This window comes from Seriola aureovittata, chromosome 15 (assembly GCF_021018895.1).
Source record: "Seriola aureovittata isolate HTS-2021-v1 ecotype China chromosome 15, ASM2101889v1, whole genome shotgun sequence".
Taxonomy (NCBI): domain Eukaryota; kingdom Metazoa; phylum Chordata; class Actinopteri; order Carangiformes; family Carangidae; genus Seriola; species Seriola aureovittata.
The window spans coordinates 19791796-20080153 of record NC_079378.1 but is presented as its reverse complement, the minus strand read 5'-3'; the positions used below and the strand labels follow the sequence as shown (position 1 = coordinate 20080153).

The following is a 288358-nucleotide window of genomic DNA, read 5'->3' as shown; positions in this document are numbered from 1 at the left end:
CTGCTTGGAGAAAAAGGGGGTGGAGAGTGGCTGTTCCTCGGTTATCACAAGTTGCTTATCAGAGCCGCATTGAATTGAAATGAATAACAGTGCCACAGCCATAAATACAGACGCAGGGCTCCCTGCAGGCTTTGATTGTGCCTTATTTGAAGGAGCCTGAAGAGTTAATGCCTTTTGCACATGATGGCCAAAGAGAGAGAGGGGTGGGGGGTGGGGATGGGGTCATTCCTTTTTGGTGCCAGTTCATCAGCTGGATCCTGCAGGAGCACACACACACTTAAGTACACAAACAGCAGACGGAGGCAGAATAAAATGTGTTCAAACATTGTCACCTTTCTATTAATGACTGTTGAGATTTGTCTAGACTGACAGTGTTTATCACACGAGGGTGAGCTGTGGGTTTTTACCTGTTCTGAGGCTGAATTTTAAATTTAAATTCAATAACAATGGAATTAGTCACACAAGTGTGTTTTTTATCTGTTGAATAACCTCACAAAAAGGCAATTTTAGCAACAAATTTAGATGCCAATACAAATAAAATAATTACACCTAACGCTGCGGCTCACGCTTAATTTGGTAGCAAAGAGAAAAGCTCTTTACATCACTGTAAAGAAGTGGATGTGGAGGCAACAGACCAATGTCACACATTGTGGGCAGATGCACTAAGCAATAATGCAAAATAATGTACATAAAGAAAAATAGACATAAGGCCAAATTTAAATTCATGTTGTCAGAGAAGCCTTCATTCGTATTATAAATAAATTATAAAAGTTATGTACATGTACCTACCTCATTACTCAGGTATGTACATATTGGAACAGTTAAATGACAAATTTATATTCAAGTTAAATTGTTGATAAGTGCTAGTTTTTTCCACACTACACAGACCCACTTGTTGGATCTACAGTCACCAGGTAACAGCTTATTTGTTATTCATGAAAAGCCACTTGTATAACACCGCCCTCAGCTGCAGCAGCAGCTAAATTGGCCAATTACGCTAATGGAAGACCATCTCTTTGTTCACAGTGGCCATATTGGCAGTGGTGGAGGTGATGGTGGTGGAAGCGTGTGGTAAAAAAAAAAAAAAAAAAAAGTAAAGAAAACAAATGTATCTCTACACAAAGAGAAATTTAATTTATGTCTGTGTTGTAAGGAAGCTTCAATTATGCTTCAGACTGGTCTACTGAACTAAATTACTGTTTGTACGTGCCAGTGCACATCAAGCACACAAACACTGGGGCGCTGGGGCTGAGGATGAAGTCCAAAATGTCACCAAAGCAGCTGGAAGGGGCTAATGAGGCTAGCAGGGTTGCTCTCTCTCCATCAGAGCATCTCTGGCCTGACTCTTGAGGAAATCATCTGGAATTAAGAACAGCAGTGCCCTCTGGGTCGTCCTCACAGCTCCCTCTCCACATTTACTTTTCCAGCTCAATTTTTGCCAGCCTATTTTTTTTTTTTTTTCCCCATTTGCTGTGGTCTATCCCTGGACGTCCTGCTGTCTGGAGCCCCCCGCTCCCTGCAACAAAAGAGTATTTTGCAGATATTAGTATGGTAATGATTGGAGAGGGGCTCCACAGGCAGCTGACCACTGGGTTTTAGTCACAGCAAATAGGAAGCAAATGAAAGCTCCATGCTGGGCCTTGAAGTGAAGAACCATGTATGTGAAGCTCCGTTGTAAAGTATTCGGCTGAGAGAGAGAGAGAGAGAGATAGAGAGAGAGAGAGAGAGAGAGAGAGAGAGAGAGGGAGAGAGAGAGAGAGAGAGAGAAGACATATCTGTACCCTGTCCCCTTTTTAAATTAATATTAAATTGTTTCCCAATCACACCGATGTACCGAATGTTGCTGGCTGGAAGTTTCTGAAACGCTGCTGTCCCCATTTTAGTTTGAAAACTCCGGGGGTTGCATTGTATACTAGATGGAAGGAACGGAGACCTTTGGACACAATGATGTAGACACTCAAGGTTCTCCCTGACTGGGTCTTATCAGCCTCGACTACCAGTGGTGAATGCAACATGGATTACGTAATTAAAGCATCGCTGAACCTTGTTGTCTTTGCTCGCAGCTATTGTGGAGTTGAATTCTGCATTTTAATGCTACAACTGCCTTTGCTGTTCCTCGTTCGTAGTATTTTCTGCAACTAGACAAGTGAGTAGACAATCTGCTTCCTGTTTACACCTGCACACGAATACCCAGTGTACGTGTACATGTAACATGCATTGTCAGGCATGTTAGTATGGAAAGAGATCATTTTCGTTTTTCTGAGCAAGAACCAGGTTTTAAATCGGGACTCCTGTCTTAGGGTTAGACAACAAAATATATATTTCTCTCATTACTGTGGACTTTTCTGCATTAAACCAGACCAAGATCTTTCCCAAACCATCACCAAATGCTACCCTAAACATAACTGGAAAAAAGGTTAATAATGCTACAGTCAATGCAAGTGGATATTGTGCTGCAAGATCAGATATTTTGTTGGAAAACAAACACGTTGTCTGTGAAGATTTTATTGACATTTTTCCTACTTTCCATATGTTAATTAAAAAATCCTCATTATTTTAACAGAAAACATAATCTGGTCTATTTTAAAATCTATATATTAAACGCACAGTATGTAACTTCTGCCACTAGGGGTCTCTTTATCAAAACAAAACGTTGGATGACGTCCTGAAATAGCTAGGGATCATGGGAGTTGTTGTCTTCACCACCGTTACCATAAGAATCTCCTGGTTTTGATCCCTTCACTTTCAGTGGTTCAGTAAATCAAACAAACCGTTTGTTAAAACCACTGAATAAAGCAGTTTCACATTTAAAGTGTTTCGCTGATGCTGTATGGCAGACACGAGACGTCAGTTAAGAGTTGGGAGCAGAGAATGCTGCTAACCTTTGTTTTAATTGTTATATCTTATAACTTATGAACCAGACATTTAGCAGGTTTTTAAAGACAGCTGAATTCTCCACAGAGGTGTCCTCCTCTCCATAACAAATGAACTAGGGGATTAAAACAGGTAGAAACACCAAATAAAGCAGTTTCTCTTTTAAAAAAATCAGTGATTCAGGGCCCCTGCAGTCCTACCTGCAGCAGCTGGGGTTACAGTCCAACCTGTGAGCCGCATGTCATCCCCCTCTCTCTCTCCCTTTCCTGTCTTTCTCACTGTAGCTATCTGAATAAAGGCAAAACTGCCCAAAAAATTACTTAAAAATGTTTTCACCAGACACATGACGTCTCAGAGTAGCTGAACACTCAACATGTTTTTACCAGCAGCTCAATTATCCACAGAGATGTCGTCCCCTCCATAACAAAAGGACCGGGGGATTAAAACTGCTAAACGAATAAAGCAGTTTCACTTTTATAAAAATTAGTGACTTGCCAATGCTCTTCTGCAAGTAGGGAGTAGCTGGAAAGTGAGACTACTTACCTTTGTCACTTCAATAATTTATGAACCAGAACGTTCAGTCGGTTTTTACCAGCAGCTGAAGTATCAGTAGAGGTGTCATGTATCACAAATCTCTCTAGGTTTGAGAATTGATGGAAACATTTTGGATAATGTAAGAATACAAAAAAATATAAATAGCATAGTTCTAGGCGTTTTTAGACCAAACAAATGAACAGGCATTGCTTTAGTTCATTAAATCATGAAATTAATTGAGCAATTGAATTTATCAGATAATTTGAAAATGCACAATTATGCACCTGAGGCTTGCTTCTTATAGACTTCATTAAAAAACAAAGCAACTAGGCTAAAAACTGTGGGATTTTATTCAATCGAACCCTCTCTCACTTGTGGTTTGACTTTAAGAGTCCTGGTGCGTTCAGGCAGATGCAGGATGTGAAATATCTCAACAGTCAACTTGTAGATCATTCAGCCATTCAACTGTCATTTCCACACCCGACAACAGTACACAGCATATGGCAGAACATAATTGCCAACATTCACTGTTTGACCCATACATACATCCTGACACTTTGATTCTGATTGCTACAACTGCAACAAGGATGTAATACAAAGGCACCACAGGCAATCTCTGTATCAGATGACAGGAATTTCTTAAATAGGCTGGAAATGAAAAAAAAAAAACCCAAAAAAACAACCTACCACTTCAAGTTTCCTCGCAATCTGCCACCAGTGAGTGTCTAAATAAAGAAATTACAATTCCAGAGTAGCTTCAGCGCCCTCGCCATGACGCTTTGTAATTGGCAAGCGTTCCGACGGGCCTAGTGTGTCAACTGTTCTCTTCATTAACATTCCCAGCTCATATCGGTTTAATAACATCCCTCAGCTGTGATGGCGATCCACATGCAGCCGCTGTGAAGTCCAGGCCTCTAGTTTTTTTACGGCTATTGCAGCATGGCAGATGAAATCCAATTAAGGCAATGAAATCAAATCAAAGCGGCTACATCTGGATATGCTAATTTCTAACTGGTTTGCTGCTAAATCAAATCCTTTCCCAGAGGTCATTTTTTGACATGCCTCTCGCCTGTTACCGTACATTTCTCCAGCGGCCCCCCGAGGACACCTTTGTGGGAAGTAATTTCAATTAAATACAATTACAATCTGTTTTTGGTAATTGAATGACACAAACGGCAGCTCTGTGTATATCAGAGCGTGGTCTCACATATGGCCGTTTTGTATGCGTTATGAGTTCGTTGCATCTGCTGTCATGCATGGACATGTGTGCTATGAAAAGACATATATATAGACCTTCCCTTTAGAGACACATTTCCATTTGATCGTTTGCATATATCAACAAGTATTATCAGGTCTCATAAATCATGATGAATCTATTAATTTTGGATTGGATGCAAATATACATTTCAGATGTATCCTCATATATTTAAAATGGAAGACAGATACAATATTCTGTGCACATATTGACATATGTGGACATTATATATATATATATATATATATATTTAATCCAAACTCACCAACATAGCAAAAAGATATATGCACAGTACCTTGGTCAGGCCTAGCAGGTCTTCATCCCCCTTCAGCAGACAGACAGACCGAAGGCGGGAGAGGAGGAGGAAGCCCTGTAAGAATGAAATATTAATGCCTTCTCTCTTGGTCGCTGGCCTTACAAGGTCATCTGCTCACCGTTCATTGTTGGGAAACAGCGGGGCAGCTAGGGGCATTGAAACTGAAGAGATTTCCTCACACAAATTAAACCAAGCAAGCCATGACTCTTTGTTGCGTGACCTCGGTACACATTGTTACCTGCAGGGAAGGAGGGAGGGGAAGGGAGTGAACGCAGAGGGAGAGAAGGAGGGAGAGAAGGAGGAGAGTGTTACCTTCATTTATTTGCTCCTGTGTTCCTGCGACAAGGCTGTCCTACATGGGCGTGGTGTTATGAGGTGTGTGTGTGTGTGTGTGTGTGTGTGTGTGTGTGTATGTGTGTGTATGAGAGGAAGGGATTCTGTGTGTTTGGGTGTTTTATGTGAGTTGTCGCCCTCATGTTGAAGGACAGACACAATCAATAGAAGCAATCAATGCATGAGGGCTGAAGGGAAGACGCTTCCTGAGATCTCCCTATTTCTGTCCCATGTACTACACACACGCAATGTATCCAAGGGTTCAAAGCAGCACAGCCACTGGTGTATGCGTGCACTAACGGCTATTCTTACATCCCAGCTCGTCTTTGTGAGGATACTTGCATTTGCCTTCATATCTAACTGCAGCCATTTCCTATCATTTCTCTCCAACGATGCCTTTCATCTTCCCTACCTGTGTGCACAGAAAGATAACTCTGGTCACACAGCACAGCAGAGCGGCACAGAGGCAGGGGACACACAGAATGCACAGGTTTAAGCATGGCAACATTAAGATTTTTGCCACACTGTTCTGACGTGCACTCAAAGCTTTACTAATGATGGATGACCAAGCTGAATTTATGTTATTCAATTCAATTGACTGATGAAATGTGTTGGACATTCACATCAGAGACATGCATAGACGCAGTTTATCGTTTCCATCTCATGTTATTACTTCCTTTTTTGAAATGTTAATTTTCTGCATCTTAAGCTGGAATCGTGCTACACTGTGCTGCACATCCAACATGCACATGAGCACACACACACACTCCTTTTGCACTGATGAGGGGTCCACTGCAAAGGCAGCGTCGTGTTTTGCAAGCGACGATCTAAGAAGCAGAAGAAATCAGGAAATGGAAACCACTTTCAACGTGGCAGCAGTGTAAACAAACACTTGTGAGACATGAAAGAAAGTGAATTTGTCACCATGAATGGATGGGACAATGACAAAATGGCCAAGGATATTAAGCTGAAAGAGAAATGTATTTCCCTGTGCTCCTTTGCTAGATCAGATCAAGTGCTGTGCTGAAATGTACGCCCAAAAATTCCAGATAGGATGTTGGATCAATCAATCAGCTTGTGTGACATACAGGTTTGCTCTGTGTGTTGCTGAGATTGATGGTGACTCAGACCAAAAAGATCCTTCTTTGTGTACGATCTCACAAAGACAAGAAGCAAGAAATTCTTTATGAAGTCACTTATTGAAATGGAAAAATCAAAGAGCTCAGTCAGAAGAAGGGATATCCTGATTGTTTGTGTTTTTTCTTTAATATTGAGTATCAGGGGCCTGAACCATGAAGCGAGATTAGCTGGTTATCCAGCTATCTTTGGGTATATCTCAGATTTTTCAGCATCACAAAGCTGGCTCACTTTTAACCGGGGTAGATCACCATGGTAACTATGCTCAAAGCCTGCCTACAGCTGCCTACTAACCAATCAGTCATCATTCCAACAGGATCCTGACTGGGACAAGGTAGATCAGTAGAATCATTTCGCTGTTGCAGGTTTTCCATGTGTCAGTCTGGTTCTACTTCTCAGCTTCTGAGAAACAGATGGAGAATTTAATTCACGGAATAACTACATGACAATGTTTGTAGTTGCATTTTAATTTTGCAAAGATCCTTTCATTCCTGACAGTGTTGACGCTTTTAACCTCTTATTCCGTCACTGCAGCTCAGAATAACGACAATAATGAGGAGACGTTATTTCCATTTGATGCTACTATATGCTTCCACTCCGATACATCTCAGAGGGAAATATTGTACTTTCTACTTCACTACATTTATTTGACAACTTTAGTTTTCTGATTATTTTACAATTGATAAAATAACCTATTAAACCTATTAAAATACAACACACTGTTAAAGATTAAAGCAGCGGGTTCCAAGCTTTTTGGCCTCTGATGTGTTATAGACATCAGTGTGTAGTCAGGGTCACATGTCTATGAGTTGTTAACGGTTCATAGACATCTGCTCCTTTCACACCAATAGTGATTTTTCCCTCTAAAAGTCATTTCATTAAATGTTCAAATGATGCATTATCACAAAAGATCTAAAATTTTTTGTCTAAAGTCTAAAACCTGAAAACACATTTGTGAATCACAACTTTGTTTTTTCTTCTTTCCTCTCACTTTAATCATCTGACAACCTCAGATTTATCTGGTGTCCCTGGATACAAACTGTATATAAAGTGGATCAAACTCGCTCCACCTGCAGCAGCTACAATAGTAACATGCTGCTGACACACTGATGCTTCAGTCATTTATAATAATACATCAGTCACAGGGACCAAACCAGTACTTTTACTTTAATACTTTAACTGCTTTTGCTGCTAATACTTACACTTAAATAGGATTTTTCATGCAGCAGGCATAAAAAGAGAATATTAATCACTCTGTAGCCACCTGTGGTTCTCAAACCTTGATATGTTCAGCCACAAAAATAATTTAAGATTAAATTAAGGTTAAAATGATCATTATGTTAAGTTTAGGGGACCTTTGTCACAGTTACAGTAATAACTACGTGGTTAAGATTGAAGGAGGACTGTCAGTGAGAAATGGAGGATGAACAGTGGTTTAAAGACAGACATTGTGTTATTCCATCCATCCAGCCTGCCCCCCTTCCCTGTGTGGACTCTATAGCAACGTCGCCTGACTTCCTCCTTTGCTCCAGTCATAATTACAAATAGAGGACGCTGCCATTTTCATTTTAGAGCAGTGGCTGAAACAACTGGTGCTGCTGTCTTAGTAACGCAGGAAAAATGTTCAGAAATGTCGACTCTACGGTAGCCCTGAGAGCTCAACGCAAAACACAAACCAATTTCAGAAAACATCTTCATCAATTTGACAACATGTGTGATGGAAGTGATGAACCCGACTGGGACGCACTTGCATGAATGCATTATAATACAATTCATGGCTTTCTAATGTCCCCTGGAAACACTTCTGTTAGTGAGTATTCGCAGCAGTGTTGTGAAATTGATGAAGATGTTCTCTGAATTTGTTGGTGTTTCGTCTGTTTGCATGTGTTTTCTTACATTGCAGTGCATTGACCTCTCACGGCCATCTCTTTTTGTTAAAATTTATTTAAAAAAAAAAAAAATCCTGAATCCTCATTTGGATCTGGATCCAAATCAAGTGCTAATCGCTGTAGTTTCTTGGCCTGTGCTCTAATTTTCCACCTAATTTCACAGAAATCTGTCAGCAGATGTTTGAGGTATCACGCTGACCAGCAAACATAATCACCCTGGCAGACATAACAAAACTGGAAGACTGAGGATTTGGATGTGACCATTAGTATTATGTGCTTGTGTTATGTGCTTCTTTTCCAACAGCACCTCACCCACCTGTGAATTGTTATCAAGTTGAGAAATTCAGACTGACTCCAGTGACCTAACACTTCCATCAGTGTAGTTCACAATGATGCAACTTTTCTTTTTAATATTCTGAAACAGTTTTATTTGACTCATTAATTTAAACTGGCCTTCTGGTGCCTATCTGAACTGCATATGCAAGACAATAACACCACTTTTCAAAATGGATATCAGCTGTAAAAAAAAATAGGAGTTGATCTGAGGAGGCAGATGAACATGGATGAGAAAAACAGAAGTAACACCAGTCTGCTCCCTCAAATGAGGACACACTCCTCTCAAAGTGTTTATCCACTAAAGGTTGGAAAAAAAAAGAAACAACACAGACACACTGTCTGTTTGAACAATGGCAATCCGAAATATGATGGGGCACCTTTGCTCATCAGCTTTAATAATTCACAAGATGAGACTTTGAAAGCCTCCACAACATTCATTTAGATCAAAAGATGAAAGAGAGATCTCTGTCTTGAAAAGGCATCACGCTGTTTGAGCTTTATTACATTTGGCATATGAAGAAACATCATGTTTTGACTTGGTAAAATAATCAACGACTTCCTCCAATCGCATCCCTCTCTCTGCATGCATTAAGTGAAGCTCATTTAGGCAAAGTGAGTCATTTGAAGACAAACAGGAATGACACAAAGCTCTGAACATCAGATGAGGAGACAGCGATGACGCCTTCTCTAGAGTTTACATCGTTAAATATTCCTGCTTTAGTTTACAATCACATTGGTGGCCTTTAATGCCACTGAGCTCTTCGGTTTTTTTCACATTTCTAGATGAATAATACTCAAAAGCTTACTTCGACTCCCACGTAATTAACACATTTTTACTGCACCAGCCTTTCAGCAATCCAAACCACTTCAGGCAGCGTGCCCGTGCAATTTTAGACCGACGCAAGCGGAGGCGGCGAGGGGAGGAAGAGCTTTGTGAGGCAGCTCTCTGATGTTGCTGCAGAGTGTTTTGCAGAGCTTTATTAGATGTAGTTGGAGTGTACAGACGGTGCGAAAATGGGCCGCCTGAGCGTGAGCTCAACATTGAACAGCAACAAAAAAAAAGTAATATGACATCTTTGTCTGACATTTATATTGTTAGATCTTGTTAATTATCTGGCTTTTGTCCTTGCACCATTTGAACATTGGCTGAAAAGAACTGGATTTGTTTAGCGACAGAAAGTGAAATTAGGAGACACAATCCCTCGCTGCTCCATGTGACAGCAGGAGCTGAGTGTACTGTGAGCTGACTGAGGTGTTGCCTGATGGGATCAAAAGACATTTGAATTTCCTTCGAGGAAGGAATTCAAATGTTCAGACAGTGGACACGGAAAAAGCTTTTTGAGCTGGAAGCATAAAGAATCCTTTTGCTTGTGAGGTTTGATACTGATTAGGAACAATCCAGGACAGGGGGTTTTAGTCTGCCGCCACAAGGACTTTTCGGAAAGTGGCCCTAGAGACAGCTGGGACACTCATGTGAATTTGATTCATATTTGAATTATGTGGTTGACAAGCTAATTTAATTGGAAAAAATTGCAATAATAACTTGTGAGTATTAATTAAACTGCATCAGTGGCTCATACATTTAAAAATGTATCTGAGTCAGCTTAATGGAGACTTCACAGATATTCATTGACACCATCAACCTCCCAACATCTGCTGAACAGGCATAAAGATAAAAAATGAAGTGGTATAAAAAGATACAGCCGTGTAATCAACACAACAGATGCTGTAGGACATATTGACTGTGTCTAATGCAGATCAGGAGCTAGCGCAGAGCTACTCTAGATCACTTCAGCAGGGTAGATGTTGGCTGATCAGGTTGAAAGATACAGTAACTCTTTAACAACTAAACCACCTAATACTGTTTTCTGATTGACTGATCTGACTGTATTATCACTGCAGAAGGTTACTCTGCTTCCTATAGAGGGAAAGGTTTAAAAGTTCCTCTACAGACATGTTTTAAACTATGTGGAAATACTCTGCTATGATTAATATTTTGTGGTTTATGTGGTTTTCCCACATAAAGAATGAAAAACAAATTGGAAAACTGGGACTTGAAGCTCATCTACTCTTACTTCCCCTTTGAGAAATTCTGGATCAGGCCTTGTGTCCCACCCACCACCATTGCTTGCTCCAGGTTGACAGGTGAAAGAGCAGAGTGTATCAAGATGGTTAGAGGAGGAATCATCAGAGAAACTCAGCCACATGTTTGAACCTCAGTCAGACCCAGACTCAGATGAGGAGTCTGTTGTGACCAAAATCGCAGTAGCAGAAGTATCAGAACGGTTAGCGCAGTTAGCATCTTTTATTTGTGTATGTTGTTTTTTAGCTTGTAACTGGCAGTGGCTGTGTTAGTGATTGTGCTAATGCAAACACTCTCTGTACTGACAAGGTGTTCGGTTTATTTAGCTTCGCCTCCCGTCCCCACAAGTTGACGGGATTGGCTCCTTAGGTTTGTGATGTATGAAGCCCTGACTGTCTGAATCTGTTTTCATGAGACTGTCATTGGTTCACTGCTGTTCCAAGGTGGAAATACCCGACTGCTTATTTCACTTATGATATATCTTGTATTATATTTAAAAAAAAAATCATCATATGGATGTTAACAAGGTTAAAAATGTGAATTTCAACATTTTCAGATTGGGACTTTAAGATTTGTAAGGAGCAAATGGACTATTCTTTACGGTAATAATATTAATAATATTTTAATGCCATCTCTGTATAGTAGATTAACATAATGTAGATGTCAAATTTAATTATAAATCAGATATTTGGTGGCTGTCACCAACATCAATTGAAACTATAACATTAAGAAAAACATACTGTATGCAAATACAATGGTCCTCATGCAGGAACGATTTATTCTTAAGTAGCATACTCAATACTAATACTCTAATTCTAGTTCAGGTACAGATGTGGTCCAGACCTGTCATACAATCAATGAAGGGAAAGTCTGTCTAGGAAACTTCTGTAACTTGCATAATATTCACTTGTCCATTTTTGTGACTGGCACATCTCCTTGACTACCTCAAGTTACGAACCACTCTGTTGTAGCAGGATGACTTATCATTCATACTTCTTTGTTTCTATTAGACACTGCTCTGCATTAATATTTTCTAATTGCTTCATGTCCCCTCATGTGACTACTCAGTGCTAAATGTTCTCTGTTGTTGTCTGCTGATTTTCAGCTGCAGCACTTGTTGCTTCGCAGTGTGAATGTCTTTTTTTTTTTTTCAATCTTTTAGAACATGTTTATGAATGGAATCTGCCCACAAATGAGCAGAACAGGTTGAATAATATACAAAGCATTAGAGGGAGCTGATTATGCTAGGTTTTGTGCAATCATCTCAAGAAACAAATACTACACAACAGCTACATTAATCAAACCAAACAGATTCAATATGTCATTTGAAGGCGTTTCAGATTTAATCAAATGTTTTCATATCACAAAACCCTCAACAAGTGAAAATGATTTTAGGCAAAAATGTTCAGAAAGCTTCAGTGTGGCAGGCTGCTGATGGTGTGTTGCCACAGGTGAACCTATTTTAAGCAGTGTCCACACCAACAATGCACTCATGCTAATGTGTGGTGCTTTGGATAAAAGCATCCACCCCTTAGCATATATTATGTTCATGCTAGCAGCAGGATAACATGGGGCAACCACTCATCGCACCACCAGCTGGTAGTTTCTCTGAAACACTGGTGGAGGTGCAGTTGTTGGGGGATAACAAAGAGGAAGATGTGTGCTGTTGTGAAAAAGATAATTGCATGTTTTAATTAAATCCCTGGAGCATTGAAATGCTTGAATTAGAATCAGATAACCCTCAGCCTTTCCCTCTGCCCTCTTCCTTAAACTAGAGCATTGAATTCTGGGGTATGATAATCTAAGAGCTTTGTGAATTCAGATCCACACTTCCTTCTTGTTTCTGTGTCTCTATACTTTACCTTCCATGTTGCATTCTCCTCACTTCATACGCTCGTTCCCGCCTCTTTTTTTTCCCAGGTGTTCTCCGCTGTCATTCTCTCTCCTCCCTCCTCTGGCTTATCCACGTGTGTTTATCCCTTTGTTGTGTACTTGTTTGTTCCATCATGTCCCAATCCATCGCGGAGTGACAAGCCAGGCTGCCTCTTCACGTTCTCGTCTCCTTTGTTTTCTCGTCTACTCCGTTCTCCCTTTCACCGGTGTTTCCTTTCCCCTCGCCTCACTCTGTCTCCTTCCCACTCAGCTCAGGCCTAATTAGGGAGATTCCTCTCTGATCAATAGATCCTTCTCATGGGAACACAAGAGGCAACAGCCCAGGATGACGGCATGTATGTGTGTGTGTGTGTGTGTGTGTGTATGTGTGTCTGCGTGCGCATGCATGAAGAGTGGGGTGTCAGACACACTGTATGCATGCACACACACTTTTTGTTTCTGACAAACATCCTTTTAACTACGTTTGAATACATATGTTGTCCATACTAGCTACTGTATGGACACACAACATGTTCAATATTAATTGTGCATGGTTTGGTGTTTGTTATGCAAACTTGTGCTGATACTGCAGCATATTCTAATGTAATGTCATTTACCTGTGACTGTATTTAGTGGGATTATGCTTATTGGACTTCATAGAGCAATTAAAGGAGAAACAACTGCATCATACTGATAGTAGTAATGAGGCTGAAACTGATGATTCACATTCGCCTGCATAATCCACCCACTGTTTACTCAGTATACTCATATGAACTTGCCACTGTACTTTATGCTGGCTCAGAGGAATTCATATTTTTCTCTACAAATATACAAATTCTTCAAATAGCTTCAAATAAATTCTTGTTTCCCATAAGCTCACCCAAACAAAAGCCTGCCAGTCTCACTATATCCATAATTAAAAATACATTCCTGCTAATTTCCCTTTTTAAAGCTGACGAGGGACACGCGCTGCCTCAAGGTCACAGCAGAGGCAGTATATTAAAATTTAATCGCAGTCATACACAGATTTAAAGTGAGCAGTGTGGGGAATTAAGCAGCCAAGGAAAATCATAAAAAGGAGGGAGCCTGCGTCTAATGAGTCAGGAGTGAATGATGTGAACGTGTTTACGCGCCACTGATGTGAGAGCAGAGGGCCCAGGGCCACAGAGGGCCATCTGGGGCTCCGATTTTGACAATTACATTGAGCACTGTGGCCACGGGCACATTCCCTTTGCTGCTGTCAAAGAATGTGTGTGTGACTGTTTGTGTGGGTGTTTGTAATGTGTGTGTGTATGTGCGTCTCATCCTCTATTTTCATAGAAATCTCTCATAATCTTGCTGGAAAACAACAGCCAATTAAAATAACTGCAATCTGTATGCATAAGCCACAGCCAATTTACCCAGGGAGCCCTCTGAAAGTACAAGCATTCACTTTGCGGCATGTTTAGGCTCGGCTATGAGTAAGCATTAGCTAGGCACAGCGCTGAGGAGACGGAGTCAAACAAAGCTACAAAAACTAGCCACTGTACACAGACTCCAGAGAGCTTCGGTCCCAAACGGCTCATTAGCCGAGCAGAATAAATTTAGCCCACATCCAATTAGAGAATACTTCTCGATACTGTATTTAATTATTTAGCATCAAAGTTTACAGTTAGACTGTTGAATGTCAGGCATGCATTACAGTTTTTCTTGATTAGTAATTTATTGATGAGTTAGTTACTTAAGGCCAGGTGTGACAGCACCTGATCAAACGGTAACAGGTGTATTTAAGTTATAATCATAACATGTATGTTTATGTGTGCGCACAGATAACTGCAAATGTTTATCATATTTTCCCACTTTTATCTCCACCATGTGTACTCTACCTGTTGTGTGTGTGTGTGTGTGTGTGTGTGTGTGTGTGTGTGTTAGTGAGTCTGTTGTTGCCTCTTTGCCCCGGCGTCTTTAGGCTGATTACTACAATGCCTGAGGGGAATACAGCATTGTTTATGTTATTTATGAGCTTCATTTAATTGGGCTGAGAGCAGCGAGGCTCAGTCAGAGGTGCGCTCCTGCCGGCTTCAGTACAGAGCTCTGTCACCACTGGAGGCTGTGCTCAAGGTGAGGCTGTAATTAATGGAATTTATTTCAGTTGCGGGCGAATTAAGACGCATGATGTGACAGTTCACGGGGACCTGCTGGATGTCGCACACAAACCCCAGTCTTTTAGCTTTGCAGGTCATTTTATTTGCGCATTGTGTGGTAAATCATTTATCCGTTCCATTGGCTTGATGATTGCATGTGTGGATGTCTCTATTAAAGAAAGGGTCATGCTCGAGACCTTACCTTGCCTGTGTGCGTGCCCTGAATCAATTTCAATGAATGAATAAATACCATCTCAGTTAATTTAGACATTTTATCAGAGTCTTGGTCTCATTCTGCGTTTTTGTCTGGTCCTGGAACACAGGGGAAATTAATATGATGAAGGCTCTAAAGTCAATAGCATGAACACAATATCTAAAGTAAATAAAAATGACTTAACACTTGTAATTTATTTTACACTAAGATGTAATAAGCCATACTTTGTATCACATCAGACAACACTAGAAATAATGTGTTCTTTATTAGACAATAAACAAACAGTTACACCCTGATTAGACACAATCCACCTAAATAAACCTGTAATTAGAAACCGCATCAAATTCTGCATTAGAGTCAAAATAAACAATACTTTTACACCAATTTATACACTAATTAGACACCAAACAGGAGATCCTAATACACTATTACACACCATTTTACAAGATCAGTGTAATTAGAAATCAAATACAATGTCATATTAGACCCAAAACAGGTAGCTGATATTCTACAAATAATGGTGTAATAGACACCACATGTAACATTACCATCACTGACCTGTGATAGCTTAATTAGACAACACAGGCTTTAATAAGACAAATGTAATTCATGGCCTTTATAATAGTGTCACAAAACACCTAGAGCTCACAGAACAATACATTTGTTTGGCCTTTATTTAATTAAGCTTTAAAGCCAAACCACATCGGGTCACATCTGGTCGCTCCTTCACCTGTCTGTTGTAGTCTGGATGTTGTCCAGAGACCTGTGGAGGTTGTAGGTAGTGATACTTACTCACTGCTCTACCAACATACGTTATTAACATTAGGCTACGGAAGCTGCCAGGACACTGCATCTTCATTTCCCACTGTGAATTTTTTTGCCACTGAGGGAAATTCAGAGTATAAATCATCCCGTTACTTATTGATCCTTAATGTCTATTAAATTCATGATAACTTTTTGGAGAAGATAGATTTTTTTTTTTTTGCATTTTGGTTGTTTGTAGTAGTCAAACTTGACATTTCTTTCCAGCATGAACATCTTCGGTGTTATCCAGTTCACATGTTGATCTGAACTGTCTGAACCCTCTGCTGTTGCACACTGCCCCTCCCCTCTTCAGGGTGTCTATGCCTGGTGATATCTTTAGTAAGAAAGGTGGTCATGCTGCAGTAATACAGTTGATATAAGAAGATATCTGCTAAAACAGCTTTGATTTATATTCCAGCAGTATGACAACACACAACAACAACACTCTTATTGTCACTCACTGTGGGTCTAAATATGAAATTGAAGTTGAATTACCCAAACCTGTACCTCACCAACAACGCCGGTATTTACAGTTTTTATATTAAAAATTACGTAAAACATAACGTGAGCTTTAAGAAGTAATTGTTGAAAGATTTATTTACACTTTTCAGGCTTTTACATAAAGGGTTAGGGTTAGAGCTTGTACAGGAAAAGCATCTGGAGTTAACCATAGAGAGAAGATTTTAACTCTGTTTGACAGTGGATATGTGTTCCCTGACGTTACACTATCAGTTACATTACATGTGTTTATTTTCTCAGCAGCTGTAGAGAATGCAGTGCAGCTGCATGGACACGTTGCTTTGTTTATGCATTGAATCTTTTTTTTTTCATGAGCAACATCATCACCAAGTGTGTCATCCATCGACAAGCACACAAAAAATGAGAAGACCCCCTCTTAAGAAAATCACCTGCGACAGCGGTGCTGATGTCAGCAGCACAAAAATGTAATATCCTGTTTAAGGTCCTATATTTTACACTTTTTCTGTGTTTCCTTCGAAATGTTGAGATCCATAAGAAGATATGTTTGTGGTTTTTAGCACCAAAAACCATCTCTGTTTAGTTTTGCATCTCATCTCATAAGCCAATCAGATGAGAGGCTCAGTCTCTCTTCTGGTTGGCTGACTGTTTTGATTGAATAAAGATATAACATATTTCAGTTAAACACTCAGAGAAACCAAATCCTGCAAGGTTGGCCCAGGTGGGCGGGGCTTGGGGCATGGCTGACAGCGGTGACTGCTTTGTTGTTACATCACAAAGTTACAGAAGTCCTGACGACTCGTTTTAAGGCTTGGTTTCTGAATACAGGCTGTGTGCATTTCTCTGTAGACTGAGCACTTTGATACTTTCACAGTATTAATATAGAACCTAGACCTGCTTTATAATCAAAAAACACATGATAATCTCACTGTACACTATATAGGACCTTTAAATTTGTGATAGTAACTTATTGATCCATTGTTAACATAAAATTATGAATTATTGCAGCTTTTAAAAGAAATTTGTGTTCACTATATGAGCTCTTCCGAATCTCAGATTGTCATTAACTGAATGGACCATTCACACGTTCAGACTGAAAAGCTGGCACAGCAACTGGCTGCTATTCATTGTGATCGGGACTCGGTGTTATTGCCTGCTGAGCTACAGGGCGACTTAGAGCTGTCCACTTGTGATCGGATCACTGAAGACGCATGTTAATGCCAGGTCTGAACAGAGCTAAGAAAAGCTCAACTATATGCAAATGTTCTCTGATGCAGTGTGAGTGACAACTGGATGAGAGCCAGGTGTGTTTGTTTTAATGCGACTGACAGAGTGGTGATAGGTTCCAGAGAGAGATAGAGGACTGCAGTCTTTCCAGCTCAGGCATCGTTGTTATATTAGATTATATTAGATATTAACAGTTTTAAAAACACACACGCTACCACAAAGTAAAAAAAAAAAAGAAGTTATTCTCTACTCAGACTGCAACAGGACGTGAGCAACTGTGTGTAGCAGCTCAGTCAGAAAACAACTGTCCAGTCAGAACACCCACAGAGCTGCAGATTTATGAGAGGCCAGAGACTGTCCGCTAATTTGTATCTGTATGTGTGAGCGCAGCTTGAGTCCTGCGGAGATAAAACTATCCAGAATTTCACCGGGAAAAATAAGACTTTGTTACTCATTTGGTGACCCCCCATCGATTTATCTGGTGACCCTTGAATGGGTTGCGACCCCCGGGTTCCATTGTTCACAAGCATTGAATTCCAGTGACGTTATCAGTTATAAGTTATCAGTTGTTTGCAATCCGAGATGTCACAGTCAACACCTGCGGTTTTAGTTTTCTCACCCGGCTCGGGAGACGCAGCCACAGTCGTTTCCTAATGAGTTGTTGGCAGGACGGCCCTGTTTCACCTGTCCAGGAAGAAGACACTGGCAGATAATTGGCCAGCTTCATAGCTGGGATGTTTTTTTTTTGTCTGGCATGAGACAGTGAATTAATGAGCTGACCATAACAACATCACGGATCAGTTCCAGTGCAAAAAAAAAAGAAAGAAAAAAAAAGACAGAAACTGATGATGGTCTACAAAGCTAATGATGTCTGCCATTAGCAGAAGGAGTTTTGCATTGTCTCAGTCAGCTCTGAGAGTTTCCAACAGGAGCTGGGGAAATCAGCAGAGAGGCAGTTTGTATTTACTGTTAAGTACATGTATAATATTAGCAGTGATAGCTCTGTTTACCAGCTTCATGATGTACATGATGGATATGAAGAGCTCTGAGGCTTTGATACACTCACACTCATTGATGAACAGGATTAAGATTAAAACAACAATGAAGGGAGACTGTAAGAAATATCTTCCAGTGCGTGTTTGCAGAAACTGGTAACAGCTACATGGCTGCTTTCACATCGTTTCAAATGAGTAGCAGCAGTGACATAAATAAATGAGTTACTACAGTGACTGTTTTACCTTTAAACATGAGGTCTTACTCTTAGACCGGTTTGTGATGTCTGTATCTGCTGTGTTTCCCTTTTTGAGTTCAACTCAAGTTTTGTTTTCTTGTGCGTGTCTTTGGAGGTGTTGCCTGCCACACTAAATACGTGTGTACAAGTTTCAGAGTTGTTCTAGGTCAAGTGTTAACACGTAAACCAGTTTTTGTCCCTGCCACACGAGGCTGCTGCTGCAAAATGTTAGGAATGTTTCACACTTGTCTTCCGTGCTGCCGGTGTGAACAGGCGGCGTTAGTGAAAGTATGAAATGGGCTGTGATGGCAGTGGGCAGCTGGTGCTGTGTAGTACACTGACTGAAGTGGACTGGAGATGAACGAAGCAAGGTCATAGAGGTCAGCCAGCCAAGTGTTGAGAGTTTTTCATGCTGCAAATCCCCAGGCAACCCTTTTCTCTTCACACTTACATTATATTCAAACACCTTCACTCCCCTTGTCTAGTTAGCAGACCTGCACAACAAGCAACCAACATCAATCAGTATATGTTCTCAAAAAAGTCAGTGTTGAGATTTTGTACAAAATAATTAGTAAAAAATACACACAGCAACATCCATGGAATAATTTCCCATCAGTTTATTTTTTAATTCCCGCTGCTCCATTCCTCTTCAATGGTAGAGATCTCCTCTCAGCGCAGCCCGTCCAATGACGGAAACAGACAGTGAAGGTTCATTTGCACTTCTTTACACCCACACAACTTGGCCCCCGTGCAAGTAATGCTCTCAGGACTCATTCACAGTTCATCCTACTATTTCTATCCATTTTGTTACAGTGTGAATTTGAATTCACAACCTTCTCTTACTTCGACGTTATGCCCCTCTATGTTCATCTCTTCCGCCGTATCTTTATGTGCATCTATTTGTACTAACCAAGTCCTCTATACATACATTTCTGTTTCATTCTGCTCAGATGATTCACTGAATTTATCCATTCATTCAAGGAGCTGCTTTAAGCTTATGTATGTTTTCTATAGTAGATATTAAATGTGTTTCAGTTGATACCAAGATATCAACTGAAACAAAGTTATGACAAACTTTATATATATATATATATATATATATATATATATATTACAAACATTTATATCTTGAACTGATCTTGCAAACGCTCCGATGGAAAACTTCTTCATTCTGAAGCAACGCAATGCATCAGAATGAGGCAAGATTTAATTGAAGGTGCTCATTAAAATTCTTATCCCACTGTATTTCTCTCCCCCTCTGCATTCATTTTGTTTCCTAAATGATCTGCTCGATGTATTTTCACTCCTTTTTAAAGTCCCATTTATTGGATCTACCATGCAGATTTTCTGGCACAGCATGTGTTCTGCCTTATTAAAGTTAATCAGGAGCAAGGAATAAGGAACTAAACGTAAAGACAGTGCATTCCCTCTCAAAAGTAACATCAGCCCACAAAACACACAGGCTGGGTTGTTGAGAGCACAAAGATTGAGTTTAAATCAAATGGTGACCTAATTATATTTAGAAAAAAGAAACATTCAGCCAAAGTAAGTTTGAAAAACCGTTATTTAAGCTTTAAATATGAACATGGATTATTATGGAAACATGTAAACTGTGTGTCTGCTGCAGTTAACAAAGCCTGCCTGGCCTCTGGAGCGCAGACTGAATGTGTATACACTGTCATGACCACAGCCACGGGATACAGGAAGAGGTAATGGAGAGTAAATAATGTGCAACAACAGTTGCGTGAACAGCTGCAAGGTTGATTTATATCAGTTGTTGCGCTTACTGAAGACACTCTTCTCAGCCACTGTCTCAGCCGCTGCGCACAGCGGTTCACCTCTGCGAACTGCTTCCTGACAGACTCGGACCTTTGCTCTTTGGCCTGTCCACCTGCTCTGAGGCTCAGTCAAACAGGTGTGCAGAGCACTTACTCCTACAACAACCTATTACACACAGTCTGTTTAACAACTGCAAATAGATCATTACCTGCATTAGCTCTTTGTAGACTCAAGTCTTGACATGTGGTGCTGACTCAGCACTGCTCTGCAGGCCAGGCCTATGCTTCAAAAGGCAGTTGTTCATGACAAGTGTAGTTTCTTTTAGTTTTTCATTTATTATGTACTCCACTTGCTTGTATAATAAAATATTGAATAAAAACTAGACTTGAATAATGACATCTAATGGTGAATGACGTTTCTCGTAATATTAAAAGAATGTACTGGAAAACATCTGTCAAAATGTCCAAAGGCAAAGTTTAGCCATTTCAACTTTGTTAATTTGTGGATAAGACATTAATGGACAAAAGTAAAAAAGAGCAAAATAAACCCAGTTGTGAAAAAAGTGGCAAAATTTGTGGTCATCAATCCAAAACAGCAGTCCTAGATCAAACTGTGAGACATGTCCACCGATGGCTGTTTTCAAGCTGTTGCAGCTAAAGACGTCCTGTGGTAAAATTCAGAAATTTAAGATCAAATTGTCACAGTGTGACTCCTGATTCGACCCATGTCTACAAACCAACAAATCAGAATATGACATGAAATTATGCAGAATACCCCTGGACAATTTTGTATATATTTTGGAATTAAGTTTAAAAAAAAAAAAAAGTATATCTACACATCTCCCTGTCGCCATGACCATGTCCACATTCTCCTTGTGCCCCTGTCTTTATAAAGGGAGGTATATCAATGTATAGAGGTGTCAGCAATGTGGCTGTGATATACAAAATATAAGAGTGGCGCAGATCTCAGTGCAGTTGTTTAGTCCAACTCTCACACAGCTCAAACAAACTGAACTAAATGGGCACCCACCGATGTATATTTTTGCATTAAGGGAGCTGTGAGGCAAGTGGAACCCGATGCTACAACAGTGGCCTTTAAATCTGTTAAATGTGAAATGTGTAGGTTAAATAAAGAGGGAAAACATATCCTACAAGTAAAGAAAATGTCAGAGCGAAGCCTCATCTGTTGCTCAAATCGTCAGTTTGGATTATAGAAGGATCAGGGGTTGTTGGTTTCCATCAACAACAATGCAAAACATGTGACATCTCCCCGGGGGATGATGTCAGATGACGGCTGAAATACTCATTGTTACACTTAATGCATTAACACCACCCCACACCCTACCCCCACTCTCTCGCTCACTTCCCTCCCAAATATAAACATTATTCACCCATCATGGTCCAACCATGCATGCAAGCTCTAATTCACCCAAAACTTCTACCCAGCTGACTCCCTCAGAGTGACGGGGGGGGGGGGGCTATTGTCTTGTGACACAGGAGCACAACACTCATCTATAGGTCCACTTTGGGAGTCACTGTCACGAATGTACCGCAGGCTGCACGCTGTCCCCGGGGGTCACGCCGTGTCCCCGGTCATGCTGGAGATGTCATAAATAAAGAGAGACAGTGGAGAAAGAAAGAGAACAATGAATCCCCCTTTCCCCTGCTTCCAGCTCTGTCTCTCCCCCCCCCCCCCCCCCCCGGGGGGGGGGGGGGGGGACGTTGTAAATCAGAGGGTAGGGGTGTGGAGAAACCTGAGCCGAGAGCAAGGGAGTAAGGCAAGGAGACATTAAAGTGGGAACCCGGCTCTCTGGGAGCCCGGCCATTCCTGTCATCATTAGGGAGCGTGGGAGACAAAGGCAGGAATAGATGACGTTCAGGCATTGGGAGGGAAGAGGAGGAGGAGGGGTCACTCTCTCAGGTGGAGATATATAATGAAAACAGCAAATACGAATACACGTGTAGTCCCCTCTTTCGTGCTTTCTGTGTCACTCGCACAGTTTTGCAAGTGATAAATCCAGGCCGGGTAGGTTTAGCTCTGACAGACCCTGCCACTGAGGGACAAAGGTAATCCAGCAATAATTTTCAGCGAACAAGGGATTTTGATTTCTACCCCATCAGGGGAGGGAGAGAGGGAAAGCCGAAATCATCTGCGAAGGGGCTTTCTTCTATAGTGCAGCGCTGCCTAGCCTACAGCCAAGCAATGTCCTTGCTTTCACAGGGATAAAGCCATCTCTGACAATTGTGGGGGAAAAAAAAAAAAAGAATTGCTACTGGAGAGGGAGGAGGCTGAAGGGAGGCAGTGATGAAAGGGATAAGACAGTGTGTGAGTGTGTATTTGTGTGTGTGAGAGTGTGAGTGTGATGGCTGAATGGTTGCACCTTTGTGTCTTTGTGCCTCTGTGACTCGCTGCACTCCCATTGCCATACCAACCACAATCACTATTACAAATAACAAAAAAGTTGTTTATTTATATGAGTAAAAGCATGGTATAAATTTGATCATTCTGACATTATTATTATATATGAAAAGTCACTGAGACCATATGCACACACAGTTCAACCCCTAAAAGAAGGTGGGAAAAGGGAGAGTAAAACAAATATACGCTCTAAATGTTTCACATCAAACTCCCCCCGATATGCTCCCGAATCATTCTGGCCCTGATGACACATCTTCCCCATCCTTCTCTTCTGTTTACCAAAGTTGTCAAAGTGGGTTTACTTATTGCTACCTAACTCTGTCTGACATTGATCACTGTCCCTCTGGGCCCAGGTATATCTGTCTCTCTCAGAGGTAACTAAGCCTTGTGGAATGTGGTTTTCAGGCCCTTTCCTCTCTCCGACCCCTGCGAGTGTTTGGACTTGGCCCTCACCCATCATCTCACATTTTCCCCTTGAGGTTGTGAGGCTTAACCCCTGACAGCCTATGATGAAGAGGGTTGAGAAGGAAAGCCAGTGCTACTTTTCAGTGGACATTTGCTCAGCCAGACAGGGGGGTGGGGGGGTGGGTGTAGTTATGAAGTGAGCGCCGCAAGGTGTGGAATCAAGTGCGTGTTAAAGGAGAAAGCTTCTTGAGGGAACTTTAGGGCTTATTCACACTGGAGCTGGAGAGGAGCTTCTGTAGGACTGGAGAGAATTCAGGCTGCACCAGTGTGTATTTTTTTTTTTTATGGATTTGTTCTGTGCATGAAAGTCAAATTTACACAGGTTTGGTTTTTAATTGTCGTTAAAGTGTAGTATTCCTCTCTCAGGTTGTGCTGCGTACAGCTGAAGGTGAATGTCATGTAAGTAGCAAAGAATATAAACAAACTGAATATCAGCTTTTTGTACCAGGCTGTGAATTGTGTTTATTTCTGCTGTAAAGTTGGGCATTTTAACATGGGACTCCACGGGGATTGACTTACTTTTGGAGCCAGCCTCAAGTGGCCATTTGAGGAACTGCATTTTTTTTTTTTTTAGCACTTCAGCCCCTGAGGTTGCTGCTTGGTTTTAACTGATCACTGTGGCTTTAAGCCTTGACATTACAGTACATGCTGTAAAAAATACACTTTTGTGGAGTCAGAACAATAATTAAAGTGACTGTCAAACCCCCCCACCCCAGAGTAAAAGCCATTATTTCTAATGGCTTTGAACTTTTATGGCCTGTTGAGGAGAAACTCTCCTGTGACAAACAAACAAACAAAAAAAAAAAAAGACTACACAACACAACCACTAAATCAGTTGATATATTCCACATCTACACCACTCGCTGTGTTTCAGTATGAAACAGTTATCATAAATGGCATACCACTCCATCTTTGTGTACGCTGCTTTTCTTCTCCTGAATTCCGGAGCTAATGCTGTAGGTGCTTCATTGCAAGTGCAGAACAGGTACATCGGAAAAGCTTCTTTAAAATTGTCAGCGGTTGCAAGATAACAGGCTGCAAGTGGCTCTTCCTCTCGCTTCTTTGTGAAACCTGTGTGTTTGTACTGCTCTGCTGCTTTCAGCTGCTCTCCAAGCAAAGTGTGTTGTGTCTGACAGACATGTAATTTTCTAATTCAGCATGTCAGGTGCTGTAGTACACCTACAATGTACACTTGCTGGTGCCTGTACGTTAGCAACAAAACACAGATCATAGCTTTACCTCTCATAACCGATGTTTGTTTTTATGTCTTTTTTTATTGATCGCATTTTGCATTCCAAAATACAGATCACAACTCAAAGTCAAAGAAATCTAGAGGACAAGATTACAAGATCATAAGTTTGCTTAAGTAACCCTAACCCTAACCCTAACCCTCTACCTGCCTTTAGATGGAAACATTAAGTTGGCTGATATAAGTAATAATGACCAGGAACAAGAGCAAAAACAGATCCTTACATACATCCTAACATAGGACATTTTATTATAACAATATTCATAAATCCCAGGCAAAAATACATTCCCACCTTTTTCATTGGTAATGAAGAAGAAAATGCCAATTAGAATTAAGTAACCACCAAAGGTTTTGTTAACTTTAATTAAATCTTTAGTTTCAGCCGATGCAGTTGTCATTTTTCCATCCAGGCCCCATGTTGTCTGTCACAAATACACTTGTACCCATCTGAGCACCCATGGGGCGTGCTGGTCTTAAAATGAGGTGTGTTCATGTGTATTGTTGGTGCACTGAGGCAGCGGAAAGCGATTGACCAACAAGAAAACTGGTCTGAAGTCAGTGGCGCAGTTATTCAATATTATTTTAAGGGCACATCATGACATAACTGTACCATTTTCAGCATTCACTGTTTACCTTAAATAAATCTACACTATAACCACACACATCAGATGATCCATTACAACTCAATATTACCGCATGGAAATGCCCTCACAGTCCGTGCACCTAAGACCGACCACCTTGCGCTTGGCCTTTGTTATTCAAATTCCAACGGAGGGTTCAAAATATCGCTTTTGCACCCTCATTGAACCGGGCCTGCAGAGAAAGCCTTCTTTCTTACTACCTGTCAAATCCATCATTATAATAGCAATTCACCTTGCTTACTCTGATCGGTTTATTGCATGTTGTGACCAAAACACAGCCATGGTTAATGAAGTACAACCCTTTTGAACCGCGTGCCTGGCACTGCAACATTTTTCTTCTGCCGTTAATCTGGCAAAAGTGGACTTGGACACGCCCTAAAAATAAAATAGAGCCCTTTGGCTTGAAGAAATTTAGTCTAATCAAGCGGCTGTGGTCACTGCAATCTGAGACCACAGAAGTGCACTGACATTTCCTCCTGATTACAGATATGCTTTTATGAATTCCACTCCCCTTTATTCCACCGTGGCCCTTTTCACATTGAAGGTATGGCTAAAAGCCATTCATTTTGCCCGCTGAGCACGGTACTGCAATGTAAAAGTCTTCACTTTCAACAAATAGATGCAATACTGTATGCATAGTCGGTATCTCACTATTTATTGCCATCTCCTATTAAAATGAGAACATGTCTGGTGTGAGTGTTATTTTGCTTTATTAGATCCATTTTCAATACTTTCAAATGAGCTGGCTGTGTATGTTCATGGCCTAATTACTTTCCCTTTCCAATTTGCCAGACACAACAGCTCTGTCCTGGAAACATAATGGGCTATTTTGTATCAAAGACAGCTAAAGTAATAACAGAATATTAGCTTACCTCTCAGCAGGAGTCTGATGAGAGGGGGTCAAATTCAATGCAGGAGACAAAGCTTCAGGCATTTTTAGTTTGCAGTCAATACGTGAAACCTAGCATCTGATCTGTGTATGTGTGTGGTAATTGCTCCCTGGAAGTAGGATGTGATGAAACAAGGCTATGAAAATATGAATTATATCAAGCTGCAATCTCCTCTCTGATTTCTGGTTTCAGCCTCACAGATGCAATCTCATCACATCCTGAGAACAGATGCTTGGCGTGTTTAAATGTTTTTTTCCCCCTTTGGAGCTATATACTGGATATATTGGACCTCTAAATGTATTGAGGTTTTCAACTTTTCCAGAATGTGGTGTTGCACACCTTTCAGGCCGGAAATCCTTAAGCTGGAGGCTCCATAAAGCTGATAGATTATTAAATCAATGTGCTTTTACTTACTGTGATAATTGTGCTGATGCTATCCATGTATTTAAAAAAAAAAAAAAACCTATAGAAGTATTTTCAAAATGCAAAAAAGAAAATTATTAATACTAACTTGCAACTAAATCAAACTGCAGCAGCAGGTCTCTCCAAAGTCCACAGGCAGCAGGAATCAGGAGTAATATCCACAGGCTAACAAGCTAACAGGCTTAAAAGCACTGACTCTACTGTCTGATTTTGGTACATTAATGAATTCAGGTGTAGTTCCACATGTTGAGGTTAGCGAGTCAGTGCAGAGGCTGGCAACCGAGTGTACCGGTTTGTATGGGTTTGTAGAGCTAAAAGGCCTCAGGAGCAACCGTAAGCCCTGAGGGGAAAACTTGGTTTAGTCTGCTACCACCTGCACTATTTGAAGCTAAACTTTGCATTTATATATATGGCTGACCGTGGGGGAAGGTGAAAGCTTTTGTCGGTGCGAGCATGTGACTAGTTCTTGGCTGCACTGTTTACCAGTTTAAGTGCGATTCGTATCAAACTGGCAAAAATACTAATAGAAATGTTTTCATTTTTGCCCAGCACTAGCTTGCTGCAGACACTTCGATAGGAAAACATGTCATTCCTTAAAAAACTGGCCCAGATGAAAAGGCTTTAGGCGAATAAACCCTTTGCATGTTACATATGCAAATGGAATAATTACAATGCCTTCACCAGATGGGAAACCTATGCATGCTACCTGATCAGTGCTTTTTTTCCCTCTTGCCATTGGCTTTCTATGTATTTTCGAAGAAAATAAAGCATCTTGGGGAGGGCAACTAACTGCTAGGCTTGAATGGTTCCTGTCACACACCATAATAGCCTGTATGAAAGGCCAGGGCTGCCTGTTAACTCCAGGTGAAAGCAGGAACGGAGCTGGAGGAGCTTGTCTGTGGTGCAGAGACAATTTTGTTCAGGCTCTCCAGCAGCTTTGTCAGAGTGTGTGTGTTGGAGGGAGGGCCATAATTGCTGCTGCCACCCCTCCTCCCCGGAGCCCTGGTGCAGACTGGGAGAATTGGAAGAGTCATTTCATCTCGGAGGAAACGAACGGATGGGAGCTCTGTGGGGTGGGGAAGCAGAGGAGGCTAAATTACAGAGCAGCGCGGTGTGGCAGTCGGTTGTGTTTTCTGACCCTCTGTCCTGACGCTACTTGCAGCCAGAGAGAGGACGGCTATTTCGAAGACGATGCACATCTTCTGCCAGAAACTGCAGGGGGTGGACAGAATGTCATGACATTCCTGTACAATATGTGCAATCCAATACAACAGCCATGCAATAAATACTATCTTTGTGAAGACATTGTCCAGTGATGAAACAAACAACAATTTAGTTCTGTTTCATACTATACTGTATGTTGTACTTTAAAGCAATGACACAACAACTACAACCTGTGGTTTAAAAAACAATCAAACTTAAGTCTAAACTTTGTATTAGGATTGGATTACTACTATTGTACAAACCTGTACTGCAGTTTTCTGTTTTGCTGTAATGGTGTAATAGTCAGACTGAATTGGAAATATTTTAAACAATGATTATACTGTTGAATTTACCCTATTAGTGAGTGGTAAGACGTGAATGACATATTAGGTTGTTTGATATTGCCTTCCAAAACTACCCATATGAGCATTACAGTGATTTTTTTTATTTTTTATTCTCTGCCACCATTTGGGTTTAGATTTGACTGGGTTTATGTACAAAAACAACTTAGTTAAAGAATACGGTCATGTTTAAAATAAATCAGTGTAAACTGTTACTGTAGTACACCCAACCATCAACCATCCATATAATACATGATATTTTCATGCTACTCTTGCTTTTGCTTCTGTCAGGTGAAAGCCAGGCCACATTCAGACCCTCAGAACAAAACCCAGTCCTGAATAGAGTTGATGCACTTTTTCGTCACCCATCCAACCATTTATCATGTCTAACAGACAAGACTCATAAATTCCTGCAGTCATTAGATGTCTTTGTTACTTGAATGTAAAAGCGTAATTTTGTGAAACTTATTGAAACGAATGATGCTGTATGGGTTTTTTTTTTTTTTTTTGTGGAGGACAGTTTCTGTTATCCTTAAAACCACCACCACTTCATTTTTTATGTAGACATGAAGATACGTGTAACAAAGTTGTTGTTCCTGTAGTGAAGACAGCCTGATCCTGCATTTTTCTTACCATACACAAATGTAATAGGTATAGTATATATATGGAAATTCATATATGAAATATATGTACACATAAAATTAAAACATGTTAAAGTCATATAAATTAGAGATTCAAACAATTTCATAGTCCAAAAGTCTGAGACCACTTTCCCAGAATGGGAAGATAAACATGTTTAAAATGAATGAGAAATTAATAAGTGAATAAGAATATAGAATTTTTATGTTTATGTTTGTCTATGTTGTTTAAATAAACTTACATATGTAAATTAAATATATATTGCTAACATATAGGGTCACAACATGTTATACCATATAAAAATTCATCATAGCTATTTTTCATATATGTGCATGATCAAACATGTTACAAACATATGTCTTATATATCCAGAGGATGTATATAAGTGATAATATCCCTTCATAGGTGACATATATGACAACATCATGCTTAGATATAGGGGCATATATGTCAAGTATTACATTTCTGTGTGGCTTCCCCAGGTCAAGTCAAGATTTTAGAAAGATGTGTGTTTATAGATTCTCGGTGGAAGGATTTCTCTTGTGATGAGAGCTGGTTCATCTGCAACAGCAACATGTCAACCCACAAAGCACCCCTGATCAAGAAATTACCCTTTTTTAAAAAGGAAGCCATGTAAAGCAAATGCCATTAGTGTTACCATGGCCACCACTGTTACCGAACCCAGCCAAAGTGAACAATTACGGAAGACTGTAGAGTGACACGACTGCTGTACTGTATTCCAAGGTGCTCTGATGATCCTCTGGCTCAGTGCCAATGAAAACACATTCATGATTTCTTCATGTGCTCATCATCTTGCAAACTCAAAAGACAGCCAAGTCATAAAAAAGCTAAATTGCGGTTTAGACGTCCAAAATAACAATTTTTATCACCCACTTCAGTCACAGATTTCCACTATTGGCAACCCACTCAATCGCTGTTTTCAGAGAGCTTATGGCGTGCACGCCAAACCTAATCCCCACTCATTACAAAATACAATCAGTATATGAAACCAGTTGAATGTTTAAACCCCAGTAGATAGACAAGAGGTTAATGTCGCCTTTGACACTCCAATCTGCCCTTCTCATCATGATGCGTGGTGGCAAACAGACGGGGACGCCCCAGCCCACTCTGTCTTCATGCACCCATATCAATTGCAGAAAGCGTGGTGGAGTGTGTGTGTGTGTGGGGGGCAAGTCTCGCTTCACAGCCTCAAAATTAATAGGGGGCCCCTCATTATGGAGAAAAAGGAGAGACAAAGAGGTCTTGGTGAAGACAGGGGAGCTAGAGAGGTGGATTTTTATATAATGAGATGAGAAGGGAGAGTGTGAGGGGAACTGGGAGAAATTAGATTGTAAATGTGAGTGAGAACTCCAGCCCTCTGAACATTCTGTGGGACTGAATCCAAGCTGAGAGGGGCCAGCAACAGAAACAGGAAATTAGTTGCCCCGTTTAATAGCAGCCCTTTACCTTCTCCCCCCACCCTTCTATTTTTTTTCCTCTTTCTCTCTCTCCATCCCTCAGGGAGGTTGGGTAACAGCCAATCTCATTGAAAGGCAGATCAATAAAGAGATATATTGTCACCTCAGAGCGCCACCCTCTTAATCAATTAATCTATAATAGAATTCATTCAGTGTAGCCTCTTAAAGGGCCCGTCCTCCTATTACCGGCTATGGGTCAGAAAAGGTGCAGACGTATGGGGGTCTCATTACTAGTAATGGAGGGGAAAACTGGAATAGGTTCAAATGCCTGGCTATACATACAGGTGATATGCATTTAATGGCAAGAATAGGTCAGCCTACCAAGATTACAAGCAGTAGACCTAATGAGTTATTATCCATGCTCTGCTGCGTCATCAGATATAGGGACATGCATTAGGCTGCATGTGACTCTCAGACTGTACAGGCGGCTTCCTGCACAGTATGCTGGTGATGCTATCTTAATACACTGTTATGTTCCGCTTCAAGCTCTGGCAACAGCGTTGTAGTGGCTATATAACCACATAATAAATGCTCCATCATGGTCAGCCATTCAGGGACTGTAAAGTTATACATTCACTGCTCAGCAAACAAGTGTTCGAGGTGTAAAGCAGAGCTGAATGTGCATTTGCACATTTGGATGTGTGCACTTTACAAATAAATTCACAGACAGTTTATCTTTAACATCAGCAGCCCATCACCCCACCCACAATTCTATCAGCTGTAATTGCAAGCATGCAAAATTACCTCTTGAATACTTCAGCAATATCAGAGCTACCATCAATGTTGTTCATGCACATTTTCACCAGGAATAATGGCGATTTATACACAGGAAGGAAGTGTTTCTGGTAAAGGTCGTTGTCCCTTTCCTCATGTGCGGAACACTATATAATTTTATATGCTGCTGTAAGTACAAAGGGATTTTGTTCGCCTTCCTCCACTGAACAAGACAACCATTGTTTTTTGAGATCTACTTTGTGGCGAGCCATGTAGCTGTCCACATCCCCTCTTTACACCATGAATTTACAATTATGGGCGCTTTGCTGATTTATGTTCAGTGTTCTTTAGCACTACGCTCGGTCATTTGCTAAACACAACGCTGCTCATTTCGGTGAATTCTGCAGATATTGTAGATGTTTTCTCTTCAGCACAACTATAAAATATTCACGAGAGTAATGTTTGTCTGCCTATGATTACACAAGTGACATCTACAATATACAGTGACACTGCATTGAAGCACAGTGTATGAAATGTGTGCTAAAAATGTCTTTGAAACATAGAAGAGCAGTAAATGGAGTGTTTTGTGTTGAATGGTCATTGCACCACTAACTATTTTACACCAAATTAAAGGCTTTTAAAAAAAAAACAGAACACAGAAAACATGTTTTAGTGAATACCTCCAAAATCATGTCATCCTTAGAGGTAAAGAGGTGGGTTACATCTATAGGTATCTCTGAATAAATGACAGCTCAGCAGTCACAGAGCTACAGTTTCCAGAAGCTGTTACAAAAACTTCATGATTTGTAAGAACATTCAAGGCTGTCTTTTATGCTGATCATTTCTATAAACTGAAGCCACAGCATAGCTTCTGCATGAGGAATATGAGACAAGTAGGTAAACAAGGGAACGTCTATGCAGCTATACAATCTGAGGACTGGCTCATCTTGAATTAATAACACCCGCAATCACTCCGTTTCCTGAATTATTTCTGGGGCTGACATTCAAAGTGAGACGTGTGTAATGAGCCCAAATGGCACTCTGAGCTGCTCATTTGGTTTCCTTGGCAGTTTGCAGTTTGATTTCTGAGTTAAAAGTGGACACTTGATGTTGCTCTTTCTTTTCTTTTTTTTTTTTTATGAGGGCATTCAATCAACTCTAAACAGTGTGGAATAATGAAATTGCTTGTGGTGGCAGCACAGCTTCAGCAAAAACAAATTCAGAAGTCACGTGTAAATCATAGTTCCAATTCACTTTGTGTCATTAATTTATTTATGAACTGACATCCAGTCTGCTAATGCATAATGGAAAGATCAGAAGTTTTGGCTGAAAAAGGTGAAATGCATGTGTTGATTGCTGCTCATTTGATAACAGTGTTAATAGAATACATTGCTAAAGCATCCAGTGCGTTTATTAACTGGTAAAGGCTTCAGATGTCCTGCTACAAAAACTAGATCTTACGACTTCTCTGACATAGAACAGACAAGGTTGAATTATCATTTGTAAATTCCAGCATTTTATGTGAAACGTTTATGTATAAAAGACGAGTCGTGAGCTAAGGACATGAAAACTCACTGACCACCCAAACCTTTTCGATTAATTAGACTCTATAGATCATAGAGGTTGTCATTTCATGTTGCTGGCATTTCCCAAAAGCTGACTCTAAAGGCCTTTATTGTATATTCAAAATGAATTGAAAAAAATCACCTCATAAAACCAAGCTTTTGTCAGTGTGTGTGCGTGTGTGTGTGTGTGTGTGGGGGGGGGGGGGGGGGGGGGGGGGCATAATTCTATGATCTATGGCTCAGCTGCAACAGCAGCAAACCATACTCGTGGGCTGTGGTCGTAATTCAGTGCCTAATGTGGATAATTAGTCTAAATTCATGGAGTGGTTGATTCCACTGACAGCTACACCAAATGTTTGACAAAGGCACCAAAGTAGCAGCATCAGTCACAGACGAACGGAAATGCATTTAGTGGAGGGCCTCATCATGTTTTATTCAATCACAGAGCGATGCTCAATTAATCAGTTTCTGCAATTAAATTAAACATGTACATGCATAAAACATGAAAGAAAATATCAGGGGTGTTTAAGCGCTGCTTGGTTCTTCTCTGCTCCTGTCTGTTTTCAGCCCTGTACAGCAGACTGGCTGTGGTGAAGTGGAATCATTTCTTTATCATCATATACTGAAAAAGTGTGTGACAGAATGTGTTCAACACAAACAAATTTGTCTGTTTTCAGCCCTGTACAGCAGACTGGCTGTGGTGAAGTGGAATCATTTCTTTATCATCATATACTGAAAAAGTGTGTGACAGAATGTGTTCAATCTCATCTTAGTATGTGCTGCCTGATGCATACCACCATTCAATGCATTTTTCTATAAATGTCAAGAGCTGTGTGTTTACTAGGTCTGTCTGACCCCTAATATTTATTCAGCTCAACAGCACTCTACCCAATCATTCCTTATTGCTTCATTGCAGAAATGTGGCTCTTGGTATGTCAAGTCTCATTGGCTGCAGTTTGCCATATCTCCTGGCACATGTAATATTGCTTTTCGCTTTCCATCAAGTCCAGGCAAAGCCTATGCTCAGATAAATACTGACATTTTGCAGTGATGTGTGGGGTTTGTTTGTATGTGCTAGTGCCTGAGTCATTTCCATTGCCTGATTTGTATACATAGCACCACGGCTGGCACGATCAAAGGTCTTTCACATGTAAGACAAATTTGCATTTGGATTCATACTACTGCAAACGTAATTTATGTCTCTGTGGTTAGATACCAACGTTGAGATACATGTTGACATTTGCTCCACATTGAATAGTGTGACTTCTAAATTTAATCCAAATAGAATCAATAGGATTGTAAATTGTCTTGGATGCTCGCAGATATCACTCACACTTCCTGGAAACCTTACATTATGGAATTAGTCAAGAATACTAAATACTTACCTCCTATGGCCTTTGATTAGCTGATGGTTTCACTTAGTCATTCATGCCCCTGTTAAGTGCTACATGCTAAAGTTGGAAATCTTCACAACATCAGTACAATATGACCCAGTCGATCATCCACCCCCAATTCCCCCTACAAGAGTGCATGACCAAAAAGGTACATTTGGTCACAATTAAACAATTAAAGCTGAAAAACATAAGCTAATATTTTTGTTTGACTTTTTTTTTCAAAAGTTTAAAAATGATTTTAAAATGTACAGCATGGATTTGTAAGCATCATATCTGAAATATGAAGCACTACATCTGCTGTTGTCTTCATGTTCCTGTAAAGTACGGGATCATTTTGTGGCTTGACCAGTATAAAAGTACCTTAGTGGCTCCCACCTCACGTGCAACACTGAGCTCACTGGCCCTTTAAGAGAGCAGTGCTGGGATGGTGAAGTGGGACAGATTTAACCTTGACCAAACCGGAAGTTTGGTGAGTCTGCCTTCAACATACAATGACACTAGGCTCTTACATTTGTCACAGTTGACACAATAAAAACTGAGCACTAAGTATGGGACTACAAAATAAGCAAAAGTGAAATTAGAACAATAAATAAAAGAATGTCCTGCAACTCCAATATATAACGATATATTAGTAGGCTCTACATGTTAGTTTTTAACTGATCTATCTATCAAATAATGACTCACTGGAAATAGCCTATATAATAAACATAATTTACAAATCTTCTGGGCCTATTGGGAATTTGAAGGAGAAGGAGATATATGAAGTTGGTTTACGTACTCTTATGACATCTATCTTGTAATAATCAATTTGAACACATTAATCCTATGGCTATAAGCCTATGAATTTATAAAAGAATAGCCTGTCACACACTTATGGAAATGTACACACACTGTGCTGTGATAGTAACTGTCTGAGAGATTATACAACTGTATTTTTATTTACCAGAGAGAATGTGTTACTCGATTTATTAATTCACGCCGAAACATAATCAATCACAAGCATTGCAACGCGTTAGTTCGTCATACTTTTATTTTGAAAACATAACCGGAAGTTGTGCATGCTACTATGGTAGCATTCACCATGGTGTGTTTTGGCACCGGGACCGTGTTGTTTTGTGATGAGGCTGTAGTAATTCATTCGTAGTAGCGGAGCAGAGGAGAGGAACGGAGACAGACAGGGAAGAAGAAGTGAAGCTCAGGGTTTGATGAAGTGAAGTTTTCCCTCCCAGCGCGATGACTTCACGTACTTTTGGACTAATTGTCTCTCATGGGAAGCCGCTCTGAACATTTCGCATCTGTGATGTTAGTGTAAACGCGGAGAGGAGAACGGGACAGACTGACCGGGCGCTGCCTGCCACTCACTGCCGCCTCTCCTCTCATCAGTCGCGGCTTGCCTTTTAACGGACTATCCGCGGGATTGGAGACGCTGACTTTGGGAGCGGGGAGAAAAAGTTACTGTGTGGGATGTTTGAACTTCCGATTTCATCCTGCAGCGGCTGAGATGCTGCCTGTGGAGTTTGAAGCTGTTTGTGGAGATTTCATCCCGTAGACTGGAAATCATCTGCACGTCTGAGTGGGATATATGACTGAGCTGCTGCTGGACAGCTTGTCTCAACTGTGCTTTTTTCCCGAACCTATGAAAAATCTCGGTGTATAATGGAGTACTGCCCGGCTTTGGTTGTCCTCCTGGTTTTATTTGCACTCAGAAGTTTGGCATATGGTAAGTTTAAATTGGCATGCGTCTGGTTGTTTTGGGTTATGTTTGCACAGATGGAGCCTATATGTTCATACCAGTGGCTCCCAAACGAGGTCTCACAGACTCCCAAGGGCTCTAAAGGGGGTTTCCACACACACACACACACACACACACACACACACACACACACACACACACACACACACACACCCACACACACCCACACAAAGATAAGACATTCATTTTACAGACTTTAGTCACATAAAACAACAATTGTATGTCCTCCTTTCCTTATTTAATTTAATGCATTCTTGAGATGAAATAAATTCAGCAACCCTTGCATTTATGCCATGTATTTGTGCACAAGTCTAAGTAATCCTCCTGGATGATGTCATTTAAAAGGCCACTTAAACCAGCAGACATCAGAGTAGCCCATATGCAGCATTACTGTGTGTCTTGCCCAAGGGACTGTGGATTCACACCAGCATCTGCTCCCCGCAGAAATCTGACTTTGTTGTGATTCTAGCCCGCTCATTTATCTCTATTATGGGGCCCATTAGGTTAAGACATATCCTCTGCACAATGCAACTGTGAAACAGCAACAGCACGATCCACTCAGTTTCCTTCCATTCACTGGTGCAGGGTACTGTCAGTGAGCATGGCAGTGCTGGGAGTTTGATTTCCCCCCCTGTGGACAACAATGCTGAAAAATGTATGAATTCTTCTTACTGTACTGTGTTTGTGAAAGCACTCACCAGATGCAGCATGTTAAATGTTAAACTGTTACTCCATTTCCATCTGATTGTGCTCTTCTGTTGTATTGTGTAGAGCTGGGGCAGACATACACAGTGATGGTGGATAAAGATGTATTCTCTAGTACAAATCTTAGTGTCCTTGGGTTTAGCCTCCACTGAATCTCCAGATACACATGCCCAACAAAGCAAATTGGCCTTTGTTGTTTAACTGCTTTTTTTTAATGCCTCTATAGTCAAATAACTGCATACAGTACCGTTAATCTTAGTCCCTCTTATAGTAGACTATCGGAAGAAAAAGCTACCATTACAGGCACATCGTCCACCAGAACGTGATTCTGACTTGTAGACTGAGTCAGCTCCGGGATGATGGAAACCTGCTCAAATGAGCCTGGATGCTGGATCCTCAGATCCTCCATCAATCACAGATGTATAACTGGTAAACTGCTACCACTAGGCCACAGGCCCTTTGTCAACACACCCATTTCTTTGTATTCTACACAGAAACACTCAGACGGTGATGTACAAAGCAATTATTTCGATGCAAGTGGGATGTTATAGTTTGTGACAGCGTGGTGTCTTTGGGCCTGGCCCTACTGCTGAGGCTTCCTTTTACAAGGCTGTAAACACTGGCTATGAACCTGAAGCATATGAACTCAGCACCAGTGAAAGTGCTCCTCCAGAGACTTCCCATGCTCCTCTGGGACGACAGAGGCTGGATTAAAGATACTTATTTTTATTTTAGCAAAACACACAGTGATGTTTAAAAAAGAGCCTTTACTGTTTTTAGCCATGACACTTTTTTTTTTATTAGTTGAAATTTACATTTAAATACGAGTGTGTGTCAAAGTCTGACACTGTTATCCCGAGCTGCTTTTAAAAGGGAGATTAAAGGGGGAATAAGCTTCAGATCAGTACAAGCATTGAAGTAAGTAGTACATATGGTAAAATTAGCTCTATATGATAAGATGAATTTAAGAATCATCCTCCTTATCTCTCTGTTCCCTTTCACCTCTGAAGGGCCCCCTCTCATGGAGCCAGAGTCATGTTTCAGAGTTGTGATCCTCAGACTGTTTGGCCAGTAAGATGACACTGGAGTCTGCAATGTTATTGTCAGTCATCTCTGTCTCCATCAGTCAGCGCAGCAGACTCCGGCAGCTCTCTCCAACGGCCCGTCGACCCTGTCACAGGGCCATGTGTTTGCCATGCTCTTTATTAAAGTGACGTGAGGGGGGGGGGGGGGGGGGTCTGAAAGCAGCCACCTTGTTGACTCATGAATGTCCCCAAACAGACCAGTGACCAGATCAAATGGCTGGTGCCAAAGCTTGATACCCACACTTTAATTACAGTCTTAGCACACAACTCCATTTCCTCCAGGGGGGGTGCGCTGCAGTGGTGGTGTTCGGAAATAGCATAATTACCAAGATGTGTCATTGTTCAAAGTCTTTTCTGTGGTTTGTGGCGGTTGTGTGTTTTCACATGAGGCATTTAAGACTCACTGTCATCCGCAGTGGAGGCGGTTTCTTTAATGAACTGGTCAAGGACAGTTTGACAGGAGTTAAGCTGCTGCTGTGATTTAATATGAGACATTTCAGTTAATGAGTAAAATCTTTAAACTTGGGATACAAATATCAGACTTTTTTCTGTCCTAGGAAAAAAAGACACCAAAAATAAACAAACAAATAAATCTGCCTCCATCCACCGATCAGAAGGTCGATGGTTTGATCCCCGGCTCCTCCAGTCTGCATGTCAAAATGTCCTTGGGCAAAATACAGAATCCCAAATTGCCTCTGATGGCTGTTCCATCAGTGTATGACTGTGTGTGTGGTAGAAGTGCTGTATGTGTAGAACAAAGCGCTGTATGAATGTGTGTGTGAATGGGTGAACGTGGCATGTAGTTTAAAGCGATTTCAGTGGTCGATAAGAATAGAAAAGTGCTATATACGTAAGTGCAGTCAATTTTACCATCCCAACACAATGGAGCAGCATTTCTTTCTAGAAACAATGTCCCTGGTGCTCTGGTACTCAACAGGCCCATTGTAAGCAGGTTTAATGGGGACTATCTCTTTGGTAGAAGGATGGGCCTAAAAAAAAAAAAAAACCCAAAAAAACAGTTGACAGGACATTCTGTGAAATCGAGCTGCAACTCTTGATGATTTTAATTTTAGATTAATCCGCCTGTTATTTGCTTTGATTAATCTATTAATTGTTTTGTCTAAAAATTGCCACAAAGAAGTGAAAGAATCCAGAGCCAAAGGTGACGTCTTGTAATGTCTTGTTTTATCCGAGCAACAGTCCAAAAACCCAAATACATTCAGTCTTCTATGCGTAAATCATACATTTATAGAAGCAGGAACTGGGAAATGTTTGGCAACTGGCAACTGGCAATTTTGCTTGAAATGTTACTTAAAAGATGAGTTGATTGAAACAGTTGCTGATTAATTTTAGGTTTTAATTTAGGCTGACACAGATTTCTCAAAAGTTCCACATATTAAATTAAAATGAAACTATTTGCATGGCTTCTTTTTTTCTAATGTGGGTGTGCAGACCTTGTAATATCTATTATACATATCCAGTTTGTTGATGATTGCATATTTTTTGATCATCATTTGGAAGCCTGTGAGTTGATCTGGTTTGTTATTTATCTCAGTCTTATAGTTGTTGATGTGACTGACTTCTAACAGGATAACTGTGGATGACTCATCACAAGCCAATGTATAGTAGCGTAGGTTTTTGCTATTGGCTTATTGACAACACGTCTCCGTTCTGCAGGGGAGAAAAAAAGGAGACAGAGAAAGCTTTGTAGTCATTTTTGAGAACAAACACACACATACTGAGCGCACCTTCCTCCTCCCCCACCTGCCCGCCCATCTGTTCTTTACAGATCAATTAGACTGTCGATAGCTCAGCGAGCGTTGGTATGATACAAGGAAATGAGCTATATCTCCTGAAAATCATTATAACACAAGAAAATCCTAATTTACAATGATTGAAAACTAACACTCGAAAAAGGCGGGGCAAAGATCTAAACATCCTCTTCCTGTCATCGCAGGATCAGCAGTGTTAATCATGAGCTGAAGCTGCTGTTTGAAGCTGGTTTTCTTTTTTCTGCTGGTTTGCTAAATTTAGAAATAAGAAAGTAAGAAATCCAAAAAATCTGGGAGTTGAGCTGAAATTCTGACACTGGACAGCCGCTCATTATGTACACGGACGATAACAGAATTTCACGAAGCCAAATATTCATTACATGGAAGTTTGACGACACCTCATGCTGCATTATAAACAGATTATTTCTGCATTCAAATTTAGCAATGGAAACAAACAAAAACATGTTTTTCCTTTTCCAAATGTAACCATAGGGCGTTTTCACAGTGTACAACTCCATCTGCGGAACCAAGGGGTTGCACTTCCTCTATTTAATGATACCGCTTAATATCCCTGCACATTCCTGCCACTGAGGGCCAAAGTAAACACACGCCGGGGCACCAGAGACCTCTCCATCGGGCATCAAAGAAAGGGAACTAAAACGGAGCAGGATCTCTACTTAGCAGCGGGCGCTGACAGGACAAGTCAGCTATCCCCTCTCCTTAAAAGTCTCAAGTGCGACCGCCTGAGGGGCCCGGCGCAATACCGCCTGAGCTCCCCCACCTCAGGCTGTAGACAGATGGATGGCCCCCCCCCCCCCAACATTAGTTCCAGTGGGTTTTTGTGAGGAGGGCTGACCTCTCCATCGCTGGTGGAGGGGGGTGAATCACAGGCCACTGCTGTCCGACTATCGTGAAATCTCAGTCATACTCAGCACCGGGCAATGTGGCCATATAGTAGGTGGTACAGGTGTTGCTTTTATCTTAAGTGGAGGAATCTTCCTTCCTCTCTTTTTTTAAAGTGATTGGAAATCAAAAGAAGTTTGCAAATTCTATAATTTATCACGGTCATTAAACAGTAAAACTCCATGCTGTTAGCCCCAGATGTTTAACCAGATGGGTTTCCACTCAGGTGTTGCTGTACAGTAGAAACACAATCTATAAGTCATCACGGTCTTACGAAAACATAATGAACAGGTTGCACAACTACTGCAGGTACAGTAGGATGAATGTGTGCAATTTCCCTTTCACAAGAGCCATTGAGTCTCTTGTTATTGCTTCATTTGGTGAGAGATTAAATTAGTCACTTGGATGGATTACATAGTTCTTACACAACCACAACATGCCATATTTTTTGTCTCTTCTGCGTCTGAGTACAACACGAGCATATGGTTTTCCTCAACTTTCACTGCCAAGGCAACCACTCAGTCAAATGTTTACCCAGCTTTTCACGGAGTGCAGTTTGAAGCGCAACAATCGTGCGCTGCGGATTCGAAGGGAATACCCGCGGGTGTAGCCACAGCTGTCCCCGCCATTACTTTTTGTCGACCCGTTGTATATATTTGCGAGAGCCTGGCACTTGAAAGCTTGGCGCGGGGAAAGAGCCAACCCGATAATGGATCATTTTCAGCACTGGTGTATCAAGGTGACGCTGCGGCGGAGGGATTGTGACAGCCTCTGTCAATGATTTAATGGCGAGCTCTAGAAGTGACAGGGACAGCTCTTTTGGGAAAGTGACAGTCGCTGGGTGCCTGTTATTTTGTGATGGGAGTGTTGATACACAAAAGGTGACTTGGGGATAGGAGGCAGTTAGAGTGTCTATTTGGCTGTTAGCTCTCTGTTTGATGATTGACGGCCTCGCAAGATGTTCCAAAGGGAAATGTTTATTTAATAAATGTGACTTGGGTGACAAGGAAATCAGTTTCTCCCAAACTTGTGAGTTGCAACTCCCCAGCAAGAAAAAAGAAAAGTGTTCAAAGAACTCAGAGAAGAAGAAAGCAGCTGGATTTGAATCCATCTCTTGCACTCCTTACATCAGTTTCTCTACTTCTTGTCTTAATTAAACATCAGAACCAGCAATCCTTTAAATCTCTTCAACAAATATGTAAAGAATGCATTTATCTTAGGCTTGAGCGACATCTACAATTTAATATCTTGATTAGGGCTGAACAATTTATCAAAATATTAGTGAATTTGCAATACAGCCAAGTGCAATATCCAAATAGCAGGAGCTGCAGTTTTTTGATAAAGGTAAAATATGTCACAGACAGACCATGAATGAAGCATAGCGGTGCTGCAAATATCATGTTCTCCAGATGTAGGTGAACATGCTCGTTTGATACGGACCCAAGAAAAGTCAATTTTTTTCTTTTTTTTATCTGTCAAAAAAATAATCGCAATATTATTTTTTAGCATATCATTCAGCCTTAATCTCAATACAGTCCAACCCAGATATTACAATATTGTATTGTAGTTTATGTTTCAGTTGTTGTTGTTTTTCTTCATAATAATATATAATTATATTTTTCTATTTTGTGTTTTAGTTCGTTTTCATTTTTATTTGTCACATGCAAGGTCCAATGTACAGTAAGCAAAGCAGTGAAATGAGGGCCGACCTCAGCAGTTGATTATTGAATTATGAAAAATATTGCACACTGCGAGAAATACCACGATAATTAATATTATTGAATGTTGGCCCATCTTCTCCTTATTTATCTATCTACTTTTCTCTTTCATCATTATGTTATCACGCTCTTTGACTGCTACGATTACACATTCTCAGTGTTTCATATATGATTAGACCTCATTCATATTCTGGTCTCATAATATGTTCTGTCTTCTGAAGTTGCCAGCAGTGTATCATGAAAAATGATCAATGAAACTTTATATTTTGACGCTGTACTGAAACATTCAGGTGGAAAGAGGAGGACTGAGCAGCTGAGTAGTTCACTGTATATCTGAACTCCCCATCATCCACTCTTGATCCGTAAAACCAAAATGATGTCTCCTTGTGTAGAGTATTTCAATGGAAAACGAGCTAAAGCTTCATATCAGGCTCGGTGTCAAGTTTTTCCTTTTCGGTTATGGTCTTAGGAGGTCAGGAAGTCCCTGTCTCGACCCTTTCCTCCCTCCGAGTGACACTATATGTATGTGATCTATGTGGTCAGACAGATAGGAGCAGATAGCCGATGGCCTGTGTGCGTGTGTGTGTGTGTGTGTGTGTGTGTGTGTGTGTGTGTGTGTGTGTGTGTGTGTGTGTGTGTGTGTGTGTGTGCATGTAAGCGGACACAGATCTAACAGGAGCTAATCTTGAAATATGCTGCGGTGGGACAGGAAACCAATGGCATTTCCCCACAGCTGTGTTAGGCCACCCACAACCAGTGGTGCGGCTGTCTTGGAGCCAAGCGAGTAATTCCTCCCTGACATGAGTGAGAGAGCAAAAACACTGCTGTGCCTTCACTGATGAACCCTAATTAACTGATGATCACTGATAAGAAATAACCCAGTCATAAATATAAATATATACCCATTGATATTCTTGAGTTTGCTCTTTTATCCCATCTCCCAGTTTCTGCTCTTCCTTCCCTCCCTCCAGTATTTTCTCCTCTATTTCTTCTTGTCTCTTCTTGCTCTCATCACACAGAACACTTAAAGCAAAATCGAATGAAGAGTGAGTCTAGTTGCCACATACAGTTGCTGCTCTCTTGTTCTTTCAAAGCCTATCCAAATCCCCCCTTGGTGGAGTCAGTGGAGAAAATCGATGCTTCTCACTGGAGGGTAACTGGAACTCAAACTGACAACACTTGGCAGGATTGGTAGTAACTTGAAGGAGTTTGGGCTGGTTGTATATTAGTCCCCAGGATTGCTATTTGCAGACTCCTCTTCAAGTTGCATTCAAAGTTCGCTGAATGTTTAAATAGGAGAATAATTTAGTTTGAACCGTCCTCCGCATTATCGGTGTTGATACCGAATGTTTTGCAGAAGCCACCACTTGGTCACTCAGACCACATTGTGCTGCAGAAAGAATATTTGAAAGTCAAAGTAAACAGTTGAAATCTGCATGTAAAGGGTCGTTTCGGTGCTTGGAACTAAATCAAAGCTTAATCAACTCCCCGAGCCTCTCAGCCATATTTAACCAACGAGGAACTTTTTGTGTAAAAATGGTCTGTTAGGCTTAACTATTTGTTCCTGTTGGACCAGAAAAAGACACCACTGTTTGTTCTCTATCTACAGCAAGCTGCTTCTGCCTTGTCAATGTGCCCGAACATCAAGCCAAAACTCATTTCAGCTGTTTTGCCAGTGCAAGAGGCCGTACTCAGAGGGAGCATGAAACAGTTGTTAGAGGAAAGGGCTTCTTTTTTTTTTTTTTTGGTTGCTGCCCTGGGAGTTTGGATCTTTTTGCTCCCAATTTCCATGATCCCCTCGTCTCAGAGAAAAGAGAAAGAAGCAGCCCCGGCCCGTACTCATGAAGCCGTTCAATGCCCCAAGAGAGACATGATAAAAACGCCCAATTTCCTTTTGCAAAGTTCACCCTGCCCATTTGGATGCTTAGCATCAACACAAGCTCAATTAAGGAGGTTTGTCTTTTTATGGCTAGCACTCTGTATTCTCATGCAAGTGCATCATGTTGTTGTCCCCACAGGGTCAGACAGGGGGAGGCTGCAGAAAAAGCACCCCCACCCCCACCCCCACCCCCACCCCTTACTGCTGCCAATTTAACTTTGAATGCACATTTGCAAATCAATTCCTGTGGCTTTGGTGGAAATGGAGAGACAGAGAAGGAGGCCGAGCTGTAAAACAACACATTCTCCAAGAGGGGAGCTGAAAAGAATTGCAGATGAGGGAGGAATAGGAATAAGAAAGTTGTTGAATTTTCTTTGATCGCCATCTTCCGTTCCCCTCCTCTCTCCTCTCTCCTCTAAGCTCTCTCTGTTCATCAGGTACTTTTTTTTTTTTCACCTCTGTACTGGAATTTCGGCTTAAAAGAGATTTTTCTTTGCCATTAACAGCTATATCTTTTTAAGCAGAATTGGGTGGGGAGGGTGGTTATCTCGAGCGCATTGTGATGGTTAGCTCAGCTTAGCCTTAATTTTAGTTGCTAAGCCAGAGGATGGCTTAAAATCTTTTTTAACCACAACTCACCACAGAGTGAATAGGAGGACAGGCTCTTGAGGTATTGCAGTATTCTGATTTATTTTCAAGTCCTTCATGCTGAAATGAAAGGTATTTCTCACCCTGTCTGATAGGGCTGAAGTGCTGTCCGTGTTTTATGTCCTTTTCCCAGCAGGGCTGTAGTGAACTGAATGTTTTTGATCCTATGTGTGATGACACATAAACCCTCTGTGAGCTGGTGCAGTTGGCTCGGGGGTGGTGGGCATGCTGGACCTTCAGCAGGGACACAGTTGGTAAGTAGGTGTGAGGATTTGTGTCGACCTTGAGACTGAGCCATGTACAAATATCAGATGAAATGACAACCAGAGCCTCCCTGGATTTATTGTAAGAGTCGGACCATCGTCTGAGCATTGTAGCATCTCTGTTTGGAAAATGGTGTATGAGTCTGTGAAATGCACTCTAGGAATGATGCACGGCTAAGTTCATATTTACATCCAGAGCTGTAGAAGTGCAGAACGAGGGTTAACAAGCTGTTACCTGAAGCGAAATAGCTTGTCAAATGAAGATGAGGCAACACAAAATATCAGCCTCTGCTTCCATTTAGTTTTAACTTCAGTTCGTCTTTTTAATGATGAACTGTCGAGGCCTTTCATCTCAAGCGGAGGACATCTCTCATCACACCTCGAAACCGGTTGACAATGTCACTTATTTGATGGCCCCTCCCCCAAGCAAATAAACGTGTAACGTGTAAGAGTTGTTCCGTTGTTCTGGTGTTTTTGCCTTTTCAGATGATGTAAATCTGCTCAGGGGTTGAAAGCCCACTTGTGTTTGTGGTGAAAGAAGAGGGGGGGTGGAAGGGAGTTGGGTTCGGGGGGGGGGTCGTCTTGGGATCCACTGTAGATCTTTGGCAGTGTTCCTCTGTACTTGTTTTATATGAGGGCGGGGCAGCACTGAGCCACTTGTTCTTGAAGGAGATGAGAAAAAGTTGTGTCTCAGCACTTCGTCATCCTCCATCACAGCGAGGACATTGCAGCAGGAGCTCCAGCTCCCTGTGGCTGTGTTTGGTCCAATTTCTCTCCTTCGTTTTTTGCGCACTTTTACCTTGCACTACTTCTGTCACACTCTCAGGCTTTATCCTCTCCTCCTCCGCCTCCTCCTCCTCCTCCTCCTCCGCCTCCTCCTTTTCCTCCCCTTTCTTTCCAGTTTAAGCAGCTTTGAAGTTGTTTGACAGTAATTCACGGTGTATGTGCATTTGTCTTGATGTTTAAATATAATCTAAATACAGAGTCTTTTTGATTTGGAGTCTGTTTGAGTTTGAACTCACCAGGTAGGCCGGGAAACTGCACGCTGACTTAGTGGAATTAATTAAAATAAACAGTGTTATGATTTTCTTTGCTGGATTAATCAGTCTCATAATTACGCTGCAGGAGAAATTCAAGTGTGTGGAGTTTTATATGGAGAACTGTACTGTACTGGGCCCGTTATTTGCCATTGGTGCCGATGGGTCAACTCATCATTCTATAAAGCTACAACACTTAATAAAGTATTCAAATTTGTTCATGCAGGTTGTACAGCTTTGCACCTAATTCAACACGTTTGAATGAGTCCCACCCACAGGTGGCATAGTATATGATTCATATCAATTTCATATATAATTTAATCAACCCTCATATCCTGCACAGAGGAATCTGCGTTCCTTTAATATTATACTTGTCCCTAAATTTACATTGAGAAAAATTGCACACTAGGACTTTAAAGGCTACAAATAAAGAAAAATTATTTTTACCGCAGATGATGGACAGCTATCAAAACTGCAAGGTAAATCACACATACACTTAATCCACCACAGCTGTCTTTGGGCATGGCAGTATAGAGAGTAATTCATCTTTCCTGCACACACCGTTCTTGTCAAACAGATTCTTGCTCTCTCAGGCCAGACTCCGCAGCATCCCTGTGGTTTCATTAGCTCACATGTAGCTTTGAGAGTTCCTGCCATGCTGCTGTAGTACACCGCGGGCAGGAGCTAATAGGTCCTTAGAGGGCCCAGACTTTCCTATTAGACACCTTCTTCAAGAAAACCAGTCATACTGTGCCGTCTCCAGCTGTCCATTTAACCCACTTTGAGTTCATCTCTTCCAGCCTCGCCCCTTATCTGTTAAATACATCTACGCTCACTTTGAGCTGTGTAGCGGGGGAATACCGCTCATCTTAAAAATTCTGATATCTCTGAGTCGTATGGCAGCGCTGTCGGCCCCCATCAACATGCAGATCTGTACCATTGTACTGTCATACTAATGTACAGCCTGCGGGTACGCGAAGGAGCTGGTGCGAAGTCAGTATAGATTCAGAAAAATGTCTCGGCATCTTATGTTTTTTTTTTTTCCTATTCCTCTGACTGAGCCGTACATCTGTGTGACATCCTAGATTAAGGTGGTTGAGCGTTTCTGCGTGTAGAAGCCAGTCGCTGCGAGAGAGAGAGATCGTCTCATCAAGTCTAAATTGGATGGTTGGCATATCATCTCTTAAGAGCTGCTGTTCAGTGGCTGTCTCGCTGATATTTAGCTCAGTCTCACTCGGTGGTCTTTTCTCTTTAAAAAGCATTCGCTTTACATTTCCACATGGCTTGTTCCAACCAGCTCGGACTGTAAAATTTATGAGTCAGCTCTTAAAGGCTCTGTCCTGCTGAGCTCTCACCACAGTCCTCCCCTCCACCACCCAAACCCGAGCCAGATATACTCAGCTCAACCATGATACATATGCTACCTTAAAGCTAGATGCAGGTCTCTATCCACAGCTCAGAGACCTGCGGGGGGGGGGGCTGTTTTCTGTTTTTATTCCACAGGAGATCAGTCTTGTAAAAAATATTGCACTTTATGTTTTCATATTCAGAAATATATCACCTGAAATGTTATATCAGGTAGTCCTGCATTGCAAATCACAGAGATTAAAGTTTGCATAGATATGATTAGACACCCATTGGTGGCACTTTGGGAGAGTGCCGTACATCCACCCACAATTCTTTGTTTTTGCATCTTGCCTCCAATATAATGGCACAGTTTTATTTTATTATTTTATTGTCATTTTAACATCAGTGGTAATAACTGCATGTGAACGATATAAAGAAACTGCATCACACTCAACTGAGGAGGAGTTTAACTCAATGTTCAGGTGGAGTTAATATTGACTTTGCCTCAGAGTTGATTCATTTTTCAACATTAATTTGGCTCCATTCTTTGTTACGCAAAATCCCATTTGTATGCAAAGTGAAAAGCACATCGGTGGTGACACAGTTTTCTTACACTGCACATGTGATAGTCAGTGAATGGTAATATCCGGAGTAGTCAAAGAGCAGTTGGTGAACACTGGACACCTTCATTTTCAGACATTACATTGTAAGTTTAAGGAAGAAAAAGAGAGGAAATTGCATTAATGGGTTTTTTGCGTTAACCTTAAAAGGTAAATCTGATCGCATGCTGTTTTCAGTTCTTTGGAAGTAGACATCAGACAGAAGCCCAGCTGCTATTTGACTCTAACTAGGAGCAACTTCAAAGCCTCAATACCATTTCCTGCTATTCAGAGCTTCCTATTTCTCCATTTTGCTGAATGTAATTACATTTAGAGCAGGGCCATCAGACGATATATATTCCATCAGCAAAAAGCACTTAAGAGGAGTTTTTAATCCCCTGAAACCTAATGGAGGATTTGTCACTTTGCAGGGAGGAATTTTGACTGCTGTTCTTATCAGGTGCTATCAAGTCTGAACCTTTGAACTCCTTCTCATTCATGCACCTGTGGGAAGAACCATTACGAACCTTTCTATTATGTAGGCCCGCAGCACATGACGCTGTATGGTATAACGGTATATGCTTGTGCTGTAGGCACGGTGTCAGCGTTCTTTCCGCTGGAGAAGAAGAACACTATAAAAAAAAGTTCTCATCTTGATCAACCTTCGGAGGTTTGAGATTTTACACAAACTGAAACAGACTCATGCTCTCTTTTTCTACCTTGTCCACTTGTGGCTCCATCTTGTTTTTCTTCCCTTTGTAGTGTTCAATGAATTATAAACTAAAACCAAAGCTACTCAGCTTCTACAGGAAAGTCGCTGTCACCCTGAGTTATATTTCATTTCTGTTAGGCTTGGGCTGATATCTCACAATATCGAATGTTGTGATATTTCCTGCTATTTATATCGATAAAATGTAATAATATAGACTGGCTTTTTTTTTGCAGTGTCATACAGTCTTCCCTGCAGCCAAGTCCGACCCTCATTTCACATACATTACAATAATATATGTATTTATCATTAAAAAAACAAAAAAAAAACCCACCTGATACACACAACTAAACATGCTGGACTGTATTGAGATATTACATTTTGCATGTATTCAAGCCAAATTATAACTTATTTAGACTTAAACTGAGCAATTAGTTATTCCACCAGAGCAGCGGCATATGAGCGAAACAAAGCTCAAGTGATGCCGACTTCTGTGTTATGCAAAGGCAAAACAAAACTCCTCGATGCTGAACAAAGCACCTCGTGTTTTCTGTCTCCCTGTCATGAGCACAACCACTCCCACCAATCTCCTGCTGTGACTGCTCTGAAAACACAAAGTTGCGTAATGCTTGCACTGCATGGGACGGGTAAAGGAAGCCTTTCTGTGACAGGGAAAAATGGTTGTAGTTGAAAAAAAAAAAAAAAAACAGCACAGCTTACTGGTTGAGCGGTAAGGCAAGCGGAATCAGAAACACACCGTCGTGAAGCGGTGAACGCTGCAACAGTCATTACTGGAACAAAAAACTTGGTTATTGTGGAAATCACGGGCGAGACGCACCTCCTGTTGTCACTCTTTCATACGCTCTCCGGGGGGAGATTTCACTTGTGCCTCGTGGCGCTTGAGTTTGTGTTATTGCTTTTCATACATAATTGTACCACCAACATGCTGTCATTCAAATATAGGGGGGGGAAGAAGAGAAGACAGGGGGTGAGGGGTGGAGGGGGAATAAAGCAATTTCAAAGCTTGGCAAAAAAAAACCTGTGGGAATTACCTAGACTCCATCTTTGTCTGCTTCTGTCTCTCTCTTTTCATTTATGTCTGTCAATCAGACTCTAAAAAAACCCCCAAAAACAAGCCAGAGTCTGCAGACGGCAACAATTCTGACCAGAAACACAACGTCTTTATATTGATAAGTAATTTGCCTTGCAGAGATATACAGTTATATGGAATAGAAAAAACACTTTTCAAATGTCTTTATATTATATAAATATTTTCAACTGAAATCCATATGGGAAAAGTATGTATTTGAGTTGTTTGTATATGTTTGATAAATTTCATTAGTTCAGTCAACCTACTTTCCCATGAATTCTGATTAGCACAGTTCTACCACATTTACTTCTCTCATGCTTCCTCCTCCACCGCTGGAGAATCTGGTTTTGGTTTAACAGATACAGAATTTCGAGCATGTCATTTTCACACGTCCTCTTGATTTATACTTTGAATGTAACTGTTGAGCAATTGCATTACACGCTCATGTCACACAGCCATGTTGTCAGTGATAAAATTGTGTGTTTTTCTGCAGCTGAAGCTCAAGAGGTTTGAACAGAGGGCAACTGAGTGTGTGTTTTTATAAGTTGTGCCAGAGGCCAGAATGTAAAAAAAAAAAAGCTGAGGATTTTTGTGTTCTGTGTTTATTATAGTCCTTACCCTTCCTTCACTGGTGCAACCACACTCTTTAACATCTTGAGTGTATGAGCAGTCTAAATGGATCATGTTGTCACAGTTGAAAATCCAGTTTGCGATTTTAAAAAAAAGGGCTTGAAATTAAAACTTTGCTTCGTTTAGCATAAGGAATAAGCAGATGCTGTGCTTTAAAAAAAGAGAAAAAAAAATACATTTAATATCTCTCAGTAACAAAACACTTCATGTGCTTTTCTCTTCAATCTGTCGTCTGTTGGCCAAACTTTAAAACACCAAATGGCTCTGGTTTAGTTTGTAATAATTATCCCTCAAGTTTCAGTCCTATCGGTGTCAAGTAACACTCATATTCAAAAAAATCACAATCATCACAAATGGCTGCCCTCTGATGAACAAAATCTTAACCCTTTTCTTTTTCCCCTGTCTCCAGGTTCCAGACCCAGGTTAGAGGACGCCCCTCCTCGGATCGTAGAACACCCGTCTGATCTGATCGTGTCGAAGGGCGAGCCGGCCACCCTCAACTGTAAGGCGGAGGGTCGACCGGCCCCGGTGGTGGAATGGTACAAAGATGGTGAGCGCGTCGAAACGGATCGAGAGGACCCTCGTTCCCACCGGATGCTCTTACCCAGCGGCTCCCTCTTCTTCCTGCGAATTGTGCACGGGAGGCGAAGCAAGCCCGACGAAGGCGTCTACGTATGCGTGGCGCGCAACTACCTGGGCGAGGCGGTCAGTCGCAATGCATCGCTGGAGGTGGCAAGTAAGTGTCTGATTTTTTTTTTTTTTTTTGCTGTATGGGCTTGATGATCAGTTGATCAGAAACTATGTATATGTACAGTATGTATGTACAGTATGTTGACATAACACATGATTGTATTTCACAAAAGGAACTTAGTGCGCACTGCAGTACAAGTCTGTGGTGATAGGCCGCTGCTTGTTCATATATCAGGTGTCAAACAGCATGTTATGTATTATTTAGTTCCAGTAATAAGAGATGGATTCAATCACAGATGGATTTCACGAGTAATAAAGTTAGCCGCACTATAAAAGCAGAGGAGTGTGGAGGCAGCTTCAAAGGACTCTCTGGTCTCTTATCATCGCCATCACTCGGCTGACTTAACATAAGACGCCACCCTGACCTTGGTGTCAGATCTCCTGGCAGCTTGCACCCTGAGGCCCCCTCGCCACCCCACCCCACCCCTTGCCCACCCTTCATTCTGCTACCCAGCGTCCGACACCGCATCCTATCTTCTCCCCCCGCACCGGAGAGCCCGGCCCCTGTCGTGTTGTGACCAGGACTCTGCGACCGGGCCTGTTAATGTAGATGGATGACAGCTAGCGCCAGCGAAAAAGATAACGCTTGTCGCCACTGGACAGGAAAGCAGAAAAAAAAACTTCCTAGCAGGGAGGGGAGGAAAGGCCACTTTTAGTTTGGCAGCTTCTCACTAGCAGATGTTAGTCCCTTAAAATACAACAAACTCCTGTCAGATGGGTTTCCAACAGACAGCTCTTGATGTTTTTTTTTTTGTTTTTTTTTTGTAGCAGGGCTGCTTGTGATCAGTGGCACTTTAATGAAATGCGGACAGGGCCAATTAAATCTTTGCTGTTAGATTCGGCCATTACCTTTAGTGTTGGAAGACTACCAGGAAGTTTAACTTTGTTTTGACAGCAGCAGCAGGTGTTTTAAAAAAAATGTTGGCTGTTAATATGACTGCAAATATAGTTTTGGACTGAAGTTGTTGCTGCTTATTATATTGATCAAGTTTTGCCTCTGTTTTCCTTGATTATCCACTAATTTAGACCAGTGGTTCTCAACCTTTTTCGCTCCAAATTCCCTTCAAACGATACAAATGAAACTAGATACCCCATCTGATGAGATTTTTGCTTTTGCTTTTCTGTTTTATTACCGAAAGTGTTTAAACCCATGACAAAAATAGTCATACAGTCTGTCATTGTGTTCCTTATGGATAGAATTAAATTGGAAATAAATTATTTCCCTTTTTGCTGGGGACCGCCAGGAACGCTCCGGGTTATAGCTGACACACTGCTTGCGTGTGCGTGTCACGCCCTGCGGCTGCATCGCGGCGTCTCGCCTATTTTTCATGCGTGATGTGCGGCTCCCAGCAAAAAACAGAGAAAAGACCTGTTGATGTCAAATTGACATCATACCAGCAACATTACATAAGACTGACACCTTCCACAATAGTTGTCTATGTCTATTCTGAATCTGAATATATCACAGACATAAAAAAAGTATAATATATAATAATATAATAATATTTTTTAAACTATTTTAGCAGCTGTACGTGGAGACAGTGGCATTTTAGTGACATTTTCTGTGAAAACAAAGTCAAAAAATGAATTTATAATGTTCCAATAACCTGCAAACCTCTATGTAAAGAGATAGAGCTGGCAGTAGCAGCGACGCAGCTACACACGTGTGAGAGCCGCAGCAGGTCAGAGGCACAGCCGCCATGCGACGCGGGCAGTGTGTTCTTGGCATAATGAGTTTTGACATCATGCTGCTAGCAGCTTTTGCAAAAACACCAGTGAATGTTTAAACTGTGTTTCCCTCCGCACTGGCCTCTCCTAATATCGCTCACTTTTTAAATCTGAAACCATCTCTGGAATTTCTCATTTCTTATTAACACAAACCAGCTGAAAGGTGGTAAAACCCAGCTCCATTCACAGTAAAAATCTATGAAACTCTAGACTCCTGTCAAACACCTTACAGGTCAGGCAGCATATTTTCTTGAAAAGCTCCAGCTCCTAACTTAATAATCAGGCTGAATTTCCCCTTACTGCCTCCACAGTAAAATACAGCCCATGAATCATTTGCTATCCTCTGTAAACAGCTGGGATCTGTGCAGTGTGTCCGTCACCTTACCTAAAAGCTCTCCTCAAGCAGCATGAAGAATTACCTTTCACCTTGCTCTCGCTCTGTTTTGATATCAACATGAGAAGCCGCAGGGTGTTTGTGATATAAGCTGTATATGGAAACCAGGCAGAAAGAATAGGTGGAGGTGTTGTGAATCACTTTTCACAGAGCTGGTTGTGAAGAAAGAGCGAAGGAATAGAGCAGCGACACATGCCAGAAATTTCTCAGCCCCGTGAATAATCCTTAATGTTGCTGCCTACACTTTCTTTGCACTGTGCTGCTTTTTGAGCTCTATGCAAAGAAGCTGTCTTTGCTTTCTTAATTCATCACATCGGGACAGTGCTTAAACAAAACTAAGGACACATCATTAATGTTAATATTATTTTTGCCTTGATATTTCTGGCAGCTGCTGAAGGTGACAAGACAGTCTAATCCCCCCTTGTAGGCCAACATCGACAGCATCTCAAATACGGCTCTCTGGGGTTGTGCAGGGTCATGTTTGCAATCAAAAGGTTTTGGTCTTTCAATCTGCAGGGCCATGCGACTGATCGCTCCATCTATGTTTGTGTATGTCCGGCTTTCTGTTGGTTTCCCTACTAAAGCTGTAAGTCCTTCGGGAGGTGACATTCTCTGCAGCTGTCTGCAAAAACACACATGCACAAGGACACAAGTTGGCGCGCAGCAGTTGCTCTCACCGACAAAAATCCCTAATCCATGGTGATAGAGGAAAAACTGCAAGTGTGTGTCTCCTTGTTTGTGCATTTGCCTGTGCACAAACCCACAAACACACTTTTGGAGCATTGCTTCCATAGAAAGAGAGAGGGAGAGAGAGAGAGAGGGAGAGAGGGAGAGGGGTTATGGAGAACAAACAGTGGCCTGTGCCAGACCCAAGCCAGTGCCAGCTCCTCCCAGCCTCCTCTGCATGGCACCAACAGGGCCGGAGGTAAGGCCACAGGCGCATAGACCCGCCTGGTGCTGCCAGGGGGCTCAGCATGGCATCAGAGGAGGCGCAAGATGGCACTTTATGGCATCGTGTCATCTTTGCTCCCCAGCTTGTGACTTGGAAGCGCTGGGGACAAACGGAGAGGGATCGGCATTGTTTATTGGTGTGTATATTTGGTATCAGGGGTGGGAGCCAACACAGTGGGAAGCGTGGAGGGTTCAGGAGGTTTAACCCCTCACAGTCCAACCACTGCAGGCTGAGAGGCAAGGCACGGTGGAGAAGTCCATTGAGTTGCAGTGTGAATGACGATGCAGAATTGTGCGGCGCTGACAAACAAACCTGACCGGAGAGTTTGTCCAGAAGTGGTAAAGGAAGCAGCACAGATCGTTTTAAAGCAGAACACTTGTCTAGACATTTTCTCATGGAGAAGCAGCAGTTGATGAATGAGTCCTTAGAGGTCAAATAACTGTAACACTAGACACTCCCACCATCTTAGCTGTAGTTTAAATGTGTACACAGTTTATGGATTTCAACTTTAAAGTGGTCCTCCAGCCAAAATCCTTTGAAGCTCAAGCATCCTGTGCAGGCATAACAGGGTGACTGTAAAATGTTTGTAGACTCCTGACTTACAGAGAAACATCTGCAGTATAATCAAATAACACTTATATTCCTCTCACTTCCCATAGGAATTGCTATTGACATCAGAGTGCAATAGTGCAACATGGACACAGGTTATGTACCTTGTAATAAAATAAGGTGTTGGCCAGTGGGACATTTTGACCTGTTGGTGATGATAGATACAATTTTCAAGTGATAACCAAATTAGGATTCATTCTCTGGGGATCATGGATTTCTGCACCAAAATTCATGGCATTATGTTTCGTAGCCATTGAGATATTTCACTCTAGAACATGTTGGACCGATCAACATCACAACTTTCGCCAACTAAAAATTGTAGAATCCCCCCCCCCCAAAACATGTCCATTTATTAATTTGTGCAAATTAGGGATGTCCCAATCAAGGTTTTGGCCCTGATCCTGATCTGAGTCCTTTAATGTCGGGTATCTACCAATTCCGAATCCTACCCAGTACTATATTTACCTAAATGTTCATTAGGTATTTAAGTAAATATCGGTACACACTGGAACTAGAAGGGCATTTAGACAGCGCAGATCTTTGCCAAAGCCAATGTGAAAAAACACACACCAGACTTCACCAGAAAAAAAAAAATCCAATTCATAGTAAATGTGTTGGACCTGGGTTTGGGTTTGTTCAGGACCCATGACCCATACCTCAACTAAATTTGGTGCAAATCGGTTCAGTACTTTTTGCGCAGTTCAGCTGACTCAGGTAAAAACATAACTTCCTCGGTGGAGGTAATAACAGCTGTAGACTTTAACTGACATTCAAAGTTGTCATAAAACTTTTTAACAGTCAGGAGTTGTATTGACTGTGCTTTTGTCTTGATTTATGTCTGGTTCACTAATTCTCTTTAATCATTTTATCAAGTGTGTCCCAGCCATTTTTCCTTTGCACACATTCATACACTGACAATTAGGCACTCAATAACCTATTAGGGAAGGTTCTGCTTAGTTACCTCAGTAACAGTTTCCACTTATTATTAATGACATGTTTGATGAATGGATGTTTGATGGATGAACTGTGAGAGTCTTTTCAGGCGTAGGTGTAACTCAACCTCAGATATGATATAGCTGGCAGGTTAAAGTATTGCACTAATTACTTTGCATCGCACTGAATATTGAAGACAAACAGATAGAGTATCACATTGCATTAACTTGGAGAGCTATAAAAAATCATGTTCTAAATGTAGCGTCAATAGAAAGATACCAAGAGAAAAACAAAATTGACACAGTTTCATGAGTTATTTAAATTTCCTCTAAGTGCAGCTGTCATCCAGCAATAAGCCTTGAAAATCCCTTCCTTTGTGCTTTGCCAATCTGTACCTTCCTTTACCTTGCATTAAGAACAGATACCTACACCACTTTACTGAATATTTCCTTCCAAAATTTGAATTTTTCCCCCAATCCTATCCAATTTCACGCATTAAAAGAGATTCTTTGATCCTGAAAATGTGGCCTGCAAAGTTACGTGCCAGGAGCAGAGGCCAATTCATGTCAGAGGCATAAAAGTCAGTCAAGCACAATAGACCTAACGGGCCAGACACCCTTGGGTTAGGGTTTTGGCATTCAGAGTGACTTGCCTGAGCTCCTGGCGGCTTTTTCTTTAAGTGTTTTATACCTCTGACGTTTTTATTATGCCTGCTATGTTTCCACCGCCTGGCTTTATGGCTCATGAATATTCACTCTGACAGGGGAGGGGGAAGTGCTTTTTCGAAGGTGCTGGGGGGCGGAGTCAGAGGAATTGCAAATAAAACTATCTGAAAGGGTTTTATGCCCCTAAAACCAACCCCAACCCCCTTATTTTTTAAGGTTGCTTTGAGGTCAAGCCTTCAAGGTTAGAGATAGCAGCTGCCTTGTGGAATCTGGGGAATGAACAGGTGAAGACGTGATGAAACTCCTGTCTTCCTTTGCCTTTGTGTGGATTTACTCTAGTGTGTGTGTGTGTGTGTGAGCGTGTGTGTGTGTGCGTGCGTGCGTGTGTGTGTGGGTGTTTACATCCCCATGTCTTTGTAACAGTAGTCTCGGCAGACTTTCTCACCTGTAGTAATCCTAGACACAGTGTGGGAGAAACAGCTGAACAGCACTGTCACCAGTTGGAGCCTCCTTTCACTTTCTTTCTTCTTCTCACACATACATACTCACACACACACACACACACACACACACACACAAACACACACACACACTTGTCATACTGTTTTTGAGAATTGAAACCCCAGTGCAGAAAAATGGATTTCAGGGTTTATGGATTTGGAAATGGGGACAGGATTTGGGGGGTTAGGAGAGAGTTACGATGGGAGAGAAGTGTGGGTTGGGGGAACTCTGATAAAGGAGATAAAGCGACCCCACCCCACCCCCGCAATCCCACTCGCTCCTCTCTTTCTGCTGTCCATGCCCTCTTCAGGCTGCCCTCTGTCCCTGTTATTAACCCCAGTGCTCTGCAGCCATATGGGTTGTGATTGGAGCTCTATAGTGCACGCTGTGCAGTCATTCTGATGTGTACATCCCTACCGCATGTACAAGCTCCTGCAGGGTATAGCTAAGCACCCTTTGGCCTGCCATCAGCCTCTGTTTACACCTTTTAGCATTATATATCACTGCAGTATATGTCGGTGCTGCTCTAACCGCAGTTTGTTTTTACATAAAGTTGACTTAATGCCATTTATTGTGGGAGGGAAAATGTCTTCCTGTGATAACGTTGAACTAAGCTGCTGACAGCCCCAGCTCTCTAGGCTAAATGGCTAAATCCAGAAACTGCTCCTGTTTGCTTCTAAGTGCTTCTGAATAAGCTGTTGTTCATGGTTAACAGCAGTTGTATCTGTTCTGAATTTGCCTTTTTTTTTTTTTTAGCTGATAGCCTACTTTGAATGAGCTGACATAATCTGTTAAGCTATAATGAGACGGCTGATTTTATCTGCTCGTCCTTTGACCTATTAAGGATGAGATGTTTTTAAGAGCACGTCAATCAGCTGTTGGAGGAAAGAGAGGCTGTTGACCTGTCTTGAAGTCTACTCAAAATGAACTCCTCCGAAGCGTGTTCCTCTTGCGATTGTTCTATCATCAGTCCTTTCTAGATGGCATCAGTGAGCAATCTTCACATTATTATTTTGTATTTGCCAAATGTATTTTAGTAGGCGAGGGAAGCTGGTTAGGTGTGGCTATTTGTAATTCTTCTATTCACACAGTATAATCCATGAACAACATCATAATAGGGATTGGCATTGCTGACAGGCTGGATAGGAATCAGTGAGTGCTGTATGAGTGCAAATCCCACTGATATGAGTTTCACATTCAGCCCTCCCTGCATCCTCCTGCACATCCGCAGGAGCATGATAATGTTTTTTTTCCACCAGCTGTCTGCAGCACTTTGTCCAGTCACATCCATTTGCAAAGACAGCTACTGTCGAGTCTCATTCTCCCGTTATGTCTCCTGCTCAGCTCTCTACAAATCTGCTTTTTTGCCAGTTGAGATATCATGCAGACATCAGGGTAGTTGCATCGTGATGCTTCATCATACCCACATGCTCACCATGAATCAGTTTGTGTGCATTTGTATTCAGCACACTGAGCAAACAGTGGGTGATACAGTAACACCACCACCTCTCATACTGAACTCCTCAGCTGTAACATTCTCAGTTGCTTGATAACAAGCTCTCCTCTCTGGGTTTGTGTGTGTGTGTGTGTGTGTGTGTGTGTGTGTGTGTGTGTGTGTGTGTGTGTGTGTATATCTGTGTGTGCTCTGAGGTGTATTCATGCTTCACTAATGGGATTGCAGGTCCCGGACTTGTGGCGGATAGAGCCGGTGGCCATTCTGATCTTAAAAGAGGGGGATCAGATGGCCGGAGTGAGGCCACGGGCCTGTGGCTAAACCCCCTCTGTATGATCCGACCGTCTGCCGGTCACTGAGCCAGACCCACCAGCCAAACCCTCCTCCAGAGGATAGCCATGAATTAATTAGACCATACTAAAGGCGAGTGTGACCAGTGACCAGCGTGTGTGTGTGTGTGTGTGTGTGTTGCTGCCGTGTGTCATAAAGGGTCAGTGGAACAAAAGCAGGGGAGGGGGGTTGACAACAGGTGGTGTGAGGAAGAGCTTTAACCTCCTCCCCCCTCTTTAATGACACAGCACAGTGGCCACGGGGGCTGCGGAGAACAATAAAGGCCCCTTGCCCCAACCGTTACGTCCAATCACGCCCCATTATCTCTGTGAGCTGCTGATCACAGGCGCTGCACAGCCACACACACACACACCAGACCCTCTGCTTGTTGACTTTCATACTTATTTCTGCGCACACATCCGTTTACAAAATCTTTATTGAGACAGGGTCAGGGTGTTGTTTCAGCACTTAGACCATCTGCATTCCAAACCGTGTGTTTATTAGATCCAGTACATCTGCTGCTGCTCTGGGTCATATCCCAGTGTAGGGATAAACAACCGACTTGGTCCTTGTCTGAAGTTTTGTTGTGTTGTATTGTGTTAGTCTTCAGGTGCTCCTCCTCCATACAAATTGGGGAGGGAGGGAGGGGGGGGGGGGGTAAATGGATGCATCATGTATTTCAAATGCCTACGCTCACGAACACATTTGTTTGTAACACTGTGAGTAAATGTAGTTTTCGCTTGCAAAGGAAAGACAAGTTGGGTGTAATTTAGACTTTTTCATATTAAAAGGATGTTAAAACTTGAAAAATAAAAAAAAACACAGTGAATATTTTTTCCATCCTCAATAAACCCTAATGTGTCTCATAAATATTTGAAACATTTCTCTCTGACGTGTCTCGACTAAGAGTGTAATTAATTGCGATTCATTAGTCATGGTCTTACAGGATGCAAATGACCCCCCTCTTTGGGCTCATTGAAGCCAACAATAGCCCTCTGGTAAAACTACACAAGGGGCTGTGTGGTGTGGCTGTGTTGCTTCAGGGCACAGATTAAAAGAAAGAAATACGAACAAGGAAGTCCAGTAGGAAGCCTTATCAGACACAGTAACACCGCACAGCAGTTTATACTCTTTCGAGGCAGAATTGGAAGGTTATGACAGCAGCGGTGATCCGCTCCTCTGCCTTAGTGTTTGTAAGGTAAAACGGTGAAATCGGCGCAAGGTATTCCACCTGTAATTTTCACTTGCATGTAGCCGATCGGCCATCAATGTGTTTTTAACCAGATGTGTTTCACTGTGCCGGGACAAATGTTAAGCAGCAGCACCCCTGCTGCACAAATGCACCAGCCTCACAGAGAATAATGAGGCGCCTGTGTGGTTTTTTAATGTACTGCTTATGTTGGTCTGGATGTGCCTGTAGGGGGCATGAGGGGGCATCATGATAACACACAGTTAGTAAGAAAGTGGAGCAGAAGACAGCTATAATGAGATGCAATGGGGAAATAGACTGAAGATGGCACAAATAGCAGATACAACAGCGATGCCAGCGGCAGACGGTCAGTGGAAAGAGAGGCTTGAAGCAAATCCATCAATTTCTCAGGCGTCATTCGTGATAGACAGTAAACACAGGAGGCCACCGCAATCGATACGCGGCTCAAGCAGATCAATGGAGCACAATCGGAGCATCATTACAGAGTGGATAAAATGGGGAGACATTAAAGCAACAGAAGCAGAAGTATCTGGGTTGCTGGAAAGTCAGTGCACAAGTGATCATCAAACCATCAGATGGAGGTTTTGAAGAATCAAAATATTCTTCACCCAGTATGTTGTGATTGTTGTCATTTATGAACTTATCGTATTCAGAGGACATGTCAATGTGCAGGAGCCGCTGGACATTTGACTGCGGTAACTGGACATTTAATTCATTTCACTCTTATCACCGGACAAATTGCTTCAGTTGCTGGACAATCCAGAGTGATTACTATGTGCCAGCTTTATTCTTGTAATTGGAAAACTTTTGTGAAGTCTTTACACAACAAATTCCAATTGGTGGGGAACTCTAATTCTAAAATCTTGTATAACCCACTGTGTATTTTGCAAGCTCATTTTAATTATTGGAGCGTTCTTGGGGGTGAGTCGATCTAAGTTGGAAACTCATTCTGGTTATTTGGCAATTCATTCTCCTCGCAAGGCGACTCATTCCAGGAACTGGACAACTCAGTCCAGTAATTGGATTGTTCTCACGGCTGCCACCCCTCCAGCTTATTGTTAGGTGTGTGCTTTATTTAATGAAGAGTGAGGTTTCTATCAAAAGATATTTAGAGCCATATTTTGCTGCAACTTGTATGCACTTGGTGGAAAATTAATATTAGAGTGGAAGAAAATATCTGTCGATTCCAGGCCCCCAATTAACGTCATGTTTATTGACACAGTTTGCTCTCTGCATATCAATGAGGGGTTTATGTTGTTCCCTTGTATGCTGGGGACTGTTTGCTGCTGTCAAATAAATCAAGAGCATCTTCTGCAGAATATGATTATGTGTAGAGATTGTTTGATCTTTAATGTCAGCCTCGTTGGATGTGCTTTTAGTATTTGAGTCTTTGCTCACTTTTGTCACACCTTTTTTTTTATGTCTCACCCGTCTAATTCTCTGACTGGTAACAAATGAGGGACTGTTTCAAAGGCAGTCACTAAAAATTAACCTTTAAAAGTGTTTATCGACAGAAGCGTTCACCTTTGAGTATTTTGTATGGCCGATAGAATACTGGCTGTAAGTTCTTTGTGGTAAAGAAAGGTGTTTCTGGGGGGGGGTTAGGCATATTTGACCTGTTTGCAAATGGTGAATACAGCTGTGAAAAATGCTTATTGATTTCTACTGGTGAGTATTTGCACAAGATTCATTTCTCCTTAAGACGCGGAGTTAGAAAAGGTCAGCGAATGGGGGCTTAAGTCATTCAAGTGGAGCTAAATGGATTTCTACTCCAAGATCCATCTGTTTTTGGAGTTTGTTGACAGGGTGGAAAATTGGAACTGTTGCTCTTCCCTCCCCCAGTCACAACGCCACCACCACCCCCTCCTCCCCTTTCAGGGCAGGGGTATGAACAGGCATGCTAACAGGGTAAAAAAAAAAAAAAAAAAAAGCGTGCCGGGCACGAGGCAGGATGTAAGGCCTGACTGTCTTCTCCAGCTATGTGAACATAATCGCGTGCGTTCGACAGTTTGGGCTTCAGCCATAAGTTGTGGTAGTTGAAGGAGACAGCTGACAAGTTGGGGTCAGCTGACACAGGCAGCAGACTGGCTCGCCTCCAACACGAAGACGCCGATGTCAGAGAGACGATTCACCTTCCTCACCTCTCTGGCGCTACAAAGAGCCCGGGAAAGTGGACAGTGTCGGAATCGGCACGCTATCAGTGAAAATGGCACACATGCAGAAAATGGCAGGTCTGTGTGTGTATGTTTGTCCATACAAGACTTCACAGACAAAAAAAGCTACTGTCAGGTTCTCCTGCTCTATATTTTCACATCTTGCAGCGAAGATGTCAGGTAGCTATTTTTCACACATACTAGAACAAAAATTTAAAGGTTCCAGAGCTCTAGCAACAACAGGTCGAGAGCGATGACTGCTTTGTTGTGACATCACAAAGTTACAGAGGTTCTGACGGCTCAGTTTCTGTATACAGACTGTGTGCATTTAACTGTGAACTGAGTGCTTTGATACTTTCACAGTATTATTGTAGAACCTAAACCTGCTTTATAGTCAAAAAAGACATAGACATCTCACTTTGTACAATATGGGACCTTTAAGAACACTGACTGAAAATGCACTGTCATAGCCCAAAAGTAACACTGTGTTTAAAAAACCAAACAAAACAAAAAAGCCCAAGGGCTTGTGCTGGTGTGGGTGTGCCGCTACTCAACAGGTATAGGTTAGTTGATTAAATATGATCTATGAAGTCCAGTGTAAGTGATGCATCCATGATTTTAAAAAAGCATTATGGAAACATCCTTCCTTCTTGATGATTGCGAGCTACGACATTGACTTTGTGGCAGAAATTAAACCTGGTTCGACCTTGTTTGCCTGACAACCCTGTGGTTTGTACGCCAGTGCAGTGGTCTGACTGAACTGAGGAGGCTGTGGCTTTTTGACACTGTGCTATTGTTGGTCTGAACGCGGCCTTGTAAAAAGAATTCACTTGAATGACTCTTTGTTGGATAGGAATTCTTGAAAGTGCTCATTGCCACCAGTTCCACTGCAGTGGTCAATAATTAATGGGTTGTGTGCGAGTGTGTACGTTTAGGGTGGGGGGGGGTCACCCATTGTCTGTAGGCGGCTCTGTCCAACCCTTGAGGTCGAGTTAAAGAGTGTTTGTGGTTTTCCAGATGGGTGAACTACAGTAGCCTCTATTGGGCTGGTGGGTCAGCTAAGGGCAGTATGGCGCTGGCAGGTTGGGGGGTGGGGGTGTGGGTGTATAGAGGGGGGCTTCAGTTGCCTTACAATGGGCTTCTCAGCAATTCCCTATGACCCTCTTACCCCACTTCTATAGGCCGCACGACATCAGCCATTACTAGATTAAAGTAATCCTCTTTTCAGGGCCAGACAATTGCTTTATTAGCTGACCACACACAGGAGCTGCGACCACCTCTGTAATGGTATTGTTGTGGTTGGCCCTTGGGGTCCCAGGGTGGGTGTTATTGATGGAGGGTGGGGGCTGAGAGGGGGAGGAGGGTTTTTCCTTTTTTGCTTCGGCCATCCCTAGCAATGCCATGCATACATTACTTCTGCATTACTTCTCCTTGTTTAACCCCTCACACCAGTCTGTGCTCTCCATGTCTGTGTTTGGGGAGGGGTTCTTCCTTCCCAACTCCAAATGCACACACATCACCCCCGCACACCTTGTGTCCCATATCACATATTTGTGGACATATTGCTTGAATTACAATCAGATTAAGTGCGTGTATGGATGTGCATGTTTGCAAATCCCCTCACACACATACACACACACACACACACACACACACACTCCACCTCCTCCCTCTCCTCCTGTCATAGCATGCGGTCCAGATTTTTTTCTCTGGATCTCTCCACCGGCTTGTTTTTGCCAAACAACTCCAATCAAAATGTTGTTTCATCTCCTCTTTTCCTCAGTTTCTAAAGGCATGTTCCATTTCCAACAAAAAGCAAAAAAAAAAAAAAAAAGAAAAAATATTCTTTAAAATCCACTCCAAAATATCTGTGTGTGTTTTTCCTCACTGATCTATATTTTGTCTCGGGGGCATAAGTTGCTTTTGCAAGCCTGTCAATCAGGCGTTAATAGCTTCACCTGATAATTTATTCAGCTTTATGAGGAGTGGGGAGCCACTCAAGCTGAAGTAAGTATTGTCATACAGTTTGAATATTTCATGAATAGCTTGGTAATTTGAAGAGACATGGCATGTCTCTATCTCTGTCATTTACATCATAGTTTCCGTGATAGAAGCATACATTTGCTTTTTTAACAAAGGGGTTGTGGGGCTTCGAGATGCATCTCTGCACGCTCCCTGAAGGATATATGCCAGTGTCAATTAAAGAGAAGACTCATACAGAGCAAGCTCGTATCATATGCATCACAGAATGTATGATTTCAGTGGAAAGACAAGGATTAAAGATGATTTAATCTCAAATCAAACAAATACATTTTTGAATTGAAATCCTCCAAGACGAGCCAATGAATACACAGCTTCATTAAGTTGATAAATTGATAAAGGGTTCACCTCAACTGTACTCAATCTAACGTGTCTTTCCTCCTCCGAGGTCACCAGCCTGCACTGTTTATCATCCGTTCCCATTAAGAGACTAAATAGAGGGAGAAATAAATCTTAAATACAGTTTTTTGATAATGTGATATTATTGATCCACGCCAGCAAATTGTTTTTTTTTGCTGCTCACCGCAGAAGGTCAGAAGTCAGGGTGAGCTACATGACAGCACCCTGCAGGAGGAAACAAATCACTGTCTTGCCCAAGGACACTTCAGCAGGGTGGATGCCTTTGGCGCTATCCTAGGTTTATCTGAGTGAAGGATGTCTCTCTCTTTCCACCAGTCTGCCCTGTGGGATCCCTTTCCACTTTCTAGGGGGAAAATCCAAGAGCCAAAATGTTACTTTAAATGTCAGAGAACAGCAGAGTCCATACTTTGCTTTGAGTTTGGTCTGCAAGTTGTCCCGGGCTGGAGGAGTCATGTGTGTGTGTGTCTCATCAGGAATTGCAGAGATTAAACACATAGATGGAAAATTGGCAGAGAAACACATGGACACACACACAAACACACACACACAGGGCCAACATGGCATGCCAGGGGAGGTTTGCGGTGGATTAACCTCAAGGTTGCTGGGTGGGTGAGCACAGCCGGAGCAGCAGCACTCGCTCAGAATTGGGACGGGAACCTGCTGCTGAGCCACACATAAGGTGAGCGCTCCTTGTGCCAGGAGATTGGAGGGATTTACACTCAAATGAGGAGAAGTTTGTCTGCGGGAGCGTTGGTGTGTGTACGGATGCACAGGCATGTTTGTGTTTACAGCAGACTGGCTCTATCCGTGTCTGTGCACAAACTTAGGCCATCTTCTGTAATACCTGGTTAATGGGAGGGGTTGGGGGCGGGAGGAGGTGGGTAAGGGTAGGGAGCTTCAGTGTGAGAAAATTTTGGCTGTACTACCAAGTAGTATTTTAATAGGCCCCCCCCCCCCCCCCCCCTTGACTTGAAATATGGCTATTTCAGTGAAATGGCCCTGGCATGCCTCAGGCTTGTTCTGCTCTGTTTGAGTGTGTGCATGTGTGATGGGGAAATGAAAGGGTAGAGAGGGGGGGTGGGAGTGGGAGTGGGTGATGGGGGTGGGGGGGTCTGGCAGGAGGGATGGAGGGTTTGCTAAGGCCTTAAGTAGCTCTGTGGACACACATATCTACACAAAGTACAGTCTAAGGCTCAATTCTTGAAAAGTCACGTGCTCCTCCTCGATCATCAAAAGCGCTGTAAATATTTCATCTTTAACTCTATTCCTTTATCTGCGTATCAACTGCATGAGCCAGATGAACCGACACACATCGCTCCCTTGTAGCAAGTGCAATACAATGACTGTGGGTGAGTGTAGGAGAAATGAGGGAATTTTCTTGCCCTCAGTTTTTTGTACGACCAAATCAGTGAAAGATTTCCAACCTGAGAAAAATCTAGTGTGCAGCCCAGCATCCCATTTTTATTGGACAGTTCTTTAGGGCTTTATATAAATTTAGATTCATTGTACATACTAAAAGCACATCCAACAGTCAGCCAGTGCAGGCGGTAATGTGTGGGATTAATGCTCGGTGCAAGGGGTTAACAGGCAGCCCTGCAGAACTAGATGGATTATACTGTATTCCCACATTAACTGTGTTTACAATCTTTCATTCATTTTATAATACAAGCAGCGGTGGGGAGGTTCCGTCACTGAATATCAGACTTTGCAGTTGCCTTGGTTTCATTTTTTCATTTACTGTGATAGTGACCACCGTAGTGAGCAGGAGGTTTCAAGCAGAGATGACTATACTAGCTATGTGTTACTGAAAGGGAGAAGATAACACAGCCTTTTATTATCACAACTTGCTTCATGTTGTCTTTACTACATGACAATCGCATATGGTATTTCAGTAGCTGCTGTAATGTAGATTTCTGAAGATGGGCACGAAAGCTACAGAGCAGTCTGCAGTGTAGCTATGGCAGCTGTGTGCGTAGCTACGCGGTGACCTCGTAGTTTGGAGGTCAGGGTGGATGTGGATGTTAAACATTCGAAAATATTGTCTAGTGTGAGTGTTTTCCCGGGTAGGATATGCTGCAGGCCGCACCATCAGCTTAGCAGTTCAACTTCAATCTGATATATGGTGTTAAGTGATGACCAGTGTTAGAATGCTATCACCAAATACACTGCAAATTTTAGAGAAGGTAAAATCTTGCATTGAAACTTTTGTGAAGTTAGAACTGCACAAGCAATAACCTGGACATTCATATAGACTACAGTATTTCATGTCAAATAACAAGAGTGTTATATCAGAAAAGTCCAGTTGTCTACATGTCTTTCCTGGATACAGCGCTGTGGCATCTCTGTTTGTATCATGAGACTTCCTCACTCCCTGTCAGTTTTTCTCCCAGTTACGTAATTTTTTTTTTTACCACATGCACTGTGTGGCACGCACTCCCATGTAAAGCGTGAACTGGCTTAAACACATAATCTTATTGTCACATGATTGCAGCTCCATGCTAACAAGGTGCCCGCAAGTTGGCCTGATTATCCTCAACCTCTGCACTCCAGCATGTTTATTAGCCATGTGCTTTCGTGTAACACACACACACACACACAGAGCAATCCCCTCCCTGTGAGCCCCTCTTTTCCCTGCAGTGTCTGTGTGGCTGATAATGAGTGCCTCCTGTGCTGTTACACTGCTGCATGTGGGGCCCACGGTCACATTGGCTGCAGACAGCACCGCTGCCAAGTATTACCCCCACCCACCTGCACCTGATCCACCCTTACCCCAGCCCCCCTTTGCAACATGTCTGGGTGTGACAAGACACTATGGTGGGCCCAAGCCCGGGGTATTTATGAGCGCTTAAGCCGTGAAACATTGCACCTCGACAGATAACCTCATCCATTTTCCCTGCAGCTCCAGAGGTGGGGTTGTGATGGGAGTTTCTCATATTTTATCACTTAATTCAATTTTGAGCAGGATTTTACATGTTGCGACGCTGATAACACATTTTAAAGCATCGTAAACAGTATCAGAGCACGCCTTGAATATTAAACCGAGTGTAATTTTCTTGGGTTTGCCTGATGATTATGTTAGAAGAGGAGGTTTATCTATGCTAATAACAGGCTTATAATCAGCTTGTAATGCATCACAGTGACTTGTGGGTTTCATTTCGGTCTTATCTGAGCTCAGTGGCCAATAATTGGTTTTCCTGAGGTTTGCTGTGAGAAACACCAGGGCTTTCACGTAATTTTAATTTGCACTGCAGAGATTTTCTGTCAAACTTGTGGCCAGGATCAATTTGGCAAACGCTCCAGTGCTCCATCAAACTGATCATTTGAATTGGTATCATTTTAATGCCTGATCTCCTCACTAATAACATAGAACAAAAAAAGATTTTCTGAACATCTCAACCTGTAGGGCGTAATCTTTTTCGCAGCTATGCATGGAAATCATTTTTCATGCCCTTATCATCATGGCTAGTGGGACCAGCTGCTTTTTCAACCATTCAGCCCAGGTTTGGTGGTAACACGGGTGTGAGTAAGGGTGGTGGGGAACGGGTGGGTGGGGCCGGGGCAGCTGTTGCGGCTGCTAAATGGGAGTCAGCTGATGGGACTAAACAGCAGTGACAGAGGCCTAAATGGTTACGCCAGCTGACACACTAAGGGACAAAAGAAAATGGAGGAAGTAAATTTGTGGGGAAAAATGCATTGGACATTGATGAACAGGTTATACATGTGTGATTGTGTGCTTGAAGGGTAGGAGCTCGGGCCAAGACGGTGACCCTTCTGGGCTCGGGGAAGGAGTAATTGAAATGCCCTGTCGCTGTGATTCCATTTCATTTAGCTTCAGCACCAGCTCAGTTTTCTTATTGGCCATATGAGCATTTCCAGAGAGCTAGACCATGTTATGTCATTTACTCAAGGCCATAAAAGACTCTGAGGCCAAAGAGCCAAATGACAGCACAGAGAAAAAAAATGGAATTACTCTTTAGACCAAGTTGTTATTTAGAAGCGAGGGGGGGGGGCATCTCAGGTCAGCTGACAAAAAATGGCTGATAAAGAAATGGCAAGGGCTTCCTGACACTGTGAATGTGTGTGTGTGTGTGTGTGTGTGTGTGTGTGTGTGTGTGTGTGTGTGTGTGTGTGTGTTTGTGTTGATGTACTGTGGGAGGTTTCAGTCTCCAGTCAGCCTGTATATTGGACTGAGCTGGTCATGTTGGACGCAGACTGTGTTTGCTGTTACAGCTGCAGTGCATCGTATCTGCGAGTGTCTGTGTTTGTACTGGGTGGGGTGGGGAGGCTTTGGGTGCTTAGTGGCAGAACGGACATCTGTCTCCAACTGTGAGACCCCCTCCTCCCCGCCATCCTCTCCAGACCCTCCAATCACCACTGAGAACACACACACACACACACACACACACACACACACACACACACCAATATCCTGTGCGGGCCGTTTCATCATGGTGTAATGGCTGATAGGGATCGGAGGGGGTCCACTCTGGATAATGAGAGTGGCTGATGGAAGGTGGCTTCTGATGGGGGCCCCTGTTGGGCCCAAGGGCCTAGACAGATATTGCCTTGGGGAACAAGCAGCACTTGTAGAGAGAACAGAGAAGAAGACATGTATGAGTGTGTCAAACCAGGCTTGATAAAGGGATAAGAAGGATGTATGCACTTGGGCGAAAGAGCAAAAACATCAGCGTGTTTTTTTGCGTGTGCGTTCACACCAAAGCAGATTGCTTCATGTTGGGACAAGATGTAAGCTGACGGATTGACAGATGACCAGCTCAATCCCCCACAACTCAGCCTGAGCCCTAGGACGCTTTTCTTGATTCCCCTCCCTCCATCCCTCCCTTTCCTCTTCCAGCCAAGGGACTATCTGTCATTCTCTCTCTGCCATCTGAATATTTATTTTTGAGGGGGTGTCCACACAAACACACACACACACGCACACATGCACACACACACTCCTTGGAACATTAACAACAGCGATAAAGCCATTTAATTAAAAGTGAGACTGAGCTCGCCCCCAAAGGTGTTTTTTATGTGCAATTAACTGCTCAAATGATGCCTTGATATACAGCAGGGTCCTGATACTTTGCACATGTGGTAAATCACAGAAGTCTCACGGTCACAGATAAATATTACTTCCATACAATCACACACTTTGTTTGGCGTAAATTAGATAAGCTTCTCCGGTGAATTTAAATTTTCATAATGATTCAGTGCAATTTGCACATCCATCAGCGCGACATCACCGGCTGATAAATGCTACGCGCAGATGGGTGTCATTTGTTTTTGTGTGACTAATGTGTTTGTCACTGGATAAAGAGACACACAGACACAGACAGAGGTCAGTGAAAACGGTGGCTTTGTTCAAGGGTGATCAATAAAAATCTTCTCTCGTGATGTATCTGAAATTTATATTGTGATGTTGATATACATGCGTATGAAATAGTTTTCTAGAAATTGAATTGAAAAACGGTTAATACAAAAAAGAGTTGAGTAAAATAGATTATCATGAAAAATCATATTTAAGAACCAAAAGTTAGAACAGCTGTCATTAGTCGATTTTCTTTCTTTTATTTTGTTCATATTTTGTATGTCGCCTTTATTTTTGATGACAGATTCAACCGTCCTGAACGTGGATGATATCAGTCGAATACAAATCATGTAGAGAGATGTTCTGCCTGATTCTGTTCAGCTGCTCTTTGCTGGATGGGTTTTGTTTCTCCACCTTTTTAAATAATCGAGATTCATTCATTGTTTTCACTTTCTTCCCTTTGTGATTTCTTCAGTGTGCTTGGCATCATTGTCATGTTGTTAAACTCCGCTCCTGCCAAGCTTCTTGAGACTGGGAGTTGTGTTTTCATTCAGCGTTTGAGTTAAAAAAAAACTGCATTCATAGTTCCACCCATAAATATCATCTCCTACACCTTTTGCTCCATATCAGCGCAATCCCACCTCCATGTCCGACGCTCCGTGTCTGATCATAACAATATTTTGGTGTCCTCTGACCAGAGAATGTGCTGCCAACATCCATCAGACTCGTTTTCATGTTCTTTGGCGAAGTTTAGTCTTGTAGTTTTGTGAGCGATGGTTTTCCTTCTTGGACGTCGTCTATAAATTTCCAAAGATAATCCCTGTGCCAAGAAGCTCTTACCCTTCTGTTTTTCAATATGAGGCTGTGTAAATAGTGAATGTGGATGGCCACTGCCCCTTCTGTTATTGCTAGTATGGCTCTTCCTTTACCTCCTAACCACTGCTTCAGCTGTGTTTCAGCTTATGTTCAGAAAGCTACGGATGCTCTTGTATCCTCTCGTATATTTTCAATACAGTCTAATTAACCTGCTTGTTTTTAATTATACATAAAGACAAATAACCTACACTTTAACTGGAAAAAACAATAAGAGTAAATGAGTAAGATGACACAGTTTCGTAACATTGCACCAGCGATCCAGAAATTCACCAGAAACGGTGAACAAAATGTCCAGGTAAATGGTAGACAAATATTTATTGTCATGTGGTGTTGTCGCATCATCAGATATACTACACTATATATATATACTATACTACTATATACACTCTGATACTAGTTGTATCAGAGTGAGTGAAACAAGTATATTACAGTTTCCAGACATTTGTATTTGAAACATATACAGCTGTGCTCCTTATCTCTTACCTTGTGTTTGTTACTGTGTGTCAGTGCTCTTATTAAAGCCTGCCGTTCAGGTCCCAGTGGTGGGGATTACTCTGGCTTTGTTGAAGGGGTTTAAAGAAAGGGTCAAAGTGCACCCACTTAATATGGGCCCCCAAGGGCCTCATGGGTAATTGCCAGTGCCTAATAAACTTCCAGAGACCCTCTTTTCGTTCAGATCTGGTAAGTGTGGAGGGTAGAATGGGAAAGATCAGGGGACCCTGGAGCCATGATCTCAGAAAAGTGTGTGACAGGTCATCACGGCGGTCCTTTAACCCCGCTGCATGGTAATTCAGACCCGGGGTGCGGCGAACTGTCCCATTTCCCTCCTCGCTTTGCGTGACGGGACAGGCTCCTGAACAATTTAGGCAGGGTTTTGTAATATGCCGTGAATAGTGATTGGGGGGAATGTTGGCAGCAGGTACAGATAAGGTCAGGGGTGTGGTTTGGCATATCATTTCAGGATTGGAGGGACCAATGGGATTTGGAATGCCCCAAATGTTCTGTGGCTAAGTAATTGGCCATCAGGATATGAGGTCTGACCAGAGCCGTAAGCGGCAATTTCATCCCTCTAAGAGACACAGATAAAAAAGACAGCAACATAATGGTTCAGCGGCAAACAATGACTTGTGTAGACCTGTATCAGGGCAAAGGAAAGCACAGGCTCCGTTAGCTAATGAGGAAATGAAAAATATCCTCTTCTCTCCTTAAACACTGATGTGCCCGTCTCCCATGACCTTGATTACCAACAGAACAGGCGGATTTATCTCCTCACATACACACCGACGCTTACTCTCACTCAAAGAGGACGCCACACTATCTTGACAAGAAGAGAAATGAGCCTTGGCTATTGTCAGGCATACAGCCTGACACTGGAAAACTATAAATATTTCACACAAGCCTAGGTATTAGAGATAAAGAAATGTCCTCATAAGTCAGAGTGTGAGTGAGTTCATATGGATGGATGGATGGACAGATAGCTATATGGATGGTGATGATAATGCTAATGTTCCTGGGGCTTTGTTGGCCTGTCAGTGCTGTTATTAGGGGAGATGTGTCATTAATCAGATGAGGCAGTGACCCGCCCCTGCTGGCCTGTGACATTACAGCAACATTGGTGCTGTTCTTCACTATAACATTGGACACACATGCACACGCCCTCCTGCGTGTATTTAACATACACACGCTCACGTGTACTGTACATATTCCACGATCCATCAGTATTGATAGATGATGAAAAAAAAAAAAGCCTGGGGGAGGTATTTATTGACAAACAATATCACGTGCATGTCACTTGCTTTGCATGACCATAACATCATGTGGGCTTAGGTAAATATTTGTTTCAGTGGATAATGGATTCACAAGTTTCACACTTTGGTATTCCACTGCAGTAACAAAGCATATACTCTCCTGTGTGCTTAGTCCTCAAGGCTTCACATATCAAGTGATTGAGTATGGAGCATTTCTAAGAGAGCTCTGAAAATTATCCTGGACTCTGAAAAATATTCACTGAAATGTAAACACTTTATGCAACGGGAACGGAAAACGCATTGAATCAACTAATAAATCAGGTTTCACAGGGAGGTACAGGGAGGGAGATTTTGGTTTTTATGAGTGCACCAACCATCCATCAGTTCCTGAACGTGGTGACCATCTTGTTCTCATTGGAGGGTTTTCTAACAGATTCCCTAACGGAGACCTGAGTTTCAAATTAAATGTTAATGGAATCACCTTTTCCGAACTGCAGGCTACTCTGTCATTTGTGGCAGTTTGTACTTGTTATCTCAGTGGTTCAATAGAGTCCTCTGATGAAAGTGTACGCACTGACTCAGAAAAGTACAAGTGCCTGGAAAAGCTCCTCTATCATAGTAGAAAGAGGACTAATCTACACCTCTGGTACTGAATGTGTAAATGTTGCTGGCGTTCATTTCAACCTGAAAGGTGAGAAATGATGATATGATGGTTAAATCAGATGATGAAGATTAAGAATTCAAGTAGTTTGTCTTACTGTTCAAGCCAGTTCTATCAAGCTTTACACATTATTGCACATTATTTTATATTAAGACAACACTTTAACTCTTTCTCCCGAGCATGACAAACTTACTGTATCTGTTAGTTTTGTGCTCAGGGCATGTTACAGAAGCTTGTGTTTTGACAGAGAGGTGATACACTCTACAGCTTTTTGTGTAGCGATGTTCAAATGTCTTTGAATAGCTGTTGGCGTAAATTAAGATGCCGCTCTCTGACATGACTTGCACTTTTAAGGTGAAGTAACAGATTTCTCTATTCTCCTCTTTATGACGGTCGTGACAGATCCTGCAGATCTTTGCACAGTCAGGAGAGACTTCAGTCAGAACATGAGCTGAATGTTATCATATTGGTACAGCTTATTGATATTATCGTTTAGATCGCCATAATGTATGCAAATCGGCCATGCTATCCCCCTGCATCAATTAATCATCCACCGAACTCCTTGATGTCCAGATCTCACATCTGCCCATAGCTTCAAAGAGAAGGTTGTGGAATATTTGAGGGTAGAAATTTGATAACCCCCGAGTGCTATTTTGAAAGGATTGCTGCTTGACTTTCGAAGTTTCTTTATAAATGTCTAGGAGAGACTGTGATGTGAAAGATTGTATGATCTGCTTTTCAGATCAGTTAGAGTGGCTTTTAGGGGGACATTCAGGCCAGATAGGAATGCCATACAAACCCTCTCATTGCTTTATCCCCTCTGTAAATCCCCGGAGTGGCTTAGCGCAGACTTCTAGCCTGCAGGCTTGCATGGGTTTGACCTCTTCCTGGTAGACTGGTGTTGTCAGTACACCATTCTAGACTACAAAAACCATCCACCAAGACCTGTAATCTGAGAGGTCACAGAGCTCTAGAGATTTCAGTGAGCAAGAAAAAGCCTGATGCCTTCAGGTAACAGCCACAAGATGTTGGCTACAGAAGAATTAATTTGGAAGTGAAGGAGGCAGGTTGACTCGAAGACAGAGCTCTAATGTTTTATGAATAGACTCCAAGAAAGTAAAATAGAGGGAGTTGTTTTTCTGGATGTGGTATTCAGAGTGACATCCTGCAGTTGATTTTGATGGACTTGTTGGAATGGTGACTTATTTTCCTTACCACATATCCAGGTGCATTAATGCATGTACATTTGTACATGCATTAATGTGTGTGTGTGCGTGCGCGTGTGTGTGTGTGCGTGTGCGTGTGTGTGTGTGTGTGGATCAGATTGAATAATTCATCTGCTTTGTGTGTATCAGCCACAAGAGCCTTCATTATTGATGTGCTGTGATGCTGCACAAATGACACAGAGTCTATGAAGACATTAAGGACACATGCACACCATGTTAGACTCACAGTTATACAGTATCAATGTCCTGTCATGCTTCGTGTTTATCTGCTTAAACAGTGATGGATTATCCTTATTTCTTGTGCTGGATGAGTCCAAATTTTTGGCATTCATGTTGTCTCTTTTTGAAGGCCAAATGTAAGGACAGCGTTAAATGACTCCATGTATGCATAGTCGGATAAAGGAGGGTATCGTCAGCATGTTAAATTTGAGCAGGATGTTAGCAGAATTACATGTATAAAAGATCGTATCATCAACAAAGAGCTTTACACTTTTTCTGACCATCTCTCTGCACCTTTGCTCTTTTCCCCAGTTTTGAGAGATGACTTCCGTCAGACGCCCAGCGATGTGGTGGTTGCAGCTGGTGAGCCAGCTGTCATGGAGTGTATTCCCCCGAGAGGCCATCCTGAGCCCACCATCTCTTGGAAGAGAAACAACATCCGGGTCAATGATCGAGACGAGAGGATCACTGTAAGTTTTGGCTGCTGGCTTTTATATAGACCCATGGAGCATTGCAAAAGAAATGACACATCTTAACCATTGTACCTGTCATTGAAGAAAGTTAATATGCATTTTGAAGAGTGCTGTTTTTTTAATAAGTGAGATTTCCATGTCATACTTGACTATAAAGCAGGTCTACGTTCTATATTTTCACAGTGAAAGTATCAAAGCGCTCAGTCCACAGAGAAATGCACAAAGCCTGTATTCAGAAACTGAGCATTCAAACGAGCCGTCTCTGTAACTTTTTGATGTGACAACAAAGCAGTCACCGCTCTCAGCCACACCCCATGCCTGGCACCTGGACCCACAATCCAACCTCGCAGGATTTGATTTCTCTGAGTGTTTATCTGAAATATGCTATATTTTTATTTGATTACTCAGCCAAACCTCTCTAATTTCAGATCACACTTGCGAATTCCCTTTTTTCAGTAAACATCCAAATAACAATTTGGACATCCATTGACCACTCATTAATTTCTATTACCACTGATGGAATATATTGAATTTTGATTATTTATGAGAGGACCTTGATTAAGGACCTATCCATTCCCATCAGAGTCCATATTTAAAAAGCAACACTGGCAGTGAACTGCACTGATTGTAGTTTAATTTAACCTGTCGAGGGTGTTCTTCAGAATAAACCCACCTTCTAGAAATTACTGGCCAAACACCAGCACGTAAACCTGCTATTTGGAAGCATACATACACATTGTATGCCATCATCAAACAACGACTCATTAGAGCTACTTATTACACACTGAACAGTGAAAGATGTTTCTATGGCAATTGGCCTGGAGGTAGACCCATTGTCAAACGGTGTACAAACTAGCAGAGGAGCCATCTGTCATGATGCACACTAAACATGATGGAGTGGCTTCTCTCTTGACTAATATGCCTCAATATCCTGTTCTCAACCTCTTTCGATTTGTCTTCTTTCTTTCCCTCTCCTCCTCCTCCCCCTCCTCCTCCTCCTCCTCCTCCTCCTACTCTTACCGTTTTATCCATTTTTTTCCCTCCTCCCTCTCCTTCCCCTCCCTGTGCCCCTCATTTTCAGATCCGTGGAGGCAAGCTGATGATTTCCAACACCAGGAAAAGCGACGCTGGGATGTATGTGTGTGTTGGCACCAACATGGTTGGAGAGAAAGACAGTGATCCTGCTGAGCTAGTGGTGTTTGGTGAGTCATTATTACTGTGTCTCATTAAAGCATGGTCAACCTGTATACAGTGTATGGGAAATTAAACATATGGCAAGTACAGTATTCTGATTTTTCAAATCAAATTCCAGTGCAAATGGCCTACATTTGAGTCAATGCTTTATAATTTATTGGACTCTGTACTGAAATCATCATAACACATGTAATCCTTAGTAACACAAAGGTAATAAGCCTATAGAGTCATTTGTAATGGCTCTTATAGAAAACGCACGTCCAGCGTTTTTCTGTATTTATTTTCTTTGGGTGGCTCTCTCCTCCTCCAGCTGATATTGTTGGAAGAGAAGATGAATGTTTCCCTTCCGGCTGCCCTTTACTTTGCTCTCTTGACCTCTCCCCTCCTGTTCTCCTCTCTGATTCTCTGCCTTACTCCCAGCACAGCAGCAGCGCTATAAGCGTTCTCAGAGTGTGTATTGATCCCAGGAAACAGATAGAAAATTGATATTTTCTTTTCACTCCCACCAGCCCCCTCATCCTTAGCACCACCACCACACAGATGCTGCTCCTTCTGCACATTGCGGTGCAACAGTGAACCTAAACCCAGCGTGAAGTCACTTAATTTATCAGTTGATGGTCCCTGAAAATGCACAGCCTGACACTTCCCCTTGTATTTAATATTACTGCCATCTGTGAGGTCTGCAAGATACACTCATTTAAAAACTTATTATGATCCCGATAAGAGCTCACAGTGCATATTTGTCTCTCTGTGTGTGTCACTGGTATTGATTCTCCCTCCTGTGTATCTCAGTGTTGTCATGCGTTTAACTGTATCAGCGATGATGTGTTGTATAATAATGTTTAGGCAACTATTTGTCTTTTTCTCATCTATATCGTAGTCTGTGCTGTGTTTAATCAAATATCTGATAAATACTGCTAATAATAATGAGTCAATAGAGGCTCATTTTGAGTTCTGGGCCTTTTTTGTCCTGGAAAAGTTTTGATAAGTTATTTCTCAGGCCCAACTGAGGCTCAGAACAAATATTTAGACTCAGAGTAAGCTCTGATGCAAGACAAGGCACATCAGCATTACCACACAGTTTATCACGGCCTCACAACCCTTCACTTCCTGCTCCTCTTTTCCTCCAGTACTCCATTCTGTTTTTTTCCCCCTCTCATTTGACTGATCAGAGATATGATTCTACATCAATAGTTGTATCTGAATTTAGCCAAGCTATCCCAAATGTGTCCACTCTTCTATTGCATGAAAGGCGGTGTTATAAATCGCTGACGAATCTGAAAAGTCAGATTGCAGTTAGGAAGTTGCACCACAAGCAGTTTTAAACCTCCCTCCCCATTCTCTGTCTCTGTCTAATTCCAGAGAGGCCAGTGTTCACCAAACAGCCGGTGAACCAGGTGGTGCTGGCAGACGACACGGTGGATTTCTACTGTGAGGTGCATGGAGACCCGACTCCGACTGTCCGCTGGCGGAGAGAGGAGGGAGAGCTGCCCCGGGGCAGGTACGATGGAAACAACAAGTACTGCATGATGCACCTGTACCAACCTGGTGTCATCATACTAACAATATTTGTCAGGGTGATACTAAGCAGTTATGTTACATTTCAAAATGTGAATGAAGGGCTGTAGGGAAGTCCATCGCTGCTTACCATGCCTACAGTATGATTAAATAATAAAAGACATTGTGGACTCATATGGGACAGCAGCTTGTGTTAGGAACAGGAAGAAGCACAGAGACGCTCACCAGATAATAAACAACATATTTTTTAAACAGCTGTCAAATTTGCCAAGACTGTGTCCGCGCTCACTGTGCTGCCAGACAAGAATCCTCTATATCATGTGGTGCTGAACCCTGGTAGTAAGTAATAGCAGTCACGATACTCTTGCGGGGTAACACTGTGACTGTGCTACTGTGAGAGTCGCACTCTTTCACTCGCTCTCTTACACACTTTGTGGATTTGAGTGGATGAAACTTTAATGATGCCTCAGGGGAAATAGGGTAAAATGTTCCCTTATTGTCAGCAGGATTCAGATCTGCTCAGGGAGACGCTGATGGATTTTTTGACCGATGCTTGAAGCTGTTGTACAGGACAATTCACTCTGTCTCCACTGGCCATGTGCAGAGAACACATCAGCTGCTTGATCCTTACCTATAGCTTTTGAAATACTTAACTGTCTTCCTTGTGACATCTGTTTGCCAACTTCATTGCATAACCTTTCAGATAGTAAGAAAAATGGCTCATTTATCAGCTTCATAATGCTGCATTTTCTGTCATTTCCCAGATATTAACTCAACCAGATAACCTTAGCAAATTCCACTAAAATGAAATTCACCAACAACTAGGACACCAATGAACTGCATTTTGTGCTAAATCTTGTGTGTCGATGTGTTTCCAGATTTGAAATCCGCAGCGACAACAGTCTGCGCCTGACACAGGTGCGAGCTGAGGACGAGGGCACCTACACCTGTGTGTCAGAGAACAGTGTGGGCAAAGCCGAGGCATCGGGCATCCTGCAAGTGCATGGTGAGACATGGGCTACTCCACCTCACTCACCACACACACACAGACACACACACACACACACACAAATACATGCATCAGATGTATTTTGGTAAAGTGTTTGTCAGAAATTCCAGCTGGTGTTACTGGCAGTGCTGAACAGTCATTATGTAGGTGTTCAGATTTGAGAATCATAACAGATTAAATGATTTTTATGAAGCGTGATTAATGTGAAAAAACAAAAACAATGCTTAAAGTGATACAATGAAGGAAGAAAATGCTATATTCTTAACAATAGAAAAGTAGAAACCTGCTGCCAACTAAAATCATGTCATTAAACAAGTGAAACTCCAATGAGGATAAAAAAAAAAAAATTGGATTTTAACACTGAATACATGAGTAAATTATTTGCACAGATGGACTGTTTCGCAATGATGCATCACGAATTGCCCACAGCTCACCTACCAGCATGCTGTCTCATTTAATTGTCTTTCGTTTGGTGAGTTACATTATGTTGCTTTTGTGGAAAAACTTGCCATCAAGTCCATTTTCTCTCCATTTTCCTCAGGCTATGTAAATGCAGGACTTTAAATCATGTCGTATGTTATCGTCAAATGTTCGAGAGGTTCATACGAAGAGGTGTTGCCCATTACCAGAAAAGCAGATAGACAGACAGAAAATGGAAAAAAATGGACTTTCAATCCGTGCCTTGTCATCCCTCTGGAGAGAGAGCCAAGATCAAAAAACATTGAAAGTGCATTAGAATAAAGTCAGTCCCTTGAAGAGAGGCACTCGGATGAGAAATCTGTCATTTGTGATGATAAAAGGGAATATTTGGAGTTTTTACTCTGCAACAGTTGATTATGTGAGCAGCCCTTGTCAATTTACAGACACGTCTGACATCTGTCAACATATATATGATCAAGTTCTATATCCACACACATGCACTGATAAACAGACACAGGGTATTTGTTGGTGCAAGAGGCAGTACACACACACACACACATACACACACTGTTGCTCACGCATAAACTCACTTTACTAATAGAATTTTGTAGCAGAATGAAGAAGTCATTCCCAGCAGCAGCTGTTAGGCAAATGGAAATTGATTGTGGGTTGGTGCATGCAGCTGCAGTATTAGGGATATTAGGAATACCACACACACACACACACACACACACAAATAGACGCACAGAAAGGAAAACCACAGATCAATCAAAACACCTCTTATCTTCACCTGTAATCCAAATTCAATTCATCAACCCTCCTCGTCCTCATCCTCTGCTCCTTTCTTTTGGGACCACTTTATTTGAATAGCAACCAATTTCACCTTGGTCTGTTCACATCCAGCTAATTCATGTTATTATTTGTTTTAAATAGATCAGAGTGGCGGTGGTGCTCGAGAGTTTCACTCTGCCTTGTTCAAATATTTCATCCAATATCACTGTTCATCACCATCTCATCATCTCATTCTCATTCATCTTTCTATTCCCTTTTTTCTTTTCCGCCCCTTTTCTGCATCACTCTATCGCAGTCGGCCCATCCAGTAAGTATTCCATTTCATCCCATCTTTGCATGCATGCGTGTGTGTGTGTGTGAGGGAATGGGAGACAGATGCAGATACATATACACTATCGCTGTTGCTTTCCTGCCAATTTTAAATAGAGGATAGTAGACCTGGGCAATAACCAAAATTTAATGTCGCGATATATGATATTATTGCAAGGAGGGGGGGGGGGCACTAAACAGCAATTCAAAGTTTTATTTATCACATGCCATGGCACAATGTACAGTAAGCAAAGCTGTTAAATTAGGGGTTGGACTCACCAGCATGTGCAAAAGTAATATCACATGGTGGGGTATATCGCGATATTCAATATTATTGAATACCGGCCCAAGCCTAGAGGATGGTCATTTAGTATTTAAGTACCTGTGGGAGTAGGCTTTTGATTTTCCACAACAGCTCTCCAGTCATGTTTTACCTCATCGAGCTGGAGCTTCCATTACTAGAGAGAAAAAGCTTCCATTAACACCAAGGGCATTTCATTTAGTACACAATACATTAAACAGAGTGGAAAGGAAATACAGTGAATAAAAACCCTAAATATCCCCCACACTGTAAAAGAAATGAAAAAAGCATAATAGTGCTCCAGTCATACACTGATTAATTACACATGCTTTGACAATTTCATTTCCTCTCTGGAAGAAAACGCTTCCACACTGTGAAATATAGCGGTTTTTACAGTGTTTGTTCTTCAGCAGAGACGCCCTCAGCTAACAGCAGCAGCGTTGTATGGAAGCTGACAAACTCGTCATGTAACACCAAGCTGCTTGGGCATGATATCATTCCCACTTGTGTTGGTGGAATTCTGCTGATTACATGAATAAAAGCTGCGAATAAATAGGGTCCTTCTTTTGTGCGTTGTGAAATAGAATAATATGAAAGCTGCTAAAATAGACCTTTAACTACGGAGTGAAAATATTGTTTCTTCATTGCTGTGTATGAGCTTTTCATTGGTATTCCTGAAAGACGAACGTCATTGAGAAAAGGAGTTGCAATTTCTCACAGGTGTCTGAGGAATCGTCGGCCGGACAGTTTTTGTCTCCAGTGTCACAGCAGTGAGTGTAAATGATGGGTTTCAGGAGAAGATTAGGTAACACAACAAAGAGGAGTGTTAACTGGGCTGTGTGTTTTGGAGAAGTGTTGTCTTTGTATTTATCTGTGACTCAGTGTACGCCTCTATCTCTGAAAGGGGCTTGATCCTTTAAAAGTTTACATCATTTTAACATTTCATCTTTTTCTCCTCTCACTCACTTCGCATACCCGTAGGCAGTGTCCAATAGAGAGGAATGAAATAACCCTTTTAAGCTATGACACATTGGCAGAGGACATCAACAGATTTATGTCCATTAGATAAACACTTCTCTGTAACTGAGAGTGGAGTAGAAATGTGCCAAATGTGTGAATAGAGCAGCTCATCACTGGTCCACACAACAAAGTTGACCATTTTAACTAGTTATTTCGTTTAGTGTTGAGTCGTAAATCTGTTTTTTAATAACAAGTGAAAAACTTGAAAACAAGATGTTTTCCCATGCTGTTTTTTTTACACAGCTGACAGTGTCTCCTCATACATAGAGCTTTGTTTGTACGGTTGTCAAGGAAATGAAAACAAAATGACTTGTTTTTACTGTGCACTCGCTGTGAAATGAGCATGCATTAGCGATAGAATATATTTTTCCCCCCGACAGTTAAAAGAATAATCAAAACAATCCTGAATAAATGGGATATGAAAGTTGTGGAATACTCAATCACTGAAATTAATGGGCAATTCTTCTGTTGAAAAAAAATTGATTGAATTTGACAAAAAAAATCACAGAAATGCAGAGCATGTAGATGAGGGCAAAAGGAGAAACGTCACATTTTCCTTTTAATCTGACAGTCCTTGACATCGGTCAGAATAACAAATGTTCTCAGTTGATCGCTCCCACTTCAAGAACTCTGACTAACACATCAAGCATGCTGCTTGATAAGGATCAGGAAGAGGGCCAAAGCCAAGGAGGGCAATTACACTTAAACTAAATAAACTTACAGTTAGATTAAGGCCTTTATGATATTTTTCTTATGAAGCCATGTCCTGTTTTCTAAATGCCTTGACGACACAGCGGGTTTGGTCATTTGGATCCAAGTTTACCCTAGTTGCCAGTTGGAGTTGGTGTATAAAAGAGCAAAACTATGTCGATACAGTCCAACCCAACTATTGAGATATACAATATAAGCATATTTTATGTTTTACTGGGGGTTTTTAATAACACATAATTGTATTATTGTATTTTATTTTTCATGTATAAGCGATATACAGCATATAGCGAGAAATATTGCAATATTCGTTATTGTCACATATCGGTCCAAGCCTACTAAACAGAAATAAATACCTTATTTGTTTCATATTTCATTGTGATTGCTCTCTAAGTTAAAAGTACCACAGGACTTGATTCTTGTATTTATTAAAACCTGAGTCTGTCCAGAGCCTGAGTAGAGTCAGTACAGGGAAGAAAATCTGTACACGGAAGGAAAACAACAAGTTTTACCCCAAAATTTTGATAATTCATATTGTTCATATTGTATGTACAGACAGTAGGCAAGATGGCAGCCCTGTTGAATTTTCTGAAATTAAACGTCTTTGCCATTTACCCTTTAAAGTGTTTTGACATTATAAACCCAAAGAATTACAGCACTGTTTCTATAACTTATTCTCAGTCTATTTAAAGCAGTACCAGCTCTCTAATTCATATATTGATTTTAGAGAAGTAGGCAGGAGTCCTGGGCACAAAGGTCCAACTTCGAATTAAATAAAAGCATAGATGAATTATGGTCCTGCTATAATACATTATACTTAGGAAATAACCACCTCTTCAATCTTCATTTCAGAATAGAATAGTCTCAGGGAAAAAAAAAAAAAAAAAAACGTATGGGAGAGAGAGAGGGTGTCAAATGAGAGGATGAAGCTGATGCTCATGCAGCAGCAGCAGTGGCAGAGAGTGTGTTTACTCGAGCGTAAGTGTGTGAAACATGCCGTCTGCATCAGCGTGGCACTGTGACAGCTGCCTGTCACATCCAGGCCCCCAAGGAACTCATGGGAGTATGTGTGTGTGTGTGTGTGTGTGTGAGTATTTGTGTTCCCCTGTCTGTGATAGCTTCAGTGTGTTGGTGCAAATCACATGTCAAGTGTGCGGGTGGGAGGGGTGGGGGGGAGTAGGGAGGGGAGGTAAGATGCTTTGGTTGTAAGCACTTTGTCTGCCTCTGCTGTGTGATTGAGCAACACGCTGGGTTCGTACGACAGCGGTGCAGCAAATTGCACAGTGATCAGTGTGTGAGCGGGAGCGCAGCATGTGGTGAGCAGCTGAGCGGGTCGAGACGTGTCTCCGCTTTAGTTTGTTTATGAAGACGATGTTCCCTCTTAAACCTGGATCATCATCCCTGTCACCAGACAAGAACATCAATACTGGACAATCCTGTAATACCCTTGGTTACATTGGAATGCCAGTGTTTCGGTAGCTGTGTCATAGGGAAAGATTATGGTTTGGTTAAGTTTAAGGAAAGACTGTGATTGCAGTTAATGAAAAGGTCAGCATGAACTCGCTTTCATATCACCCTGACCTCCACACCCTGACTTTCTGCCTCAATAATTCCTGCTTTATTGTGGGAGGCGGTAGGGAATTATCCTTTATGACCATAATTCCTAGGAAAGGGTTAGGCTATGTGATATCATCCGGCAAGTGGGACATTGTAACAGTGAACTTCTAGGACTTGGACGCCTTATTTTGGCCCCAACAGTAAGACCTTCAATGTGTTGCCAGATCTATCCCATCATAGTGGTAACTTTAACCTTCACGGCCTCAAACTTGATCTTAAACTTCCCGCCAAACTCAATTCTTAAGTTCAAATGGACATTTTAAAAGTTAATGACTGTCCAAATGTCTTGACTTTGATGGAATTTTCTCATCTTGAAGAGAACATTCCGTCCTCATCACACAGAAACACACAAATATTTAAAGAGACCAAGCACTTCACACTCAGACTTTCCCTCCCCTTCAGTTTGACAGTTCTTATCGTAAAAGCTGTGGCAATTTAACTTGCAGTGCTCGTCTATTTTTGCCTCCCTCTTGGCATGTTAGCATTGTTATGTGTTCTCCGGCTCAGGCAATATCCAGCATATGAAAGAAGTCTCTAGGCTCCTTTTGAATTCCTATCTCCAGTGTTTCATTCTTTATTTAGACATCCCCCAATTTACCTCCCTGACACTGCCTCCTGCAGTTATCAGTTTATGTGCCATCGTTTTCACAGGTTTTACATTTCATAAAACTGGAAAATTAAGGTGCCATGGTGTTTGATATGCAGACAGTTTCTATCTTTTTTAAGGGCGCTTTCAACAGTAAAAGCTGTTGTACCCAAAAGCCAGCAGCCCAGAAAGCTAAATTATTATACGAGCCACATGCTTTGCAAATACAGTAATTTCTTGCAGGCATTGTTTGCTGATTTTTATCATGTATATTTCAGCTGTTCAGTTACAATTCATCTCCCTGTTTCCATCCCATGTGAAGATGCTAATGTTTCTCCCTGCCCTAAATCTAAAGCTCAGTGTCGCGCCGAGTGCACCCATTATTGCTAATTATTTATTACAGCCTCAGGCAATGTGCTGGTTGCCTTCTCAAATCAAACATTGTTATTCTCCAGACAGAGCTGTGTAGCGCACCAAAATGGCATTTTAATAGCCTGAATATTCCTCGCTGTCACTGTATTTGGGTCAAAGTTATGGCGCTGCGTCAGACGCGAGGGAGTGGAATGCTCAGGTGTCGACAAGTTTTTTTGTCAAATGGCCTGCTTAGCTGGATGCTCTGATACAGCATCTTTTCTCATGTGTGTTAGTCACATGTGTATGTGCACCGGCCTGGAGTTGCATTACATAAGAAGAGAATATTACACTGCATTTCTTTAATATTTCAGGACTTGCATCAGCTTTGACAGGAAGTCTGTCCTTGAGGTAGCTGGGCAGTAAAAGCAGGTGTTCAGTGTCTCTGCTCAAATTGCACTCTGTGGCTCTCATCCAAACACTGGGCGCTTGTTTGGGCTTTGACCTTTAGGGTTAACGGAGGACTGCATATTTGATCCGTGACCCTGCACACCTCAGCCAAGGCCCCCTTAGCTGTGATTTATCCCACTGCTGACACATGGATCTTCTCCTGCTGTGTCAAGGTGTCACAGGCCCGTGGTGGAAGCAGACTTTAGGATATAAAAAAAAGGGCTGGGTAATCCCCAAGGCGGGGTATAAAATCTGTATGCAGGGCACGAAATGAAGCTCGCGCACGCATCTGAGGTGAGCGATTACAAGGAGCAGGCAAGTCGCTGCTAGAGATTGGAAAGTCAGGGATTCTGAATCCTTTGCCAGACCCTGCGCCAACATTTCATATCGGATAAAATTTCTGAACTCATCTGCTTTATGTGTAAGTGCGTTTTTCTGACTTGTCCATCCAACTTCTCTCTGTGTAACTTGATTTCCAAACCATAGGAAACATCTCCTCTGGCCTCCTCTGAGGTAAATAATGTCAGCAAGCATTTTTCAAACTGTAGTCACTTTGGGCTAAAAGTTGATATATCGGAATCCTGATATAAAGCAACTAAAAGGACTTAAAGAGATAGCGTTTGTGGGTCACAGTAATGGTTTGTGGTATTTCTCTTCTTTTTATTTATGATGTCTTTTTTCTATTACTAGGTAACTTTCCACCATTGGTTTTAGCGAAATTGAATTCCTAACGACTCAAAAGAAAAGTCAAATTCTGGCATGTCACATTACATACTATTTAAGAAAGCACCAGAGCTTTTGCGTCTTATAGTCTTAGAGTTACATTATTGCTTTTCATTTTTTAGAGGTTTTGGTTTCTTCGTTCAGAATTTTCCCTGCGCAAATGTACATTTTACATAAGAAAAAAATGGTTTGTCTATTTATTGTTTCTCCACACTTTGACTTTCACTGATGGTTAAGTGTTTTTTTTTAATATTCATCTGTCTGTTCTGCTGTCTGGTTCTTCTCCTCTTTCTCTCAGTTTCTCCCAAAGCTAATTGAGACTGAGAAATGAAAGAGAAGCAGGAGATCAGGTGGGTAGATGAGAAATCAATTAGGATTGGTGGAGGGCATCATTATGCATTCACACTCGCCTCTGTGGAGGAAGCCCTCTCACTTGCTACAAAATCAATAGAAATCAAAGATGTGTGTGTGTGTGTGTGTGCATGTGTGTGGCTGTGTGGAGACACACACACTCACACAAAGGGAGGAAGGAGTGGCAGAGAGAAAGTGAGACAGCCGATCAGTTATTTGCAGCCCCCTTTTCCCTGCCGCCCTCCATCAATGTCCAGAGACATTTCATTAGCCTGGTGCCTGGGATCAGAAAGGTAACCCACAAACCTGAATTTAGGCTCCTCTGGGGTTCTGGGCTGAACTTTTTGATAGGTTCTGCACCCATAACGTAACCAATAAGCATGTTGGAAGAAATCAAGGTCACAAAGGACGTAGGATTTAGTAGCCCCGTCCTTGCTTTTCTCAATCAAATAGATCAGTTCTGCTCTTTGTGCGTTCCTGTCTGCATCTGAATAAACATGGGAATTAGTCTGATGATTAAAAACGACTGTGGGGGTACAAAAAAAAATGTTCACACAAAGAGAAACAATAATGTACAGTCATTGTGTTGTTCTTTGTATTTAAGTGACCCTCATGAATGTAATTGATGGATGCACCGGAGAGATGAAGAGGTTGAAGAGGAGACGGAAAACGCTCGTCTTGTCTACAGTAGACGACCTGTTGAGTGTGAAATGAATTAAGCGTTGTTTGCTTATCACCGCTCCCTCTCTCTCGTTCGCTCGTGCTCTCAGTCAGATCACACTCGCTCTCTCTCTCTTCCTCTCTCTTTTTGCTTTGAACTCGTCAGGAAGCAGATAACTTTAGTTTCCACTCACGAGAAACTTCCAGCCCCACGTCCTAATGTTGATGCTCATTACTTCCTTGGTTTGCGAATGAAGCGATGCACAAGCTAAAGCAGCTGCTGGGTTTATGTTTTGGCCAATCAGTGACATTCAGCCCCCCCCCAAACTCCGCCCCCATAGTTCCTGAATCATTGAAAAGTTGAACCACCTGGAACCATCCAGGAGGAACTCAATTTATTTGAACTGGGAATGTCCCAAGTTCCCAGTTGGAAATTTCACTTGCCTCCTGAAGAACATCACCAACCTACGACCTCAAAATCCAACATGGCTGCTCTACTCAGCAACAGAAGTGAAATCTGTGGTAATATACTGTTCATTAGCCCTTCTGTCGTAAACACAGTACTGTCCAACCTAACAATAACAAGCAAGCGACAACAATAACAAGCTTCCGACTCGTTGAACTGGAACACGGTCAACTCGGCCGCGACGTCGTTCCCATCTCCGATATCCGACTTGGATAGGGCAGCATGAGTTCCTGGTTTTTGGCTCAAAATGGAAGGAAAAAAAAAGCACTGCTACTGATAATTGATTTTATTGTTAAGTTGAAGCGTTAACTTTAAAAAAAAAAAAAAAAAAATTGCTCTATTGTCATGGAGTGTCATATCTCAGCTTAATCATGTTTGAAGTAACTCTCAAAGAATACCCCTTTTTAATAATCAGTGGTGATCATTTGCCGTCATCTGGAGACTTACTTTCTCTGAGTCACCTCAGAGCATCACTTAATAAGTCTTTTGTATATAAATCAGGATTGGCCCCTTAAAGTGTCATTAACGTCTGTTTTTGCCTCTTTTTTTTCCCTTTTGCCTCGACACAGTGTGTCACCACTTGCTATTTTCACACAAAATCCTCTTATATTAAAAATGTTTAATCAAGAGTAATTGCTTTGCAACCTTGAGTGAATGTTTGGACATAATGAATATTCAAACATGGTTAACTGAGGGTTGAAAGCAAGTGCTATGGCTGCTGATAAAAGAATAAGGTCTCAGCTCCCATGAGGCTGCTCTCTTGGCTTTGTTGCCTGTACGTTAAAAAAGATCTTTATGTTCACGACGTCTTTATAAATGTTGATCTGTTTCTGGCCTCTTCAGTCAGTCAGATGAATAGGATGAAGTGAGAACGGCAGCAAAGATTTGTGTTGTTCTGTTTTATGATTTGACCCGTGTGTATGTGTGATAGTGCACCTCTGTCCGAGTACATTTATGCCTGTGTGCTGTGCGTGTGCGTGTGCGTGTGCGTGTGCGTGTGTGTGTGTGTGTGTGTGTGTGTGTGCGTGCGTGCGTGTGTGTGCGTGCGTGTGTGTGTGTTTTTCTGCATGAGAGATAAAGAGACAGAGACCACTTGAGTGAGAGAGTTACCAGTTATGAGCTGCTGTCATCACTGGTGGCCTGTCATAGCTTAATGCACTCAGTCTCACTGCCGACACAGTCTCGCTGTATTAAGCTCATTCAGCACACACACACACACACACACACACACACACACACACACACACACACACACACACACACACACACACACACACGCACGCACACACAAAAAAATGACACATAAAGACTTTGTTTCTGTTGCGACCCGCTAAACCGTTTCTCTCCTATTCTCTGTGTTGCAGTGCCCCCTCAGATTGTGGTTCGGCCGCGGGACCAGATCACAGCTCCGGGTCGCACCGTGACCTTCCTCTGTGGCACCAAAGGAAACCCGCCTCCAGCCGTCTTCTGGCAGAAAGAAGGCAGCCAGGTAAGAAACTCTCTATGGCATATTAAACACTTTCTGTTTCCACATCTTCCCTCTGAGGCACCATCAGGGTCTCACAGTCAGTTCGTATCTGACAGCAGAGGTAATTTTACAAATGCTTCCACATCAGAGGCATATACTATATATATATATATACAAATATATTTCACCATAGTTGTCAGTTGCCCGACAGTCAGCGACGTTTCTAACCACGTTCATTACCCACAATTCTTTTTTTAAACCTAACCAAGTCGTTTTTGTGCCTACACCTAAACAAACTGTCACTGTTTCACAACCTTAACCAGTGTGTCTACTATCGTTTACCATGACAACAAAGGTCTGGTACGCCTGCTGCTTGTACATCCCTACAGATTGTATTATTGTTACCATGACAACTGGTGCGTATTGAGGGATAGGGACAAGAAAGCTATTTTGTCATTTAGGTTGGAGGACTTGTTGCTTCTGCTGCAGCGCAATGCCACAATAAATTATGTAAAAAATTATAATTACAGTATAATTTTGCTTTATTGTAATAAATAAACTATTTTAGCCATTTTCACCCATTGTTGATGATAAAGAAAAGGAGCCCTTTGTTATAATGTTATTATGCTAGTTTAAGCTAGTTCCGTGTGCTTTAAAAAGAGCTTGTGTCTCTTCCCACTGTCATGTTCTTCACTGTCATACTTGGCTTTTATCACTATGTGCTGTAGTTTCATGCCAGGGTGACTCACTGACACACACACACGCGCACACACAAACACACACACGCACACGCACACTTTTGAAGACAAACTAACGCTTTGGTGAATAATACCCTGTGTGGATGATGGGAAAATGAGGTGCGTGTGTGTATGTGTGTGTGTGTGTGTGTGTGTGTGTGTGAGAAAGGCGAGTGTGTGATAAGCATTGCAGCCGGTTGGAATGCGCTGAAAGGTCTGATGAGAGCGCGTGGGTGCCTGTAGCATGGCTCCCAGGTACAGATTAGAGGGGGAAGAGCGAGATTGGAGAAGGCCTGCAGAATGTGTGTGTGGGAGAGGGAGAACAAGAGTGGAGGAGAGAGATAAAAAAAAAAAAAAAAAGGAGAAGGCGCAGAGGAAGAGGAGGAGAGGAAGTATGTGGGTAGCATGTTGGGAACAGCAGCTGCCTTTCAGTGAAACACACAGGAAACATACAGTTACTTCATACTGACAAATAAAGAAAGAAAGAAGACATAAAAGATAAATAAAGAGGAATTAAATTGAAAGTGAAAGCCAAGGTTTGAGTTTGCAGTAACATTGGTGTACACTGTTGAAGTGCCCTTGAGCAAGGCCCTAAAACTTTATCTTCTTATCCCCTGGATGGAACTAACAGCTGAGGGTCTGCATGGTGTAGATGTAATGAAAGAGATAAGTTACAGGCACAGAGCACCAGTTGTTATTTTTTTAATCCTGAGAGCTCTCACAGAGGACCAACACTGAAAATGAGTTTCTGGCTACAGTCATTTGTCGAAGTGTTTTCGCAGGAAACCAAACCCCTGACTTTTAACTGGAAACCATCTCAACATAATGTCTCTTTCTTGTGTGCTTGATTTGTTTTTTTTTTCTGTTACTGTATTTTGTGTGTTTATTGTTGTAGGTTTGTCTATTTGCACAAAGAGAGAATTTTTCCGGTTCTTTTACAAAAGTGCTAAAATGAACTGCATGCTCAGCCACTGCTTTCTCTTTTCTTTCTAACCAACTCTCCTCCATGTCTTCTGCATCTTTATTTTGAAATGATCTATTCAGCCGAAATAAAAATGTCAAAACAAGCTTATCCTTGAACGTTCAGGAGAGCCACCTTTATGGATTAACATTGTGTACAGTTGCAAGATTCAAACTCCTCACACAGCTGCAAGTGGTAGAGCTTTTTTTCTGGCAGTGAGAAAACTTCCTCTGTGTTTTCAAGACTCTTTCCTTCAATATCGCAATGCCTGTGTGTTAAACTAATCCTTATAGTTATGTGTACATCAAACTGATATATTGAATGTGTGTTAATGCATAATGTGAGTAAATGAAATGTAAAAATTAAACGAAATTTTTCATTTCTGAATGAAAAGACTAATCTTTGTGACCTTTTTCCCTTCTCCAGATCTTGCTGTTCCCCATCCAGGAGCCGTCGCAGTCGGGTCGTTTTTCTGTGTCGCTGAGCGGCGAGCTGACCATCACTGATGTCCAAGTCAAAGACTCTGGCTACTACATCTGCCAGGCCATCAGCGTGGCTGGCAGCATCCTGACTAAAGCCCTGCTGGAGGTGGAAAGTGGTGAGTGTAAACACACACACACACACAAAAAGGCAGGTGGTGGGTTGTGTGGATTGAGTGCAGTAACCTGATTACACAAAATAAAGATTGACTGAAAGACCTTGAATTTACTTGACGGCTTTGCTCAAGATTTAGATCTAAATTCAGAGTTTGGTTCAACTGACATCGTGAATTTTCCTCTTTACTTGTCTTACTGTCGACCTGTACACTGTTATATATTATGTTTACTGCCCTCCTCCGGTAGTTTTCAGGAGATACTACCAAACTAAAGGACACATTTTTTGGTATTTGTGCGAAAAAGGCTGAAACTTTAATCAGAAGAAATGAGATGAGTGTTTATCATTAGCAGTTCCCACTGAAACCAGTGTGTATCCTCAGATTGCAGCTAGTTTGACCCAGTAATTTAATAATAATGACTAATGTGAAACTTTCCCCCCGCTAATCGGATGAGACAAAAAGTCATGACATTTACACCGTGTTTGTGTTTTAAGTAAAAAAAAAATACTATCTAACTCCTATCTAAATGCAACACCTTGATTCCCTCGCCAAGCTTTCAACTGAACATCCTCAGCCTCATATTCGATTATTTCTCACACTTTGCTGATGTAACCCACCACCACACACAGACACACACACACACGTATGTGCACCTAGATAAGTTCAAAACCCCTTCAAACCTGTCTCAAATGAAAATATCCCTCCCTCAAATGAGCAAACAGCAGGAGTCCTTATCTGATGTAATCAAAGGGGACAACTGGTGATAGTTCTATGCAAATAACCCTGCTGCAACATATGCTCCCCCCTCCCTGCACCCCCCCCCCCCCCCCCCCCATTCAGGGAGTAAACAGGGATTTTGTTCTGCTCTGCCTGCACTAACTCCTGTGTTGACTTTTCACATTTTCAGTTAGCCGCAGTTATCTGATGATATCACAGCTTTCTACAGCAGTGAGGGCGAGCTCCATGTCTGTAAGAAAATGTTGCACCGCAGGGGGGGATTGAAATGTTGTCGTTTTGCTCGGTCACTGGGTGTCGGGGGGGTCTTTTGGAGGAGCGGTTACCACCACAGAGAAAGAAAAGGAAGAGAAAAAGCAAAAAAAAAGCAGTGACTTTCTGTTTCTGTATGTCTTCAGCTCTTTCCACTACCATTTCTGAATGTGCAGGAATTCATTCGACTTGTCCAGACAGAGCGTAACTCCGCTAGTTGGAGACACTCATAATATAATGTTTACATCTGAGATCGACCTTAGAGACAAACAGACGTGGAGCACGGCCATATAAGTTCATGAGTTTCTGTGGCTAAAACAACAGAAAAGGCCATGATCTCCTCGTTGCTCCGATGTGAAGTCCAGCGGTGCGGCTGATGTAAACAAAGCAGACAACACTTACTCACCTATTTTTACATTTCATGAGCTGATGGAAGATTTCATAAAACTGTCTTAAAGTTTACTTTCACACTGTGTTTAAAACCAAAGTCCCTCGGTGTTTTCAGCAGCGATCTGTCAACATTTATTCGTCAGATAAAATGTGTGTGTGGTGTTGTATTCTGGCCTACGTACTTACTGCAACCCCATTTCAAATGTAACAGAAATAACCTGTAGAGATACAATAGATGTTTTAATTTTATATAGTTAATAATCAAGTAATCGGGGTATTGAAGTTATTAACAGCTGATTGATACCTTCAGTACTGACAACACATGGTTTCTGATGATGGTTCTATAAGCACTAAAAGTAAAGTGAGTACTCTGTCAAACCTAATTCAGTTAACTTCATACAAAATGCAAATGAGATCAATATTTGGTGTGACCGGTCTTTGGCTTTAAAGCAGCACCAGTCCTGGTCGTACACCTGCTCACAGTTTTCAGGTACTTGGCAGGTAGGTTGTTCCAGCATTTTGGAGAACTTGCCACAGTTATTCTGTCTCAATGTCTTCCGTCTCTTCATGTAATCCCAGACTGGCTCCATGAATCTCCGTGATGGATAAAAATCGAAACATCTATAGCACCTTAAATTTTTTGCACAGATAATCAATTATCCAGCAGGACCGTATTCCAAATTAATCACGGTTATTCAAAGGTATAGAGTTTGTTTAAAAAAAAGACATTTTCAAGTGCAATAAATAACATATTCACCGAGTTAATATCGTGTCAAGTGGTCTATCAGTCTGTCAGGAGGTAACTGCATTGACATGTTGCTGCCTGAGAAAAAAATCTATGTCATCAATTTGCATGGTGAACTGGGGCAGGGCCAGAGAGAGGCGGACCTGAGAGCCTCTGGGAGCGGATGTTCTCTTCCAGTGACATTTTACATTTCACATGGCAGGACACGCTGCGGCTTTACATGCAGACTAAAGACCGAACAGCCGACTTCAGTGGGTCTCTGAAAGTTTGGCTTCGAAAAAATACAACAACACGTAAAAGAAGCAGGATGAGATGTGGTGTTTCCATTTATCATTATTGTTAGGATAAATGGTTTCAGAACTGCTGAGCTTTGTTTTTTGTGATGGATAATGAGATTGGAAAGTACTGGACAGGATTGGGGATTTTGTTTAAGCCGTAATGTCAGCACAGTGTCAGAGCATCACTCTGTAATTTCCAATAACAAGGCTGTTGTTAAAGATATTTGTGGCCATTTTGTACATTCGTTTTTTATCAGAGACTGATAAAACCCCATTAAATACCACCATGAGGTTGACCTGTCAGGCTACTGGAAAAATGTATGACCTTTTATCTCAACCCTCTGTCCCTACAGCGCCTTCGGACCGTGTCCCTCCCATAATCCGTCAGGGACCGGCCAATCACACCTTAGCGCCGGGCGCCACCGCTCAGTTACACTGTCACATCATGGGCAACCCCATCCCCAGCATCCAGTGGGAGAAAGATGGCCAGAGGATCCTGGGAAATGACGGTCGAATCAGCTTGATGGAAAACGGCACATTCCAAATCACCAACCTCCAGGTATTTAAATGAAATGAGTTAAGTAAAAAAAACTGTTTGTTCGTTGATGAACTCACAGAGTAATGAAAATTTTCACAGCTGTTATTTTTGTCTTTTAAATGCACCGCTTTTCTGTGACGACCTTCAGCTTAGTCTAATTTATTGTGTATTTATTACTGCTTTTAATTCCATCACACCTCACCTTCCTGTGAACTCATTAAAATGTATTCACGTTACACATGCATCACTATTTGCACATCAAACACGATGCGGTTCACACAAGATAAACACATCACACATGATAAAACGGCACAGTTTGAACTGGCGGGTCAGCGTGAAGCACTTAAACAGAGGGCATTTTTACGACTGGCTAAAATGATGAGTTTTTATGAGAAGAGGAGAGGAGGGGAAAGCAGCAAAACGGCATCGGTGAGGCGTGATCACCATGATAACGAGCACGAGAGGCCATTAGCAGTCGTTAGAGCCATCTTACTCAATGCTAATGAAATCCATTCTGCCCAGAATTCCCTCCTGGGTAAGAAGCAGCACCTTAGGTCACCGCAGCCTCAGTGAGACTCAAGGAGGCTCACACATTAATTGATTGTGGGTTCTCAATGATTAACGATCGCTGAGACTTGTAATTAAATCCGCTACACATCAGGGCGAGTGAGGACGGGATGAATGAGAGAGAGAGAGAGAGATGGTAGACGCTGAAATAGTCAGGAGTCAGAAGCCTAAAGAACATCTTATGGCTTTTGGGAATAAAATGGAATGAGTTGACAGCTGAGAGCACCATCTTTGGAAGTGCAAGTGCTCTATGACCAGTTTGAAGCTGTCAAACAGCATGTTGGAAGTTCTCTGTAGACTTTGGTTCAGTCTGATCAGATTCACACAGACAATGAACGGACCATCACCAAAGCCACAGTCACACTGAAATACTGCGGTTTTATTGCATTTCAGGCAGCGTGTTTCTCTCTATTCACTTCCATTAATTATTGTAGAAAACAAGATGTTTTGTCTTAAGAGGTAATTCTTTTTCAAAGGTCCCTTATTTTACAGTTTTCTGGTGTTTTATTTGAAGTGTTGTGGATTTAAGAACCAAAAGCCATTTCAGCGTAGTTTCACATCTCCTCTCTCAGGCTTCTCCCTGGAGCTCTAGTAACAACAGGTCGTGAGCCAATCAATCTGATGGCATGGCTGAGGGAGGTGACTGTTTTGCTGTGACATCACAAAGTTACAGAAGTCCCGACGGCTCATTTTAACACTAGGACCGCCAGCATTCTAGCACCCCCTCAAGCCGCCACAACGGTCTCCCAGACCGGCCTGTGTATTTACATTGTTTGGATTCACAAGCAGTTCTTGAAGTGGAAAAAAATAAGTGTTAGTACTTTTCCTTCTTCATATAATGTCATGTCTGGGGTCCAGGGGTGAGGGTGGGGGGGGGGTAGATTACATTAGAACATGATTGACTAATAGTGACTCACCTATAGCACACACCTGCATCTGGATATAGTGTGTGCGCTCTCATGTCAAGAGCTGCTGTCGCTGTTCGCTCTGAGATTTATTTGATAGTTATTTTTGGTTATTGTTTATTATCAACAGCCAGAGATTTTTTACATTCGTTCCACCCGGAGCCGATGTAGCCTACAAGCTCGCACTGAGACTGGCGTGTGCACTGGACTAGACAGCAGCCGGCAGCAGAGTCGAGATTTATTCAGCTGCATCATAATTCTTTATTTATTATAAGTGAGGGTGATTTTACATGTTGCTTACTGTTTATAGCCTACAGGCTGACTATTTACAAAATCAAGGTCCAGTTTGTGCTTGCAAAATAAAGTTTGCTAAGTGGCTGCATCTGGAGCGGACATGCTGATGGATGTGCCAGCTGACAGTGACATTCCTCATCACTAAACCATCAGACTCCCCCTCGCTCAGGTCCTGAGAAAGTGACTCTTGCTCTCTCTCCAGATGCAGCGAATACCGCGAAATAGAAACATTGTAATAATTACTATGGCCACAGCTGGCTACAGTGGTCTATATGACCGCTTTGGCAGTCAGAGGAATAAATGCTCAGAGGATTTATTGTGTTATGTTTCTTTATTTTAATACATTCTTCTAAACATTAAAAACATATATTTAGGAAAAGTCATGAACTGAGAGACCCGTAGTTTTTATTTAAACAAAGTTATTTACATAATGAAAAAGTGTCTGTCAGACCGTCTTGGTGGTTCTAGTGTTAAGGCTCAGTTTGTAAATACAGGCTGTGTGCATTTCTCTGTGGACTGAGCGCTTTGATACTTTCACAGTATTAATATAGAACCTAGACCTGCTTTATAATCAAACAACACATGAACATCTCACGTTATACAATATGGGACCTTTAATAGTTTCTCATTTCTGGCCATTCTTTCTATCAGTGATCATAACATCGTACACACAAAGATAAGTGGTGAAATCAGAACATGTGGTGACATAGGTGACAAAAAAAAAAGGATGGAAACAGGAGAGCTCAGACAATCAGACAGGGTCTAAGCAGACCCCTGTGTTCGTTCAGTTTTGGTTTAACAGTATCCCACAGGACGTCTTTGTAGTGATTTCACAGCAGTCTGAAATCCCAGCCATTAAATTGGTGCCAGAGCTACGAAAATCAAGCGGGAGTTGGGTGGGGGGGTGGAGGGGTGGAGGGGTGGGGGGGTGACAGAGACAGATTGACACATTGATCGTCACTATTGCATCAGCCACTTGTAGTATGGATGAGCAATGACTCACAGGGCACTTGTGCCACTTGCCCTCTGATTATACTGAGCTGAAAGATAACTGAGGTCCTGGGTCCGTCCATGTTGGACCCCTAGCGAGTCCAACAAACAGAATAGACACTCAAGGTCTTGGCTGTTATGTCACAGCTGAGGAGGGGCCACAGGATTCAACTTAACTGACTTTTCAACTCCCAAGGAGACAAACATACAAGCTGGTTTTGACCAGCACACAATATATATATATATATATGTATTAAAATAATATGCCAAAAAGAATGTTATTATGTGTATAGCACAGACTTTAATTTAATGTTGAGTTCCTCTTTAAACTGGGAGACTTGATATATAACGTGCTGTAATGTTCCCTTCATTATCAAATAACAGTGGATACTACTGAAAGACTAGGCAGGCAGTCTGGTTATTTGCAATTTGTCAAAATAACAAAAAGGACTTTTTTAAATTCTCATAAGTAAAAAGACTGTCACAAGAATGTCACATTATTGATTTATAAAACCTCTAAAAATCCTTTAATGTGGACTCTGCTAGTGTCAAACACATTAACCTCCTAGGACCCGAGCTCTATTCTTTGCTATATAGGCTGATTGGGACCTGAGAAAAATGATGTCCATATATGAGGACATTAGTTTTAAATTTCGATTACTGAGTGGCAGTATAATATCCTCATATGTGGTCACCAGGCCCTTGTTGAGAAAAAGTTAGTATTGTGGTCTAGAGAACCCGAAATGTGAGGTCCACATATGTGGACACCAGGTCCTAGGAGGTTAAACACAAAATACTGAGCTCAATTTTCCTTTTGCCTGAGAGAAAAAAAAAGCAAATCATGGTTCATAAATCACATTTAACCCTGAAATAATCAGTATAAATCAGTTGATCTCATCTGGGCCCCTGGAGGGGGACAGATGGTCTGTTTGTTCCTCATACCCTGGCAATGAGGAGATGCCATTACCCTGGGATCTCTGCCAGACACACACTACCTCTGTCCCTCGCCGAATGCCAAGACGTCCTGGACAGACGGGAAGCGCACGTGTGTGTGTGTGTCTGTGTGTATGTGTGTGTGTTGCATTGGTGGTGGCGGTTTATAGAGAGGCTTGTGCTGCCATTGTCCTAAACGGTTGATGTGGGCGTAGTAAGTGTGTGTGTGTGTGTGGGGTAGTAATGGCAAGGTAAAAAAGGAAGGGACAGGAACAGTTGGGAAAAAGAGGAACCCAAACAAAGCCTGAGCAGAGAGAGAAGAGGACTACATGGACACAAAAGGAAACAGATTACTACAGTAATCAGGTTAAGGCAGGAAATCGAGTTCATGTGTTGACTTTAAATCCCAGTGTACGCGTGTACTAGTGGGTAATCACATTTCCCTCCTGCACCCGCTCAAAGAAGGATCTGACATCATTATCAACCTTTTCTGTGCCATTGTGCAAAATCTTAATACCCATGCAAATGATTAAACCCACCAGGGACGTGGCAGAGCCCTCGTCACTTGAGCATCACGCACAGTGTGGGAGCTTTAAGGTCTGAGTTTTACACATCTGTGCACAGATGTTCACAAAAGCACTTTGAAACCACTGATATTATATCATCTGTTCACAGATTTTACTCCTTTTTATTCGTTTTACAAATCTTGCAAAATCTTTTTGACTCCAGCCCATAGCTAACTGGCAGGTGGCGGATAAAGAAAAGGAAAAGGCACATCACTCTGTTTGACTGGCAGATGATTTCTGGGGAAGTGCAATGCAGACATGTCCCAAATGTCAAAGATGTAATGAAACTATTATGAATAAATAAATATTCACACATTCCCTCTTTAAGTTTGGAGCTCCTCTCTCCCGCCTCCCTCCCTCCCGCCTCCTCCTCTCCTCTCCTCTCCTCTCCTCTCTTCCTCTCGCCTCATCCATTTTTCAGCAATCTGTTTCGCACAGTGCCCAGAGCTGCTGGCCTTGATTAATAGTCAGGTGTCCCGGCTGTTTACCCCGCCCGCCCGCCCTCCCTCCATACTGAATCTCCATCCGCCGATCAAACGCCACCATCTGGGGACCCCTCAGACAGGCACATCATCAGCTGGCCTGCAGGTCAACTGAAGGTCAGGGCCTATAGAAAGAGAGGAGGAGCAGTGAGGGATGTTGTATAGGCGAGAGAGTCACCTGTCCTGTGTCCTGCAGGACACTCTGACAAGCCACTTAGGCTTGAGTAATTCCTCTGTCAGCGTTACTGATGAGCCGGCCCACAGATGCAAGGGAGGAGAATGGCCAAGTGCGTCAACAGCGCTCAGTGAGGCATTAGTCATGATAGGCTCTGCTGTGCATATCCTCTGCATAATGTATAAGGTTTTCAATGGGAGTAATATGGGCTGTGTTCACAGAATAAGTGAATAAGGGGAAGGCTGATTGTGTTTGTGGTGGATTGGGTCTTGCATGTAAATTGATGAACTACACAGAAACAGCAGACTGAAACGTTTTGCAGTAGAACAGATGAAAAACTGTAATTAAAATCCACAAAAACACTTCCCCACACACACACACACACACACACACACACACACACACACACACACACACACACACACATACATCTGTACAGCCACATACACAGTGTGCAACAGGGGAAGTATTTACAGAGCCAGCAGCCCGCACAGGTGCGTGGAACATCATTATGCAAACACTTAGTCCCTTTGCCCTCACCATGCACTGTACCCTGAGCTGAGTGTCTGTGACTCTTAGTATAATATATCTAGTTTAAAACCTACCATGTGGAGTTCATATTGTTAACAAACATGGTTCTGTTTAAGCTCCTTATCTAAAACATTTGCAAAGCCTTTATTTGTGAGTTTATTGTAAAATTGCACCATTCATATCCCCTGCCCTGCTAAGTTTCACAGTGCATTAAAGCCACCAGTTGTTGATATGCACTGTCGCCCTTGGGCAGGAATTTGCTGTTATGAACTCATGACGTGCACCCATGCTCGTGCATGTACTGGTAGAGTACCTGATAATAATAAGACGACTCATCCATTAAAACGCTGCTCTACAATTCCGCTGATGGTTATAATTGCCGTATGGTGCATTTAAGGTTTTAAAGGAGCTATTTGTAAGTTTTGCTATTGCTACATAGCCAACATTAGCAAGAACAGCTGTTTACTTTTTAGAAGAAACGTTGCGAGTTCAACCTCAAACTTCATTCCTTTACTCACCGACAGCTGTCTCCAACGGTGGAAAGCATTATTGCTCCAGCAATAAGCCAGCAGTGGAGGTCGTCTGTGCGTCTGTGTAAAAGAGAGAGCCAGCATGGCAGGACAGACGGCGAAACTGTTGTGTTACATGTCACACCTCTGATTCCCGAACACCGACATACGGTCTAAAATCACACATGGGCCCGGCGTCGTGCCAGCTTTGTTTAGGTCAGTGTAAACAAGCAACGGCTGCATGAGGAGTCTTCTTAATGGCAATATAGTGGGATCTCTGTTTAGAAGGGGCTACAGTCTCATTGTGCCACCAGTCTTCAAATACAACAACTGGAGATATCCATAAGACCCCCCCCCCCCCCCCCCCCCCCCCCCCCCCATGTATCAACAGGTTTCTCTCTGTTGCATGACCAAATTAAAACAGGGTTAAAGCTACAACACAGATCACATCAATAAACGTAAATCCACTGCAAATCAGTCTTTGTCTTCCAATGACCATAAATCATTACAGAACGATCAGCTGTTTTGTCTCCACATCTTGAATTGAGGATGAAGCAATCAGACTTGGAAGAAATAAAAACAAGACAAAAAGAAATTAAAAAAAAAAAAAGGATGACACGGAGTGATGAAGCTAAACAAACAGAAACATGTTCAGAGGTGTCGCTCCTGCAAGTTGTTACCACCTCAGTGGCACATTGAAAGATTCCCCAGTGTAGAGACCCCCAACATCTCCCTCTGTTGTAAGCAATTTCACAGCCCGTCTAGCTTTTGGCTTCCCTCCCCAAAAATTTAATTGCCAGCATTCACATGTATACACACCCACACACACAGGCACATTTATCACACACCTCTTAATTACATCTGCTCATAGCCTGTCCAGAATGCTAAGTAGCTGTTGAGTATAAAGACCGGAGCCTCAGAAATTTCTAGACCTCTAGCTGGTCATTAAAATTCTGTCTTTTGATCCTTCCTTTAGCTCTCCTCCTCCGCTGTGTAGGAATCAGACGAGGAACATAAAAGCCACCAGCTTGACTTAAGCTCCGACTTCAAATGAGTCCACTGAGAATTTATCATTTATGAAAAAAAAGGCAAGATACCTACAAGTGACAAAATGTCCAATGACGAAGCAGTTAATTAAAGGAGATGTGCAAAAATTCATATGAAATAATTGATTCCTAAATTAAGCAGTTTTGAATATTATTATTAAAAAATAATGATGAACCGATTCAGATAAATAGCCAATTACTTTAGCGGCTGCATCTTGCATTTTACTTAAAAGTTGTACTTAAAATTAAATGTTATTTCCAAGTTACTGATGTATAAAGGTAAGATATATCAAAATGATTCGCACGCACTTCACGTACCAACCATGCAAATGTAATCCATCTGCATTAGCATGAGGTCCCACATGCGTTTAAAGTTCACCTGTCTGAGGACCAAAAATTTCATCTTTGTGTTATTATATCTGTCCATGCATCAGTAATTCTGCCCCTGTTGTCAACAGTACGTGCTTAGGTTCAATCGTAGGAACTTATAAGATGTCATCTGTGATTTTCACGCCTGCTCATGTAAACGGTTTCCTCCGTGAACCCACTGTGATGCTCTAAGAAGACAGAGAGACAGAAGGTGGTGGCTCTCAACAGTGTTTCGGATGCACCTTTTAAACGTAGCGGCACCAGTGGGAGCCACAACCTGCTATGAACTGATATTCTTTTTTTTTCTTTTTTTTTTTAAAAAGGCAATTTTGCTTTGATATGAAAACTGGTCGGCTTTGTGTGAGTTGCAGCCGTCTGTTCTGTCTGCTTTTCATCCACACCTCCTTCCCTCTGCTCAGTATTTTGAGTACAAACATTCTGCATTGAGAGATATGACGTTTAGTCTCAATCACTGGTAATGGGTGCATTAACACAGTATCACATGCTCTCTCTCTCTCTCTCTCTCTCTGTCACGCACATACACACACACACACAAACACAAACTGAACTAATGATACGCATCTCACTGTTGCCAGGAAACGGACTCGGGGGTTTACACGTGCCTGGCTTCCAGCTCCAGTGGAGAGACAAGTTGGAGTGGAGTGCTCACAGTCAAAGGTAAATTGTCTCTGCGTGATTTAAATAGATGCAAATGACAGCTCTATGAAGTAGCAACATATAGTACAACACGGAGATGCATACTTAACAGAAACCTTTTGCACAGCTAAAAAGCAGAAATGTATAAAGACAGTAATCTGTATTACTATCGCCCTCCTGTTTCTGCTGAGTTATTAATTTGGAAAAAGTCACTGTGCACTGCTTTAATTAACAGCAATGAACTTATCAGTGATACAGTAAAATGTGACTGCAGATAAGAGGATTTATGAGCAGAGAGGTAATTCTTAATGTGTGATTTTTACTGCAAAAAAGTCCAAGTAAAAAGGTGGTGTAACTTGTGACAATTTATGATGAGTTTAAGTAACACACTTAGCCCCCGATGTTCCTGAGACTGTTACAGGGCAGACTGCGAATAATAATGTCTGTTAAAGGTCCCATATTTTACAATTTTGAAAAACATCTCAAAATCTCACTCACAATATGGGACCTTTAAGTGTGTGAGTGTGAAGAGTAATGTTGTTAAGAGTTTTCTTGGGGTAAATAAAGGTTAAAACACACTAATGCCCTCACATCAGGGATGTAGCTGTGAGATGTCATGCAGCAGCTCGGCTGGATCTTAGTGCTCTGGAAGGCTGTGCCCTCTTTATTTCTTCCACAGGCATTAGCACATAAAATATTTCAAGCAGTAGACATTTCATTAGTGGCATTAAATGAAGGCGTAACGACTTAACAAGCTGCTCTGATGACACTCAAGTTTGTTATTTGACTATTAGAAGCGTAATGGTTAGTTAATATCTAATAGTTGTCGTGAAAAGAATCGTGAAGCCTCAATTGTGAAGTCTGTTAGAAGTGAGGAGCTCAGCCTGCAGGGAGAGTGATGCAAATGTTCAGTCAACATTAGTGGGATGACGCAGAGGACATTATGAAACGGTAATGCTAAAGGCAAACGTTGCATTGTAATAAAATGTCCTCCCTCCTCCTCCTTCTGCTTTTATTCCTCCTCCTCCTCCTCCTCCTCCTCTCTCTTCATTTTCTCTTCCCTCCCTTCCTCCCTCTCTGTTTGCCCCACCACCACTCCACCATCCAGAGAGTGCAGACCCGTCAGTGGCTCAGGCCACAGAGCCCTTCCAGTTGCCGGGTCCTCCGCACAAACCCATAGTCACAGATGTGTCCAAGAACAGTGTCTCTCTGACCTGGCAACCCAACGCTCACGAGGGAGGAGCTGCCGTCACCTCCTACATCATCGAGGCCTTCAGGTGAGTTTCGCAGGTCTAAGCTACATCGAAAGCACGTGCAAAAACACGAATGGACACACGTTCCCCTGTTTTTACTTGATACCAGAACATCTTCACTGTCGTCAAGGACAAATCTGATTTTTTATTATTATTATATTGTTTGCTTTTTGTTGAAGTATTTTTGCCACAAATTACTCTTCTTCACTGAGCAGTCAAGGCTGGAGTCGTCTTGATTCAATATCTTTTTTTAAAATGATTATTTCACTGCAATAGTGTTGGTGTTGTCAGGGGAGAAAACTATTGAAAAGCCCAAAATAATGAGATTTGTTCACAGTTGGCAGCCCTTTGAAGTCAGCCGAGCACCCACATTTATCTAATATGGTTAGACCTTGAGAGAGAAAGACTCCATTCACAGAAGAACTACAGTTCAGCTTTTACAGAGGACTTTGGTCAGGTATGAACTCATGAATAGATGACACAACTATCCAAAATTTCCTGTTGGTCACACACATGCTTAAATGACACAGTGTCAGACGTGTCAAATGAGATTGTTGTTCTTCGTGGCAAATATAGACTCTTATGAACCTGAATGCACCTCAGCAGAAACCTTCAGGTTGTGTCACTTGAGAGGAAGCTCACCTTGGATTAATTAAGGGGGTGTGGGGGGGGTGGCTCGACGGATGGGAGTAGGCCTCCAGATGAAGATAGGGAGCGTTATGGGGAAATGTTTCCTTCCAATTTGATAAAGAAGAGAACACCGGTGGAGCTTAATCAGATCCAGATGTAAACACGTGGCTCAGGCCGGCGGCTGAGCGTTTCCCAGTAACCCAAACTGATTCTTTATAAAGCAGCTGGAGGGGAGCACTGGGATGTTTGCAATAGCGTTGCCTGAGGTGCTAAGGTTTGTTTTTAGGAGAAATGTGTAATAGTGTTTATTTAACGTGCGCAGGCAGACTATCCATTCTCTTGGTGAGGCTGCATTCATTTCCTCGCTTTTGGGGCTGCAGCCTTGTGTGTGAGCGTTTGAACTCCTTTTTGAGCATCTTCCTCCGCAAAGTTACCTTGAATCTAGTACTCACTCACACACACACACACACACACACAGGCATGCACACGCACAGGATGAGTATTCATGAGTCGTTTTCCAGTTTGGTCTAATTGTGCGATGCAGCACTGAAGCTAGTTCACCACAATCCCACACAGTACCCTTGGGGGAAATCTAAAAGTGTAAAAACAAATGGTTGGGGAGGACTTTGTGAGTGCTGCTCTGCCAAGGTGATAAGAAAAAGTGAGACAGGAGGAGAAGGGAATGGGTTTGAGGAGTGGTGGGATAATGCACCACAAGGCCAAGAATATGCCCTTGTTTCCTTGCAGGCAGCTGTGCCATCTTACAAGCCTCATTACATTATTCATCAAGACAGCAAATTGTATCATTTGAAGGAAATCTTCATGTGAGCACAAACTTCTCTGAACCGAGTGACTTTGCTCACATCTGCTATTGTTTACCCGAGAAGAAATATTAGAGGAAGCCAAAAATAGATGCTGCTATTGCCCTGAGATCTTCCCATGCACTGGTTAATTGTGTAGCTGCACATCAAATCAGCATTGCAAAGCACTCCTGAATGCAGTATGAAACTGGTGTAGACACACACAGCTGTCACACTCTTGTATGCTACTCAAGTACATATCTTGTACAGATATTGAGTACTGAGTATTTTCTTTTCATGGTACGTAACACTACACTTCACAGGGAGTTCTAGACAGGTGTAGTTACTAGTTACATTACAATGTCTTGCCCAGGGACACTTAAGTACGTGGCCAACAGGAGCCGGGGATTGAACCTCCAACCCTGTGATGAGTGGACAACTCGCTCTGTCGCCTGAGTCACTTGTACAAATTAAGATTTTACATACAAAACATATGAAGAGATTATAAAAATGATGCTGTGCCATCACTATCCCAGAGTTTACACAATTAAAGCTTAGGATGTTACACCTGACAGAAACTTAATCCTATTTAGTGGTTTAAGTCATTTTTGATGCAAAAATGCCAAATATTTCAAGTTCCCAGCTCCTGACGTGAGGATTTGCTGCTTTTTCCTTGTAATTATTTTAATCATTTTGGATATTTTATTTGGGCTCTGGATGATTGTGACGGGCATTTCTCACTATGTCATGAAGTTTTGCTCATAACATTAATCCGTAATAAATCAAGTTGCATAATAATCATAAGTTGCAGCCTCATATATAATAGTTAAAATACAAATGCATTAGTGAAATGCTGCTTACACATTCATGCTCAGTGCATGCATATTAACCAAGCATCAACCTCCAGGGCTGAAAAATGAAGCCAACACAGAAGTACCAAAAACTGCAGTTCTGCAAATGGCCATTTGAGGCTGGCTCGAAAAGTCGATCCCCATAGACTCCCATGTTAAAATACGCAACAAACATCTTTAAGCTAATTTCCTCCTTCATGACAACTGTACGGAGGGTATATAACACACTATTTTACACCTAGTTTTAGGGGCCCGACTGCTTTGACTGACAGGTGGGTGAGTCTCTGCTCCACACCCCCTTCCTCTTGGCCCATTTTTTGGTTTAGTCAGACACTGCCAACAGCGGATCAGCACACTCTCCTCAGAAACCTACAGGTGACGTTACAGAGGCTATGTCCATCTTTATATACAGTCCATGATAATAACCAAATGATACAATACATGCTAGTATGAGTGAATTGAGTACTTTTACTTCTGATACTTAAGTATATTACTTAATTACTTTCTCTTAAGTAACATAACGTTTAGTACCTGACTTTTAGATGTGGAGTATTTTTACAATGTTTTACTCTGACATACTGAAAGTAAAGGTTCGGTATAGGATGGTATACTTTCACCATCCATCCTAAAAGAAGCAAATACATTCAGTTCTCCAACTTTGTTACATTAAGCACAGCACTGTACATGTCACGAGATGGTGAGATGACACACTAGTACCTGTGTCGTCTAAGATTAGGGGTCAAATTGTGGAACATCTCTTCGTCTCTTCGCAGCCAATCAGCAGGCAGCACATGGCAGACCGTGGCCGACATGGTCAAGATGGAAACGCACACAATCACCGGTCTTCTCCCCAACACCATCTACCTGTTCATTGTCCGAGCTGTCAACGCCTACGGCCTGAGTGACCCGAGCCCCATCTCAGAGCCTGTCAGAACACAAGGTCAGTCTGCAACCCTCTCATGCCAAACAAGACATGAGTCAGATCTATAATGGTGAAAATCACCACAGTATGTGCTGATGCGGTGGCCGCAGACCTCTCAACAGTAGTGAATGTGTGTCCCTCAGATGTGAGTCCTACGGGTCAGGGAGTGGACCACAGACAGGTGCAGAGGGAGCTGGGAGAGGTGGCCGTCCAGCTTCAAGAGCCGGTCACACTAACAACTGCTTCCATCCGAGTGTCCTGGACTGTGAGTGCCTCAAACCTTTGCTGTATTTAGAGAATGAGCATTTCAGTTAGGTTTAGATAGAGGAAAAAATATACTCTTTTCTCCATTTTCCCCTCTCCACCTTCAACTCATCAAGGTTGACCGTCAGTCTCAGTACGTCCAGGGCTATCGTCTCTTCTACCGACCCAGTGGAGGAACCTGGCTCCTCCAGGACATCAACTCCCCATCTGAGCGCAGCGCCGTCCTCTCCAGCCTGCTCAAAGGAACTGAGTATGAGATAAAGATCCGTCCTTATTTCGATGAATTCCAGGGCAAGGACAGCCGAACATTATTGGTCCGAACCCCAGAAGAAGGTAAGAAATCTGATCAATTCCGAAACATAGAAGAAGAAAATGTATTTTAATAAACCGGGTTAGGTTTTCTTTGACATTGTGGGACCTTGAAAATAGCTGTTCGTTAGCCTTCGTGGCGCTACATGAATCTAAGTAATTCTGGGGGTAATTTTCTATCCTCCTCAATTTGGGTTCATTATATTGATCCTTCTTTTCATTAAATTCAGCCTAACCCAGCCTGAGGTGCTCAGCAGGTTTATATTGGTTGATCCAAACGCTAGATTAAAAACAAGAGAGCAGACATTTTTTTTTACAGACTCAGGATCGACCTGCCTGGGTATCTTAATCTGTAAAAAAAACAAAACAAATAAAAACATTATTAACTTTTAAAAGCACTCGATAAAACTTAATTTCCCCTCCTGCTACAGCTCACTTTCATGTTTCTTGACTTGTGTTTTTTATCGCCTGGAGAAATATAGTTTTTGTAGTTTAAATTATTTTTACTCACTTGTTAATTTTTCTGCTACTCATTGTGCCGTCTATCAGTATGTTGTTGCTATCTCTCACCTCTTGCAGTCCCCAGCGCCCCACCCAGAGCTGTTACAGTGGCAACAATGAAGCTAAGCAACAGCTCCAGCATCACCGTCTCCTGGGAGCCTCCACCCAGCGAGATGCAGAACGGCATCATCCAGGAGTACAAGGTAAACACCTCACCTCAGCCGAGTCGAGTCACGTGTTTGACACAAGAGCAGTTTAATCTGGAGGCAACAAGCTCGAATTACCAACAGACAAGTAGCACAAAGCTGCTGGAAATGTACTGCACATAGGGCACGCTTCATTTCACACAAAATATGCACCATACTTCTATTACTGTATAAAATGTTAAAACTAATGAGAATTACTTAATTAAATCTACACTAATCACAAAAAAGTTATGTAGAGTAAAGGAAACAGAGGTTTAGTGGAGAACAGTGGACAGCGCAACCCTACGTTTTTGTTGAATCATTGTATAAAAAAATCATGTCATCAGTGTTTCCAGTAGCAATCAAAGATTCGGAGGGAGGGGGCCTGAGGCAAAGAAGCCCATCGAAGCCCAGAAACCCTCCCCCCACTCTCCGCATGCAGACTATTGGCAGATGCTACAATTTACAGATGTCCACTAAATGCCTCAAATGCAGATTATTGGTAGATGCTACAATTTATGGATGTCCCCTAAACACCTCACATGCAGACTGTGGGCGGATGCTACAATTTACAGATGTCCCTTTAATGCCTCACATGCAGGCAATGGCACATCATGAGGGGCCCCATTCAGGGGGGGGGGGGAGTTGGGGCAACAGCATTGCACTGTATAGTGTCTTTATGGGAGATTTAAGTGGGTTTATAGTTGTCTTTGCAAAATGTGCCACTATGAGGGGCTAGCCCCTTTGGGCCTCCATTGCAGTGCACCTCTGAGTGTTTCTAACACTTCAAACATAGAGTAGAGCACACTGGTTAGTGGTCAAGGATCATCAGACTCTGCTTTGATGTCCTTTTGAACAGATCAAATGTTGTAGCCTGTAGTTAACTATTTCATCAGTGAATAAAAATGCAAATACACTCTGAGCTGAGGAGTCTAGACAAGTATATAAAAGTTTAACAAAAAACACATCAAACTCACTTCCAGCTATGTGTATCCAAACAGGTTTGGTGCGTGGGGAGCGGCGGAGAGAATCAGACGCGCTACCACATCAACAAGACGGTGGACGGAAACACGTTGTCCACTGTACTGAAAGGCCTGATGCCCGGTGTGCTCTACCAGGTGGAGGTGGCGGCGGTGACCAGCGCTGGTGTCGGCACTCGCAGTCAGCCCGTGTCTGTCCTCATCAGTGAGTCCACAAAGAGAAAAACAATTAAGAGTGGGACAAGATGCGCTAAAGACAAACACTTTAACTAGCCTTGCCTGATGGTCCACAGACTGAAATATCTTATCAGCTATTAGATGGATTGTCATGTTATTTTGTACCAACGCTTATGGTGCTCAGAGACTCAGACTGACTTTTCCTGTGGCACCACAATGAGGTTAACATTTTTGGTTTTGAGTGAAGTGTCTTGTCTACTAAGTATTGGACAGATTGCCATGACATTTGGGTCAGATATTCATGTTTCCCAGAGGATGAATCATAATGATATCAGATCAAGGGTACTCGATTACAAGTCCTATTCAAATTATAAAAACTGCAGATTTATCCAGTTTTGTGGTTTTTATCACCTTACTCTGAGGACAGTTTGATTCACAATGGGCATGTTTAATGTCGTGATGACATTTGACCACTCTTCACAATGACCATCCAACTGTAAAGCAGAGTGATACATGTAGTTAAAAGTCCCAGTGCTGTTATACTCGGACCAGAATCTGCCTATGAACCTCCTGAGCATGTTGGACTTATATGACCCCTTAACTCTACATCTAAAGCCATCATCAGGTCCAGTGCTTTGCTTTATGACCAAATACCGGCTGCACTAACAACATTCCCATCAGCCTCAACTGTACTTTGTGTTTAGTGCTAATTAGCATGCATAATGTTAACATGCTAACATGCTAAACTACAACCTCACTGTACATTGTACAATACCTTTTAATCATCAGCATGTTAGTATTGTCATTGTAAGCACATTGCTACGCTGACTTTAGCCTGTAGCTCAAAGCATTTCTGTGCTCTCCCTCAGTTTCTCCCTCTCATCTTGTTTCCCCTCCTCCACTCCTGTTTTCTTTCCCTCAGAGCTACCAGCTGAACAGCCCTCCATGCCAGGCGGTGGAAGCGGCAGTGGCACCAGCAACGGCGGCGAGGAGAGCAGCGTAAGTCTGGCCGAGCAGATTACTGATGTGGTCAAGCAGCCGGCGTTCATCGCGGGCATTGGCGGAGCCTGCTGGGTCATCCTTATGGGCTTCAGTGTCTGGATCTACTGCAGGCGCAAGAAGAGGAAGGAGCTGAGCCACTACACTGCCTCCTTCGCCTACACACCAGCAGGTCAGGAAGAACGATCATGATGTGGAAAGAATGAATTACCTAAATACTTAAATTCAGGTTGTTGCCAAAGGCGTTTCATATTTAAATACAACTTATTGGAGGCTGTATTATTTTTTTTTTAACTTTAAAAATGAAGAATGTACATGTAACACAATGTAATCCTCACTGTAAACCTCACTTTGTCTTCTGCAGTTGGTTTCCCTCATGGGGAGGGGTCAGGACTCAATGGAAGGTAATTCAATTATTTCCAAAATATATTCTGTTATGTGTCTTCTGTTTTCTGTTTTCTCTGTTCATGCAGCTTTTTCTTAGCTGCTGCTTGTACTTCCATCTGGACAGTCCTTGAATGTTGTACTGTGTCCTACCACATCTTAAATTAACGCCAGAATGTCTCTGTAGACCCGGCGTGCTGGGAGCCAACATGGGCAACTACCCGTGGCTGGCAGACTCTTGGCCCACCACCAACCTGGTCCACAGTGGTAAAGAGGCCGTCAACTGCTGCACCACCAACCACGACACAGCTGAGAGATACTATAATGGTAGGATGCTGCTTAGACAGAATAGTCTGGTAGATGCATAATATGAATATCTGTTTTTGTGTTGTTGTGCTTATGTAATCGCTGTTGTGGCAGATTTTCTTATGAAGTTGACGCATATGACAAAACAGAGCTAACAGGCTCCGAATAAAGCAAGAAAGCTGCTCTAAATATAACCTCCATCCCTGTGCAGAAGCTGGAATCTCCAACTACCTGAATCAGACGGAGAAGTACAGCATGGGGGGCTCCACCGAAGGCCCCATCTACAGCACCATAGACGCCACCAGTGAGGACCTGCACAGCTTCACCTACGCCCAGCACACCTCCACCACCCCTTACGCCTCCACCTCTATCATGCCCTTCACCAGCCAGACGCAGGCGCCGGCCCACAGCGGTGAGCAGCAGGACGATGGACACTGGATCACCCAGCCAGGTCCCTCTGGTGCCCAGTATGCGCAGCCGGACCGCTGCAATGGTGAGGAGGCAGCACAGACGTGACCTTTCCTGTCTTTGTTCAGTAAACAGAGACACATGTTGTCGCAGCTTATCAGCAAAACCAGCTCAGCATGTGTTCAGCTGCAGTTTTTTTTTTTTTTTTTATCTCCAATGTCCTCAGCACCTATCCCACCAACTGACCAATCACTGCTCCCCATTCCACAAGTCAAATTAGGTGGTTGCGCAATTCTGCTCTGACAACATGATTGCTCATACTCATATTTCTACATTTATCTATAATTATTTATTTTCATTAGAATTGAAATGAATTGATTAAGAAGCAATTATTTTGTTAATCAAGTCATTGTTCAAGCGAAAAATACGCATAGTTGCCTAGTTTCAGTTTCTCGGTTGTGAGGACCTCCAGCTTTTCTTTTTTGTGTTCTTCTGGTTGTGAACCAGTCAAGTGAAGGCAGTAGTAGCAGATCCATCCAATCAATCACACCACTATAAACAATCCGGCTTTTGCCTGAGATAGGACTGCCCACCTATTTGACACATGGACACAGCAATAAACTAAATAAATAAATAAATGTAGAAATACAGAAATGAAGAAATACAGAGATAAATGAATAAATATGTAAAGAAAGAAATATAGAAAGAATTTGAAAATACATACATAGCATTTCTCATTACCTAAATGTAGTTATTTCTGCATTTATTTATGTATGTATTCATACTTTATTAATCATTTTTTGTACTTGTGGGTTTGGACTGTTAGGATTAAACAAGCGATTTAAAGACATAAACATGGACTTCAGGAAATTGTGACATATTTTCTGACACTTTACAGACCAGATGATGAATGATTAATCAAGAAAGTAATTGTAACAGATTGGCACTATACAAATAAAAATGAATTGAACTGAATAATTTGGTTGAATTTCTTACCTACAAGATTTTTTGGGGGGTTTTTAACTGTGCTCTTTTAATTATAAATACATGAATTTGACACAGTAACAGTGCTGGACACAGGAAAAAGGATGTTTCTAAAAGGGTCAAATGAAAATAGTCTTAGCCTCTCAGCCACAGGCCTGCTGGGATATGTGTCAAATTATGCTCATGATTAGTCGGCATCATCACTATGTTCATTTCCTCTTTCTGTTTTGTAGGTAAGCCCAAGCAGAAGGCGATGGGTAAGGCTGTCAAGACCCCGTCTCTGACCTGGATGGAGGCGTTGCCCCCACCGCCTCCCATCGGAGAAGTGGAACAGTGTGAGCAGGATGACCAGCCCTCAGAGCACGAGGACATGGACATAGGGTGAGTCAGACTCTCACTCCTCTATAAATGACTATGTCATCATTTAGACTTCCTGTCACTTCTAACAGGAACATTAAGTATCAGATCCAATGTGATTCTTATGCCTCTGGCTCAGACAACTCAATTATCTCAGCCTTGGTCAATTGCTTTAGTGATTTAGCTGTTTTTCCAACTCTTAAAACACAGTTAGCCATGCTCCTCTCAACCATTCACTCCCTGCAACCTCCAGGCAAAACTGTCATATAGTATCCAACTCGGAGCGGCAATCCCACCCAAGTGGAAGCTTAGCCTCCTGCAGTTTTGCCAACGGCAAGGCCCTCTAACTCGAGTCGAGCCTGAAAGAACAGCATTAATCTTTAAGCAGCCTCATAGCGGGCTGCATTTGAAGGCATCAGTGAGCAAACAAGTTGCCCTCAACAATATCTTTTCAGAACACATAAGGACAGCATCCAGCTACATCATCAACTTACACTGTGTCATCGAGCTGCGTCCCTCTTCTCTGTCTTTGTAGCTCGGATGAGGAGTGGTGTCCTCCCCTCCCTGAGAGGACCTACCTGATGGAGGGCTGCGAGGACGGACCCTCTCCCCCACAGAGGAATAACGCCTCCTCTCCGGCCACCTCCTACAGTCACCAGTCGACTGCCACGCTCACCCCGTCGCCCCACGAGGAGACCCGAGCCCCCCACGACCTCTCCCGCCTCAACCAGCTTGATGGCCAGCAACTGTCACGGTATGTGAATGGGCTTGGCATTGAATGGTTGTGCTTGTATTTGAATCCATTGTATGAATATGCCAAATAAATCATTATTAATACACTAACTAAGGACATTGCAGTGGTCGTTATGATGCAATAAATGAATAAAAATCTTAATTAAATAAATAAAAAATAGAAATTCCTCCATAACAGTAGCATCATCTAATAAAATTTAGCACAACTTCTTTTGTGAGGCTTCACCTTTGACTTTAAGGGTAAGGGATAGTCTCACTTGAGTTATTCATTTTGCTAAAAATTTTCACACAGAATTTCAACGACATTATTGCATCGAGTTAAATTATTTATTTATTTATTCTGTTTTCACAGCAGTAGTGTCCCTTGATCCACATGTACCATTGTTAGACAATTGGCTAATATCTTAGCCTGATCTTAAATTATTTAGATAACAATGAAGCAGATTTTAAATCGTAGCAAAAGGCAGGAAAATGTTACACAACCAAACAGGATAGAAATAATACACACACTATCTATCCTCACTCTGAGGTTTCAGCTTCCGATTCAGCTGATTTCTTCTCTCCAGTAACATGTTGCCCTTGTTTCCCATAGCAGAAGGTTACCCTGCGGTCCAGTGCCAGTTCCCCAGGCGCCGAGCCCGCCGCTCACCCAGTCCAACCCCAACCTCTCTGGCCAACAGCATCACAGCTCATCAGAGGTTGGCACGCTGCAGTGCCAAAGTCCTGCCCACCGCTGCGTCCACAGCCAGGGGCCGGCAGCTCTGAATGAAGACGGCAGCACCACTACACCCGGTAACGTTACTACATGGCAGCTCCATGTTGCTCACACGTACAGACGCAAATGCACATTAGCAAGCAGGATCATGTAAGCTACATACATGATGATTGCAATTTGAATAATCCATATGCATCACATACATCAAATAATATCATGTCACACTTTCTAATGGGGATGTTGTTCCTTTTTCTCACACAGTGCACAGTCGCTCATCCCCAGCAGATACATGCACTCCCCCCAACCAAAAATCACGTGTGAAAAAAAAGGTGTCGAAGAGTTCAGCGTACAGAAGAGACATACAAGGAGGTGAGTGGATTTGAGAGTGGATTCATTGCAGGGAGAGGGGAACAATAGATTCCATTCCCGTTTTTTCATTTATTGACATTTTCAAGCGCTATCCAACATACAGGGAACCGTTCATTATTAGAATGCGTGTTATTTTGAATTAGCATGACAATGACAGTGTTGAAGGACAGTCATGTATCGAATGTCCTCTAGCTGAATAAGCAGCTCTACTACAAAAGAGAAAAATCATGTCCGCAGTTATTTTCATTATTTTCATAGTCATCCAGCACGTAGACACACACATCCCATAACGCCATCTGTGGTTGAATATTTACGACTCTGATTCAAAGGCAAGATGTGTGGCAAGTGTTCCTGATTATATTTGTAAATCTGACTTGTAATCTTAGGTTACAGACACTGTGTTTTTTTCCACACACCATATGTTTACCAGATAACCATCACACTGTGGTGGGAAAGATAGTAATCTAAAGTCGCTCTGCATTGTGAATCCAGTAACCTTGAAACGAATTAAACAGCACATTGGCTGCGTGTGAATCACATGAGCAGAATTGTCGTTTTAACAATGAGCAAGTCAGAAAATCTGTGTTTTGATTTAAATGTATCCCTGTTTTCTAAAAGAGAACAACTCTGTAACCAGTCTCCTGAGTTCTTTCAATTATGCAGACAAAAACAAAATGTTCCCCTTCTTTTGTAAAGCAGTATAAATCTATTCCGTAACAGAAAATTTAGTTCAAATGCATCTACTGAACATACAGCAAAAATTCTCTTTTTTTATATTCTAAACTCAGACATTCTTCATGTACAATTTTCCCTCCATCTCCGTCTGTTTTAGACCTGCCCCCACCTCCGGAGCCTCCCCCAGAGGAGGATAGGTTGAAGGGTCCCCAGGGGTGCATGGAGGCCAACAGTGTGGGGAGTGGCGCCCTGTCCTCCCTGGAAAGGAGTGAATACAACAGCAGCAGCCACCAACGGAAAGGCTCGGGACAAAGACACGCTGACAGTAAGACGCAGTTCTGCAGAGTGTCGTATTTCAGTCTCGATCTAGTTTATCACTCACTCCACACACAGCATATCTGATTTAAGGTTAGAGTGTGTGTTCCCTCTGAAATATTTCACTCTTTGTACAAATGAGAAATGGAACGGAAAGACTTGTATATTTCACCGAAATAGAGTTAAGTGTAGTTATGTATTCTACTGTCAGACGTAGCCTTTTCCACATTTCTGCTGTATCATTCCCTACTACTGCACTGCAGTATTTACCCAGTAGAATAAAATGGGACTGGCTCATGACTGAGTGCCAGATCATTCCTTATGAATGAATTTCCTAACATTGTAACTAACAATGCACGCACGTCACGAGTTGGTGGCCAAAATCCATGTATATATGTATATAAATACACATATAATTAATAATACATACTTATATTATTGTATTTTATGCTTCAGGTTTAAAAAGTTTTTCAAAGTTTTATTTGTCACATGCCAAGTATAGTAAGCAAAGCAGTGAAATCAGGGTCATGGCGGGGAAAATTGCGATATTCGATATTATCCAATGTCGACCCAAGCCTGTCCCGCAGTACGATGCTTCCCTTTAGCAGAAAGTCAAAGCTCTTGTCTTAATTTTGGCAATATGTGGTCATTCACCTGCTTCCATGCAGAGAGCAGTTACAGCTAATGACCTTTCTCACTTCTGTAATTGATTAACTGAACTTTCAGCGTTTCAACAAGTGCACGGACTGTCGGTTATTTAGTCTTTCACTTCCTGTCTACACCTGAATTAGGATTGTGCTGAATCCAGCAGATTTCTTGTTATCACCTTCCACATATTTTAGCAAATATCTAAATATACCAGCCTCTGCTACATATAATAATAATACATTTTACTAATTAAATAATCTGCATCATCATATAGAAAACTCCAGAATCAGAGCACTTAAAGTGCTGAGCTGCTGCTTGTTGAGCTTGTATTAAGGAAGTTGTAAGCTGGTTAAAGCAGAACATAACTTTTTAATCCGATGTGTGTGTGTGTGTGTGTGTGTGTGTGTGTGTGTGTGTGTGTGTGTGTGTGTGTGTGGTCTTGTCAGGCCACATGACCTTCTCCTAAATGTTGACCTGTCCTCAACTTTCAGAAATGTATAGCAGACGGTGTGAACCAATCAGGATCACGACTGTTACTAACCAAAAAGGTGCAAGCTGCATAAGGTCAACAGGAGTGTTTTGGCCGAGAATGATGCTGCCCAGAGCAATTTCTCCAGCAGATACATCTGTCTTTCCCCCAGTCAAACACTGTGCTGCGAGTGTAAAGGCCTCACTCTTAACCCCATCTCCTTCTCTTCGTCCTTGCCCCCTCAGATGACGAGATGATACTGTATGGTAGTAAGGCCGGTTACCTCTCCAGGAGTCAGATGTCCAGTAACTGCTCGACCACAGGAAGCTCCTCGTCCAGAGGCTCCACGGGCTCCCGGGGGCTCAACTCGGCCAGGAAACACAGCGAGGTAGCGCACAGATGATTTTTTGATTTCGCTGCCGTTTTCTGGAAAATAAAACTGTTCTATTTTCACCTCAGATGGTTTTAATAATTTATGCTTTCAGATATTCATGAGCATGGGAACAAAGGCTGTTCCTTCCATGGAGAGGTTCATGTGGTTTAGTTTTATCCACATATCATTACTTGCGCTCCATAAAACACACATAATCTTACACAGTATGTGTGGGCTCATAAAAAGAGTTTCTACATTCTCTAGTTGCCCACGCCCACACACACACACACACGCACACGCACACCAACGAGCTCCCAGTCTGATACATACAGATCTACCATTACCATGTGCTCAGGATAGGCTTTACAGTAAGAAACAGTGTTAAGCGCGTGTGCCCGCTACGCTCTCTCTGGAGTGCACTTCTGAGGCCTCCCCTCGCTGTGGGAGCGCTCCTTTCAAATGCACCCCCTGCAGACGAGGACGGTGTCTTTTATGGCAGAACAAGCTGTGCTAGCTGAATGGAAAGCTCTGCAGGGATGTCGTGCCAGTGAGGCAACACTTAGACAGACTGTTTGACATGTCCCTAAGTGTTACTACAGGTAGACAGGTAGAGTTAAAGTCAGGATCAGAGCTGTGTGCTGTGATGGAGAAAACTTGTTTATAATAGAATGGTTTATTGTGGAGGTTAAATTTACTCGAAAATAAAATGCACAGGGTAAATGGAAAATTAAGAGAAATGTGTAATTACGTAATTATTTTACTCTGCTCCCCAAAAATAATGAGGCTTTTATGAAATGTAAATTAAAGGAAACTGTAGAGGGTAATTTGATATTGAAATAACAAATTGGTACTGCCACTTCATATTCCCACTGTAGCTTTGCCACTTTGTCTTTCAGTTCAAATTGTTATTTCATATAATTTCAACTTTTTTTTTTAACATCCATTCATGGATTATGATTATCCCTAGCAAAAGAACAAAATAATAATTTTGCATCTTTGTTGATTTGATTTTACGTAGCGTTTTAATTAACCTGTTTTAAAGTAGCAGTACCGCACTGACACATTTTATACAGAATCTGAATTTGAAAGGTAAATTATACTTGTAGCTGCCAAATAAAATGATTTCTCTCTGAAGTATAAAGTAATAAAATGGAAATCCTCAAAATTGTGCTTAACTTCCAATGAGTGAATGTACTTAGTTACTCTCCACCACTGCTTTTAGTTTACTTTTTAAAAATAAAAAAAAATCCAAGTAAAGCAATAGAATTTAGTTTGAGAGGAAATGAATAAAGTCAGCCAACATGCACGGGCTGGATTTATGAGAAATGACTGTGCGGCAGCTTTGATGCTGCAGTTGTTAAGTTTAATGCAGTGACCCGAGGCGTAGTAAAGCGGCCTGTGTCCAGAGACGGAGAGAGGACTGCTCTGTCACGGGTCAGTCCACGCTGACCTCAACACACATCTGACATGGGAACGTAGCAAAGCAACTTGTAAAAGTGACACACGTGGACACAATTGCTCTTTTCACTTGCTCTCAACACACGCTCACACACAGAGGTCCCTTGTATCGGGTGTCTCTCAGGTCACCCCCCCACCCCCACCCCCACCCCCTGTGGAGCAGTAAGGAACACCTCAGCCCCCTAACTGCCCTCACTGACCCTCGCTGGTCTTTTCACGCCTTGTCGGGGACATGAAAGCTTGACCTCCTTCGCAGTAAAGTTTGGGGTGTTTTGCACAGGAAGCCTGGATTAGGTTACCCCTGCTTCCTGCGGTGTTGCTGACTGCTATCTTTGCCCTTTGACCCAGGCGGTCAGTCTAGGACGGGTGAGGGGGTGTCACAGTCCTTGAGCCCATTACATCTGCTCTGAGGCTGTGGATACAATGCACATCTGTACAGATGAGGGCAATCAAATATGCAGTTCCTGCTGTAGGACCGGCACAACACACAAGACTTCACTCTTCACCAAACACTGTCCGTGCAGAGGTGATGCTTGATGACCAATCAGATCGTTTTCGAGGGACCAAAATACAGAATATTTATAGTTAAGAGTAAATAATTGAACATTTGATTTCATCAAGTTCTCTTTTCCTCCCTTTTTGTCACCTAATGTATCATCTTGCGTCTGAAACACCACTTTTTGTTTCCAGATTCTCTTTCGCCTGTTTTCTTTTTTATCTGTGGTGTGTACAGTAGTTTGCCACACACTCACTGTATATTCAGCAGATGGTGACATTCAAAATAGGAGGGTTACAGACCCGGGAACCGTGTAAAGTAGGTGTGTAAGAGTGAGGTCTGTGTGTAGCAGCAGCTAAACTGATCGGAGTTCACCTTTTTTAAACTGACGTCTACCCTGTCAGTTACTTGAAAGTGTTTTAGCAGCCTCTGGGACACACCGTGGAGCGCTGACATGCTGAGCAGCTTGCGCCTCCTCTGAAGTGCTGCTTCAGGAAACAAGTGTAAAAAATTTACAAGATCAGTGATTATTTGGAAATGGGGGAAATACACTGAAGTCGTCACCCCTGACAACTGAGCAGTCTTTGCAAAAACTGACAGTCGTGACAAAATTGTGCCATCGTGATACCAGTCCACGGCAAGATTAGAGTCATCTGTTGCTGTCTGCTCTCAGTTTATTGGTTTAATGTTTCTCAGCGGTTTTCATTTTGCCTCAGTGCACTTTAATAAAAGTCTAAGTCCACCTTAATCAGCTGGACTGATTGTTGCAAGAAGTAGTGATTTAAATCCCACAGGGGCCTGGAAAAGTCTAAGACAGGAAAGCGATGATGCTTTCTGTCCTTCAGCAGCCATTTATATGTCATTGTTGTAAAATACTTTTCTCTTTCCTCCAGGACATGAGATAAAGACTCTGTCGGTGAACCGTCGATGCCTCCATCATCCACCATCTTTCCACACTGAGCCGAAGCAGGATCGGGATGCCAGACTGCTGTGAAAGAAAGAATAACGAACTTTACATCTTGTTTTTTTTTTGGTATTACTATGATTATTTATGAGCCATCAAGTTCATTCCTCTCCCTTGATTTGTAAATACCTGTGTCTGTACTGTTCTTTTGTGGGCTCTGGATACAGGGAAAGAGACGTATATTGTATTTATGAGGATAAAAAAAAAAAAAACACACAATGTAAAACAAAAAAAAAAAGTCTGTTATTTAAAAAAAAAAAAAAAAAAAAGCTCATGTCTTGAATGTGCCAACTTTTTTTTGTCAAAATGTATACTTTCTGGAAAAGCATTAACTACTGTTGCACTCTCTTGTTGTGATGGCAAAACAACAGAAAATATGAAGCACAAAGTGTGTTTGCTGGTTTGAGAGGGGGCGGCTGGAAAAAGCCAAAACGAGCGGGTTCTCGCTCCCGGAAGGACGACTCCGCTTGAGCGCTTCCCCACTGGGATCCCTGCACCTATGTAGTCCGCTAAGAATGTCAGACTTTTCTATGTTTCCTTTGGTTTCTCTGCAAGCAGACGGCTCCGGTGTGCCAGCAGACAGACAGGCTTTATAAAAGTTTGATTGTATGCCCCCCCCTCCCCCAAACTCCTCTCTGGTCCCTGCCCCCTTGTTCATCTGAGAGACTGTTTGCTGCAGTTGTGAGATGAAATTTGCATATACTCCCTCCAAAACAAACAAAAAAAAAAACGTCTGTGGGCTGACTTTTTTGTACTCTTGTTGTTTTGTAAATGTACAATAAAATACATTTGCTGATCTGAGCCTTCATTCTGTTTCTGTGGAGCAGCTTTCAGGAAGTGAATCACAGTGTATTAAACAGTCTTGGTCTTTCATGCAGGAGTATTTTCAGTTTACTTCATGTCCTTCTGAGTCATATCTGTTCCTCCCATGATTTCTCAGCTTCTATTATCTGGACTTTTACAACAAAGTGACCCAGAGTCACAGTGAATCTGTGAAACTTAAGTGGACAGGGCTGAAGGTGAGTTGAAAACCATCCAGAATTATGAAAAATAGAAGAAATCTCAGGCGCTTCGAGAGGACAGACAGACATGTAATGAAATAAAAGTCGTGTACAGAAAAGAGGAACATTTAAGGATGGAAAATTTGTCTAACAACATTAGAAAAGGATTATAAACATTTATGAAGAATATGGTAACTCTTAGGTGCTGCCAAACAGACAGGACCTGAGCCACACAACCTCCTCTACACTGTGGAGACCTGGAATGAGGACAGACGACACAGCGGGCAAGAGGCAAAACTAAGCACATCATTCACACAAAGAGAGAGAGAGAGGAAGTAAACACACAGGGGAGAGAGAGAGGAATCCATGCACACAGGAAGAAGAGACAAGGATTACATTCACACAAAGTCATAGGCTGTGTCTGAAATCACCCACTATACTCCCTATATATTCCACTATATAATGAGTAATAATTAAAACATATAATTAGTATAATGAGCCATTTTATAGTGCTGTTGAATGTATAGTGAGAATTATTATACCCTATATTGTGGACTCAGTATCCCATAAACTAACCAAGCAGTTACATATGATCATACATTGCGCTCTCGCTGAAAGAGAAACGGCGCAGAGAAAATGTGTCTGAAAGTGTCTTTCTTGCTGATGAGCTCACTATATAGTCTTTTACATGGCGAGCAGGGAGCAGTGACTGAGTGAGTGACTTCAGACACAACAATAGTCTGGTTCAGATGAAATTCTGTATTTCTGTCTCCCTGGAAACAGTACAGTGGAGGGACAGTAACACAAAGAGGAACTTTTGTGTTAAAAAGACTGGGACCCATTTGATGTGTCAGAGACAGCTGAAGCATCATATTATCTTCAGATGAACTTTAAAATGCATTTTTAGCTCTGAGTCAGAAGAGTGGATGAGTGCCCTGGAGTGTCGTAAGAAAGACCTGAAATATGGGAATCTGTCCTTTAAGCCAAAGGTGCCAAAACGGGTCTGCACTGCCATGACAAAAGGTAGAGATGCACACAAACAAGCCAATTAACAACATGTTTTATTTTGAAAAACTAGTATTTAGCACCTTTCAGTTGTATCCCTCTGCCAATTGCCAATCGCCAGTTTGCTGAAAATAGGATCAGAATCTCCTTCCTGAGTTACAGCATGTTTTTGCCGAACATTTAAGATGTCACAGTGAAGTTGATCTCTGACCATTTGGTTATAAAATGTCATCACTTCATTTTATCCTTATAGATATCTGAGTTGAATTGTGTCACAATCAGTTTATGATTTTTTGCCAAAAATGTCTTTTGTGAGGTCACAGTGACCTTTGACCTTTGGCCACCAAATTCTTCCGTTCATCCTTGAATCCAAGTGAATGTTTGTGCCAAATTTGAAGAATTCTCCTCAAGGCATTACTGAGATATAGCATTCACGAGAATGGGATGGACAGACGGACGACCCGAAAACATAACGCCATGTCGCCGGCGCAGAGGCATCAAAACAACAAATCTAATCTAGGAGGAGAACTTCCACTGACGACGGCATGGTTGTAAGATCAGCAGTGAAAGTGTGTGCATGGGTGAGGAAGTGTGTGAGTGCAATGTTGTATGGTGCAAGGAGGAGAGAGAACCAGAACGGAGCTCCATCACAGCTTTAAAAGGAGCACTAGCACACGGGGTCCAGGTGTGCCAGATGTGCTAATGAGCCCAGGTACTGACGACCATTTGCCACGCCCACCTCTAGTACCTGCAAAGAAAGCAGCAACACACACAGGAAGCAACAGGTACACAGAAAAGGTTTGTCACATATGAAGCACATATAAAACATACACGTATGATAACCTGGGGATCAGTCGGGGTGTTTGCAACATTACAAATATTATTTCACAAGTTAAAATAATGATTTTACACATGTGCTTGTAGATGAGCGACTCTCTCGTGAGGTTCTAATGGCTGATGAGTAGACATTTTAAACTGTGGGTCATCAACACTTTGTGCCACATGAAAGTCACTGAGGTCATGAAGGTCACATGGCAGCTCCGGGAAAGTCATATGACTGAAGCTGTGAATTTTTGAAAAGACCAAAAACAAAACTCGTTTTTCAATCCATCCTCTCAAATTCCTCACTGTTCTAATGGGATCTGTCCAAATGTATGCAGTAGATTCAGGACTGAGATTTCTTCTTCACACACACTGAGTCATATAAGTGATCAATAAGAGGGAGCCTGAAAACTGTGCACACTTCTGCAAACTTCTAAAAACTCCTGAAGCAAACCTAATCTCCTCAAAGCCTTCAACTGCAGTCGGACCTAAATAAATAAATAACTGTGCCTTATTGCTTCAGCTATGTTTGCTTCTCATTCTCCTAATGCTTCATTCTTCCTCCAACTTCACAGTGCATTGCGCCTGGGTGAGTGCTGCACGCGCCAAGGAGCATGAAATTGCCAAGCTCTGTACTCTAGAAGTGCAACACACAGTCCCTCCTGCTGTCCACCTGAGACAAGGCATGCATTACCCTCCGGTGCTCTACAGATGCTCGCCGTGTCCTGGCATACACAAACTCTCTAACTCACAGGCTCAGACGCACACTCGGTTACACACACACACACACACACACACACACACACACACACACACACACACGAACAGCCTTGGGTGTGTTTCCTCTCTCAGTGCTCTGTGATCCACTGAAAGGGGCATGATGAGATACTGCAGCACAGCTTTGTTGCAGATAGAGATGGAGGACGTGGCAGCAGAGAGAAAATATTTAAAAAATCTTAAAAAAAAACAAACAGTAGCATGTGGAGAGAACACTGTTGAATGCATTGATGTTTGATTGATTTTCCTTTTTAAAGTCTGATACCACAATTTATTGTGTAACCTACACGGATAATAATTTACACATGATGACCTATCCACAGGTCCAGTACAGTTATATCTCATACAGCCTTGGGGGAACAATTACTTTTTTATTTTCACATTTCTCAGAGGTTGTTGAGATGCAATTTACTTCATGATATTCTCTATTATACTTAAGATAAATTGGATTCAGTTCAACTAGGTACAGAGAGTCTTTACAGCTTTCTTTTTAGATTAGGTCATTGTACTTGAGTAAAATCAGGTTACAGAAAATGTTTAATGCTGTGATTGGGCAACAGCAATAAAGAACACAACAGATAAAGTACATTATATTCAATGAGACAACTTGTTAAGTGGATTTCTATCTATGTCTGCAATAAAAAAAATAAAAAAAAATGCCATATTCTCTAGCTGAGTCTGATAAAGTGAAATAACCTTTCAAAGATTGGATTGGAATTTTATTATTTTTCACCATTTTTCATGAATCACTAGAGCCCCTGCTTGTTGCACCGTGTGATCAGGGATAGACTCCAGGCTCCACCACCTCTGCCCTGCTGTTGAACCATAAGAAGATCAGAAGAGAGGCTCTGCGTGCCCCCTTTCAGGTAAACATTTGGTGAGATCAAATCCTGCAAGGTTGGATGGTGGGTGCGGGTGGACTGGGCTTTGGGCACAGCTGAGAGTGATGACTCCTTTGTTGTGACATCACAAAGTTACAGAAGTACTGACGGCTCGTTTTTAGGCTCAGTTTCTGAATACAGGCTGTGTGTGTTTCTCTGTGGACTGAGCGCTTTGATACCTTCACAGTATTAATATAGAACCTAGACCTGCTTTATAATCAGAAAAGACATGGACATCTACCTTTATACAATATGGGACCTTTAATGAATCAGTAGCAAAGTGTATCAGGACAGTTTAGAGCCTTTAATATAAAGTGTTAAAATGTTATAAAGGGTTAAAGGGTTATAAAATGTTTAAGGGTTTCAAACACTTTCTGTAATAAAATATCTAACAGCTTTACAGATGGGAGTCTGTGGTCTAACTGTCAGCTTAGGGGTCCTTGACATGAAAAAGTTTGAGAACTACTGGTCTTAATGATCAGTCTAATCCTATAGAATGTATTAGATGAGATATGAACATTTACAGTAATAGATTTTAGGCAAACAGAGAGAAATTGGAAGGTTTTTGAGAAGCTTTCACCTCTGAATGGACTGTTTTTGGGAAAACTGCTGCAATAATCCTAAGAGGTTTGTTCAGGATTTAAAGCGTTTCATACTATTCCAGTACTTTACTTAAAGGCTCTAGAAGTTTTTTAAACTCCCTTTTACTCCAGTTGCTGTTTTGGAAAAGAAGTCCCATCCATCCATACAGTGATTGTAATGCATATGATGTTAGCAGGTTGTTAGCTTTCATGAGTTCTACCAATGGGCCTGTGGAATTAAAAAACAAACAAGAGCAAAGGACAATAGATAAGACGATAAGAAGATTTACGTTAGTGACCTTCTACTGCGTGACAAAACACCCCTTACCCTTTCCATGCCTCCCTCAACTTCCCTCTATCCCTCCATCCCTCCCTTCTTTTCTCCCTCCTCGAGCTATAAATCACCTCGCTCATTCATTAGGCCAGTGTCAGGGCTGAAACGCCCACCGGCGCTGAAGGAAGAGAGCTGGGGGCCTGAGAGGAAAGCAAAAAGACAGAGACAGAAAAGAAGGGATGAAAGGGAGGGGACGGCATCATTTAAAGCCCTGTTCCCTCATTCCAAAATGCAACACACCAATTTCCATGTTAATTTGCCCTGTGACAGCAGAGATGGATGTTTGTGACTTTTTTGGTTGATGTGATGCATACATAGAGAAGCTAAAAATGAAGCCATTATGTAGGCAGCAAGGTCGGTGGGTGATTTAAAGGCTTGTAGGGTAACAACATATTCAACATTTAAGTGATGTCATACAATTATAAATATTTCCCCCTTTTATTTCTTCCAACAAATACATGTAAAGATCCACCTGACAGTAAACCATGGGCCGGTTTCACAAAGATATTTTAGACTGGTCTGTGATGTTAGGCCAATCCTGGTCACAAAAAAAGACTGACTAATATTAAACCAAAAAAATTAGACACCTTAACCCCAGACTAACTCAGACCTAAGACCAATGTTACCATGGTAACAATCAGTGACACCTGAAAAACACATCATAATTTGTGGTTTGCTAACATTGTGAAGGGAGAAGGTTGTTGGAGACCAAACTGATTTTTTTTCCAATTAGATTTTTATTCTTCCCAAATAGAACGTCCTTGTAACTGTTGAACATTTTCTGTTGGGGTGAATGGAGCTCAGTAGTTGGATGCAGTTCCTCAGTTGGTGATTTTTTTTTTATTTTGAAAAAAGTTTTAATTTACCCAGAATTCATTGTACCACTGTCCGGCTTTAGATAGTCAAGAACTAAACTGCTTTGTGCAACAGATTAATTCAGATGTCTATCTGAAGTCTGACTATTTGTTGTATCAAAGCCACAGTCAAAGTCTATCTCTGTGAAGCCGGCCCCATATAGTGTACACATCACCCACCACCTCCCGTTTGTGGACAGAAAAGTTGTCCCAACTAGTTGAAGTGCATAGTTTTATAATATTTTGTATAAAGCTTTGCTAATCTAAACTGCAGTCGCTTTAGGCTATTAGTCTGGAAAACATCCCCAGCAGTGATTTTGAAATGTTTCCAACAAACTAAAAAGTAAAACTAGGCCTGAATAATTTTTTCCTTCATCTACTTCTCAAGATTGCAAAATAAATAAATAAGAAAGTAATAAAACTTAAAGCACATTACATTATCAGAACAATAAGCTGATAGATAGAATATAGAAATATGATATAATAGAAATACAATAGAAATAAAATGCAAAATGAACACGGACACATGTATAAATCTGGTACCCCCCTAGTCCAGTCTTCCAATAAATGTGCTAATGTGCAAAACGTGTGTGTGTGTGTGTGTGTTTGTGTTTGTGTGTGTGTGTGTGTGTGTATGTAAGTGTGTTGAAGCAGTCAACTGGCCCTGTATGACTGACAGGGTAATAATGAAACAGATCACCCATATGGGCGCCATTGATTTCCAGTTAATTGAATGATTACCACTTTAGTATGCAACACCACAGTTAACCAGCACTCTCAATCAATGTGAGCAGCATCCCTGCCACCTGAACTGCTGCCTGTGTGACAGAAGGAAGCTCAGACAGGGAGACAGCTCCTGTAATCACACTAACTGGAGTGGCTCTGCTTTCTATTAGCATTTACTATTTTGAACAAGATATCAAATCAATATGCTGTGACTGCACTGTGCACACTCTTTTGCACTGGTTTGTAAAATATATATGTAGCTAATATTGTTTCTGTATCTATTGTATCCTCATGTTATAGTCCCTGTGTGTTCTTATATTGTATTAGATTTCCTGTAGAATCCTACTAACCTCATTTCCACACAGGTCAATAAAGCTCTGTCGTATTGCATAAATACCGGTGCCAATTAAAGTAACTGGACTGAAATGAATGACAACGTGAGAATTTAAATGAAATCCAACAAACTGCGAAATGATTTCACACGGACAAGTTGCACATAAATGTTATATAAAAGTGCTAACAAGGGTCTAGTTTAATGAGCAGGGTTGTATCCCATGATGTTTTATAGGCAGGTTTACAAAAAGGCTGGGAGAGCAGCTAATAATACTCATTGGTAATTATCCATTTGATGAAATAACAGACTACAGGAAATACATGCAGTAAATCTACACATATATGTGTGTGTGTGTGTGTGTGTGTGTGTGGTTACAGGCCATGTCTAATATGGGTCATTGGTTTGCTGACAGGCTATATAAAGCTGGTATTTTGGCATAGACCAAAATCTGTGATGCACAAATCCCAAGGGCAGTTTGTGTGTATGTGTGTGTGTGTGTGTGTGCATATGAACTAATAAGACAGGCAGACATACAGTAGTGCTTGATTCATTACTGAGTGAGCCTCTACAGTGTGTGGTCTGGTCCGTCAGTGAGTGTGTGCTGCTCAGTGGAGCTGGGGGCTTCATGTAGAAACATATGGCCTTTAGTGAAAGAGACAGATGAAGGATAATCCCTTTGGCAGTCCAGTTCATACAGACACTCACACACACACAGACACACACAAACACACACAGCCATGCACACACACACACACACACACACACACACACACACACACACACACACACACAGCCATGCACACACACACACACACACACACACACACACACACACACACACACACAAAAACACACAAAAACACACATGCACAGACACATACACACACAGACAATTAATCCAGTGTTTAGACTGCTGCACTGCATATAGATTGTAAAGGCAACACAATGTGATAGTTTAACAGGTTGAATTCAAGATGGTGCTCAGAGAGACTATCTATCTATCTATCTATCTATCTATCTATCTATCTATCTATCTATCTATCTATCTTCATTCTCTCATATTTCAAAAAACCCCACTCTGCTTTTGAAAAGGAAAAATAAAAGACCCTGTACCTCGCATCCCTTATTATAATTATGGACTGGTTTTGGGTTTTGATTGCTCTATACATTAATACGGTCGCTGGCCTGGCTGCTCCTGGCCAGCATATAAATGAAACAGACAGCAAAGCACTTCTTAGCTCAACATTCCTCTTCTCATTTGACCCGAGTAACCCAGATACAAGACATGGATTACTCTGAAAAGGAGCGTGCTGTGCTTTGCAGCTGCATGACAAACGCTCATCCTCAACACAAAGTCATTGTGGAAATCATATTAGATTTACTGTAAGAGTATCTGCTGGGCTGCACGGCTTTTCCTCCTTAATACTCCTACAACTCAGGCATGGTTTGATTATACTGTCAAATCAAGTGTGTGCAAATGTTTTAAACAGGGAAAAACAATATGAAATCTTAGGTTTCCCTTGGAAAGAAATATAAACAGTTGAAAATTACACTCATCCTGTTTTTTGTCAAAACAAAAACATAGATTAAGGTTTAATTATTCTCTCCAATGGTTTTGTAATTAGCAGCCACTATCAGGTACTGCTGCATTGTTTGCCTTGGTTAGTCAAGCTAAACAGATGAGGTCTAAACATCACCTTCATGCTCTGCATAGCCATTAAGAACAGCAGGGGTCAATTAAAATCCAGCCCACAGGACACAGAGAGGGGCAGGGTGTGTAATTTAAAGATACTTCACTTCCTTCACTTCACTTCCTCTCACAGCACAATGAAAAAACCCCCCTACGAGAAACTGCAGATACATCCCGCAGGGTGAATGTTTACTTACAGCATCTGAACAGTGTGTGAAGGTGTTTTTAACATCAAGAGTAGTAAGTGGAATTTTTTTTTTTTTTTTTTCTATAAATGTCACAAGGCTTTTATTTCACAGCTCAGCTAAGGACACATGTCACATGTGAGGCCCTTGCAAAATGTAAAATTTAACTTCAATCAATACAAAGATTTTATTCAAAACTATAAAACACATCTGTAATCTAATGTGTACAAAAAATGCAATTTCTTACAAAATGTAAAATTGATGCTAATACCATTAGTGAATTTATATATATAAAGCAAGCATGCAAAGACTAAGCTATGCATACAACACTTATACATTGTATTCTCACTAAAATTCAAGTTATTTAAAGGTAAAGCCCTAAATTAGTTCAAATACATGTGAACAAACTAACGTTTTCTACTTCTACTATTCTAAACTACAGCATGTTTTGTTTCAAACATTGTGTAACATTAAAAAGTGGACAGGCAAAAATAATCTTATAATATAAAAGAAATCCCAGAATGTAAATTCAATCCCCAAAGGAAAAAGGAAGATGGTTTATGATCTGGAATGTGTTTAAAATTCTTTAAATAACATCTGTTGAATATGCTGCATATTTACATGTGATCAGTAAATCAGTCTGTACAAAAATCACTATGCTACAGTGTGTTTGGTAGAAATAAAAAAATCCTACAACAAACATATGAGAAGAAGAAACAAACATGTGCTGTGAGGAAAACTCTGCACTGTTTCTTCTGCCTAATGACTCCTTTCTCACTGTCTCACTGCATCCTGTCTTTGTGTCTTTCTGGCCTTTTCAAATCACACTGGGTGAAAGCATCCTGAGGGAACCATCTCATTATCCACTTCTCTAATGAGAAGGGGAAAAAAAACCTTTAGCAACTCAATGGAAGTTATTTGAAGGATGCAAAATAGTAGCTGGACTGCCCTGAGGTAAACTGGGGAAAGTATTTCAGACAGCAGATGTGCAGAGATGTAGCAGAGGTGTCCCAAACATCAAGGAGTGAGCTCCAATTATATTTCAAGTCCAGATATTAATCTGCACTTTCAGGATCAATAAATGTTGCAGCATACTGTTCTTGTCTTGCACTTCTGGCACTGCTGTGAGGTGCTTCTGAGGTTCTCCAGATCCAGTTGTGGTGTGTCTGTGTTATCCTAGCAGAGGTCTTTAAGTGTTAAAGGGTTTGGTGTTTCGGCCAGGATAGTGGGCTCGATACTGTGCCTCCATTTCCTCCACCCAGGCCATACTCCAGTCCCACGCAGGAACGGGCTCCAGCTCCCCGAACGAGTCGCCTTCCGCACGAAATGACGGATACAAGGCACTGAGGGGGGAGGCCGGCGGAGAGAAGTCTAAACACAGGAGAGGACAACATGTTGACATGAATTTCAATATCGAGCAGGGAAATTATGTTAAAACAGAAACTCTTTTTTTTCCCTTTGGAGAAGGTAACAGAGTAAGTAAACATTTCAAGACCTCTGAGGGGCACCTTTCACGCTGATTCTCTGGGGAAAAGCAAATTTAGTAGCTTCTTTGAAGCAGCTGTCTGTCACTGAAAATAAAACTCTTCTCATATATTCGAGACACCAAAACAAACAGTGTCATCTTACATCAGCTGCTCTCTGGATTCTGAAGTTACCGGCACATTTCAAAGACCTCAGAAAATGTGGTTGTCCAGGAATAATAATAGTTTATTCTAAGCTAAAGGGTTCACGTTAAAGAGGCCCTGTTGATTAATGTGAGAATGTGAAAAATAGTTAAACCCTATCTTTTGTTTTTGGTAAATGTAAAAGTGGATATTTCATTTACATTTCATTTCATTTACATACATTTCTCAACTGCTCACAGGGCAACTTCTATAAGAGTCTTCTATTATTCTTCAATAGGAATATTAAGGGACAGTATTTTGTATGGATCCTGATTAAAAATAATATATATTTTTAATTAATTCCCTCATGTCAAGGCTTCACATGTTCTCTCATGAACAAATGGCCTCATCCCTGTTTGATGCATATGATTCTCTGAAAACTGCTCACAGCTCCAGATCAGCAAGTTGCCAGTGATCCAAGGTTTTAGACTCATCAAACTTTAATGTCAGCCACTGTGAGACTGAATTATCAGCAGCAGAGAAAACACACAGGGGGTTTTTGCACGGTGAATTGCTGTATGGGTGAAAAATAGCTGAGGTAGACGACAGCCAAAAGCGAGAGTTTGGCAAATGGAAAAACGCTGAATGGTGCCTGTCGGGGAGAGCAGAGTGACTGATGACGTGACAAAGTGGGAAGGATGACTCATCTGGAGGTTCGATTTACTGAAAGGCCCTAAGTAACTGGCTGCTTCCACCTTGGATATTAGACTGAATGTCTTTGTTCCTTGAAGCAACAGACACATGCACAATCACTAATGCACAATGATGCAAAACCTATTCAGACATGTACATGCAGACACTCTCAGGTGAACATCCACACACATGCTAGAGAGGAGTATGCAACCTCCAAACCAGGACTAACCTCTTTTTTCTTTAGAATCATGAAAATGACAAGAACACACACACAACTAACTTGTCTCGTGTGTTTCATGTTTCTGTTTGACAGATTTCCTGTTTCCCATCAGTCTGCCTATGGGGCTGTGTGTTGTGTTACCAGTTGGGATCGTACTTAGACAGAGGGCGACATCTAGTGGAGGAGTGCCATAAACACAAAAGGACAGCATCCTCTATGTGAGGAGCTTGCAGGTTGCAGGTTAGAATCGGTGTGGTTTTAAATACTAAAAGCTATTTAGAGACTGTGTGGACTAGAATGTACAAAAACCCTCATTCTCCTTTACAATACTTCACTCCATGTTTAAAATCAGAAGGGCAAACTCATTAGTGTAAAATATGCAATAATCAACACGAGTGTATATGATGGAATAGTGGCATTAGAATGTGCCAAATGCCTCCAAATGTGGGCCTCCACTAGCTGGCTGCTCCATACCCTTATGGAAAGCCTTGATAGAAGCAGAAAAAACATGCCACACTTCATGAAATTGTTTTCAATTCTCATAACTGGTAGACATATGCAACCAGTGAAAAGAGTTACAAGTTGATTTGTTTCAAGGCGTCACAGGCCAAAAAGATTGTCAAACACTGTCTTCAAGAAGAAGTCAGATACTATTCTATAGTTTTCTTATCGTTAACAAATCCCATGTGCAGAACAAAAGCAACACTCAATTAACTAACAAGTGTGTGTGTGTGTGTGTGTGTGTGTGTGGGTATCTGAGGCCTGACATATCTAATTCCTCTGTGCCATTCTTGTCCGAAAGCTCTCACAAACACACCAATTAGCCACACTGTTACTGGGTATTCCTTCATTACGATGCGTATGACCACCGTACTTTATTTTTAGTCAGTACACCATCGTGCAGACAATAATATGGGCTGTAGGATGGTGTACTGATGTTTGTTTGGCCAGGTGTTTCACAAAAAAAAAAAAGAAAAAAATCATATATATATGAACTATGTGAAAACTATGTGTAACTGTGAAAGGTTTACATCTTCAGTAGGAAACAATGGGCTGTTCTTCCTGATTTTTTTTTTAATTTTCCTAGTTCAGATCAAGAGTCTAAGAATAGATGGTGTTGTGTGTTTACTAACAATCCCCATAATGCAAATTGTTTTGGCAATATATAAAAACAATATTAGTACAAATAATACAATAGTATATTTGTGTTATATATCAGATCATCCACCTTCAGCATTACTCACTCAAACACAATCAGCCGTTTAACCACTACATACATGTTGAATGGATAGATGGACAAGAGCGGGGAGGGATTATGTTGCAGGAGTAGTTTGAGTATTGATTTGGACTGTCAGGATGCACCACAGTTTTCCTCCAGCTAAACAAAAACAGGACTGGAGATCCTTTTTTCAAAACATCACTATTTTTTTCTAAATATAGAAAGATCTAATTTATCTGATTTGCCATGGGCATTGGCAGATTCCTCCTCTGCTTACCTGACAAAGAGGCTCCACTCATACTCTCTGTTGCCACAGCCAGCAAGCGGGCAAAGTTGGCACTGTCGTATGTGTAGCAACTGTCCACTGAGCTGATGAGGCTGGTGCGGGTGCTGGCCATGTTGCCGTCCGTGACTGTGCTCCAGGTGTTCCACAGCGAGCTGTCCCATTCGCTGTAGCAGGAGGAAGGTGTGCTCTGCAGGCGGGCGCGTCGCAAGCTAATTGGTGGAGCTTCCGGCTCATCGGTGGCGGGGTCATCCTCCAGATGAGTGGAGCGCACTGGCCCACAGATGTAGCCCAGGGTGGGGGAGAAGGGGAGCGACAGGGAGGGACGCTGCTCAGGAAGGACACTGCTGACAGAGAGCGATGGCATGGTCAGCTGTTGAATTAATGTTAACATCTACACTATGTTGCAAATGTTAACATTGACTGTTTCATCTAAAATATAAGATATTTTCTGCAAAGTTGTGCAGGGGTCTTGGCCAGCAAACACAGAAAAAGCTGCACCATCATTTACCTGAATCTCTCTGGTTTAGGGCTCAGCTCCAGATACTGGGTGGCTTCCTGTGTTGTCAATGTGCCATCATGTTCATCATCCAGTGACATGGAATATGATGCAGTAGACAGGTGGCTATAGGAGGGGCAGCTGTTGTTGTTGTTGTTGTTGTTGTTGTTATTGGTGGGTCCTGGTGGCCCATGGTGGCCTGATGCAGCAGACACCGACTGGAGAGAGCCCATGTCCACTGTAAGCCTTGTGGAACGACTGGAGCTGAGGAAAATGCAAGAGCAATATGTAGGAATGTTTGTTGTCTTATCCTTTTTCCTTAAATTATGACAACCATGCTAACACACAGGCAAATATGAAAAAAATTAGTTTTTTCGTTTTTTTTTTGTCTATGGGTAGATGTCTTCAAATGCGAAGCAGCCATTTAGCTTAGCTTAGCATAAAGACTGGGAACAGGGAGAAACAGCTAGCCTGTCTCTGTCCAAAGGAAACAAAATTCAGTAACAAGTGCTGCATAACTGTTAAAGTGCTGCTGCCTCAATGACAGTATTGTAGCCTGTTTGCTGACATACGATTGTATCTTGTTTGTTTAATCCATACACAAACATAAATGCAAAAACAAGTTGAGGTTTCATGCAGGGTTACATGCTGGACAATACAGCATTTCTTGGCAGCACAGTGATTTCCTGGAGTTTTGTTGTTGTGGTGACGTTGCCAAGTAAGCAGCAGTTTTTATTACCTTTGGACAGAGCCGGGCTCTCTGTTGCAATTTGCTTCCTGTCTCAATGCTAAGCTAAGCTACTTCCCTGATGGCTTAAACGGACTCACAAGGTGAAAACAATACCAACCACACACTGTCAACACACTCTTCCATCGTTGTGTATGTGGACTTCCTGGCACCATTTGCTTTGTGGTTTTTCTCATTTCCCCAGTTAGTACCCTGTAACAGCAGCCTTCAAGTAATCGTCAGCCAATAAATGAAATTTCTTTAGCGATGACATTCTCTTTTGTTGGCAGACAGCAATTAGCCTTGTGTCTCTTTTCCTGTCTTGGGTGTTTCCACTGAAGTGTGGCCATTCCTTGGGCCTTTCAGCAGGACAAAAACATACTGAGTGGAAGGAAGTTTAGGTCATCTCCGCCAAATGATGCACTGCAGGGTCTGCACAAGAGGATGTACAGTAGGAAAGTCTTGTTTAATAAGTGTTGTTTTTGAAATATGGCTTTAGAGTACTGTGCCATGTTTTTTTCTGTTTGTATCAGGGCTTTCCACAAGGATATATGGAGTAACCAGCCAGTGGGAAAAAAGCTAATGGGGGCGTCTATTCCATCATATACAATGATCTTAATTATTGCACATCTCAATGAGTTAGCTTTCCCCATTATTATTATTATATTATGTATTATATTATTATTATTATTATTATTGTTGTAAAGGAGATTATGATTCTGTGGTGCAGTGGTTAGCACTGCTAGAATGAATCATGAATGAATGAAAAAAAGAATTATGACTTTTGAGTGTTTTGGCTGTAAATAGCTATTCATATTTAAAACCACGCCTATTCTGGACTGATCAGAATATTTATTCATGGTTCTAATGTTGCCCTGTCTGGTTCCTCTACCTGCTCAAAAGGGATCAAAAGAACGACAGGGCATCCGTTCTAAATCTTCACAGCAATTAAAATGAAAACGAATTCAAAACTTTATTAAGGAATGTTTTCATTCTAACAATCTTGATGAACTGACTGTTGATTTCCACTACACTACACTAGCTTCCTTTTAGGCTCTCCCTTAACTTCTTTCCTGATATACTCCACGCCTACTGGCAGTGAGCAGGTCTGATTTGAGAATGAGAATTTGTTACACACAAAGCAGGAGGAAATTACTCAGTAACGTAACATTTTCCTCATACGACACAGGCCTGTCATTGTGACAATACGGCCTATTTTAGTGTGTTTGCAATGTGTCTTAGAGATTGCTCTGCTCTAAAAAGCTGCACTGTAAATAAAAGTAATTTCATTCATTTGTTCATTCATGAAGCCTGTAAACGCCTGGGTGGTGTATATGGAAGCACAAATGGGCCTTTTACTGCACAATCATCAAGCTGCCGCCACCAGTGTTTTCCAAAGTATCCCATCTAATGAGGATGTTGCCTGTCTGTGCAATCAATCAACAACGTCTCAGCCGAGCTTGCACACACAGACACACACTCATACAGCGTGTGGTGGTGGGAATGATATGGACAGACGGACACCTTTCTCTTTCATCATCATCATCTGTTTTGAAGATGAGGCTAGCGGTTGTAAAATGTACACACAGAAAATCACAACTTGTTAATTTAAACTACAATCAAAAATGTATATAATAATGGACTTATATGAGTAGTCAGTGCTTATGGAAAGCTCTGGTTCAGTCATTTTCATCTCAGTGTTGACTGTATCATGTGTTAGAGTTACACTCAACTGCACTGGAGTGAACTGAGTAGTGTAGTGTCAACCTGTGGGAACATATGGTATTCCATATATGAAAGGCTTGTAGGAGATGTAATGCCACTTGAAGGCTTATTGGAGGCCCTCCACTCATTGCGAACAGTTTCTGTGAACAGCTAAATATACGTACATGTGAAGGTCCAACTTGGCCCTCTTCACAAAAGTCTGATTTGTCCTGATGCCTATGTGCTACAGTCTTCCATTGTACTGCTTCTTCATCTGACCTGCATGAGGCTGCACGGAAGTTAGCGGTGCAGCTGCAACGTCTCTTCTCCGCTCTCTACTACCCAGTCAGAGATGTGTGTTTATCTTACCCTTCATCTGAGGTCAGGCTGTGTGTGTCTGTGGTGTTGTCTATTGGCATCGGTGGAGGTGGGGGAAGCATGTCCACTAGGTGCACTGACGCAGAGTAATGCAGCAAGCGAGGACAGCCAGCAACTTTCCCACAATCTGGATGTCCACCTGAACGGACACGTTGTAATGAAATAAATCATAGTTACTAAAAATAGGTAACCAGCTATTAACAACGATAAACACCATTGGTGTAATGTTGGTGTAATAGTGTTAACGTATAGATTTCGTCATACCGTGTCGGCCTGATGGTATGTGACTGAGTCTCTGTTTGTAGACACTGGATGGACAAGCATGGTTTCTGGTTGGTACTATGGGGACGCTGTTCACTGCATGCAACTCTGGGAGGAAGTGAATGAGGTAGTTTAGTGCTGATGGACACATTATCCAATACTCTGTGTTGACACTTTCCAGCCAAAGCTGTGTTATTGTCTGCATTCACATGATTATACTACATCCTAAAATAATGTATCAGGAGTTGGGGTAACATGGTGTGCACATATAAACAAATATAGGACATCATATTCTCAACTATCCACCACTATTCACCTTGTTTACTGTGGTTTTTTTCCCATGACTCCCTCAGCACACCCATCTTGGGTTGGGGGCGTATGGCGTGTTTCCATGGCAGCATCTCATGGCTCCCGTAGGGTGAGGACTTTGCAACAGGCTGAGTGAAAATCTGGATGGTCTCAGCTCCTTGCTGATGTGGTGGACCATGAGGCATTTTAGGGCGATGCCCAGGACTGTTAAAGGTCTTGAGGCCATTACCCATCAGGTCCACATAAAAAGTGCCATAGACGCCGCAGCTGTCGGTCACAATGGGGACAGCTGAGTCCAAACAGCTGGGGTCCTTCTTGGATGAGACTGGGAGGCCTAATGAAACACAGAGGAGTAGGTACAGACTCTGTACAGTTGCAGAACATATTTATGGTACTGAGCTTTACTGTCCTGATTTATAAGTAAAAAATGAAAGGTAAGTGTCTCCATCAGAAGTGATGAAATAGGGCGACAAACTGGACTATTCTCCCCTTTAAACATAGATATCAGTTCATTTATGATCCACTGTTGCCTTTTACTTCTGGTCCTCTTTGTGTTCACACAGACTCATTACAAACAAACCAACAGCTACAAACATAAAGTCAATGGACTGAAATGTAACTGGTCGATTGGAGAGATTTGGTGACGTCAACCTGCATCAACAGCTCCACCATGTACCCATCAAATTCTGGAGACTGACAGAAATTGAAACTGCACATTACTATTACAGACAAAGTGTCACAAAGATTTCACACACGTACTGATTATGATCATTAAGCCAACACGTTAACTGGACCTTGAATATTGTACATTGACTCACTTTTTATTGAGGGACTGGTAAAGAGTCTTACCAGGGCTACCAAACGTTATATATGTTTTACATACAGTACATCAGGTGAGGGTGTGTGGTTGGTCTGTTTGCTTTCATACCACATATCGCCCACACCACAGTCCCATTGGAAGTGGACTGAGACCACCTGAGAAGGAAAGTCTCTGCTATGAGGGACAAAAAACCGCATAAGCATAAATAAACAAACAAACCATTACATATTTAGATTAATGTATTTATTTACGATTTTGTCATTTTTTGTCCTTCATACTTTTGGGTCCAACTCATCAGAGTTTGACCGGCAGATTTCACACCAGCCTAAACAAACTAAATGAAATAGCCAAGCACACCGAACAGGTTAGGTGTGAAAGCACCTGAAGAGCCTCCTACCAATGTCTAACCAACAGCTGGATAGATTAGCATTTATATCAAGTTTGTCATGTATGTGAAGTGTTAGACCACCATTAACACTATTCATCTGTGCCAATTTGCCACCAATACTCACTGGTGCTCCTGATCCCTGGATGTTTCTGACCTTGGGCCCACAAATCCTGATACTTCTGGCTGAAGGCAGGTCTCCAGCCTCCAGAGATCCAAGGGGAGTCTGGAGCTGCCATCCTTTAGAGGAGGTAGAACATGTCAAGCCAAAAGGAAGTAAAAGGTGTAAACAAAATTCAAGTACAGAAGAAGTTTTATAAAGCTTTAATACTGTCACCAGTAAAAACACTTTAATTATTTATTATAATTTTATTATTATCCGTATGTCATTCAATCTAGTCGTGGGTGACATGGCCAGAGTCTTCTATCAGGGTATATGTAATTTTATATGACAGTAACAATATATATGATACAGTAATTGTTCTGTAAAAAAAAGGTTTAAAATAACTGTACCATACTGTCCACATGACAGAAGTCACACCCCTTTTAGTGGCAAGGAGTGAACCGGAAGGACTATAAATAATAACTTCTCTAATAATAACTCTTCTCATTTTAAGGAAAATAAAAACTGTAATACATGACAGAGAGCTGTTGAACAATATGTATCTTAATATAAAGTGCTTAATCTTAGAAAAATGAAATAAAGACTGTAGCTTGTTTCCCTTCTTGTTTTTTGTTCACTACATTTCACTTCTTAACGGTCTCGACCATTTTTATAATAAACAATCTCTACACAGCTTAACAATTGAAAAGCTTTGACACCTCCTTTTGTTTTTCTTTCCCTCTTATATCCCACTCCTCCACTTTCCCACTTATTTCTTTATTGAGACAATAAACTTTTGTCTCGTTTCATCTGTCCCTGTCTGTGTATCTTGCTCACCGACTCCAGTTGCAATGATTTGCGTAGTATCATCACATAACCAGTGCTATATAGGCTAGAAAAGCTGTGGCATTTAAAATAGAGATACTCCCTCAAAACTGAATTTTACTCTCATTAATATATAGCTTACAGGACTGGGTCCAGATAAGACAATGTTTAGGTCTGGGGTCTGAGTCCAGACCCAGTCCACCTATTAGTGACCTCTGCACTAAGTTATAGGTACCATGGTGGGAACAGTAATGTTAGATCTCTACTGGCAGACACATTTCTACTGCTGCATGGTGTATACCATCATATCTTCTAACCCTAATTCAAACTGATTTAAAACTACAAAGAGTATAGCTGCGTTACCACAGCAGGAACTTTCCCCAGGAACCGGGAACTTTTTGAGGAACTATGCAAATTTCCACCGCAGGAACCAGGGTCTATATTTAGTTCTGGGGTAATTGATCGACCCCCAAAAAAGTCCCTGGTCGAGGGGTAGTATTTTCCAAAGGTTCAGGAACTTTGGGGGGGGTGTGGACTGCAGTGCTGAACATTTCTGACTGGTCAGTACTCGCTGCAGTTTATTTCACCCACGATGTTTAAAAGTCCGCAATGAGCGAGCAAACACATTTTCCATACTGTGAAACAGGTCCGGGAGAAGGTAAAAAAACTGAAACAGGACTTCAAAAAAAATAAAGGACCACAACAACCGGAGTGGCTAGGGTTGCCACCAGTCACATATAATACAGGATTGTCCCGTATTTGAAAATAAAATGCTGCGTCCTGTATTGAATATATACGGGATTTGTTATTGTTTATCATGCAATATTTGTCCCGTATTTTTGTTCATGTTATGTCTTTAAAGCGCTGTGAATAATGTAATGTCAAGTAATAATTTTGCATAATCTTCCCGGGACTTTAGGCCGCGATGTAAACGCAGGCAACACTGGGCGACAGCGACATTTTAGTTCCTGAAGAAAAGTACCGGGAACTAAAATGTTCCGGCTAATGACTTCTGCATCACATTAGCTTAAGGAAGTCTTAAGTTGGCATGAGATCAAAACAACTTTTGTACCAGAGGTGTCAGATTTTACTTAACAACTATCATAAACCCACATTTGGTGTTGGAAGTTTTTTTTTTTTTCCTATGACATTGTAGAATATTTATAATCACCAAGCTTTGCTAGTTTTTCCCATTTTACCTGTGCTTAATAATGAGATCTTCACTGGCCAGTCTGCGCAAACCTATGAAAAAAAAACAAAAAAACAACAATTAAACATATAGAACAGCTCATTTGTTCTCTTAACACGTGATGTCATTCAAGTGCAGTGGAGATTTTCAGACACATTTTTTTTATAATGAGCATTTTTTAATAGAATATAACACACACCTTTCGCCTTGCCATGTCCTGGTATCAGGTGGCCCGTCCTGCTGTGGCGTCTGAAGAGGCAGACAGCTGCAACCATCAGAACACACCAAAGGAGGGCGCCAATGCTGCCGATCAAAACTGGGTCCTGAAGCAGGGCCAAGAACTGGGACAGATCTCGTCTCTGGCTGTCTGACTCAGGGAGACCACCCACCTGTGGGTCTGAGAAGCAAATAGGAAGAAGTTTTAATCAGTTATGAACTCACGATAACCTCTCCTGTTTAGTGTAGTTAATACCACACAGAGGATACTGATTTCATTTTGTGCTCTATCCTGATACAGAGATTAACAACAAAGATTTTCCTGAAGTGTCCTTTTGCTCACTGATGACAAATCCATGCAGGTCACTCAGCATTCCTACTCCAGCCCCGTTGACAACAGCTATGGTGAGCCAGTATCGTTTTCCTGGTTTGAGAGTAGAGATATCGAGGCTGTGTTGGCCACTATCCACCGTCCAGTTCTGGTACTGCTGCTCCTCAGACTCCACACACCAGACCTGAGTGGAGAAACAGTTTGTATGATTACTCATTAATGTTTTTAATTAAGTTCTGCAGCTGCCTGTCACAGTATATTGAGGACATAATAATAATGGGATGTTTTCTCAGAGTGGTTCCAGATGTAGCTTTCAGGAGGTGATACTAAATCTGAGTGTAGAGTCAGAAGCTGTAAAACAGTGCTGATATTACCTGGTAACCCTGGATGATACCGTTGTGGGTTTCATGAGGAGGAGGCTCCCAGCTCATGTGGACGGTGTTATTAAGATCATGGCTCACTGTTATGGACACAGCCAATGGAGAGGCACTGGGAACTGTATAAGAAAATTACAGGTTACTATTATCTCCAAGTCGTGGTTGGTAATGTATACTTGTGTTCTTTAAAGCACTTTTAAGTGTTAAAAAGCTACAGAAAAGACACAAATACTATCAAATGTCATTTCTCACCTGTCTCTGGAACTCTGAGATGCCGGGTGTTGCTCTCCCTTCCATACAAGTTGCTGCCGTAGGGACGGACTTTGAACTCATACTTGTAGCCTCTCTTTAAAGGGCCCACCTGAGTCTGGAAGCTGGGCAGTGTCACCTTTTTTGCTACCCAATCCGAGCTGGCAGGCAGCAGGGAGCGATAGAGAACCTCAAAGCCATCAAGGTAATGTGGCTGGGATGGGAGGAACTGGAGCTGGTCAGAAAGCGAAAACAACATGAATCACACACCTGAAATATTCACACTTTCTCTGAAACGCTCTGGAACAAACAGCATTCTTGTACCTTCCATTGTACATGGGATATGTTGGACCCTGGGGCTGTGATGGTGACATTTTCCAGAGCCACTCGCAGGGCTGACAGCTCTTTGTGAAGGTCTTTCTGGGTAGTGCTGACAGCCTCTGGAAAGACAAGAGTTTTATTTCAAATTATTTTTTAAATCTATTTTAAACATGGACACATGGGACAAGCTTTTTTTTTTTTTTAAAACAAACGAAAGAAAAAACAATCACCAAAATATCATTTTGAACAATATTTTACATTTTCTCTAAAAAGGCTTTAAGTTATGTGTCTATTTTCTAGATTTATGTGGTTCTGTAATTAAGATAATGTATTCAGCAGCTATGGATATGCAGTACAGGGACGTGTTGTGAAACCCACTGAAAATTGTTTAGACATGGTAGATTCATATACCAGCAGTAAGGGAGATGTTCGGCAGGAATGTTTTCACTATTATTCACTTAATGTAGAAGTAACATCTTACAGGTGCACTCACTATTGACCAAAGAAGTCTATGAGGCTCTCTTTTGCCTTTTATTAATAGAGTTGGTGGTATAAACGGCTCCTTCCTAAGAACCAAAATCTCAGAGGATCTCAGCTTCTTTCACCTGGGCCAATGACCTCTCAGTCCACAGCCAAGATGCTTCCGAATCAATTATAACAGCAAATACAGTATTACCTAATTATCAAAGCAAAAAATGAGCCTCTCTCTAATCAAAGTAATCAAATTGACCGACAAGAGGAAACTCCAAAACATGCCATATTATAGTGTATGTAATGTGTGTACAGTGTACTGCTGTGGCCTATGCTTTATCACAGAAGTTCCAAACCTTAGGGTCATGAACAAGTAATGGGCCTCTGAACAATTGCCAGCGGGCTGTAAGGAAACAATATAAATCTAAGAAACAGCTGAATAATATTTATTACATAACTTTATAGGCAGCTATAGGCTATTTTTGCTGTAATTACCTTGAACTTAGCACAGTCTGCACTGCTCCTTTCCTCATCACTCCTTCTAATGCCCCCGACAACAATGTACTGAGCTTGTCTTTGGCACAAGAAAATGATGGCTAGGGACCCCCATCTAGATCTATCTATAGGGGGGATACCAATGCAGCAAGTTAGGAAAATGAAACTACTTGGCGTCATAATCAATGACCGCTTGACCTGGTCAGACCATATTAATGCAATTATTGCAAAAATGGGGAATCAGGTGACACAAGGATTTGTTCCCTCACATCTAGGGTGCTGCATGGATGTGTAGTCAAAGCGCAGCTACCAAAGCTATCTAAAATCTCCACCTTGCACAAAATAGGGCCACAAGACCAGCTCTTTACTGCTGGTTTAAAACTAAAGTCACTAACATGCACCACAGTCTGTCGTGGTTGACTGTTGAGGCTAAATGAACATACAGACATCTCACATTTGTCCGTAATATAATTGTCGAAAGAAAATTTGACTTCTTTACAGAACAATTAGTACAGACAAGATCGGTCGCACAAACACCAAATTAGATAGGTCAGAGCTTCCAAAGTCAAAATCAAATCAACTTAAAAACTGCCATTTACCCAGAGCCAGAAGCAAATACCTGTTTAAAAAATCACTCAAATAGAAACTGATGAAAGAGACCACACTACAGGAATAATACCACCTGCCAAGATGTTTGTTTTAACCCTCAGCATTAGATTAGATTGTTTAAATTCTGTACACGTATTGTTTAAGTTATCTGATATGTTGAGTATTTTGATTTTATGTCATTTTGTTTAAACTGACAGGCTGTTTGTGTATGAATAATTTTATGTGGACCCCAGGAATATTAGCAGCTGTTTTAGCAGAAACTAATGGGATCCTAAAAAATAAAGAATAGTGATCTAAAATTAAAGTGCAGTAAGTTGTGCCCATGAACCATAACGGTGACACTTGACATCTGACTAGGCCCAATGTCAGCTAATAAACACATAAGATGTCACTGTAAGTACTGTAAAGTAAAGTACCCAGTCTGTCTTTACCACCTTTCAGCTTTCATCATCAGTGCCTTGAGTCAGTGTGAGGACACGACCTGAGTGCTGCTGAGACGTCTGGCTACATATTTTTATTCACAGTGAAACACAGACAAAGAGACATTACATCTCAGTTTCTGTCAAGTTTTGTTTGTTTATGCTCACTCTCGTGAGGTCTTATTTCTCCCTCTTTCTCGCATATTAAGGCTTATTTGTGTGTTGGGAGGATAAATAATGTGATAAATCATTTGTGACCCAAAACGTGAATTAATTAATTTGTGAGCAGGCAAGTGAACCTGCAGACAGATAAAACAGACCCCCTGTTTGTTTGAATTGATGGTGTTTTAATAGAACAATTAAGCTTAGCACTCTCAGTTGGCCAGCCTGCAATGAAATTTTTAACTGAAAAATGATCTGTGGTGCAAAAGAATGTTTGTGAATCTCTGCTTTCTCAGACTCCATCTTACCTTCAACTAGTAGTTGTGCACTGGCAGTGACCACACCTACATCATTGACAGCAGTGCAAGTGTACTTCCCAGCATCCTGGGCTGTCACATAGTGGATCTGGAGAGTCTGGTCTGGGTTTACAAGATACCTGTATGTAAATATAGAGCAGTAAATGGCAAAAATAAATCTGTCAGAAAAAAAGTGACATTTAGATTTGGCAGCCATTTAATTGGTTTCATTTTCAAACCAGAATGTCAGGAAAGAAATAAACCCTGAGGAGCTGAAGCAAAATATATAATATGTATGTATAGCAGTATGAAATGGGATGTACTATTACAGACTGCACTTATGAGCGTATAATTTGTCATCTTATTGTGTACTTGGTTGTATATCTGAATGCATATTTAGATAAATTTGAATATACACTCTTGCGTATTTGAATGCATATTTAAATATACGCTCTGATTGTTGTTTATATACATATCTGAATGTATATTTAAATCATTGTCCTCTAAATGAACTAATGTTTAAATGACAGAAATTTTGTATCTCTCCTGTTAATATTTCTTTTTATTATTTATTTTATTTTCTGTAATCAGATCTCACTTAAATTAGATCTTGATCTCAATGTGATTTCCTGATTAAATAAAGTTAATATTGTATATATACTGTAAGTGTACATTCAACCTGATGTTTCAGCAGTTAGTTAGAACAGCTGCCACTTACAAGTTATACTGGTGGTAAAAACCAGAAAGGTTTATGTTGAACCGTAATTTGCAATTTCAGGTTCATTGTGGGAAACATTAAGGTTCAGGTACTACTCTATGAATGGAGTCGGTATGTCTGTGTTTTGTCATAATAAAGTACCTGCCGTTGGGCAGTGGCCCTTGCTCTCTGCTCCAGACCACAGAAGGTGGAGGGTCACCTTTAGCTTGGCAGTAGAACTGGGCGGACTCCCCCATTCTCACCGACACATTTTCTGGCTTCAGCACCAGAAGAGGCTTGGCTGCAGTAAGAAGAGAGAAGAGGAACTCAGTACTGAGCTTTACTGTATGGCACCTGGGTGTAGTTTATTTTGTAGAGGTTGTGATCTTATCTTGTCAAGGTAAAAAAAAAACAAAAAAAACAACCTGTATAATGTATTTCTGAATATGGGGCTATATTCAAATCTGGTGCTGTTACAGCAGTTATAATTTGATTTGGTAATGTTGTCTCACCCAGCACAGACAGCCGAGCCGCTCTGCTCTCTCTCACCCCCACAGTGTTACTGGCCACACACACATAAGCACCAGAGTGGTTCTTCTCTGCAGGAGCGATGATAAGCTTTCCACTCAGCTCCTACAGCACAGCAGCAGAGTGCAGAAAACACACAGGACGCACAGTTCACAGTTACAATGCAACAACTTCACATGTGATGTGTGTAGGTATGTCTTTGAGCATAAGATAAGATTTCCAAGCAGGTGCTGCATATGATGTTCTGCTGTTGCTCTGTACAGTATGAACTCCTGTATACCTCATTGTTAAAAATAACCTGACAGAAAAAACAGCTCTGTGATGGATTTGAAAGAATCATGCTCTAATGTCTTTATCAGTTTTAGAGGGACACTTTGTTTAAAGACTAAATAAAGAGTTTGAATAGAAATAATTATGTAGCCCCATTCGGACTCGGTTAATTCCTCTAATGGAGGTGGGGTTATTAGTGATTTTAGAAATGTTTTTCTGTGAACATCAACATCCTGGTATTTCAAAGTGAATCTCAAGACTTTTTTTTTTCTGCAGAATGAGATGCTTTCTTTTTTTTGTCTTCCATAAAATCAGTGTGGAATTTCACTTGTCTGAAAGTTGAGTGATGTTTTTTTAATGTTTTTACTAATCTGATAGATGGAAATATGCTATAACCAACATACAGGGCTATTTAGGAAACAGCATGATGACAGAATAAATTGAAGCCATCAGGCGAGCGACACCCCATAAAAGATCATTAAATTGTCTGCTGTAATCTCAGCTACAGGATTTAGACTATATTTAGCTAATTGTCACCATTAAAAGTAAATTAAAAGCCAAATTAGCTTGTAGCAGTTCGTGTTTGCAGTGTACCCATGGATGTAGACGCCACTCAATTACTTTAATATTGATGACAACTTAAGCATGTGATGAATCTCAGTTAATAAGTGTCTTTTCTCTAAGATTTTAAATGCAGATTAGACGATATCTATTCATGATGGACATCAGATAATGATGAACTCGTATCATGCGTATCATGTTCGAGTTCAGATTTTAGTTATCACTCTGAGAAGGAGCACAACTTTTGACTCAAATTCACCTTAAGCAAAATCTTCGCCTTCCCTTCAACTCTCCAGCGTAAATGCCTTTCTCTTTTGGCTTTGTCCTGCTGAATGTCCATGTCTATTACAGACCGTCTGCGACTATGAGCTATTGATTTGATTCCCGACCTCCCCCTGTAATGTTAATCCTTTCTGAGTGAGGCTAAATCCAATCTAATTACTTTATTCATATCTTTAGAGTGACATAAATGTATGTGTCCTTCACATTACTAATGTCAGTGTTTACTTTGTGCTAACTTTCCATTGGCCGTTCATCATATTGTCACTAAACTCTAACAAAAGACTCAATAGCTCTTTTCTGTAAAGGAAGACGTAACATAGCTGGCTTCATTTATCTGATAAGTGAAGTTTCCTTCAGAAGTGTAAGTTACATAAATGTTTTATTCAGACATGACAGGACATAGGTGAAGTTAGTTGAAAAGTAATAATATGAAGGTAGAAGAGTGTTTTCTGTTTTCTATGCATCACTTCTAACAGAACACTAAACGTTTCTCAACAATGTCATTAATTCTAAGATAATTCTGCTGCCTTTTTTATAAGGGACGCTTGTTTAATTTTTATTTCCTCACACACTGTATGTAAAGCGTTTTGGTCGATATTCATAGTTTGAAAATATAAGGGCGTGCTGCTCTGATTATTAATTGTGTTTGTATGATGTTTTCTTTCATAAGAATATCATGTTGGAAGTGTCTGTCTGACTGACTGACTGCCCCAACTTGTATTTTAAAGTCATTGGGCACCTACTCAGAGTCCAACATGCAGAATTATTAATTACTACTTCAACATTATGTTATTTTTTATTAATAAATAAAAAATCATCACATGCATGTCTGAAAGGGCCTTACAGTGTAGTGGTGGTCGCTGCTGTTGATGGGCAGGCCATCTTTCTTCCAGATGATGTTAGGTTCAGGGTGTCCCACTGGGGGGCCACAGTTTAAGACAGCCACCTCCCCCTCTCCCACCTCCACATCACTCGGCTGCACGCTGAACTCCCCCTGCAACACTACAATGACTCAGAGTCAACTCAAGAGCCATGGCAACAATGTACTGTACTGTACTGGGGAACTTTGAGAAAACATTTCTGATCAGTCGGCTGTCTAATCATCATCTGGGTGAAGAGGAATAAAATACATTCAAATGTCATATCATCATATATTCATTCATTGTTCTGTGCCTATTAATCCACCATTTTATGTTTCCATCAAAACCCATCTTAAAGCAATAACAACAGGAGAAATCCTTCATGAGACTTGTCCAGTGCCACGTGATGCCCTCTTTGCTCCTGTCCTTTCATGTCAAATCAATAATAAATCCTTTTCCAAAAACCTAAATCAAAAGTCCCAATTTACACATTTACACATTTCTAACAATACTCCAGTAAGCACGCATGCAGCAGCTCACAACTGCCACATCCCTGACCAAACATCACTGTGACTGAGTGGGCTCTACTCATTACCAGCTACAAAGGAAGGCAGTAAACCAGCCTAAGGCAAAAAACCATGTCACTTAAACGATGGTTAACTTGCTTTTAACCATCGTTTAAGTGACATGGTTTTTTCTACTAAAGATGACAGCAAACACTACATTTAATTAGAGTTGCAACTAATGATTATTTTTATTATCCACTGATCTATTGATTTTTTTTTTCAAACATTGATTGATTGTCTAGTCTGTAAAATGTTAGCAAAGGGTGAAAACTGCCCAGTACATGTTCCCAGAGCCTGAGATAACATCCTGACATGTCTTCTTTTGACCTTCTGCTATCTGATTGATTTTTCTGTCGATCTACTAATCGATAGATTCATTGATTGATTGTTTCAGTTCTACTTAAAATCATTTTTTCCTAAACCATTCATGATGGAAATGATGTTTCAATACACGATCAGTGACAGAAGCTCATTTTCTGCTGTTACTGTCTCTTTCTGTGCCAAAGCACGTAGATTTAATTTTAACTTTTCAACATGGCCTCTGTGATCACTGCAGCTTTCAGCTCTGTGTCCTGTAAAGACTAAAAGACAAGCAGCAGCTGCTGCGTGTCGACTGCCTCACTGGTATACGGAGAAGTAAATAATGAGGGTCTGAGGTCAATTAGTACCACAGTTTGACTCCGTCCTGTCCAGCAAACATTGACATTGTACCTCCTCTGTCACTGTCACCAAGTACATTTTCATTAGCATTCTGCATGTGCATGTGTGTGTGTGGGTGGCTTTGCCTTCATCTCCCCATCCCACTCCTCTAAAAAGGTGTAGGGGTTGGAGGACAGGTGACCTGCTCTGCAAAAATCACATATGTTTGTCTCCTATCATTTAGCTCTTCAAATTAAACCTGGAGTTTAAAGTAATGACTTGATTGACAGTAAACCTCTTTATGCAAGTGATATATTTTTAGAACTGAGTATTAAACATATCTGCACAATATTCTTAATATTTTGGCTGAATAGGGCTGGAAGACAATACTGGTGGTAAACCAGGGTAAAACATAAATGGGACTCCATGTTTGTGTTCATTATAACAGCATTATACCCACACATGCGTCCGTCTTACCTGCGATATACAGCGATGCATTACGACTGGTGGCCTTCCCTGCACTGTTCCTGGCCACACAGGTATAGATGCCCTCATGTGACTGACCTCGCCTGCCCCCTTCAACGCTCAAGAAGAAGAGGCTGCCCTCTGACAAAACCATGGTCTGCCACTGCCCGTCACCATTTGCTGCTTCCAGTGGTTGCCCGTTGTGCAGCCACTCGATTGTCGGCCTTGGGCTGCCATCCGCCCGGCAGGAGAGCGAGGCGGGATTCCCAACTTTCACCACCACGTCAGAGGGGTGGTGGACGATACGGGGCGGCGTGTCCTCTGCATGTACTCTGGAACCTGTGGAGGGAAAAGAGCGAGTGACAAACTGCATAATGTGGCTCTATTTAATCAGATTAAGAAAAGCCAAAGAAGCTAACCAATTCTGAAAGGTGCTGATTTGATCCTCACACTTTCTCCTAACAGCATGATTATTATATGATCACAAAAATATTATGGATGTATTTATCCCAAAGGTTCTGCATTGCACATGTTTGATTATTTATGTTCGATATTAATGTATTAATGTATACAATATATACACAGATACCACCTTGGCGTTCATTTAACTGGCAACAGAACACACAAAACAAACATGTTTAAACCTTGCTACCAACAAACAATGCCTATTTGCAGCCGGCAGCAGTGGAATGCCATTGTTTGAACTTCCCATGGAATTGGATGACCACACTAAAGGAAACGGGGAGACTGTGATCAGCTTCCTGATAGGAGAGGAGGCTTGAGGGTCTCAGGAACATCAACCACAACAAAAGCAGACTGGAACTCCCCCATCAACAGCACATCCGCAGCAGAACAAAAGACACTCTTCGAGAGGAATTTTACCCTTGACTTTTTTGACTCTTTTGGAAAGTAAATATTTTCTAAATTGAAGACAATTTTAGAAATAAAGTTATTACCACATGTCAAAAAGGCCACCATGTTTAACAAGATTTGAGAGAAGTAGTTCAACTCTCACATTTTGCTTCTTCTTCATAAAGTCTTAAACTATGTGTTGCGTGGTGCCTGAGTAATTCACAATCAAACACAACCAAATCCTTAGAAAATAAAAGACAGAGGCAGAAGAAAAACGACTGCCAAAATATCAAGAATCTGGAGATATTCATGAGCTGCAAACATTAAGAATCATATTAGAAAGGTTGAATTTGAATTAAATATAATCCTGATCTGACCACATATTTTTGGCTGTCTAAAATGGGCATGTGCTTCTTGAGCTGGTCATTCATTCACTATAGCCGGAAATGCCTTCAAATTACAGCTAACAATAGCCTGTTTAACCTCATTGTCACTTTGTCTCATCACAATCTGAGTAAAATGAGGCTGTAGACAAAACATCAGTGCATCACGATTCCAATATTTGTAGGCATTAGTGCATTCTTACAAGCTTTTTCTCAGGGGGAAGCTTGTGATTATGATGCTTCTCACCCTCCAGACATCAATGAAATGACAATATGTCTCAAAGAATTTAGATACAGAAAGTATTCAAACATGTGTCGGGAAACGAGCTGTGCTGCAACCAAACAACACACCTCAAGCTTAAGCCACCTGCACCACGTGTTGGGAAGTGCCACACCTGCTGGAGTGTCCCAGAGCAAGACACTGAGACACTGTGAGCTGGAAGGATTTATTGATTAGTTGATCAACAAAAAATTAATTGGCAACAGATAACTAAGTGTTTAAGTGATATTTAAGCAAAATGCCAAAAATTCACCGGTCAGAGATTCTCAAATGTGAATATTTCCTTGATGTTAAGTCTTCCACAGTGAATGTCTCTGGGGACTGAACGGTTGGACAGACAAAACAAGTATCTGAATATGTCAACTTGGGCTCAGATATTTCAGTATTTTATGACATTTCATAATTCAACCAATTAATCAAGAAAGGAATCAGCAGCTGTTAGTGGAAGCCCCAGTTGTTGGAGGAAAATAAAATCAGATTTTACGCATATAGTGCACTTTAAGTATGATTTTATTCTAACTGGACCTTCAGGAGACATACTGTAGGTCACAGTTTGGTTGACATATTTGAAAAGTAACATTAGTCAACATATGAATGGTTCAGAAACTCAAACTCACCTGACAGAACAACTCCAAACACCGACAATATGAAAACACCTCTGTTCATCCTTAACAGCGAACTGTCATCGAGACAGACTTTCAGAGCTAGCTGATGAATAACTTTAATTAGGCTAACTACGTAGCTAAAAAGTATGATGAGAAATTTAACTGCCTTTGTCTCTAATTGTTTTTTTTTTTGTTTAGTTTTTTTTTTAAAAGGGCAACTTTACTTTACAAACTCCTGCCCCATAATTTAACTCGCTGCCAGCTTCACTCGTCCTGTCGTGTGAACACACCAACGTCAAAGTAGCTCAGTGACATGTAGCTTCCTCTCCAATGAGTTTTCAAAATAAGACTCATCTTGACAAAAGTACATTCCAGTCTGCACATAGTTATTACAATATAAATCCATTTATTTGATTTAACCTTATATTCTATATGGTTTTGTCACACTACATTCCAAAATAGGTTTTAGTTTTATTCTTTTATTTGCGAAAACGTGTCAAAATTGTAATTTGAAGACCATTCGACAATTTTCCGGCATTCTTCTGGCTTTCTGTCAGAGACTTGACAGACGCAGTGGCAAAAGGCGACATGATGACTTGTATTAATGAACTTAATCAATTTCGCTGTATTCAAATGTTCATCTATCTACCTGTCTTGTCTATCTGTCTGTCTAAAACTTTGTGTTATTGACAACCATATTGAGGAGAAGCTAAATTTATTCTAAACATGTTCAATTTCACCGCTCGTCTGGACTAATTCCTAGGTTTTCTGGGGCTTGTAAGAAATCACTGTGGGACGACTAATTGAAGTTCAGTAGTCAATATAGACCATCAATCGCAGAAAGCTTATAAAAAGCTGTCAGATTTTTCGCACACGGAAATATCACTAGGGAGGGTCCATGGCAGCCAAGGACACTGCTGGGTAATGAATAAGTAACTATCTTTAATAAAAAAAAAGAAAAAGAGGATGGGACAGCGGAAAGTAATAAATAAATGGGATGATAGATTAATATAAAACTGGCGATGTTTATTTTTTTTATTGGAGTTACATGTGTTGGGGAAAAGTTTCTTTTATCAGTCCAATAAGCAATCCAGCTGCTAATCTTAGAAGGCTAATGTCGTCTCCCCCCACTTGACTGTATTGCTAAAAACACCTCAAAAGACAATAAAAGTGAATAAAAAAATATTGACAATACTGTTATTTTCTGGCCACAGCGAAATCACCTGCTCTTCCAATCTCGACTGTTTTTTGTTTCTTGTTTTAAATTTGATTTCACAATTTGTGGCAGCAGCTCAGTCAACACTGCCATGAGACAGGAAGTTCAGTCTCCCTTGTTTCCAGACAATGGAAGGAAATTATGTATCTCTCACTCATGCAGTGACTTCTCAAAGTATTTCAGCTGTTCAACCGTCTGAATTGCACACAAATTTACTTGAACTCTGTTGATAAAAATATTGGCTTTGTGTCCCAATTCCATACAACAAACTCATTTAAAGCAGGTAAGAGTATAGTGCACATACACACACACACACACACACACACACACACACACACACATAGATGCTAGATTGTGGATTGCGGTGCATAGTGCCACATTTCAAGACTTTGGATAAATAGGTACAAACTCCGCTGAAAAACTTTTGTAAAACTCCTTTTTTAAAAAAAAAAAAAGATACTTTCTCTTGCTGATGTTTTCTGTAATTAGTGGCTTTCTGAAGCGGAACTTCCACTGACATATGACAGTGTAACTTATATCCACTCTGTTTACTATGATGTGATGGTATAAAGTATAAATTTACTGTAATTTAACTTGAATGTAACTTTAAGAAGGAAAAAAGAAATTCTCCCTTTGCTGTGTTTCTGCCAAGTTCTATCACAGCAAAGGAAGCGCAGCCCAGAAATAAGTGAACTACCACGAGTTCATTCCTTCCAATGGCTCACATAAATAAAGTATTGTTTAGTGAACTGCTCATTGTGAGGCTCAGAAAGACCATGGCTAGGTGATGGATGTTTATATTGATCCAACAACTTGGGCTTGATGGCCCCGGCATCGGCCAGCTTTCAGTCTGCAACAAAAGCTTTAGAGGGGATGAAGGATGAGTCCCGGCTAAACACAACTCATGGGAATGGTGCTGGGCTGAGATGTGGTGAGGAAGGGAACCTCTTTCAGGCTGTGGACCAAAGGTCAGGAGAAGTGAAGGAATGGGCGAAGAGGGCGGGGTGGAATAAGAAAAAGAAAGAATGTGTCAGTCTGGAATTTGATAAAAAGTGACTTCAGAGTAAATTCTGGGTGTAATTCAAGTGTGTTGGGTAAATGAATCAGTCCCTGTGGACATGAATTACTGCTTTGAGCTTGTTTAAACAAAAATGCATTGTGTATTCTAACTTACTGCACTTCTATATTAGTGAATTATATCACATATATTAGTTAGTGGCTTAACTTAATTGCAAGTTTTTCTTCTGACATGCTGTCGTTACATTCCATCAGATTCAAATTCTAATAAATTTGTTGTTACTCATTACATTGTCTTTTGCAAATAAACCTTTACAAGGACTTTTAAAAAGTTTCAGCAGCTGTGAAACCTTTTACACAACACACTTTTCATTTGTCTTAAAATACTGACTTTCCTCAGCAACAGTTTAACCGCAATGTAGCATTTGGCCTTTTTAACAGCTGAAAAATCAGACTTAACAAATAACTTTTCCTAATTATATGACAACTTCTTATAAGCATGATTCTGGACTGATGAGATGTTTCAGAAATCTGCAACAGGAAATGACACTGTTTGGAGTCGTACGGAGCCCAGCTGTAAAACACAGTTAAATACAATTGATGTTTATATCTGTGAGCAGTAATGACAGCACTACCACCGCCCCTAAATCCTATATCAGATTTCCAAGTTATAAGGTTTTTTTTAACTGGGAGTTTAACATGTTCGCACTGCTCAGAAGTTTTAGTAACATACAGTAACATATTACAAGACAAACATTTATTTATTTGGTGTAATAACAATACCTTATGGTCATTATTACTGTATTTTGTCACTTTCATCCAAACAACTCAGTTTCAGGCAAAGGGAAGAGTTACTACTTTTCAAAATCTATGGTTTTAATAAAACCAGAGAAGAAGAAAAGTAAATATTTCAACAATTTCAAAAGTTAATTAGTCAGTTGCAATTACTATTATATTTCTTTACACAGCCTTCAGTGGGGTGTGTGGGAAACCAAACAATAATGTTACCAAAAAAGAATAGTTCATCTTATTTCACTTATATTTTCCAAGTATTTCCTACATGGTCAAATTACTAAATTCAACATCTGATCTTACCTGGTGAGATGCATCAGAGGTCTGCCTGTTATTGCACAGGTACTACCTTTACACCTAAATGCGCAGTGCTGTATTGCATGACAATAGAATAATGTGTGTCTCCAGTCTCAGAAGTCGCGTGGGTTAAGAGCTCACCTTTTCTGCGGTGCGGCCTGCTCCTGTGAAGCGCGTGCTGGTGTCCGACACTGTGACGAACATGCTCCTTGACCCGGGTCTTTGACCTCTTGTCCAGTCCTGGCTCTGTTGTTGGACAGATGTCTTGGCACTTGCACCTCTGTGAATACGCTGCCCAAGTGTAGAACCAGGACACACAGAGAAGCCACGCACTGACCCGCATCTTCGGTCCACGAGTCGACACTTCCTGGATGCAAAACCAGAACCCTTACCGCATCAGCTCCATAGTACCATCCATACCCTCTGCCAATTCCCTAACTGTGGCGCTCCACCGACATTCAACATGTGACCTTCCCCTATACACCACTTTTTATTTGGAGATAGTTAAACAGTATGTTTTCTTCATATTCCTCAGACATGGCTGTGAGCTCTTCTTCCCTCCCTCTTTAATTTGGCTGCTCCTGGTCTCCACATCTCCCTCCTCTTTGGGTCCTTTTTTTCCTCTAGAGGAGGGAGACGTTTGGGGGGAAACAATGATCAAAAAACAAGTTTCAGACCTCATGCTGAGCGAATAGTGAGAGGAAGGGGACCAAGGGGTACTGTCTTGTCCAACAACATCTGTGCCATTCATTCAGCATGGGATATTGGGGAGGGGGGCAGAAAACAAGGCTCAGTGTAGGGGACGGGGGAGGCGAAAGAAAGTTGAAATAAGGGGGAGGCAACACAGAGGGGCCTGTTTCCCCAAGTCAGATCAGTTTCATTAATCAAACTTCTACCATGTGACCAATCAGATGAGCGGAACAGATTTTAAGTATGTTTTTAAGCATTTCGCCTAAATGGTACCTCAAATTGTGTCCAAAGAAAAAGCAATATTTGGCAAATGTCAGAAGAACAAATTTAAATTTTGTTTTTGTGTAAAGCTTATGCTCAGATGTAAATCATCAGACCAGAGGAATCCTTTTTCTTTTGACAAACAACAGCTTCAAAAAAAAAAAAAAAAAAAAAGACAAAATGAGAACAAAAGCTTCTCTTTCTTTCACTTTGTTCCTTTAATGTGACGACTCTTTACACCCCCACCTCACTCGCTGCCACTACCCAACCTCCCACCAGTCAACTAGCCAAGCAAATTTGTAGCTGCCTGTCTGCACAGTATGAATCTCATACATCATCTTGGCTTGCCCATAAGAAGCAAAACAAAGTACCGAGTCAACCTTGTCAGAATGATCTGATTTAATTTCAAACACAGTCAGTCAGTGTGGTGTGAGTGCACTCCCCGGCGTGTCCACAGATTACACATCAGACCTGCTCTGTGTTTTAGCTGCCTGTGAACAAAAAAAACAAAGGGACACATTACAAAGTAACGCCAGTTCCTGTATGCCCTCAATTTGTGACATAGCTGGGGTCATTTGATTGTGCTTCTCTAATCAGTTTTAAACAAAACGTTTGTGAGTGCCCTTCTGTATAGAAATATCTGCCATTTCTATAACATCCTTTTCACAGTTTTGCACAAATTTAAGAACATTTATACAATTTTGATGAAAAACAACAATCTGAAATTAAACCACAGGATTGATTAAACAAGATTCTGGGTTCAATAGTTCATTATCAGAGCCTACAAACTGCAACCACTACTAAGTACTACCATGACTAATAACCTGCGTATGTGTGCAAAACGGACCCAGCCAACTGTTATATAGTCTGGATCAAATGAAATTACAAACGTATACACTTTTGTTTTAGAACAGATACAAAGAAATATGCTGAATAAGCTGTTAATACAGGCTACAGTTTCAGTTCAGATTGTATGCCAGGAGAGATGACATCATTTATTTATTTTCACCATAGTGACAAAATACCTCCAATGGTGCTGATGCTGTCAAGTGCCATCTTTCTGCAATAGACCTTTCACACAGCAGGCAATTTGACTTATATAATAGCAGGTGTAAGTAAAAGCAATAACAATGGCTCTGTTCCATGGAGGATGTAATAGTGAGTCATGTTTCGGGGGCTGTGTATATACTCCCTATTTATGATATACTGTAGTTCATTATATTTTCTGTTTTTATTTGAATGTTCAAATTCTAAATGTGAAATGTAAGCTCTGTAGTGACCTCAGAAATCCTCCCAGTGAAACAAAAAGAGTAGTGTCAGTGGCATGTACACTACTTTCTACCTGTTCCACAATGCAATTCAGGTTTCAGGTGTGAAAACTGATTCTACTCCTGTGAGTGATGATGCAAAAAGACAATACTTAGTAAGTGTAAGAAATATGAATTTATTAATATATCAATATACACTATTGAGTAAAGTATATGTGTCTATTATATAGGGAGTTGTGAATCAGTGAATGAGGGAGTGATTTTGAGTGCAAACTAAGCCTTTATTAGGTCAGGTGGTACTAATAACATTAAAGATGGCTGTCCCAGTTAGCCAATACACTGACAATGACTCAGCATGAACAGCACCAGGACCCTGAAAGTGAAGCAACTAAATTGAGTGTATAAAGTAGCTACACAAATGTTTTTCCTACTGCGACAAGTCCAAATGTCTTCTCTGATAAAGGTGTATTTTGTGGTTATGTCCCATGACCCTTTAGTATGTACTCTGTTAAGACTTAACAGTAAATGTCACTAAATATTTGGGCTGTAATGAGATCCACCTAAAGGCCTTATAATAACTATCCTTAATACATCATGCTCTGATGAGTTCTTTGTGATCATAACGTGGTGACAGCAACAAACATGGTGAAAACACAAATGAAATAAAGACTTAAGGATAGAGGTTGACATATTCAACAACTACAGAACACATAAAAGCAGTAGAGCAGCGGCAGGTAGCCCTAGAACAGATTCATAGTTTTTCATTATGACATGGTCTCATATAATTCAAGAAAATACATCATTTACATTGGTGTAAACAAAGGCTCAATAAGATATGTCCAGAAATAGATCCATCATATGAACACTGTGGGCATCATTAGCTCACATGTTCTGGAATTGTCTGAGGGTGTCAGATTATTGGAGCAATATTTTTCAGGCCTAATCAATAACTTTGCATTAGCCGGTTGATCTAGATCCCTTGATGATGATGATGATTGAATTATAAACTCTAATAGTAAAAAACAATGTGGAACATGATGTGGTATCATTATCAACCTACTGGTACAAAGATTGACCTTTTGATTCAATTGGAAAAATAATTATCTGACATGTTGAGATAGTGCCTACAGACATAGCAAGTAAATAGAGAAAAGGAATATATTAAGGAACAATGTTGCATCATCACCCTTCCTATCTATTTTTCAAATTATATTTTTCTCTCTTAGTTTGTACTATGCTGTTTTGAATATCATTCTTTTTTATATTTTGTCCATATCTGTGTGTGTATGTGGTTCATATATATTCTACTATATTACTGTAATATATTTGTACAAAAAACAATACATACAGTTTACACACTGAACACAAAGAAATCTTTAAACAAACACATTATAAGTGAAGGGAGACTAAATCCACAGTCCACAGCCACCAGAAATGTGCACAGCAAATCTTTCATGCATTAATTTCAATCTGCTTTGATCTGGCCCTTCTCTCCTTTTATTTTATTTTCATTTATTTTTGAGTCTTTCATAAATTTAAAATCTTGTTGTTTGTTGATACTGTCCCCCAATCAAGTCGTGATCCTCAAAAGTTACAGTCTTTATAATGCAATATTTCCTCTTCGTGTTACTTTCCTTCATCACAGCTCATCAAGTGAACACTGTCCAAAGGAAACTTTGGATTAGATAGATAGTAACTTTGGAAGATGCACACCTGTTTTGTCGAACTCAGGCTGCTGAAACCTTCAGATAAACTTTATAAACTTATATTTTTTATTTTTTATAAATAATATATAATTTACATGGAAAGAGGATTGTGGTTTTTGTTCCACATTACATTGAAAGCACATTCGAAAGGGATCTGATAGTAGCGGTATGACAACAGAGATATGACAGTACTTCATCATCATCAGCATCAGCATTAAAGAATATGTACACAATATTCAAGTCTGTCTTAAAACAGGATGATTACTGAACACCAGTTTGGCTAGTATAAGATAAGGATTCATATTTCTATATAATTTCATTGGCTGTCTTAAATCACTCCACTATTGTTACTGCTGCTCTTCCTGTGCCAAACTGTGCCTAAAGGTAGGTCAGTCCAAATGCTACAATATTAATTCACAGGCAAGTCAAAGCCTATGCAACAACTGGGCATGGTCGGTGGACCACTTTGGCCGCCCATGTTCAACTATTGTGAGCATGGTCTTTGATCTGTGTAGCCATTGCCTTTCTAAGCCTGCCCAATACTCAATCATGTCTTCACCACTGTCAAAATAGAACCCCCATAGGGCCAAGCTTCGGCCCACGATGGGGCGTCATGTCCGAGCAGCAGAGGGCTATTGGTGAGCAACCTGACCTCTAATCTGGGCCTTCATCGTCCCCCCGAGAGCCACAGCTTCAGTGTAATTCCTTCCAGAGAGCGAGGTAAAAGGCCAAGGCAACACTGGCATCTCAGTTTGAGGATTTCGCCCCCCTAGTGTGTGTTGCCATGATAGCATCCCCCCTGCCGATATACAAAAGTACATAATAGAGCACAGCCGGGCAGAGCTGAGAAAAAAACTCCCTTTGGCCCCAAAACTGCATAGTTTGACAAGGCCCACAGTTCATTTCCACTCTCTACCACCATCTCTTTCATAGCTTAGTGAAATACCAAGCCAGTGAACCAAACCTCCACTTGTTGGCAAATAAATCCTTATCTAATGTGTAAGGATTTAGCATTACCTTGTTCATTTTAGATTTACCCCACGGAGCACTCGTCAAGTTTTATTTACCAAACTTTTTGAAAGGATGGCAAACATTGCCATCTGCTTGATTTAACATGAACTGAATCACATTCTTTTGGGATAAGTGCACCAACTTTGCCCAAAATCTTTAATGGATTTGCAGTGTTGTGCGAGCTGTGTGGGGCGGTGACGGTATCCATATCGCTAACAGAGGGCGAGGTAGCTGAGGATGTGAATGGAAAGCCAGAAGTTCTGCTTGAGTGCATCTGAATACAGGATCTACCAGAGAGGAGCGCACCCCGTCCCCTCCGCAGTTTCAAAACCCAGCACCCTGAGCTTTCTGCTTACACCTCTTTGCCCTTGCATTGCTCCCTCTTTCTCTATCTCACCCGCCCCCATCTCTTTATATGTCCAGCTGGCTGCGCTACAAAGACTCCAGCTCCCGGTTCCAAATGATCCTCAAACCCCCACATGCTTTGTTCTGCTCATTTTCCCACTCCCCAGAGATGGAGTTTAGTGGCAAAAAATAAAATGAGGGAAGGATAGAGGGAGAGAGAAAGATGGGGGAGAGAGAACGATTACAAAGGTGAGGTAGTGTGAGAGAGTGTGTGAGAACGGGAGAGTAAGCCAAGGAATACTGTCACATCTTCTACACCCCAGACTTCAGGGATTGCAAAGACCTTGAGTTTGTAAACTTCAAGACAGCGATGAGAATGTGCAAACATCTTTTGCACCGCGAGCCTGAAATACAAACTGTAGCAGAATGTTCTCAAAAAGGCAATTTTTTTCTTGACAAGTCAAAGTAAAAGACCCATAAGGTGTCTGTTTAAATTAAAGGTGAACCGGTGAAGCAGTTCAACCGTCTCCTTCGGTTTCAGTGCCCTTAAAGCCACTTGTTTCTCTGTGCCACTTTCTGCGGGGGCTAAGATCATGTTTTGCGGTAATCATGCGGTCAATTACAGGCAACAAGTCCCTCCAGGTTGAAAGGTTTTAGATCCCCTTGCCCACTCTGTTGAATTTCTCCAGTTCCCCAGCTTGTGTGAAATCATGCGGTGGATTGTTGTGCAGAAAAGGGCCACAGTATGGAGATGTGGGCCGGAACTAATAGGATTGGTTTTGATTCATTAGATTCTCTTTCATCATCCTGGTTGGAATTCCACTCCACGTCTCCTTGGGCTTCACACTTTTAAAATGGAGGTGGGAGGGTGGCAAGTGTTTATAATTGGGCCTCTAGACTGCAAAAGCTCATTAGTCTCTGTGGAATCATCTGCTTAGTTATACCCTGTGGAATAAGCATCAGCACATGTGAATGCAGCACTGTGTTTGTCAGAAGTAATGACAGCGCAGTGCAGGATATGATTCAATGGTTGGCAAAATGTGGAACCAAAATATAGAATAGCAATGCACAATAGCAAAACATAATGATGCATGTGGCTTCTCGGTGCCTGTTGGTTACATATGTAACCTCCGTTCTATGAAGCACCTTGAAACTTCTGATTACACACATTGACAAACCAGCAGTCAGTTAACTTAGCTTAGCATAAAGACTGGAAACAGGGGGAGACAGCAACGCCTACACTCGCACAACAACCTGTGAAACTCAAATTGTCACAGTTTTACAGTTTTTTTTGTTTTTGTATGGAATAAACAAGCAAGATAAAGCAGGTTAATTATAGTGTGCTTTAGAGGTACTGGTAGGTGGGTTATGTAATGTTTGTTCAGAGCCAGGCACAATGTTTTTCCTTGTTTCCAGGCTTTCTGCTAAGCTAAATTAGCCGGCTGCTAGTGGTAACGCTAGTGTGCAGACATGAGAGCGGTATCAATCGCTTTCATCTAACACTAAGAAAGACTAAAGAGCGTATTTCCCAAACTTGTCAAACTATTCCTTTAAAGAAAATCCTCCTCTGATACAAATCAGACTGCAAGGTGTCTGCAAAGGTGCCACAACATCCTTTTTCGCAAAGCACACACAAAAATCTAATACACAATCTCCTATGTGAGTGTTCCAAACTTAACAGATGCAGGTTTTATGGACAAATCTCCCAACATAAGAAGCACTTACCTCTGTCAGTGTTGTCAGATTAATAACAAAATCACATTTTTTCTGAGGCAAAAATGGTAATGGTAACGAACCAAACTAATGTGGTTGATAGCACACATACATTTATGTCTTAAAGTATCACCATCATTATCAGAAATCCAATAATTCATTGGGAAAGAAATGTCCAATCTAAATGCTAAAATACATGTAACCTACTGTACATATAAACTAACTGTAAAGCTCAAGCACTTACATTTAAATGAACAGGCCATCACAAGGTACTATAAACACATTTTTCCTCCCAGAATCCAATTCATTCATTCAGTTTTGATGGATATGCTCCACAACTTGTTTTATAGCATATCTAGGCAGAACGTTCTCTCAATTCAATTAGTACTTTATTTTTTGTTTAGTGGGGGTTTCATGTGATATTTAATGACTTTCCAATATCAAATGAATGTGTGTCTATCAAACCCCTTCAATATTTCTGCAACATGAATAACAGCCATAAGGCTAGAGGATCGACAACACAGGTAATCAGCATCCCATATTAATGCATTAATGCTTCTACGCATATCGATAAAATGCTGTTAATATATTAATTGTTAATAACTGTTACCAATACAAACACTGTATGTCAGTAGCTTTGGTGTCATACTATATTATGTCATGTTGTTCTTTGAGTGATGATGCTGAAACACTTAAAAAATTACTCAAATTATCACTGAGGTGAGTTTATGCATTTATTGGCATCATTCAAATGAACTATGCAGTAAAAAAAAAATCCCAATATTAACACTGTTCATCAGTCAGTCCAGTTGAAGAGATAGTAATACATCTCCAGGCTTCAGATGGGTGTACTTTCACAGTGCACTTTCACGTAGCGCACCTAGTCACTCCTTTTTAAATGTGTCTCATGTACTGTCACTGACACCCACAACTTATTGCCTCACCTTGACAGTACTTCAGGAAGCAACATATTAGGAGGCAGAGTAGTAAAAGGAAGATAATTCACTGTGGCAACGAAACAATTTGACAATTGACACAGTGTTTGTTGACTAGGAATCAATTTAGTGCTTTACACATGTCAAATAAAACTATTTATTCATCTTGTGTATTAAATGATACAAAATATATAAACACAGTTACTGTTGGATATTATTCAATTCCTGTTGGTTGTGCATAAACAGTCAACAACCAGCAAACAGTTGGCCATGTAGAAAACACTGGATGTCCTGCTGTTTCTGTTTGGGATGCAGTCAATGGTCTGTTTCCACATGAAGGGGGGGCTCTCGCAAGGCCCTGTTTGTCTTAAGTTGTATACTTCAGTGATGTGATCCTGGTGCCAGCTCTGACCCTGGCAGCTCTAGTGAGTTCTTAAGGCCTTGGCATAGACTGGCTCCAGGAAATGAAAGGGGAGCAGCATGAAGAACGCCACCAGGAAGACTGCGCTCACCACTGCCAGCAGCACGTAACGACCGATGAACAAAGTGTCCACTATCTGTAGAGCAAAGAAAGAGCAGCTCAGTGTTAGAAGTTCTTCATAATTACACACTAAAACATGTGTACCTAGTCAATAGTCCCGAGTGCATTGGAAACACATGACTCTTACTAAATTCAGTATTTCCTTTACTAGCCACTAGATGTCATGAGAGAGCTTTCACAAAGCCTTCGTGTAGAAACTGATATTGTGGCATAATGTGAGGCCTCTATATACAGACATATACACACACAAGGAAAACTCCTACAATTACTTGTTGCCTTGAAAAGTTAATCTACTTTAGTTGTTTTTTTCTTACTGCTACTTCAATTGGATGTTTGAGCTTCACTGTTTAAATTGATCTATGCGCAGTTTGAGAATAAAATACTGTTTTTTTGTTCATCAGGCTCAAAGGGAAAGTTTCTCTGTGCTTACCTTAAATCTCAGTTTCACCAGCAGGATTTTGGGATATCACAAATCCTTTTGAAGCCAACTGCGGGTTTGTGATTTGCAAATTTGAAACAGGTCACACAAACTGATGCCAGACTTTTTTAGTGAAGTAGGAGACAACTTGTGTCTAGTTGTTAAAACCTTTGAAATGATATATATAAAATACATTATGGATTTTTCAATTATTACTATTTAGACAGTCTCATTGGTTGTGAAAGTGACAGTGTACGTGTCAAAATCAGCTTGAACATACTGTGAACATGTTGGGTCCTAAATGGTAGAAAAATGGTCACCAATGACCTCTTCAGTAAGAACTCTCACTTTAATTTGTATTCAAGATCATAGCTTAATGTTTTCTACTACTTTAAGTTAAATTAATGTTCACCGTAAGTAGTGATGTATTGAGTCAATGTACTAGATGGGGATCCTGTGCCAGACATACTGTACAGACATATTTAACTGACTGCCTATCAGCCGCACATGACTGATCCATTTTAGATACAGTTTCTTAGTCTATTGCCTTGACAATGTCGTAAAGTTCACAAAAATCTAATAATAAAGTCAGTGTATGAAAATTCCCACTTAAAGTTAATAGGTAATGCATACAGCCTTGTTATCTTACACAAAAATTATCCCTGCTAATTCCCAGAATGGGAAAAATAAGCACTGGTAATGGACCACTACTTGGTACAGACCAATAATCTGAGTTTAATTTTCAGAAGCATGAGAACAGAAGAGTGGAAGTGGTGCAGCCCTACCACTATCTGCTGACTAGAACTGTGCAACTGTGCCCCGACTATCAGAGCCAGTGTCAGTACTGCCTTTCACACCTGGCTACAAGCTCTGACATAAAGCCAAGTAGTAGTATTTGATTCAGACCTGTACGTAGTAATGTGTTTGAAGACGTACCATGTTTGTTCTTTCACCGTTCTCTCACAACTCCTGAAACTAAATGCTGATTCCGGGTTCAATTTATTTTCGGATCCTGCTGTTCTTTATCTAGATGCCTAATCAGCTGAGACACAAACCAAACCGCACTGCAGCTCACCAGAGTATTACATCAATTAATAGATCTAAAGGAAATGAGGAGGCAAACAACAGATCCTTTACACTAGCACAGCCCTTTCTTCAGTTAGGAGAAGTTGGAGTTTATACCGTTGCTATCGATAGATTTAAGCAACATTTCACTGATAGCTCTAGGTCTGTGTTAATATTTAGATCATGAGCCACCTATGAAGACGCAAATACAAACTGAGAAAATGCCTTTAAGCCAGATAATACCAGAAGAGCAGCACCCCTACTGCTGACTAAGGAGAGATTTCACAGGGACTGTTGTGGAATGAGAGTAGGTGTATGTGTGTGTGTGTGTATGTGTATAAATGTGCTGGTGTCTAGGAGAGGTGGGGATGATGTATGCTGTCTCTTATGGATGCATTTAACACATCTCACTTTTTAATTTGCCAATTACGCAGTAAGCTAGAACCCAAAGTGTGGGCCATGTTTTATTAATGTGCCATTGAGCGCACGGGTGGGAGCAGGCGGGCGGGCAGGGGGGAGGAAGAGGAGTGGGAGAGAGGGGGGTCTGGTATAAACCACCCCCACTCCTAGTCTGGGACTGGCTTAATTGGCACTATGTTATTTTACTTTTGTTTAACAGCAAGGGGTTAGACATTTCTTCACAGTCTATACACACACACACACACACACACACACACACACACACACACACACACACACACACACACACACACACACACACACACACACACACACACACACACACACACACACACACACACACACACACACACACACACACACACACACTCTATCTCTCTGCTTGCAAGTTTTCAGGTTTTCCTGTGTGCTCACTACAACTGAGTCAAAACCAAAACATGATGTGAATGCAAAATGTCATCTTTACCTTTATTTAAATACTGTTTATGACCATATAGATGAGGATTTTAATACTTTCCCTGTATGAAAACTGTCAGTTGACACTGATTTATTTCAGTGTAAAATATCAAAGATGAGTCAGAGAGAGTAGCCGCCACATCCTCTAGTTCCCAGATTCGAGAAGCTAAACTCTGGTGCTACATGTTGCCTCTGGCTCCATCATTTATCCCACAGGCAACAGACTCGCTCAATTCTTAAAGACTCAGTTTTAATCTTTTCTTCTTAAGGTGCTTTTCTTAAATTTTGTGTATTGTATTTTACTTCATACTGTGAGTGTTGTTGTTATGTGGTGTGTGTTTGTAGGTTTTGATGTTTAATTGAATTGCTGGATTGGCCAAAGACAATTTTCCACCTTTGTGCACAATAAAAGTTATATTCTGTTCTATACAACAATTATCTGTTAAAGTAAGCAAAAGATGAATAAATTCAATCACTCAAAAATAATAAACCACTGTGAGAAGGGTTCTTATAATTGTTATATTCTACAATCATATGGGCTGCTCTCTAAATTAAAAATTTCTTTTATAGAATACACCCTCCCAGTTTAGGAAAATAAAAAGCCTCTTGACATTTAACACTTTTTTCTAGCATCACAAGGTGTCATTATTTCAACTGCTTTCATGTTTAACCCCTTTTAATCAATTTCTAAAGCAGGCAAGGGTTAATTTTACTTGTAAGCCTTGTACAGAAATCCAAGAAGTCACATTTTGCTCCTTCTCTGTTGCTGGTCTGGTATCTGCCTTTGTACAAAGGCTATAAAATGTGAGCTGGCCAGGACAAGGCTCTGCTCTGCTATTTCTATGGGGTGGCAGCTTGCTTGGCAGATCTGGCCAGCTTATTGGCACGACCCAGAGGCAACATGGGGGAGTGTTTGTTCTGTGTTGCTGTTGGACTAAGATAAAGCAGAACAGGCCTTTACGACAAGCACATACACTGAAGTGCACACACAATGACACATGCTAGGTACAGGCATACAGTACAGTGAACACTGGCTTATATCAGAGTTAAGGTTTTATATTGTGAAGGTTGTTTATTTGCACCTAACTAAAACTTAAATAGTATCTATATCCTCAATCAGTACAAATAATAAAAATATAATTATAAATCATTCTTCTCCTTACAGCACATGATCATAAAATATATATTAACCTTTTTTGACCGTATATCTGTGTAAGGATACATTTGTTCTGTTGTAGTCTCTGATAAGCATCAAATGTGACACTCATTTTATTTCATTCGCTGTTCTTAATCTTTTGTTATTGTGCATCAAGTGAATAGACAATAATGTATATGTGCTTAAATATAATTAAATATAATGTTTTCTAATGCAGTAAATGGTCTGATGTAATCATGATGGAATATTTAATTATCATGGCTTTGTCAGGAGTAGAAATTTGAATTGCCTCTACATGCTTTGAAAAGTCAATTCAGCAAGTTAACACCTTTCAAAACAAGCTGTTTGCTTTTGTAAGATTCTCAGATAACAACACTTATATGTGGTATTTACATTTTGATATAGTACAACATACTCAGTCATACTCTAGGCAGGAAAAGAGACATGAATTTAAATTTACTGTAGTGACATTGTTAACCCATAGCCTATAGACTACAATTAAACTGACATATTAGTTGGAGTATTTGAGATTGTAAGTGTGTGTTTAGGTGTGTGAGAGCAGTGGAAAGAGTTCACCTCTATCTCTTTGAAAGGGGGAGTTGTCTCTGGGCTGCGGGGGAAAAACACCAGTGCCAGAGTGACGGTGAGAGCCAAGAGAAAAACAGGGATAACTCCTAACCTGGCAAGGCAAAACACACATACACAGGTATACAGTTAAAACATAAGGATGACCTAAGGACTCCCACCACTGATCTACTGTTCTCTAAGTAAGTCTTGAAGTAAATGCAGCGTTATCCTGTAAAATACCAATCAAAACAATGGCATTCTTTATGGTGGTTTTTACAGTAGTTAATTTACCAATCAAGTAAATAGCACCATGTTTCACCCCATTTAAACTTTACTGTTATTGCACAAGTGTACAGTGTTTTGCAGTCACTTTGTATTCTACACAAAAATAAATATTTGCTGACTGAAAGAATACAATACTACTACTACTACTACTACTACTACTAATAATAATAATAATAATATTGATAATTCAAGAGTCAGTAAAAGTAATTATTTTTCCTGGTCTCCCTGGCAAGAAATGTGGCTGATATGAGTGTTGAAACCTTTCTGTGAGAGATTCAGGCCAAAGTGTTATATATTTACACTTTATACTGTTCTATGAATCTGGGACAACTCCTCAATTTCAGACTTATTCAATTATGTTCCATCTTATGCTTTTTAGATATTTCTACAGATTTCCCTCCCTAAAATACGCCACTGTGGTCAATAGTAATACGTGAGCCATTCGATTTTTTGTCATTTAACTCTAATAAAACTACATGATGAATCATCATCATGCCGAATATATTACAAAACATTACTCTTACCACAGTTGACGTTTTTCGTGTGTACTTCAGCTGACAAGCAATCCAACATTCTAATGAAGGAAACTTCAAAGCAATGTGGCACAGACTGATTCATATAAGAGATGGATTGCCTCGATCTAGCCTATTCTTCATCAACTTCTGTAAATATTTTTTTGTACAGTGAATATGTGTAAGAACTGTTGTCTCTGCTCTCACTCACTTTGCGGATCCAGATGCTCTCAGCAGCATCATCCCAAACACAAGTGCCGAAATCCAAACGACCGCAACGACGACAACGCCCGTACCGAGGTCCAACACGGTACTTGCCATTTTTGTTAAACGAGTTATGTTTCAGGGTAGTTTACTCGACACACATAGCAGTTACAAGTTGGTAGAAAGTACGACTGATATCCGAGCCCTTACTAGGCAATACTATAGTAAACCTGTAGCTATGTGGCTAGCGGTATCTACCCCACTGATGTGTGTTAAGTTAGCTATCCCTGTTAGCGGCGCTATGCTGAGACCAACAGTTGCATGCTATGTTAAAAAAGTGTCTTGTGGTGTTCGGTACGCAGTTGTGGTTGCTGGCTTTGACCGCCATTTATCACAAGAATAGTCAGTTCGAAAATAAGGTTAAGCTTTTTCCTTTGCGTCTTCTGGTTCCTGGTAACAGCAAACAAGAGTGTAATTGGATAAACGAACTCAAGATGAGCCAATCAAACGCGTCGTTACTAAAAAGCGAAGGGAGCGCGTGGGGAGTATGGTAAATAGAGCGTCAAATTCGTCGTACTATTGCCCTCACAATTTCCTTATATTACTGTAGACTTAAAACCACCATGATGCATTTCTGTTAGACGTGGGGCCAAATATTCAGTTTTGTCTCGAGGAGCAGGTCCTATTCTTAACTATTTTCTAATCACATCCGCGGTCCAAGATTCTGTTCCCGGGTCTTCAGCACCAGATGAGAACCTTGTCCCAGGGCTGGTTAGTAGCAGGTTGTGCAAAATGAGGTGCGTCCCAGTGAATGAAACCATGAGAGGTAGAACTCTGGGTGGAGTGTCTGACGACGACAACGAAACAGATAGATGTATCAACAAACACAGTTTTAGGGCACTGTTAGTGACCAGTGGTGGAAAGAAGCTAAGCAGCCCACATTTAGGCATACTGTGTTAGACCTACTGTGCTTCAGTACAGTTTGAGTTACAGATTCTGCATTAGGTAAAATAAAACATGATAGGCTTATAGAATATTGGTTCCCAGCCTTTTTAGGCTGTAACCTTAAAAGCACTACCTGGACACGACTGCTTGCCATGTTTCAGATGTAGTTGGCAGCAGTTGCATCAAAGCACGATTTCCCCTCGCAACTTCTCAGATGTTTTCATTTAAATAACCGTTTGAGGTTCAAAGTGGTAAAATTATTCTTTATTTCACACAAAATAGATCAAAATATAGTTTTTCTTCTTTTCTCTGTCCTTACGGACACTCGATTTATCTGGTTGTTAGGAACCACTGAACTACCTGAATGTTAAAAGCTCTATCTCGATCAGCTTTAACAGTAAAATGCTACTTGCACATTAATTCATCATTAGTTATCAGTCTAATAATGTAGTATGCAGTGATACAATAATTCACAGGGGTGGGGGTGGGTTCTATAGAAAGATAAGTTTTTACTTTTGCTACACTTTATTGCTGATGACAGTTCTGTTATTTTACTTTAGTAATATTTTATTTGAAAGACGTTTTACTTGAGTATTTACTTTTATGCAAGTAAAACATCTAAATCAGCCAACTTCTTCCACCACTGCAACTGAAACTTACCCTGCCCAATTCTCCCCACTACTGCCTGTGATATGAGGAGGGGGATTTCTGTTGTAGTGTATGGTGTAAGTTATCTTATTTTGTTTTTGTTTTTTACCTGGAAATATCGAGACCAAACAGGACTTTTTTGGTCTTAACAGAAACCTCTGTCTTGTCTAGCCATCTTCTGATCTTATTCGCAGCATCATCCCACCCGTCTTTTTGAAGCATGTAATTATTAATGCAGACCGACAGGGGGCTGGCCAGACCCGCGTGTGTGCTCCCGCGCCGGTCCTACTGGAAGTGGCGGTGCCTCTGCGTGCTTACTGGAAGAAGACATGTTGCCTTTAGGTGACCCTCGTAAGATCCAGATATCCACCGATTAGCAATGGTTTGGATCTTGTATAGAAACAGTTTAGCCTTATTAAGAGTTCAGATGGCAGAGGGCGGGATGTTTAGAGTAATGAATGACAAGAGTAATTGTCCAATGTCTAATTCACAGCAAATTGTGTGGGGTTTGATGTTTTCACTTATTCCTCAGATGATGGTTTTCTCCACAATCTCAAAAACATCAGTCCAATTGTGACAGTGATGCTTAAATCAAGCAATACAAGCACATTTGTCTTTAAGTCTTATAGGCCCTGACTGGCAACCTGGCCTTGGTCTCTGGACCTGACCTGACCTCACCAAAACCTGAAAGGGTATGAGAAGATAACAGCAAATATTAGCTAGATGACTAAATAAATAAACAAATCTTGAAATGGATTGTACATCGTACACTGGTTTTATACAGTATTCTCAGTGATCTAAAATATAGGCCAGATTGACTTAGATGCTATTTACCTGCAGGAGTTCATTAGCATAGTTAACATGGGGTTAAGATAATTCAAGATATGATAAAATAAGAAAAGATAAGATATCCCTTTATTAGTCCCACAGTGGGGACATTTGCAGCCAAGTTTAACCAAGTTTCTTGCAACAAATAAGACAAAACCTGAAACTTGTCTCTCTTAGGCTAAAGTAATTGTAGGTTGCACAACTCTTTTCCTCACAGTCTGTGTCACATTCTCCTGTTTTCCATCAGAGATGCTGTTGGCTCATTCTCACAAAAGAATTGGATGAAAATGTGATAATTGAATAACACGATGTGATGCTTTTTTTCATTTTGTTTCCATTTTAAACACGGTATCTGTGCACAATGTGATAGCGACATTATTAGTGCATTTGTGGTTTATATTAACATTTTTGGTTCTGGATTCTTATAGATATTTAAATTATGTGTAAATTGATCTGGAACAACCACAAAGGATTGAAACAGGTGTTTGTCTTTATAGTGTTTCATCACCTCCAAGTGAGGCACTGCCATTCAACCTGAACACCAGAATCATGTCTTTTCTCCAGTTGATGTCGTTACCTGTCTCATGGAGGTCCACATGTGATTGCCGTATTTCCCATGGACACTGGAAGGCATCAGCGGCCCGGTGTTGGGAAAACGGGGAGCGGAGAAGGAGATGGAGGTGGGAGGGGCCTGGCATGGCTGACGTCACCGGCTGTGTGGAGGAGTATAGGCTGTGCTGTCAGCCCAGTGTCAGTCTGATGAAGATTGGCATGCAGGTAAGCTGTCATTCATTTTCAATGTCAGTGCATGGGAGCAGGGCTTTTCCACTTCAGCGTCCTTTTTTCCCCTTCCCCCCCCTTCATTACAAAAAGCAGGACATTATTCATACAGTCAGACAGCCAGCCGGGCCAGAGTGAGGGAGAGAGAGAGAGAGAGGGAGAGAGGGAGGGAAAGAGAGAGAGTGAGGGAGGGAGAGAGAGAGAGAGAGAGAGAGAGAGAGAGAGGGAGAGAGAAAGAGAGAGAGAGGGAGGGAGGGAAGGGGAAGTAGAGGAGGGGGAGAAAAAAGAGAGAGGGAAAGGAGAGGAGATGCATTTTTGTGCTGGACTGAAAGACCAGTGGATTTTTTTTCTTTTGCTTGATGCGGCGTTTGGATTAAAAAAATGTCGGTTTGTGATGCAGGTATCTAGGATGTATTGAATCTCGCGGCGGATGCTTTTGTGCAAAAAGGTTGCAATTTAGAGACTAATAATAATAGTGAGTGGACTGGACAGAATGAGCGCAGAGCTGCGGGGAGCTGGCGTTTTATTTCTGCGGCTTTGTCAGTTAGCAGCGGAATGCCCCATCGCGGTTAGATGATTTATAAATTAACAATCAATATGATTGTGTTGAATCTTCCTTGTAAACACCGTGTTGTGTTGTCTTTTCGCTGCTATTGCGATTTTCTTAATGTTGAAGTTACGTGTTGTGTTTTAACCAATTGGAGTAAAAAAAATGGACTGGTTAAGTTTTAGATTTTCAGTGTAAAATAACTTACACTCAGTGTTGACCCAAGTTAATTCAACATTTTGCTTTGTTCATAATAAATTTTATTCTAGACTGTTGTGTCTGTGTGTGTGTGTGTGTGTGTGTGTGTGTGTGTGTGTGTGTTTGTAACAAAATAAACAAATAATCCCAACATATTAACGTCAAACTGAAAAGGGAAAAACAGCTTTAGCTGGAAATTTAGTTTTTCATTGATAGTTTAAATTTAAACAAAAAAATATGCAGTCAATTTACATGTATAACTTCTCCATTTTCTGAACAGCAGTTTTTTTCAAAGCTAAACAACTAATGCCTTGCGTTTATTCCAGACTCATACAAAGCAACAGAGGTATTTCCCTCCTTTGTCACTGTTTTAAAAGGTCAAACAGGGAGTTTAATCCTGTCCGCATTTCTTTATGAATTCTCCTCCATCTTTAATTGAAATGTGTTTTGCTAAAACTATCTGCATCTTAGTGAGGTCTAATGTTTACGCTCAGCCTACCCTGCCCTGCAAAACCCCTCTAGACCGAACACTGGCCTTCTTTGTGTGCCACTCACCACTTTCTTTTTTCAGCTCACCGGTTTATACCACAATTGCCCAAATGACTATTTCACTCATAGGAGACTTTTGACTGGCATGAAATGTCGTCAGTGTCTGTCAGGTAGCAGCTTGCCTTGAACACTTGGGGCCCTGTTTGATTTGAATTTAATGATCTCGCAATTAAAAATGCACAGATTTGCAGGTTGTTTGCTGTGTTTTGGTCGTTCTTTGAGCTACACCAAGTCCACTCATCCATTCAGCCGTCATCAGCTATGATCTGAGCCCATCAGATATCACATAGCTGAACCAATACATGCCCAGATTTGGCAAACAGATGTACATTTAAGAAAAAAGTTCAGGAAATATAAAATCAATTTTACTTTTGTGTCACAGTTTGTTGTCATCTGTCAGTTGCAAAATGCTACAATCGTATATTTCAAAGTCAAGGTCCCTCACAGTAAGTGACTATACTCTGAGTACTGGGAATATCTGTGAGTACATTAGCTTAATTAAATATGCCTGAACCATTTGTTTACTAATCATCTGCTTCCCTGAGAAATCACAATGGCGATTTAGACCACTTTATTTCCCTCCATCAAACACATTCGGCAGGTGCAGAGTGCTGAGCGTGAAAATCCCATGAGGAGCCAAACTCGCGCCCCCTGTGAAAGTAAATGCTTTGAAAGACACTGTTGTTGTTGTTGTTGTAGCTGTTGAGTCGAGTCGCTGTTGAAAGACCAAAAGAGGGTCTGTTACCTTTAACACTATTCAAATGATGGTGTACCTATGTCATTGTCTCAAAGTGGATGATTCAGCTGGGAATTAGTTTTGACTGTGCACATACACACACACCCACACACACACACACACACACACACACACACACGCACACACACACACACATAAACACATGAGTTGAAACGCATCACCACCAAATCACCCTCAGTGATGTTTGTTCTTTGTTGTGCTGTACCCCACATGGCTCTACATATTGTCAGATAGGGATAATGCCAATTTAGTTTATCCCCAAACCCTGCTGAGATCTTAATTGATGATTTGTGTCATTGGACAAGCAGCCTGGGGGCATATTTGGTGCTGCAAAATACTCTGACACACTATTTGCATATTCCCATTCCTACTATATGGGTAAATTACACGATGAGGTGTGATGCTGTGCATTCCAGCGGCTTTTGGGGGGATAATCACTAATAAAGTGATTCAGTCACACTAAATGAAAGAAGTAAACAGAGCGAAGAGAGCATATGTTACAAACCAATTTAAGCATTTATGTATGACCATAAAGCAATTGAGGAAATTAAACCACGTGCAAATGTCTTGTAATTTCCTTCGCCTTTGCCTCTAATTCCACCCTGCATGGGGCCGCAGACACCAATACATCCTTTTTTGAGAAGATCTAAGATTTTCGTGAGGGCCCTGTAAGACTAATAGGCCTTACATTGCAGGATTTCACTTTTTAGTGATCAGATTGTGTTATGTCTAATTGTTTTTGAAGGCCTGATTTTCTTAAATAAAGCTGGAAGAAGAGCGAGGAAGATCAGAATTATTCATAAAGCTTTAATCTGCTGGGAATCCTTAGCGGAGTGCATCTAGGTCCTGTTCCGGGCCCGTGAGCAATGTGATGTTTGCTAGTTTTCTCCTGTTCAATAGTGCAGCAATCCTTAAGACAATTGTCTTGTGTTGCATTTTTCAGCCCTGTCTGGGTCCTCACAGGTCATGCCCACTAAGCCCACTTGATCCCTATTGCTCTCAAGATGAGGCAGAGGCCTGTTTATACCGTCAGACAGCTCAGCTTAAGGACAGCCCTTGCATGCTTACCCTTGCTCATTCCACAGCCAGTGCTGCATTGGCATGGCTCTAAGTAAGCCACCAGGGAGCTGGGTCAGAGGGAGATGGATTGGCTTGATTTATGCTCCAAGAGGAGGAGCAGGCAAATTTAATGATCCTCCATACTGTCAACATCACAAAGCTTTGTTTCTGGAAGGACATAGAGATGTCATGAAAATACAATGTTGCATAGGGTATGGTTAACAAGTTTGAAAACTGCAGTCAGACAGTAATTTAACATTGTCAGCATTATTGCTGGGGCAACAAGGGGTGACATTAAAATACATTTCCTTTGTTTGAAATAGAAACAAGACTAACAAAACTACAATTTGCCTTTAATCAAAATTTAATAGAAATACTCAAAAAGTGTTTTGCCACAGCGCAGAGATCCCTTTGATGTTTACACATTCACAGTTTGTACAGGAAAGGTGACTCTATAGATATGTATAACAATGTAAGTTCTATCAGAGCATTCTTAATAAGCATATGCTACTTTCAAAATACATGTAGTTTGTGACGAATCACATGTTGTGCTGCTTTACTACACAACAGCAGCTTGTTTTTGCTGATAGCATCAGAGCATCCTCTGTTGACAAAAGGAATACCTCAATGTTAGAAAAATCCATATTATCTCTCTGGATGTGACTTAGTGATTGATTGGACTTCTGCAGACCTGCCCTGCAGACAGTCCTCAAACAAACTTTCAGAGATGCTCCTCTCCACACAATTAAATGAGATGTGTGGTTGAACAATGAATGTCGCAGCATGGAGGAAGTCATACAAAGGCTTTAGTCATTAGGTAATGATTTTAGCATCAGTACTCTGATTGCCTTCCTTTTTTTCAGACAGAGGAAATGAAAACCCAGCAGGGAAACATTCCATAAACTAAGTTGAAGTCATGGCATAGAATAAAGGAATCAAATACGCCTTTTCACCAGCAGGATGCACACACAGATACAGTGTTTGCTGTGGGTGAAATGCATTTCAAAGATATGTAAGAAGTAGGCTATTTCTATTCTCTTATGTCTTCAGTATTCATATTGTTAGTATAAATTGCTTTTGATGCCATTATTTTTGCACTAAAAACAATTAAAACATTATTTTTAGACACTGGTGGTTATTATTCAAGGATCAAGCACAAAATCAAATTAGCAGCATCTTATTATATATTCTGCGTTTACAGACCTTTAACAAGACTCTAAACCTCATTGTGCCTTTGGTTCTTATCTCTGGTGGAATGTAGATAATCCTAATAAATGAGTAGAGCTTCACACAGAGAAATATGAAGCCTGCCAGTAAATCCTGAATTTATTATATTTGAGAGTCCTGCTAACAGCTGAGCTGGGTGAGGTTCAAAATATTTGATTTGAATTCAACAGCAGATCATAGCAGAGAAAATCCCACCAAGCACTGTGTGGCTGCATATTTGTGCTTCCTTTGAAAACGAATAAATGCATGGGCCAAACTGGTGTCACAGCTATTGAAAATCTCCCACAGTGAAATACTCTTTAAAACTTAGTTAAGAGTGAAATGTCATCAGTGCTGCTTTTTCCATTCTAATAGCACCAACTTTACACCATGCATTAATACGCTGATCATGAAAGTGACAGCAGATCTGTCTTTCCAAATAGAAATGTTTACAGCTCGCAGATTGGCACCTTGCAAAACTGCCATTGTAAAATAAGTATGTTTTTCTTACTTAGACTTCAGTGTGTCTGTAGCTACTGCAGGTACAGTACCAGCTGTTTTGCAGCACTGCAGTACTGTTGCCAGCAGGAAAGCTGTTGTTCCTCCTCCTGTGAGTCAGAGTTACTCTTATTACAAAGTTTTAACACCAAGTACACATCAACGGAAGCTATTTTTGTGAACACTGAGCTAACTTATAACAGCACTGTGAAGTGCTTTTTACTTCCCTGATTAGGCTACCTCCTGATGTTGCTGTTTCTTCACTCTTGGGTACTGTATTAATACACAGAGGAGCTAGTGCAGGAGACAGGTTGGGAGCCCAAGATACAAGACAACATGTGAAAAGTGTGCAATAGAGATAAAAAATGTGCCTCTTTAAAATAGTGGTTGATTGAAATCAGCCCACTGTGATTATTGGCAGAGCGGTCTACTGAAGTCGGCTACACTCTGAGTAGAAATGCAACAGCGCTGAAGTTGTGACCTCCAAAGGCTATTTACTTGAGCACAGTTCCATTTTTCAGAATCCTTTCCAAAGATATTCAAGTGTGACGAGCTGTTGTGTGTTCTGCCACTCACATCTCATCTGAATGTTTCAGCCTATTGCTCTCCAGGACACCATTGATCTGAAGGACAATATTTTCACTCAGTCTATAGCTGCTCCTTTATTTTGACATTAGACTTCAACAAAAGTGGCTTTCTCTTCAAATCCATTTGTATACCTTGTTGTTAATCTCCAAGTGGTCTTTGCAGATAACTGATGAAACACTTTAGTGTATAAGCTCTTAGGTGAAACAGCAGCTTATCAACAGACTTTAGTAAAAGCATTGCACAGTGGCAAGGACAGAATAATTTGCCCTAATGCATTTCAGTGATCGCTCTTATTAGCTGCAAATGACTTCCTTTATGTAGTCCTGTCCCCTGCTATAAAAGTGCCATGATTTTATGGCAGCACAGGCTTCAGTCATAGTGCATTTCATTTTCCTGGGGAAGGCTACATCTTTTATGGTGTTTCACAAGACTTGTCACTCTTAAAATATTAAAGGAGGTCTACACTGCTTTATTCCTGTGTAATATTTCATTAAGGTTTTTGGCGTTCTGGATGTCTCATTGCCGGATTCATATCAGTTCATATCAGCGCCCAAAGCATCTCCATGCCTCTGCTACTGTAATACAAAATCCCATGTTACTGCGGAGTTTAACTGTTTAGCCACTAGCTTTTAAATTAAAATGCTGCTAATGCTACATAATATGGTACAATACAAAATAACAAAAGACACATTTTGGAACAGGAAGTGTACAGTGACCAGACACAACAATCCTGTCTCCTAGAAATTGTGCTCATACAGTATACTACTGATACTACTGAGAGCAAAAACATGTTGAGACTAATGTAATGCCACCCAATCAAGCTAATAAGGAAACATTTTTAATGACTATATCTGCTAAGTTGCAAAATGTTCTTATTAAATATATTGGCAAAACATTATTTGATAGCTTATTTAATTGGTTTTCTACAGTATCCTCTTTTGCAATACAGTATCTCCTCAATCTCCTCATTGCAAATAAAGCATGACTGAACATTTTTTAATGGTTGCGTTTGGGCATTCACATCACTTGGTTAAAGTTAGAGAAAGAGGGTGGTCCTTGGCTAAACATCAAAATAGTTAGTAACAGTAACCTGAAACCAAAACCGTTTTCCCTAATTTTAGCCAAAGTGCTTTTGTTGCTTAAACTTAACCACACGCGGGACTCAGGATTTAGTCCCATGGTGTTCTACATTGTGTATGTACTGTCTTGGCTTGGGCTGATATTCGATAATATTGAATATCATATTTCCCGACATATGCGATATTTCTCATTATATCGAAAAAAAAACCTTTTTTTTGTTTTTTTTGCAGTTTTGCACAGTCTGCCCTGCTACTGAGTCCAACCCTCATCTCACTGCTTTGCTTACTGTACATTGTACCTTGGCATGTGACAAGGTAGCCGATAATATTGCTGGACTGTATCGTGATATTAAATTTTGCATATTGCCCAGACAAACATGGCAGACATAGTGTTTTCCCCAAAACATGACTGGCAAAACAAATGGTGTACATATAAATGGGCTGAGGGTTGGAAACACATTACACTCTATATCATTCCATTGAGTGTTCTCTATATTGTTGTCGGGACAGTGTGATTGTCATGTAAAAATGTACTGCTTGTGTGCTAGTTTCACACTTTCAATTCATTTACAGAGTGTATTATAGATACACATATATTTAACACCTCTTAAGCAAAGTGCTAGTCTATAATACACCAGACACACCCACTGCATTTCAGTTACATTTACTTTAATGCTTTGATGATCCAATGCATTTCAAAGTCAGTTCATCTGTCCTGTTGTTTTACTTTAAAACAGCCTTAAAACCTCGATGTCTTTCATGGTTACTTGTTTTAAAGCCAGGGAATGTATCGTGTATAACCTAATGCAGCATACTACAGTTTAAACAGAGTTTTACAAGAAGAATTAATTAGCTCGGTGAATGTATTTCTTTTGTGCTTTTGCAAGTGATGTGAGGGACGTTGCTTAATATCCGAACACGTCTGTGAAAAAAGTCATTTAGACAGAATCATACAGTAGCTTGATTACTGCGAACATCAGCTGTCCGAACAAACCACATGGAATGCAGCGATTGCTGTCTTGGCTGTATTCATCGTCCTTGCTTTCTCCTTTCCTCACTTCATTACATTCAGAACATTATGACTTTGCTGAGAGTGTAAGGAAACATGAGTGCCACTGACATTAACCTCCAGTTTAAAGCTACAGAGCACACATAGAGCCGACAGTCTCTTTCTTTGCTTTTATATTCAGCATTTTTCTCTTTCCTGTTTTGAGACGACTGCTGGATCAACTGCACCCCCCCCATTTAGTGCTGATGTTTGGTGTGAATGTGAATCTGGCACTCCTGTTAAAAGTGATTTGGTATTGTTTGTGAGAGCTGTTTTCTGGAGAAGTCTGGTCTCACAGTATCATGTTTGGCCTAAAGCTTAGAGTCTGCAAGTAATCATGAGTCAACTACAGCAGTCCAAGGGAGACTTGGACTGGGTAATGGGTGACAGAGGTTTCCGGATGAGTGTGAAGATGACGTGTGCACTCCTGAGTCACTTAAATGTGGTTTTAGTTAGAGGTCACCAAGACAATTCTTCTTCAGTTAATGTCTGTTTATATTGTACAAATTCAGCATGAGTATTTTTTCATGTGCTTATATAACCTTCATTTGCTCTGTTTATTAATTCTGTTACATTTTCTTTCCTCTGTACTTTTACTGTTTTCTGCAGCAATGACTCATTCATAAAGTTTGCATCTTATCCAAAGTGTCCAAGAGAAGGCTGTGACACAGTTCTCTCCGTTCCCTATGAGCAAAATGCATGTGGACATATTAAGCCCTGTTAAACTCTGTTTCCAGGCTGCCACATTCCATCACATAAAAGTTTGATTTACAACAAAAATTCAAGCCAAACCAGTCACAGAAAAATTAAATTACTGTGCAAGTCTCTGTTTCCTGTGATTTGCAGTGGCAGGCACATAATTTGTCAAAGAAAGCTGTGCTGTGTTAAGTATGTTTGTACAGTGGCGTGGGCTAACCGCACGCCAGCTCTGATTTTTAGAAGTGGTAATATTTAATGACTCCGCGACACACGTCTGATTTGCGAACGCTCGGCTTTAAGCACCACTCCTTCGTTTTTAGTGTCCTTTCTGATTTGCTGCTGCCGACGAGACCCGAGGCATCGAGTCGTGTTGCCTTTCAAGTCGTAATGTAAACATGTCAGATTTCTGGAGTGTGTGAAGAGGCTCAGGGAAGCGAGCATGCACAATTATCATAACAGACACGTTGCTGTAAATGAATCTATGCAGAAAGCAATTTATAAACTAAGCAGGTTCTATACTGCTACTGAATTATTTTTACAGTTAACCACTCAGTGAAATGCTTCCACATCCTTAAAGCCTTAAAACAACAAGGCCCAGTGTCTGTGTTACTGTATGCTTAATCAAGAAAATATTCCTTCAACATTATCAGGGAGTGCAGACATGATTCCACATGTTAATTGCAGCACTGTGAACTGAGTGGAAAAAAAGCAGACTGAGCCCCCTTTTCCAAACCAAGACTTCTTTCCACTACAAAGAATAATTACTTTTCCCAACTCCCGCGCCATAATTGGTTACTACTCTTTTATCTTATCTATGTGCGCATAATTATCACAGTCATCATATTAGATTATTTCATGCATAATAAATGAACTCAAACTGTGTGTGGGGTAATTAGCATGTTAGGATATGTGCCACGATAAGAGGTTTGCTCTCTCAAAGATTGTATTGTTCAAGACGTTCCTGAAAAGTGAGAAAAATGCAAGAAAAAAGGAGCTTTTAATATCACTCCAGTGTCTCAACAAATATTCATCTCTAAATTTGTGTGTGTGTGTTTGCATGTATCTTCACTTCCTTGGTCTGTTTTTGTAAAGAAATGTACCTTGTAATGTATTCTACGTTTGATTTTGGGTATGGTGCAGACAGTAGTTTATATGCAGAAGACATAAGAGCATAATGGAGGCTATTGTGAGAGACAGACCAGTATGCTACTTGACTTTGGCAGCTGTCTGCTGCATAGATCTCATCCAATCCAAATGACAGATGTGCATCAGTTCAGTTGAGATTTCACAAGTAAGCAGGTCGTGGTCGTCTGCAGCTGATATAATAGGCCGAACGTTCTTTTGAATTTTTGCGGCACTTTTTTAACATATTAGGTTTGTACTGTAGGTACTTCAAGTATTTGCAGGTTGCCCTCAAAGGTTCCATAATCATATTTTCAGATTTCAAATGTAAAGTGCTGTTACTCCAGCTGAGAAACATTTATTTTATTGTATTCTTTTATTTTCTATTCGAAACACAGTAAATGAAGTTCAGTCAGGGGTTGATAAGCAAACTGGTCCTAATATGGACTGACAATGACAACAGCAGCTCCTCCAATTCAGATTAGGTAAACCTGCTGTTGAATGAGTTGCCAGTTTTTCTGCTGCCCTGTTTGGAAACATTTCAGTTTGCTTTTAATGAGGGGAGCCAATCAGGACCCCATCCAGTTGTGATACCTTGCCTGGAGTCAGTCTGAACTGCCTATAAAGACATAGGGATTTTTTTGGAAAATGCAATAACTTCAAATTTTAAGACCCAATTAAAATTGTCACAGTGTCTTTATTAAACACCCGTGAAAAGTAATGTATATAAATAGAGGAAATGTGAACCCTGGTGAAACGTGGTGTTCTTGCTGCTCTGGCGAGAAATCAGTAGTGATGTGGATTTTATGGTGTGTGTGTGTCCACAGCTTCATTTCAAAGGCTTTAAAAAGTTTTATACTTAACTTGAGGAAACTTGCAACCACCTTGATTGAAAATACTTTGTAATTAAACTGTTTTTTTTTCTTTTTTTGTGCTTCTTAAAACACTTCTTTGTAAATCACCCAGACAGATTATACATGTATAGTTTGGTCATACTGCAGAATTATCACTCACCAGAGACAGAGTTAAAAGCAGCCAGCAGCATCTCGGATTTGGAGCTCGGATTCTTGCTTATTCTCCTCTACTAAATAACAAGAACAACTTCTTTGACGCCAAATGTTTCAGTTGCAGTTTTTTTTTGGTCTTGCAGCATTTTTGGCAGTGACACCTTTCACTAACCTGTGCCAAAAGCCTGTAAAACACAAACATAATGAGCTATTTTCAGCATTGAGAAAAAAGAAATTAAAACTCATATTCAGAGTGATGACAACCATCATTTAGACAGAGATGGTTGTCAGAGTTTATACAATTAAATTCAATGTATTTCCTGCTATTATCAATAAATGCCACTGGCACATGCCACTGTGATTAGCACAGACTGAGACAGAGATGGTCTTTTTTTATGTGTTGGCAGAAAGGTGTACAGTTTTAAGCAAGAATATCACTGCAAATATTTCCTCTACAGCTTTGAGCCTGAGCAAGACACAGCGTGACAGTGTAAGAGCGCATTATTCCCACTGAGTCTCCATAGATACATTAGTTATTCATATAATCACAACCATTTCTAAATAAGTAGAATCTTAAAATGATCAAAACCCCATTTAGATTCCATCAAATTCAAAAGTTTGCAGCCAAAGCATCTCCAGTGAATTCATGACAAAGTTTAGAGGACTTTAATTATCACATATTGTATAAAAGAATAAAAAAAAAAAAATGACACACAGTCATGCACCCACACACACCTCCCACTCCCTGTGTAACTTCATCAAGGTTCATCTCCAAAGAGTGATGATGGTTTCTGTGCTAAAAGTGAGTTATAAACAGCTGCCGAGCCGGCGTGCGGTTAAATACGGCAGCTTGGAGGCGGTGCAGTGTCACGTCTGCTGCTATGTGGCAATGCTCTCGCTGAGAGAGTAGAGGAAAGCTTTCCAACTGCCCTACCCCTCAGACGCTTTCCTCCGGTCAAGGTCTCCATACCCCTGTGGTATGTCTGTGCCCGTCTCCCTGCTGGCACACCTCAGGCATTGCTGCAGTGTCAGTGTGGTGCAAACGGGAGTTTGAAACCTGATAGCGCTGATTACGGGTCAGGTTTGTTTGTTTAGCTTTAAAGAAAGAAGTTGTTGGAGGGTCAACCTGTCTTCTAAGTGAAACCATCTTTGTGGCCTAAGTAGATTTCTCAAGTGCTCCATGCTGACAGTGTATGTGCTGTATGTTAGGTGATACCAGGGTCCATGCTAACAGTTTAGCGTGCACTACAGTGCTATGTTATGAGCTCTCCACATGGGACCTGAAAGAAATCATGCTTTTATATTGAAAATGAATTAATGAAAAGAAATATATTAATATATATACACATATATATGTGTGTAAACATACCCATATACAGTGTATATATATATATATTGTGACGTTATACACAGTCATTGTTGACATAGTTTCCAGTGATGGTCAATTAATGTATACATCAGATTTGTTTTCAGTTTAAAGTGCCTATGAGTAGAATCTGTCACTTAGGCGACATAGTATCAGTTGCATTACAGACACACACACACACACACACACACACACACACACACACCCTGCAACAAATTGACGGACTACTGACAAGTGAAGTAACACATGGACGCATCGATTTCCTCAAAAAACACTTTCTATATCGGCTGTAATTACATAATAATCCTATACATAGTCAAAAACAAAATGTCAACAGTGCTACCGAAGTGTCCAGCCAGTAACTTTAGCCACCTCCATCCTCAGAGGCAGAGTTTTTTTTCACAAATTTATTGGACAAAAATTTGAGCAGTATACAAGAAGAAAACTTGAAAGATACCCACAGATAACACTAAATATACCTATATAATATATATATAATACCTATGGTGAGAGCAGAAAGCAGGAAGCTGAGCTAAGGGCTTGATCAACCATTTTACACACTGTTAATAAGTTCATAACACATAAACAGCTGGAGATCTGTGTGATTTGAACAGCTGGCTGTGGAGATTACACTTCACTTTGTGTGCCAGAGAAAGAAAAAAATGGACTCAGAGCTTTAAAAAGCAAAGGGGTGTCCTGTAGTGATGTGTGTCTTGGACTCTGTGAGGATTGTTATGATTTCATAAAAATAAAAGGGTATCTGCACCATGAAACAGGCGAGTTATTTCAGAAACACTCTGTGTGGATGGGCCTTTTGTGAAATGGAGTCATAAATGAAGTTCAGCTTCTTACTCCCTAATTAGAGCTTATGTCAGTTTATTACTATAATGTAACACAAGGATTTAACATAAGAGATCCATCACAGAAACATGGGTGATTTTTGTGTTTATGTTTTAATCTCTTTATCTTGACAAATGGGCCATTCTCCCAAAAAACTTGGTGTACGTCTTTAATGGTTCACACGGAGGCGTGGAGGCGCCGCACTGAGAGTCGTGGCTTCCAGAGTGCTGTCACTCGGACTGTGAAGGTGAGACGTAGCGTGGCAAGGGATGAGGGATGACTTGCACCTGCCAACTTGACGCCCACTTCAAAACAGGCCTACTTAGATGTGTGTGTGTGTGTGTGTGTGTTTGTGTGTGTGTGAGGCTGTGTATGTACAAGTGAGAGGATGGAGAAATTGATTGAGAATGTACTGTCTGAGTTTTTTCCCAGAAGCCTGTGTGTTTGTGTGAGTCTCTCTGTCTCTCCCCCTTCATTTCAGTGAACCGACATGCTGCTGTCCTTCTCTCCCCCATGGTCAGTAGTATACTGTATATATATGAGCTGCCACAGACATTTAATACAGATGGCAGAGCACCTTAAATTTAAAGACACTGTTTTTTTGTCCTGGGAAATGGACAGAAAGTACTCTGTATTTAACTACCTGGATATGGAGCTGAGGGGCCCTGTGAAATAACCGGTGCATTTCTAATGCGTTGAAATGCGTAGCCGAGACTACAGAGAATACCTGGCCATCAGTGAGTTCTGCTGGCTCAGTCCACAGGGATGTAATGCGTTATTATAAGGGACTGTACACACTGAGCGGACAGCTAAAGCAGACATCCAGCGTGTCAGCGAAAGAGTTAAGTTTCTTCATTTGGACTCTCACCAGGAGGGAAGAGTCAGAAAGGAAAAAAAAAAAAAAGCAAGTTCGCTCACTTCAGACACTGATGGGGAATTCCTCACTGTCTGTTCTGCCCCGGCCGTCGCTGCCAAGTCCATTGTGTTTCCATCTTCCCGGCCTACCCTGTCTGTTTCATGCCTAGACAATGAAAGAGTGTTTAAATCTATTGCATTTTTACATTTGATAATTAATACCTATGTGTAAATATCATAATGGGAATGATTGGTAGACTGTGGCTGTCTACATTCATGTCACAAAGAGGCTCATGCTGCTTTAACTCAAGCATTTTTCCTGAAAGCATCAGCTATGTCAAAAATCTGTCCTTTGTTCACTGATTCATTTGCATCATATAACAGACAGTAGTTTACTCCATTGTGAACGCCTTTCTATGAATCATGGTTATTTTGTGTAGTTACTGAGATGTAAAGTCACAAAGTGCTTTTTTTTTCCACCATCTATAAAAGGCAATATGTTGTGGAATTGCTAGCGGAGAGTAGTGTACATGCTGTAGAGACTGCAGTTGTGTCCGAAATCACTCATTCATTCATTGCTCCCTACTCCCCATCTATACAGTGATCTCATCAGCAAAATGAAAAAGCACTTTCAGACACTATACTCATTTTCTTTACACCATTTTTATTTTGTTTCAGCGCAAGTGCAATTTATGATGGTATTTATCGCTTCAGTAGTTACCATCACTTGTACACTCTGTACTGTGAGTCAACTATATAGGCTATAATAAGACTCACCGTACATTCCTACTGCACTATAAAGTGGCAAATTCACTGTATAATGGACTATTTAGGGATTTGGATAATTTCCCTTGCTTGCAAAGCACATCATTTTATTTTAGGGACTTCAATGTTTTATTCTATATAATGGAGGGGACTTGCAGTGCATTTGAACTAAAAAAAAAAAAATCCTCATTGACGGATTGATCAGTGGACGATGGAAACTACACTGAAATACCTGAGGTGGATATTGCACAAGTACTGGCCCAGGTGACTTCCTGGCCTACTACTATTACTAACTGGCATTATCTGTCTTTTCTCAAATCAAAAGAATCAAAAAACACATTTTCATTTCCAGGCATTTTACAGGGCCAGCCTTAGTTTCAGTGTTCCCCTCACATATACGCCCCTGCACACAAGGGGAGATATGACAGAACTCTGCGTCAACATCAAGAAAACATTTCATTAATTGATAGGGTTTGCACCTGTTAACAAAATGAATTAGAAAAAAAGAAAGTAAGTAAACCAGAGTCACTGTATACTCCACCTCTGTTCTGATATACTTGCTGTGTAGATAATGTATTTTGCTGCACTGCAGAAATATCTGTCATTAGTCATTCAACAGGGTGATATTACTGAACCTGTTTCCTTTTTCCGTCATGAGAAAGCCCAATAACTAAGTGATTAGACTTATTTCAAGGCGGTGGCGTGACGTCAGGCCAAAGACAAGCAGTGATTGACTAGTTAAAGCTAAAAATAAAATCAATTAGAATGATACTGAAGTGGAAGCGACATCTATCCTTGCATCTCAGAACTGATATTGCCTGTTTGCATCCATCATGTGATTTACTTGTGGCGACAGCAGGCTATTGTCTCTTATTTGACTTCCAGCCGTTGTATCTATAATTTCTGTCATTTTCATGACTGCGTCCTGTTGACAAAGGCTCGAGCTCGCCAAACAGAAAGAGGAGCAGCATTTTATGGACATTTGCGCATTGAGGATAATCCTGGGATCTTTGGTCACTAGCTACAGCCAAAGTGTGCTTGTCAAGCTGGCCTTAACTCAGCTTTCATTGTTCTGAGATCGGTTATGATATTGCATGCATTATTGTACACATGCACAGATGAGAAAACTGTACTTACAGATTAGAAAATGACTTCAACAGTTTTTTCTTCCTAAGCGTTCAGAGGCAGCAGTAGCACGTAAACAAGCTAATTACACTGATCCATCGCCTCAAATTGGTATAAAGTTGTCCTACTAATTATCCTGGTCAACATGTGTCACCATGTGGCGTCAGGATGTATTGTGGAACAGCTTATTAACTCATTTTGCAAGGAAAGCTTGCACACACATATATACAATTATATATTAACAGTTAACCATGTAACATAATACCCAAGCATTTTAATTCTGTTCTGCTTGGTAGTTATCATATTAAAATCTTTTCCTTTCTGTTAATGAAGGTTCTCTGTGTAAGATCTGCAGTAAGTTTGAGGAGGAGATGGGAAAATACAGGATTCTGCCTCGTCTCTGTGTGAGTGCGTCATTGTCAGTTAATGGTAAATATTTTGAAGATTACCACATAAGTGATTTATAGATATTTTCCCTCTAAACTGCACATTTGATGAAAGGTAGGAAGGTGGTTGGCCTGTCTCTAAAAGTCATCGCCCATCACAGCCCCTTCATCTTGTTTTGGAAGAGTATTATGTGAAGTGACTTGATGAGTTGAGTTGAGACGGTCTTCATAGTTTGCAGTGCTAACAGCAGACAGTTAATAGCAAACAGGAGTAGCACGCTTTAAAATCAGAACAGAACTTGGACGGAGAATCTGCCGAGGCCCGACCTGAAAACCAGATCCTTGTAGTTGCCTTTGTGTAAGTGAAAGAGCATGAGTCCAAGAACCTCACCAGAGCCTGAAGGACTTGGTAGACTCTATATGTGTAGTAGCTTGCTACTAACCTTATTTTTTTATTACATTTGGGAAGTTGGGTTGAAATATAATACCTGTGCTGTATAGTGAGAAAAATGTAATATAGAAAATCATGCTGAATTCCAGCACTGTTGAAAGGTTGATACATGGAGAGCCTGATGTTGACACGAGCAAACAGGCTTCAACTGACATATCTATGATGAACTCAATGTAAGAAGGATTACACTACATGTGTAACCCTGTGAAGGGAGCATTTCAGTGTCACTGAACCCCCCCCAAACATCTCAGCACAAAACACTTTTATGTTTCTGCACCTTTATTCTCTTTAAGTCTGTGATTCTTTTTCACATCATTAACCTCCATTTGGATAATCTCTTTTTATCCCACTAGTCCGCACATTCTTTTTTCTCTCTTCTTGATGCAGCTTGATTCATTAAATAGAGGAATCCACTGGTGGCACTGCGGATTGGAACTTCTTTTTCAAAAGTCTGGAGGAAATTAGACTGGTCTTTTTTTTTTGTTTGCGCAATCCATCCTGACTCATCACGACATGGGTATTTTTAGCAGTAGATTCCTGTCTGCCCCCCCCCCCACTGTTCACAAGGGGGCCTATCATATTCTGTGAGATAAGGCCTAATCAATGACAAATATCAAGCGTTTCATCGTTGAGTGGGGTAAACACAAAGTTAGAGAACCTTGTGTCATGCTAGAAGTTTGATGTAGCAGCTGGACAAAGTGCTCATGTTGATGTGTGTAGGCTATGTGTGTGTTTGTGCTGTGTTTTGTCTCGCACAGCTGTCTGTGTCAGCTGCATGCTCGTTAAACGTTGGGCTTAAACCCTTGGTGACGCCACGCCTGCTCCGGTTACTCTCGTGGGGGAATACCTGCCATTGTCGTCGCGAGCCCCTTATAATTCGCAGGAATTAGCCTCAAATGCTTGAAGTTTGGATCACGGCTGCAGGAACTAAGCTTTTTAATAACTGTTAAATGCATGAGAACGGACAGCGAGGGCACCATAATGCAAGTTTTCAGCCATGAAGAGTTGACATTTGGGCGCCCTGCTTGTGATACCCCACCTGAGAGTCTATTGTCCCACATGTGTAAACATAGAGTACAGCTGAGGTTGCTTCTTGTACAATAGTGTAAATCCCCCCCCGTGGCGTCTGAATCCTCACTGTTAAGGTGGCCAAGTGACCTGATATCCTGTTTGTCAGGAGAACAGAAATATTTCTGATTGTTGCACATCCTGCCGGTCAGTGATCTGTGGCACATCCAGCTGCCGGGCATGAAGACTTATTTAGCCTCTATTGTATGAGCTCGGAAACAATCACACTCTGTACTGAGTTAATCTCCAATGCCAGAGAATGAATTTGAAGTGTGAGGTTGCTGGGTTGGTTGTCAATATGCGTGGGAGATTCCTGCTAGTTTTGGGCGCAGAAGCCACTCACATTATCATGCAAAATTAATTATTTGCCTCCTTTTTATGTCCTCCTGAATCTTAGTGCAGTAAAAAACCTGCCTGTGTTTTATTGAAATGAAATTATGGCATAATGTCACTTTCGCTATTAGCACTGAGAGTCTGTGCATGCCAATTGATCCTGCTGTTGTCATAGCAACGTGAACCACTAAACCTCTGCGCAGCTGTTGTTATGGAAGCCCTTGAACAGCTGGGGGGCTATAGCTGTGGAGGGATTGTGGGAAACGGGTCTTTTGGTCCTCCCTTCACACCTTGACCCCAAAACTCCTGCTAGCGAAGCGAGGAGGATTTGGGAATCTTAAAGACGTCCATCTGGAGTTACGTCTCGACTGTACGGAGCCTCCATATGATCAGAGAGAAAGTTTAGGCAGGAAGTTGTGAATATTCAATCACGTCTGTGTGTTCTCCGAACCTGCGTTGCCACAAACGCGAGCGGCGAAATCAGATGAGTCAAATGAACCTAGGTTCTCTCCAAGGGGATGCCTGATGCACTGGAGCATATCCCATTATTGATATGAGCAAATGTTGTACACGGCGCAACAATAAAACAATCATTTCACAAGAAGCACAACTTGTCCGGGGAGTAGCGGCAGACTATCTGAGTCCTGTTCCTTCAGCCATATTAAAGCAAGGTCTCATCTTCCCACTCTGTGCTCTAATGCGGAATCCGCTGATTATTTTCTCATTTATTTAAAATGTCAAAAATTAATGATAAATCTCAATAACTATTTCCCTGTCCACATCCCCAAATTTAAATTGATTTAAGTTTAATTAAATTTACAGTGATAGAAAACAGAGAAAATGAATTGTATTTTAAAATCTGGTCCTCAGTTTTTGCATGTAAAATCTTAATCTGCAGTTACTATTAGCTATAGGTGTCAGATGAATTTAGTGGGCTCAAAGGTACAATATTTGCCTCTTAAATGAGTTGCTGTATAAAGTAGCAGAGGATGAAAATAAATTGCTTTCCTGCGCTGACTGTGTATGTGTACCTGTGAACACATGCAGCGGCGGCAGTGTGAGTGATGGTGGGCAGATTCAGGAATGCTAATGTTTCCTCTGTGGCTTTTGTGAGGAACACAGTGATTAGACCTCCAGCCCCCTGGGTGGAGCCCCTCGCTGCACCGGCTCCCGCTCTGATTTACTTTGACGTCAACAGGAAGGTCAGCTGGGTCCCAGAGGGGTCATGGAGAGATGGTGAATGGTGTGTGTGTGTGTGTGTGTGTGTGTGTGTGTGTGTGTGTGTGTGTGTGTGTGGGGGGGCTTCAGTGTACAGAGACGATCCTCCAGGATCCCAGACGGGGCTAGAGGGACGGCCGAGGGAGGAAGGGCCCTTGGAGCTTAGGGAGGGCTTCGGGAAGGATTACTGAGAGGCTAAAATGTTTTCTTTGTGGCTGAAAGAAACCTAAGAAATGCTCTCAACCAAATCTCCCCTGGTCTGAGGGGGCTGTTTGGCAGGGAAACTCAAACTACATCCTAAAGATGTCTTCGTTTTCCTGGGCTTTGAGCTCGTCTTTACCATCATTAACATGCCCTACTTTCTTTCACAGTCTTGAGCTGTAGATCTTTTATCGTTAAAAGATTAAACCCAAGTTCAATCGACACCTATAGCTGGAGTTTCCCCAAATAAAGAACATTTGTTTGAATTATGATGGGAGGATATGGGAATGGAAAGATTTTTTTTGTTGATACAGATAAATAGAATTGGATAATTTGTTCAGCAAATCACAATTTCAACTCAAGTTTGTCTCCAAGACTCCAGCACATCGAGTATATTTCTTTTGTGATGTTACTGTGAATGAATAAGTATATTAAAATTATTAAAAGTATGGTGTTAGAACACCATCCTCATCATCATCCTTCCTTTTGCTTTCAGTTGAAAGCATGAAAAATGGCAGAGACCAAGGAGCAATAACAACTTTTAAAATTACAATTTTTTTGAAAACAATCTTCAAAAATTGCATTATGATTTACTGACAGAATTTTATTATCCATTTCATTGTCAATTAACAATGAATCAATGAATTTTCTCAAAATTTGGAGTGTAGTGGAAGAATTGATAGATAAAAGTTAATAAAGAATATTAACTTTTTATTGCCCTGTATTTCAGGAGATTGATAAAACTCTAAAAGAAGAGAGAAAAGTTTGGGCTCTCCTCATTCAATCTCCACAGCTTTCATTCCTATCCCCCATCAACATGGGGCCTCTGGTAGTAACTACCTACCACACACACACAGTAGTCCCCACTGAGCTGTGCAGGACTGGGTAAATACCATCCCTTCAGAGGCTCTGTGTTAGCAGATTGCTGGAGGTAGGCAGCCTGCTGTGAGGCCCAACCACACTCCCACTGTTCTGGAGGAGCTTTAAGTGAAAGATCAGGTGTCCAGCCCTGAATGCTTGATTGAACTTAAATCTTTTGCATGTGCGCCATAACTCTCTCCGCAGCGCTCTGCTCTGTGTGGCTCAGACATGGCCAGCCACTCAATTGCTCAAAGGAATTTGAGTCACAGCAGCTCTCTAACCTCCTGTTTTCACCTATAGCACTGAAAATTAGACTCAAAAGCATTTTTTTTTTGCTGGGGATGGAGAGTTACATAAAAATGGAGGATTAAAGGGTCATTATAGGGCAGTAACAAACTGATATAAGCAAATAATGTACATATTTAGAAGAATTAGCAGAATTTTATATTCCTGCTCGTAATTTTAAGAATTTACTCACAAACTATTACATTTTACTTACTGCTTACTTATTCATTTTTTCATTTTTTTTATTCAGTGTTTCACTGTGCAGTGGACATTTAGGATTTGGGCACTTTCATTTTGATTTCAGAAAAGTTGAGTGTGAAGATTTGTTCTTGACCTTCGAAACAGTTTTCTCTTAAATTCCTATAAAAATCTTAAATTGTACTCACTGGCTTCTTCTGAGGCTTTTGAAGTATTTATTTTGTCAAAAAAGTTTTTTTTTTTTTTTATTTAAATTTTTTATGGACTTGGACTCAGATGCGTTACCATAGCATCCCTGGTTTGAATCCAAACCATCTTCCCCTCAGTTTTTACTGTCAAACACAAACATGCAAAATGCCAAAAAGTGGTTTATTGATTTATATTGAGGACTTAAAACTTGTTTGTTTGTCTGAACTCTTCTTCTTTGCTTACGATTCTACTTTTGCTATGTCATCAGATCAATGCAATCAGACTGGAAAAGGAAATAACAGTAATAACAGAAACAATTTCTGCACAGTTTAGATCTATGCTGTGTCTTCCCTTCTCCTAAAGCTTAGAAAATAAAGTGAAAGTGGTGTGGTCATCCTGCAATATCTGTCCTTCCAGTAAAAAAACTAGAGTTGACCATCTCCCACAACCCTGTGACATTTTGTTACTGCTCTTTTGCATGGCATCATCTCAATGTCCTTTTCAGTAATAATGATGACTTTATTAAACTGCACAAATTTAGACCTTGTCATCTGTCGACAGGCTTTGTGTGGAGAGTTGGATCCTGGGCAACGGAGCAGACGACAACACTGAAAGCTGCTGTGTTGCTGTGGGCAAGCTAACTGTAAGTTGCCATTTGCCTTCCTATAAACCATATGATTTTAGCCCCGGTTGTATAAGTGTTTGTTTATGCATGTCATTAACAAAGCTGCGTGCCGGTTTAAAGATGTGTTAGATGAAACAGAATGTTCATTTTGTCTTGATAGACTTTCAGTAACAACATATCTGGTGGAGCTAATCTGTTTCCTCACAGGCCAGCACCAGTCTGTGATTTAATTTAAGAGCACACAATCAAATGTAATTCATGCTATAAACACATTGGCATGCTAAAGCACACAGTTAACGATTACCCTGCTGCAATTCACTCAAACTGGTTGAGACCAAACAATCATTTCAATCACTTGAGAATATTTTCCCTACATCTCTTCAACCCCCGAAATGAGAATTTGAATTTCTGCTCACTTCTTGCTGGAACTTCAGTCTATAGCTTTGCTTTTTTATTTATTTTCATTTTTATTTTTATTCTTATTTTTTTATGATTTGACAATTTGGTCTAAACATGATTTGCATCTTGGACCAGGATGAAAATGAACGTTACCTGATGGGAATTGAGGATGTGCTCTCGTCTATGAGGCTAATTTGATATTATTTCCTTTTCTTTACACTTTACAGCACTTATACTGTACAGAGTTTAGATGGGAGCTGATTTGGTTGACTGTCATTATGTTTTCCTCAGATATTCTCTTCATGAACAAGACTGTAGGCAATGGTAACCAAAAGCAAACGTAAATAGGCTTAAATGAAAGATGACAACCATTCCTACAGTATCTAATGACACCTGCTGCTTCTAGAGTCTCAGAGTGGAGCAAAACACTGGTTTCTAACAACCACTTGTCTAGAAGTTCAGTGTTGCTTTGGAGGGAATAGCGGTTCAGTAATGTATTGCCGTGATGGAACGGGCCATTAATGTCTCCAAATGGTTTTCGGATGCCCATGACTGGAACTTGAGTTCTTCCCACAAAATCACTCAGTGAGGTGGAGTCTGCTGCTGAATCACTGAGGCAGTGAGATAACTGTGTAGTGCTCTACTTTTAAGTAAATTACAGGCACCCATTGGTGCAGAAATACAGTAGTTATATCTGAAAGTTTCACTGTGATGTTGTTTTCAGGTTGTATGTACGTACAGAGCAGGAAGTTTAGCAAAACCAATGAATTTTCATAAAGTAGGGCAAATTAGCTTGATGTGTCAGAGAAGATGGTTGTTGCATGAAATGTGACCACTTCAAGAAGCTAATTTCTGCAGTAGAAGAGATGTCTTAGATCTAATATTATTTGTCAGGTAGCTATGATATATGATGTAACTATCTATGTGTGGTGAGCCGTGGCAACTTTAGCTAACACAGGAAGCTAACAATGCTGCTACAACACAAAACAGTTGACTGCAAGACACAGAAGTTGTTTAAGTGACTCTAATGAGCACAACCAGTCATTATTTCTATAACTACTGTTGTGATTTGCTGCAGTGATAAGCTGGTTTGAAAGGTTTGATCATGCACAAGTTATTGTTTGCTAGAACTGCCTTGTTGTTTGTTGTTGGTGCTCATATCCGCCTCCATCTGAGTTGTTCCAGAGACAATGATATTAGAAATTAGGTGGAAATTGCTGTCTTGGAGCATTTAAATATTACAGCCTGTCCCTATGGTTCACACTAAAATGAGCCAAAAGACTTCTATGTCCTCTGCTCTCCTATATTTGCAACTAATTGAAAATTGATTTGAAGGAGTGAAAAGTGGTGGTGGTTCCTGCTGAACTAAAAATGTTTCTGAAAATTCTTTCTTTCTTTCTTTCTTTCTTTCTTTCTTTCTTTCTTTCTTTCTTTCAAGATATCTGTCTTTTTTTAATATATCTATTTGAGCTTGAATCATGGTTCTCTTAGAAAGTCACAGAGCTACTGTTAAAACTACTGGTGTTTATGTTAGCACCATTTTTTCATCCATGTAGTTCTTAATAATTAAGATTAAGCTTGGAACCATGAGCCAGGCTAAGTCCAATTTATATTCCCACTATTCGGGTCCGGGTGGGGTCCCACTCTGTCGCACTGAGTCTCGGGTCTGTATTTCAACATGTCAGAAATGTAGATGCAGTGGAGCAAGCGTGCGTCATAATCGTAATGTGTTTTGCGTAGGAGCGTCATGCTGCTGTCAGTATGGTATTTATACTCGGGCTTGTGTAGGTTTTTCACCGTTCCATCTTGGTTTGGGTCCAAAACTTTGAAACCATTGAAAACTTCTACCACATTGTTCTTCAGCATTTGGCAGCTATGCACTATAACAACAGTGCTGGTTAGTTCACAGGATCATTAAATAAATATTTCTCCCCAAGGGTATTCTGACTGGCACATTGTAGAGTGATGGGTGTTACCCATTCACTTTTAACTCAGTATCACTAGCAATGTAGGGTCCCTATTGGTTGATTCTGCGCTTTATGATTTACATAAAAAGCCAATGTTCAGTGCCAGCGTAGTGAGTAGTGTTCTTTATGGAGTGAGGCAAAATGTAAGAGCTTCTGACTTGAAGTAGAGCGAAGCTGGCATCCTGTCACAGACCTGCAGTTAACATTGGTGTTTATAAAGCATAACCATCCTGCCAAACCTTAACCAAAATTTATTTGCTACAAGTCTTTTCCTAATAGCTGCCATGTGCAGGTATTGTAAAAAAAAAAGTGAGTTTGCATTTGATTAATGAACATTTTGTGACTGAATGTAGATTTTGCAGAAAATTCTTGATTACAGACACAACAACAATATTTTGTGCTTTCATTTTCCCTGTCATTCTCTTACTCTAGTAACATCATGTAAAGTTTTGTTTTTGTCATATTTATACAGTTGAAAATATGCGTCTAAATCCAATTCAGTCTTTGTAGTCAGGTTCTGTATATGCTTTTATACTGGGGAGGAGCCACAGACCAAATAAGAGCAAGGACAATGGGACATCTGTACACACATGGCAGTGTCTAGTTGATTGCGAGAGGAGGTCTGGATATACTAAGACATTTGTCTCTTCCTACACACAGGCCAGACTAATCGTACAGCCAGTCTCTATGTTCCCTCAGCCCCTAAGTGTACCCCACTCCAGCACCCCACCCACCCAAAAAAACCTCCACCACGATTCCCTACTAAGGATTGTTTTACGCTTAATTTTGTTAGACTTAATGAGATTTCACTAATTAAATCTCCTCCTGGTTGGAGACCCCCCCCCCCTCCACCACCACCACCACCATTACATTGGCCCCCCTCCCCCTTCCACTAACAATCAGTCCAGCCCGTGTAGTGATTGCTTGTAGAGCTATTTTATACAAATAAACTTTTTTTCCCTTGAAGATCAAGGACTGTGGGTTGCACAAGAACAGGCCTGTGTTACTTTGCGGATTTCCAATTTCGCGCCAAGATGCTCCGCTGCACTTGTGATAGCCAATAGGTTTTCAAATCTGATTTGGTGTGTGTAAGGGCAGGAAGTAGCTGTCAAGTACATCTTGATGTCTCTGCATCATAAGGATGAAGTGCAACTGAGTATGTCAGGGGGGCTTTGTAACATGGCATTCTCAGTTTTGATAATATTTGTGTTTTAATTTTTCATTACCCCTGGAGCTTTTCTTCAAAAATAATAACACTGTGTTGCGAATCTTTCCCTTAAAAACCCACTGTCCGTATATTTACAGCACAGTAGCCAAAGCTCAAATGAAAATCCATGTGACAGGACTTCACTGACAAAGCGCACACATGCTCCTGATACATGTCCCTAATAATAATCCCTGCATTAGCTGTATGGCAGCACTAAAAGGGAAGTGATGAAGGGTGGGACCAGCTCATTTCAAGCAGTGAGGCCTTGGAGGTCGTTGTTGACAGTAGCCGCTTGCCCTGCTATTGTGGACGACCCTCTGGGACTCTTGCGCTCACTATTGTGAGAGCCAGCCTCCCGTTTCCCATTTGAGCCCTGGACACCCGCTGCCAACTCCACTGCTCGGTTCTCCAGCTCCCCCATTCCTGTCTCATTTATGCCCACAAAGGCACACACACACACACACACAAACACACACCCTATCCGGCCTCAGAAGCCCCTGCGCTGTGGCCCTCGGGTGGGCGAGTGGGCAGTGTGCCCGTTTTTTAGACGGGAGTGCTTCCTTGATGAAGGCCCATGCTGATCGGATTTCTGCCACCTGTCATTCAGCTTAGGAGGCAGGAAAGGGGGCAAGAGTGGTTGTGAGTGGTGGGAGTGAGGGGGCGGGGTGAAGTGTCGTGGTGGTGGTGGGGGGGTTGAACAGAAGAGATGCCATGGCAATTTGGCACCGAGCCTGTAGCCTGCTGTGATTTCAGTATAGCCTCCCAGACTTCTCAAGTAGACCACTTAGTTCATGCAGTGGTGAGTTCTTCATTTAATCTAATAATAAAATAATCTAATTACACACATTGTCATTTGATTCTTTCTTAAATTTACTGAACATTGAAATCACAAATTTAATATGAAAAATCTTTCAATAGAAGTCTGTTTCCATTCAGGGTAGTTCACTGCACTCTGTGGCCTCACAGGTCAAATCCTTTTTCTCAAGGACTGAATTTTCCCTTTGAAAGAAGTTAATACATGTGAATAATGGCACGGATTTGTAGTTTTTGGTCAAAAAGCTTCAGTTTTATTTTTGATTAATCTTTATCTTCATGAAGGCGCCACCATATCTGATTAGAACTTTTTCAGGCACACGTTTACAATCTGTGTAGATTATTTCCTGGTTTTATATTCACACTAGAAAACACAGAGGACAAATATCTCTGCCAAGACCTTAATAACAAAAATATTCTAATCAGTATCTGGGTGTGGATCTACATCACAATAATGATGGACAATATGATTTTTGGACGATGTGTAAATCATAAGAAGAATTTGAGCAAAAATATGACGTTTATCTTTTTATTCAAACGTTGCCGTGGTGTCACCTGCCATTAAGTGTTGCATCAGGGTAGTGTATGTTCAATAGTTCATGTTCACATCAGCAACCAATAACAAGAAAATGGCATTTCATAAAAGAAAATAAAAAAATTTGAGCATTCATCCTGACAAACTTGGAGAAGATTGGACAGGAAGAGTGTTGAAGAAAGTTTCTGCAAGGTTCAACAACATGGTGGACAGTGTAGCTGAGTGGAAATGAGCCTGGAAAATGTGAACAAATACATGTTGGACCAAAGACTCCAGGGACCTGTGTCTTACAGCTCAGGAGTTATGAGAAAAAACCTCATGAAAGCCCAGTAACACCCAACAAATATGCTTACACACTGTGCTAAAACCATATTATTAGTTGTTATGTTATTAACCTGCTTGATGGTGGTAACAAAATAATATAACCTGCTGTAATTCATTGCAGGAAATCATCTCACAAACACAGCATGTTATTGCAAATCAGATGTTGGTGCTGTACTGGCAGTGAAGTGTCCAGGGCCTCGTTTAGCCTCGCTCACGGAGAGAAATTCATTTGTCTTTCCTCCTCCTGTGTGAGAGTAGCAGGTTTTCTTAGTTGTAGTATCTGATATAGCTATAGCATACTTAGCCAGTCTTGTCAGCTGCCATTTCAAATTCCACAAAGGTGCAGCGGCCGAACCTATTGTGGAGCTCCTTTAGCCTCTCCTGCCTGGGTAAATATCACACCATCTCTTTAGCAAAGAGTTTGTCAGATTCTCTAGCCTGCGATCCAGCCTCGGGTGAAGGGGATTATCCGAGGTAATGAAATGATCCTAGGGTCTATTTTGGCAACAGAATGGGAAATCTACCTTTAATCAAAGAAGGTTAGAAAACAAACGGGCACGCGCCGACACAGTCTCTCTGACCTCGCTTTTACACGAATTGGGGGTCACACTTCTGCTCTTCGTTATTAGCTTCGCTGTGTGATCCCACATTTCCCCCCCATCACAACTCGCTACCTCTACGCTTAACCATCATCCTCCAATCCATCCGTATCCATTTCTCCCTCACCCAGGCTCTTTAGCCCACCAATCCTAATTGTAATTATGTTGATTTAACTTAGACACATGCGGCTCCCTCCCCGCCATCTGAATGGAAGCTTATTAGTTGGAATATTTTTTTTTATATTTATTTATTCCCATTTCTCAGGGTCCCTGTCGGCATTTCCAATTACTCTTGTCGTGCGGCTGTAATTGCCTCCATGCTAATGGTCGCCAGACAATCGTGCTAAATGAGGTGAGGCCGAGAGGCTAGGAGCCCGACTTCATTAAGAGCTAATGGGATTTTATAAGGGGGACTGAAGACCCAGCTCATCAAAACGAGGGAGATGGAAGGAAAACAAAACAGATGGAGGGGGAGAGCCAAATCACCACTATTCTAACTTAGCCTGCTCCTTTTCCTGGCACTCTGAAGAAAAAAGAACAGGTTACTCTTCCTCTAGAAGAATACTACCCAATTATAAAGACAATATAACTGACTGTACAGTGATAGTGTGAGAATATACACAATGATAAATGGATAAGTTTGCATAATTCACTCTGGCTGTCCAGTTGAACATGAAAAGCAGTTATTTTTATGTGTCTCGGGCTCTTGGAAGCCGACTCAAAGCAGCTATTTCATTTTTTTTTGGCCAAGTAACAGAAATGGATCCGTATAAATTATATATTTTAGAAGTGAGTGGACTGTCCGGTCCAAGTCCTCCCACACTTTTCACACTTCGATTAGACGAGGAGAGACTTAGACTCATGCAAACATAGATGGAAGGATGTGAATGCACGGTTTGAACACAGTGAGACCAAGGCAGCGATACATACTTTAAATCTGCATCTGGGTTGAAGGCCAACAACCCAGGCCATCCAGATACCCACTAGAAATAATGACAATGCTGCTTTAATGATGATGAAAATATCTGTTCTTATACACTTTATAATGTAAACTCCTCACACTTGGAAAAGAGGGATTCTGTAATGGGGTTCTCCGGAATGTAATCTTAAATATGAACATGGAGAATGTGAGTGTCTATAACTGGAACAAATGGCTGAAAGAAAAACTTGAATAAATAAATATTTGTCGCTATTTCTCTGTAGCATTAGCGCTGAACCCTTATGTCCATGTTTTCTTCGTTTTGCTTCTGCCACAAAAGGCTCAGTACAGTCGCATTAACAAACTCCTCCATTCAGACCCCCTAAACCAACCCTTCACAGACATAATGATCCCATACTGATCTGTCTGCCCTTGAAATGCATTGAAAGGCGGCCATCCATCTTGGCGTAATCGCTCCGTTCCCCAATGGAGTATAGTTACACTGTGTGCTCTGCAGTTGCGAGATCAGTTGCCCTACACTTTAATTTGCCGCGCCATCTTAAAGCCGACACAGTTTGTCTGCCGTCGGTTTCAGCTCGGTTGCCTCTTTGGCTCCTGTAGATGAGGGGGGCCTGCCAAATTCTATTACACGCTGAATAAACCAACGTGTTCACCTATGAGCAGGAGGCATTATAGAGTCAGTGGGGTAAAGGATACTGTAAAGTGGGGATACTACTACCACAACCCTTGCTCGGGTTCATGCTCTGGCTTTTAAGTATCTGCTGATTTGTTCATGGGAGCATGGAAGAGAATCAGTCTCTTACAGTTTAATGTATGTCAGCTATTGGTTATCAAGCTATAATATAACCAAGAAACATCTCTTGACTTTTTGCATCACTGGCAAAAACTACATTAGTGCTTTAAGCTGATGTTTGTGTATATCACCAACCCAGTCTGCTAGAAATTATGTTTAAAATCAAGAAGTTTGCAACATTTTCTGTTAATATAATGATGTTATGTTGTTAATTTAAATTTAAAAGTCATAAATACCTTAATACTGAACTTATCAATAAAATGTTCACAGACGACGTGCTTGTTTTCCATCAAAATACCTCAGTATAACACCCACCAGTGACTCCAGCATTATTAGTTTTATGTTCTGTTCAGACTCTCACAACACTTAAAGTTAGAGAAAGATCCTGTTCTGGTTTAATAGAGAAAAAGTTCACAGTGACTTCAGACACAACCTGTTTATTCAGATTAAACCAAAACCACCATATTCCCCTAAACTTAACCAAAGTGCTTTTGTTGCCTAAACCTAACCACAGACCACAGGATGTGAACCCCGGTCTCTGGGGTGACAGTTGTGTGGTTTGTACGGCTGCCATCCACCCCAGGCTACGTCCTGGAGATGCCGCTGCTGTTAATAAATGTAATGCTTTGTTCATTCAGTCATACTTCAAATATAATCCAGCCAACGTAATTGGGAAATGACTTTATTAGTATATGAATGTAATTTCTAGGGGACAGGGTTGATATCACAGAACCTACATGAGCCGCTGTAAGTCCCACAGTTCTGCGAACCAAAACTCTATGTGAAATATAACAAGAAAATGACAGACTTCTCTTTTGATCAGTCTGTACAAACGTTTAGAGCTCTGCATGGCTACTCCTTCCCAGCGAGGCCAAATGGGAGATAATTATCTCTTTCGGGGACGACATGCAAATGAGACTCATAGAGTCGGTATTGAGGGAAATTCAGTGATATAAACAACTAGGAAGCACTGTCTGGTCACACAGTGGAAATTAGGCCAATTATCCACAGCTATTTTTGTTGTGGGCAGTGAGCAGAGGTAAAACTGTTGTCATCTGATGGAAAGATGCTGCTGTCGGATGTTAGGAATAGCTGAGCTACACCAGAAAGCCTCATAAAATATGAAATAACCTCACTAGTAAAACTGTAATTATACAGGGCATTCAATCTACACTCATTACAGCATAATGACAAAGCTAAACTGAATTTTAGAGATTTTTGCAAATTTAGTAAAAAGGAAAAAGTGAAATATCACATTGACATAAGCGTTCAGACCCTTTGCTATTAGCTGATAGAGCTGAATTCATATTGAAAGATCCAATAAGCTCAGTCAAGTCTTTATTGCTCTGTACAGAATCTGCCTCCCCGTCTTTTTCCACAGACTTTTTTTTCTGAAGAATTGACTAAGTAAGGCAGATGTGTCTAATCATTTGGGCTGCGGGGTGTTTTTGTCCCCTGAAATGCAGTTTGGGCTGCGCTGATGGTGGGATGATGGCTGTGGTCTGAGGCTCAGGCCTGGTAGGAACAGCTGTCCTACAGCTGCCATCTCTCCTGCGTTTGGGGGGGAGGGTGGGGGGTTGAAAAACAGTCCCAAACCTCCTGGGTCAGAGCCCTGGTATGGCGGTCTCCCTGGCAACTGGAGCTGAGACTGGTGGTGTGTGTGTGTGTGTGTGTGTCTGTGTGTACAGTATATGTGTGTGTGTGTGTCTGTGTGTGTGTGTGTGTGTGCAGCAGTGGGGAGAACAATCTGGCCAGTGAGAAGCGGAGTACTGGGGTGTAAGGGTACTGAGTGGATCTGTATTTCTTTCAATCCAGAGACTATTGGCTTTAACTGTTTCCCAGAGATGATATGGGACATGGCCAAAGAAGTGCACAAAGTGTCTTTTTTTTTTTTTTTTGCAAAACCAACAAACAACCACATTCAAACCACACTGAAATGATTAATATTCTGCCTCTCCTTCTTTTTCTCTAACTACTCTCTAAGCTCAACACAAGTGAATGTGAAGCTCCCTGAGCAAGACGTTGAGAAACAGGGGAGAAAAAAAAAAAAAAAAAGGAAAGAGAAAAGGGAGGGGGTGGGGGATCAGTGAAAAGAGGAGAACGTGAGTTTAGGAAGAAAGAATAGAGAGCAACGGCGAGAATGAGAACGAAGACGGGGGGATGGAGAGGAGAGGAGCAGAGAGGACAGGGAGGCCTCTGGAGATGGAAACGCAGGGAGGACAGGGGATGAATAGGATAGGGAAAGTGGATATGTAGAGATACTTGGCTTTGGCCCCATCAAAATAGCGGTTGTCATGCTAACTCAAACCCTCCTTCTTCTCTCTCTTTCTCTCTCACACACACTGAGGCTCTCTCCTTCAGACCCCAAACATCTCAGACAGCTTCTAATTAAACACAGCATTTATTAAAAACTGGTTGTTCTAATATCAAATGTCATGTTTTAGCAATTCCTTCAACATACGTTAACTTTTAAACACAGTTCATTTCTAAGTTTTAATCTTCTTCTTTTTTTTTTTTTTTTTTTACTTTGATTTACATTCAAGACACCTTTACCGCTTTCCAGCTGATGAATATGGATACAGTGGTTGCTCAATCCTGGCAATTATCGTATAGAGTGTATTGTATTCTCACACTTAAACTTCAAATTATATAGCGCCCACCAACCTTCTGTGCAAACACATTTGATGGAACAGCCTGAGTTTGTGTTGTGCTTAGTGAGAAGTGCTGTACAGTGTATCACAATAAACTCACAAGACAAAAGCACGGTAACAGGTGTTAGCTATGACACTTGAGCAGTCAGTGTGTATTGGCTGAACAAGATGTGAGGGAGGAGTGAATGTGCGTGTGTGTGTGTTTGTGTGAATGTGTGTGTGTGTTTACAGAGAAGAGTGGTTTTATTGACATTAGCTGCATAGAGTTTGGTGCAAACTGAATTTAAATTCCCATGTTTTTTTGTTTTTTTTTATTAAGCAGGGAGTTATAAAACTATTTAGAAAGCAACACGTTTTAAATCAGTTGAGGAAACAATCAGCAACAATTTTGATGACTTATAAAGTGTCTGTGGAACTTTTCAAAATTTTGAATATGTCGACTAGAACTGTGAGAAAGGCACCTCTGACTTTTTGACATTCTGGTAATCTATTGATATATATAGACTAATTAGAAAATAATTATCTTATTAATCCATACAACTTAATCCATACAGTCCATTGGAATATGGTATATAAGGCTTGGGCCCATATTCCATAATATCAAATACACCAATATTTCCCACCATATGCAATATTTTTATATATAAAAAAAAAAGATTATATATATATATATATATATATACATACATATACATATACATTTTTTTCTGCTTACTGTACATTGGCATGTGACAAATAAAACTTTGAAATGTTGTTTAGTGGCAGCAGCGCTTATACCTGAAACATAAAATACAATAATATAATTACATAAAAAACTCCTGAAACATTGAACACAATAATATAATTATAAAAAAAGTGAACAAAAACCCTGAAATATACAATATATTTGTATTATTTTAAAAAAAAAGTGATATAATAGCGATAATATTATATCTCGCAATATTTGAGCTGAACTGTATCAGGCTGGATATCGCTAATATTGCCGTACATTACTTATAAAATAATATATTGATTGTCTCAAGTGACCTCATAATGCTTTGAGGGGTCAAAAACAAATATCATATAATCAGCTTCATGCACATCTTTGTAGCAGTAGATGCTCTCTGCTTCTTCCCAGGCCTGTAAACGCATACAAGTGGAAACATGACAGGCAAATCTTTAAATATGATTCTTTCTTCCTCTCAGTTACAAGTGGGCCAGTTTTGGCTGCCCGGTGACAGGAAAACACAAAAACATAGAGGGGCTGGACGGAGTTTCCATAGTAACAGACCTCATGTGAAAAGGTCACTGTCAGAGGTTTTTGCTCAGAAAAAGGCAGAAGGATTATAGAAAGGGGGTGAGTCAGACAAGAACAAACAAAACAAAAAAAAAAAAAGCAATTTTATTATCCATTTTTCTACATTCCTCTTTTCCCCCCAATGAATATTCTCACAATGATAAAAAATGTAGGATTTAAATAGCACAATTACATGGCTGCAAATGGTGAGAGCCCCCTCTCTTTTTTATTATTATTTCTTTATTCTCTTTTGAAGTCGGGAATTGAAAAGGGAGAGTGGTCGACAGCCAGCGCGATGCCTGAGCTTTGTGTTTCAGTGCAGATACGTCGCCTGCTTGCCCCCTCAATCACTGGCAGCTCCTTTCTCTCTCCCCTCGTCTCTCAAGTCATTTTAATTAAGTCAGTCTCACTGGCATGGTAGGCAAAGATAATTGGAGAAGGTTTTTGGATGCCATTTACTCTAAATGATGCCTGTTTCTTCCCATTCTCTCGCCTTTTCTCCACTCCCACAGCTTCTCCCGCCACCACCACCCCCCCCCTCCCTCCCCCTCACTCCTCATCTCCTGGCAAAGAGTTACCTATCTTCTCTTTCCTTCCCTTTTTCTCCTCTTCCATCTCATATTCAAACGTGAAATATGGATTAACCTCTTCTGTGTGGCTGAGGGGACGACTTCCTGTGAATTGCAAATTTTGGCCAACACTGCAATTTATTTGAAATGGCAAATCAGGCAAAGCAATTTGCTGGAAATGAAGAGGTTCTTTGAACTTTCCTCATTTGAAAAAAGTTTGTGTTTTCTCATCGCATGGGAAGCATCTGCCGCAAAAAAAAGAAAAAAAAAATCTTATAGAAATGTCTATTTCAAGCTTTCATGGAAAAGTACAACATGAGGAATCAAGATGGGCTTTGATTCATGTCTTTATTTCTGTCAATGAGGTGTCAGGGAACACTTTGAATATCTCGGTGTCGAGGAACATGCATTTCAGGCAGTCAATGAAGTCCAGAGTTGTGTCCATGTTCCCATATTACTACCATTATGCCAGGAGCTGTTACTTACATTAAAACCAAGTCAGTTCATGCTTATTGATTACAAACTTGTATTATGATGCACTTCAATCCGCTAGGTCTAAATTCACTTGTGATATATGGGGGTAATACTGTCGAAATGTATCAAAGTGTATCAAGTACTCAATGCATGATTGATAGGCCAAACTACACACAGAGAAAGGTGGAAGTACATGTGTCCATACTAATCCATGTTAGCAGCCCCACCAGTGTTTCAGTGGTCCACACTGTATGTCAACCGTGTGGGATTTGTCAGTGTGTGTGAGTGTTAAGTGTTCATGTGGGGCTCCCTCTATCAATCAGGTAGGGCTGGGCCCTGCTGCTGAAAGGGGGCTACAGCGGGCCACCCATCCAGTCAGGCGCTCTGGGGAGATCCAATGTCCTTAGTGCTTTAATGCGCTCCAGATGTCCCTTCAGCTGAGAGAGAGAGAGAGAGAGAGAGGTGGGGGGGGGGCCAGAGAGGGGGACTGCGAGGCCGGAGCACCTTAAAGCAGACCTCGGTCTGGCTCACGGACTGTAGCTCTGGTTTGTCAATCTTCTCCTCGGGGGGGTGGGGTGGGGTGGGTTGTTGATGCACCTGCAGTTTTGTGTTTATTGATAGCTGAAGGGCAGAATCTCCCCATTTAAAACATGACTAATAGCATTTGTTTTTGTCTCAGGAATAAGTGCGTATACTGTCTTTGTCTACTTCCTGCAGTCTGGAGTGGCTTTGTCTTCGTTGCCTGTCTTCTTCCTCTTGCAGGACTTGTATCACATAAAATAAAACAATAAACAGTTACATACATTCATGTATGTGTTGGGAGAGGTATTTAGTTCAAGAAAATCAGGCTCAATACTCCACCTAAAGGATGAAACAAGTAGAAGCACAAAAATGATCGACATGTCATCAGAAAGAAAAAGAAAAATTACAAAACTATTTCCTAGTGTTGACCTTCTGCTGCCCACCCTTTTTTCTTTAGTTCCATTGCCAGCTATAATAAACTGTCATCGGAAGTCTTGACCGCACAGTCTAATATATATTTCTTTTTATACAGTTACCTGTCTACCTAGCTCTTGCATATATTATAAAACTCATTAAGTATTTACTAAAATGTCAACATACACATTGCAACACATCCCCACTTTTGATGTAGGCGGGAAGTTAAAAGAAAAAATTAGAGTCGAAGCACTTTCTAGTTGGTGAAACACATAATGTCTGTATATCTTTATGTCCCAAATGTCACGCTGAGAGGCATGAGAGTTTGAGCAGGAGGGTTCTAGTTTTAATAAATGGTGTTTACCAATCTTTATTTTTTTTCAGTTTTAGCAGAGCTTCCACAGACATTTTTCTTCTATGGCAGTGAACTTTACGTATGGGCTCGTGTATAACTGTGCTGCATTCAGCTTCAATAGAGATTTGGACTTGACACACAGTAATGTTAATCACTGTAACAGCAGGCTACAACTATGTACTGGCACTTCCCCACAAGCTCAGGCAGCTGAGCTAGCTGAGCTACAACGCAGGTAGCCACACAGTAACTCTCTCAAAGGGGCATAAACATGTTTCTAGTGACTCTCAGAGCTCCACCAGCCTTAAGTCTTTCCAGCAGAGAAGAAGAGTCCAACAGTAAACCTCATACTGTCAGACACTGCGTAGCATCGACGCTACAGCTCACACCTCTGCTGCATTTTTTAAAATTTGAGTCTGGCTTTACTCTAATGTCTGGATCATATGTCTGTCTACTGCTGCCACCTTCACTTCCTTATCTCTTTTTTACTTCCAGCATGACCGTGCATTCATTTTCCTCTTTCCCCATGTCCTCCCTCCTGTCTAACCTGCGAACGTCTCTTTCTCTGCCTCTCCTCATCTTCCTTTTTCTCCCTTTCCCTCTCCCACTTTCTCTTTTATTTTGAGCTCTCTACTCACCCCTCTCCCTCCCTCTCCCACTCGTGTCTCTTTACCTCTGCTGTCCACCTCTCTGTCTGTCCTCCCCTGCCACGCATGCTCTATGTCGCTCCCCGTGGCATTTCAGAGGAAATTTAATATGGGTTTGTTTGGTGTTTCCAAGAATTCCATTCAGCTGCCGGCTGTCTTTGCCCCCCGACTCTAAGACAAACAGAGGCCGTCCAGCCAAGAGCAGCAAACACCACTGATGTTGGCCTCACTATTTGGTCTTCACGTTTCATGACGACTCCTGCTCCACTTCATTTTTTTGTTTGTTCCCCTTCTGCCTGACTTCTTTTCCAGATAACTTCAGTTTTGGGTTTACTGCACTTGCGTGTCTGATGTGAAAGTTTGTTTTTGTAAAAGCTTTCCGATGGCAGCCACACAGTGTCAGTTTATGGATTATACCTAAAGAGCGTTGACTTACATTTAACAAGCATTTGAGGGCTTTTACGTCACCTGCTGGGGATGTAAACAAATTCGTACTCCTGATTTGACACATAGATAGGAGTGTCTCCTGAAATAGGGCCCCGAAGGCAGCAGGCGTACCAGACCTTGGTTGTCATGGTTACAATAATTAACACGCAGAGTATATCGGCAGTGGTAGACCTACATTCGTCGTCATGGTTACTATAATAACGGTCATGGCTTGGTTAGGTTTAGGGAAAAATTGTGATTTCGGTTCAAATAAGTACATCCTCAAAATCTTTGTTGCGATGGTTACAATAATAAGAACGTGGTTAACTTTGGTGAAAACTTTGTCATAAACTGCTGCTTTCACATGGGAATCAAACTGTGTCATATCCCTGTGTTTTGTTGGCCCATCGATCAGCCACAACCTCATCCTAACACGGACTTTGTCTCTCTTTATACTACGTCACCACACTTTTCCCTTTGCTCCTGTCGTTATGACTACGGCTACTAGACTTCGCCTAACAACAAAACTTAACTATGGGTCATAATAACCTGCTGAACAGATGACCTATGGGCTCGTTTTTACAGGAGGGCAGTCTCTCATGTATGTTCTGAAGGTACAAACAGTCTCCAAATTTTGCAGTGATATACAGTACTGTGCAAAAGTCTTGTTGTAGACAATTATCTTATATATTCTACATTGGTATGTCAATAGGAAATACCATATATTAGATTTTTTTTTGCAAATAGTGGAATATTTCAGTTAGTTATTTGTATGATCTTGAAGAAAGTAACAAAGCAATAGACTGCTTTCAAAATAAGAAGGGAACAGCTGTGTAGGGGAAAGAAAATTAGGTGAGGGACAGCCATACTAAAAAGAAGGTGAGGTTACTGAAGAAGTGACCACCATTGCAAGAATGAGCATAGGAACAAAACACACAGTGGTCATCCTGCATCAGAAAGGTCTCTCACAGCAGACAGGTGTTTCTAGATGTGCTATCCAAACTCTTCTGCAGGAACTCAAAGAAATTGGAAAGTTTGAGGACCAGAAACACAGTGGTCGGTTGAGGAAACAGTGCAGCAGATGAAAGACAAATGAAATGAAGAACTTCTCATTGAAGTTGAAAAATGTCCATCAGCTCATATATGGCAGACACCAGTGTGACCGTGGTACACCCTGCAGTCCACAGAAGTCTGGTCAGAAGTCGTCTTTATGGGAGACTCGCAGCCAAAGAGCAATTCCTCTAATGTGGAAACAAAGCCAAGTGACTCATTTATACACGGCAGCAGGTGCTCTGTACCGATGAGTTCAAGTTTGAAATATTTGGCTGCAAAAGAAGTCAGTTTGTTCTCTAAGGGGATACATGTCTGCAACACTGGAGCGTGGCGGAGGCTCCTTGCAGGTTAGGGGCTACATTTTTTAAATATGGAGCTGGGGATTTGGTCAGAATTACTGGTCTTCTTAATTCTGAGAACTATCCATCATATAATCCCATCAGGGAGGTGTCTGATCAGTCTCAGATTCATTCTACAGCAGGACAACGAGACTAAAAATACAACCAGTCATAAAGAACTATCTTCAGAGACAAGATGAACAATGGGTCCTGCAACAGATGGTCTGATCCCCACAGAGCCCTGTGTCACAGTCTGGGTTCACATGAAGAGATAGAAAACTGTGGCAAGTTTTCCAAGATGCTGGAACAACTTACCTGCCAAGTACCTTAAAAACTGTGAGCAGGTGTACGAGGAGAACTGGTGCTGTTTTAAAGCCAAAAGGGATAAATGACAGAAGATAATCAGAAAATTATATGAAGCAATCTAGATGATTTCTAAAAACTTAAAGTGTAGGCATTCTCCATGTCCAGCACAAATTCAAATATGGATATTGTTGTCACATAAGTTCATACAGATAGAGATAGCTTTGTGTCATACACACACCCTACATAATATATCTCAGCTATACTGAATCACTTGATATCTAAACAATGTCACACACCTTTAGGAGTGTGTAAACAGCAGGATCTTAGGTTTTTTGACACAGATATAGCTTTTAGTTTTTTGCAGCTTTGCTGCAAATAACATAACCAAATAATATATCTTCTCTTATCTCCCTGCTTTGCATGCTCAGTCTGACCTGTCATTACCCTGGCTGGGGTCCTCAGTGCACACTTGTCATACATGCCAGTCTGCTCAGTCATCCTCTGCTTCTGTCTGGCCTGCAGCAGCTCTTTTTAAACAGACTACTGTCTGCCTGTCTGCCTTGTCCCGCCAAGACAAACTCACCAAAACCCCCTCCCCAGCCAGAGCTCTGCTAACACTTAAGTGGCTAACACCACAGACACACATAGACATGCACAAGTGTACACACACACACACACACACACATACACACACATACACACACACACACATAGAGAGAGAGAGCTGCCCACCTGCTAATCCCCATCTCATTAATCCCCCACCACTCTCCTCAAATATTCCCTTCTGCTGGTCTCACTCTGTGTGTGTGTGTGTGTGTGTGTGTGTGTGTACTGGTGTTTGTGGGTCACTTTCATTTTGGTTGGATATTTCAAATTTTTGTCTGTACTGACTGAGTGATGAAGTTACACCATTGGTCGGCTGGCCGATCGTTGGAGTTTTCCCATTGGCCATTCCTCTTTCAAAATGATTTGGCACAAACAGTTTCTATTACGTTTACAAGCAGTGTAAGCAAATTAGCCCAGGGACACACTGGCTGCGTGGTGTGTACATGGCGGCTGCGGAACTTCTTGTTTTTCATTTTGGCACACATGTTGAGGGGTTAGAGCGGACTCACTGCCACACGTCTCACTCTCTCGCCACATGAAAAAATATAAATATATATATATAATCATTTTAGCAGCTGCATGTGGAGACAGTGGCATTTTATTGACATTTTGTGTCAAAAATAAATCAGAAATGAATTTATAATTTATTATCCAACATTCTAATAGCCTGATAGAGTTGGCAGTAGCAGCAACAGCAGCTGCCATGCAGTGTGTTCCCGGCGTTAGCGTCTTTGACGCTAGACAACTTATTCAGACCTGTTTTTTCAAAAAGCACCTAGTGATGAATGTCGTTAGGTACTTTTTGGACGAAGCTGAGCTACTTTTCGTAGAAGAGTATTGCACCAGCATTGCCCCACAAGCTTGAACTCATGCTCTCCTGCAGCAGTAGAGCAGCATCTGTGAAGCGAATGCTGTTTAACATGTAGTCTCAATGTGCTGCGATTCAGTCACTGTTTCATTTTTGTTCCGAAAAACATTTAAATGAGAATAGTTTTATTGTGAATTCAGCTGTATTAAATTACTGTATATGTGAGCACAGAGAGAATGAAAGAAAAACGGCGCAGAGAAAATGACCCAAGTAGTGTCCTAAAGTGTTGAGCTCTCGTCCTCTACATAGAATTCCCTAGATAGTGAACAGGGAGTAGTGAATGACTGAGTGATTTCAGACACAACCTTTGTGACTTTTTGAGCAGGCTAAAGCTACTTTCAATTGCTAGTAGCAGTTTCAGAATAGTTTTGAACTGTGTCCTCATTTCACAAGGTCGAGCCATATACTAGATTCTGATCTAGCTGATGGCTCAGGAGAGTTCAGGAGAATTCAACCACAAACATCAGCTGAGCACCCCAGGGGGTCTAATAAACACTGTTTGGGATTTTCTCAACAGCTTTTACTGAACTATAGATAATTGCAAACATGTTCAACTATCTGTGTAAAAGGCAGATCCAAGAAAAACAGAAAACATTGTTAGCCGGGGGTCATTTTCTGTTGTTTGTGACTGTGTTGGAGACCCAAATTTCCAAAATAAATATTGCAGCCAGTATTAGAAGATGAAAATTAATGAAGTCCTTTTTTTATTTACAGTAAGGTCATACTAAGGTCATGCAATGTAGAATGTAAACCTAAATGTGGCATCTCTTAATATTATCCTGAGCTTCTTTCCCTGAGACAAGTGAACACCTGGACCCACTTACTGTTTTTCAGGGTGTGCATTAGCTGTGTTTCCATAGTAACATCCTGTTAATACAGCCAATCTAGGCCTATTCATTATTTGAATATAAAGACCATATCAGCAAGTTGGGGTGATTGTCAGGGGCATTGAATTGGTTTGCTGACATGCTGTTGTTAGCATGCTTATAGTACTTAGTACTGTAAATGATAGCAGATCATAGTAGACATGTAAACCTTATGTAGCACAGGTAGCAAATCTTAGAAATTACATTTACACTACTAATTTATTCTGTTTTGAAATTATTTTCAATTGCAGTTTTTTATCAAAATAATGGAAACTTAGTGAACATATCTGGCAAGTCACAAACTGCTGATACTGAACAAATAAGCAAAAGGGTGGTTGTTATTAAATGTTGAACAAATCAGAAGTTTACGAGTCCTGTGCCTTGAACACCCACCATCTACCCTGACTACCATCCTCTAACTTGTATTTGGTACAAAAAGAAAAAATTGCCACTGAACATAATCTAGGTAGTGACTGTGTTTCTCTGCTAAATGTATTAGGCAAATAAATATGTAGAGCTGAGCCTGATGAGTTGAGTCTAAGATATCAGAGAATAAACCCTGTGGCGCCACCCTCAGGACAAACTTTACAGTCTTTACCAAAATAAAAGTAAAGATGGAAGAATGATCAGGTTCTCCTGTTGATATGGAAAATATACCCCAGTGTTGTAATTTAAGGATGGGTTGTAGCATGCATAACAGCGTTAGGAGAAATTTACAGGCAAGTGCTTAAATATCTATAGTGCATCCATAGAAGCTAGTGCCAGTGTTCGTACACCACAATCTAATATAACCCAATGAGCCTCAAATGACGATAGAGTTGTATTAATAAGTCACTGACACAGTGCCAGAAAAAAAAGTTAGTTGATCAGGTTTATTCACTGCAGGACAATTGTGTTGGAGTAAAAAAAATATACAGGTCTTCATGTTTTCGTTACCAAAGCCTGCTGGTTCCACCAGCTAACATTCCAGTTTATTATGTATTAGTGGAATGTATTTGCTCTGTAGTGATTAGAAACCACGCTGCTGTGAAACTAAAGCAGCTAGCTTGAGAATCACCGGCTGATGATTACATTTTGCTCTGTGCTTGTTTTAAACCTTCTGGCCATTTTCAGAATTCAATTCAAACTGTAATACCTGTTCCACCACATGACCATATAAACTAATTCACTTTATCCTCAGTTCAGTTCAGGAAGCTGAAAAAGTGAATTACCGTTAACTGTGCCACTTCGTCAAGTCAAATGCCTCTGAGTTTGAGTTGTCAGCTACTCTTTTATTCTGTAATGTGTTTAAAGTGAATAAGCCACCCTCTGCTCTGTGTCATTCTGTTGTCAGTCACGTAGCTCTACCCGTAGCTGAAGTTGCTCCGGACTGACATGGATGGCACACACCCGCTGTGATAAGGTATCCGTTTAAAAAAAGAAACCTTGCAGATGCAACGGCAGATAAGGTGCACAATGTATGTGCCAGCAAACATGACACTGGAGGAAGAGGAGGACTGAAGTGTTGGTGTGAGGTGGGGGTTGGGGGTTGGGGTGGGGGGTGGGGGGGGGCGGGGTTGATTGCATTTCCAATTTCGCCTGAATTTTTCTACCTTCAGCGTTCTGATGTTTATCAGCTTAGCAGACACTCTGCAGACACTCGGCCCTCCACTACCTTTCAACATTAAAATGCCTTAGCTGCTATTCTGGGAGATGGCTGAACGCAGCCGAATGGAACACAAGGAACATGCAAGAGAGCGCTTGTATATACATCACGCTAAAACCTCAATGAATCTCTGGAAGCCTTGAACAAAACATCAGGTCACTTCTCCTCTGTGTTCCTAACCTTGAAACACTGTTAAACAAGACACCATTATGTAATAATAAAGCTATACACCCCAAATGTGCTGAGGACATCAACTAGATGAGAATGTGAAGAAGACCTATCAGGTCGTCTCATGTGATCACCACACCCAACTCCAACCTTAAAAGAAAAGGCTGCAAACATTCTCTATTTTTCTTATTGGGAACAAATCTCATGAAAACACCAAAACCAATAATTAGTTAGTCCATCCTCAACAATTTCCTACCATTTCCTTCCCTACCCTGTCTGTGGCACTCAGCCCCAAGCCCATTGGTTCTCACCAAAAAACTTGTCATTAATATATTTCAGTTCCAGTTGTAGCTTTTTTGGGCACCGCCTTGGTCTGGATTGACTGGATTGATTGGATTGACTGACACAAAACATGAGGCAGGTGTGGTGGTGATCTCCTGACTTTTCTTTTGACACCACCATGAGGTTAACATTTTTGGTTTTGAGAGAAACTATTGGATGGATTGCTCCGAAATTTGGTTTAGACTTTTCATGTTCCTGTCAGAATGAGCTGTAATAACTTTAGTTTGGCTCTGACTTCTTCATTTAGTGCCACCATAAGGTCAAAATTTGAATTCATCCTGCAATTCCACCTGCAGAACTAATGACATTTCCATCAGCCTCAGCTGTGTTTAGTGCTAATTATCAAATGCTAAACTAAGATGGTGAACATGGTAAACATTATACCTGCTAAACAGAGACTGTCCTTTAAGAACAAGCAATAGGTCATCTGTGCAGCATCTTTTTATGACCTATCGTTAGGTTTTATTGTTAGATGACCTCTAGTGGCCATAGTAATTATGACGGGAGCAAAGGTCAGATGACGTAGTATATGGTGCAAGGAGTAAGGAGGAGAAGGTTGAGGTGGATGGATGGGTCGACAAAACACAGGCGAAAATTTCCTGTGTGAAACCTTTAGTCAGTTAGTGCTATTTTTTTTGGTCCATGACATGTTTATTATTGTAACCATGACGACAAAGGTCCTCTCTAAACTTACACATATTTTAACCCAAACCACAAATCTTTCCTAAACCTAGCGAAGTAGTTTTTGTAACCAAACTGCGACAGTTCCGCAAACTTAACTGCGTGTTTATTATTATCACTATGACAATGAAGAACCAGTATACCTGATACTGGTATGCTTCTATGGGTTGTGTTATTGTAACCATGACAATGAAGGTCCGGGACACCTATTGCTGGCATGTTCTCGTGGGTTTTATCTGAGGGCAGGGACAGGCAACCGATATGGTCGTTTAGGTTAGAGGACTTGTTGGCTAAACATCAGCATTAGCATTAGCATTGTGATTAGCGTAGTGATTTTGAGACATGTGAGCACGGCACGCTGATGTTGGGATTTAATTCACATGACTGCATAATTACAGCCTCACAGACTCAGACTCATAGTCCATTCAGTAATTTTCTAAAACAGCTGAGAACTGTAGTTATTGCAAACAGGAGTAAATGTTTAGCCACAGACTTGGGGCACTATTGAGTATTTAGGGCAGCAGGAAGGTGTATGTGGGACTGAGTCAAAATAAACAGTTCACTGTAATAACTGAACATGTCCTCCAGTACAACAGTGTGACTCATTGATACCTTTTTATATAGTCTTTAGGCTACAGTGGAGCTCAGAGGAAAATACTGGATTTATTGATTTATTGTTATCTCCAGACCTGTCATTTAACGAATGTGGCTTGAGATCCACATACTTCTGATCATCATCTCATCCATGGTTCTCAGAGCCTTTTTGCACCATACAGACGCAGTGCTATTTTTGTTGGTGAAGGGGAGTGCACTGTTGGCACTCTCCACCCACCCCACCCACCCTCTTCCCAGGAGTGTGTGTTCATATGCCTGTATGAGTGTGTGTGTGTGTGTTTGTTTTAGGAAATGATGCAGCGCCATTTTGTTTAAATTTATCCACGACAGAGCTGAAACAAAAATAAGTTCACTGAAGCAGGTCCGACAACCATTCGGTCACTGCGTGCCACGTTTGTGCCATGTGTGTGCCGTGTACGTATGTAGCAGAGCATGTCCATGTTCTTCTTCTTATTTTCTATGTGGGAGGATTGAGGAGTGTGCTGCAGCCTACTGGGAGCAAACAAACCTCCACGCTGGCATATTTGAGCCGTAGCCAATGGGAAGCTGTTTTCAAATTAATGAGTGCTCTCTCTGATGTTTTGGTTTTTTTTCACTTTAAGTCAAGAAAGTCGATTTTGCATTAATGTGTTAATCATGTAACACAGTAATCAATCAGAAACTTCAGTTGCAGTTGAGAGCACAGCATCGCAATCATAAACATGCACTGATTTGATTTTTGGCTAGAAATTTGCATCCATCCAAATCAGCACCCTATGGCTATATACAGTATCTATACAGCAGTACCTAACCATATGATGTATATAGGGTGGTAGTTTAAGTAAAACAATTAAAATAAAAAAAAAAACATCTATATGTATATTTCTTTTATAATTTTTATTAATTATAATAACATGCATAATAAACACATAAAATTATTAATTTACATTTTTGAATTTTGAATTTCAGTATGAATTGTTGAAACATATTTGTTTTTCATTCCAGTGGCACAATGAAAAGAAAACCACACTTAGTTATAATCTCAACTCAGTGCTTTGTATGAATCAATATCTAAATGAATATAAATAATGAAAGCAGACAGTTAAAGTAAAAACCAATTGTTAGTTAAAGCCCACATTTTGAGAAGGTTTTTTTTTTTTTAAATTGTTTTAACTAAAAACCATCAAAAGAATAGACATTAATATAAAGTCCTTCTATTTGCTTTCTTTCTAACCTTTATTAGTAAAGTAAAAGAAAAAAGGTTAAAAATCAGGCACAACTTGATACAGATGATTAAAGATGCTACAGTCATTTACCTGCAGCCTGAATATTCTTTTCATCTTGGTCTTATATGTTTAGCCTCTTAATAAAAAATAATAAAAAATAAAATAAAAAGGCTTACCTCATTATAATAATGGCTTTTAGCTATGCTAATAAGGTTATTTGCTCCTGTCCACTGGGAATTACAAAAATTTTTCTACTGTACTGCAATTTCTCCACAATCCATTTTACTTGAGACTTTAATCTAATTTTTAAAAGCAGGAAGGAAGACAATCAAACCGGAATCTGTAATATCCAAACAAACATTTGCATAAACACAAAGAAAACAAGAATCGCAGTCAGACTGGAGCACCGACGCTATTGTCAGCAGTTAGAAAGAAAGAGATGAATCTTGCAAACTGTTACGCCCAGGGGAAATCCTTGTGTCTTCATTATGGCTGTGGGGCATATTTGAATATGTGAAGGACGTTCATTAAGAAGTTCAGTATGAAAGAATAAACTGGAAAGGTTATAAATTTAAATTCAAGCACAAAATGTCATTGGAAACTGATAAGGACGAGTCAGTGAAAGCTTTGGAGTGAAGTCAGCCCAATGAGTGAGAAGAGGGAAACCAAAGGACTAAAATGTTCCACCTGCTAAGCTGCTGAACGGTGAAGTTGTCTCATGAAGATTTAACCTTGCAAAGCTGTAAACAAATTCTGAGCATTGCAATTTGTTTATAACCTACTCTAGCTTGTGATCATCTAATTAATTAGTCCTTATTCAATAGCTAACTGAGGTAACACAACATTCTCTGCAAATTGTATGTGGGTGTGTTGCTTTTTGCTCAGCCATGCGGTGACCACAGGGGCACTCACTTTTTCTTTGTGGATCTTATTTCAACAGCACAACATCTCGCTCCAAATACCCACCTGCAATATTTGCAATAAGGTAACACTGAGAAAACTTCCAGAGCACTGGAGAGACAGAAAATCATACAAACTTCTTCTTCCCTTAACCCTCGAGACGAAATCTTTCATACAACATCCTACATTAATCCACCATGCCTCGCCACTTTCACTGCGATCCTGCTGAACCCGGACTTAACAATGTTCTCAACAATGCTGAAACGTCCTTCACCGAGCTTCAAATCCATGCCTTATCTATCTTGTGGGTGAGGATGAGTCCAATCAACAAGAGCAGATGAATAAATGATACTAGTATGAATTGTAAGTGTGGGTTGGTGAGGGGCAGGGTGTTGCGAGGTTGGGCGGAGGGAGGGCTGCTGGCTCAGGTTAATGAGGTGGTCTGGGAGTGTGGACTGGGTCCTGAGTATGTGCGGAGCTCTCTTTAGCCTCGGGGTTATTTGTAGCCCTAAGACCACTGGTGAGACTATCTTTGCCTCTGGCTGTGAATGCACTCACGCCGCTGAGTGTATGTGTGTGTGTAGAGACGCATGTGTGCTTGTGTGTAAGGGCAAGACACAGTATGTGTGTGATATTGCCCTCAGGATGACACTGGTTGAAGCTTTGCTATCTCTGTGTTTAGTGTTGGCATTTGTGCATTAATATACAGTACATGCCTGTGTTTGCATGTATGCCCATTCCCGAGTGTGTGTGGGGTGTTTGCGCTCTGATCTGTGTGTTTTCCGATTTCTGTGTTGAGTCCGACCACAAATGTGTAAACAGGGGGGGCCCCCCCTCCGCTGCCCCAGTCTCATTACCATTCCGCACTTCCCTCCACCAGTTTACTCAACGCCATCAAGGCCTTGCCTCCTGGTGTTTGCATTGTAAATCAGGCCTGACAATAAGGCGATGATTAGATCCTACTCATATTCAAAAACACCTGATTTATTTATTCATCTTCCTCTCTTGCAGGGCATCAAGATGCATAATTTCTGACCAAGGTGACATACCCACTTCCAAATGTTATTCATTGCATCTGCAGGTCAACCCTCTTAAACCAGCAAACTCAAACAGGACAGATTAAATGAGATTTTGATAGGGAAATGTGCAAATGACAGCGCATCCACAGAAAGCACGGTTTCCTGCTCCCCTGCATGCACGTGATATCAGATCAGGTGTCAGGTATCTGTCATGGCTCCAACATGCGGAGAGTGGATGTGACTCTGGCTTTGGGTGTAAAACTGCGATACGGTGTCTCTTTTTTCATGAATATCCTCAACATACAGTATTATTCATGGAACACTTCAGGATTCTGAGAAGCAGATCAAATCGATCAATAGTTAAGTCAGATCTGCGTTTGCAGTTTGTTGTTGTGGTTTTTAAGAAATTGGCATCATGGGGATTGAGCTAATTTGTCTCAGAATTGCAGACTGCCCTTGTAGAATTATTTCATTATTTTTTCCTGAGCAATTCTGTGGGTAATGAAAGCAAATAGGAAGACTTGCATGTGATTTCGAGAGGCTTTTACTAGTTTGTTGAAAACAGCATGGTGAATTTTGGATTACACTAAGAAGAGCTTTTGTTGATAATCAATACTAAGTGAAGTTAATAAGTGTGTACATAAATATCAGTTTAATCTCAACAACTGTTGGATGAATTGTCATGAAATTGGTTCATATGGTGCCAAAAGAATGAATCCTGATTACTCCGGTGATCGCACAGCCACCAGCCCGAGGTGGACAATTGTGGTTTTGAGTAAAATGTCCAATAACTACTGGATGGATTCCCGTGAAAGTTGCTTCAGGCATTCATGGTCCCCTCAGGATGAAGTGTAATCACTTTGGTGATCCCATAAAAGTGCACTCCACACATCTAGCATTGCACTTCTGTCACTCTGTCGAACTTGCAGTGCACAGTTTAAAGTTCCTCTCCAGACGTGTTTTAAACTATGTAAAAATACTCTGCTATGATTAATATTTTGTGTAACATGGTTTTCCCACATAAAATGTGAGGAAGAATGGAAAACTGGGACTGGAAGCTTATCATTATCAAGTTAGAGGAGGAACCATCAGAGAGACTCAACCACAAGTTTGTTGTGGAACAAAATCCACAACGAGCAGACATATTAGAACGGTTAGCGCAGTTAGCATTTTTCATTTGTTTATGTTGTTTGTTAGCTTGTAACTGGCAGTGGCTGACACAGTGTTAGTGGTTGCGCTAATTCAAACTCTTGCTCTCTGCACTAACAATGATGTATGAATCCCTGGCTGTCTGAATCCATTTTTATGAGACTGTCATGGGTTCACTGCAGTTCCAAGGTGGAAATACACTGTAATGGTGTTGAATGATTAAAATATTCCTTGTCAAAACTTAGTGCCTACATTACCCTGAATACAACTGGACTGCTGATGTTTTGGATGGCGGTTTGGGTGTGTTATACTAGTAGCACCTAATAGGCTGTAAACATCATCATACGACATTACCTCCATGCCAACTGTCACCTATCTTTGGTTTGGTAGTGAGTGCAGTGAGCTGAACTGGGCTATAAAAATCAAGATATAACAGTCTCAGTCTCAAACATCCAACTCAAAAACATAATTATTTTCATTTCATTTTCTTTTTTTTTTCTTTTTCTTTTAATCCATTACCTGCTCCAAAACTTGTGTGACTATGTCTGCCCTGTCACCTTTGTTCACTACTTTACTACTGTGATTTTGCAGGAAGTGAAGTGTTGATAAATCCACTTGAGAGAGGATCACATCTTTTATCTACCACGCCTGCTTTTAATGATTTGGTGCCAAACCCCTGCCAGGTCACGATCTAGATTGCAAGGCATGTGCTCCATGATGCTGCTCTCTGTGTTTAAATAAGGAGGGTCTGCTATCCTTTTCTTTTTTTTTTCTTTTTTTTTATCACCTTGGCTTGCACCAGGAAGCATTCCCATTTCACATTTAATAAAAGTTCAACACTGTACAATGAATTCACCTTCAAACCAAAGGCAGACAAGGTTGAAGTGTGGTGGCCAGAGGCAGGCAGTGATCACATCATATGTAACCAGATATGGATTTTCATTTCAGTTGCTTGGTGGTACACGGAGTGAAACTGCAGCTACACTACTGACTAACCTTACATCAGTGCAGCAGAGGCCCATTCTCTGCCTGAGAATTGCTGGAAAATTGAATGCTGAATAGAAGCGTTTCTTACTGCACAGAATCCGATGAAAGAGCGCGAGTGCCTCCAATCCAAATTCATAAAACCCTTTGATGTTTGTTGGAATAATTTTATGCCTACTTCTCATTTTCCATTTTATGCTTGCTTTTGAATTTTGATTGCGACTACAGGCATTTTTCAATTGATATGCATTATGAACACTGTAATAATTCAAAGGCCTTTGTTGAGGAACAAACATGTCATTTGTCCTCAAAATGAATTTTACGACTTATTGTGTAACTGTACACCTTTGGTGAGTTCAGAGAGCGCGGTTGTGGGATGGTTATTGTCTCCTTTTGCAAGATGTCTTTAAAAGAGAGATTTGTACTTTTAGTTTTCTGGGGTGCGTTTCATTTCACTGTTGAAATTAAATGTCTTGTTTGTTGGTTGTTCTTGCAGAGTTCCTGTCTGTTCTTGTACGTACATTCACACTTCAGCAGCCGTGGTATGGCATGTGCTTGTGCATGGTACATATCCCTGTGTGTTTATTTATGGATGCACGATTGCCTCCTCAAATTTGGCGTTTGGTGGCTCATTCCTTCGAGGGACGGCGAAACTTGAGAGGCCGCCTAAAATACTGTGCAGTAATTGGAATTGCTTTATCTTCAGTCTCATCAATTAATGTGCAATTTTCCATTTAATCACTAACACGCTCGCTGCATTTGCAATTAAAATGAGGACTGATAACAGAGAAGATGCCTTTCAGCTGATACCAGTTGGAATGAGAAGAGAAACCAGGAGACGCAATCAGTACACAAAATGACTCGCAGAGACATGCACATGGCACACAAACAAATGTGAACACACACAGGGCAAACAGTCATGCTCGTATAATGCCGCGCTGAATACATACACGCGCAAGCATACACGGCACACACAGACACAGTATTACACGATAAAACATGCAGATTTGCAGCTAAAACCCCAAATTAGAACTCATCAATGAAACTAAACCGGCATTTAACATCACAGCGTTGGCAGCATCGGCGGGTTCAGATGCCACTCACTCTCAGTCGGGTCTCAGCCGGTTTGTCTTGTCACTGACTTTTCCAGGCAGAGACATTGCCAGGTTTCTGGGTCTCAGTGAGGGATGAGCTCACTGTCTGCAAACGCATGTCATGTATTATCCTGATTCGGAAGAAGGGGATGAGATGTTTGCATCACTTCCTGTCTGGCAACAGGAATCTGAAATTTACCTAAAGAGAGTCTCTTTATTCAAGGAGCGTGGGGCTCAACACACAGATATGAGGATATAGCAGGAGCATACAACAGGGGTTTTTAAAGCATTGAAAGCAGGAGGGGCTGTGTAACACTGCTGTGGTGTTCATACTTAGCAGAATTAACCACACAATCACATTTATGTTCCTAATACTCCTTGCATTTATTGTAAGCTCATTGTATGTTATGGTATATTTTCATTTTGTATGATTTCCCCTCTGATATTCAGGTAAATCTTTTTTTTAGATCCTTGCATGGTGTTCTTCTAAAACTTATTATATGATATTTATAGTTTCTTTTCATCAGACCAGAACCTCACAACTCAGAATCACATACTGCAAATCCCCGGCTTTAGCGGTCAGGCGGATTTACAGCACATTTTTTATATCCTGAGGCGGCAGCTCTGAACGGATGTTGCAACCAGCGCAGAGATTTTGCTCAGATGTTCCAGTTCCATTTCACTAGCTTATAATCAAGCGTTTTCCTCCAGGTCAATACTGTTCAGTCCATGTGCACCAGTCCATTGTAATTGCTGCCTGTCTTTCATGACCACACAAGGATTTATGTGGCATTATGAGGCGTTTTTCCAATAAGTGCAGTAGCTCAAGGTATCCAGTGAACTTTTGGAATTTGAAGAAATATTCATTTGACAATCCGCATCAGTGTTTAAGGCACCGAACTGAACTTTGTAGTGTCTGTATCAGTCAGTTTGTGAGATCAAGGATTAGATTTATTTTTCACTCAAGTAAAATTTGATAAATAAAAGGTTAAAAAAGTTTACCCTCACATTTATCAAAACACCCCTTCCGCCCCTCAGGTCAAATAGGTAATTTACAAGACATTTTCATGCAGCGTATACACGTAGGTTAGATGTAGCTTCAGGATGGAGCACCTGCTGTGCTTGCCTATACTAAGTTGGGGCGATGGTAGGGTCTGTGCATGTGTGTGTGTGAGTTGGTGTGTGTAACACAATTAGCTCCTTCAGTGGGGGTGGGGGCGATGGTTACAGCGGCATTCCACAGGGTACGGTCCTCAGCCCTGTGGGGTTCCAGCCAATAGCAATTAGCCCACCAACAAGAGCCCTAATTAGCCCTCTTGATTGGCTTGGTAACGGCGGAAAAACACAACAACACCAGCAGCCAGCACATCCAGACAACCAAGGTGACTCCGCCATGATGCGTTACTTTAAAAGCCAGCTGTAATTAGTAAACAAGCATAGCTGTCTGTAATTGGTAAACAAGTAGTCGGGTTTGTTTGTGGTGTCATTATGAACCTGCTGGTATGTAAAAAATGTCTGTAAAGGGCTCCATGATTGAGTTTGTGTTGCTTTGTTTTCTTTCGGCTCAGTAGCTGCTTGTAGATCACCCAGTATTAATACATCATCCCAGCTCTATGCAACACATGCAGAGGGAGACTGAGGGGACACAGAGCAAAAGAAAATAAATTAGTAAACGGAGAAGAGGAAAAGAAGTGGGAGAGGGGAGAGTGAGTTAGATGCTGTGTGAGAATCCCATCTCCTATTATTTAATTATAGCAGCACCTGGTGGCTGCTGCTATAATAGAATTTACAATCACTGCTTGCACTGGATTCATGTTTTCTCTCTTCGTTTTTTCCCCCTGTGTTTCTTTCCTAGTCTCAATGTGAAGCTATCCCATGATGCAACATGTGTCCCCAGCACCTGCAGTGACAATGATGGCCACCCAGAGTGTTCCTCCACCATCGTACCAGGAGAGCCAACAGGTCAGGGGTTTACCTCAGTGCTTCACATACCAACTCATCCTATAGCAGCACCACACGAATGAACCATATGGGTCTTCTAACACAGGCATACTATTTTCCTCCAAAGTTACTGTTTGGGTTATTTCAGTAGATTCTTCTTTGTTAGGCTCAATTGGACAAAAGATGATGTCAATTCTGACTTAAGCGATCAAATAATAAGATCAGAATGTGGTGGTGGTGGTTAATTAGGTGAAGCAGATTAGCACTGAGTGGCAAAATCTTGATTATCGTCATGTCGTTATCTTCATTATTGTCATGATTATTGTGCTTAAAATCGGAAAGCAAGTTTCCAGGTGATTTCAATTACTCACTCAACCAATATTTTTTGAGCAAGAAACCACTGAATCAATGATTCCTGCTCTTTCCAACTAGTAATGTCATGATTAGTAGTTGGTTAAGATGATACAAATATAATTGTTAAGTCTAAAAATTGTTTTTTTCTCTTTTTATGGGAGATAATAATGATGACATGGTAGCATTAAATATTACTTTATTAAAGTGGATTCTTTCGTATAATAATAACTATAACAGTTTTCTCTTTTAAATAGTCTTATTAAAATATTTAGAAAAATGTTGAGGTAACTGAGTTTGTACATTTGATGAAGGATTTTATATGCTATATGGCCTACACATAAACAAATATATATTCTTTGCCAAAAAGACAAACGATACATCTGATGTGACTAATGTTTCGGGTCAACTAGACCCCAGACAGGTCCCACTCCCTTTTGGTAACTGTTATAAAACTCTTATTAGGCACTTGGGAGGGGTTGTGCTATGTAAAAGGTTGTGTCAACACCAATCACAGATACAGAGTACATGAACATCCATTGTATTTAACCAGGTTTTGTAGCTGAGGTCCCTGTATGATGCTGTAATGGACAAATGTCATCAGTTCAAAATCATGTTTATGGTGATAAAATGATGTTTTTAGAGCAAACAACACATCAGGGTTAAATATAGTAAAGCTACAATAATGTCACAATGGATAAGGAAAATTTTCTACAGGAATATTAAAGGAATATTATTGTAATAAAACATTACAGCTGTATTAATCTAGTATCATAGTAATGCCTTTTATAATTATAATGTTATAATGAACACATGAGTGCGACAGTAAAACATACTGATTTCAAAGTGTAAGAATAAAAGGACAATTCTGAAGCCTGCAGTGTTCAGCACAGCACGTGATGCCACCAACAGGTCAGTGTAATTAACTGTGGCTGGACACAGGCTTTGTCTCACACCACAGACCATCCCGTGGAGGTGAAGCAGAGCAGGTTCATCTGACCGTCTAACCCTCCTCCTTGTCCACACCACCTCTGTCTGCTTTCGCCCAGAGGATTAGTGCCAGGGGAGAGCTCCCGAGCTGCAAGTGTGCGCGCTTGGCAAATGCAAATGAGAGCTAGTTAAGTGTGAAGAAGCTAATTTATTTTCCATTTGGTGCTTGGATTAAGACTTGAAGCTTCCTCCCACCCCACCCTGACTCAAAAAAAAAAAAGGCAGGGGGGAAATGGGGGTTGTTAGACTCATTTCCTCAGAGAGAAGGAATGAGAGAGAGAGGAAAGTGGGGTAAAGGATAAGGACGACAATGGGTCGTGTTTGTAAAGCATGTCACTCCTCTGCCCACCCCAAAGCACAAATTACACCAGAGGAAGTTAACAGATTCTCTAATGAGTCCAAGTTGAACCCCACCACCGCCACCACCACCGACACCACCGACACCAGTGGTCTTTTGGTTTTCACATAATCACTTACTGTTCTGTTGTTATAAAATGAATATTTACGCTATCATTTAACTGGAATCTATCTATGACCTGAGCGTGCCTTGTTCAGTGACTTAATCCGTCCTGTGTGATTCATTTTGCGTAACAGCTTCATTACAAGGCTACTGACCTGTTTAGCAATATTTATTCATTCCAGCTTCAGCCTCATTTGCAGTCTGTGTTGCACCTTAATGCTTTTTGAAAAGTGATTAAAAAATTACCTGACAAGCAGCCGCATGCTCAGGAGATAACCCTGTGATCATGTGACACTCACGCTTAAGCTAATTAAAAGCAAATCTTTTGCGATTCTGGTCCAGTCAGTTTAGACCATTATAGGTGAGATGAATACACTGAAACACATTCATTTCTTGAATTTATGTTTAATTTTGATTTGCACCAACATTTGATTTGTTCAGATGTAATGTGATTTTTTGTTTTGTTTTAAACCATGTAGTAACTTGGTTTTAGGGATAATAATGTGGGTCCAGATTGAAATGTCTCAACAACTACTCAGATCGTTCACTATGAAATTTGGTGCAGATACTCATAGTGTCTAAGTGCTCATGCACAAGTGCTGTCTCAAAGATACCAAAGCTCTTCACTCTCACCTGCTTCAACTGAAAACCACTATACTATAATAAACTACTAACTAATAAAACTATAATAATGATGTTATATTTAAAAAGCTTTTTGAAAGTAATTTCGTGATTTTTTCTTTTTAAATTTCTTTTATCCCCAGATGACGGGTACCACTCAGCAGAACACTAAGACCCCACAGGTCCATATCCCAGCAGCCACCGCAACAGGAAATACCTCTGTCAGTGTGACCCTTGACCCTCAGGCCCAGCTTGAGTCTGACAAAAGAGCCGTTTACAGGTTGGTTCAATCTCCCGTGAGACGTTAATGTGTTATTGTAGGGTCTGTCCGCCTGTCTTGAACAATGCACGTCCCAGTTAACATAGAGCACTTATTTTGGTGGACACAGCAGTTAAACACCATTTTCTTTATGCAGCTGTTAATCACTTTGCCTCTTGGTAAACAAATGTCACTATTTGGCCTAATATTTGTCAGTCTAACTTCAGTAATAGGCACTATACCGCCCCTGAGTTTCCCTTCACTCGTTCCTCCTTTGAAATAATTATTGCATTTTCTCTCTAGCCTCATGCTGTGCTTTAAGAAATTGTAGCAAATTGACTTGATGTGCTGCTCGCCAGTGAAGGCCACAAGCAGTAGTGCTGTTTTTAATGTGTTCTCTTAAACTAGCCATGACATAAAAGCTTTTGAAAATTGTACTTTGAAGGGTGCATCCTTCAATTTTCACTTAGTATCGTTCTTAAACCAAAGAGCACCTTCAGTAAATGCGTTCACTCATCAAAGGCGAGCAGAAGCACCCTCGATTTCCTCTTTGAATTTAATAAATTGACTTTAAAATAAATGTATGATACAGCAGCAGCAGTCTGGCTGTTTCTCTGACTTCTGCACAGTGTGTACTCACTCTAGGCTCTTGACTCCGTCATTATTAGGCTGAGACAATGAACGAATGAATGACTTTTCAAGTGCTTTCCAGTATTGTAGTGGATTACATCTAACCATGTAGGCTAAAAAAAAAAACAAACAAAAAACAGAAAAATACCTAAACCACAAAATACTGCCATTGAGATTTTACTGGGCGAACAGAGTTGTTTTGTGTAAGGTTTCCGCATGACTCCAGACTTTAATTGTAAAACATAATTTATTTCTCTTTCACGCCAACAGTCATTTTCAAAGGTAAGCATCACTCTTCAAGTCATAGAGACTTCATCAACAGGTTTCGGTCACTCAATATAAAAATGAACCATACTGAGACAGTCTCGTTCCAGACCATCTATCAAAAGCACTGTGTAAATTTTGAAATAAGTTTTTGTCATTACTAAAAATATGATTGTATATTAGTGCACTTTCTTTACTTTAAAATCAATTAGCACTAAGCTCTGAGTAAAAGCATTGTGAAATGTTGTCTGTTAATCTCCACTCTGAACTGTAAAGAAGATTTTTTTCACCACTTTTTTTTTTCTTTATTATGTTTTCTTTATTTTAAGATGTTTACAGATCACGCGGCTGGTATTTATTCCAAATTTTGTTCCTTTATTTAACATGTAGAAGCCCTCGAAGGCAGCACCGTGTTAGGTGTAGAAAATCACTGCTGGGTGAAACGCAAAACACCAGTAAAATTCTTTTTTTTTTAAAGACACCTCACTCCTCTCTCAGCTTATCACTAGAATATTGATGCACTCTTATAATGAGCTTGTATTATCTATTTATGAAGTAAATTATTCAAAATACAGACATTTTTAATCGTACTGGGTGATCTCCTGGTGTAGGCAGCACACCAACAACTAACTAGGTTTGTTGAGCCAAGGTGCCATGCGCTGCCTGGTGCCGCCTGTAAAGTAACGATGACACTGCAGACTGTGCTGGGCCGCCTGTCCCGGCTCCTCGGGTCCCACCCGCGGGTATCCGCCACTGCTGTCTGAGGTAGCGCGAGCCCCCATGCTCAGGCCTGAGGCGAGCTCCTGTAAAGTCCTTAGCAGCTCCTCTGAGATACAAGGCTGCCTTTGATGTGAGCAGCCATGTTTGAAACAGCTTGGTGTGGTGGTTGGGGGTGGGGTGGAGGAGCGGTCCAAATCAGTAAATCAGCCCCTCTTCCACTTGCACATGGGGTTTTTTCAACCTCCACTTTCCTCCTCTTCCCCCCACTAAACCGCATATGGAGGAGAGTAAAGAAGAAGCTCTCAGCAGCAACAAAACACAACAAGAATGACTGCAGCAAAGACATACAGACCTCATTATTTAGAAGTGTATTTAAATGTGCTCTCAGCTCTGCAGTTCTCTTGTTGTTTTCTATAGAGAATACATTAATGTTAATAATGCTAATGTACTTTATTAGTTGCTTTTTTGGAGTGCCTCTATAAGAGCCGAGATCTGTCTTTCCATTCTTCAGTGTGTTAATTAATGTAGAACAGTTTTTAACATGCACAGTAGAAGATGAGAAACAGCTCTGTCCAAAGTGGGAAAGAAAATGCCGTCCAGCACCTCTAAAGCTGAGCAATGAACACATAGCTCATTTGTCTACAAATAGAAATGTAAAGATTAAAAATGTATTGCAGTTGTAGACAATATATGATATATATTGCCTATAATATATATACAATATAATGGATGTGTTGACAAAATACAGGACTTTTACACAGGAGACTGCTGTTCTTTTCCAAATGTGAAATGTGAAATGTCATTTATCCATCACCATTGCACTACCTTAACTGCTTACGCATGTAATTGTAACCATGACAACAAAGGTCTGCTACCCTTACTTATTTCAACCCCAACGGCAATCTTTTCTTCGACCTGACCAAGTAGGTTTTGTGCGTAAACCATTCTGTGACTATTTATTATTGTTACCATGACGACTAAGGTCCGTTACACCTGCCGCACAACAGCAGAAACACTTTAATTCAACCATTAACAAAGCAAGCTGCTGTTAATTGTGTGTGTAGATGATCTCTCATTTAAATGAGTCTTTTTTTTACCTCTTTAAAGCACCATAGGTTGCTGTAACTCTGTTAGCACATACATGTTGATGGTAAAACTGAAATCTGCACTCAACTAAAGGGCCAAAACATTTTCATTTTCATAAAACAATACTCGAAGAAAAGAATTTGAAGCCTACAGGCCTTCATCTCCATGTTGGTAAAACTACACTGGCTCTATCTGATCATGCTAGAAAGATATGGTCCATGGTTGCAGTAGCCTTTGCAGGATTCTATTTCATAGTACGCACAAGGGGTCTGCTTGTAAACTACCCTCAGGTTTCCCCACGCGCACATACATTATGTTTACTCATCGAATGAGTGAGCGAGCAAGAGAGAGAGAGATTGATTGGCGTTTTTTAGCCTTAAAGTTACGACACAACACGTCCATAAAATTCTATTAGTTTAACACATAAAAAAAAAAAAAAAACAGCCAGCTAAATAATAGGCTATAATATGCTATTAATGTATATACTAGGGCTATATTGAATATCCCTGATGAATTTAAAGTAAAAGTCGGCATTAAGCAATGCATTCCCTCCTAACTAACCATTAACAATAGTAATACCAATACGCAACAGCACGACCAAACCAAGCTACAATAAACAAGTAGAAAACCACACAAGACAAAGAAAATAAAATGAAATCGTATTCCTGCCTATTTGAAGTTCATTCTCAGTCTGCCCGTTCCATCAAACTCTGCATCAATTCCAGTATCATGATGGATGTACATCAGTGCTCCACATCTGCAGTGTCATCATTCGGCATCAAAGCACCAAACTCTTCCTTACCTCCCGCTCTCTTCTTGAATATAGTCTCATAACAGGTTCTCCTGTTGTCACAATTTTATTTTCAAGATAGGTTGTTAAAAAAAACAAACAAAATCATTGAAATAAATGTAGGCACAGTGTGCACAGGATTACGGCTGCTGATGCCACTGCATGGTTGGACTAACCCTTCTGTCCAAGTATTTGACCCAATTCCTCCTCAGGGCCACAACCTTGCATGTTAGCTTCCACCTGTTCTGTGTTGTTGTCCTCCAGACCCACCCAAGATATTATACTGCTGTTTTCACATGCTGAGTAGTACCAGAGGAAGTTGAGAAAAGAGATGGCGAACAGAATCATTTCCTGTAACTGTGTCACATGGTTTTGCCACCAACCCGCCCCTTTAGGAGACCAGTGGGAGGTCTGAGTGTATTCACTCCAATGGGAGACGTGAACGGGATCACAGTTTATGATAAATATTGGATCACAAGCCACAGATCTTCTGCACATTCTGACACTACTCTGGCATTTTTAAGACAGACAGATCAGGAGAAAATTAATTTTATACGAGACACATCTCTGTCTCAGCAACACACTCTCGCAAGATCTGGCAACACAGATCTCTCTTCTCTCTGTTGGTTCTGGTCTGGTTTCACTGCTGCAGTGCTGCAATGTTGTTGCTTTCCAACCGGATAAACTTATACATGAAAAATCTATTAAAAGGTAAAACTAAAATAAAACTAAATAATACTATTAATGTCATTAATTTTTAACTTTTTTTGGACGGAAAACAGAGTATTATTAGACTGATATGAACTTGTACTGGGCTGATCAGATATGAAGTTAGCAGTTGTATTGTAATGCCCAAGCTAGGCCGTAATAACAGAAAAAAAATATCTGTCTTTTCTTTCCCATCTAATGCAGTCTGGATAAGGTTTGATATTGATATTAGCTACTGTCACATTTCATACCAGTTGCATAATCCCGAATTAGCTAGCTAGTGTCATTTGGCAATTTAGGAGACAGGAAGTGTTACACTATTTCATACCATTGGCACTGCTTGTAATGTATCGTCTTTGTCATAGAGTAGCTTTCGTGGTACTAACCATAACAAGTCAACTTCATTTCATATGTCAAATTGGTGGAATGGCCCTTTAACTACAGAATTTGTAACATGAAGTGGCATAAAGTGGCAAATATCTGTCTACTAAGCAGCCGTTTAAAGAGTATCATTTAGTTTTAAGGCAAAAACAGCTGTATATTATCAGTGTCTTTATGTGACACAACAGGGGCATCAGGGTAGAGAAATAAGATGGGAAGTTGAGTTACTTCCCAGTTAAATCACGCTATGGAGAATATAGAGCCAGCTGAGTCTGTAAATGCGTGTGATGGCCAATTAAAATGTTGTGATCAACAGTGTCAGAGGCAGCGCTGAGCTCAGGGAGCAACAGGAGCTGAGGGTTCACCAGTGTGTGCTGTTAAATGTGATTATTTGTAGCTCTTAAGTGAAATCCGTGCTGCTCTGTATTCAGAGGAGGAAGAGCAGGGTAGAATTTGGGAATTATTTTTGTCCGTGCAAGGAGCTAATGCCTAAACACACCTTGTTACCTTGTTATAAACGCAATTAAATTTGACTTCACAAGTCACTGTCTCCCACAGTGAGTGGAATTATGCAAAAAGACACAAATAGCACTCGTATTTTAATAGAAGTCTGATCTGCCAGTGTTCCTGCCTGTACACAGTGCTCATATGGGGGCTGTAGACTTTGAAAAGAGTAAAGCATGGAGAATCAGTATCTCTGCCATTTTTCTTTAATTATTCTGCTCAGGAAGTGTGTGTGTGTGGGCTTTAATGTTTCTTTTCACTAATTGCTAGAATGCCAACTTCATGAGGAGATGTGTGGTTTCCTCTATCCCTCTCTCTGTCTCTCTGCCTACTTTGTTATTAGCAGCGGAGTAAATGTGTGATAGGGTAATTAGCCTAATGAGTTGTGGCATTTACTATAAAGATCCTTCTGGATTCTCTGCATCTTATTAAAAAGCCGGTGAGGGTTTTGTTTTTCAGGTTTGCGGATGTAGTGCTCAGCTGATGGAAGCCGATTCGGCTCATAGATGGAAACATGCACTTAATTGAAAGAGACATCATAATAGACCTTTTTTAAAAAACAGAAATGTCCTTGTGATGCTCAGAAACAACTCCAGTAGAAGAGCTTTATTTACTAGAACATGCTGTTTTAAGGTCGCACTTTCATGAGTTTGTTTGAGTTAACTGTTCACTTGCTTTACATGGAGAGAACTTAGGGAAACAGTTATGAACAGTAAGTGTATTTTTTACAAGTCCTCATGGGCAGAAATACACATCTTCTTTATACAGGAAGAGCCATATTCACAAAGTTTCCAAGGACCTAAGCACTATTCAAGAATATTCTCAGTCAGGAATAAAAGGCACAATCTGCTCTTCAGATTTATTTCTTACAAGAACTTACTCATCATCCTCTACTTGGCTTAAGAAGCAGTTGTTCATGATATGTAACATGTTTCGTTTGCATCAGTGGAAGAAATCAGCAATAAAATTGGATTTATTCTGTGTTTTGACAGTGTTGGGATCCTCTCACAAAGAATCCAGTATTGTAGCGCAGAGCCCTGTATGGTGCATATTTTCATTCACTCCTCTCCATAGTGGGTCTTTGCTGAAAGCCTCTCTCATGCCAGCCTGGGTGTTTTGCATTGAGACTGGATTTAAAGGTTTGTGTGTATTTGTAGGAGGGTTAACACGCTGTCATGCTAACAGTCACCAAACTACAAGAGATACAAGAATTTATTCAGCCCATGTTTATGCTCGCGTATGTGCTTGTTGTTAATGGCATGAAAGAAGCGAAAACTTGAAGACCGCTCGTGTCGTACACACAACAGGAGGGAGTGCTTTTAATTTGACACATCCAAGGACAGTATTGGCCACATTTGTGCTTTTCCTTGTGTGTTTGCCTGCCTCTGTAATGCACCATAAAGTCTGTTTATCCTCACTGCCACAATGCATCAATGCATCCTCGACCACTGCGCTGCTCCTCCAGCGGCGCGAACACTCTAGCCGTCTGACGGGCTTAAAACAGGCCATGCCTCCGTCATTTAGCGGGTCAGCGTGTGTTGGTGCTCAGTCGCTGCTGAATGCAGGAAACTGTGTCCAAGCTCAAGTGGTTTTATTGGCTGTTTCTCTCAGATACCCATTTTTATGAGTTCCCTCACCGCTTGACTTTGGATGAGAAAGCCCACAGATTTCTTTCCTTGTTTTTTTTTTTTTTTTTCATTTTTTTTTTTTTTTATTGTTATTATTTTTATTTGGGAAACTTAGTAATCCGTGCTAGGTTATCTGTTCTGTTCTTGGCACAAGAGCGGCCTACAGAAAACATAGAGGGGAACAGCTGCCAGTAATACCTTTGGAAATACAACAGACTAGTGATGTGTTTGTGAGGTTTTCAGGCTGTATACAGCCTGAAAGGAATACCTGCAGACACTAGTCATGCCTAAAAAGCTGCTAGATGCTAGAAATGACTAAATATAGCACAGAACTCTTTGTACTACAGATGCAAATACAACTTTTGGACTACATATATATATATATATATATATATATATATATACTGTATATATATATATATATATATTTATGGATACATATACATGTATGTATATGCAATCTTCCAGAGGCTTCAGCTTCAGAGAAACAAAACCCCAAGTTAAGTTCAGAATGAGACATGAGAATGAAAAGGCGAGTTTGAAAAGTAGAGAAAAGAAGACAGGTTTTATTCAGATTGTGCCGCGGGTTCTTTGTGTGTGCTTGTGCACACGTGTACAGTACGTGTGTGTGTGTCTGCGTACCCAACCCTGCACATAGGGTTTGCTTCAGACATGTAGCCTGGGGAAACGGGGGCCTTGTTGGGAGCAAAAGCAGCAGGACTCCACCACGAACCAGCTTCTAATATACGCGGGTACAGCAGGCCTGATTAGCTGGCAAACAGTGGGGAGCAGCAAAAGGGGGGGTGGGGGGGTGGGGGGGGGGGGGGGGGACTCCATCTCTCTCTCTCCAACTCACACACACATTCACATAAACACATACCTTCAAATCCCCACCCCCACCCCTTTCTGTACCCCCTTGGTGGCCTGCCAGATTATTGCGAAAACAGGCAAACATGACTTGTTCCTTAGATGACTGTGCTGCTTTGATTTGAGCTTGTTTTCATGCACACCTCTGCATCTGCAGGTTTAACATTTTGTTGTCGTTGAGAGAAAACCTTTTGAATCCAATTTTAGTGATGAAACTCAAACTTAAAGGATAATTCCAGCTGGGATTGAAAGTCCATTCTTGATGTGAGAAAAAGGAGTTCACAAAAAAAGAAATCTCCACGAGGTCCATTCAGGCACTTTTCTGGAGCTTTTGATCTTGTAACACAATCTCCCTCAGCAGATGGAGTTGCACATGTGATGAGATTGTAGATCATTTGAATTCCCATGAGTGTTCAGTCCTGACTCTGAGCACTGGCTTTTTGTCCTCCTTTCATTTCATCATCAAATGTACGTGCGTCTAGAATTTAGGTTCACCTAGAAAAAATGTTTATCAAACTGACTAGCTAGCTGGTGAACACAGTGGAGCATTTAGCAGCTACAAGCCAAATATCTTCGTCAGGAATTGTCAGAGACCAAAAACAGAGCTAAAAGAAAGTGAATACTGGACTTAGAGTCAACAAGTGGATGTAAACACCACTACAGTTCCACTACAGTTTCATAACGAACCAAAAAATATTTTTGGGATTTCAAATGGCTAAAAAACGTATTCCATTGTAGAGCTGTGCACAGCGCGATGATTCGCTCAGCCCCTCCGTGCCTCACTCTGTCTCTCAAACAACAACACATTGGTGTTTATTTGCATATAGAGCAGGTAAGTGAGATCCGATCACAAGCGGACACTCGAGACGCAGGTGGAGACGCATTTTAATGCCAGGTCTGAACAGGGCCTTAGACCACTCAGTTCATGTGCAAGCCTCACAAACAACGCCATTGTTGTGGGACTGATGGAGAGCTTCTTGCCATGTCGGCAACATCAGCTCCAGAACAGCTGCTGAATTTGAATAACTATGACTTGACAAAATGTTTTTAGGGGTTAAAATAGTCTCCAACCTCTAACGGCTGTCCCATTTTACCTTTTTGAAGTCTGACCTGTAATCAAACATCAAAAATCAAGCATCACCTTATTTCCCTCCTCAGCCTCTGACTCACTGACCATAAAGCAGATGCCACTAGAGCTGCCACGTCCCTCACCTTCATGTTTAAGTCATCACGTTCCCCACCGCCTCTGATTCTCCGTTTTGGGCTTTTCGTTGATGTCCCAGCATGGTGCATGCTGGAGGGTGGGGTGGGGTGTGGGGGTGGGGGGGTGGGGGGGTGGGGGGGGGGGCGTGCTGACTCCACTCACTGGCCGTCCTGTAAATCGCTCTTTTATGGCCCTTGTAATGATCCCCCAGCCAGCAATCTCCACTCCGTCGCACTGCAGATAGAACCTGCCGCTTCTGGCAGCCGACATGGGGGGGCTCAGTATGGTTGGAGGAGGTAGTGGGAGACTGGAAAACACACATCGTGTGACCATGAATTCACCCACACACACACACACACACAGTCAGGCAGACACATCCGGCTATGTTCCCGTTCATAAAAATGCATGCCTTTTCACACCCCATCTACCTTAATCCCAACTTCCTGTGTAAAGGTCATAGAAAGCGCCGAAGGCTAGTGTTTTTTAGCTCACTCTAAGTTGGCGAGGTCCAACTATGTACAATGGTATGTCGTCAAGGATAGAAGTTTGCCCATGCAAACCCTGATTGCCTTGGTAGCATTAGCCTTTTACATCATATGCTCCAAACCTGGCTTCTAGCCACAGAGCACCGGTGACAATGTGATGCCTACAATTCCCATTGAACACCACCACTGAAGCTAATCTCAAAAACCCAAAGTTTTCTTACACATGTTCACTGAGCACTTATTGACAATTTTGCTCAGCTTAGAAGGAAGGAGCAAACATAACATGGGATGTTTCCTTCTAGCTTTCTGTCACAAAACATTTCTTCACGTATGTTTAATTATAGCAACATAACCTGTTGAATAATGTACAATGAAAAGTTTGTTGACATGTCCATAGATGAGCAAAACAAAGGAAATGAATTGATGCAGCAAGGAATAAAATTAAATTCAAATACATTAAATGCAAATGCATCCGCATCAAGCTGTTGTTGTCTAGATAAAATTCTCACCATGCACTTGAACAAGTTGTTTACAGAATTTAGTAACATTTCTGCTCAGGGAAGTCTGTTGAAATGCAGTTTCAGTTTAATGTATTTTACTGTTTCTGAATGTTAATTAGACTGAGCATCATTAAACGAGACGCGTTTTAATGTTTCGGTTTAAGAAAGTAGCATCAGAAAGAATACGGCTGACAAAAGAGGGGTCTCGTTTGGTCACTGTATCGTCAGATGTAAAAGCTGTAAAAATGAAAAATTGGCTTAAGTTGGTCAGAATTAAAGATGCATAACATGAAATATGATTAATTAATTTACTGGTCCGGATTCTGTGCAGATGACTGTGCATTAGCATACCAATCTGAAATGATAATAAAACACAGATTCAAGTTTCACCTAAGTTAAAAACAAAGATTTGGACTCTACGAGCTGTAGTACTACTGGACGCTGTTTTAGCATCTTCAGTCTGATTCACATTCACTTGCAGGTGGCAAAGACATGAATAAGCACCTTTATCTAATCACTGTAATCTGACATACTGTATGTATTTCACTGAGCAAACCTAAAGGCATATATATATATTTTTTTTTGGTGTGTGTGTTTTAACACAATCCTTTTCATGTTGTGACAAGATGCTTTTCATGCTATATAATGTCATATTTCTCCAATTATTACTAATTACCATAGGAAATTATTCAATTTCAACAAGAGACTTTTTCTTGTTATAACAACATATCACAAAAAAAATTATAACTCCCATTATTACATGAAAAACATTAACACTGATTAACACTTACTCATTATAACATGATTTTTATAACAAGAAACGTTTATTCATATGTTAAAATGAAAAATAAAATCTAGTCAGTGCCTACAGCGACACGGCAGCATTCTGATCAATCAGATAACAAGATGAAGTTTTATGTGTCATTGTCACAAGCTGCTTTTGTGCTGTTTAATGTGCCTATACATAATTATTGTGTGCAGATCAGACTACATTTGCAGTTGTGACTGAAGGGACTGACAGACAGTAGAGGTCTATGCACATGAACTGACATCTCCACTCTCTGTTTTAATGCCACACCATTTATTCACTATGTCTCATTCTGACCATGCAATGTAACTTAATCAAACTATATAAGCCAGTTTTTCTAGCCGATGTAAACTACAGTATCTTCTCTTTAAGCATTGACTGGACCTTCTCCTGGTTTGAACAACATATGGAAGTTAATTATTATAACAGCAAAATTTATCATGATATAACAAGATTTTTTTCTAGATTTAACAAATCCGATTTTGTGAATAAATGGGAAAGTGTTGTAATTATTTGCTGAGAAAATTTGTCATAATAGCATCTCTTTAAACCAAGGGCGTTTTCTTGTGAAACCAAGAAATATTTTTTTCAGTATTGTGTTAGCTCATAAGACTTTATTTTGAAATCTGCTATGCAGTCACATAACATAACATGTGTGTATAATGAATCTGTGACAAAGTCTTTTAAGGGTTTTGTGAGACAACAGCTTGATGCACATTGAATCAACATCTTCATGACAGCTGATGTCACCTTTAAATTCTATATTTGTTTTTATATATACATCAGTGTTTGTTTTGTAATACAAACGAACACTACGTATTTAAGCAGCCATAAAGGTGTTGTGCAGTCTGTAGCTTTACCCACAATGCCCCTGTGTCCTCAGGCCCTGTAGCGCCACATCTCCTTGACAGCAGATGTCTATGAAAAGATGTTTTAGTTAGTGCATGTGCTTATTTCTGTGTCTGTGTGATGATTATGCAGCAAATCAACATGACTTGCGGTGTCACTTTGCTGACTCCAGTTGTCATGTTATATTCCTCCTTGTTTATAGATTGTAACACTCATAGAAAAAAAATAGACGCATAAATGATCTCACCTCATCGGCAGAATTAATCACTTTATGTAATATAAATAACTCTGAGACTAAATGTGAAAGTAAATAACTTGTTAAGACACCATCTGCAGTGCTGTGAGTGTTCCTGTTTGCTCTCAGTTACAGTCTTCACCCCCACCCAGATTCTCCCCCACCCCACCACAAGCAGACATTAAGCAGACAAGGCAGAAGCTCTCCACTCTGCACGTGACCCCCCTGTTTAGTATTCCTGTCACGTCTGGCTGAGGGAGCGGCATTAAATTGGGATCAGGCAGATTAGAGTATAATATAGACGACTATTAAAGGCTGCAAATGAGAGCCATGGGTTAGAGCCTTAGCAGGGGCCTAGCCTCCCTCCATTCCAGTGCAATATACACTCACCACACACATACACCGAATTACATGGCCACAACAATGACACTGTGTGGAATGAAAATGCAAGAAAAAATATGACCTCCAGTTAATGTTCATCTTTAACCAAACAACCGCAAGTACCAGGAAGTACCAAAAAAACAATTAGAATATCAGGGGAAAAACCTACACTCATGTGACTTGGGTAAGTAACATTTATTCTATATGATTTATTTCACCGTTATCTAGCCAATCCTGATATAGCAGCTCCACTTGGGGAGTGTGCAATGGCACCTCAACAGTGAGGAGAGAAAGGACAAGCACTAATTTTCAACACAGACTTAAGTCCTGTCAGTCCAGACAAGCCTGCTATAGTAGCCATCGCCTGCTATTACCACAGTCAAAGAAACAAGTTAAAGGTCCCATATTGTATAAAGGTACATTTCCATGTGTTTTTGTGATTATAAAGCAGATCTAGGTTCTATATTAATACTGTGAAAGTATCAAAGCGCTCAGTCCACAGAGAAATGCACACAGCCTGTATTCAGACACTGAAACTTAAAACAAACCGTCAGGACTTCTGTTACTTTGTGATGTCACAACAAAGCAGTCACCACTGTCAGTCATACACCAAGCCCAGCCCACATTCAACCTTACAGGATTTGGTTTCTTTTTGGTTTTTGGTTTGTTTATCTGAAATCTGTTATATTTTTATTCAATCACTAAGAAAACAGTCAGCCAATCAGAAGAGGGCATCAGAGCCTCTCTTATGATTCGCTCACCGACCTGTCTTTGCTAGAGCTCCAGAGAGAAGCCTGAGAGAGAGGAGGAGATGTAAAATTACACTGAGATGGTTTTTGGTACTTAACACTTCAAATTAAAAAGTGAAAGTGAAAAAAGTGTAAAATATGGAACCTGTAAAGAAGGTAATGACTTGCCTACCTAAGGGATAAGACTTGGCTACAGGACAGATTGAAAAAAAAATTATGTTATGAAAAATATCATATATGGCAGGAAATGTCACGATATTCAGTATTATCAAATATCAGCCCCAGTCTAAAAAAGTTCACTCTACATCCTTGAAACTTAAATTGTACTGGGTGTATATTTTGAAAATTTCCCCAAGAGTCAGACAACAGAACACATCTTCTTCCCCCACTCATTTGGAAACAAGGAGTGGATTGGAAACATAAATTACATCAATTACACCAACAGTGTCATTTTTCAAGAAGTAAAAACTCGTGCAATCATAGCAAGTTGAAAGATGTAACAATGAGATCGATATTCCACATTTAGGGACTTCCACATGTAGAGACAAAGTGACCAAGGATCAGATTAGAAAATGCTGGATTTTTTAAACCAGTCCCTCATAAATTTGGCTTCAATCCTTGAAAATACCTTCCTGTATACAGCTAAAACAACTGGATCTGAAAACATTGCCACTAGTAACCATCTTACAGTGTTTATATAACTTACTGCCAAGTCCTGAGTCCTTATCATAATTCATTTGATAGGGACATACTGTATTTTTAGACATTCCCCTGGGTCTCTTCTAAGTTAAAGATAACAAAAAGAACAGTGGGAGAGTATAAAAGGGGAACAGTGAGGAAAACAGTCTTGATGGAATAGGCAATGCAGAGAACAGTGACCACAAGTGTGAAAAACAGCTCCATGGGGCACAAATATTCAGATCCACCAAAAGCTTTTATTCTCAGTTGGTCATCTTTCCAACTTCTTCTCAGATTTTATTGCCTTGTAGTTCTCTGTCATCGTGGCCATTAGGGCAGCAGCTTTCCTCCAAGAGGAGATGCTCAATAATTTTGGTAGTACGGACCATTGCACAGTGTATCTGGAGGATCTTATGTGAGTGACATTCCCAATAAAAGGCAGATGTTAACAATGTAGGTGACACTGTGAAGCCTAGCGCCATCACTGGACCATATCCTATCCACTTAAAGATCCTTTTTTGAACCTTGTGCGTGTGTTCAGCGTGTCCTTTAGGGAATGTCATGGAGCTGCCGCACTATTAAAAGTAGAGTGAAGACGGGATAAGTGCTTTGGAGTGGAGCTCATATTATATCTTTAATTTTTTCCCTCTATTGAATGTCCATTAATGTGTCTTTGCACATCAATGGTAAGAGAACCATAGACAGATTACCACTTTATTTTTTTAAGTACATAGAAATATGTGTAAAAGGACTGTTTGTATGAGAGCACATGAGAGGCTCATGCAACTAAAGCCCTACATTGAGATAAGATTTATTATAGGAAAGTTGGCATGATTTCAATATTACCTGCACTAGTCAAGTAATTATTAATACCAAATTTCTTTTTTTCTTTTTTTTTTTTTTTTTGGTAAATTTGTTGGTCTTCCTGTTATTTTAGTCCAGTCTGGAAAGAAACTTTGCAATTTAAAAGTGCATCTTTAGTTTGCATATGTACATCTGTGTTTACAGTGTCTCAGCTCAGCAGTCAACAAGCTAATGTACTTAACAGTTACACTGCGTATATAGTGATGTCTGCGTGGCACGTATAATGTACTGTATACAGTGTGTTCAGCATCTTAGATGTGGACCAACCAACAGACCAACACAGCCATTCCTACAGCCACACTGTTAAAATTGAAATACAATTATGTGCATTTGTAACATACTGCCAATTAAATGGCTCGGTGAGTGATGTCAGCTGTGACTTCGACAGACTTTGAGTGGGAAAAAAGAAGCTAGATGCAGACAGTGTTGTAACAGAGTGATATCCCTTTGAGTTGGACAAATGTGTCTCAGATGAGCTGATACATTTCAGATCTTTATGAGACCTGACAGATAGAACACACCTCTGAGCTGCTGGACTGTGGATTACAGTTAATATTTCCTGTGTCTGCCACTCAATGTCAGAGAGGGTGTTACTTTTTCCTCAACTGCCACAGAGATCCATCAACATGCTGTCACCCACATGGTCGCTGAATATGAAATTGTCCTCTTGGACTTTGACGACTTGATCCATGACTTCACAGAGGACTGGAGGAAAGCAGATGGTCTTGGCAGATTTGTCACTGATGTTTAGTGCTGTGTTTCACTGTGTTGTTATGGCTCTGGCTGCATTTTCTTTCATAGTTATATATGTAGCCAGGTGATGTTTCACTTTAGTTTATCTTTTAGCTCTTTAAGATAAATAAAAAAATAATGCATAATGGTATGATTTTTATTCTATCAAAATAATTAACATAATACATGCTGTGAAGGTTACTTATTCCTGATTTGTTGTGTGCTGGGAGAGGATGTACATTATATATGTGTGCGTGCGTACAAATTTGTATCCAGGGCCCATGCTCATGATGATCTGTGCATGAAAAGCACTCAAGTGTTTTTAAGATTTTAATGTGTTTAATATGGTAAAAATTTGTAATTTATTCTTAGTCTTTAATTAATGTGCTGATGGAAACAGGATAATGTTAATTGGCTTGTAAGTGTATTTGGCTGCTTTCAAGGAAAAGTCCATGATAAAAACCTTTGTGTCTATTTGCCTATGTGTCGTATTCTCAGAGGTAACTGACCAAACAAAGACAATATCACATCATGTTGGGAGTTTCATAGTAGAAACAGTTTCAGCTTTGTATAAAATATTAACAGCAGATTATTTGTGTTAGCCCTTTAAAATCAAGGAGCAAACGTTTGTTTCTACATGTGAAACTTTGTTTACATTACAACTCTTCTTTAGGGTTTTGGAAAGGCAGTCTGGGAAATGTAGGAATTCACCAACTGAGGTAAACATAGAGGAGACAAGTCAGTGTCTGCACCACAACAATGAACTGCAACACCAAAAAACCCCAAAAATCTGAACTGTCTTCTGATGGGACAATAGAAATTTGAGGCTCCTGTTTTGGCTTGATGCACGCCAACATGTATTGCTAATACATAATCAGTGATATAATAATTAAGATCAGTGACAATAAAAAGTGCTGCTCTCTCTCTTTCTCCTCAGACATCCGTTGTTCCCCCTGCTGGCATTGTTGTTTGAGAAATGTGAGCAGGCCACACAGGGATCTGAATGCATCACGTCAGCCAGCTTTGATGTGGACATAGAAAACTTTGTGCACCAGCAGGAACGAGAACATAAGCCCTTCTTCAGTGAAGATCCAGAGCTGGACAACTTGGTGAGCCAACGTCTGTGACAAAGAACACATGGATTTTCTATTGGTTTCGGGAACCTAACCATCTACATTGTAAATTAGAAATGCCTGCTTGTCTGTTTGCAGCGGATCCTATCATTACTACTCCTAATCATTCCCTCCTTTTTCCTGTAATCTTCCCATCCTACCCCTATACTTCCCCTTGTTCAACACCTAGCAGTAATTACAAATTAAGAGAAGGAGGATGCTGATCATGTTCCCTGAGAAAAGAAGGGGAGGAGCTGAAGCCAGACAAAGACAGAGACAAAGAAAAAAAGTGCACTTTTGCTATTACAGTACTTGGGATGGCAGGCCGACAAGTGCTCAACAGTCAATTAACCCTGCATCTGTGTGTTTTATGAGGCACTGGGTGCAGGCATTCCTCCCAGAGGGCACTAACTCTTCCACAGGGCAGTAATGTTACACTGGGCTTGACTGGCTGCGATGGGTGCAAGAGTTACTGGTCCCTTGATTAAGTGAGCGCAGTTTAATTAGCTGATTTATCTCCTCCTTGGCCAAGCACTTTCCTGTCCATTCTGTTGACCTTGAGTGGTGACTTGATGGGAGTGCACCACAGTGAGTCTCAAAGAGTGGAGAAAAGCGAGGTTACGGATGGCTAGATGGCTGGTGAAGAGAAGAAAATACAGAGAGATACTGTAAATGAATGATTCCTGTTATCAAAAAAGTATCACTTACAAACAGAGCCCCTTAACGGGGTTCGACTGATTGCTAATTTTGCCAAAATTTGACTTGATATAGGAATTGTAATCATGTCACACTTTAGAACAACAAAATATGTTCAAATTTCTTTTTTTCCCCATTATGTAATATTTTCATTAATATTATTAATACATTTCAGGTAATAAACCTGGTCCCAAGCTGTTTCCTAGCAACACAAACTCCAATGAAATGGTCTGTTATATATCAGACATTTGTCGTCATCTACCTCCAATTTTACAGACAGTCCTCTCTGACCCCTGCTACTGCATTCAATCAAATTGTTTGATAAATGTCTGAGTAGAGCAATAATTCCATTGTGGCAGGGGAGGATTTTCCTCGACAGTTTGTGAGGGAGTCTGTCTGTAAAACTTGCACCAAAACCTCCCAGAGGAAACTTCTACAAAAATCCCCTTTCACTGGAGACTTCCAATGCCCCAGTGTGGTCTGAATGCTGTCTGAAGGTCTTTGCTTGTATGCCAGGAACACCGTTTTGAGGAAAATACTGAAATCTTGTAAATAGAGGGAATTACTTGGCATGACTACAGTCAAATTAAAACAGCTTATTATCACTGAATGTTATTTTTATTACTCCTGTCTTGAAGTCTTGTACCGGTTTTGCTACTGAAAGCTGCATTTTTTTTAACCTTAAAGCTACAACAGCAGGAGGTGTACCATGATTGGTTTTCATATGATTTTTCACTCTACTTCTCAGGTTAAGTGCAATGAGTGACTCATTTTTAGTTTTGTTGTCTCACACTGACTTTAAAATGCAAGTAATGCCTAATATATACCCTTACATCAATACAGTGGAGGTGATGTGGCGTAGGAATTAACTATATATATTGTGAATGACTATATTCAAGCATGAAAGTGCATCCTTGACTGTTGTGAACAACATGTGAAGCAAAACAATCTCATGAAACAAAACTGCATCTCACGATCTCCATTCTCTGAAGAAGTCTGTGAGATCCCGGTGAAAGCTCAGAAAAAAGAACTGAGTGTACCTTTAAGCTTACATTATTTTCTTATTGTGAGCAATAGGATTTTTGTAGAACCCAGCAAAACAGATGCCATTCTAGAGTTGAAAGAAAGGGGAGGTTATATGAAGAAGGTTTTGAAGATTTAAATAACATAAATAAGATATTTTATTTGTTTAAACACTGAAGCCAAAAAAGCCAGTCTTACAGACACACAGTGGAAAGGTCTGACTTCCCATCATTCCTTAGACCCCATGTGTTGATTTCTGGCTATGGGAGAATGAAGGATAAAAGGATTATACCCCCCCTGTAATCTATATGCATCTCTGGAATAAACATGAAAATTGAATGTCGCTCCCTGCTCATCAATAAAATAAATCATCATAAATCACATCTCACCCTTTAAAACTGACTGTAAACACCTCAGTTCACTGTTCCACATCTAGACTTGACAGTCTGGCTCTGGATTTTGTTTTACCTAATGTGGCCAGTGTGTGTTGAGTATGTCCAGAGCTGATGAGGGTGATCATCTATGCATACCCATATTTAACACTATCCAGTAACTCAGTGCCCATGTGGTTTCTGTATTATTTTCTTTTAAACTGGTTTTCTGCAAAACCCTGTAAAATTTACCAAACAGTAGTTGTCCCTGAATTTTCATCCTAATTAAAAATAAACAAATAGGGCCACAGTATTTGGTAAGTTTTGAACAATGATGATGGATAAAAAATAATGTATCAAAATATACAATATTAAGATGTTAAAATGGTTTTCTGTTAGTTTTTTTCTCCCTTTAAACACCTCTAAAATGAACCAAATATTATTACAACTATTCACATATACAACTATACACATATTTCATGGAAAAACGGAAAAGTTAAGGCTATGTAAATTTTAAGTTTTTTGACCCCTAAAGCTCCTTATACTGTGCAGAAAATCTGTTGGAATCCTGGGAATTTTTTTAATTCATAACACCCTAAGAATCCCATAAACACCTAAATAACATCATAATTAATAGATTAATTGAAATTATTTTAAAATAAAAAAAATGCATGAGGTATGTTGTGAATGTGATCAGTTTTATGGTTTGTCTCTGTTTCCTTCAGATGGTAAAGGCCATCCAGGTGTTGAGGATCCACCTACTGGAATTAGAGAAGGTCAATGAGCTCTGTAAGGATTTCTGCAACCGTTACATCACCTGCCTGAAGACCAAGATGCACAGTGACAACCTACTCCGTAATGACCTGGGAGGACCCTATTCTCCATCACACACCAGTCTCAGCATGCAGCAGGTCAGTCACGGACTATGTGGATTTTACAGTTCAGAGTAGCACTTCCCAAGATCCCAATCTTGTCATTTATCACCATCATCATCATTTGCTGTCAGGAGTTTTTCACTCACAAACAGTAGTGCTACCTTCTTACATTTGCTCACTAGTGTCTCTCTGTGATCCCCCAGGAACTAATTCAGACCTCCTCTCCATCCATGACCTCTGTCTCCAGCTCTGTTAACCCTTCAGGGATTGTGGTGCCTGCCGGGGGTCTGCAACAGAGCAATGTCGCCATGACTACCATCAACTCTCAAGTGGTATCGGGTAAGCATGCGATTACAGACACACGATGACCCTGAAACATACAATACAAGCTTCAAATTGTCTCATTAGTTTTCTTGTGCAATGTCATATAATATTTCTCTGACTTATTCTCCATAGTAAACTCTGCTAATAACTTTGACATCCGTGACACTTGGACTGGTTCAGGCTGTTCTTGCCAGACAAGCACCTTCATTTCACACAGACTGTGGAGCTTCTACACTAAAAGGCATATTATGATTTTTCAAGTTTCCATGGTCACATTGCTTTTACAGTGAACCAATTTTTGTACCTCTCCAGTCTTATCAATATGTGGGAATATATTGTGTGTAAAATCTCTGAACCCTTTGTTCCTTCAATGGACAACTTAATTTGCATTCCCAGCACTGAACTGTATTACTTCACATCTAGATGTAAACATTTTTATAAATCTGTCTATAGACAGACATTATGCAGTGATGTGCAGTTATTTTTTGTTACTAGAGGATAAATGGTAACTATCAATTATTAATGTGCATACAGTCTGTTTCTATTCACTGATACACAGTTTAGCATACATTTCTGTTCCAACCTTACCAGTAGAAGTTTTTATGTCACCAATAGAGAGACTTCTACACCTACCTCCTGGCCTTTGGTTTTCCCCAAGGATCTATTTTGGGACAGCTTTTGTTTTCTATACCTATTGTTCCAATGGATCACATTTTACAGAGATCTGTCATTAAATTCTACCTCTATGGCTGTGACACACAGCTCAGTGTCCCTGTTTGACCTGGTCATGCTAATGTAACACAGGTATTATCACTTCTAGAAGAAATTAATGTCACAAAACATGTTACATTTTAACTCATCTTCATTAGCGATCATTCTGTTTGGCCCACCTTTTATCACCATTTTTGTCCAATCAGGTACATCATCAATCTGTCAAACTTAAGTCCACAGAGATTGGGAGTGATATTTCACTTTTGTCTCTGGACCAGGGTGAATCAATCATGGTTTCTCCAGCTGAGAACCTTAACCAAAATGAAACCATTTTCATCTCTATCTGATTTTGAGAACGTGTCCATTCTTTTATCTCATCTCATTTAGACTACTCCAGTTCTCTTTATTCAGGCCTTAGACAGAAATTAGTTGCTCATCTCCAGCTATATCAAAATATTGATGCTCAATTCTTACCAAATACTTAATTTTTTAATCATTTTGATTTATTAATGTCCTTCTACTCCGTGTCATTAACTCATTATCTTAGCAAATTTCATCGTTTCTCTCTCTTGGTTTTTGATTTCTTTTGCTGTAAAGCACTTTACCCATGTATCAGTTAGAATGCATCATGATTTTGCATGAATAATCCATAATGTGAAATAAAGTATATGCTGCACAAAATCCAGTATAGTGTTAGCATGTTGTTGATTACAACCATACTACCAGCAGATACAAGCATATTCAGTACTTAGCGTTCTGAAATGAACCGTAACGTTTAACTGCTATTATATTACATTTTAATCTTTGTTACAGCTATAGTGACTGAATTTTGTCTACATGTGTATCAGAGAGCGATGGTTTGGATCCTTCATAGAGTGCTTGGCTGATAGGTTCCTATAATGTCAAGCCTCCACAGTGAAATGTTAATCCTGCCCTCTGGAAATCCCTTTTAACCCAAAATAAATCAATGTCTCTGCCTTTGATCACTACACATTGAAGAGCTCAAACAGACTGTGATAAGAGTGTCTTGATCAAGGCTAATTAAGCCAGCATCAAAAACACCCTCTCTTCTCTTTTTTCTGGGTTAAAGAATACTAATGCACCTTGAATTGAATCATTTGGTCTCTTGTTTGCCTTGTTTTTGTTTGTGGTGCAGGCAAGAAGTAAATAAGGCTCTGGTGGTAGCGCTGGATGTGGCTTTTCAGTAGCTGCTGAAGCCACTTGATACTCATGACGGCAAATTATCCCCTCAGGTGGGACCCTGTACCAGCCGGTTACCATGGTGACATCACAAGGACAAGTGTTAACGCAGGCGCTGCCGCCAGGAACCATCCAGATCCAGAATTCGCAGGTAAAGCCGTTGGGCTGCTGATGCTTTGGCCAGCACATTCGCTCCCTCCCTGTGCACTCACCACCCACTGTCTCAATTTGTTGTTATTAAACGGGCCTCTTTACATCTCACAGAATCCCCCCTGGGCGCCTTTTTCTTTTTCTTCGTCTGAACACAAACCCCCGCTGAGACACAAAATGGAAATTGTTTATTCCCATGATGTTTAGCGCACTTATATGATCCTGTCAGGTACGACGTCAGATGACAGCCATTTACTTTGTCACATAACGCTATCTTCATTTATAGAGCAAACATTTTTGATGATGTGATTTACACAGATGCAAGAAATAAAACCCAAAGTTGCTACAGAATATTCTCAATCCAACATGTACTTATTTTTCAACAACCTTTTGACAAACTTTATAAAGTGCCACACACTTCTAGGTGTGAAAAGAAAGAGAGTACAGTAATTTGGAATTATTATAGACAGGAAATATGACTATAAATGTTTTATCTCCTTTTCATGAGAGGGTTTAGAACAGCCAACCCCACATGAATGCCTGGAAATGGATTTTTTTATGATGCAAGGACACATTTGTGGTTTTAATATTTCCTTTCATTGTAGTTCAATTTTCTCTCACTGTGTCTTTTCTGTTCGAGTGTTAGGTTGTTGTGGAGATGAATGAGCCGACCCATTATTACCCATCTAGCTATCTATGTATCTATCTATTTTTCTATCTATCTATCTATCTATCTATCTATCTATCTATCTATCTATCTATCTATCTATCTATCTATCTATCTATCTATCTATCTATCTATCTATCTTTCTATCTATGTTTTGACAACGGAAAACTAAAATGGTTTCCAGCCAAGTTACAGAACCACTATATTGTATTAATTCTCATATACATATTTTTGGGGCATTCATTGTGGTTTCTCTCTATGATGAGTTGAGCTGATACTTGTTTATTTTAGTCCAGCTCGATCCTAAAAATATTACACAGCATCATCACAGCTGATCATTTAATATAATCATAACATATTATTATTATTACATGAATTTCCCCTAGGGGATAAACAAAGTATATATCTATCTTTCTATTGAAAACATATGCAGCAGTACATTTTGTTCAAATTAATTGTTCATTTTTTTACTTACTAGCTGTACTGTTTGTTGCCTTTATTCTTTTTAAGGAAAGTGCTCAGCCATCAAAAAGCTACTTCTGCTTTTGTTAAAGGTTAATCTAGGTAGGAGAGGACTGTTGGCATCCAGAACCTTTATTACTTTCCTTTTGTTGTACACAGAGCCTCCCCTATTGGGAAAGAGAGTATCAAGAGTATAAACCCTCCTCTAAAAGTAGAGAACATCAGGCACTTGAGCCCTTGTTAGGTCTGCTCACAGGACACAGGATCTTTCCATTGCTGTGTACAACGGAAGCACAAGGAATCCGACCATGATAATTGGTGCTGACTCATTAAAAGGTAGTCACAACACAGGACTGAGACACGACACCGAAGGCAAAATAACAGACCAACAACTGTAGAGCAGACAAAATATACTGTGGGAGAGTCAGTTGAACATAAAACAGTGTCGAGCATTAGCAGCAGCACTGGTTATGTCTTTATTATACAATAGTTAGTCATATCACTGATGAACAAGTTCAGTAATAAATAAATGGGAACAGCTATTTTTGTTTTGTTTACTATGCACATAAAGGACCGCTGCTGCATGGTGTGAGATGGCCTGATTAACTGGGATGAATGTCTTTAGTCTGTGAAGTTGTAAAGTGTAAATTTAAGACCACAGTTTTTGAATATAAGAGACCAGGTTTATTGGTTATTGAGCCACAAGTTAGATTGACAGTGCACCATAAAATTATGCAACAGAAGGTAATGAATTAGTTGAAACCAATGTTTCCTTTCAATTTAATTCTGCTCTTCAGAGTGGGAGTCTGCGTGATACTTGGCGGAAAATTAACTTGTAACTAGTGTTTGAACCACAAAAGAAACAACAGAACTAGAATTCAGATTTACGGATTACGGATATTCTCTTGTTCTAAACATGTCAAACATCCATGACTCAAAAAAAGCTCCAGGCTAGGTATATGTAACGTATCAGCAGTGGGGCCAGCATTTGCCTGGCCTTCGTACGTGCCTATAGATATGAATAAAAAGTGGGAGCAGTGCTCCATGTGCAGCAGTCCCGGCCTGGAGAGCAGCTCAGTTTCACGCAGGTAATTCTGTGCTTGACAGTTAGAGGGGGCCTCGGTGAATTGCCGTGACCCAGCCGAGGCAGAGTGTTACATGTGGGCTGGGAATTGAACACAGCCCCGTCACTACTTTGCCGACAAGCCCGGAGTAATCACACTCTCGAGCCTGGTGCCGCCAATTAATCCAACCTCGCTTTCCCCCAGAACACACATGCTCCCAGGGCTGAGGGGGGATAAGAGGAGGGTTACCCACGTGACACCCAGCTGCAACTGTAATGAGTCTTGTTTTGTGTGGAGACTATGAGGGGGGATCCGAGTGGATGTGAATCTGTATTTATGGGCATTGTGTGAGTTAAGGGAGGTTTGCATTCGTGTGAGTGCATCTAGGGTTGACTATTATTTATTTATTATTATTCATTTTTTTAATTTATTCAAACATTTTTTCCCACATGATTAAGTGACATTTTCATATGCATTTTATCTTTCACAAATGGGTACCTCATTCAAAAAATCATAAAAACTCAAAGCACCACTGGTACTGCCTGGTACAATGACAATTACAGATTTAAATGATTGCTTCATATTATACGTTTATATATTATATGTCACATAATTATGAATATGCAGGCATTAAAAGACGTGTGTGTGTCTGTGTGTGTGTGTGTGTGTGTGTGTGTGTGTGTGTGTGTGTGTGTGTATGTGTACATTTTTATATATGTGTTTTTATGTATGAAGTATAGTCTTTGCAGATAGTGTCAAACAGGGTTTGCTAATGGCTGCTGTTGAGGGTCCATTGTGTTTCATATTATCTGCCTCAGAGCCCACATACACTTTTATCTCTGCAATGAAATGAACACACGCATATTGTACTATGGTGGACACACAGATACGCACACACACTTGGGATTTTCCCTTTTTTTCACTTAGGAGAACATTGTATCAGCTTTCATTATTTCTCTGGGGATTTAACTAACCTTTAACCATAAATAACTAAAACAGGCTTAACCCCAGCCCTTGCCCGAATGTTGACCTAACCCTAACCTAAGGCTTACCCTAACATTAACCAACAATCGAGGCTTAAACCTGTTGTGTGAAAATATTCTACTGCTCGCACAAGAAACATGGGCTGCACTGCTCAGAAATGTGTTTTGCATCTTGTTGCTTGGATGTTTGAGCTTCACTGTGCAGTCTGACGACTAGAAGGCTGTTGTCACATTCACAGATCAGACACAAATTATCATTTTTTTTAATGTCTTAAAACATCTCTGGAGGGGATCTTTAAGAAGATCACAGAAACTGGCCTGAGGCTGGTGAAATGTTATATATTCAATATTTTTCTATTTTTTCAACAAATCCTGTTTTTTTTTTTTAAAAAAAAGGCCCAAACCAACAATATGTTAATCCAACAAGAAAATTAAAAAAAAAAAAAAGAACAGCTAAGTAATTTCCTAAAACAGCTGGCCACTATTTCCTCAAGGAGTAAATAGTCATGTGCTGGAGACTATTTTCAGTGTTGGCTTAAACCACATTTGATGCCCTACTGAGTATATCTGGCAGCAGGATGGTGTCTGTGGGGCTGAGTCAAAACAGCGTGTGTGTTCATGGTAATGAAGGAAACATGTCACCCAGTGCAACAGTGGCTTCTTATGTGTTTTTAATAGTTTTTGACAACAGTGGAGCAGTCTTGGATACCTACTCAATACCTGTTATTTGGATCAATTCATTGTTGGTTTGGGTCTTTATATGGAATTTGTTGATCGTTAGAAAAATATAGGACATCACTAGACTTTTCCTTTAATAATTCTTTGCATTCTTTGTAAATTCTTTTTGAACCTTAACTTAACCTTGACTGTAACCATAGAAACATCCCTTGGACACCATAACAAGCCCTAAATGCCTTTACATGAACAGTAAACTAACAAGTCAGCCCTCACAAGTAGGGCTCTGCCAGACCGAGCACATGCATTCACACACACACACACACACACACACACACACACACACACACACACACACATCCATATGTACACTGCAGGGTGTCAAAGACTGTCAATATCCTGAGATCATCTCATCCTTCAGCACTCACACTCCAAACAATAACATCTGAATAATGATTTCTCACTGAACACAAAGACAGGCTTAGGTCAATACAAATGAAAAGCTAAGCCAAACACAGCCACACTTTGTACCAGTTCCTCTCTAATTCAGCGTCAAACTGGAGTCCAAACTTTTGACCAAAGGCTCAGCTGACTCTCCAGTCCTTAAACTCGCTGAAGCACAAAACAGGAGACTGACCCTCTTGTGTTTCCACATAGTCAAGAGTGCTGCTTTTTTATATTTTAAGTATCATTACTCAAACTCAGTTACCATGGTGACACTTGAGGAGGTGTTTCTGGCCTTGCCACCGAAAGAAAAAAGATAGGTAATTGGTAGTCTCCCTTTGTTTCCGTGGCAACAATAACTGAGACCTACCATCCACTCCTTTTTTTTATGTCTTTCTTCCTCTTTCTGCCCCTCCTGGTCTCTGTTGTAAAGGTAAACGTGGACCTGTCATCTCTGTTGGACAGTGAAGACAAGAAGTCCAAGAATAAGAGGGGCGTTCTGCCCAAACACGCCACCAACATCATGCGGTCCTGGCTGTTTCAGCATCTCATGGTGAGGCACAGTGTGTGTGTGTGTTGCAGGACCCCGCAAGTTGGGCTGTTTGAGGGTTAAGACTTGGTTTTAGGGTTTGTTTTAGAATTAGGTTCAGGTTAGTGCAAGGGTTAAGGTCAGGCATTTAGTTGTGATGGTTGAGATCAGGGTAAGTGGCTTGGAAATGCATTAAGTCAATGACAGGTCCCCACAAACGTGTAGCTCTACAAACGTGTGTGTGTGTGTGTGTGTTTGCATTAATCTCAATGATCGCATTTGTTGGCCTTCTCAGGGGAAGTGTTATGAAGTGGTAGTTATGAAGAGAAGGAAAATGGATGAGACATATATGGGGGGGGGTTAAGTAGTTGAATGGGGAGGTTCGCTGGATGTTGGAGTGGGAAATGTCAGTCAGTGTTTAGCATGAGAAGTCATCATCAATAAGGGAGTGGCACACAAATACTATTAATTAATTAGAAAACTGCTTGAAACCTGAGAGGTCATGTCTTCCTCCTTTCAGCACCCGTACCCAACAGAAGATGAGAAAAGGCAGATTGCTGCACAAACAAGTCTAACCCTTTTGCAAGTGAACAACTGGTAAGATGCTGAATGTCACCATTAAATCCTCATATGCACACGTAGACAGAAAAACACCACTTTTACTGCAAACTACTATTATTGTAATGGAAATATAAGTGGAGACTTCACTTGAAGTGAACTTGGATGTACTGGAGCGCCTCAGCACATTGCTGGCACTGTGGCGCCATCTCCTGGTCAGATATCTCTAGTACACCAGAGCACAAATTGTGCCTCCCTACTTGTTTGTTTTCAAGGAACAGGTTTTGATGATAGTGTTGTTTTGTGAACTAAAAAGCATTGTAGCTGTGACGATCTATAAGTCACATGACTGTTCAATATTCTATTAGGAAATCAAAAGCAACCTCCTTGGTGAATAATTTTGGATGGTATCTCACACTGGTCCGAACATTTCTGTGTGCGCTTTCTTAAAGATAGAAATTGTTGTTCTCCCAACATATTTTACCCACAAAGCATTTTAATGATAATCTGATGATACTCTGTAATAATCAATAATAATATATAACGTAGGTTTATCAACGCTCGTCGGCGTATCCTCCAGCCGATGCTGGATGCCAGTAACCCAGACCCAGCTCCTAAAGCGAAGAAGATGAAGTCCCAGCACCGTCCCACACAGCGTTTCTGGCCTGACTCCATCGTGGCTGGAGTTCTGCAGACGCACAGATCTCAAACAGGAAACAACTCAGACAGTACGTCAACACTAAACCTTCCAAACAATTAAACACAAACATATCCAGAGGTTTTTTTTTTCCCCCTAAATTGTACATAACACATGAATGAAAGGTTTTTAAGAATTGAATCTTGTGTGTTCGAATCTTAACCACTAGGTGACACTGTTGAATCATCTTTGCTTTTTATGTGAGAGGACGTGAAAGCAAAGTCACGAACAAAGAGTATAATATTATTTTTAAAAAAGAGGCATTTGTCCCTCAGGAATCATAAGTTGGATCTGAGCATGTATTTAAGACTGTGTGGAAAAAAATCTCTCTCTGCAGATAGAAAAAGAAATAATGATAAATACTGTCACCCATGGCAACTGTCTAGTTTTTCATGTCAAAGCTCAGAGAACATTATAGATTTTAGTTGCTGGGTGTAATGTACAATCTATCTGCCACCTCTGTACTGCAGCTGTTGCAGGTAAAGACTCAAAGCTTTCTACAAGTCAAACAACTTCACTGTCATAAATTTAACTCAACCAATTCATGAGCATATTTGTGTTAAACTCTTAATAAAAGCTCGGCTTCTAGGTAATAATAAACTGCACACAGTTCATAGTTAAGTAGTTTATTCAGTGGAAGGAATGTCAAATACACAACTTTATGTATCTTGATATGATATTATATCAATCAATGTGGACCTCCAAAGAAACTTACACGCCTTTACAAGCATTTATTATTTACTGAATTAATTAGAATGGTCCCGTTTTTATTTAGATACATGTGCACCGCAATACTACTGCTGTGTGATCATGACTGCATGTAAACAGGAGAACTGAGAGCTCCCAAGCATAATCTGAGTTTATAATAACAGTTTATAATTGTGCGCCACATCCTCACCCCTCCTCTGTTTTCCCGCCTTCCCCTCAGACCCGCTGAGCATGGACAGCCTCCAGTCACTGTCCTCAGACTCAGCCACCCTGGCCATGCAGCAAGCCATGCTGGGTGCCGATGACTCCATGGACGGCACCGAAGAGGACGAGGAAGAGGAGGAGGAGGAAGAAGAGGAGGAAGGAATGGAGGAGGAGGAAGAGGAGGAGGACGTGGATGAGGAAAACGACAGGGGGAGGCAAAGGAGAGATCTGAGCATGGAGCACAGAGAGGAACTGGAGTAGTGGAACAGGGGGGAAAGGACTATATGAACTTTGACCACAGTTGTCCACTTAAATACGGCCTCATTCAAACTCCAACTAGACGGCTCTAATGTAAAGTGACTCTTGGGAGCATTTAAGGGCATATTAGGTTTTTCTCAACGTTCATCAGAGACTCTTCTGCGGAGCCTAATCAGACACAATGACCATCACAATCATGATTATAGAGAATGAATATTAGTTTAATGATGAATATGTGTTGTTCCATTTTATGACAGTATGTCCTCATTCAGTGAGCTCCAGAAATATTCGGATAGTAACACTTTTTCTTACTTTTTTTTTTTTTTTTTTAGCTCCTATTATTTCTGGAAAGAAATGACACAGAAACTTAAAGGTTGAATAGATTACTGTCAGTTTTAAATTGAAGACGTTTTTACTGTGATGGTTAAAAAAGAGAGCAATGACATTTTCTGTCTGTTTTGAATTCAGGATACAGTGGAGTGAAAATTGAAATGCTGGATAGTAGAATGAAGAGTCTGAAGTAGCTGCACATGCATAAAAAAAAACTAAAATAAAATTTTTGCACAGTGATAATTGCTGATTGAATGTGTAAACAACTACTTAACTGAATGTAATCTGTCCAGAATGTTTTACCAGCATGAAGTTAGTCACAAAAAAGGGCTGCAGCTTTTTTTAAACTGTTCATTCTTATATGAACAAAAAGTGCAACATTTTCAACTGACGGCTCATAATTTAACTTTGCAGTAAATGTGTCATTTGGTTTCCTAAAATAAAAGTGAGGCACAAAAAAAAAAATCAGCATCCACTGCTGGGACATAATTCGCGCCTTTTAGCTGACTCATATGTTCTCAGGTTGAGCAACACTCTCATACGATGTGTTTCTTCCTCATGAGCGAGACACTTCACTTCACTGCTGCAGTAAATCTCGTTCCAGCATGACTTTTGAAACAATCTTTATTTTTTCTTCTACCATGAGCAAAAGAAAAAAAAAAAAAAAAAAAGAAACCTGTAGTAAACCAGTGTATACTGACTGCACATATAGTATGTATATTGGATTTTTCATATGTTTGCATTCTGGTGTTGAAGGTTTGCATATTTATTCTGTTTTTTGTTTTGTTTAGTTTTTTTTTTTTTGTGTGTGGCCTCAGAGGGTAGCTAACTGAACAACATAACGACGACAGCTGCTTCCACATATACTAGTAGGTTTGACTGTTGAAAAAGCCCATGGGCCGTGCACATACTTGACTTCAACCATCAACTCTTATAATTGCTTGTGTATTTTTGCGACTCTCGGGCGATTCTGTCACAAAATAAGAGCATGACAAGCCCCTGCCAGTCGCCACAGACTGTCTTCACCCACATCTCAGCATCAGGAGAGATCACACACAAAAGATGGCCAACGACTTTGGAATCCCTAACCGACAGAGGCCGGTGTCATTTACTGACAAACTTTTTCAAGGAAGAAGACAATTTTGAGGAAAAACGAGAGAAAGAGAAATGAAAAAAAAAAAACAAACAAAAAAAAAAAAACTCAGTAGTAACATCTCTTTCAATTTTATGTGAAGGATTTTGAAGAAACTGTGAAACAATTTCAGCTGTTTTGTACTAAAACACACAAATGGAGTCACTCGTTTCTAATGTGAAGACGTCTAGAAAAAGAAAAACATGTTATATTGAATGTTCTGATTGTTCATTGTGAAGTATGTTGCTCATTAATATTCTTTTCTCAATTGCTTTTTTTTTTTTTAAATGGATCTTCCAGAGCAAGTGACAGACAATAGGAAATATTTCTATTTCATTTGTACACTTTGTTGTCATAATCTATTGTGTTTCAATAGACCAATTTTAATAATTAAACATATAAAGGTACTGATTTTGACTTGGTGATCTGAAAGTTCTGCATATGTTTAGGCTGAGCAAACATCTAGGGCAGCGGTTTCCCAACCGTTTCACTTGAAAATCTCAAAAATGTTGGCAGCCCACATCCAACTTAGTCTCTTGACTCTCTGTCCTTTTAATTCTTCCTAACCATTTCAATAGTCCAGTTTTTGTCATGAATGTAATCTAAACAATCAGACTGAGATAGCAAACAAGTAAGATGTGGCCCGGCAATATAAAAGTTCCTATCATTGGTTTACCACAGTGATAGGCCTTTATACAAGAAGATAGAAAAACAACGAAAGGATGTTTTTAATCAATTTTAATGTTTTTAAAGATAAAATTGTAACACATTTAAACATTTAAAGGCCCCATATTATATAAAGTGAGATCTCCATGTCATTATTATAAAGCAGGTCTAGGGTCTATATTAATACTGTGAAAGTATCAAGCGCTCAGTCCACAGAGAAATGTGCACAGCCTGTATTCAGAAATTAAGCCTTAAAACAAGCTGTAGCGACTTCTGTAACTTTGTGATGTCACAACAAAGCGGTCAGCACTGTCAGCACGGCCCACCTGGACCCACCATCCAACCTTGCAGGATTTGGATTCTCTGAGTATTTACCTGAAATCTGTTATATTTTATTCTATTACTCAGAAAACTGTCAGCCAATCGGAAGAGAGGCTCAGAGCCTGTCATGTAAAAAAAAATACACCTATTTATCTTCTTATGGATATCGACATGTCAAATCACCACCAAACACCAGAAAATATTTTATATCCATTATATATATGATTGACATGATTTGAGTATATGATTTGACATGTTGATATCCATAAGAAGATAAATGTGTGTATATTTTGTGATTCTCTGAGCCTCTCTTCCGATTAGCTGACAGTTTTCTGAGTGATAGAATAAAATATAGGCTATATGCTGTATATACAGCCTACATCTTTTTTATCAAAACTGTATGGTTTTGTCTGCCCACTTTCGTTACCTTCACGGCCTCACCTGTGGGTCCCGGCCCACCGGTTGGGAGCCACTGATCTAGTGCCATAAATCCACAGACAGCAAGTAGGCAGTTTGATTCATGAGAATATTTAGAGAAGAAAGCACCAAACACAAAACAATTAACACAAGCAGTTTTCTTTGCCACACACACTAAGCCAGTATCTCAACAGAGCAAGACTTCAGTGTGTGTGTGTGTGTGTGTGTGTGTGTGTGTGTGACACTTGTGAAACCCTCGCAGGGCCCTGCTTCATTGTAACATGTTTCCAGATTACAGAGTTAGCAGTCTAAATATTGGTTTAACGCCCCACATTTTCCTGTCACATGCGTAGCCTACCACCCACTGGTTATCGCTCTATCCTGTGATTTAACTCGCTGAAGGACGCCCACCCGAATGCTCTCCCACCTTTATCAGCCGACTACCACAAAAGAACCCAACAGAGCCTTTGACCACGGGGTTTCAACTTTTTTTTCAAATGTGGATTCTGCTCCCTCAGAACAAATGTTAATCACTGTTGTGGGTGTTTGCTGCACAAGCCACATTGTATTGTTTTCACACGGCTTGTTCGCTTGTATGTAATTGCATCCTTGCATTGTTTTCTCCCCCCTCCCTCCTCTTAAAAAGGTCAAACTTTAACTGCAGAAACACTTATTAAATATCTGTTACCATGTACTTCTGCTATTTTTCTCCTGCTTCAGCCACTTTTTTTCTGGTAGGAGGAATTTGAATTGCCGTGGCCATGCAGGGTTTCAAAATGATATGTTAGGCGTAGGTGATTAGGCACGGATCAGAAGTTCTTATACTTGGAAGGGAAATCACCCATATTTACAAAAGTGGTCTAATAAAAAAAACTTGTCAATGGGCATCCCAACATTTCTTCTATAATTATTCCACACAGGACTCTCTGTACGGCAGGTCAGATGGGCCCCAGTAAAACACCAGTTGGAGAGGCAGTGGGATAAAATGTAAATGTAATAATCTGCCCTTATAGTAGCTAAGGTAGGCGTTTTAATTTAGAGATGGCATCCGCTACAGCAGGAAGACTGGTCATAAATCATTTACCATTGTATCTTTTTAATTAATACAGAGTCTGGTTGTTACTGTATACTGTAATTCACTACAGGCCAACAGGGTTAAAGGTTCAATGAATACAATACTTTATAATGCAAGGATAGTCACCTGCAGTGATTCTTTTCATCTCAATATGTCAATTTGTCAAACCTGGAGTCCAGTCAGTAAATCCAGATTGGAGTTTTAGGTTAGAGACACTTTGACTTATAAAAAACACTTAAAGTAAAGTAAATAAAAAGTTTGCGGTTTGCTGAACCATGCCTTTCAAAAAAAAATCTCAAAGGAGTTACAATCAAGAACTATTGATTTGCATGAAGCTAAAAGGGTTACAAAGTCATCTCAAAGAGTTTGGATCTCCATCAGTCCACAGTCAGACAAGCCGTCTGAACATGGAGATGATTTAGTTCTGTGGCTACTCTCCCTAGAGGTGGGCGTCCAGCTAAGATGACTCCAACTACACACAGAGAATGATCAATGAGGTAACAAAGAACCTCGGAGTAAAAGCTAAAGGCTTAAAGGAATCACTGGAGCTGGTTAACAGTGGTTCATACGGTTCATAAGTATATCATACAGAAATCATGGAAGCTGCTGCTCTCCAACAAAAAACACAAAAACATCACTTCACCTGAAGTTTGCCAAAGAGTATCTTCACACCACTCGGACAATGTTTTGTAGATTCATGAAACTGAGGTTGAATTGTTTAGGAAGAACACACATGTGATTAACATTATCACAGTCATGGTTGACATTACAGGCCTTGGTCTGGGCATGGGCACGGGGGGTATAATGCCCCAACAAATGCTCCGACTGCCCCACCAAATTGTCCCGCTTCATCCCCTGATTAAAGAAATAACTGAAAAATATTTTATTTCTTCATGTCGAATTGACTAATCATAAACATGCCACATTCAAATCATCAAAGTGTATTTGTATCTGATTGGTTGGTCTGGCAATATCAAAACTGGATACAGCGGGGAGAGCAGTTACTTTGCTATAATTTTACTTCCTCATAATTCAGTCTCTTATGCTCTGTGCTGTCACCCTCAGTGACTTGACTCTGATGAGAACAGCCTGGTTTTAGTTTTAATTAATCCGTTAGATTTGATCTCTAGATCTGACAGATTCATTTGGCTACTTGCAAATTGTGATTTTGGGGATAATTTATTGTCAATCATTTGCAGTCACCTTGTAGACGTATCGGTTAGCTAGTTAGCTGCTTGTGTATTAGTGTTGGCTAGCAGTTTTACACCACGTAGTAGCAGTAGTAACAAAGACAAAAAAAAAAGTTTTCAGCGGTTCTCTCTCTCTCTCAATCTCTCTCGCTCTCTCTGTGTCTCTCTCGCTCTCTGTCACCATGCACTGGTTTCTGGTTGCTAAATCTTGCAACGCCACTATTGTGGGGCCATGGTCAACAGAAGAGGGCTCTGTCTCACGGTACTACTACTCCACCTGACCACCGATCCCGACCCAGATGCACAAGCACTGCAACACCCAGACAGCACTTGCGGTTGCAGCAGTGGCTGATAATGACCATAAAATCTAAGACTCACATTGCCAATTACATTGTAGCATCTCATTTGAATAGAAAATTCATTAGTAGACTAGAAAAATATACCGGATTAAGGCAGATCTAATATTTTTTTCATTTACCAGTCCACGTAAGAATAGATATTTAGATATAAATAAAGTTGTCCTCTTATGAGGGGGGTGGGGGGTGGGGTGGAAGTTGGTATAAAACTAAATACATTATGGACTTATGTATTAGTTTTAGATAATATAAAATAATGCATGTTATAGCTTACAGTCCTAAAGAAACACCCATAGATTATCCCAATAGTGTGTCTTGACGTCTGGCAGTTAGTGACCAGTCAACATCTCTTAATGCCCGCCCAGTCATAGCAGTCTAGAACCGGTAACCAGTAACAGCTGATAGGAGTGGATTGTTTTCTCTGGCCAATCACCCGCCATCATCTCCTCCCAATAGAGGTTTTGCAGTGTTAAGACAATGTCATGCTACTTCTATCTGTGATTGTGAGAGAGGGCAAAGATTGTTGGTCATGAAAATTTAAACTGGAGATTTTTAAAGTATTTGAACAAACAAATTCTTTTACTTTCCTGATGAAAACATGTTTGTGTGATCGGACCGAACAAACCATCATTAACGCTGATAAACTTGCAGACATACTGCAGCACTTCTTATTTATACCATTAAATATAATAACATTGGATTGAACGCACAGGCGAAAAAACAAAACAATACAAAGCTGAATGTTTCTAAAATCCGAACGAGCACAGTGCAGCTCTTCGCATTCACTCCTGTATGTCAGATTGATTCAGTCAAATGGGACTTTTTCTCTCAGACACCAGGGTCAGAAACATGCCGTACAGTACAGTATTTAGCAGCAGCTCCCAGTGAAGTAAAAATAGTCTCAGAATGACAGAGGCTGAAAAAGCCACTGGCAATGGTTCACTTGTTTGAAGTGGGCCACAGCCACTGTGCTTCACAGCAGCATGGATATACCAGAGAGAAAACACACACATGTATATACACACCCAAAACTGTATGGCCTAATGTTGGTTAATGGAGGTCTGCTGCAGTCAGTGCCATCTGGGCGACATGATCCCAGATGTCTTCTCTGTAATTAGAGCCAGACCCGGCCCGGCCTGGTCCAGCCCAGATCCAACCTCTCATTTACCCAGGTCCTCCCTGAATACTTAAGGAGCTTTCCAATACTGTGCAGGCCTTTACAGGAACTTTTTAGATCTGGAACATATTGTATAATTTTGTCACTAGAGAAAGCTGGAAGACTTAAGGTAAGGCGGTTATAGCTTTCATCATGTGTTGAAAATATTTACCTGGCATGGGATCCTATAATTGAATTTGAACACCAAGTCACCAGTCTAGAGGTTTTCTTCTATTACTGTAGATTTGTAGGCATTTCTGCTTTATTATATCACATGTAGCGAAGACTGACAGGGAAGATAAGATAGAGAAAGGCGAGCAGTGATATGTGACAAAGGTCACGAGTGTGATTTGTACTTACAGCGCCGAGAACACACGGTATCTTCTATTTCTACTTGACTGTGTCAAAAAATAAACCTTTTTCTTATCATCGGGGTAGGTGTTCAAAATGTCCATCGCCCAGGCGGCGGCCAAGGCCATGCTATCTGATGCCCTGCTGCAGGACGGCCCCGGGATAAACCGGATCAACCACCTGGAGCTGGAGCTTCCTCTGGACAAGGTCATCAAATTTGTGTCTGTCGGGCTTCCACTGCTGCTGGTGTGCATGGCGTTTGCCCGCGAGATCTCCCTGGGTGAGCAACTCTCTGTCTCCATCCACTGTTTTTAAAAAACTATGTTAGGACCTTTGTTTGGTTTTCCATTTGCTGTTGCCCCTAATTACATCCTGTATTCATGAGCGCTTGTTTTTTATTCCATGCTTGTCCATGCTTTCGATGCTTACTCCACGTTTCAGTGACACTGTTATGCAGTGCCCTCTGTATAGTAATTATGCCCTGTTTGTCCTTGAATTGCTCACTATGTACTGGCTAAACTGCACTTAGTTCAACTTGTGATGAGGAGGAATATCATACATACTAATGTAAACATACTTATTATTCCTGAGGTCAATGCTAGCTGATTTAAAATTAAAACAAAGGACTAAAAACAATTCAAAGTTTTCATGTAATAAAAGAAGAAAAACTGTAAAAACTCCAAAGCTATTGAAGGTAAAAGTGGAAGTTTAGCTGTTGAGCCTAATGTGTTTTGTTAAAAGTTCTGACAAGTGTGCATATATTCGCTCTTTCACAGCAGGTTTTTATCTTTGCACTCAGAAACATCTCATCCCTTACGATTCCAACTTGAGGAAACTAATTATTAAGAGCAATAACAATGAGAGCCATAATTACACGGCACTTTCCTCGACAAATTTAGGCTGCTGTGAAGCAAGAGGAAGAAAACACTTAAACAGCACCTATCATAAAAGGAAGGGAGACATTGACTGCTGGCTCCATTATGAACGCCTCACCACAACAGAAACCAGAATAGCAATAATGATATGACAACGCAATGTCACTAAAAACACAAAATCACAATGGGCTTCAAACTCCAATCAGTAGTTTATTGACTGTTTTGCTGTTCATTTTACTTCTTGAACTGATTTAGAACCAGCAGAAAATAACATGTTTTGAATGGATTGGTTTGGTGTATTTTCACATGAAACAAGCCCACAGCCTGTCAGTCCACGGCCACATAAATAACACAAAAAGTACATCTGACAACCAAAGGATACGTGGCAAGTCCTCAGCAGTCAGAGTCTGCTGCCGAGGAGGCTGACTCGCTTGACTTTAAACTAAACATCATCTCTCCAGAGCTGGTCTGCAATCAGCCTTATGCTCCTGATGCTAATTGCCGCGGGGGATGATTGAGAGCAGCGTTCACTAACGCTGGCACACTGTAATTACAAGCCGAAGTTCTTCTGTGGCGGCTCCCCTCTATTTCAGTCAAATGAGAGGATATGTTGATTAACCAGAGGGGGGGTGGGGGGCGTCGAACATGACATGGTGCTGAGCGGCTCGACTGATGGATCTTGGCTGCCTATCTGCCGGGTTGTCAGTTTCACAACAGTGCTTGATTGCGCTGCTGTCTGGGAGTCTGGTTTACTTGCACCTGGACTCTCAGCCAAGAATTCTTGTACAAAGCAAGAAATGTGGGGATGATCTGCCAGAGTTAATTGGGGAGTGGGAGTGGGAGATAGGAGCAGTGGCAGAAATTTAGGCGCCCCTTGCTTTGCCAAATGGCTCACAGGGGTTGGGAGCTGAGGGGGAGACGGTTTTATGAGATTTCATGAGAAGGCATGTGCTGTCGTTTTTATTTAGGGTGACTTGTTAACGCATGCGCCCACACACGCTCTCACAAGCAAACTGGAAAAATAGATTCCCATAGCAAGCTGCATTAGAATATACGCTGGTGTCAGTTATTATTACAACTACAGCAGTCACCATAACTTAAACCTTAGCAAGTACCAGTGTAGCTCCCGTTATTATAATGTGGAGCATAAGAGCACTTATTTTCTCTGGTAACCCATATATCACATGAAAACATCTGTTTTCAGTCTTCTGTTTAATATTAACATGTTTTTCTCCATTGAACGCAAATTATATGAATTGCTCCACCATAATGCCTTTAGAGGTTTGTGAGGCTTTGAGCAGAAAGAACATGACAGACAGCTTTATACTGCAACACTCATTACTCTTTCATTAAGTGGCTGCCAATAATGGATGTTGATGAACCATCACTGTCTTGTCCATTCATATACCATCTGTCCTCATCATTAGCCTCATTATGTTGGCCTATAAAAGGGTCTACATTTATTTCAGAACCAGAACTTTCAATATATGTGATTACAAATATAATACATATAACACACACACACACACACACACACACACACATACATGGCTATAGGATAATTGGGCCACGTACCAGTTGCCTATAATGAGGTGGACTGGTACACGAAATTCCATCCTGATAGTAAATTAGTGGCAGTATGTTTCTACTTACAGGCAGCTGGGCAGATGTGGAGGGTGCTTGTAAAAAATAGAAGCTCCATGTTTCTCTTGTAAGGCTGTGTTGTAGGTGGGGCACACCCTTTGGTGTGTTTCCTCCCGAGCTCTGTGTTTAAGGGTGGAGAACCCTTGGGAAATGACAGATGGGTGTAGAGCATGCATTCAAGTGGTCAGACTATATGTGGTAATATCAAGGTGAACTAAATATAAGGTGGAGGAGGCCAGTTTTGGAAGGGAGCCACCCAGGGTTTTTAAATGCCAGGCTGCCATTTGGAAACGTATGATTTCCCCGGTGAAAATCTGTAGCACTGAAAAGAAAAGGGCATGCAGAAGCTCACATGTACGTGTCTGGATGTGGACCTCCTGTACTGAGCACTGTGTGTATTTAAGTATATGTGTTTTTGTGTGTGTGTGTGTGTGTGTGTGTGTGTGTGTGTGAGAGAGAGAGAGATATCAAGAGCTTAGAGATTGCTTACAGGCAAATTGATAAAGCAGGATCAAAGGAGGCTGCAGGAACCAATTCCCTATATGAGCAGATAATGTTACAGATCAACATTTGTTTATTCTGCAGGGCCTCAGATCAGCTGTTTCCCTCCCAGCAATTTCACTATTAAGCAGGCCAGCTACGTTGACACATACTGCTGGGACTCTCTCATGCATCACGAATTTGACAGCGATGGGAACTTTGAGGAGCGCTCTCTCTGGGTTCACAAAGTAAGTCGAGAGATTCTGATCAGGCTTTCTTGACCTGTTATTGTCACATGTAAGTGGTTGTCAGACAAACTGCTGAAACATTTTTATCCTTATTGTGATTTGCAAGACTTCAGTTGAAAATGTCAGCATAAACCTTTAATAAGAAGCACAGTCCCTGATTTGTTGCAACAACCATTAGTGAAGTATTCTGAAACAGTGCAGTTGACATTTAAGGCCCAGTCACAAGCAGGAAAGTAATTCTAAATCAGAAATTTGTAATACCGCTTTGTGAAGCCATTGTTTATGTGACTTGTCTGCTTCTCTGCTACTTTGCCTTTTTTCTTCCTCTCCATCTGCCTCTCCCCACCCTGTCATCCTTTTCTCTCATTGTCTGTCCAGATGTTCCCTTACTCTCTCCTGGCCATGGCGGTGCTGATGTACCTGCCAGCTCTGATCTGGCGCCAGCTCGTGATGCCCTCACTGGGCTCAGACCTGCTCTTCGTAATCGACGAACTAGATAAGTCATACAACCGCTCGATCCGACTGGCCCAGAGCATTCTCGATATGCGCCAGACCACTAAGAACCCGCTCACATTTCAGGCTGAGCTGCAGAGGTGAGAGACCAGTGACTGTCGTGGCATGAATATCCACTGCTATGCGTATCAGTTTCAAATAAAATACTATATATTTTCCTTTTTTTTTTTTTTTTGTTTATATTTTGAATACCCAAATCTTATGAGTGCATATTTGCCGTAAGACAAGATTATGCCTTTGTTAAATGAAACTTTAATGATTCCCATAGAGAAATTGGGTCACTGGAGCAGCAAATAAAAACGATCCACCAGTGAGAAATATTGCCCAAAGGTTACAGAGGTGATCTTAAGCTGTCAGTTTGAATCTCTCGATAAACTGGGGAGTGTGGCTCGGGAAACTGAAGAGGAATGTTTTCCTCTCCCTCAGCAGCTACCATTGATATACCCTTGAGCAAGGTTTTAAGATCCAAGAGTCTCAGTGTATGGTTTGTTGTGAGTGTTGTGGTGGGCAGCTCCTAGTAGCTAAAAGTAGAAAGCTGTGGTTGGGTGTTGGGTTGGGAGGTTCCCAGCTTGAAATATGTTTAGCCGTATGAACATGAAGGAGAACATTGTGCTGAGTTTCCTCTCCTTGTCCGATTGCAGGGCAAAGAAGAAGCGATACTTTGAGTACCCTCTGCTGGAGCGATACATGCAGTGCAAACAGAACTCCTACTTCCTTGTTAGCATGCTTTTCTTACGTGGCTTCCTCCTCCTGACCTTCATGACCGCTGCCTGTCTCTACCTGGCCTACTTCCACCTCTCGGCCTTCCTGCAGGATGAGTTCAGCTGCTTTGTCCGCACCGGCATGCTGCGCGATCAGAACTGGGTTCCTGAGCTGGTTCAGTGTAAAATGATTGGTCAGTTGGTGTTTCAGGTGATAAGCGTGGCCAACGGCGCAATCTACGTCCTGTTGGCCCCCATTGTTCTTTTCAGCCTGATTCGGCTCTTTGTTTGGGACACCACCTTCATCTCCGTCTATGATGTCCTCCCAGCTCTGGATCTCCTCAACCGCCGCAGGCTCGGCTGCCCGCTAAATGACCTCAATGTCCTTCTGCTGTTCTTGCGTGCCAACGTAGCGCACTTAAAGTCCTACGGAAACGTGAGGGCGTTGTGCTCGCTGGCGCCGCCACAGGTAGGCAACACCACTGCAGGGCAAGGCTTAAACGCAATGCTGACCCAAGAAGAGATGGAGGAGCGGGAAGAGGCTGCGATGGAGCTGGCGGAGGAGGTGGAGGAGGCCAAGGAGGAAGGGAAGCTCAACTTAGTGGATATCATGACCATTCTGGGAGCAGCACAGGGAAGAGTGGTGAACTGCAGTGAGAAGAGGCCTCTGGTGGAGCAGAATATGAGTCTGGGTACCGTAACACTTATCTACACACTTAAACGCTTTCTACTAGTGGCTATTTTTGTCTACATCATTTGGGATGTACAGAAAATTATTAAGTGACCTCCAGACTAAAGATAAAGGATAATGAATACAAAGTGCTTTAAATATAACTGAACAGAATCATTTCATATTCAAGTGGACCTGAGGAAGCAGTTTGAGAAACTGTAAGCAGTAAATCCAAATAAAAGAGTTTGGTAAAATTGTTTCTTTGTATTGTTTCTGACTTGTCTTATTTTTGTTGTTTCTTTTTGAAATCAAACTGAATCACCTATATTTCTAAAAGAGTCTTTTCAAATCACTGGCTAATGTGGAAGAGATAGATTTGTGGTACTTCCAAGCCCTAACTAACCTCTCTGTCTCTTCACAGAGCCAAACCACCAGGGGTACCATGAGTTGAAGGAGACAGCACCCTTTAGTCATTACTAGGCCTCCTATGGACTGAATCAGAGTGATAACAATGGGGGGGTTGGGACATTCTCTACAGTAGAATTTGAAGAGTGCTGTACCCACAAAGACTGTGGACGCCAATCATGGGTTTCTGCGGTCTGAAGGAAAAAAAAAAAAAAAAGCCTCTTTTAGAATTACAGGGAAAATTGTTCTGGCTGGAAATGTCAATGGATTTGTCAATTTTCAGCAGCCGTGCATCTGTAGCTGCCACAGACTTTCCTTCTGTCTCTTAGTCTGGTCCCATTTATTTTCAGGAAACCAGAGGTGGAAGCTTGCAAGTGAAAGTGGCTGTTGTAATCATGTTTACTAACAACTATATGTCGACATGACTGTGTGCATTTGTGAGAAATAGGAGTTTTGATACAGTACGCAGTATACTGTATACTGTATACATTTTTTGAGAGACAGAAAAACATTTTAGTGGCAGTTATGGATTCCTCTCTGTAACTTATATTTGATGAACTTAATAAGAGGTCACATTACTGAATATTATAATTTATGTACTCTCTTTCCTTTTTCCACCTTATATTGGTATTTACTTTATCAGCAAATAAAATGAAATTTGTCTGTGTGTGAATTATGATACGTGTTTTCTATGTAATTATAAATAAATAAACGTGGTGTAGCTACAAGTACTTCCCTCATCATTAAATCTGCAGATGTATAATTTATATATACCAAGGTGATTTTTTGATCTGTCCTTTTAAGGATAGCAGAGAGCCACTCGTCTTTTCAGTGCTTTTATTTTTAGTACATGTAATTACAGAGCTGAGTGGGCTAAGCACTGCTTCTGTGCAGAGATGTCAGATGCTTGTCTACAAAAGGTAGATACATAAAATACTGTATTTACAGGCAGGAAATGTCTATACGATCAAATTCAATAGAATGAGGCATGCCTCATTCTATTGAATGAAATACTATAATTTCTCTAGAAATTATAGTATTTTGACACAGCTAAGAGATGACTGTGAGCTGTTTTTGTCAACGTGCTTGTAATATAAATTTAACTGTTAATGAACCAGATGATACAGCAAACAATCAATGAGCATGTGGCATCTGACATTATCTTTATGCTTAAGAGTAGCAGCCTAGCTGGAAATAAATAGGACACAATGCCTCCTTTACATGATCCAGCCTTGGCAAATATATACACTATATGTATATACAATATGTTGGGACTCAGTCATTCAATAGACCAAATGTTTCTTTGCTCCACTGGACAAAGGAATTCACACCCCACAGTTCCTCACGGTTCACACCTGGGGATGACCCTTCCCCCCCATGGACCCCACTGGCCAGCCAGTGTGGGCCAGCGTGTGACATGTGACCCCCTAAGGTGTCACAAACAAAACCAGTCTTCTAGACCCCTTCTCTCTCTCTTCCCTTCTTGGCTTGCTCTGGAGAGCAGCTCCAGCCCTCTCCTCTCGGTTCTTCAAAGGGCAACAAGGCCCCAGCCCAGGTCAGCTCTGCTACCTGAGAAACTAGCTCTCTCGCCGGCCTGCAACCAGCAGCCTGCAAACACTCTTCTCCTCCACAACAGCGACCTGCTTCGGATTAACTGTGAGTGAACCAAATCCTCTTCAGAATCAGCGGCTACAACACAAGGCCAGCTGATTTTCCAAGCAACAGGAGTCGTAGCAGAGTTAGCATGGAACAGCTAACTCTGTGAGGAGAACAAAGGAGATACCAGCAAGCAACACAGCCAGACAGGACTTTATTCCACCAGGAAACCCCCCAAACTCACTGGATTTTACAAACCACTGGAAAGGACCTCTTTGCTTGTTCCAAGGATCGGGTAATCTTAACGGACTGGGCCTAACCTCTCCCAGCACAGCATAGCACAGCACAGCATAGCTAATCAGCAGAAGCCTTAACTTGTTAATGTACTTGTTGATTGATGTCTTGTTGTTGTAATGTTTGCTTAGGTTGTGGTCAGTCATACAGTTAATCGAGTACTCGTATGTTCACACACATAGCAGTACGTCTCAGTCCTAGAACCTGCATGAAGCTAACCTTCCCCCTCTAACCTGGTACCATTAGATTACATGAGCTAGGCTAACAAAGAAACTCACACCCTCCCTCTCACACACACTAGGTGGTCTCAGCGGCCATTTTAGTAGTTTCTTTGTTTACCGCCATCTTTGTAGTCTTCTTTGTTCAGGTCATGTGGTCACAGTGACCACTTTGAGTCGGCCATCTTGCCTTTGTCTGTGTCCCCACAGACACACATACACACACACACACACACACACACACACACACACACACACACACACACACACACCTGTATATGCTAGATTAGACATTGTACTTTACTCTGCTCCATTGTAAATAAATGCCTTTTTAAGTATAACTACTGGTGTGTTTAATGTTGCACAAGCGTGAATATTGCCAACCTCTACTCGGTAGAATTCCAATCCTTCAACTGTAACTTACTATTGATTTGGTAATTTGGTAATAGTTAGTAAGCTAATGGTTAATCAGAGTTCCAGATTAATGGTAATAAATTGAGACTAAAACCATATTGGCTATTTTGCCTATTAGTTTAGGCTGGTGCCCCGTGAACTTTAATTCATTTTAAAGTTATTCTTTAATATTAATATTTTTAATATTAATATTTTCTTAATTTGTGATAGCCAATAAATTGATAAACAACCGAAATCTAACACATTTGGTGTCCAGCTCATGAGGTAGAGTACTGTTAACATAATGGTGCCGCCCGTGTGAGGCCGAGTACTAATGATTTCCAGTTACTAATAGAGCTCAGACCCAACATAATGATGCCCCCGTGTGAGGCCGAGTACTGTTGGCAAATATTCATAATTGTGCAATATTAAATTCATAATTTGGCCAAAACCGCAAAGGTTGAAAACATTTTTTTTAGTCCACCACAGGAGTAAACGTCCAGGTGTACTTACAAACAAGTGCACTGTGGTGAGAATTGGTTTACTAATTTTACCTGAAGTAATATTAGACGTCCTCCAGTTATTAATAGCTAACACTTAAGCCTTAGTATCAAGAGCCTGCTATTGTTGCTAACAATTCCAGTTGAATTTATTCTGTAGGAAATGTAAGAACCTCAGTCCAGCATTTGAATACCACGTGTTCAATGCTATCTAGTAAAGCTGTCAGAATTGCTGCTCCCTTTAACATTAAACACTGTGTGCCGACAGCCCTGTGTAACACCGAGAGCTTATACCTGGCTGTTACTGCCAAGCATTTCAGCCTGAGTAAGAAATAGAGCCTGAGATAGAGCCACAGCGTGCTACCAGCCCTGTGAAACCCAAATTCTGCACCTAGCTGTTACTGCCTTGCATTACAGCCTGAGTCAACTTGAAGAGATAATCTTTGGACTGTTACTGCCTTGCATCTCAGTCATTGCTTTTTGAAACATTTCTTAAGCAGACAGTAAACCTGCACTTGCCTTTACTGTCCTTAATCTTTATGCCCACTAGTGTAGCTGCCCCTCCTCCACAGGAAGCTACCCCCCATAGTGTAGGCCACTGCATTGTTTAGTTAGGCTAGTGTACTGCCAAACTACACTACAAGGTGTCTGCCAGCGCAACACCACAGCCAACTACATTGACTTCTTGTTTTGTGAAAAAACTTGTTTAACCTGCCTCCTTCCCAGACACAACAATGGAGAACTCCTGTGTAGAGCAGTTTATTTCTTCCCTAGCACAGAGCCTGAAGCCTGGCTACCTAGAATTTATCAGCAAGTTAAATTCCAGTGAGTGCAGTAAAGAAATAGACTTGCTACTCAGTGACAAAGGTGATGCTCAGACTGCATCCAAAGGCCCATTGTTAAGATGTGTACTGTTGAACTTCCACAGGCAAACCAGCATTTCACTTCAGAGCCAAGCAGCCCTAGAGGAGGAGGTAAAATCGCTTAGAGCTCAAAATGCTTTTCTCCTCCAGGAAGTTAAGGAAGCTAACAAGAAAGCCATGCGCTACTTAGGAGACCTGCATGCAGCAGAGGTAGACCTCTGTTCACACAAGGAAGAATTGTTAAGGGTTAAATCAGAATGCTTTGCTCCACCACGATCGGTCAGTGCTTGTGATTCTGGTTTCTCTGCTTCACACTCTTCCCTTAATGACAGGTTAACTCCGCCTCCACTCAGAGGATGGGACAAATTCCCAACTGACCCTAAGTCCTGGGAAATGAAGTCAGCTCCTCAACCTCCACTGAGAGACAGAGGTTACACCCACCTGACTTCCCATCTTCCTGAAACTGACAATGAAGAGACAGGTAGTTTATCCGGTAGAGGATATTCATGTTCCCATCAGCCACTGATGCATAACAGTTTCACCTGTGCTCACCCCTCCAACAGAAGGACCAAAACTTTTCCGGACTGGTCAGCCTCCTCTCTGCACCTCCATGAGAGTGATGACCGCTGTTCAGCTCCTTCCTCTAGTCCAGCTAGCATAGTCTCGCCTTCATCAGTAGGGACCTCACAGTGCCCCCGCCTCGAAGCGCTTGAGTTATTAGCAAAGGACATTGAACATTTTGATCCAGACAGCTCTGATCAACATATTGAAAACTACTTTAGGGAGTTAGATCACAACCTAATTGATTTGCCCCATGCAACCCAAAGGGAGAAAACTAAACTTGTGTGGAAGACCAGCTCAAAAGCAGTCCACAAGTTTATGCAATCACTGCCTCCCAGTGTCAGAGATGACTACAAAGAGCTCTGTCAAGCACTGACAGAAGAATTCTCTCCTGCTGCGGATGAGATAGAATCTTTGGTTGCAGCCTCACAAATCAAACACTCCCGCCATGAACATCCCAATGACTTTTACCAACGTTTGAGGCATGCATATTTTCAGGGTAGGAACACACCAGGCTTAGAGGAGAACTCCACCTTCAAGTCTTTGTTCCTACGAAACCTCCATCCCTGTGTACGCACTCATGTTACACTGATGACGCATCAAGGTAAGCCCACCATGCAGGAAATAAAGAAAATGACAAAAATGGCTTGGGAAACCATGGTCAATTCCAAGGCAAGGGGGAAAACAACTGAGCCTAGCAACTCAAACACCTTAGCGTCACACAGACATGTAACCTCAAAAGATCACCCTCAGAACAGATCGAAGGGGGGTGATAAAAGGCCACATATGGGTGCTGAGCGTAACCGCCACGCCCACCAAGTGAGTAGAGATAGGCACTCCCACAACAGGAGCAGGAGACGGCCTTACGCAGAAATTCTGGCTCAGACACAGGACCAGTCAACACATGGATCAGACAATGACCACGTCATCTCTGACCATGTTAATTCAGACAGTGACAATGCCTCTGAATGTTCTTCCTTCAGCTACTCAAAGTGCTACAGCTTTGTGCCACAGGTTAAAGAAAACTTAAAGCACCGGCGCTCCAGAGTTCGCCGCACTGAGTACTGACAGTAAGTAGGCTCAGGGTACCCTACACTCTTCCAGATGGACACAATGGGTTTGTCAGCAGCAGCAGCAGCAGCAAACTAAATTCTGAATCAAGTCAGATACAAGTTTAGGACACTGCATATACATGGCACACTCACCCAGACACTCCAAATCTTGTCATTCTAGGTGCCACCCTCTATATCTCACCTTAACAAACTAACATCACTGACTTTCCTGTCCTCACTAACACCATGAGTAACTAGGAAACATGTTAGTTGTTTTACACTATTCGATCATTGTGGTTATTATCTGAACTCTGCTTTGTAACCTGATTGTTCTTGCTTAGCCAAGATAGATAGTGTTGACAAATGCCCGGATGTTACCCGTTGAATGAACTGACAAATGGACTATACATTATGCTCTCAGGATGACACGTCAGGTGGCATCCTGACAACAAAGGGGGGACTGTTGGGACTCAGTCATTCAATAGACCAAATGTTTCTTTGCTCCACTGGACAAAGGAATTCACACCCCACAGTTCCTCACGGTTCACACCTGGGGATGACCCTTCCCCCCCATGGACCCCACTGGCCAGCCAGTGTGGGCCAGCGTGTGACATGTGACCCCCTAAGGTGTCACAAACAAAACCAGTCTTCTAGACCCCTTCTCTCTCTCTTCCCTTCTTGGCTTGCTCTGGAGAGCAGCTCCAGCCCTCTCCTCTCGGTTCTTCAAAGGGCAACAAGGCCCCAGCCCAGGTCAGCTCTGCTACCTGAGAAACTAGCTCTCTCGCCGGCCTGCAACCAGCAGCCTGCAAACACTCTTCTCCTCCACAACAGCGACCTGCTTCGGATTAACTGTGAGTGAACCAAATCCTCTTCAGAATCAGCGGCTACAACACAAGGCCAGCTGATTTTCCAAGCAACAGGAGTCGTAGCAGAGTTAGCATGGAACAGCTAACTCTGTGAGGAGAACAAAGGAGATACCAGCAAGCAACACAGCCAGACAGGACTTTATTCCACCAGGAAACCCCCCAAACTCACTGGATTTTACAAACCACTGGAAAGGACCTCTTTGCTTGTTCCAAGGATCGGGTAATCTTAACGGACTGGGCCTAACCTCTCCCAGCACAGCATAGCACAGCACAGCATAGCTAATCAGCAGAAGCCTTAACTTGTTAATGTACTTGTTGATTGATGTCTTGTTGTTGTAATGTTTGCTTAGGTTGTGGTCAGTCATACAGTTAATCGAGTACTCGTATGTTCACACACATAGCAGTACGTCTCAGTCCTAGAACCTGCATGAAGCTAACCTTCCCCCTCTAACCTGGTACCATTAGATTACATGAGCTAGGCTAACAAAGAAACTCACACCCTCCCTCTCACACACACTAGGTGGTCTCAGCGGCCATTTTAGTAGTTTCTTTGTTTACCGCCATCTTTGTAGTCTTCTTTGTTCAGGTCATGTGGTCACAGTGACCACTTTGAGTCGGCCATCTTGCCTTTGTCTGTGTCCCCACAGACACACATACACACACACACACACACACACACACACACACACACACACACACACACACACACACCTGTATATGCTAGATTAGACATTGTACTTTACTCTGCTCCATTGTAAATAAATGCCTTTTTAAGTATAACTACTGGTGTGTTTAATGTTGCACAAGCGTGAATATTGCCAACCTCTACTCGGTAGAATTCCAATCCTTCAACTGTAACTTACTATTGATTTGGTAATTTGGTAATAGTTAGTAAGCTAATGGTTAATCAGAGTTCCAGATTAATGGTAATAAATTGAGACTAAAACCATATTGGCTATTTTGCCTATTAGTTTAGGCTGGTGCCCCGTGAACTTTAATTCATTTTAAAGTTATTCTTTAATATTAATATTTTTAATATTAATATTTTCTTAATTTGTGATAGCCAATAAATTGATAAACAACCGAAATCTAACACATTTGGTGTCCAGCTCATGAGGTAGAGTACTGTTAACATAATGGTGCCGCCCGTGTGAGGCCGAGTACTAATGATTTCCAGTTACTAATAGAGCTCAGACCCAACAAATATATGTATATAAATCAAGCAAACGTTCCACTTGTGTCACCATGTGTGACTATTTCACTGAATGAGCCAAGAATCACTACTGTGCGGCAAGTAAAGCATGCAATTATTTTGATGTAGTCAAAGGCACAAAGGCAGGCTAAGTTCCTTGTGGGTAATAAGGGCCAGTGGTGTACAACAGGAATGCGATGTAGATCTATCTGAGACTTATAATGAACCCTTTGGAAGTCCAGATACAAATGATGTGTGTGTGTGTTTTGTAGACTATCACTTCACTGCAAAAAAAAAAAAACTTAATGACCTGTGTTTTATTATCGAAAAAGGAAATCACGGGGCATGGAACACTTTATAGTCAAGGCATTTCAGCTTTCAGATATTTTCCACATCAAAGTAATGGTTAGGCTTTTCATGCTGCAGCACAACTTTAACAGTCATGCATGTAAGATTCCAATCAATCCATCCAGCACAGAGTAAGAAGGGAGACAGGTGATGATGATGAATGTTCTTAATTACATATTTTCAATGGGAGTAAACTTAAACTTTAAAGCTTAACATAAAGGCAAAAACATGAGTATGTGCTGTTTGTGATGGTGTTGTTGTCTGGGCTGCAGCTGGCTGGCTCAGGCCACTTGAGGGCATCATTGAGTCATAATGAAATCAGACTGCCAGCATTGTTTTGATGGCAATATATTAATTTAGGGCTGCATCATAAGTGGGGTCAGTGTTGATATTTATAATTCCTGTAATCAAAACAAAAGAGATTGCAGTCTCATTCAAATCAGCCTTATCAGACGTTCAGCAGGTCCAGACTCTTCTGCCAGAGTCTGTAAAAGCTTCTGTGCCGCAGCCAATTTTATGGTGGGGCTGCTGTTGCTGTGATTGGACCGCTGCCTTTTTGGAGTCAAGAAACTGCTGGCAATCTTCACTAGGTTCGGCTATGTCAGCAGGCTGGACACCAACAACCACTGTTTGCACTCTGTTTCCCAAAATGTTGGGCTTATGCTTTAAAGCAGAATTTGATTGAGTGAAATGAGAGATCAAGGGCGTCCTTAGCCTGCTCCACGCTGTCATTCCTGCCTGCTTGGATAATGGTGATGACTCTGTTACATCCAAACAATACTGAGGCGGTATCATCACAAGGTTTACATAGCTCGCAGCACAGCAGCAGGCACGGCGCAGGATCCAAGTTATTGAGTTTGCAGTCTGTTGTAGTCTGACAACTCTGAGCCACAACCTTTTGCACTCAACTCTGCATGAGAGATCTACTGATGGGAACAGATAGAAACATCAAATTACTTTGCGCTCATCCTGTTTGTTTCCACTGAGTATGGCAATGATCTATGTGCTAGAGGCTGGTGTGAGAGGAGGGGATTTGGGGATTGGGATGCTTTAAAACTGATCACACTACCATCTAATTAGAAATGATGTATGAGGACAATGATGATTTTTTTTGGGTTCTTTGTTCCTGTCCAGTAATAACTACCTGAAATACAGCTAGCCTTTTCCGTGATGGGGTTTTTACAAATAAACTGTTTTACCATTTAGGTTGCTGGCTGTAAATGGGTCTGAGTCAGATGCCTGCAGATCAATCTCATGAGGAATTTAAAGCGAGTTTCGCATGGCGACAGCATGCAAAACAGTAGCTGATAGTAAACCACAGTTGAGGTGACCTTCAGTTCATGATTCAATTGATCCATTGTAGCTCGACTCCTCACTCAGACGACCATCTAATAAAGAAAGAAGCTTAAATTAAAAGTGATAGCCATTCTGAGCAGAAAACACACACTCAGGCAGTTTTATGCTGTTGCCACAATGATTAGAGAAGCCTTAAAAGGCCATAACTGCCTGTCAGGGAATGATGTGATTATAGTCAAACATATAATAACTGTGGTGGAACTCGTAAAGTGCTTAAATAATACTGGTATTATAGCATATCTTGGCTGAGATTTTTACATGTTGCAATCAACATTTGTCCTGTAAATTCCAGCAATATAAAACTACAATATTACACGTTGCCCCAAGAAACTGCATCCTATCCTTTGCACTCATTGTGCAGTGCCACTGTGCACACCTGTAGCTGTGTTTTCCCAGCTATCTCCTCCTTAGGAGCTGGTCTTGGGTGATTACCTGACCAATTGTAATTTAAGGCACACCAGGGTTGTACCACTTAAGGAAGGGCTGCTTATTTACCCCCCCCCCCCCCAGCTCTCTTTAGCTAAGCTAAAGTTAGCTTAAAAATGGAGTGCACTAACATCAACAAACAACCCACCACAACACAGACTCAAACACAAATTCCACATGAGCACAAAAAAACCCCAAACTGACTGACACTGGGGAAAAATTATGACATTACGTTTTATAAATCTTATTTCAAAAAAACATAATGTTCGAACTATATTCTCGCATAGGCAGACCTATCACCAGATTTTTTTTTTAGCACTGTGGCAGTGCTAGAGAGTTAGATATTGTTTAAAATATAGTTTATAGCCAAACTATATTAACAGTGTACCTTTAGTTACCTCATCTATCAACATGATGTCGGTCAATCATGTTCAGTCTCCTATGGTCGAACTAGACAGTGGGATTTTCGGTGAGCTGGTGGATCATCAAAACATCTATAAAGGTTTTACCGTCCCTGTCAGTCTCTTTACAAGCCCTCTCTGTGTGCCTGTCATTCGGGGTGCTCATGAGAGTTTGCTAACATGGGTGTTCCAGCAGATAAGTCCACCGCCGGTAGGTGTTCTTTGCATGCACTTGCTGTTTTGTCTGCAGTCCCAATTAATCATATTTAAAGCTTCACAGCAAGGGTAGGAAGGGTACACTTTTCTTACCCTGGTAATCTTTTAACTGGCACTATCCAAGTGCCATACAGGGCTTAATTCCTTTCCCAGTCCAACCATCATGTCACTTTTGGCCGGTGCCCAGCATGCTCGCTTGTTTCTACCTACGCAGTGCAAGCACATGTGCAAGTGCAAGCAACAGGATGCTATGTGCAGTTCACCACTGGTGCCATTAACAACAAGGGTTTTCTTAATGTTACAGAACCTTGAATATTTTAAGCAGTTATTTCTTCCATGCTTTTACAACAGTACCCTCAGTAATACAGAGGCTCACTGTTGACTGTGCCTAATTAGAGAAACTTGTCCAGAAAGAAAAATCTGCAGCAGTCCTCATTGACCCCTCTCAGCATGGAGAGCTCTTTATCTTCAGAGTGCGGAGTAAATGCTCACTCTACATTTGACTCACAGGTTTGCTTTTAAGCATGCCTCCCATCCTCTGAGTGACTAATCTGTCTCTTTTCCTGAGGTTTTCGAGTCATCAAGTTTTAATTGAGTGGTCTTCTTCTCTTTCTCTTTTGACATGTAAGTTGTCAATGCTAAGTACTCAGTCCTTCCTTTTCAAACAAAGCACTGTCACTGCTGCAGGAAATGCAGAACAGCAAGGGATGAAAACACCTACCTAAAACCTGCTGTGTGGCTTTCATGAACTGGCTATACTGTAGCGTGAATTACCTGTATAATATCATGTAAAATATCATGTAAAATATCTACAGATGCTCACACTCAACTTTAGTCATGAAACATATGCAAGGGCAAACAGTAATGATTTGAAACCATCCAAGGCTGAATAAATTAAGGAAACCTCTCAAACAGAAGATGAATTATTTTGATTATACTGTGTTTATGAAGCTCGGTGCAACTCATCAAACAGGAGCAGAAGTTGATAATATAATAATCCTCAGGTTTATTACCAGTATATGTCCACAAGGTGCAGTTCGACTCGGAAGCAAACGCAGGTAAAACTCACATTTAGAAAACAAATTTTATTAAACAGGAACTGTTTCTCATAATACCAAAGCAAGGCTGAACAAATTTAATTAATTGCCCAGGAGTACAAACCTCGTTTCTGTGCCTACAAAGGTCAGGACAGTTGGACAGGGAATCATAAACTGAGCGCAGATGGGCTACAGCAGGTCTGTCTCAGAGGATCATACCCCCTCTGGATTCTTCAAGGACGCCTTTGGTCCTAAATCCAACCAAATCCAACCAATCGTACACTTTGCACATAATTCTGGTACAATTTCAAATTATTGTTAAGTTTAAAATTGTTAAATAACAGGTAAACAAGCAGCTGCGAGTATTTGCCTCACAGGCAAATATACAGCCTGCCCCAACTTATTGCTTGGGGTTTTTGGGGCTGAATGAAAACTGAAGACAAGACCTGCAGACGCTACTCTGGGCTGAAAACACTTCATAGTCTCTTATTAGTAATATTATTATTATTATTATTATTTGGCCTTCTTCAGCATAACATTGCACCCCCACCCCCACAAACACACACAAACACACACACACCCCTCCAAACCTTTTGTGTGATTCAAACTGTATTTACAGAACACCGGGGCTGACCCCCAGTGTGACCCCAATCCACCCTGACTTGTAGTGCTGACAAGCCTCTTACCTGAGGTGTCAATGTCAAGTACAGCTGTCAGCTGGTACGGATGTGGGATGACACAGAAAGAAGGGGGATAGGGGGTGGGGGGCGGTGACATTGTATTTCAGTGAGTGCTGTCATTTCCTTACAGTGATAATGTCCTGGGAGGTGGAAATCTGCTCTCCTATCTCCTCCCTCCACGTCCTCAAACGCTGGTATATCATTTTAGCTTATTCATTCATTGAGTCATTTACACCACATGTTCCAAAATAATAGGCTGGCTGTTTGAGAAAAGGACTAAAATCACATCTTGACTGCAAGTGCTGAGATGCACACAGACAAAAACAGCTCTAATACTGATGTAATTTGCTGTCTGCATATTGCTGCTGTTCGTTTTCTTTTTTATTTAAATTTATATTTTCATCAAGATATGTGTACAAAATTCAGTTTCAACTAAAAAGCACAGAACCTTTCAATCTTCTGCCAACACTGAACAACTCTCCTACTCATACCCTTTTTTCCCATCACTTACCTTTTAACTTGAGCAACTCTGTAAACATATTCTTCAGATATGATGGAAGCAAAATCTGAAGAATATGCTGGCTAGAGTAAAAAATATTAGTTCTCTAAATGGTGGAAATGCCCATGTCCAGATGACAACCAACATCTAATCAATCAGCCCAATTTTCCACCAGATTTCACTGGAAATCTGTTCTAAGGTTTTTGACATTTCCTTTCAACAGACAAACCAACAAACTAATCAATGTCTGAAAAAATAACCTTGGCAACAGAAATGTGATTTATTTGTATTAGTAATCTTTTTTTTTCTTGCACCACACACACTGCTCAGTCCCTTGTGTCAGTGTGAAGTACTTGCAATTAAGCAGCCCAACATTCACCCTTACCACCTCCATCATAACTACCCTTGCCAGTGTTTCTATGCATGACATTATGTCATTTGCAGTCTCTCCTAAGGCTGTGCACAAAGTTTATTGTTGAAAGATCGAAAAACACTATGAAATGCCCTCATTAGAAAGCTGTTCAAAAACATCCCTAAAATCCAGATGGATTTTCAATTAGATTTGTAGTGCAGGAAGAAATATATATACAGTATGTGTGCCAAATTTCATATATGATTGTTATGTCCTGTGTAGGATTGGCCGAGACACAATATGAGTACCCAATCTTCCTAAAGTCCCATGTAATCACAGGAACTGATTACTGGTAGACATTAAACTGTTGTATTCATTTACTAATTGCTTCCCAATAATCTGAGAGTATATTCCAGGTTCAGGGTAGACAAAGGTCAAAATAACAAAAAAAATCTATTTGGAAACAAAACACCAACATAACCTGCCCAAATATAACAGAACCAACTTACAATAACTAACCTGGCGGTCCACCCCCACTAACCCTCAAATACACAAAAGCCCTAGAAATGGCAAAGGTTACTCAGATGCAGACAATGTTGTGGTCGGCTGGGCCAGGAGGTAGATGAATTTTTCTCCCCTTGTAGCTCGGCTGCACCATTTCGGTCCTTATATTCAAGGACATCTGACAGGAGCCAATCAGCTGCTAAATCCAATGCTGTCCATCAATCACCTCCTCGTCCCAGCACACGCTCCTTTGCATACATACAAAGAGGCCATGCCAACTTTCAGCCCACAAAAAAAAAATATACACAACCAAATTAACAATACGATTGCAGTTGTAACAATTACATATTTGAACGCTTGTAAAAGTCTTGATAATATAAGAGTCAAATATATAACACATACAGAACAAGACTGTAGACAACAGGAAACACCACAGCAAATTTTCAGATCAGTTCTAGGAAGTTTTTATTCATCAGTGGTGGAAGTGCTGAATCAGCTCCATCGTCCTGCAGCTAGGCATGAGCCGGCGAATGTGTCAGATCTGTTCAGTTTGGTGACAGATGATTTTCAAAGCCCAAGCTCTCATTTGCATGAGTTTAAAATTGGAAGCAGTTTGACCTCTGTCTTGAAGCTGCAAATTTGATTAGTCGTGGTGTCCAGTTGTATCAGTAGGAGAGAGCATAACCAATTCATGAGAGAAATCAAAGTGAAATTAATGAAAACACAGGGATCTGGTTGTTTGTGCCATTTCTTAACTTTAAACCAATCACTGCTTTCCTTTGTTGATTGCGTCACTATTTAACACACTGGGGAATCCTTTAACAAAATTTTTGTAAATGCAGGGCAGTCCGTTATGAGAACTGTCCCTTAAAAATTGTATTTCTATGCAAATAAACTGCAAGTGTAAAAACATGTTTTTCGAAACGCAATTGCGGTCAGGTTAATTTACATATTTGATAAGTTGCAAATGCATTGATACTGAATGTATCATTAAAATGTCGATGCATCATGAACGCTGCATGTTGAAAAATGATGCTAAAGGGGTAACCGGTGCATTAAAAAGTTGCCTTTTGTGTGAAAAATACATATTTTACACATCAAAATCTGTAAATCTGTTTCCAAGTAAACCCTTTTGTGTCTCCACAAAAAAAAAAAAAAAAGAAATTAATTGCCTCAAGTGTTGTCACTTGCGTGATCGTTGACTGGGTTTGAAAATGGCTGTGGAAAAGAAATGAGTTTACCAGGGATCTGTAGTCCGCTCCTCATCTCTGACTGAGACTTGAGGCTCCAGGCTACATTAGCTGCTGCTGGTATAATACCCCTGAATCTCTGAACAGACTGAACTCTCAGCGGTTGAGTTGCACTGTGGGTAATGGCAGGTGCCAGTTTTTGATATGGAAGAAGAAGAATGTGTGGTATAAAAATGATAATCTTGATCCTTTTTTTTTTTTTTAAAGCTGTCAATTGTGAGTCTGATGATGTTATAAGAATGTAATATTAAATCGGTTAATTAGTCTTTAAAGCTGCCAGTGCACCTTACCAAAAGTGCTGGTTGGTTGGTCAAACGGCTTTGGAAACCCCTCCGCCACATCGTCCTAACAATGGATTTGAGGGTTTGAGTGTGACATTTTCTGCAACTTTTCACGCTGATAGTTCGACACTAACGGGAACTTTATGCAAGGACTGTTCAGCTGTGTAGAAGTGAGACAAGAGCCAGGGTATAAAACTTGTCTCTCAGCTCTCTAAATTTAATCATTCTTCACACTGGCATTCTTTGTGCGTATAAATGAATGAATGCCTTCTGGGAGTGCGGCATTATCCCCATATTTAAATGAATATTACTGTTCATGTTCCCCTTCTCTAAGACAACCTTTATTTTACTCCACCTTTGAGTGTGGCCCAAGCAGAAACCTCCGGGGCAGAAAAATGAAGCTAGCACAAAGTGCTAAAAACTCCTGCAGTTTTTGGACCTCACAGACTCCCATGTTAAAATGTTCAACTTCACAGCATAAGTAAACATGTTTACAGCCTGGAGCAGCTCACTCTGAAGTTCAAAACTGCTCCTCAAAAACATTTGGGTAACATCTTTATTTACAGTCTATGGTGTGGCCATGCAGAGCTGTTTTAAAAAAAAAAAAACGTTCTGCCTTCTGATGCCATTTGACAACAGAACTAATTCTTTTCAACCATAACCCAGGCCCTGAGGTGTTCTGGCTTACGCCTAAGTGATAAATTTCTTGAATCATTCGCCATGTTCTCCTTCGCTTCTCCTTGGTAATTGAATTTATTGTTTATCTCATCTGCAGTCTCGACAAATACTAAACGTGAAACAGATATTGACCTTACATTCTGTGCAGTGCAGTTACCTTAATTGTCTTAGGTACCAATTAGTGTTAATGAGGAGGCAGAGTTTTCAGTGACAGATTGCAATACATGATCATCAGTGTCTTCAACAGTGATTAAAATAATTTAATAAATAATTTAAAATAAAATAATTTCCCACTTTTCTGAGGGAAGTTAGAGTGGTTTTAAACACAGAAACAAAAACACAGTGTAAATCATTGTTCACTTGCCCCCTCAGCAGTCTAAGGGTTGATGCTGCACTTGAGTTTTCACAGTACTGGAATGTCGCATGACATGGTGAGTGGAATTTCTTTGAGGCGAATTGAATAAGGGCTTGTTGAACCACTGCACCACAGGTATCACCGCAGCCAAACTCCAAACTAAAGGTACGTTCACAATAGCACTCAACATTTAATTTAAAGCCGTCAAATACAAGAGTGACTTTACTATTTTGGTGTTAAATCCAGCTTGTTACGGCAGACTTATAGGCTGTGAGCGTTACTACAAGTGTTGTTTTCTACCAATTCCTAGTTTTTTAAACTCCTACAAAAAAGCTAAGACATTTACCAGTTTTGATTTTCATGTCTTGGAGTTTATTTTTTCTCATGCACCATGAGAAGAGCATACACGAAAAAGCTCTCAGACCTGTTTATCTTCTGTAGTGGGAGTAAGGTGATATGGTGGGCATTTTATTGGCCCACCTGCTGCTGTTGTGGTTTAAATGAAGTGGGCTGCAGAAATGGTTCCTGTACTGACTGGGGGGGTAGATGTAGTGCTGCTGTGTGTATTGCCCCCACACAATAAACATCATGGCTGTCGCAGCTGAATGAAAGCTCTGTATTTGACTGATGACTTGTTTAAGAGAGAGAGAAATGAAAAGAGGGGGCGACGGGAAGACTGATATAAATGTGCCAAGCGTCGGCCCATCTGCATCTATATCATCTGTCAACAATCCTGAAGCATCACACCCCTGAGAGGTGTGTGTGTCTTTGTGTAGGTGCGCTCAAACAGGTGTGTTTATGTGTATGTTTGAAGGTGGTAGACATACAGCTGCTGTGAAGTACATATTCATGTGCTCTGATTGATGCCCTTATATTCAAAGCACATTTCTTAGTACATCAATGGGATGAATGGCCATTAAAAACATCACTGATGCTGCATGTTGAGCCTGTGAAAGATTATCAAGAGCGCTTTGGGATGTACTGTGTGATATAAAAAATGAAGGCAATGGTGTAGTCGGTTTTGTTACTCAGTGTGTTCCTCTTTTAACTATCACTGACCTCTAACAGCTGATTTTTAAAGGAAAATGTATCGCAGACATAAAAAGTTCCAGGTGCTCAGGGTGAAACTGCACTATCCAAATACCTGAGAACCTCATCCAGGTTGTGCACCTGTTCTGAGACTTTTACTGATTACATGACTTTATTCATTCCCTGAGGGAAGCAGTCAGTTCCTGCCAACATGAGAAGCAGAACACTGGAAACCCTGTAAGTGCGTTTTCATTGTGTGGCATGTCTTCCGTATCAGGCAGCTGGAATTAAGCATACTTGTATACGTTGGTGTTACAGGTGATGGTAATTGCCTCTGTCATGTTCCTCAGCACACTCTGTTCTGTTGATAACATGCCCTTGGCCTCTAGTCAATCCAGTTATTTATCAAGTGACTCTGAACAGCAAAAGACTCGCTCTGTTTAAAACAGTTTTGGTGTTTTTTTTCTCGACTGAAACCTCAAAGTGACACGTGTGGCACTCAGTCAAATACAGCTTCTGTTTCTGGAGATACGCGTCCACATCTGGGTCATCCTTTGCTGCTGTTGACTTTGAATATTTTCTTCAAGTGTCGCAGCACCATTTCAACTCGTCTGCCCACAAACTGTGTTGAATTTTTTTCTTGCTGTTTTCCTAAAACGTAAGTATGTCAGTGTGGAGTACAGATGTCCAACACTTTCCACATGGTTTTAATTTAGACATCATAACGCAACATGAAGCTATTAATACCCTAGTTTAGAATACATTTATAGTATGTAACTTTTCCACATTAAAATGACTGAACCTATGTTACATACTTTGTTGAGTTGTGCTCTTACATTATCGCAAATGTTTTCAGCAATTCTCAAACCTAGAGAAATCTGGGATCTTAATCATGGTAATGGTATGTGTCATTTGGTCGCCTGTCAAGTACGTCATATCCCCTATGTGCATGTGGTTGCCTGCCAGAAACATCAAAATTGCTGCTCTGACTAAAAACTCCAGAAAAACTGACACTGAAGGAATCCAAACCAGGAGAAAACACGACGTCACTGCTGTCTTTTGTTATTGTTGCGGTTGAGAGTTGGAAATATAATTTCTCTTTGCTTTCATGCTGAAAATTAGACCATTAAACTGGTGCTGGCAAAATATTGACTAACAAATCTCCTCTCTACTTTGAATCTGCTTAATCTGTTAGTGTGTTTTGTCAGAGTTGATGATGGTGTTGTTTGTGGTAGCATAGGCAAGATGAAGAAAATAGTCTTGGTGTGAGGAGCAGTGATGGCTGGCATTAGGGGAGTGACTCTGGGACGCCAGTGATCACTGTCTAGCCTCCTGGAGGTGTCGTGGGACCAACTAGACGAAACACTGGTGAAAGGAGGTTCCCACCTGATGACCCCAAAGACATGTTAGTTATCACTGCTCATTAGTCTGTATAGCTAAATTAATAGTTATCATAGGACATGTTAAGCTTAGGGAGCTATTCACTGAGTCTGGTCCATTTTCTGTAGCACAAGCTTTGTGTTTATCTTAAAATAAAAAGATTTTCGACTTCAATGTGTACTGGGACTGTACTAGTTCGGCACACTCCAGCAGTTACAAAAGCTCCTGTCTTCTCCTGCCTACTTTTATATGTTAGACCAACTGCTAGATTTTAAAATGGATGTGCAGCCTCAACTGAATATTGTGAGATGAAGATTAGCTTCCCTATAGGTACACAGCTGACCATCAATATCGTCGTTGATATTTGGTTGAATGTAGGTTGACGTCAGGTGACCAAAATTCAATTTCAGGCTGATATCAAATGGCAAAATCGATTTGACGTAGACTACTGATGACAGCTGACATTGGTATTTTGTTGATTTTAAGTTGCTGTTGTTGTTACGTAGCCAAAATCCAATGTCTTCCAAATGTCTCAAGCCCATGCCATCTTGACATAAAAAATATTGACATTCTATAGTTATATGCAAAACATCACACATCAATTAGCCAACATTGGTTTTTAACATAAACCCAATTGTCATTTAACCTCTGTCCACCATTAGAGTCATTACAGTCCAACGAGCAACAGTTAGCTAAATACTATAAAGACATATCCTACGTATTGTAGCTATTGCACAATCATGACCCAACATACAGTAGCTACAACGCTGTTAACAGATTTTTTTTTATTTACTGAAAAATGAGTTAGCATCAACACAATTTTCACTGTGCGTAAAGTAGAGACACTTAGGATTCCATAAGTTGCCAGTTTTAGCCAAAAACTTGAAATTTTAGACATAGGAAAATAATTTTCTTTACTTTCACTTAATTGTGGCACAGATTCAACATGTAAAATCATTAAGCTTTAAAGGCTTGGTAGATATATTTTTGTATTTTTGACAGAGCCAGACTAGCTAAAGCTAATTGCCTCTTAAGTGAAGCTCCGTAGTTAATGCAAAGATTTGAGTGGTATTAATCTTTTCATCTAACTCTCTTCAAGAAGGAAAACAAATGTAAAATGATTTACATGAAATGTAAATCTATTAATTTAATACATGATAAGAGGAGCTATAGCAGGCAATACTGGCACTTAGTGTGCTGTAAGCTCAAAGCTAGGTGCTGGAGATCAGACTTACTATTAGCTGGAGAGGCGCGCATGACACACAAAAAACTGTGATAGTTGAAAATGTTTTATTTTGAAAGTTAGATGTCTCTTCTGATTATTTTGGCCTAGATGTTCTCTTGTAAAAGGACTTGAGGTTGAGTTCAGCTGATTTGCAATTCAGCCCTGCAGACCAGGCCAGCAAATCGGTTCAAATGCCATTTGCTAGGCCTCTACATCAAGTCCCAGCACATGGTTTTCGCAGTGCAGTGCAGTCTGGTGGTGTTGTTGCTGTCAAGCACTTTTGGCGAGACTAGTTTTTCTCTGCTGCTCAGTTTGCTCCATCCTTCATGTCAGTCTCAGCTGTCTCTGCGCCTCAGAAGGAGATGGACAGAGCCCCCATGCCAACACACACACACACACACGCACGCGCACATGCACCCACACAAACACGCACACACACAACATGACAGCAAGGAGGATAAGATGATTGACGATGAAAACGATTTCTTCTGAATCCAACAAGCCCCTCCATGAGGACCTAAGATATTTATCAAATCAGCCGGATGCCCAATTAGAATTTTAGTTCATTATAATTGTATTCATTATATTTACTTCTCCGACCTTTGGTAGCCTTGTTTATCTTCTCCCCTTGATGATTAAAATGTCTAGCCTGCATTTTAATCACATCACAGTTATTCTTTTTGACCCTGACTTCTATGAAGCCAGGGTGACTTCATCATTATTTAACGTGGACTAATCATTAGCAATGTGTCAAAGTACATCCATCAGAAAGACTCTCGCCCGAAAAGATGCTGGGATAGGCTCCAGCCCCCCCGCGACCCTACTAGAGGATAAGCGGTAGAAAATGAATGAATAATCAGACATGATTTCTTACAAAGTGAACACCATGACTGATCATTGATGGCATCACACTACAGCTGGATACCAGTGACAGGTTACCCACCTATAGCTGCGAGGAACTACTGTTATTCTAGGCTGATATGTGCTGTTGTCTCGTATTTCACCTAAAGAGCTGACGTATTCTTCTCATCCTTTTGTTTTTGAAGTGACTAAAAAAACAACACGTTGGTACCAAAGTAAAAATAAGAGGCAGCTAAAGTATGACAGTGAGAAGATGTTTCCAAATCAAAGACAACTAGACTCGTTTGGTCCTGAGGGGGCTTCATCGCTTCGCAACTCACAAAGTTTCTCAATGAGCAAGCACAAACTTTGAAATACAATGATTCCTGTGTTTTCAGATCAGTTAAAGAAGGAGGGGAAGTAGAAAAAGTTGGAAAGACAAACTCTGAGCTGAGGTCTCATCTTCAAGAACAAACAAGAAATCCAGCTGCCTTAGACTTAAGACCAAAACTTAAATCCTATTTTGACAGATGAGGTCTTTGTGTGTTGTTTCAGTGTAGTCTCATTGATTTTATTTTCCATGTGAATGTGTCCATAAGATGTTGCAGAAAAAAACACAAAAAGATGTTTCTTGTCTTAGCCTCAAACATTGGAAATTATTGAAATGTGTCTCAAACAGTGTATAAATATAATTAAGTATGTATGGACACCAATGTGCACATTAGAGGACCGGTGGTTTGAAAGGGTAAAAGAAGTGACAATATATTTGTCAAACTGACCAGTGACCAGTGATTAGAACAGAGACTAAACATAAATCCAGATGCCTTCGTAAAGCTATAAGAATTATAGTGAATGTTACACCAAACATCTCATAATTCAAATCGAGCCCACAGTACATGAAACATTCTTAAAGGTATGTAAGAATGTTGAATGACATTTGCCTTTATTGGGACAGCACAGTGAGAGAGAGACAGGCAAGTCAGGGAGAGAAAGAGGGGATGACATGCAGAAAAGGTCCACGGGTCGGACTAGAACCCTTGCTGTGGTTAGGGCTAAGCCTATCTGGTACGCACTCTAATAGCCCCTCCTCCACATTTTTCTCTCTTGTAGCTGCTAGTTCAGTGACAGAATGGCTGCCTGGTGTTGTGTTGTTAATACAGTTAAAATGACAAAAAAGAAAAGAAAAAAAAGTCTGGATGGTGGGTCCAGGTGAGTCGTGCCAGGGGTGGTGGCTGCTTTGTTGTGACATCACAAAGTGACAGATGTCCTGGCTGCTCGTTTTGAGGCTCAATTTCTGAATACAAGCTGTGTGCATTTCTCTGTGGACTGAGCTCTTTGATACTTTCACAGTATTTATATAGAACCTAGAAT

General features: G+C 41.0%; 4 protein-coding genes across 9 annotated transcripts; 2 read left to right on the top strand and 2 right to left on the bottom strand.

Annotated features, from left to right (window-relative positions):
• The first annotated feature begins 35041 nt into the window (after positions 1 to 35041).
• Positions 35042 to 120178, top strand: robo3 (roundabout, axon guidance receptor, homolog 3 (Drosophila)). Of its 2 annotated transcripts, none has more exons than XM_056397057.1 (27): positions 35042 to 35624; positions 50452 to 50778; positions 74474 to 74631; positions 75716 to 75836; positions 77191 to 77329; positions 78225 to 78352; positions 88474 to 88598; positions 90702 to 90873; positions 93624 to 93829; positions 101772 to 101853; positions 102941 to 103109; positions 106140 to 106306; positions 106432 to 106553; positions 106669 to 106885; positions 107441 to 107565; positions 108549 to 108732; positions 109627 to 109875; positions 110068 to 110107; positions 110275 to 110414; positions 110605 to 110886; positions 112019 to 112166; positions 112678 to 112896; positions 113491 to 113687; positions 113872 to 113979; positions 114812 to 114979; positions 116332 to 116474; positions 119307 to 120178. In XM_056397057.1, the coding sequence occupies exons 1-27, from the start codon at positions 35561 to 35563 to the stop codon at positions 119316 to 119318; spliced, it is 4212 nt and encodes a 1403-aa protein (XP_056253032.1). In that variant the 5' UTR covers positions 35042 to 35560; the 3' UTR covers positions 119319 to 120178. The 2 variants fall into 2 exon arrangements, with proteins under 2 accessions (XP_056253032.1, XP_056253031.1); XM_056397056.1 differs by having other exon boundaries at positions 113488 to 113687.
• Positions 120179 to 128739: 8561 nt separating this feature from the next.
• Positions 128740 to 154654, bottom strand: robo4 (roundabout, axon guidance receptor, homolog 4 (Drosophila)). Of its 3 annotated transcripts, none has more exons than XM_056398231.1 (19): positions 154187 to 154654; positions 148616 to 148942; positions 146918 to 147075; positions 144945 to 145065; positions 144595 to 144733; positions 143748 to 143875; positions 141287 to 141402; positions 140966 to 141197; positions 140711 to 140832; positions 140349 to 140520; positions 139989 to 140186; positions 139800 to 139842; positions 137800 to 137912; positions 136475 to 136801; positions 136162 to 136266; positions 135889 to 136036; positions 133101 to 133352; positions 132584 to 132936; positions 128740 to 129938 (listed from the first exon to the last, which is right to left on the bottom strand). In XM_056398231.1, exons 1-19 carry the CDS (start codon positions 154386 to 154388, stop codon positions 129757 to 129759), a joined length of 3438 nt encoding a protein of 1145 aa, XP_056254206.1. In that variant the 5' UTR covers positions 154389 to 154654; the 3' UTR covers positions 128740 to 129756. The 3 variants fall into 3 exon arrangements, with proteins under 3 accessions (XP_056254206.1, XP_056254207.1, XP_056254208.1); XM_056398232.1 differs by having other exon boundaries at positions 132584 to 132933; positions 154187 to 154650; XM_056398233.1 differs by lacking the exon at positions 154187 to 154654 and adding an exon at positions 150736 to 151070.
• Positions 154655 to 161759: 7105 nt separating this feature from the next.
• tmem218 (transmembrane protein 218) lies at positions 161760 to 168044 on the bottom strand. The gene is made up of 3 exons (XM_056396928.1): positions 167606 to 168044; positions 166607 to 166709; positions 161760 to 162531 (listed from the first exon to the last, which is right to left on the bottom strand). The coding sequence occupies exons 1-3, from the start codon at positions 167713 to 167715 to the stop codon at positions 162397 to 162399; spliced, it is 348 nt and encodes a 115-aa protein (XP_056252903.1). The 5' UTR covers positions 167716 to 168044; the 3' UTR covers positions 161760 to 162396.
• Positions 168045 to 168228: 184 nt separating this feature from the next.
• On the top strand, positions 168229 to 267316 carry LOC130182205 (homeobox protein PKNOX2-like). Of its 3 annotated transcripts, XM_056396927.1 has the most exons (19): positions 168229 to 168395; positions 170584 to 170796; positions 191859 to 191940; positions 222525 to 222631; positions 225176 to 225312; positions 241292 to 241463; positions 244282 to 244467; positions 244635 to 244770; positions 246720 to 246817; positions 251545 to 251664; positions 252161 to 252237; positions 252748 to 252926; positions 253824 to 254064; positions 256870 to 256888; positions 258372 to 258386; positions 261147 to 261339; positions 264164 to 264306; positions 264685 to 264899; positions 265461 to 267316. In XM_056396927.1, the coding sequence occupies exons 4-19, from the start codon at positions 222545 to 222547 to the stop codon at positions 266302 to 266304; spliced, it is 2862 nt and encodes a 953-aa protein (XP_056252902.1). In that variant the 5' UTR covers positions 168229 to 168395; positions 170584 to 170796; positions 191859 to 191940; positions 222525 to 222544; the 3' UTR covers positions 266305 to 267316. The 3 variants fall into 3 exon arrangements, with proteins under 3 accessions (XP_056252902.1, XP_056252900.1, XP_056252901.1); XM_056396925.1 differs by lacking the exons at positions 168229 to 168395; positions 170584 to 170796; positions 256870 to 256888; ... (3 more) ...; positions 264685 to 264899; positions 265461 to 267316 and adding an exon at positions 171085 to 171199 and having other exon boundaries at positions 253824 to 255944; XM_056396926.1 differs by lacking the exons at positions 168229 to 168395; positions 170584 to 170796; positions 191859 to 191940; ... (10 more) ...; positions 256870 to 256888; positions 258372 to 258386 and having other exon boundaries at positions 261156 to 261339; positions 265461 to 266212; positions 266612 to 267316.
• The last annotated feature ends 21042 nt before the right edge of the window (positions 267317 to 288358 follow it).

Excerpts from the sequence above, each read along its gene's own strand:
- robo3 (XM_056397056.1), top strand. The coding sequence starts at position 35,561 with ATGGAGTACTGCCCGGCTTTGGTTGTCCTCCTGGTTTTATTTGCACTC. Across the intron at positions 35,625-50,451 it reads ACTCAGAAGTTTGGCATATG|GTTCCAGACCCAGGTTAGAG; the intron begins GTAAGTTTAAAT and ends CCCTGTCTCCAG. Across the intron at positions 110,415-110,604 it reads AGCTGAGAGATACTATAATG|AAGCTGGAATCTCCAACTAC; the intron begins GTAGGATGCTGC and ends ATCCCTGTGCAG.
- robo4 (XM_056398231.1), bottom strand. The coding sequence starts at position 154,388 with ATGCGGGTCAGTGCGTGGCTTCTCTGTGTGTCCTGGTTCTACACTTGG. Across the intron at positions 145,066-146,917 it reads GCAGCGACCACCACTACACT|GAGCTGAGTGGAAAGCTTAT; the intron begins GTAAGGCCCTTT and ends GCTGTGCTGTAG. Across the intron at positions 136,267-136,474 it reads AAAAAACCACAGTAAACAAG|AGTTGCATGCAGTGAACAGC; the intron begins GTGAATAGTGGT and ends ACTTCCTCCCAG.
- tmem218 (XM_056396928.1), bottom strand. The coding sequence starts at position 167,715 with ATGGCAAGTACCGTGTTGGACCTCGGTACGGGCGTTGTCGTCGTTGCG. Across the intron at positions 166,710-167,605 it reads AGAGCATCTGGATCCGCAAA|GTTAGGAGTTATCCCTGTTT; the intron begins GTGAGTGAGAGC and ends TTGCCTTGCCAG. Across the intron at positions 162,532-166,606 it reads CCCCTTTCAAAGAGATAGAG|ATAGTGGACACTTTGTTCAT; the intron begins GTGAACTCTTTC and ends TTTGCTCTACAG.
- LOC130182205 (XM_056396927.1), top strand. The coding sequence starts at position 222,545 with ATGATGCAACATGTGTCCCCAGCACCTGCAGTGACAATGATGGCCACC. Across the intron at positions 241,464-244,281 it reads ATCCAGAGCTGGACAACTTG|ATGGTAAAGGCCATCCAGGT; the intron begins GTGAGCCAACGT and ends TGTTTCCTTCAG. Across the intron at positions 264,900-265,460 it reads TTTCAGGCTGAGCTGCAGAG|GGCAAAGAAGAAGCGATACT; the intron begins GTGAGAGACCAG and ends GTCCGATTGCAG.